The sequence below is a fragment of the Heterocephalus glaber genome, unplaced genomic scaffold, assembly GCF_053883595.1.
Source record: "Heterocephalus glaber isolate CG9 unplaced genomic scaffold, H.glaber_assembly_v1.0 deba00000676, whole genome shotgun sequence".
Lineage (NCBI taxonomy): Eukaryota > Metazoa > Chordata > Mammalia > Rodentia > Bathyergidae > Heterocephalus > Heterocephalus glaber.
The window spans coordinates 6,857,169-7,122,878 of NW_028258156.1; the positions used below are offsets into that span (position 1 = coordinate 6,857,169).

At 40.3% G+C, this 265,710-nt stretch overlaps 3 protein-coding genes and 4 pseudogenes across 7 annotated transcripts; 3 read left to right on the forward strand and 4 right to left on the reverse strand.

Moving 5' to 3' along the window:
- The first annotated feature begins 8,262 nt into the window (after positions 1–8,262).
- Positions 8,263–17,096, forward strand: LOC101699401 (ubiquilin-4-like; annotated as a pseudogene).
- Positions 17,097–21,320: 4,224 nt separating this feature from the next.
- Positions 21,321–47,244, forward strand: Tra2a (transformer 2 alpha homolog). Of its 3 annotated transcripts, none has more exons than XM_004839555.3 (8): positions 21,321–21,550; positions 32,648–32,781; positions 37,887–38,052; positions 40,173–40,361; positions 43,673–43,788; positions 45,358–45,480; positions 46,163–46,230; positions 46,393–47,244. In XM_004839555.3, exons 1-8 carry the CDS (start codon positions 21,515–21,517, stop codon positions 46,401–46,403), a joined length of 843 nt encoding a protein of 280 aa, XP_004839612.1. In that variant the 5' UTR covers positions 21,321–21,514; the 3' UTR covers positions 46,404–47,244. The 3 variants fall into 3 exon arrangements, with proteins under 3 accessions (XP_004839612.1, XP_004839611.1, XP_021109779.1); XM_004839554.3 differs by having other exon boundaries at positions 21,322–21,550; positions 45,358–45,486; XM_021254120.2 differs by having other exon boundaries at positions 21,322–21,550; positions 45,361–45,486.
- A 32,082-nt stretch (positions 47,245–79,326) lies between these two features.
- Positions 79,327–227,214, forward strand: Igf2bp3 (insulin like growth factor 2 mRNA binding protein 3). Of its 2 annotated transcripts, none has more exons than XM_004839557.4 (15): positions 79,327–79,989; positions 81,100–81,160; positions 137,570–137,618; positions 169,468–169,519; positions 169,608–169,671; positions 181,923–182,204; positions 187,597–187,731; positions 188,930–189,052; positions 191,010–191,145; positions 192,873–192,998; positions 218,127–218,243; positions 222,050–222,124; positions 223,635–223,766; positions 224,441–224,554; positions 224,979–227,214. In XM_004839557.4, the coding sequence occupies exons 1-15, from the start codon at positions 79,815–79,817 to the stop codon at positions 225,075–225,077; spliced, it is 1,740 nt and encodes a 579-aa protein (XP_004839614.1). In that variant the 5' UTR covers positions 79,327–79,814; the 3' UTR covers positions 225,078–227,214. The 2 variants fall into 2 exon arrangements, with proteins under 2 accessions (XP_004839614.1, XP_021109785.1); XM_021254126.2 differs by lacking the exon at positions 79,327–79,989 and adding an exon at positions 80,494–80,781.
- LOC106008926 (integral membrane protein 2B pseudogene) lies at positions 94,905–95,783 on the reverse strand (annotated as a pseudogene).
- Positions 108,723–109,530, reverse strand: LOC106008927 (heterogeneous nuclear ribonucleoprotein H3 pseudogene; annotated as a pseudogene).
- Positions 209,766–218,131, reverse strand: LOC110348111 (suppressor of cytokine signaling 6-like; annotated as a pseudogene). Its single transcript, XR_015449346.1, has one exon. The product of XR_015449346.1 is annotated as a suppressor of cytokine signaling 6-like (transcript).
- Positions 227,215–227,922: 708 nt separating the features above from the next.
- Malsu1 (mitochondrial assembly of ribosomal large subunit 1) lies at positions 227,923–237,820 on the reverse strand. The gene is made up of 4 exons (XM_004839556.3): positions 237,538–237,820; positions 236,123–236,301; positions 229,415–229,496; positions 227,923–228,129 (listed from the first exon to the last, which is right to left on the reverse strand). The coding sequence occupies exons 1-4, from the start codon at positions 237,782–237,784 to the stop codon at positions 227,939–227,941; spliced, it is 699 nt and encodes a 232-aa protein (XP_004839613.1). The 5' UTR covers positions 237,785–237,820; the 3' UTR covers positions 227,923–227,938.
- Between the last annotated feature and the right edge of the window lie 27,890 nt (positions 237,821–265,710).

A 265,710-nucleotide genomic window follows, 5' to 3' on the forward strand; every position in this document is an offset into this window, starting at 1 on the left:
AAACAACTCCCTTCACAATAGCATCCCAAAAAATGAAATACCTAGGAATCAACCTAACAAAAGAAATCAAAAGACCTCTACTCTGAAAACTATAGCACTCTGAAAAAAGAGATCAAAGAGGATATCAGAAAATGGAAAGACATCCCTTGCTCCTCGGTAGGAAGAACCAATATAGTGAAAATGGTCATACTTCCAAAACTGATTCAATGCAATCCCAATTGAAATTCCAGCAGCATACTTCACAGTCCTTGAGAAAACATTCCAAAAATTCATTTGGAACCAGAAGAGACCTAGAATAGCTAAAGCAATTCTAGGCAAGTAAGACAAGGTAAGAGGTATCACAATCCCCAACTTGAAACTATACTATAAAGCTACTGTGATAAAAAGAAAAACAGCATGGTACTGGCAAAGAAATAGACCTAAGGATCAATGGAACAGGGTAGAAGATGCACAAACAACTCCTGACATACTCAGCCACCTCATCTTTGACAAAAGGAGCCAAACACCCTAATTGGAGGAAAGATAGGCTCTTTAATAAATGGTGCTAGAAAAACTGGGTTTCAACTTGCCAAAGATTAAAACAAGGCCTATATCTCTCACCATGCACTAAACTAAAATCAAAATGGATCAAAGATCTAAATATTAAAACAGAAACACTAAACCTGCTGGAAGAGAGGTTAGGTAGAACTCGAAGACATTGGTGTAGGAAAAGATTTTATGAACAAAACCTCAGTCACGTGAACTAGCACAAAGTATCAAAAACTGGGATCTCATCTTATTAAAAAACTTCTGCACAGCAAGAGAAACCACCAACAGTGTGAAGCGACAACCCACAATGTAGGAAAAAAAATTTTACCAGCTGTTCCTCAGACAAAGGTCTACTATCTAGAATATACAAAGAACTTTTTAAAAAATCAGACCTCCCAAATTTAAAGACCCAATCCAAAAATGGGCATCTGAAATGAATAGACATTTCTCAGATAAATAAGTAGAAAGAGCAAATAAAAACATGAAAAAAATGCTCAACATCACTGGTCATCTGAGAGATACAAATGAAAACAAGATTCCACCTCAGCCCAGAAAGAATGGCTGCTATCAATAAATCAACCAATAACAAATGCTGGTGGGGTTGTGAGGAAAAAGGAATCCTTCTCCATTATTGGTGGGACTGCAGACTAGTGCAACCACTATTGAAATCAGTGAGAAGATACCTCAAAGAACTAGGATTAGAGGTCCCATTTGACCCAACTATTCCCCTGCTGGGTATCTTCCCAAAGGAATTAAAACCATCATACCACAGCGATATATGCACACCCATGTTTATAGTGGCACAGCTTGTAATAGCTAAATGTTGGAAACAGCCCAAATCCCCATCAACTGGTGACTGGATAAAGAAGATGTGGGGGTATTTTAGTAAAATGGAGTACTACTCAGCCATATAGAATGAGAAAGAAACATTTATAGCTAAATGGATGCACATTGAGGCCATACTCTTAAGTGAAATAAATAGGACACACATGTGTAAACATCAAATAGTTTCTCAGGTGTGAGAAACTGAAAATGTAAATAAGGACCAAAATGTATAATAGATAAAGTGAAGTAGGAAAAAAGTTCTAAAGGGGAAGGGGAAGTGGAGGGTAGGGAAAGGAAAAAATATGAGGAAAAAAATGGAAACAAAGTCTTTGTAAATAGGGAGGAGTGGAGGGGTTGAAGGGTGGGTGGGGGGAATGGGGAAAAAATACAAACCAAGATATATCATGTAAAGGTACAAATTCCCAATGGTAAGTGTCATCATATTGTATACCTAAAATGTACCAATAAAATTAATGAATAAAAATAATGAAATACCTAGGAATTAACCTAACCAAGGAAATGAAAGTCCTCTACAAAGAAAACTACACTACTCTGAAAAAAGCCAATTGAAGAGGATATCAGAAAATGGAAAGATAGCACATGTTCCTGGATAGGTAGAACTAATATGATCAAAAGGGCCATAGCTCCAAAACTCATATATTGATTTAACACAATACCAATCAAAATAACAATAGCATTCTTCACAGCACTAGAGAAACAATTCTAAAGTTCATATGGAACCAGAAGAGACCCAGAATAGCAAAATCTATCCCGAGCAACAAGAGCAAAGCATCATAATACCTGATTTCAAATTATACTACAAAGCTTCAGTGATAAAAATGAAATGGTATTGGCACAAAAACAGACACGTGTATCAGTGGAACAGAATAGAAGAAGCAGAAACAACCCCAGGCACATTCAGCTATTTGATCATTGACCAAGAAGCCAAAAACTTACGTTGGAGGAAAGACAGCATCTTTAGCAAATGGTACTGGGAAAGCTGAAGAAAGCAGAAGACTGAAGCTGGACCCATTATCTCTCACCATGCACTAAACTCAAACAAAATGGATCAAAGACCTAAATATTCAAACAAAAACACTCTTTATTTGCTGGAAGCAAAACAGGTAAAACTTTGAAGATATAGATGCAGGCAAAGACTTTGAACAGAACCTCAATTCCACAAGAAATAATTACCAAGAACCAACAAGTAGGATCGCTCAAAAAGCTTCTGCACAAGGGCTGAGGATTTAGCTCAGTGGTGCTGCGCCTGTCTGGCAAATGCAAGGTCCTGAGTTCAATCCCAGGTACTGAAAAAAAAGCTTCTGCACAGCAAAGGAAACCATCAACAGAATGAAGAAACAATCTATAGAATGGGGGAAAAAATTGCCAGCTGCTCCTCAAAGAACTAATATCTACAAAGTATAGAGAACACAAACAAATCAGACTCCCCCCCAAATTTAAAGACACAATCCAAAAATGGACATCTGAAATGATGTGTCTACACTTCTCAGATGAAGAGTACAGCCAATAAATACAAGAAAAAATGTTCACCATCACTGGTCATTCGAGAAATGCAAAGTGAAACTTCTGAGATTCCATCTCACTCCAGAAAGAATGGCCATCATCAAGAAATCAACCAATAGGGCTGGGGATTTAGCTCAGTGGCACCGCGCCTGCCTTGCAAGTGTAAGGTCCTGAGTTCGATCCTCAGTACCAAAAAAAAGAGAGAGAGAGAGAGAGATTAATATATAAAGAAATTGTGGTGCTTATACACAGTGGAGTACTACTCTGCCATAAAGGATAAACTCAAGTCCTCTGTAGGAAAATGGATGCACCTTGAGACAATAGTGTTAAGTGAAATAAATCAGACACATAAGCTTAAATATTACATGATTTCTCTTATCTGAGAAACCCAATATATAAATAAAGTACAAAATAAAATACAGACAATAGGAAAAAAGAGAGAGAAAAGTTATTGTAATCCAGCATTGACAATGTACTTAAAAGTATACTTTTAGTGTAATTGTTTTATACTAGTATAAGTACACTAGTTATACTTAGTAGAATTGTCTTATAATTTATATTCACTATAATTGTCATGTTTTTTGAGTTTATTAGTCCAGCTATTAATCTGTATGTATGACAATTAATTTTACAAAGACCTACCTGGTGTGGTGATGCACACCTGTAATCCCAGAACTTGGGAGGCTGACGCCAGGCGATAGGTGCAAATTCAAGGCCAGCCTGGGCTACATAGTGAGTTCAAGGTCAGGCTGAACTACATAGTGAGACTCTGTCTCAAAAAACAAAAAAACTAAACAAAAGCCAGGGATTTAGCTCAGTGGTTCCACCACCTGCCTCACAAGCTAAAGGTCCCGAGTTCAATCCCCGGTACCAAAAAAAAAAAAAAAAAAAAAAAACTAAACAAAAACAAACCTCATAAGGACTTATAAATAAATGAATCTGATACTGGCAAAAAAAATTTAAGGGGGTGGAGAAGGGGGGAAAAATAATTGAGATGTGTTATGTACATTTACCAGTTCTGCACAATGAATGTAATCATTATGCACTACAAACATGCACTAAAAAAAAATTAAAATTAATAAAAAAGAAGCCAGGCCTGTAATCCAGCACTCTGGAAGGCTGAGGCAGAAGGATCACAACTTTTTAACCCGACTTGGGCAATTTAGCAACCGAGCAAGAGCCTATATCCAAAAAAATTTTTTAGGGCCGGGGATTTAGCTCAGTGGTTCTGCCACCTGCCTCGCAAATGCAAGGTACCTAAAAAAAATTTTTTTTAAGTGTTAGGGATGCAGTTTAGTATGAAGACTCTAGCTAGTGATGGAGAATCTTTCAGAGCTTTCAATGGTAGCAAACAGCTCGCTGCAGCATGTGTGCTGTAGTTTCACCACCACTGCTAGGCTCAGTCCCCAGCACCGAAAAGTAAATAAATAAGAACAAAACTCTTATGAAGTGTGAAAGCAAGATAGACTTGCTAATTTTTCCCAAACTGCATGTTTTTTTCTATCATCAACATAACCTTTATGTTTTCCCCACAGTACTGGGGATTGAACCCAGAGCCTTCACACTGTGCCATGGCTCTGGCCTTTTTAAAAATTTTGAGAAGGGTCTAGATAATGTGCCCAGGAGGGACTCAAACTTACAGTCTTCCTGCCCCAGCCCCCCAAGTGCTGAGATTACAGGCCTGTGCCACCCCATCTGGCTTTATTGTTTGTTTTTGTTTTGTTGTTGTTGTTCATTGTTGGTGTTCGTGTTGTCACTGAGACAAGGTCTCACTATGTAGGCCAGGCTGGCCTTGTATGCAGCTCAGGGTGATCACCAACTTGTGATCCTCCTGCCTCAGCCTCCCCAGTGCTAGGATTGCAGGCATGTGCCACCATGCCCAGTTATCTTGGATGAAACTCCTAAAAATATAGCCTTACTGGGCTGGGGATTTAGCTCAGTGGTTCCGCCACCTGCCTCCCAAGCGCAAGGACCCAAGTTCGATCCCGGTACCAAAAAGAAAAAAGAAAAAAAAAAATATATATATATATATATATAGTTTTATTTTTATTCCCATTTAAAGATTTATTTAAGATGAATCTTCCCATTTAAAATCTGATCTGCAGTGCTGGGGATGCAGTTCAGGACAGCACTCAGCTGACATGTGTGCGGTCCTGCGTTCATTTCCCAGCACCAAAAACAAAACAAAAAGCTGCTGACATATTGTATCATTCTATTTACATGAGATGCTCAAAACAGGCAAATCCATAGTAGATTAGCAATTATCAGAAGATGAGGGGAAAGGCCAGGCATGGTGGCACATGCCTATAACTTCAGAACTCAGGAGGCTGAGGCAGGAGGATCGTCAGGAGTTGGACAGTCTGGGCTGCAGAGTGAGTTCAAGGGCAGCCTAAACTGCATAGCGAGACCCTGTCTCGAAAAAGAAGGAGAAGGAATATGCAATTATCCTAAAATCCACTGAATTATATACTTTAAAAGTTTTTTTTATTATTTTAAAAATTTACTCTGGGGCCAGGGATTTACCTCAGTGGTTTCGCCGCCTGCTGCGCAAGCGCAAGGACCCGAGTTCCATCCCCCGTACCAAAAAAAAAAAAAAAATTTAGTCTGATTAGCAATTTAAATTTAATATTGCCAAATGTAAGAGAAAATATGAAACACAAACATATAAATATGCATAAAAATGTTAATGAAGATAAGTTGGCCAGAAGAAGAAAGCACAGTGGAAACGTGTATGTGTGGGGCGCCCACCCGCCAACACGGACCTCGCGGCGGGATGCCCGATCTTGGGTTCCAGCAGAACCACACTGCCCCCTGGTGGTAGTCTTGGGTCCTCAAACCAGGCAGGTTCTTACCGGTCTCTTAACTCTTTTCTCCAAGGTTGTCCTCTTCTGGTTGGAAAAGATAACGCAAAATGAATTCCTTGACAAGGTTTGAAAATCCAAGCAGTTCTGGGTAGTGTTACAATCTAGTAAGCACCGAATAACCGAGCAATGTCTTAGAGTAAGAGCCGCTGTAGAACGGCAGACACACCCCGTTCATGTCATCAAATAAATGTGAGCTGAGTGTGCAAGGTGCCAGGCCCCAGGAATATGGCAGAGGATAGAACCAACTGAAATCTGTCTTCGTAGAATGTATGTTCTCTCAGGGTAAGGAAGGACAGGGAAAATGGACGCCTCTCTACCTCAGTTCATCTCATAATCACAGTGTTAGCACTGTGGGGAGAAGCTTACATCAGAAAACATAGCAACCGGGCATGGTGGCGCACCCCTGTGATCTCAGCACTTGGGAGGCTGAGGCAGGAGGATTGCCGCGGGTTCAAGGCCAGCCTCAGCTACATAGTGAGTTCAGGCCCAGCCTGAACTACAAAAGGTGACCCTCACTCAAACAAACAAACAAACAAAACTACCATATTAGCTGGGGATTTAGCTCAGCGGTGCTGCCACCTGTCTACCAAGTGCAAGGTCCCGAGTTTGATCCCGGTCCAAAAAAAAAGCATATTAAACCAGATATATAAATGGGCGGGCTGGGTGTGTAACTCAAGGGTAGAGCACTTGTCTAGTATGCAAAAGGCCCTGGGCTCGCTTCCCAGCACCAGAAAAAAGATGCCCCATTCCCCCCCACCAAAATTTAAAAATCTACAAAGCAACATTATATTAAGGTATATCACAGGAATATGCAAAGTACACATGTTGAACAACCAGGTCCCCGAAAGAGAGAATAGTGATCTGTAGCATTTGCTGATTTTTATCATATGAACACTCCTATCATGGTTGACTGCAAGCTACCAATAGTTTAACATCCAGCTCTCGTAATTCCTGCAATGTTCATGTCAGCGTTGGGAGCCCGTGCAGGTGGCTGCAGCGCACCGCCGCAGGGAGATCAGTAAGGCTGGGAGCGGGACAGTTTGTCCACAGCACCGAGGCAAGGGCTGGTGCTCGGACAGAGCTGCTGGCGGGTGAGGTGGAAGGTGGTGGAAAGTTCAGAAAATTCTCTTCCGTTTTCCTAGTGAAACAGGAAGTAAGGTCACCAGCTGAGAATAAATTTAAGGAGCCGAAAGGCTTCAAATTTTAAAAGAGAGAAATAAAATAGTTACCTAGAAGACAGTAAATAAGTTAGGGAAATATATCGTTGGGCAATGTTAAGGTTAGTGATCAAAAACGTTACAAGAGAAGGGTTGGCATAATTGAAATGTTTTCCTGCCACATTTAGCCACATGGGTGCAAGCTCTAAGATGGACACTAGATTTTATCAGAGATAGGGAAAATTGTGGGGGTCAATAGATTGTCATTAATGAGATCAAAAGTTTGATGAAATCACACTGCTAGAAGAAATGGGGTAAATGGAGGTCAGAACATGGACTGTTTGAATTGAAATGAAGGTGGAAAATGGGTGTGGTTTGCACACGCCTGTAATCCCAGCACTTGGGAGGCTGAGGCAGGAGGATCACTACAAATTTGAGACCAGCCTGAGCTATATAGTGAGTTCAAGGCCAGCCTGAAGCACACAGCAATATCCCGTCTTTAAAAAAAGGACCCAGGTTCAATCCCCAGCACCACAAGGGGGTTAAAAACTCCAGACATTGCCAAATGTCCTTTGGGAAGGGGGTCAAAATCATCTTCAGTTGAGAAACTTTAGGCTAGAGAAGAAGGTGAAGGAAGCATTCAGGAGGGCATTTAGGACATGGTTAACCATGAGTCTCAAAGGCACAGTGAAGAAGCTAGGAATAAATACAAGCTGAGCACCCATAAAATGGTATCAGTACAGCAGCAAGCAGAGCTAAACCAGCCCAGCCAACATGTTTAAAGAGGCAGTGGATTTTCTGTTTTCTGGAACGGTACTTCTGCTTCTAAGATTGTTTGGTTGTTTCCTTCCTGCTGTCCTTCCTTCCTTTTTTTCTTTCAATTCCACATGTAAGTGAGATCATGAAATATTTTTCTTTCTGTGTATTATTTCACTTAGCTTACTGTCCTTCAGGCCATTCTGGATTGTGGCAAATGAAAGGATCTCCTTTTTTTAAAGACTGAATAATATTCCACAATATTTACCTATTGATTTCATATCTTGACTATTGTGAATAATACTGTAATGAACATAGGAGTGTGGGGGCTGGGGATTTAGCTCAGTGGTTTCACCGCCTGCTGCACAAGTGCAAAGACCTGAGTTCGATCCCCGATACCAAAAAAAAAGAAGAAAGAAAGAAAATAGGAGTGTGGTGGTGGTGGTGGTGGTGGTGGTTGTTGTTGTTGTTGTTGTTGTTTGAGTCAGGATCTCCCTATGTGCTTCAGGCTGGTTTTGAACTCACTATGTAACCCAGGCTGGCCTTGAACTCATAGCAATCCTTCTGCCTCAACTTCTCAAGTGCTGGGATTACAGGCATGCGCCACCATGCCCAGCGAGAGTCCAGATATCTTTACAAGGTTGCCTTCATTTCCTCTGAGTATATACTCAACAAAAGGATTGCTGGGTCATGAGGTAATTCTATTTTTAACCTCTTTAGAAGCCTTCACACTGTTTTGTGTAGTGACTGTACACAGAGACCTTCCCAACAGTGTACAAAGGCTCTCTTTTTCCCACAACCTCATCAACACATATTTCTTCTTCTTTTTTTTTTTTTTTAACCTGTGGTTCTTTGGTTTATTTTTCAATGCTTAGTTATCTGTAACATGTTGTCAAAATTGGTTACATCCATTCTGGATAGACTCAGGCTTCAGGCTGTACTAACTGTTTACAACACTAAAAATATATGTACATTTCCTTATCCTGATTGGCTCATATGAAGAATTCCAAACACAACCTCAGCAATCTCATAATTATGGCGGTGCCTCTTTACTTTTCTTAAAACACATTATGCAAATTTGTGAAAGTATATTCTATTCCTTAAAAAAACAAAACAAAACAAAACTGGGCCGGGGATTTAGCTCAGTGGTTCTGCCGCCTGCCCTGCAGGCGCAAGGACCTGAGTTCGATCCCCGGTACCAAAAAAAAAAACTGGAAGCAATGGCAGTTTTATAGAAATAGTCCATAGCAAAACCTGGAGTGCTTTATCTAGCCAGAACTTAGGATAAAGCAAGTTTTCAGACATATCTCTTGCTTCTGAGAACCGTCATCCTAATTTGTCAGGTGACGCTGTGGTTTGGATTTGCATTTCTTCGATACTTAATGGCCTTGAGCACCATTTCACATACCTGTTGGCCCTTTTTTTTTGTTGTCCAGGATTGAATATAGGTCTTATGCAGGCTATCACATGTCCTGTCGTTGAGCTGTACCCCTACCCTGTTAGTCATTTTTGTGTCTTCTTTGATGAAATGTCTATTTAAGTCTTTTACCCTTTTTTTAAAAAAAACTGAATTGTTTTTCTGCCATCAAGTTGCATAAGTTTAAAGTTGCTTTCCTTGATGTCACCATTGCCCTGGATAAATTAATAGACCTGGCTATTCCTGTAGCTCTTAAGATTTAAGGTTCATAAAACTGCTATACAGATACAATGCCATCCTGATTGAAATCCCAACAGTATATTTCACAGAACTAGAGAAAATAATCCAAAAATTCATTTGGACCAGAAGAGACCTAGAATAGCAAAACCAATTCTAGGCAACAGAGACATGGCAGGGGGTATCACAATCCCCAACTTGAAACTATACTACAAAGCCACTATGATAAAAACAATGTAGTACTGGCAAAGAAACAGACCCGAGGATCAGGAGAATAGATTAGAAGATGCAGAAATAATTCCAGACCCACTCATCCACCTCATCTTTGACAAAGGAGCCAAACACCCTCACTGGAGGAAAGACACTCTCTTTAATAAATGGTGTTGGATGGGCCAGGGATTTAGCTCAGTGGTTTTGCTGCTTGCTGCACAAGCACAAGGACCCAAGTTCGATCCCCGGTACCAAAAAAAAAAAAAAAAATGATGTTGGAAAAACTGGATTTCAACCTGCCAAAGATTAAAGACCCCTATCTTTCACCATGCACTAAACTAAAATTGGAGTGGATTAAAGATTTAAATATTAAAACAGAAACACTAAACTTGCTGGAAGATAAGTTAGTTAGAACTCTTGAAGACATTGGCATAGGAAAAGATTTTATGAACAAATCCTCAGTAGCATGGGAACTAGCACAAAGAAGCAACAACTGGGATTTCATCTTATTAAAAATTTTTAGCATCTATGGGCTGGGGATTTAGCTCAGTGGTTTCACCGCCTGCCTTGCAAGTGCAAGGACCTGAGTTCAAGCCCCAGTAGCAAAAAAAAGCTTCTCCACTGCAAGAGAAACCACCAACAGAGCTGAGAAACAACCTACAATGTGGGGAAAAATTTTATCAGCTGTTCCTCAGACAAAGGACTACTATCTAGAATATATAAAGAACTTAAAAAAATCAGACCCACCAAATATAAAGACCCAATCCAAAAACAGGCATCTAAAATGAACAGACATTTCTCAAAGAAGTAGAAATAGCAAATAAACATATGAAAAAATGTTCAACATTAGTGGTCATTCGAGAGATGCAGATGAAAACAACACTGAGATTCCACCTCACCCCAGAAAGAATGGCTGCTGTCAAGAAATCAACCAGTAACAAATGCTGGCAGGGCTGGGGGAGAAAGGAACCCTTCTCCATTGTTGGTGGGAGTGCAAACTGGTGCATCCACTGTAGAAATCAGTATGGAGATAACTCAAAGAACTAGGATTAGAGGTCCCATTTGACCCAGCTATCCCTCTGCTGGGTATCTTTCCAAAAGAATTAAAAGAATCATACCACAGTGATATGTCCGCACCCATGTTTTTAGCGGCACAGTTTGTAATAGCCAAAACTTGGAAACAGCCCAAATGCCCATCAACTGGAGACTGGATAAAGATGTGGTTTTTCTATAAAATGGAGTACTACTCAGCCATAAAGAACAAGAAACTAGAGACATTTATACCTAAGTGGATTCACGTTGAGGCCATACTCTTAAGTGAAATAAATAGGACACACATGTGTAAATACCAAATAGTTTCTCTGGTGTGAAAAACAAAACGGGTAACTAAGGTTCCAAATGTATAATTGATAATGTGAAATAGGAAGAAAAGGTCTAAAGGAGTAGGAGAAGTGGGAGAGGTAGGGGAAAGGAAAGAAGGGAAGGGCTGGGGATTCAGCTCAGTGGTTCCGGTGCCTGCCGCACAAGCGCAAGGTCCCGAGTTCGATCCCTGGTACCAAAAAAAAAAAAAAAGACAGGAAAGAAGGGAAAAGAAAAAATATGAGAAAATGAGGACAGGGATTTAGCTCAGTGGTTTCACTACCTGCTGCGAAAGCGCAAGGACCTGAGTTTAATCCCCAGTACCAAAAAAAAAAAAAAAAAGAGAGAGAAAAGGAAAAATGGAAACAAAGTCTTTGTAAATAGGGAATGGTGAAAGGGGTGAAGGGAGGGCAGGGGAATGGGGGAAAAATAAGAACCAAGATACATCATGTAAAGGTACAAGATCCCAATGATGAATGTAACTCTATTGTATACCTAAACTGTACCAATAAACTTAATGGACAAAAAAAGATTTAAAGTTCATGTCAGCACAGGTCTAAGTGACAGTGATAAAATTCCATATGATGTTGAGGATTTGAAATATCTAAGAATGTAATCACAGAATTTTCTGGACAGAGCCAGGGATGGTGGCGAAAGCCTGTAATCCTATACAAAAATGTTATGGTAGCTGGGTGTGGTGGTACACACTGCAGTCCCAGCACTCTGAGAGGCTGAAGCAGGAGGATCCCAAGTTGGAGGCCACCCTGGGCTACACAATGAGTTGAAGACCAGCCTGAGCTACATTGTGGGAAGACCCTGTCCAACAACAACAACAACAACAAAGAATTCTGAAAACTGGAACAGGTTCCATAGAAAGAAATTAAGTTTAATCTCATTACCCTATAAAAATAGTGTTGATAGTTTAAAATGCTTTTTGAATAATCAATATATTGACATAGTTCAAAATTCAGAAGAGATGTGAAAGGTTTATGATAAAAAAAGACTCCTTTTACTTAATCTTTTCGGTTTCCCCTTCCCCAACTAAAGACAGATCTCAGCTTTTTCATATCCTTTCCGGGATGTTCTGTGTGTTTACAAGCTAGTATGAATACATAAATAGATTTTTTTAAACTCTGTTACGTTCAGCTGGGGATATAGCTCAGTGGTAAAGCATGTGTTTAGCAAGTGTGAGATTGTGGGTTCAATCTCCAGCCCTGGAAAAACAAAAAAGTGTTTTATTCTACAATACAACCACACCATTACCATATTCAAATAATTATAAATGATATTGGCATAAACTACACAGTTTACAGCTGCTTTTATTTTATATATCAATTTCATCAGTTTTTATAATCAATTTATGTTATTTAACATTTTGCAGCATTTTTTTGTTTGGTTGGTTTGGTTCTGTGGTATTGGGAATTGAACTCAGAGCCTTTGCACTGACCTATGTCACCAGCCGTTTTTAGTTTTTTATTTTGAGACAGGGTCTCACTAAGCCACTAAATTGCCCAGGCTGGGCTTGAATTTGCGATCCTCCTTCCTCAGCCTCCCAGAGTGCTGGGACTGCAGTGTGTACCACCACGCCCAGCTACCATAACATTTTTATATAGGGTCCTTCCATTCTTTGCTCATAGCATGAGATTCAACCTTAGCACTGCAATAAACTGGACAGGAAGCCTAGCATAATAGTTTTATATCCCAGGTAGATTGATTATATGCTCTTTTTCTCAGTTCACTTCTCATAGTAGCTGGGCGTGGTGGCATACCTTGTAATGCCAGCACTCTGGGAGGCTGAGGGAGGAGGATCATAAATTCAAGCCCAGCCTGTGAAATTTAGTGCCTTACTGAAACCCTATCTCAAAATTTTAAAAAATAATAAAAATTCATAGCACTTTAAAAACTGAGACAAACTCGAGGCCAGGGATTTAGCTCAGTGGTTTCGTCGCCTGGTGGGCAAGCACAAGGTCTGAGTTCGATCCCTGGCACCAAAAGAAAAAATTGAGACAAACTCGACACAACATAAAATCCACCTTTTATTTACTTTTTGTTGTTGTTTTTCTTTGTTTGTTTGTCTTTTGAGACAGAGTCTCACTATGTAGTTCAGACTGGGATTGAACTCACTATGTAGGCCAGGCTGGCCTCAAAGCAATCCTCCTGCCTCAGCCTCCTAAATGCTGGAATTACAGATGTGTATCACCATGCCTGACAAAATCTACCATTTTAAACTTTATAATTCAGAGGCTTTTAGTTGTATATCAATTAAGGATGAGGATATACTGTGAGAACATCATCATCAGGCAGTTTCGTCATATGAACAACATACAGTGAGCTTACACAAACATATCTGGCCTAGGTCAATCACTTCACTTCACATGGCCCCTCTCTCTCTCTCTCTCTCTCTCTTTCTGTAGTACTGGTGATTGAACCCAAGGCTTTCACACCAAACTACATCCCCAGTCATTTTTTGAAAAGACAGGGTCTCACTAAGTAGCCCAGGCGGCTGTGTGGCCTCTTGATGCAATGAAGTGACAACATAAATTGGAGATGTATGAAGCTGCTGCTGGTGTGACACAGCATACTCTTTCATGGTAGACTTCTTTTTTAATAAGAAGTATACTCTAAGATAATAATAGTTATAGTATACTAAATGAACAAATCAGTAACATAATCATTTATTTCCCAGTATTCTATCCTATATAAAATTTAAGTGCTATATTTTTTTCAGAGTGATGCATCACACTCTGATGTTACAATGACTACACCCACCACGAGCCCATAGGAATTTTTGAGCTCCATTATCAACTTCATATATTATAATCTATCATACCTGTGGTCTGTCACTGATTGCACCTTAGTTATGCAGTATAACTGTATATTTGCTATGTTGTACAACCATCACTACAAACTTCGGAAGATTTCCATCACCTTGGAAAGAAATCCTGTACCACAGCCTTCGGTCCCAATTCTGCCCCCAGCCCTCACCCACTGATAATTCTTACCTACTTTCTCTATGCGTGTGTCTTGTCCTGACAGTCATACAACAAAATCACACAATCCTGAGCCCCATGTGTCTGCTTTCTTTCACTGAGCATAATGTTTTCAAGGTTCACCCACAGTGTACTATGCTACAGCACTTCATTCTTTTTTAAAGAATGAAGAAAACTCAACTGTATGGATACACCTCATTTTTAGCCCATTCATCAGCTGATGTGCATTTGTGTTGTTTCTACTTTTTGGTTAGTATGAATAACACTGCTACAAACATTCATGTACACATTTTTGTGTGAACGTATGTTTTCAATTCTCTCCCTTGCATACCTAAGAACAGAACTGCTGTGTCAGGTGGTAATTCTGTGTCGAATTTTTTGAGGAATTACCAAACTGTTTTCCAGAGGCTGGAACAGTTTATATTCCCACCGTCAATATATAAAAGTTCCAATTTCTCCACATCCTTGTCCACACTTGCTATTTTCTGGTGTTTTGAATATTATTATTATAGCCATCCTGTTAGATGTGAGGTAGAATTTCACTTTGCTATTGATTTGTATGTTCCTCTGACTGGTAATATTGAGCATCTCTTCTTGTGTTTATTGATAGTTGCTTATTCTCAGGGAGTACTTTTCAAGACCCCCAGTGGTTCCCTGAAACCACAGAAAGTACCGAACCTCGTATATACTGTATTTTTCCTACAAATAAATACCTATGGTTAAGTTTAATTTATAAATTAAGTGCAATAAGAGAGCAACAATATTAAGACAATTATAACTATACTATATTAAAAGATACATGAATGTGATCAATTTGTCCTGAGATATCCTATTATACTGTAGTTACCCTTCTTGTGATGACTACGCTGGTGCCCACACGATGAGATGAAGTAAATGGATGATGTAGGCACTGCAATGTAGCATTAGCCTATTACTTAAAGGTTACATAAGCATCAGCAATGCCATACTGCAGAAATAGATCCCACAGTGATGGATCTGCAAGGGTTACTAAGTGAGTAACAGACAGGTAACATACACAAGGAGCATACTGTTCACTGGAAAGAGGGATGATTCACATTCAGGCAGGACACAGCCAGATGGTAGAAGTTTTCATCAGACTACCTGGAGTAGCACACAATTTAAAACTTATGTATTGCTTATTGCTGGAACAATCTATTTCATATTTTTGTTTTTTGTTTTTTGGTTTTTTTGGTACTGGGGATTGAACTTGGGTCCTTGCACTTGCGAGGCAGGCGGCGGAACCACTGAGCTAAATCCCCGGCCCTTATTTCGTATTTTTGGATCTTGGTTGGCCACAAGTAACTGGAACCATGAAATGAGAAACTGCAGGCAAGAAGAAACTCCTTGGTGGGCTTGGTGGCACACCCCTGTAATCCCAAGACTCAGGAGGCTGAGGCAGGAGTATTACCAGGAGTTGGAAGCCAACCTGGGCAACATAGTGAGTTCAAAGTCAGCCTGAATTACATAAAAAATATATTTTTAAAAGAAAAATAAAGGTGCTGTCTCCAGGAGCCAAAGGGGAGGGGAGGGGAGGCGAGGAGGTGTTGGAACGCAGAACCAAGCCCAGGGGAGGCAGGAATGAGGGGAAGAGGCGAGAAGGGGAAGGAGGAGGACCCTGCAGGCTGGATGGCTGGTGGCCAGTCGGCAGAGACCAGGCCTGCCAGGTCACCGTCAAGACCCCCAAGGACAAGGGTCGCTTTGGTCAGAGTTGAGAGAGAAAAATCTCCCGGAGGTTTAAGGCTCAGCAGAATCAGCTGGTCCTGATCTGAGTCTGAACCTGATCAGCTGGTCCTGATCTGATTCTGAACCTGATCAGCTGGTCCTGATCTTCGCAAGCAAGATCCTCAAGGATAGAGACACCCCAAACCAATCTGGGGTCAAGGACAGGCTCACTGTCCATCTGGTCATCGAGACCCCACAGAGGACTCAAGATCCAACTGCTGCCAGCACTTCTTCCCCCTCCATTCCTGGCCCTGCCTCAGAGCCCTCCAGCATGCCTGCTTCACCTGTCACCCCATCCAGCCTTCCACCTGTGGCAGTACCACTCTGGAGGTGCTTCTGCACCTATTCTCTCTGGCCTGGGGGAATCCTGGGGCTGGGCAGCCTGGGCCTTGCAAGGGTCTGCCAACTTCGTGGAGCTCCAGCAGCAGATGCAGAGGCAGCTGATGCTTAACCCTGCGATGCTGTAACAGACCATGGAGAACCCCTTGGTCCAGGATATGACGCCTAACCCTGACCTCATGTGCCACATGCTCACACCTCCGGTCAGAGCAGCTGATGCGGAACCAGGATAGGTGCTGAGCAATCCTGAGCGCATCCCCAGCGGGTATAATTCCCCTGCCCATGCACATGGACATGCGGGAGCCCATGTTCAGTGCTGCCCTGGATCAGTTCAGCAACAATCCTTTCTCGTCCCTGGCCAGGAACCCCGATAGCACATCTCCCCAACCCCTGCAGACCAAGAGCCCCTCCCTCACTCCTGGGGCTCCTTGCCCCCACCTCCCAGGCCCCTGTGTCTGGTAGGGAGGACACCAGAGGATCAGGGACCAGCCAGGTGCACCCAACATTCTCCAACCCCTTTGGGACCGATGCGGCTAGCATGAGGTGGAGGATATTCAACAGCCCAGACATGCATGGACAACATGATGTAGAGGCTGGCCCAGACCCCTAACTTTACTGCTCAGATGCTAGTGACTGTGCCGCTCTTCACAGAGAACCCCTAAGTGCAGGAGCGAGCAGCTCTGCCTGTCTTCCTACAGCAGATGCAGAACATGGAGTCAACTGTCCATCCTCACCAATCCCCCGTGCCAAGCGGGCGTTACTACAGAACAACAGGGACTGCAGACTCTAAAGACTGAGGCTGGTGGGCTGGTCCCCAGTCCTGGCTTCTTCAGGGTGTCCTGGACCCCAGCACCCTGGGCAGGCAGCAACTCTGGGTGTGCATCTGAGGCCCCCACCTCCTTGAAAGCCACAGCAGCCACATCTCCTACGGGGGCTTCCAGTACCCAGCTCATGCAGTGGATGATCCAGCTTTGGGCTGGAAGTAGAAACTCACAGGTACAGACACCAAAAGTAAGATTTCAGTGGAAACTGGAGCAGCTCAACTCCATGGGATGCATCCGTTGTGAGGCCAACCTGCAGGCCATGATTGCCACAGGAGGGGACATCAATGCAGCTATCGAGATTCCTGGGCTCCCAGCTCTCCTAATTCCTTGCCCCATGCCTCCTGCTTCTCCTGGACTTAGTGCCAGACTTTGGTGCCTCTGTTACCCCAACCCTTGCACCCTGTCCCTCTGCCTTCTTCCTTGTCCTCTCCAAGCAGCAGGTGATCTTAGAGGTGTGCGTCCCAGCCCTGTAGCTCTGAGAATTTCAGTTTTACTGCTGTCTCTTAACAGAATATTCTCCGCTGGTCCTCCCTGAGCAGAGCTCTTCAGACTATTTTCACAGCTCTGCTGATTGCCCCACCTCCTTGCTCACAACCACCTTTGTAATCTTCAGACTTCTCAGTGGGCCTGCAGCATCAAAGAAGGACTAACTGGAACGGTCTTCCATCAGTACCACCAGGGCTTAGCTTGTCCTATGTGTATTTTGATAACTCACTTCCTTCCCGCCTCCTCTCTACCCCAGCCCAACAGGCTAGAATGCTGCACTGTGAAGGGGAGGGCCAGGTGGCCACAGGCTGTGGTTTTTCCTCAACTTCTATTCCAGTTACTGTGCTTCATCCAGCATTTTCTCACAGTCTCTGTTGGGCTTCCAGGAAAAGCTGGGAGATGCCTGTTCTCCTTGTCCGAAGGGGAAACTGAAACATAGAACTCTGGACAGGAATTAACAGGCCTCAGGCCAGCCCAGTATAGACTGGTGTGCAAGAGGAGGGACTGAGATTTCTTGGAGGAAGGGAATGGGCAAGACAGCCTGATCCAAAAGCTTGGGGCTGGAATTCACAGCTGGGGTATGGAAGCTCTCGTAGCTCTTTCGTAATTCTCTCAGGAGAACTCAGGCCTGGCCTGGCACAGGAGTGATATAGAGCCTGACAGAATCTGGATTGAAGAAAGAGGTTCCCTGAAACTAAGCAGTTTGACCCACAAGGAGTCACGGCTCCACTTCCTCAAAGCACATGCATGGGTCTGTTTCTGGTCTCTCTCACCAGAACAAGTAGGTCAAAGGGCCAGTCTAGCTCGGGAATACGTACATCCAGGAGAAGTAGGAACTAGGTTCCCTGAGCCTCTGGAGACTGCGCAGCTGGAAAGCAGTGTCGGACCCCTTCTGTAGCTGTCGGGCTGCAACTGGCACCCTTACTTCCTGTCACTGCTTTGGGAAAAAGCAGAAGGGCTTCTCCCTCCAGAGTTGTTGGCCTTTCAGTTCTTCACTGTTTCCTTCCAGGCCAGAAAGTGTTTTGTTTATTTGGATTTTTTTGTGTGGTGCTGGAGACTGACCCAAGGTTTCGCACACGCTAGGTAAGTGCTGTACTGCTGAGCTACATGTCCAGCACAGAGAGTTCTCTTTGAGAAAGGAGAAGGAAGAGTGGAAATGATGCTGTTAATCTGGAACTGGGCATGCTCTGTTCTAGCACAGAGGGGGCTCTCGTTACCCCTCCCTCTGCTGCATGGGCCTGCTCTTTGAGGACTCCTGGCTGATGACAGGCGGAGGTAAGAGGAATGGGTTCTGCCATGAGTGGGAAAGGATCCCAAGCATCCAGAGAAGATGTCTGCCCTTTCCCTCCTGACCTCCCCCAAGTCCTACCCTGGCCTTTGTAAATACATGGTGTGATGTTTTTTAAAAAGTAAATAAAATTAATTAAGTAAATAAAATAGGCTGTGAATGTAGCTCAGAGCAAAGGCCTTGGGTTCAATACCCAGTACCAAAAAAAAAAAAAAAGGAGAGGACAACTATATGTCAGTTTCCCGGTTTAATGATTATACTGTGGTTACATGAAACATTCAAACTTGGGAAAGCTGGGTGAAGAAAAATATTTTTACAACTTGTATTATATATATTTTAAGACAGGGTCTCTCTATGTAGCCCAGGCTAGCCTTGAACTCACTATGTGGTCCAAGCCGGCCTCCAATTCACAGCAACCCTCCTGCCTCAGCCTCCTGAGTGCTGAGATTACAGCTGTGCACCACCAAGTCCGGCTATGGAAAATTTCTAATACACAAAAATAGAATAATAAACCTTTTGTACCCATTACCCAGTTTTAACAACTAGTATTCTCCCCATAATTACACTGTTTATTTATTTATTTTTTGTACCAGGGAACAAACTCAGGACCTTGCACTTTCGAGGCAGGCACGGTGCCACTGCGCTAAATCCCTGCCATCCCTAGAATAATTTAAAGCAAATCTCAGATGTTGGATTGCAGGGTGAAGTTTTTCTAGCTCTAAACATAGCTCTAAACATCATTATCACACCTAATAAAATTAACAGTTCTTAAATAACATTGAATTCCCAGCTCTTATGCAAATTTTGCTCATTGTCTCAAAAGTTTGAATCAAGATCATAAACACTGACAATGTACTTTAAGACTCTTAGTACATAATAGTCCAACCTGTTCCCATCCTTGATTGTAACTGGTGCAGAAATTAGGTTATCTGTCCCATGGAAGTTGATTATGTCCTCTTGGTGTTTTTCTTATTTGCAATTCCACTTAACTGTTGGTTAAATGTCTCAATTAGCCTTGAGATCAATTTGAGGGACCAAGACTACTTCATAGGAGGTACTTGGTGTTTTCTATTGCATCATCGCATGCAGTGTTTCACGTCTAGTTGTCTCATTTTTCTTTTTCAGTACTGGGGATTGAACCCAGGGCCTTCACACTGAGCTTTATCCCCATCTATATTTCCATTTTTAAACTTTGAGACAGAGTCTTACTAAATCACTAAATTCCCTGGACTGGGCTAGAATTTTCAATCCTCCTGCCTCAGCCTCCCAGAAAGGTGGAGGCTTGTGTCCTGCTTAACCAAAGTGGTCTCACTTTTAATGTACTAAGATTGACCAGAGGTGTGCATAACATGAACCTGATGCCTTTTTCTCTTTTTTTGTTTTGTTTTGTTACCAGGGATTGAACTCGGGACCTTGTGCTTGCAAGGCAGGTGCTGGAACCACTGAGCTAAATCCCCACCCCCCACCCCCTTTTCTTTTTAAAAAACAGATGTCATATATGTTTAAAAATAATAGACATTGGGCCGGGGATTTAGCTCAGTGGTTCTGGCGCCTGCCTAGAAAGCGCAAGGTCCCGAGTTCTATTCCCGGTACCAAAAAAAAAAAAAACCTAAAAATAACAGACATAGTTAAATGTTGAAATTTTACCCAGGGGTAGCAATCTTCCCAATAATGCTCCGTTAACTTTCATAACATTGAACTATAGTTGAAGGACATGTCACCTTTATCATCACAAAGCATTATGGGAGCAAGACTGAAAAGTAGTATTTAAAATTGCATTACACAGCTGAGCACAGTGGTGCATGCCTATAATCCTAGCACTTGGGAGGCTGAGGCAGGAGGATCCCTCGAGTTTGAAGCCAGCACCGGCTAAGGCCAGCCTGAACTACATATCGAGACTGTCTGGGGGAGGAAAAACAATTGCATTACACAAAACCCAGCACGTTGGTGCATGCCTGTAATACTATCATTGTGAGAGACTTAGGCTGGAAGATCCATAGTTCAAACTCAGTCTGGGGAATTTAGAGGTTTAGCGAGACCCTGTCACAAAATAAATTTTTTAAAAGGGGCTGAGGTGTACTTCAGTGCAAAAAAGCCTTGGGTTCCTTCCCCGGTACAAAAAAAATTTTTTTTTCTTGCATTATCTAAGCTCAAAGTCATCTCAGAAATTATAACTATGATTGGGATTCGAGTGGGTAGATTTCAGAGGTTTTGTCTAAACTGTTTTAAGGAAATACCTATTTAAACTAGTCGAGATGGGAGTGTGGCTCACGCCTGTAATCCCATCAGTGGAGATGCTGAGGCAGAAGGATTTTGAGTTCAAGGCCAGCCTGAGCTACATAGGGAGTTCCAGCCCAGGTTGGCTACTCGAGATTCTCACAGAGAGTGGGGTTGGGGGGAGAAGTGTGGTTTTCACTACTACTCCATCTGTGCGCGTTACTTCGATGCCATTACAAAGGACAAATGTTGAAGAAAATAGTCTGCTGAAAACATCCAAAAATAAAAGCCTATTCATTACACTTCCAGTATTTCTGTTCCCTTACACGAGCATCCACGTGGACAATATTTAAAGGGGCAAAGGTCATTAAAAGCTCCTCTGATGACCGAAACTTCAAAAGGGTTGACGCGTTAGAGGCTGGTCTGAGCTCCGCGGTCATCGCTGCGGAGCGGCTCTGAGGAGCCCAAGCTCCGGGTGCGCCTGGCCCGGCGAACACAAAGCTCGGGGGCGGGGCCTCGTGGCGTCAGAGAGAGGCCCGCCCCCTTACGTCGTGCACTGGAGAAGCCAGAGGGTTTCTGGCGGCGCCGGCGCCATTTTGACGGAGCTTGCGACCGAGTGGGAGTGGAGTGGAGCGGCAGTTGTTGCCGACTCTTTCCTGCTCCCCAAGGTCCAGTCAGCGGGGTTATTAGGCCGTCGGCCCTCGAGCCGAGACTTGTCGCTTACTTAGTTCTGGGGAACGCCTGGCCGACATGAGTGATGTAGAGGAGAACAACTTCGAGGGCAGAGTGAGTACAAAGCCGCGGGAGACGTCTTCGGCGGCGGCCGGATGCCCGGGGTTCCACCCGGACGAGCGCGGTTGGGGGTTGCGGGGAGTCCTGCGGGGCCCGCGGGAACAACCTCCGGAGCCATCGCGATTTCTTCCTCGCATCCCAAGATGGCTTCTGGGTTCCACTGCTTCCCCAGGCGCTACGAATAACCCTCCGCCCCCTTTTTTGGAGGCTGACTGGTACCTGGACTCCGGTCTCCTCGGTCCCTCCCGGTCCCCGCCCCGAGGCTTCCCTGTCTCGGTTCCGAGGTGTGGGTCCCCGTCGCGGTGGGGCGGGAGGCGGCGGCCGGACGGTGGTAGGTGCTGACTGCGGCGGCGTTGCTGCGACCCCCGAGCTGCGCAGAGGGTGTCGGGGTCCCCGCGAGCGGGGCTGTCGCCTGGGCGGGAGCAGCTGGCGTGGGACTAGCTGGGGCCTGTGTCTCCTTGGCTCTCTGTTGCAGTGAGCGGCCGCGTCTCTGTTGGAACCGGCGGCGTTGCGTCTATACAGGGCGAAAGCCTTGAGGTTGAAGGTGGGACGAGCCCAGTGAAGTGGTTAGTGACGACCGCACCGACCCTTAAGCGTCCTTAAGACGTGAGCTGTGAGGGAAAAGCACCTGAGGAGCCCTTCTCTCTTGTGTCCCTTTCCCTTTCCTTTCCCTTCAAAATGAATGTGGAAATGGTGTAACGCCTGATTTTTCTAATTCCTTGATGTTGGATTTTTTTCTCTTTATATATCTTAACTTCCAATGCTTTCCTTCCTGTGACTTTTCATCTAAAAGCAGACCACGCCTTTACAGGTTTTTACAGTTTAAAAAAATCTTTTAAGGCATTTTCTGTCTTACTTTAGTCTTACATAATTGAACAAATTTCATGGCTCAGTCTTAAAAATATCTAGTCGGTTTATACTACTCTTAAAAGTTTACCTAAAAATTACAGGTACTTTGACCATTTCTCATCCCACCCCTCTCCCTCAGGAAAGAGGGCTCAGGCGAAAGTTTTCATTATTGGGAGTCGGATAAATAAAAACATCCAAAAGAATGTGTTATCCTCGACCTACACGTCCTAGAACGTTATGGGTGTTTTGGGCTTTAGTTTTGAAGTTACTCTCATAGTGGAAATTGATGGTAGTGAGTTAGTGTGAAACCCTGAAAAGAAAACAAAAGCGCCATGCAAAACGTTCCGGCTGTTTGGGTAGTCACCGGGGAAACTCAAAACACTTGAGGGGTATGATGGAGGGTATCAATTTGTCCTCTTTGGAAGTTCGTATTGCGAACACCTGAGATCCTTCGGTCAAACTAGTGGGATAGAAGCCAAAAAAAAAAAATGCTGCCTTTAAGATTGGATTTTTAAAATAAATTTGGAGCATGGATTTAGTTGAACCTGCTCATTTTATTTTTTAGGATTGTGTTCTGATTGTCCCAATGAAATCTTTAAGATCATGTCCTAAAATACTTGGTGGAAGTTGTGTTTCTTGCTTTGAAAATGTTTAGATATAAAAAGAAATTTTTTTTCTTTTTGGTACCAGGGATCGAACTAGGGACCTTGTCCTTGCGAGGCAGGCGGTGGAACCTGAGCTAAGTCCCCAGTCCTGAAAGAATTTGTTTTTCTAGCCATTCGTTTTTATTTCAATTTAACATAAAAGCTCTTCTTGGTTAATGTTTGGTTTGTAGGATGTAGACTGCTAGAGGGACTTGGATTCCTTTAGTTCCTTTAATTTCACATCTAGTGTGAAGGAAGTTAGTTCTAGGTAATTGTCACCAAGAAAGTATCATACAAGATTCCCACCTATTTTTAAAATGTGTTTAAGCATTACCAACTTATTTCATAAAAAGGGGATTACCTTTTTTCACTTGTCATAAGTATTTTTTTGTGGGTGCTACCCAAGTGTATTTTAATGTAAATTAAATCAGCAGATTGAATAATTAATACTTCAGGGCTTACCTGTTTTTTAGGTTCAGGTATTTGTCTTGCTTTGTAATTGGTTAAGGAAATAGAAGAACACTAGAAGCTTTTTTGGAGGTGAACTTTTATGTATTTCTTATACGATTTAACAGTCACTAGTGCATTTGGTTTTTAAAATACAGTGACCTTTTTCTGCTGGCCATAAACCAGCATTTTATGTAACCCATAAGATGTATTTTTATGTAATACAGCCTCTGTGCTCTTGTATTTGTATCAAAAGATGTCTAAAGGTAACGTAGGTTCATAAAAAGATTTTCAAGTACTATGTGTTGAGTTGTTTAAGTAGTTATGCTTCCAGTTTATTTTTACTAAAACAGATTAGCTGGGTGTGGTGGTGCACACCTGTAATCCCAGCACTTGGGAGACTGAAGCAGGAGGATTGCTGCAAGTTTGAGGCCAGCCCCAGCTACATATTGAGTTCAGTGTCAGCCTGAACTGCATATTGAGACCCTGTCTCAAAAAAAAAACAAAAAACCATAGAACATTGACAAGTCATTAATCAAATGTTAGGGCTACCAGAAGTGTTTGTGGAGATTAACAAACTAGTTTCTGGGTTATTAACTCTGTAGGAACTCTTCAGTGAGAAGGTTGTTTCTAATATATTTGTTTGTTTGTTTGTTTATTTTGGTACCGGGGATTGAACTCGGGACCTTGGGCTTTCGAGGCAGGCAGTGGAACCACTGAAGTAAATCCCCGGCCCATGTTTTTAATATATTAAGTTGGCACTTGAACTACAGTATCTTTTAGCTGTAATATATAATGGGGTGCGTGTGAATACCATCTCAGAAAGAGTATTTAGAATTAAATGGAAACATTATACAGGCCATGAAAGAAACAGCATTGATTTTTTTTTTTTGGCCAGGGATTAAACTCAGGACCTTGCACTTTTGAGACAGGTGGGGGAACCACTGAGCTAAATCCCGGGCCCCGAAACAGCATTAATATTAATAATGCCTCCTTCACAGCATTTTAGACTCTTATCACTTCCAATATCTTTGATACATTTTCTAACTTACATCTCATGATAATCTTGCAATTTAGAAATTTAAGTACTGAGACCCAGAAAACCATATAGCTAGAATCTGAAGCAAGTTCTAGTCCACACTATGCTGTATGTGGTTTTATTTACCTTGGTGAGGAAAGAGCACAATGCTCTTGTGTCTCAGAGCCATTAATGGAATTAGCTAAAAGCAGTTACCAAAGCTTACTTTTCCATTTTAATGTCTCTTCCATTTTGAATACTAAACTAAAAGAACTTAAGGAAAGAAAAGATAATTGGCCGAATTCTGTTTTAGGTAAGATGAGGTAAAACTCACTGGTTGAGTTTCAAGGACTAGCTATAGCTAGGGATGTTTTTTGTTTTGGCTAGGTGTTCTAAGCAGTTTGGGACACATACCAAGTTAACAAATACCTTAAGTGGAAATGTCCTTTGGAGCTGGGGATAAATTGGGCACTTGTGTGTTTTGTGTGTCATCTTCAAAAGGTAATTGTTGCCAGGCGTAGTGGCGGACACCTGTAGTCCCATCCCTTGGGAGGTTGAGGCAGGAGGATAACTGAGTTTAAGGCCAGCCTAACAGTGAGACTATGTGTTAAAAAAATTTTTTTGTTTTGCTTCATACAGCTTCAGCTAAAATGAAGATTTTGATCTCAAAACCTTTTATAAAAAGAGTAAGGAGAGTGAAAATTAAGCTTTGTAATGGGCTTTGTTGTGCTGCTGCTGCTTGTCTCCTTTGCAAAGCTTGTTGAAGCTTCTTGAATGGATGGAATATTTTTAAAAGACTTAAGAGTGGTAGCAGGTGCTTGTAATCCCCAGCACTCAGGAAGGCTGTGGCAGGGGGATCATAAGTTTTCCATCTTGGACACCTTACTGACTCAGCAAGACCCTGTCTCAAAATAAAAAATTAAAAGGGTTGGGGATGTAGCTCAGTGCAAAGGCCCTGGGTTCAAACTCCAGTACTGCTCCTCCCAACCCCACAGAACTCCTAAGGGTCCTCGTCTTCCTTAATAGATGATTAGATGATACAAGAAAAGGAGAACAAACACATTGGAACTCAAAGTTGTATGTTGTTAAAGAATAGATGTAATATGGAGCCTATAATCAGAGGCTTGCCTTTATGGAGGCCAGCCTGAACTCCATAATGAGTTCAAGACAAGCCTGGACTACATAGATAGCAAGAACCTGTCTCAAACAAAGAATATGGGAAGATCTTTTTTTTCACATTCTTTGAAATTGGATTTGTTGAGACCCTATCTTTTTTTTTTTTTTGGTACTGGAGATCGAACTTGGGTCCTTGTGTTTGCGCAGCAGGCATCGAAACACTGAGCTAAATCTCCGGCCCGAAATTGGATTTGTTAGTAAAAATGATAAATGAGTGGTGATGACAGCACCACACCTATAATCCCAGCACTCTGGGAGGCTAAGACATGAGGATTGCAAATTAGAGCCCACCTTGGACAGCTTAGTGTTAAGACCTTGTCTCAAAATAAATTTTAAGGGGGCTGGGGATGTAGCTCGTTGTGATGACCCTGAATTCAATCCTCCAGTACTGCAAAAACAAAAAAAAGCTTGGTGGATTGGACAGTTTTGGTTTGGTTTTTGGTTTTCTTTAACTGAGGTTTAACATTTTCTATAAAACTTTAATAAATATGTGTGGTGTCATAGCACTTTAGCTTTAAAAACATACTCTTGAGCAGTTTAATTTCATATATCATCAAATCCACCTATTATATATAGGTAATGCTTTACTTTCTTGGAGTAGGGGTAGCATTAGTGTTACTTTGGGTTTAGTTAGTTGAGTACTGTCAGTTATCTAATTTTAATGCTTTTTTTAAAAAAAATTGTTCTTTCTCCCTAATTTAAGCAAGGAGTTTGCAAACTGCAGGAAAAAATCTTTTGTTGTTTTTGTTTTGAGACAAGGTCTTGCTGTGTAGTGGAGTCTAGCCTCAAACTCAGTATGTAGCCCAAGCCGGCCTTGAGCTCTTGATCCTTCTCAACTTCCAAAGGGCTGGGGTTGCAGGTGTGTGCCACCACTAACCATAAAGCTCAAATTTTTAAATTTGAGATTCTTTCAGTGCAAAGCACTAATTTGTTCAAATAAAAGGATTTTGAGAAGAAGTATAAGTATTTATACCCACAGTGGATATAACTGTAATTTTATAGATCTGTTATAGATGCTTATACTTTGTACAATTTTAAAAATGAGAACAGAGCCTTGAGATCTGAAAGAATTTCAAAAGATTTAAATATTTTAGGGATGATTTTAACAAATTTTTCCTATGGGCTTAATTTTGTAAATGAAATGAATTTATTTATTTACCTGTGGAATTACCTTGTGTAACCAGTGTGAAATGATATGAATAATCACCATAAGTAGTTTCCTAGAATCTGCCTGACTCAAAGCCTTTGATAGTATCAGTGGGTGCTTAGGCATCTCCTAACCATGGGACCTTTGTAAAAGGTGTACATTTCCCATGCTAAGTGGATTAATACTGATTGTTATTTATTTATATGTCCTAACAGATTTAGCAGGACAGAAGTGAAGAGGAAAAAATGAAAACAGATGAGGAAGAGATTGTAAACACTGTAGAAAAGTTGAGAAAATACTGAAAGGGGATGTGGTTCCTCCTCTCCCCCTTGAAGATACTGTATAATATATACTTGTGTGTAGTTTTTACTGTTATAATATTCACTAAAGGTGTGAGTGAGTACCCCCTACCTGACAATAGTGTTTTCATTGAAATCAGAGCCCTGCCGTCTAACTTTATTTCATTCTTTTTTGGTACCGGGGACCAAACTCGGGACCTTGCTCTTGCGAGGCAGGCAGTGGAACCACTGGCCCATGTCAGGTTTTTTGGGGGGTTTTTTTGAGGGTTTTTTTTTGGTACTGGGGATTGAACTTGGGTCCTTGCACTTGTGAGGCAGGGGCCGGAACCACTGAGCTAAATCCCCAGCCTAACTTTAAGGTAGCAATACTTATTAAATATTGTGAGACACCAGAAGATGAGAACATAAGTAGAAAATGCTATAACTTAGGTCTTAGTAGTTTGGTGTAATTTCAATTTTTTGGCTTTTGATGTAGCTAATCCATTTATTTAGTATTGGGGATTGAACTCAGGACCTTGTGCTTGCGAGGCAGGCGGTGGCACCACTGAGCTAAATTCCCGGCCCTAGCTAATCTATTTTTGATGATACAATCTTGTTTTTTTCTACCTTTGAAATTACCACTTATACACTAACTTGAACATTACAATTTATTGTGATAGCTGGGCGTGGTGGTGCATGGCTGTAATTCCACCATTCTGGGAGGCTGAGGCAGGAGGATTGCAGGTTTGAGCCCAGCTTGGGCAATTTAGTAACTTTAGCAAGACCCTGTCTCAAAAAATTTTTTTAAAGTTGGAATGTAGGGCTGGGGATTTAGCTCAGTGGTTCTGCTGCCTGCTTCGCAAGCACAAGGACCCAAGTTTGATCCCCAGTACCAAAAAAAAAAAAAAGTTGGAATGTAGCTCAGTGCAAATACCCTGGGTTCAATCCCCAGTATTGGGGGGGGGCAGTTATTGGGCTGGGGTTTTAGAGGAGGCCGCCACCTGCCTCACAAGCACAAGGTCCCTAAATCAATCCCTGGTACCAAAAAAAAAAAACGAAACCAGTTATGGTGGCACATGCCTGTAGTCCCAGCACTCAGGAGGCTGAGGCAGGACCATCTCTACAATGAGTTTGAGGCCACCCTGGACTACATAGTGAGTTCAAGGTCAGCCTGAGCTGCATAGGAAGACTCTTGTCTCCAAAAAAAAAAAAATTATCATGATATATAAATTGTGTTTATGAGCCATATTTAAAATTTGTACGGGTGGTTATAAATTCTACAGGTAACTTCACAGTTGTGATATGAATTTAAACTTGATTATTATAAGTGCCAATTACTAAATCATTTATAAATTTTCAGAATATCTGTGAGTCTGCAGATAGAGACCACTTTAACAGAGTGAAGCTAACAGTTATGGTATTAGGGAGAAATTCTTGTTTGAAATTAATACTGTGAGCAGTCATTCTTTCTTTTTAAGGGATTGCTCTAATACCAGTTAGATTTAAGAAAAGACATGATTGGAATTATTTTTTTATCAGTCTAATGATCTACAAAAGAAATACCCCTATCATACCCAAGAGGAAGGAGGCAGAATTGTTATTCTGTAACAGAAAAATAGAATTGAGTGTATACACAAGGTTTTTCAAAAATTCCTAAAGAGGGCCAGGGATTTAGCTCAGTGGTTCCACCGCCTGCCTCACAAGTGCAAGTCCCGAGTTCGATCCACGGTACCACAAAAAAGATTCCTAAAGGAGGATATTCATAGGGCAGTCTTAAATACATTCTTTCCTCTTTGGGGACACGTAATTTAAATTTGCTAGTATATTGGATGGAAATCTCCAATTTTAAAAGTAGAGAAATACATTTTTAGAAAGTTTTATAAGTTTATATAGAATTTGTAAGTTTGGCATGTTTACTGGGCATAGAATTTGCCTGGCCTTAAATACTAAGCATATATATTGTTAGAATTTTTCATCAATAATGACTGTAGTAAAAGCTGCAGTTAGTGCTTGCTGTAGGAATTATTCATGTTCTGCAACAGTGTGTGTGTGTGTGTGTGTGTGTGTGTGTGTAACAGGCACCAAAAAACCAAAACAAAAACCTGTTTAAATGGGTTATGCTGTAAGAACTCTATGCCTGGCTTCTGATTTATAGTATATAAGTTAGACTAGAAGGCTATTGAAGGTTTCTGTTAAAATCAGTACTGTTGAAAAACCTGATAGCCAGGAGTGGTGGTGCACACCTGTAATCCCAGCATTTGGGAGGCTGAGGCAGGAGGATCACAGTGAGTTAGAGGTCAGCCTGGGCTACATAGCAAGACCCCTAAAAAAACCCAAAACCTAAAAAAAATGCTGGGGATGTAGCTCTGTGAAGACCTTGGATTCAACCCCCAGTACTACCCCCCCCAAAAAAAACCACCTGATAATAGTTCGGTTGACTCATTAATCTGCCCATTTTAATGAAGCAGTGTTTTTAATGGTTATTATATCCAGGAGCCAGGTTACTGAGGAATTTATAAAATTTGACAAGATAGCTTTAAAAACAGGTTAGTATTCAAGTGAAAACAGGGCAGAGATCACCTCTTCCCATTTTTTTTTTCTGTTTACAATTGGTTATATAGTTTTTGGTGTCTTTTTTAAAGAGTTAAATTAACTAGACATGGCGGCATATTCCTGTTTAGAAGGCTGAGATGGAAAATCACTTGAGCCCATAAGTTCAAGATCAGCCTGGATGCCATAGTGAGATCTAGTCTCAAAAACTAAATAGTTGAAATTTTTTCATAATGAAGACAGGTCAGGAATAGAAAAAGATTGCCTAGTATGTCTTCATAAAAAACTTATTGTAACCTGATTTCTAATGCAGAGTTTATGAAAATGTCATTTATTTGGTAGCCATGTTTGAGAAAAATAAGTTACTTTAAAATAGTAAATATGACCATCTTTCTGTGTAGAGTTCTTACAGTGATGAGCTATACTTTGGTATTATACTAAAATATTTTAAAGAATTACGTTTGTTTTTGTACTTGGCAGTTTAATTTTACTGACAGGTATAGTGTATTATAGAAATTAAAGCTAAGTGGACTTCCTTAACCTTGAATGATTCCAGGAAGAAATTCATATAGATTTAGTTCAGACAATAGAAGAGCAGACAGGGATCATTAGGTATTTGTGACATCCTGAATAATAAAAGGGAAACCGTTTTTTGGTACTGGGAATTGAACTTGGGAGGCGTCAGAACCACTCAGCTAAATCCCCAGCCCAACCTTTTAAAATTCATTGATGTATTTTAAAAAGATCCAGAGACTGCCCATGGTGACACACCTGTAATCATAGTACTCTGAGAGACTGAGCAAGAAGGATCCCAAGTTCAGGCACAGCTTGGGTAACTTAGTGAGACACTGTCTCAATATCAAAAATTTAAAAATCAAGTACTGGGGATGTAGCTCAATCTAAAGTCCTTACTTCAGTCCCCAGTACGAGAGAGAGAGGGAGGCTGGGGCAAGGAGGATTACAAATTCCAGCCCTGTGTTGACAGCTTCACAACTTTAACAAGATGGGGAAAAAGGTAAATTTTAGGTTTTTAACATGATTATTTCCTAAAATTAAAGTTTTCACAACAAAGCTTTCTGATATACATGTATTACAAGGCTGTGGAAATGTTCCTAGATACTATTCCAGCCACTTTTGTTCAAGAGTAGCATAAATGAATCCTCTGCCCGAGGGTCAAGCCAAAAGGATGATATTCTTGGCAGTTCCTGAACCAGGCTGTGAGGCTTGGCCATACTTTTTTTAAGTACTGAAAATGCCACTCCAGGCATCTGTCCAAGAATTTAGACAAGTATCTAAGATCTAGTGAAATATTGGAGTAGCTAAATGGGAAAGATTGATAATGAACAGAAAGACAGCTATTTTGTTTTCAACTTTAAAAATGGATAGGCCTACCATCATATTACAGATCTTAAGTCCTTTTATATTAAAACTTGAAATTTTTAAAGTTGTGTGATAGTCTTATGGCATAAATGAAAATTTGTCTGATATTACTGTTGTAAAATTGAGATAATTGCTGACATTAATAAGGCTTTAATGGAGAAATGGTCCATTCTGTTTTGGTCATAAATATCATCTGTCAAGCAAGCTTTTAATCAATTACAAATAATATTCTGAAAGTTTTGACTTATACCCAACTTTTTCAGAAATCATTTTTGTGATTTAGGAAATACAGTCACTAAAAGACAGCAGATAGATAGATAGATAGATTTTTTTTTTTTTTTTTTTTTTGCAAGCCAGAAGGGAAGTGTTAATCTAAAAGTGCTTCCTCTTTCCCTTTAGTCTTTCAATATGCTTGTTTGTCTGCAAAACATATCTTTCTGGTTAAGTCTGATTAAACAAACAAAAATGGTCAGATAAAAATGGAGAGAGGTTGTTGCTAATTTTGCTAATTTTCTAATTTTAATCTCTGGCATGTGTGCTTAATATGTGAGTTTGGATAGGTGTGTGCAACTGTTTTGGCTTGGGATGCTTTTTGCTTTAACTGTATCTTGGTTTCTTAGCATGACTTAGTGAAAGCTTATTCTGAGATCAGTAAGAATCTTCACTTCAGGTCATACAGTAGTGAAAACTTAACACTTAGGTGGGGGGATTACAGTTCATATTAGATTTATGTTTGAATTAAGTATATTGTTCACATTTTAGGAACAAGAGTGAAACATGAAAGGGGAGGAGGGTAAAGACTGGGGAAAAATTAGAGAAATTCAGTAAATTCTCTGTTAGAAACTACACTATTGAGCAATTTTTAAAACTATAAAATTGTTTTTTTTAAAAAACTAGTTATTTGCACTTTACCTGCTGGTTTTTCCATTTGGTAGATAACATTCTGAACTCCAGCAGAGTTTTATAATCCCCACGTGCTTAAATATACTAAATGTTCTTTTTCCATTAAGGTTAATGTTCGTGAAGAAATTGAAGAGTTTTTTCCAAGAATGTGGAAGATAAATCAAGATAAAAGAAGGCTAATGAAAAGTATTAAAGATCAGAAAATTAAAATTGAATGGGGGAAAAAATTGAACAGAAGATTGGTCAGATAGAAGCACTTGAATATTTTTTAAGGCTATTTTGAATTGTTTGAATTGGGGAAGAATACACGAAGTATGAAAAATGAAAAACTCAATGAAGAATGAAGAGAAGTAGAAAGCAAGAGTGAAGTAGAATTAAAAGAATCTGGAAGAATGAATGGGTCCTAGGTTAAGTAAATGTATGGTTTATGTTCCAGTGTCTGTATGATCAAGTTGTAGATGAATTTGCATGATTACTTAGTTAATAGAGAATTGGTGATCTGGTTCAAGTAGGGAATTATTGAGGACAGTTAGCAGTATTAACAATGGGCTATTAATGAGCTGAAATTTTTTTCTGGAGGGTGTTGCCTAACCATTTGTTTTTCAGGAGCAATCAATATAAATAATTACGGTACTTTAAATGTTAGGTGTTAGGCATCTACGTGACCAGTGCCATTTGTAATACTGTCTTCTTTGTTAGGAGTCTCGCTCTCAGTCAAAATCACCAACTGGAACTCCTGCTCGTGTAAAATCAGAGAGCAGGTCAGGATCTCGTAGTCCATCAAGGGTTTCCAAACATTCTGAATCCCATTCTCGATCAAGATCCAAATCCCGGTAAGTGTCTTTAAGGTAATACGTAAAATGCTCTTCAGTGGAGTTTTCCCAGCAAATGAGTTTTTGCCAGATCCCTCTATACTTCTACATTTTGTGTAGAAATTTCTACCAGAGGTTCAAAATTAAGAAGTCCTCAGACTACAGAATTTAGTAATGAATAATCTAGATAAATACTTTGATAAGAATCATCTTTCAGTACAGTTGACCTTTTGATAGAAATTAAATGTGTATGGATTGATTAAAATGTACCTGACATTTGAGAGTTAGTGTTTGACTTTATACCAATGTTTGTTCAAGAAAAAAGCAGTTTTCTCCATTGAAGACTTCCATGTACTATAATTTAATACAGAGAATGGTTGCTGTGGTACATTGTACTAGTTTGCACTAATTGCTTGTCTTTTTTTTTTTTTTTTTTTGAGACCGGGTCTCACTGTGTAGTTCAGACTGGCCTTGAGCTCACTGTGTAATAGTCCAGGCTGACCTCTCAATCCTGTTGCCTCTGCCTCTGGAGTGCTGGGACTGGTAATTTGAGAAATTTTTAAGATTTACATTCCATACATCCTTTACCAGAAGATAACTCGAATTTCGGAACTCTGGTCAGATGTAAATGAAAAAAACTCCCAAGTGATGACGAACAACAAAAGCTATAGTGATGCACTGTATGATTCGCTGTGTCAAATAGCCTGGGTATACTTGAGTGCAACAAAATTTTTAAAAACATGAACAGTGCCAGGTGTGGCAAACATCTGTAAGCAATTTAGAAGACAGCCAAGAGAATCCCAAGTTGCAGCACAGCTTAGGTGACTCAGTGAGACACCCTGTCTCAAAATTTAAATAGGGTGGGGGGGGGTGGCCCACACCTATAATCAAGAGGCAGAGGCAGGAGGATCACTCAAGTTCAAGGTCAGCCTGAACTGCATAGCAGTTTTTGAGTCTCTGTCTCAAAAGTTGTTTTTTTTTTTTTTTTTTTTTGGTACCGGGGATCGAACTCGGGACTTTCCACTTGCAAGCCACGCGTCGGAACCACTGAGCTAAATCCCCCGGCCCTCAAAAAAATTTTTTTAGGGCCAGGGGATTTAGCTCAGTGGAGCCGTGCCTGCCTCTCAAGTGCAAGGTCCTGAGTTTGATCCCCGGTACCAAGAAAAAAAATTTTTTTTTAATAAATGAAGGAAGGAAAGGACTGAGGATGTACTGTACGTAGTCCCTGGGTTCAATCCCCAGTACCATCCAAAAAAAAATTTTAAACTTTGTAAAGGGCTGGGGTTGTAGCTCAGTACAAAGGCCCTAGGTTCCATCCCCAGTAACAAAAATAAAATAAATAAACCTGGCCATGGATTGTCTTTGGCCGGGGGGGGGGGGGGGGGGGCGTTACTGGGGATCGAACTCGGGTCCTTGCGCTTGTGAGGCTAGTGGCAGAACCACTGAGCTAAATCCCAGGCCCCTGGAATGTCTTTGAATAGAGTCTGTTTGCAAATGAACATGAGACAGAAGAGTCAGTGAAAAGGCTATACTTTTCTTGAAGTTCACGGTGATTGTGATTTCTCTGTTAAGGCCAGGATCCAGTCCATCCTTAACTTACTGACCATTCAAATGTATCAACTCTACATGTGCAGAATGATACTGGATAGAATTTGGGTGTAGAAATAGAAAATGAGCATGTTTTCACCTTATATTGTGCACATACTTGTTATTCCTTTTCTCTTAATTTTTTTCCCATCATGTTTGCCACTGATAGGAGGAAGAGGTAACTCTGGAACTGTTTTGAGTGTCTCACTTTCATTCCTGTTTTAAAAAATAACAATTGATATTTTAGATGGCAAATTGGGTTATAAATTAGCTTTACTGAGGAAAATGAGGAGTATCCTATTTGAGGGTATTGCACAAACCCATTTTCTTCATACATACTTCCCTCGTTACTCCCAAATGATTACTTTTAGATACTAGACCACTTACTGTTTCCTTTCCTCCTTTTTTTATTTTATTTTATTTTTTTTTGGTACCGGGGATTGAACTCAGGATCTTGCACTTGTGAGGCAGGTGGTGGGACTACTGAGCTAAATCTCCGGCCACTTACTATTTTCTTTCCCTCTCAGAAACCTTTACTTTTTCAAGAATGTACACAATTGTTAAGCCAGCCATGGTGTTGCATGCCTGTAATCCCAGATCCTTGGGAATCTGAGGCAGGAGGATTGCAAATTCAAGGCCAAGCCTGGGCAATTTAGCATGACCTGGTCTCAGAATTGGGAAGTATAGAGGCGTAGTTCAGCTCAGTGGTAGAGTGCGTATTTACCCTGTGCAAGGCCCTGGGTGCAATCCCTAATAACTTTCAAAACAGAAGGTGCACAGTGTTAATCTCAGTACTTAACCAAGTTAGTTTCTAAATATCCTAATTCAGATTTCGTATCATCATCATTTATTTTTTAATTTTTTGTAGTGTCTTTATGTGTAGCAGGCAAGTGTTTTGCCACTGAGCTGTACCCTCAGCCCTTATTTTATTTTTAGGTTGTTGCTTTGAGACAGTATTTCACTAAGTTCCCCAGGCTGTCCTTGAACTTAGTTGGGATCCTCCTGCCACAGCCTCTCAAGTAGCTGAGATTACAAGCACGCACCACCAACACCTGACTCTCCCTGTCGTCTTGCCAATGAACCTTTGCTCTTGCTATTCCTAGAGCACTTTCCCCATCTGCCTAGCACATTCTGTTCAATCTTCCAGAGATTTATTGCTTGTTGCCTTTGTTTTGTAATTAGTTTTATTCTCTTCTCACTTGCGTTTTTATGCTCTTTTCAAGCATTGTGGCCCTTAGAATTATAAGTTTATTGAATGCCTCATACAAGTTGTTTTGTAGGACTAACATCACTATTAGTCTCTAAATTTAGTAAAGATTGAATTATATGAATGGTAAAATTTTTTTGATTAATAATAGAGACTAAAAAGTACTTATTAAAATAGATGGATATTTAGGTTGTTGATGAATTAACTTAGCACGTATTAGATTGCAGCAGGCTAAAGAAAGATTAGAAAGGAAGTAATGATTACCAGTGAATCTATAGCTAGCATTTCTATTCAGGGGAATACATAAATATATAAAGAAGATTGAAAAAACCAAACCATTTTATTGTGGCAATGGTAATATTTTACTTTTATTTGTATTCCAATGTGATACAAGTAGATATTAATAAAGAAAATGGGTTTTTTTTGGGGGGGGGTCGTTGGTACCAGGGATCAAACTCAGGACCTTGTGAGGCATGTGGCAGGCGGCGGAACCACTGAGATAAATCCCCGGCCCAAGAAAATGTTTTTTGCTGGGGGGGGGGGTGTTTGGTACCGGGGATCGAACTTGGGTCCTTGTGCTTTGGAGGCAAGCAGCGGAATCACTGAGCTAAATCCCCGGCCCCAAGAAAATGTTTTTTAAAAGTCTTCTAGGGGCCAGGGATTTAGCTCAGTGGTTTCGCCACCTGCTGCGCAAGTGGAAGGACCTGAGTTCGATCCCTGGTACCAAAAAAAAAAAAAAAAAAAAAGTCTTCTTCTATGACAAAAATAAAGCAAAATTTCATAACAAAGAATAAGATTAGTTGGGCCGGGGATTTAGCTCAGTGGTTTCGCCGCCTACTGCGCAAGCACAAGGACCCAAGTTCGATCCCCAGTACCAAAAAGACAATAACATTAGTTAATACTCTGTGTACCATAATCTTAAAATCTTAAAAGAATCTTAAATGAAGAAGTCATAGACAAAAAAGACTTACAAAAATAAAACAAATAGGGCCAGGGATTTAGCTCAGTGGTTTTGCTGCCTGCTGCGCAAGCACAAGGACCAGAATTCAATCCCCAGTACCAAAAAAACCCCAAAAAACAAAAGTAAAACAAATAATTGCACAAAACGTTCTTGTTCAATAAACTAAAAAGACCTAGCGATATAAATGAAACAAATTGGCATATATATTGAAATATTTTTGAAACCACTGAATATATAATTTGGGGACTTATTAGAACTCCCTACTTCTATCTTTTTTTAATGTTTTCTTTAACAGTTAATAGAAACTATGTACAGTAAATTTTTACTGTATTTTACCTAAGATAGCAGCCACAGAAATTTACATAGATTAGAAGGAAGATAGATGATTAAGGAGGGACCAGTCCTGTGGGATATTTTCTCAGAGCTTAAAAGTTAGCTCAGTTGGAAAGGGTTCAGCCTGCCAGAATAAGTGGATGTTAAAAAGAAAAACTAAAATCAGGCCTTTGGGTAGACAACCAGATGCCAGGACCAGCAATATTTTAATAAAGGTACCATTCTTAAACACAGCCCACATCTAGTCATCTATGTAGATTCTTGCCCCTGACTTAGGAAATACCATTCCAAAGATGTCTTCCCCATTAGGCAAAGTCTCAAACATTCATTCAATCCCAGACATAGAGATGACCTCTCCTTGCCCAGAATAGGAAGAAACCTGTGACTTTTGGACATTACTGACCCAGTCTCCTCAATTTTAGTCCTTATTTCCACTTTTAGTTTCTCTCACCAGAGAAACAACGTGGCACTCAACCATGTGTGTCCAATTTATTTCACTTAAGAGTACGGTCTCAAGATCCATTGATTTAGCTATAAATGTCTGAAGCTCATCCTTGTTTATGACAGAGTAGTATTCCATTGTATTAAGAAACCACATCTTTATCCACTTCATGGGCATTTGGGCTGTTTCTTTTTTTAAGGAAAGTAGAGCTTTAACATGTATAAGATGGAAGGGGTGAATGTCAAAGGGACAGACAGAGCAGGAAGGAGAGCTGTAGTGAGTTCAGAGAACAAGAATAAGAATACTTTTTTTCTTAGAAAAGAAAAGGGATGGGGGCTGGGGATTTTGCTCAGTACCATGACTGCCTCGAAAGCACAAGGTTCTGAGTTCGATCCCCCCCAGGGTGGGGGCGTGGGGGATGACAGACTGGGGATATCCTCCAGGGTAGAGAACTTGTTTGATCTCATTATACAAAAAAGGACAGAAGAGCCATGAACAGTCAGGGATCTGTATTTACATCCTTGGAATAATAAGACTGCTAGGCATTTGTTGCAGTTTTGTTGTTGTTGTTTTACCTAAATTTATTTCTCTCAAAGGTCGAGGTCAAGGAGGCATTCTCATAGACGTTACACTCGATCCAGATCCCACTCTCACTCTCACAGAAGACGCTCTCGAAGTAGGTCATACACACCAGAATACCGGCGGCGAAGGAGCAGAAGTCACTCGCCAATGTCTAACCGGAGAAGGCATACAGGAAGCAGAGTATGTGATATAGAAGTTACTTGTTTTTCTCTTTCCTGTGTAGTGATAGCATGATATCTTGCTTCTTGTAGAGTTAGGCCATTGTTTTTTCTTTCTATTTTTGTTTTGTTTTGGTTTTTGGGGTTTTTTGGGAGGTGGGGTTGTTGTTGTTGTTGTTTTTGGTACCAGGGATCAAACTCAGGGCCTTGTGCTTGCAAGACAGGCATGGTGCACGGAACTAAATCCCTGGCCCCTGTTTTTGTTTTTTTGAGACAAGGTCTCACTCACTGAGTAACTCAGGCTGTCCTGAACTCTGTAGCCGAGGCTGGCCTCAAACTTGTGGCAATCCTCTTGCCTCAGCCTCTGGAGTGCTGGGGTTAATGGGCATGTGTCACCAGGCCCAGCTATGTTTCTTCTTCTTTTTTTTTTTTTTTGGTACCGGGGATCAAACTTGGGACCTTAAACTTGCGTGCCAGGCGCCGGAACCACTGAGCTAAATACCCAGCCCTCATTTTTGTTTTTTTGTTTAGAGATGGGGTCTTGCTATGTTGCCCAGGCTGGTCCAAACTCCTGAGCTCAAGCTGCCCTCCTGCTTCAGCCACCCAAGTGATTGGGACTACAGGTACACATCACCAGCCCAGCTTAGGTCATTTTTTCAGAAGTGATGTTCCAAAAACTCCTTAATTAACTGCCTTAGCTTTCAGAATTTAAAAATTAAAAAAGGAAAACCTTTTATGCTATAGATGTGCTAATAAAGGAAATGTCATCATCTTAGCAAGCCTATGTAGATTTCATGACACCTATTATTATAAAGGAACTATATTTTCTGAACTTTTGAGTAGGTTAAAAAAATGAATTTGGGGGCCGGGGATTTAGCTCAGTGGTTTCGCCGCCTGCTACACAAGCACAAGGACACGAGTTCAATTCCAAAAAATGAATTTGGGAGAAATGTGGTCCAGGAATTAAAATGAAAAGTATAAACTTGAATGAGAGAACAACATTATAATACATTCAGAGTTTTACCGTCATGGGGAGAAAAGCAAGAAAATAACAAAATATTACCAGATGTGGTAGCAAACACCTGTAATTCCAACACTGGAAGGCTGAGGAAGGGGAGGATCACAGGTTTGAGCCCTCCCTGGATTACTTAATGAGATCTCATCTGAAATTAAAAGGGTCCAAGGGTCTAAGTATAGGTCAGTGGAGACACTGGGTTTAATCCCCAGTACCGCCAAAAAACAAAAACAACTATGTGCTAATTATAGCTAACAAGCTAACATTTTTCTACATCTCTGAGGCAAGCTATCATGTTATAGAATGGAAAAATGAAGTGGGATATGTGATATTAAAGTGCTTTTATTTTAATTTACTAGCTGGCAGAACCCAGGCATTGATAGGCCTCCTGATTCTGTGCCTTTCTGCTGTGCCAATGTGCTTCTCCTACATAGGACTGACATTTACTCTTTTTTTTTGGTACCAGGGATTGAACTCTTGATCTTGCGCTTTCGAGGCAGGCAGCAGAACCACTGAGCTAAATCCCCAGCCCTCAAAAAAAAAAAAAATTTTTAAAGCAGGGACTATGTATGTGGCTCAGTAACAGAGCATGCATAGCATGCTTGAATCCCAGGGATTTAGTTCCCAGTACCACACACACAAAAAAATTATTTCCAAATGACTAGAAATAGTATATATTCTACACAAAGCATTACAGTATTTTATTGTGATTTAGATTTTTCAAAACAAAGTCTCATGGGATGGGGATTTAGCTCAGTGACATTGCACCTACCTGGCAAGCCCAAGGTCCTGAGTTCAGTCCTCATTACCAAGAAAAAAATCAAAGTCTCACTGTGCAGTTCAGGCTGGCCTTGAACTCACTGTGTAGTCCAGGGTGGCCTCACACTTGCAGCAGTCCTCTTGTCTCAGCTTCCTGAGTGCTGGGATTATAGGAATGCACCACCATGGGTGAGTATTCTGGTTTTTTGGGAGTTTGTGTGTGTGTGTGTGTGTATATGATATCAGGGATTGAACTCAGGATCTTGTGCCTGCTAGGCAGGCATGGCACCACTGAGCTATATCCCAAGCCCTATTCTGGTTTAAATTAAGTCTTTTAATTAAACTTTAATAATATCTTTATTCAATAGGCCAATCCAGATCCCAATACTTGTCTTGGAGTGTTTGGCCTCAGTTTGTACACAACAGAGAGAGATCTTCGTGAAGTATTTTCTCGATATGGACCATTGAGTGGTGTCAATGTGGTTTATGATCAGCGAACTGGGCGATCTCGAGGATTTGCTTTTGTGTATTTTGAGAGAATAGATGACTCAAAAGAGGTAAATTTACTTTTATACTTTTTCTGTTGAAATTGTGTGATTTGCATTGCATTGTATTGAATTGCTATTTAACCATTTTCAGGCTGGGGCTATAGCTGAGTGGTAGGGGACTTACATAGCCTAAGTGAGTCCCTCAGTTTAGTCTACTTCACTGCCCCCCCCCCAAAAAGGCTAATTCGTATTTCTGTAAGTATTATTTTCTAACTCAGATTTTAAACCCATCCTCAATCATTGCATTAGAATGGCCACGGTTTCAATTTTTAATTTGAACTTTCTGGTATAGGTATTTTTTTTTTCCTTCCAGTACGGGGGATCAAACTCAGGACCTTGTGCTTGCCAGGCAGGCACAGCACCACTGAGTTACATTCCTGGCCCTGGTATAGGTATATCCTGAATGAAATCTGGCCTTGTAAAGTGAGCTGTATGTGGTTGAATTAATGGAAAAAGTAAAGTGTGTGTTCACTTTTAAATAAACTATTTTGATGCTTGGGACATGATCAGATAATTCTGTATCTGTAATTAGCTCCTCATGAATAAGTATAGAACATTGTTTTCCTGTTCTTTTATCATTGTGTTGTGTCGTTGAAAATAAAACATGGATTGATACTTGTAACATAAGCAGAAAAAACAAAATTGGTTTAATTAAAACTTTGGAGCTTGGCTTGGTGGTGCATGCTTGTAATCCCAGCATTCGGGAGGCTGAGACAGAAGGATCACCATGAGTTAGTTCAAGGCCAGCATGAACTACGTAGCCAGACTGTCTCAAAAAAAACTTTGGAAATATAAATGATATTTATATCATTGATACTGGCATCTTTCACTAAAAGCCCTACAACACTGCACTGTCCTGAGTGTGGTCTCTCATACCTATAGTCCCACCTACTGTGGAAGCTAAGGCACTAGGATCATTTGAACCTATGAGTTTCAGGCCAGCCTGAGTAACAGTGAGACCCTGTCTGTTCCGGCGCCTTCCTCACAAGCGCAAAGTCCTGAGTTCAATCCCTGGTACCAAAAAAAAAAGAAAGAAAGAAAGGAGGAGGGGGGTCCTGTAGTGTGTATAGGATTGACTCTTCACAGCATGGAATCATCAGGCCCAAAATGTTAATAGCGCAAAGGTTTAGAGAAACCCTGAATAAATCTAACAAAATAATACTTTTGTCTCTAAGTCATTTATATAGCAATCTAACCTCTTAATTCCTCAGTATCTTGACTTTCTTGTTACATACGTGTGATTTGTTTGTTCCTGTCCTGAATTAAAAGGTAAAAGTGGGCCAGGGATTTAGCTCAGTGGTGCCGCCGCCTGCCTCACAAGCACAAGGACCTGAGTTTGATCCCCGGTACCCAAAAAAAAAAAAAGGCAAAAGTATAATTTAGATATATTAGAACATGCCAGGTATGGTGATGCACACCTGTAATCCAAGCACTTTGGAGGCTAAGGCAGGAGGATGACTGAGTTCAGGGCGATCCTGGGCTGCATAGTTGAGACTGTGTCTCCAAAAGGAAAGAAATAATAGAGCCAACTGTGGTAATCTCAGCACTCTGGTAGCTGAAGCAGGAGGATCACAAGATTAACCAACACAGTGGCTGAGTGAGACCCTGACTCAAAGTTTAAAAAAAAAAAAAGGTTAGGGAATGTAGCTCAGAGTGAAGCCTTGGGTTCAGTTGTCCTCTTGGTTTATTTCTGGATAAAATAAGAATGACTACATGGGTTCCAAAAACTGCTTTTAAATATTTCCATTTGCTAAATTATCATTGGATTGTTGTGACGAAGGGCAAAGTGATGGGGACTGTGAGCTCAGGTATAAAGATATTTGGAGCTCACTAGGTGGCGATATGTTACTTAAGTAATGGCTAAACTATAAACTAGTGTAGGCTTGTCAGCTGAACTGCAGTTTCTACTTTGAGTTACCCAGACTGAAATTAGGTACTACTGACCTCAGAATTATACAGGTTTCCCTAAGTTATAAGCTTCCTTGTCTGTGACCATGGCTATTGCCAGTCTTTTTGCCTAGGTTTTCTGAAATGGCTTAACAAGTGTCTACATTGCAAAACCCAAGGCTGTTGACATGCATAAAATGAAGATTGATATGTGTAAATTCATCATGCAAAGTTTGAGAAAAAGGAGCTTAGAATCTCTGATTTTTGAAGTTGCAAATAGAAAGTCTTGATCTTTTAAGAGTACAGCATCTTTTATTTTGAGACAGTCACTAAATTGCCCAGCTGGTCCCAAATTTCAAATCCTTTCTCAGCCTCCTGAGTAGCTGAGATTACAAATCTGTACCCCTGTGACCATCAAGAAGTATAGCCTTGTATCAGAGTTGGTAGGGTTTAAATAGGAATTAGCCAGAGCCAGGTATGGTGGGACACACCTACAGTGCCAGCACTCTGGGAGGCTGAGGCAGGAGCATCACAATTTCAAACCCGTCCCAGCAGTTTAGCAACTTAATTAGATCCTGTCTCAAAATTTTTTTAAAAAGCTGGAATGTAGCTCAGTGTGAAATCCCTGCGTTCAATACCCAGTCGTGAAAAATGGAAGAAGATGGGGGTCGGGGGAGGCACAGTAGCACCACATGTCAGTAATCTCAGCTACTCCAGGGTGTGAGGTTGGAAAAATCACCCCAAAAAGGGCTCCCAGGTGTTGCTCAGTGCTTCCTGGGTTCAGTTCATATATATATCCTTATTGGTTCATTCTCAGCAAGAGGCTAAAAAGTATTGCCTTAAATGTGTGCTTGTATCTCTTCAGTCATTTCTTCTTGGCGAGTTACTGAATCATATCAATGTATTAGACTCCAAACTAAAGAATGGAGTGGGATCAGAACCATAGGTGCAAAATTACGTCAGCAAATCTTTATTAAATACTCTGAAAAGAAAAACAAAACTCTGGGCTGGGTAAATTTAAACATGTTCCAGCCATGCATGGTGGTGCATGCCTATAATCCCAGCACTTCAGAGACTGAGGCAGCAGGATTTCGATGAGTTTGAGGCTAGCCTGAACTATATAGCTGCTAGACCCTGTTTTAAAAAACCAAAAGAAGAAGGCCCAGGGATTTAGCTCAGCGACTTTGAGCCTGCCTTACAAGTGCAAGGTCCTGAGTTCAATTTCTGGTACCCAGGAGGGGGGAGATTAAATATGTTCTAGACAGTGTGGAGGTCCAGAAATGTCTATATAATCCCCTGTATAAGCTGCTCAATTGTCATTTTCAAAATTAAGTTTATTTGGATTACCAATTCTTTGTGTTTAATTTTAAGTAATAATTACTGCAAGGCTAATGAATTATGATATGACTTTCTGTATTTGTTCTCCCTTATAGGCTATGGAAAGGGCAAATGGAATGGAGCTGGATGGTAGAAGAATTCGTGTGGATTATTCTATCACTAAGAGAGCACACACACCTACACCAGGGATCTACATGGGCAGACCAACTCAGTAAGACTTCAGATTTCTTAGGGCTAGGGATGTGGCTCAGTGGTAGAGAGCTTGTCTAGCCATGTGCAAGGTCCTGAGTTCGATCCTCAGCACTGCCTCCCACCCCTTACTATTTCCTGCACTGCCCTCCCTCAGCCCTGCCAGATTTCCTGAGTTAAACTGTAAGAGCCAGAAGTCCACAAGAACGTATGAATATTTGGTCATTGTGGTAATGCATGCCTGTTATCCCAGCACTCGGGAGGCTGAGGCAGGAGGATCACCTTGAGTTTGAGGCCAGCCTGAATTATACAGTGAGACCCTGTCTCAGAAAACCAAAAAAAGGGAGCCAGGAATGTAGCTCAGTGGCACCGAGCCTGCCTGGCAAGGTCCTGTGTTCAATCAGTTGGGAAAAATGTGAATTTTGGATTAATTGGAAGATAAAATGTTTTTTCCAGTAAGAATTAAAATATATTACTAAACATATTATTTGTGTATATGTGTGTGTGTGTGTGTATGTATGTATATGTATATATGATAAAACTGTCACAGTTCATTCCTGGCTCTTCTCTTGGTAGTGTACAAATAGAAAAATTATTGAATAGTAGAAAATTATCATGTACTATTCAAAAATTTATTCTCTTTTCTGTTCTTATGTGACCTGTGAGTCTTCTATACATAGGACAGATTTTATTGATTTTAGTGTTTGTTGTTTATTTTTTGGATTTTTGGTACCAGGGATCAAACTCAGGGCCTTATACTTGCCAGGCAGGCTCAGTACCACTGAGCTAAATCCCCAGCCCACTTTCGTTTAATTTAAAATTTTACTTGACGGATATATGGGTTTGGGCAACAATAGCTTATAGAAAACTAAAATGCGAATGGTGCTCCTTGTGGTTGGGAGTATGGAACACACCAAGCAAAGGGATGTAGAGTTCAGATTCACTGGCATAGGTTTAAACATCAGACTTTGCAGTTGTTTGAGTGCTCACACTCAGTGTAAGATGAGTTAATTCTCCGGCCTGGGATTTAGCTCAGTGTTGCCACCGCCTGCCTCACAAGCACAAGGTCCAGAGTTTGATCTCCGGTACCAAAAAAAAAAAAAAGATGAGTTAATTCTGTTTGGTGTTTGGGTAAGTTACTTCTTTACTTTTGACATTTATTACTTGCCTTTCAGTTAGAGGCATAATTTTAGCATTTGGTACTATTTCCCTCTTTTATTTCATCTCATTGAAACAGTCATGATGATTTGAGTGCTACATTAATAGAAAAACAGTTTACTATAGTTTAGTTTGGAGTGTTTGGTGAAAGCATGTAATGAACAAAGAAGCCAAAGCAGAATACCATGGAAGTCAGCAAAATAAGATACTTGACATGAAAGGCCTGTTTTATATTTCTTGCCATTTTCTTTTTTTAATTTATTTATTTTTGGGTACCAGGGATAGAACTTGGGTCCTTGTGCCTGCAGAGCAGGCAGTGGAACCACTGAGTTAAATCCCTGGGCCTCTTGCCATTTTTTTTAAGGTTTGTATTAAATGTTCCTGGAAAACAATCATTTGAATTGATGTGTAATTTTTTTGTACTTTTTTGTAGTAGTGGTGGTGGCGGTGGTGGAGGTGGCGGCGGTGGAGGCGGTGGTGGTGGCAGACGTCGAGATTCTTATTATGATAGAGGATATGATCGTGGGTATGACAGATACGAAGACTATGATTACCGGTACAGGTAATGTTTTAACTTGAGGTTTCTGTTTTGGGTTGGATAATAGAAGTATTATTTGGCACTTTAATGTTTGATAAATATAAAAACCTGAATGTTTGAGCGAGGTGTGGTGGCTGGGTAGTAGATACTGGGAGGATCACTTGAGCCCAAAAGTTCAAGGCAGGCCTAAGCAGCATAATGAGACCTCATCCTTAAAAAATAAATAAATAAGTAAAAAAGCTTTGTAGACAGGCATGGTGGCGCATGCCTGTATTCCCAGCACTCCTCTGAGAGGTTGAGGCAGGAGGATCACGAGTTTGAGGCCAGCCTGGGCTACATAGTCCAAGCCCAGCCTGAACTACATAGCAAGACCCTGTCTCAAAAACCTTGATGTTTTAAAAAAAAATTCTGTGTGGGGCAGAGGATGTAGCTCAGCAGCACTGCACCTGCTTGACAAGCGCAAGGTCCTGAGTTTGATCCCCAGTACTAGAGGGAAAAAAATTCTGTGACACAGAGCAGAAGTTTATCTGCATTTGTCAATATTTTGTTGTGTCATGCTTATTTCTAGTACCGTTGGCACACAACTTTCAGCGGTTTTCTTGGGTGCATTATTATTCTGAGTGATGAGAAATTTTTATTTTCATCTGCCTCCCTGGAGTGAGATTATGTGATATATTAAGTAGTCTTGTACTTTTTACAGAAGAAGATCGCCTTCTCCTTACTACAGCCGATACAGATCACGATCAAGATCTCGTTCCTACAGCCCAAGTATGTGAATTTTGCAGCATTAAAACTTCATTTCTAAATTACTTGTTTTAGGATATTTGCTGCTGTTTTGGGATATGTGTTGTGTCTTATGTTATTAGTTAGAAAAACATTGGGCAAGTTAAATAAGTCATTGTAACTTTTTTGTTGCTCTTTCTCTTTCAGGACGCTATTGATAACAGAATGGTTGCAGTTAAGGACTTGTTCCCTCCTAATTTTCTTTCTTTTTCTTTTTCAATTCTGATTTACCCCAAGCTTCTCATCCTTTCTACTCCTTAAAAACTAATTCTTGGTTTTTAGCATATACTTTTTTCAGTTATATTGCTGTTTTCCACCCCTGTTATTATAATATACTTTAATATACTTACAGATGTAATTGTCATTTTGATGACTTAAACACTGAGTAAAAAGAATCCAGTGTTATGCTTTGTAAATGATTTTTTCTTTGCCTTTAGGGAGGATTAACTCCTAGCTAATCATACAAGGGAAACCTTTTTGTCACATATTGTATTAGACATTGTATTAGAGATCTGCATTTATAACGAACTTTTTTTTTTTAAACTTTGTATTGGGGAAGATAGTAACATGAAGTAGTTCAGTCATGTCAAGTTTGTCTGGGGTGGCATGAAACAGTCACATAGTTGAGTGTAGAAAGTTTGAAGCTTCAGAAGAAAATGCTTGTACATTTCTTTTGAAGAGTGTAATTTTCAAACCCTAAAAATTAAGTCACTTTTTAGAGATGAAAAACTTGTGGATGGCTTCAAAACATGTTGTATTTGAAATATATCTGTTAAACTTTACAAACTTAAAGTGTGATTTTTGTGTTAAGATTATTAAAGTTTAAGTATTCCCTTAATCAGTGAAGGACAACCCTTATTTATTACCTAGAGCAATTGTATAATTTGCTATTAAATGGTATTGGCACATTGGTTAAGCAGGCTATTATATAGTATTAGAGTCCTTAGATGATACATGTGGGGAAAGGTCTCCTTTCAAATAAAAGCTCATTTCTTTGAAGATGGGATTGTGTCTTTATTTTAATACAGTAAGACAATAATAACTAAATTGATTTCGGGGAGGAAGGGAAGGTCTCCCTATGTAGTGTAGTTCAGGCTGGCCTTGAACTCGTAATCCTCCTGCCTCAGCCTCAAGTGCTGGGATTATAGGCATGCGCCACCATGCCCAGCCCAGCCATGACTACATTGAGAACCATTTCATACTTCCCCCACAGCTCTACAATACATGTATGAAGTTTCCCATTCTGAGTTCACTTACTCATACTTCATTTTTTTTTCAATATTTTTATTAGACTTAATATGTATAATACTTGTCTTCTTTTTATCTTTCTCCCCCACCCGATACCAGGGATCAAACTCAGGACCTTGAGCTTATGAGGCAGGTGCAGTGCCACTGAGCTAGATCCCTCGCTCCTTTTCAATCTTTAAAAACACCCCCAACCTTTTTTGTTTTTGTAAATAAAGTTGCAAATGCTGAGAATATTCACTACCAGCATCATGGTGAAGAAAAGTGCTGTGTGCCTGTAATCCCAGGACTAGAGAGGCAGTCATTAAATCCAGGGAGCACTGAGCTACATTACCAGTTGTGTGTGGGTGGAGTTTTTGAGCCATAGGATCCAATCAGAACCTCCCTCCCCCAAAGGGTCTTGCTGTGTAGTGCCTGTCAGCTTTGATCCTGCCGTGTAGCTGTAAGCTGGCCAGGGACTCTTAATACTCCTGCCTCAGCCTCCCAAGTGGTGGGATCACAGGCATGTACCACCACGCCAGTGTGAGAAGGGAACCCGTGCACACAGTAGGCAGGAATGTAAATTAATACAACCATTATGAGAAACGGTATGGAGATTCCTCAGAAACTTAGTAAAAATACCACACTCCAGCATCCAAAATAAGTGAAACAGTATGTTGAAGGGATAACCACACTCCCATATTTATTGCAGCCGTATTCACGGTAAACAGAACGTGAGGGGGGATCAGCCTGTGTCCATCAGTGGTTGAATGGATAAAATTATAATGCGGTGCATATACACGGTGAGATCCTAGTCAGCCTTTAAAAAAATTAAATCCTATCTAGGTGTAGTGGGGAGCCCAGAAGTCCTAGATACTTGGGAGGCTAAGACAGGTCAACCATTTGAGCTCAGAAATTCAAGACCATAGATGCAATCTCTGAAGGAGATCTCGATCTCATCAATTGATTTCTGGAATCCTAAGAAAGTTGACTCTGTACAAGTAGAATGTATAACAGTGACTACCAGGAGCTGGGGTAACTGGAGGAAAGGGGATGAAGTTGGGGAGGTGTTAGTCAAAGGATACAAGTTTTAGGAATAAATTTAAGAAATCTAGGGCTGGGGATTTAGCTCAGTGGTTTCGCCGCCTGCTGCGCAAGCGCAAGGACCCAAGTTCAATCCCCAGTACCAAAAAAAAAAAAGAAATCTCTTGTAAGCTTCGTACAGTGGTGCATGCTTTTAATCACAGCATTTGGGGAGACATGAGGATCAGGAATCCAAATCCCTCCTGGGCAACTGAGCTAGACTCTGTCTCAAAAAGGGCTGGGGGTGTAGCTCAGTGCAGAGGCCCTGGGTTCTGTCTCCAGTGTGTCCCCTTCCCCCCAGAAAAGGTCTGTTGTAAACCGAGCACAGTAGTGCATGTCTTACACACAACTTGAAAGCTTTATTCATCTGCTGGAGCTGGAGCAATGTAAGTGGCTGGTGCCCCTCACTTCAGTATGCTGTCATCCTGGGCTTCTTTCTGCCAGTTCCCCGCTTATCCATTTCAGCTCATCCTGCTGCTTCACCGCTGTTGCCCAAGGCTTCAGGTAACCTTGCTGAGTGGAGGGACCTGCACAGGTGGCAGGCACCATCTTGGCCCTTAGTGCATGTCTTTTTTTTTTTTTTGGTACTGGGAATTGAACTCAGGGCCTTGGGTTTGCCAGACAGGCACTGCATCCCCCACCCGCATATCTTTAAACCTGTAACTCAGGAGGCTAAGACAAGAGGATCACAAGTTGGAGGCTAACCTGGACTATATATACAGTGAGACCTTGTCTCAAAATGAAAAGATCGGGCTGGGGATTTAGCTCAGTGGTTTCACCGCCTGCTGCGCAAGTGCAAAGACCCGAGTTCGATCCCCAGTACCAAAAGAAAAAAAAAAAAACGCAAAAATGAAAAGATCTATTATACAACATAGTTACTAGAGTACACTGTATTCTTGGAAAATGGTAAGAGTAAAGTTTCCTTACCAAAAAAATAAGGGCCAGGTGGTTGGTGTACACCTATAATCCCAGCACTCTGGGAGACTGGAGGATCACAATTTGAGGCCAGTTAGATGACTTAGTAAGTGACTTAAAAAAGGGCTGCAGGGGTGGCGGGGAATTTAGCTCGCAAGCACAAGGTCACGAGTTCAATCCCTGGTACCTGGTACCCCCCCAAAAAAAGTTCAGTGCAAGGGCTTAGATTCAATCTCCAGATCTGCAAAGAACTTGTCAGAATTAGGTGCACATGTATCTATTTTGCAGGAGTGCTCAATATAAAAAAAATGGCATTTCTGGACCTGTTCTTAGTATTACTTATTTTTTTTTTTTTTCAATTCATGGAGGGGTTAAGAAAATCTTGTTTCTTTTGTTTCTCTGACTTCAGTTTAGGGGGTGGGGGGAATTGGGGAATGAACTCAGTGGGCACCGAGTTGCAGAGTCCCCAAGTTGCCCAGACTGACCACCTACCTCAGCATCCCAAGTAGCTGGGTAACTGAGATTACAGGAGTGCACCACTTGTGCTTGGCTGTTCCTTGAATCTTTTTATTATTTGTTGATTGATTGATTGATTGATTGATTGGTAGGTACTGGGCATCGAACTCAGGACCCTGCACTTGCGAGGCAGGTGGTGGAACCACTGAGCCAAACCCCTGGCCCCTGTTCCTTGAATCTTAAATCTTACTTGGGTTGTGGAGTCATTAAAAATTTGAAAGAACTAGTCCCTCCAGAAAAAGTGCACATGCTGGGTACGGTTGTGCACACCTGTAATCTAGGAGGCTGAGGCAGGAGGATTGACAGGAACTCGAGGCCGGCCTGCACTACAAAGTGAGACCCTGTCTGAAAAAAACAAGGAAAAAGTGCACATATTAAATTTTTTTGGCCACGCGTGGTGACACATGCCTGGAATCTCACCACTTCAGAGACCAACACAGAGCATCACCCTGAGTTTACACCACTTGTCTGGGCTACATAGCAAGATCAAGATCCTGTCTCAGAAATTTGTTTTGGTCTCAGGATGAAGGAGTAAGAAGGATGAAGATGTAAGTAATATGTGTATGTACCTGTTCACTATGGTAGATATATTATGTATCACAGATTACCAATAAAAAATTTTTAATTTTTTTGTATACAAGTAATGTGGATTTCAAGCTGTACATAAGATCTGTGTATGTCAACTAATAGTGGTTACTTTGTGTTTCGCGTTTATTTTTTGTTTGTTTTGTGGTACCAGGGATCAAACTCAGGACCTTGTGCTTGTATACTCTGATTATTTACACCACAGAATTCAGAATGAATTTAAGGTAACAATTTTTTTAAATGGTATCACACTATGAATGGTACTAATGAAACTAAAGAATAGTAAGATGACAAGTTGATAGAAAACCTGTATAGTATTCTTCATGAGTCCTCACAGAGGCTACTGTGATTTGCAATCCAAAGTATATCTCCACTGATGGTCACTAACCTAGGAATATTTTCTTTTTTTTCTTTTTTTCTTTTTTGGTACCGGGGATTGAACTCAGGTTCTTGCACTTGCGCAGCAGGCGGCGAAACCACTGAGCCAAATCCCCGGCCCCAACTTAGGAATATTTTCATGCACACAGTCTTCACATTTATCCATTTCAAATAATTGGTTTTTAGCCAGGCATGGTGGCCCATAACTATAATCCTAGCACTGAAAAAGCTGAGGCAGGAAGTTTGCCGTGAGTTCAAGGCCAGCCTGGAATACATACCAAGACCCTCCCCCATAAATATTGCTTCTTTGTGCATAAATTTGGGAAGATACTCCTTTGATATAATGATCAATGGTAAATTGACAAACATTTGTGAAGACTGGTACTATGCGGGCCGGGGATTTAGCTCAGTGGTTTCACCGCCTGCTGCGCAAGCGCAAGGACCAGAGTTCGATCCCCGGTACAAAAAAAAAAAAAAAAAAAAAAAGACTGGTACTGTGCAACTAAAGGTCTAAGTATCCTATTCTTGCCTGAGGAGAAGGGATACTGGGAAGTTTGTGTGTAATAAGTATGGAATTTCATTTGGAGATTAAAAAGTTCTGGAGATGACTGATAGTGATAAATGTGCAGCAATATGAATATAATGCTGTAGAATTTACTTACAAGTGGTTAAAATAGTGAATTTTGCAAGGGCCAGGGATTTAGCTTGGTGCCCCACCTGCCTCACAAGGTCCTGAGTTCAATCCCTGCTTCTGCCAAAAAAAAAAAAAAGTATACACAGCAAAAAAAAGACCCACACATAACTTTCTCTAGTGTGTTCTGCAATTTGAAGTTGAAAAAGATTAGATAACCACTGCCTGCTGCGCAAGCGTAAGGACCCGAGTTCAATCCCCGGAACCAAAAAAAAAGATTAGATAACCAATGAAATAGCTTGCATGCATTGTGACTGCTGCATCCATGGTGCCTACAACAATACCTAGCATGGAGTAGGTAACTAGATAATTGAGTGAATGGACAAGGGCAGTATGAGATAATTATGGGTAGGGCCCATTCATTTACTAAATTTCCAATCAGAAAATTCATCCAGTTAGTATAATTTGAAGATGTGGGATATAAAAAAGTATGATAAGCCAGGCATGATGGTGCATGTCTGTAATCCCTGCACTCTGGATGGAGGCTGAGGCAGGAGGTTTGCCATGAGTTTGAGGCCAATTTGGGCTACATAGTTATACCCTGTCTCAAAAATGAAATTAAAGTGTCTGGGCTGAAAATATTTCAATCATGGCCCTGAAAAAATGGTTAAGAATTACTCTCAGTTTTCTGTTGAATAAGGTAAGGAAGATGCCAGTTGGACATAATTATAAAAGTGTTGGTTCTTAGATCACCTTGAAAATTGATTTATATGGAACATTGGGATCTCTGATAATGTCAGATAAGTGAAGCATTCTGTTTGATATTCAAAGAAAATCGTGCAGACAGGTCACAATGGAAAATGTTCTTTCCTTGAAACTGAAAATGGAACATAAATACATGAATTTATTTTCAAATACTGTATAACTTTCTTTTCCCTTTGGTGCCTGTGATCAAACAGGGATTTGAGAATAGTAGGCAAGCTCTCTACAACTGAGCCACATTCCCTTAAATTCCACAAATTTTAAAAGTGCAGGACTCAGACACAAGAAAACTAAAACCATTTGTTGATTTCTATATGTAGATCCTTCATCCATTTGTATTGCTAAGATCTAGTACTATAAACATTACAATCCTTACCCCAATGTACACTTACATTTAATGGAGTCCCAGTGAGAATCCTTTATTGAGGTGCCACTTGATTCTGGATTTTGTTTTTGTTTTTGTTTTCTTTTGTGGAACCAGGTATCTAACTCAGGAACTCAGGATCTTGTGTTTGTAAGGCAGGCACATTGCCACTGAACTAAATACCCAGCCCCAAGGTGTCACTTGAAATTCAGGTAAACAGAAAAAACAAGCTTGAGCCAGATCTGGCACGTGCCTGTAATCCCAGCACTCTGGAGGCTGAACCAAGAGGATCGCAATTTGGAGGCCTACTTGGCAATTTAGCAATTGCTGAGACCTTGTCTCAAAAAAGAGCTAGAGATGTAGCTCAGTGTGAAAGCCCTGGCTTTAATCCTCATCACTTCCCCTCTCAAAAAAAAAGTTTTAATAGTTGACATCCTTATGGTACCAGAGAAATAGGTTGCAGTTTAAGGAACAGCCAAATTCACATGCAGAAGAGGAGAGGTTTTGTTAAGTGCTTACCCTGCTACCTAGAAAACATGGGACAGGGTGGGAGAGTTGGATGAAACTGTGAAGATCACATAGAAGAATACATGAAAATGAATAAATAGGACTAGGAAAGAGTCCAGATGAACTCAAGTACCCATGAAAACTTACATGATAAGATGGCATTTCAACCCAAGCATTATGGCCCATGCCTATAATTTCAGCTGCTGAGGAGGCTGAGACAGGAGAATCACAATTTCAAGGTCAGCCTGAGCAACTTAGTGAGACCCTGGTTCAAAATTTTTAAAAATAACTGGAGGAATTAGCTCACTGCAAAGGCCCTGGGTTCAATCCCCAATACAAAAGAAAAGTCATTCCATTTTGGTGGGAAAAGGAAAACCCACTAAGAGATTTACTGTTGACTTACACTAATAGTCAATACAGTACTATAAGAACAGCCAAAGGAATCAGCCCGCTGCAGACAGGCAGGTCTATGCACGGCCTACCGAGGTCCCGAGTCCTGGGGAAGACACCGAATCAGCCTGCTGCAGACAGGCAGGTCTGCATGCCCTACTGAGGGCCGAATCAGCCCGCGCCCCGGCAACAATCCACTGGACCTGCCCCCCTCCCCCTCCTCTGTACAGCCACCTGGTTCCACACTACAAAGACGCAGAGGACACCGGACCACTAGACCACGGTAGTGAGTCCCGCTGCTCCTGGTCCAGAGGAAGGGGCTTCCCAGCCACCATCCCTCCCGCTGCTCCCAGCCCACAGGAAAGGGCTTTTGGACCACCATCCCTACCGCTGCTCCTGGACCCTGTCTCACCTCTCCCAGCTCAGAGGAGGTAATCTGTGCAGACGCTAACAGCCCCCCCCCCCACGAGTCGAAATGAGAAAACATATAACTAAGTCTCAAAACCAGACTTCCAGATCACCTACAGCAACCCCAAAGGGAAATGAGATGGAACACTCTGACAACCACCTGGACCCACTGAATTGGCAACAAAAGGGGATCTGGAAAAACTGAAATCAGAAATAATTTCTCAGATAACAGGGGAAATTGTGCCCCAAGTGCAAGAAATGATTAATAAATCTAGAGAGGAGCTCAACAACATGATGGAATTGCAACATAGGAAACAAATGGAATCCATAAAACAGATGCAAATAGATTTCCAGGACATGAAAAACTCCACTGAAAGTCTACACAGCAGAATGGGCCAATGTGAGGACAGAATTTCAGATATAGAAGATAAGATTGCAATTAGTGACCAGGAAAAGAAAAATTGCTTCAAATTTATATGGGAACATGAGAAATCAATCCAGCAGCTGCTAGATGTTGCAAAGAAGAATAACAAGACTGATTGGAGTCAATGAAGAAACAGGAGAGAGTGCAGATGATATAAAAAAAATCTCTTCACAGAAATAATGGCAGAAAACTTCCCAAGCAGGGGAAAAGAGCTTGACATACAGATAAGTGAGGCATATAGGACTCCAAATAGCCTTGATCAAAAAAAAAATCTACACATAGGCATATAATTGTTAAGATTCCAGAAATTCAACAGAAGAACAAAGTTCTCCAAGCAGTTAGAGAAAAGAAACAAACCACATACAAAGGAAAGCCCATCAGAATCACAGCAGACTTCTCAACACAAACCCTCAAGGCAAGAAGAGCTTGGAGTGACATATTCCAAGCCCTAAAAGAAAACAGCCTCCTACACAGATTGATGTACCCTGCAAAACTATCTTTCAAAATGGATGGAGAAATAAGATACTTTCATGACAAAGAGCACCTTAGGAACTTCATAAATACCAAACCAGCACTCCGAAGAATTTTACACAATATCCTAGGAACAGACATTGAAGATCACAACCCCAGGAACCAAAGCAGAATTAACCCATCTGGCATGACAAGAAATTAAATGTAAAGGGGGAGAACCCAACAAAAAGAAAAAGTCATGGTAATGACAAGTCAATACGTTTCAGTTATAACCATCAATGTTAATGGTCTCAATTCACCAATCAAAAGAAATAGACTGGCAGAATGGGTCAAGAAGCAAAATCCAACAATATGCTGCATACAAGGAACACACTTAATTCAAAAGGAAACTCATAGACTGAAAGTTAAAGGATGGAAAACAATACTCCATGCGACAGGAACCCGAAAAAAAGCAGGAGTAGCTATCCTCCTGGCAGATCAAGTAGATTTCAAACCAACACTTATTGAGACGAAGAAGGACACTACATCCTTGTAAAGGGAAGAATCCAAGAGGAAGAGATGACAATCATAAATATCTATGCACCAAACACTAGTGTGCCCAACTATATAAAACAAATACTAATGGACATGAAAAGTCATATATGCACTAATACAGTTGTAGTGGGGGACCTCAACACCCCACTGTCACAAATAGATAGGTCAACTAGACTAAAAATAAGTAATGAAATACTAGAACTCAATCAAACTCTTGAACAAATGAACTTAACAGATGTTTACAGAGTCTTCCACCCCACAAAATCAGAATACACATTCTTCTCAGCTGCACATGGGTCGTTCTCCAAAATAGACCACACACTCACACACAGAACATGTTTAAGTAAGTGCAAAGGAATTGAAGTTATCCCCTGTATATTATCAGACCATAGTGTGATGAAATTGGAGATCCATAGCAAAAGAAACTGGAAAAATTTCATAAACACGTGGAAATTGAACAACACACTTCTGAATAACCAATGGGTCACAGAGGAAATTGAAGAAACCAGACAGTTCCTTCAATTAAATGACAATGACAATACAACATATCGGAATCTATGGGACACAATGAAACCAGTCTTACGAGGGAAATTCATAGCAGTGAATACACATATTAGGAAAACAGAATGAGCCCAATTAAACAACCTGATGCTGCACCTCAAGCTTCTAGAAAAAGAAGAACAGGACAATGCCAGAGCTCATACAAGGGAGGAAATTATAAAGATCAGAGGAGAAATCAATGCAATGGAGACTAAGAGAATGATACAAAAAAAAAAAATCAATGAAGCCAAGAGTTGGTTCTTCAAAAGAATCAACAAAATTGACAAACCCTTAGCCAACCTTGTCAGAAAAAGGAAAGAAAAGGCCCAAATCCATGCAATTAGGAATGAAAAGGGTGAAATGACAACAGACCCAGCAGAAATCCAGAGGATCATCAATACCTACTTCCAGAACCTATACGTTAATAAGATGGACAACACAGAAGAAATGGACAGATTCCTAAATACATATGAATTACCAAAGTTGAACAAAGAAGACCTAAAAATTCTGAACAACCCAATATCAACCAATGAAATTGAAAATGTAATTAAAAACTTATCAACTCAGAAAAGCCCAGGCCCTGATGGCCTCACTACTGAATTCTACAAGACATTTAGGGAGGAACTGCTGCCACTACTGTTTAAACACTTCAATGAAATTGAAAGGGAAGCAATACTCCCAAATTCATTCCTGGAAACAAGCATCACCTTGATCCCCAAAGCAGAGAAAGACCCAACTGAAAAGGAAAACTATAGGCCAATCTCACTAATGAACATAGATGCAAAAATCCTTAATAAGATACTGACAAACAGAATGCAGAAGATCATCAAGAAGATCATACACCCTGATCAAGTGGGATTCATCCCAGGGATGCAGGGATGGTTCAATATACGCAAATCAATCAATGTAATACACTATATCAATAGAGCCAAGGACAAAAACCATATGATTATCTCCATAGATGCAGAAAAAGCATTTGACAAAAGCCAACATGCAGTTATGATAAAAAACCCTACAAAAAATTGGAATAGATGGTCTCTACCTCAAACTGATAGAAGCCATCTATGAAAAACCAACAGCCAATATCATACTAAATGGTCAAAAACTGAAATCCTTCACACTCAAATCAATAACAAGACAAGGATGTCCACTATCACCACTCTTGTTCAATATAGTTCTGGAAACATTAGCCATGGCAATTAGACAAGAGAAAGAAATAAAAGGAATAAAGATAGGAAATGAAGAAGTCAAATTGTCATTATTTGCAGGTGACATGATACTCTACATAGAAGACCCCAAGAACTCCACCAAAAGTCTTCTAGACTTAATAACCAAATTCAGTCAAGTAGCTGGTTACAAGGTCAACTCACAAAAATCAATAGCTTTCCTCTACACAAATGACAGACTCACTGAGAGAGAAATAGGACAAATAATTCCTTTCACAATAGCATCCAAAACACTGAAATACCTAGGAATCATCCTAACGAAAGAAATCAAAGACCTCTTTTCTCAAAACTATGGCACTCTGAAAAGAGAGATTGAAGATGATATCAGAAAATGGACAGACATCCCCTGCTCCTGGGTAGGAAGGATTAATATAGTGAAAATGGCCATACTTCCAAAACTGCTATATAGATTTAATGCAATTCCAATTGAGATCCCAGCAGCATACTTCATGGACCTTGAGAAAACAATCCAAAAATTCATTTGGAACAAGAAATGACCCAGAATAGCAAAAGCAATTCTAGGTAACAGAGACATGGCAGGAGGTATCACAATCCCCAACCTGCAGCTATACTACAAAGTTACTGTGATAAAAACAGTATGGTACTGGCAAAGAAACAGACCTGAGGACCAGTGGAACAGATTAGAAGATGCAGAAACAACGCCAGACACACTCAGCCATCTCATCTTCGATAAAGGAGCCAAACACCCTCACTGGAGGAAAGATAGCCTCTTTAATAAATGGTGCTGGAAAAATTGGGCTTCAACTTGCCAAAGATTAAAACTAGACCTATATCTCTCACCATGCACTAAACTAAAATCAAAATGAATTAAAGATCTAAATATTAAAATAGAAACTCTGAACCAGTTGGAACAGAGGTTACATAGAACTCTTGAAGACATCAGTGTAGGAAAAGATTTTATGAACAAAACCTCAGTTGCCCATGAACTAGCACAATCAACAAATGGGATCTCTTCTTATTAAAAGGCTTCTGCACAGCAAGAGAAACCACCAGCAGTGTGAAGAGACAACCCACAATGTGGGAAAAAATCTTCACCTGCTCTTCCTCAGACAAAGGTCTACTATCTCGAATCTATAAAGAACTTAAAAAGATCAGACCTCCCAAATTTAAAGACCCAATCCAAAAATGGGCAGCTGAAATGAACAGACATTTCTCAGAAAAAGAAGTAGAAATAGCAAATAAATACATGAAAAAATGTTCAACATCACTGGTCATTTGAGAGATGCAAATGAAAACAATGCTGAGATTCCACTTCACTCCTGAAAGAATGGCTGGTATCGTGAAATCAACCAATAACAAATGCTGGCAGGGGTGTGGGGAAAGAGGAACCCTGCTCCACTGCTGGTGGGAGTGTAGACTGGTGCAACCACTGTGGAAATCAATATGGAGATACCTCAAAGAACTAGGACTGGAAGTCCCATTTGACCCTGCTATTCCTCTGCCGGGGATCTTCCCCAAAGAATTCAAAGAATCATACCACAGTGATATATGTGCACCCATGTTCATAACAGCACAGTTTGTAATAGCTAAAACTTGGAAACAGCCCAAATGCCCATCAACTGGAGGCTGGATAAAGAAAATGTGGTTTTTTAATAAAATGGAGTACTACTCAGCCATAAAAAATGAGAAATTAGAGACAGTTATACCTAAGTGGATGCACATTGAGGCAATACTCTTAAGTGAAATAAATAGGACACACATGTATAAATACTGAATAGTTTCTCTGGTGTGAGAAACTGAAAGTAAATAAGGACTAAATGTATAATAGGTCATGTGAAATAGGAAGAAAAGGGGCAAAGGGGAAGGAAGTGGGAGGGCTAGAGGAAAGGATAGAAGGGAATGGGATTAATATGAGAAAATGGAAAAATAGGAACAAAATCTTTGTAAATAGGAATGGAGGGGTTGAAGGGAGGGATGTGCAAGGATGAAAGATGGCAACCAAGAGAGATTATGTAAAGGTGCAAATTTCCAATGATGAATGTCTTTATATTGTATACCTAAAATGTACCAATGATTAGAATGAATAATGGATAATGTAAAATAGGAAGAAAAGGTCCAAAGGGGTAGGGGTAGTGGGAGGGGCAGGGGAAAGGAAAGAAGGGAAAGGAAAAATGATGAGAAATGGAAAAAATGGAAATAAAGTCTTTGTAAATAGGGAAGGGTGGAGGGGGTGAAGGGAGGGCTAGGAATGGGGAAAAAATAAGAACCAAGATGCATTATGTAAAGGTACAATTCCCAATGAGAAATGTAATTGTGTTGTATACCTACAATGTACCAATAAAAGAATTTAAAAAAAAAGAACAACCAAAAAATTTTAATATATATAATAAAAGGACTAAATAAATTATAAAAGCTATAAATCATGGGCCGGGGATTTAGCTCAGCAGTTTTGCCGCCTGCTGCACAAGCGCAAGGATCCGAGTTCAATCCCTGGTACCAAAAAAAAAAAAAAGCTATAAATCATTTAATGACCATTTTGATTAAGGCAAGACTGATGGGTAGAATAGGTACTAAAACTGTAGGTAAAAGTTTTGAGAATGAAAAACATAATTTGAGGATATCCCTACAAAATGTCATCAGCCATGGTGCACATATCTGTATCCCCAAATGGTCTAGGAAGCTGAGGGAAGAGGGCCAAAAGTTTGAGCCTCATCTGGACAGTTTAATGAGACCCTGTATCAGAAAATAAAAAAGGCCTTGGGCTGTAGCTCCATGCAAAGGTCCTGGATTTAATTCCTAGTACCACTGAAAATAATAATAAAGCTAGTGTGGTGACCTGTAATCTGAGCAATCGGGAAACTGAGGCAGGAGGATCACTGATTTTGAGGCCAGCCTGAACTGCATAATGGAGCCTGTCTCAAAAAACAAAACCATTTAGTGAATGTTGGAGAAAATGGTATTTGCATTGACTCAAAGTATCATACCAGACTGCTTATTAATTATAAAAGGAAGGAATATTCCTTCATAATGGAGATCTTGAAGTCACCATATTAACAAACTAATCAAATTTAGCATCATCAGTGGTGGGATAGATAACCTGACATGTTCTTCAGGATGTAATACAATATAAGGTACAATTTTGCTTATTAAGTATTGTTGCCAAAAGTGTTTAACATTCAGGATGTGAGACATTCTATAAAACTACTATGGTGGATGGCTTGGTTGGGGGGTTCTCTATATTAAAAGAGCTCTGCATTAAATAACACTAAAATGCTCTGATTTTTACATTAAAATACATTAAAACACTAAAGTGCTATGATTTTTATAAACTATGCTTAGATCTTTTTTACACCCTGGATCTAATAAAGCATCAATGAGATATTTTGGGGTTGACTGAGAAATTTAATGTGGATTTTATGTGTGGTGGTGCACACCTATAGTCCCAGCACTCGAGAAGTTGGGGCAGAAGGATCACCAAGAGTTTGAGGCCAGCTTGGACTACATAGTGAGTTCAAGGCCAGCCTGAGCTACATAGTGAGACCCTGTCTCAAAAAAAACAAATAAAAAAAGAATAAATGAGGGCTGGGGATGTACCCTAGTGGTGCCATGCCTGCTTGGCAAGTGCAGGGTCCTGAGTTCGATCCCCCGTACCAGAAAAAAAATTGAATTAATTTTCATGTAAAAATGATATTTTAAAAGAATTAAGATGTGTTATGTACATGTACCAACTCCTCACAATGAATGTAATTAGGTACTGCAAACGTACTAACAAAAAATAAATATTTTTTAAAATTAAAAAAATAGGGCTGGGGATGTAGATCAGTGGCACCACACCTGCCTGTCAAGAACAAGGTCTTGAGTTTGATTCCCAGTACCAAAAATAAATAAATAAAATTTAAAAAATAAAATTACCCGAGTTCGATCCCCGGTACCAAAATAAAATAAATAAAATAAAATAAAATTAGAAGAGAGAAAATGGCATTTTGCTTTTAAGAAGAATGTCATCATATTAGAAGATGTAGGTTGAAGTATTTGGGGTGAAGAGTTGTGATAATTGCAGTCTCTATCACATAGTTCAAATAAAAACCCAAACTGCATACATATAAAGAGATAAACCAGGGCCGGGGATTTTGCTCAGTGGTTTTGCCACCTGCTGCACAAGTGCAAGGACCCAAGTTTGATCCCCAGTACCAAAAAAAAAAAGATAAACCAAAAAAAGTGTATGGGTTGGGACTTGATTGTGCTGTTTTAAGTTTTGGCTAAATAAGAGTTTATTTAAATAAAAATTATCTCAGGGCCCGGGGATTTAGCTCAGTGGCACCGCGCCTGCCTCACAAGTGCAAGGTCCTGAGTTTGATCCCCGGTACAAAAAAAAAATTATCTCAAACCTAAACTTTAAGAAAGGAAGACATGTGGCTAAAGCATATAAAGAAAGACTGGAAGAAAAAAACCTTTAAAAATAAGAATGAGTTGGGCTTGGAGGCACATTCCTGTCATCACAGCACTCTGGGAGACTGAGGCAGGAGGATTATAAGTTCAAGCCCAGCCTAGGTAACATGGCAAGACCCTGTCTCAAACAAACAAACCATAAAAGGACTATGCCTGTAGCTCAGTGCAAAGCCCCTGGGTTGAGTCCCAGTACTGCAAATACAAATGAATAACAACAGAAAGACTTGAGGTTCACCAGCTGAGGTCAGCAGCCTATACTGTATACCAAGTCCTCATTAGGGAAACGAGGTGGCCAGGTGTAGCGGCACACACCTATAACCTCAGCTACAGGGGAGGGTGAGCAGGATGACAGATATGAGGCCAACCTGGGAAATTTAGGAGACCCTGTCTCAAACAGAAAGGGATGGAAATGAAACTCAGGGTATAGAGCACCCCTAAATTGGGTCCCCCAGAGCTGAAAAAAGAAAAAAAGAGATAGGCTAATTACTCTGAGTTGATCACTACCCAAAATATACACAAAATCACATTTACCTCAAAAATACATACAACTATGTGTCAATCGGAAATTAATTAAAATGTTTAAGAACTGATGTTCAGTGGGGTGATGGACATGTTCTAGAACTAGACAGTGGTGATGGTCACAATGTGAATGTACTGCCACTGAATTGTACACCTTAACAGTCAAAATGGTAAATTGTTTTTTAAAGTGATGCTTCAAATTTTTTTTCTAGTCTTTATCTTTTTGCGGGGGTGGGGGGGGATACCAGGGATCAAACTCAGGACCTTGAGCTTGCGAGGCTGGCTGTAGAACCACTAAGCTAAATCCCCAGCCCCCTTCTTTCTCTTTTTTTAATTTTAATTTTATATATATATATTTTGTTTGTTTTTGTTTTGTTTTGTTACTGAGATTGAACTCAGGACCTTGTGCTTTCGAGGCAGGTGGTGGCGGCATCACTGAGCTAAATCCCTGCCCCCTTTCTATATTTTTTTTCTTTTGGTACTGGGGATCGAACTCAGGACCTTGCACTTTCGAGGTAGGTGGCTGAACCACTGAGCTAAATCCCCAGCCCAACTATATATATATATATTTTTATTACTACATATTGGTCATTTGTTTTTGGTTTTCGTTTGGTTGGTTGGTGCTGGGCTTTTGGTGTTTTGTTTTGCAGTACTGGAGACTGAACCAGGGCCTTCACACTGAGCTATATCCTGACCCTTTCCCCCCTTTTTATATTTTCTTTTAAAACAGACTCTCAGTAGGTCACCAACTTGCCAGGTTGCCCAGGCTGGAGTTGAACTCTCCATCCTTTTGCCTCAGCCTCCTAGAGTGTGGGGATTATAAGCATGTGCCACCACACCCAGCTCAAAGACTGCTTGTTTTTCAGCCCTATTTTGCCATTTCTTCTCTTCCAGTAGAAATACGTCATAAAAATTTCATCTTTACTCAGTATAGTTTACCAAATGTGATTTAAAAGAATCACCCATTGTAAACCTCAGAATAAAGTGTAAATTCCGTTCTGATATCTATTCATATTTCTTAGTGTGTATATAAAATTATATATATTCTATTCATAAAATGATAAAAGTTTATGATGTTCTATATGTCCTGATCACACTGATATTGAATTATGACTACACATTTCATCACCTCTAGAAAATCGAAACCATAAAGCTTCAGGATATTTTGGTTTGGGGAAATTGGTCTATATTCTCAATCCCTAAAATCCCAAAGAAACAGTTTCTTTTTCTCTCTCTCCCTGCCCCTTTTTCCTTTCTCCCCTCCTCTCCTCTTTCCTGCTCCCCCTCACTTCCCCCCACCTTCAGGGATTAAACTGTCCTCCTGAATCAGTCTCCCTAGGAGCTGAAACATAAATCTGTAAGTGTGCACCACTACATCTGACTATTTTATTTAAAACAGGGTCACTACATGCCTTTTACAAGGTTGGATGAAGTATGTATTTGCACAAAAACAGAACAAGCCAGATATAGTATCAAACACATGTAATCCTGGCACTCTGGGGGACTGAGGCAGGAGGATCACAAATTCAAACCCAGCCAGGAAAATTTAGCAATTTACTGAGACCCTGTCTCAAAATTTTAAAAAGGGGTAGGAAAAAAAAAAAAAAATGGGTAGGGACCTAGTTCAGTGTGAAGGCCCTGGCTTCAATTCTCAATACCTCAAAACAAAACAAATGAAAACAAAACAACTCTCAGCAATTATGTTAACTTTTAATGAGAATTTGCTGCATTTAAGGCTGAATGTTAAATAGTATCACACATTCATTCAACAAATCCACAGTTTAAGGTACTAGGAAATTAGAAGTGAAAAACATAGGGCCCCCACCCCCCAAATTCTCATATCTCATGGATTTACTTGGATACCAAGATAAATTAGACCTTGCTGATCAGTTTAGATTGACACAGAGGTGTGAAAAAAAATTTTTAAGCGGTAAATGTTTTAGCTGGTGTGATTGCACACACCTGTAATCCCAGCACTCAGGAGACTGAGGCAGAAGGATACCCCCAAGTTCAAGGCCACCCTGGGCTACATGGTAAGTTCAAGGACAGCCTGAACTACATAGCAAGACCCTGTCTTTAAAAAAAAAATTGGGGGGGGGGCGGGAATTTAGCTCAATGGTTCTGCTGCCTGCCTCATAAGCTCAAAGACCCGAGTTTGATCCCCAGTACCAAAAAAAAAAAAAAAAAAATCTGAAATTACGGCGGGGGATGTATCTCAGTGGCGCCACAAATGCCTGGCAAGAGCAAGGTCCTGAGTTCAATCCCCGGTACTGCGAAAAATAAAAATAAATAAAATAAATCTGAAATTAGAAGAAGGAGACATTATTTCTAGTTGAAGGATCAGAGAATCTTTCATGGAAAATAACTCAGTCGAGACCAGCCTACAAGTACAGTTTAAACTCTGCAACATTTGCTTCATAATTATTTTTAGTTAAATACATTGTATTACAAAATAAAAGGAACAAAGAAGGAGGTGACTTGAAAATTTGAAGTGCACAACCAAGAGCTGGAGGGAGGGAAGGAGGGAAAGGAAGGGAAGGGAGGGAAGGGGAAGGGGAAAATGATTAAGATGTGTTATGTACCTGTACCAACTCCCCACTCCCCACAATGAAAATAATCATGATGTGCTGCAAACATATGCTAGTAAAATATAATAAAATAAAATTTAAAGTGCACACCGGTGTCTGCATTATAATTTATAGATATGAAAGATTTTCACCGTATGAAACCTAACAACTCAGAAATTAAAAGAACAAATTTTGCAGGGTGGTTGTCCTGTTTTCAAAAAATTATTAGTTCTGATTTTAGATCATAAAGACTTTTCTACTTAAAATATATTTAACATTTTGAAATGGAATAAAAGTTTTATAGAATAAAAATCTTTTAGCCTATATTTTCACTACTAATAACTCCAAAGTAACAGTCTGATTAAGTGGGTTTTTTTTTAAGTGGTTTTTATTTTTATAACCATGAACTATAAACTACATAAGCTAAATAAGCTTTTCTGCTACATAATCATTGAAATTCTTCATTTAATTTCATGTAGTAAAATTTGTTAACAAAATTTCCTTTCAATTTTCCTAGTCTGAAAATTTTAGTTTCTGTAAACATGTGAACTATTGTAGGTGAAAGTAGCAGCTAAATCTCTTACAATGAATTGCTCCCTCCCCTTTATTTTAAATAAGGGAAAAGAAGAAATGTCTCCTAAATTACCTTGTTCTATCAAGCTTTTCTCTCCATCATTTTTATTTTTGGTACCGGGGATCGAACTTGGATCCTTGTGCTTGCAAGGCAGGCAGCAGAACCACTGAGCTAAATCCCCAGCTCTCTCCATCATTTTATGAGAATGAATTAATAAAATGCACAGGGAAACTCGTAATCCCAGAATTCTCAAGTCTGAGTCCTATGGCTATACTTATTTTAAATACTTAAAGATTCATCTGCACAATGTTTCTTTCCTCCTCTTTCTCTCACAGCCTTGTTATTCCCATTTTTGTTAGTTTTTCAAGTACATTACTGCTAAAGCTGTTTTTTTTGGTACTGGGGATCGAACTCAGGTCCTTGCACTTTCGAGGGAGGCAGCAGAACCACTGAGCTAAATCCCCGGCCCTGCTAAAGCTGTTTTGCAAGAAGGAGCAACTGTATTGAAATTCTTGAATTCTATAAAGAAATATCTGTGTCTTAATTGCTACTCAAATGAATGTTTCCATTCTAAATAAAGTGAGAAAGTCCAAGCCACGGATAGTACTGGATCACAAATGAAAATTTTATGTCTTTTTTCTAAACAAATCTTTCTTTTGTAGTTACAGAATATCTTTTTTCTTTCTTTCTTCCTTTCTTTCTTTCTTTTTTTTTTTTTTTTTTTTTTTTTTTTTGCGGTACTGGGGATTGAACCCAGGATCTTGGGCTTGCGTGGCAGGCACGGTGCCACTGAGCTAAATCCCCGGGCCTTTCTAAACAAATCTTACAGAATAATTCAAGAAATCACCAAGACTAGAAGATATTTGAACATAGTTATTTGAAATGAGTACTTAAAACTCTTTAAATCCAATGTATATTGTGTAAATCTAATATTTTGTTTACCTTAGGTTTGGGGTATTCTTCCAACTGGTCTCAATAGGCTCTAGTTTTTCTTCTAATAATGTATAATTTATTTGTGTAAAACTAAAATATCCAAATAGATATATCCTTGGGAAATCTAATGGAAACAGGAAACTAATTTTAAAAACCAAAGATAATTATTACTAAACGTTCATACTGACTGATCACCTAGAAAATTGACATTTGACTCATTGGTTTTGAAATTTTGCTATTTTTTGTTTTTCCTTTTTGTTTTCTTTTATTCTACTATTTGTATTATGGTAATGATTTCTTATTTAAGCATATGAAGCACAGGGTCTGATTCTAACAAAAGGAACCTTTTTAAGAAAATGAGTTGTTTAACTTGTAGAGTGGAAACAAGTTTCTTGTATTTTTTGGTCAGGACATTGGCTTGGGTTAGTGGCTCACATTAGTAAAGGATTCCTTTACTGAGAGTTTCTGTCCATCTGTCTCTGTCTCTCTCTAATTCTGCTTTCCTCGCAAACTGTTTGTTACTTAACTGAGGTATTTGCCTAAACTTTTCTTTTGTCTCCATCTCTCCCTGCATTATTATCTAGTGTCAAGTAGCAACCCTTCCCTGAATTGCATTTTATAGAATAAATAAATGTCTATACAGAAAAGAAGCTGGATGGAGCAGCTCAGTAATTTAGCAAACGTTTCTTCTTTCTCACTTATCTAAAATAGGTAAAAAGAAAAACGTAGTTCATTGGAGTTTATTGAAGGAGACTACAGGTTTCACAGAGGATCTTAAGTTTTTTCAGGGACAAAAATTTTTAGAATCTATGTAGGGAGGCCTTTCTATAAATTTTCTTTAAAGTGAAGTGGCCCAATAACTGTTGAAATTCCCAGTCTTAGTCTTTTAGCTGAAAACTAAATTCCACAACTATTTGTTGAAGGTTATTCAGTGCCTTTGTGCTGGGAAAAAGGTAAAAGGTGGTATAAATAGTTTACAGCTGTAGAAACAAAGGGCCAGGAGGTGAAAAATCTTACTTACCTAGGGTCACAGCAGGGCCAACAACGCCCAGAAAACAGTTGCCAGGACAGCACCCACTGTTCAGGAAGGTCAACGGATTCCAGGTAAATAAAGCAAGGGAAGAGCACTTTTCATTCAAAGGCAAGCCAAGGACTTTGAGCTCTTGGAGGGTGTTTTTCTTTTCAGTTCTTGTATCTAGTAAGGGGTGAGGAGCCAGGGGTATTCAGCAACAGGGTGAGCTGCAGCCTCTCCTCTCCTCCTTTTCCTCTCCCCACCCTCTCTGTCACTGAAGATTGAACCACCAGCTACATCCCTAACCCTAACATTATTTTTTTGAGACAGGGTCTTGCTAAGTCATTAAATTGTCCTGGCTGGGCTTGAATTTGTGATACTCCTGCCTGAGCTTCCCAGAGTACTAGGATTACAGGTGTGCACCAGTTGAGCTGGAGCTTCTTCCAGCTGTTTGTTCTTCAACTCTCCAGGTGACAGGAGCAGAAGGAACAGTTTGGTCCACACTATGGGAATATATATATATATTCCCCAGCTCCAGAAATTTCACTCAAGCAAAAATAAAACTCAGTTTTGATTGTTGATAAATCTGAACATAGCATTTTCAAGTTTGCTAAGAGGAGGAACATCCCAGCTTACTGCTGAGAGCATGACTGTTACAGTGCATTCCTTAGTCCCCAAGGATTTAGATAGAGCCGAGCCTTAAATCGGGGCTTTGAGAGACATGAGAGGAGCCATGTGCTAAAGAAATCATGGACTTTCTTCCTGCCAACCTCTCACATAGAACTGACTTTTCTGGAGGGCTGGGGATTTAGCTCAGTGGTTCTGCCACCTGCCTTTCAAGGACAAGGTCCCGAGTTCAATCCCGAGTACCAAAAAAAAAAAAAAAACCCCAAAACTTTGCCGGGGATTTAGCTCAGTGGTTCTGGCGCCTGCTTCGCAAGCACAAGGACCTGAGTTCGATCCCCAGTACCAAAAAAAGCCAAACCTGACTTTTCCTCAGTTTAATGACTTTAATGAGGTCCTGACTGAAGGTCCTGAGGGGAAGCAGGTGATTTTTTTTTCTTTCAAGATCTCCTCTACCCTCAAGGCTTTCAATCTTAGCTTTCAATGATTAAGAACTTCTGGCCAAGATAAATGTAGGGTTTTTTGTTTTTAAGTAATGATACTGGGTCTAAGCAAACTTTACCTTTGTTAGTATTTTTGGATGTTTTTTTTTCTGTGTGTGTGTGTGTGTGTGTGTGTGTGTGTGTGTGGTGTTGGGGATTGAACCCAGGGCTTTCACATTGAACTAGATCCCTAACTCCTTTTTTTAGTTTTTTTTAGTCAGGGTCATGCTAAATTGCTGACGCAGAACTGAAACTTTTGATTCGCCAACTTGTGATCCTCCTGTCTCAACCTTCAGAGTAGCTGAGATTACAGGCATGTGTCACCCCATGTACCCCGCCACCCCCCAGGATCAAACTCAGGACCTTGCACTTGCCAGGGAGGGGCAGCTCCACTGAGCTACACCCCCAGCCCCGAAGACTTCTAATAATCCTTTTGGTCCATCTTATTATGAAATGGTTTCAACTGAACGACATAGATAAGAGAAGATACTCTGTATAATACTCTAGTTATTAAACAAGCAGCTTTTTTGTATAAAGTATCCAATAATTTGGAATGTCTATATATGAAAAGGTAGATATATTTTCACTTCAAATACTCTAATATGTGTTACCTTAATCCCTTTATCTGTTAATTAAATAAAATTTGGAACAGCATACACTTCCAAACATAAGATCTTAATTACCAAAATTACATTTTAAAGAAACTGCAATTTACTACTATTTCCTATAATGAATTTAGATACCTTCCGGTTCACAGGTCCTTTTCCTGTTACAAGCGCTTTTTTTAAAAAAAAATCTTTTTACAAGTTCTTTAAACATTGACTTCCCTTTATACCCTAAAGTCTTATTCCTTGGCTTTACATGCACTCTACCCTGGGGTTTTGCAACAGAAAACTTTAAAACTGAACAAATATATTGGTATACCCATAGCAAGATTCAAAATCCAGAGTCTACAACTTCATATTGCATTGCAGAATTATTTTAATAATGTCAAAACAATGCAATCTGCTTGAAATGTATGGTTTTCAAAATGAATTTTTAATGAATTTCTGAATATCCAATCTCTAATTGACTGCATACACATAAAATCAAATTCTTTAATGTCCCTAAATTACCTATAAGATTATTGTTTAAAAGTCAGCATAACTGGGGGATAGGGATTTAGCTCAGTGGTTCCAGCACCTGCCTCTCAAGCACAAGGTCCTGAGTTCGATCCCCGGTACCAAAAAAAAAAGTCAGCCTAACTAGTTGATCAGTGAGTATATACTATATATATTAAAAAGCTGGAAGAAAGGATTTTGAATTTTTTTTTTTCCACTGGGGACCAAACTCAGGACTTTGCACTTGCCAGGCAGGTGCTGTGTGCTGAGCTACATCCCCAGCCCCATTTGAATGTTTTTTTACCATAAAGAAATGATAAACATTTGAGGAGATATATTTAACCTGATTTAAATATTACACAATACATATAGGTATGGAAAAATTGTACCCCATTTACAGGTGTAATTTTTATGTTTCTATGTATCAGTTAAATTTTTTATTATTTTTTGTGGTGCTTAGGACTAAACCCAAAGCCTCATGCATGCTGGGCAAATGCTCTACCACTGAGCTACACTCCCAGACCAATCTGTTGGCTTAATAGATTATACTGCAAGCTTTCATAGATTAATCCACAAGTAACAGCTTTTTATAAAATAACTCCTAAGAGTCTTTGCTTAACCGTCATGTTTTTTAATATACTGCAAAGAAACATGGGGGAGGGCCAGGGATTTAGCTCAGTGGTTCTGCCACCTGCCTCGCAAGCGCAAGGACCCAAGTTCGATCCCCGGTACCAAAAAAAAAAAAAAAGAAACATGGGGGAAAACCCCTTAAAAAACAAAGTAATTAGCTGAGGATTTAGCTCAGTGGTTCTGCTGCCTGCTTCGAAAGCACAAGGTCCTGAGTTCGATCCCCGGTACCAAAAAAAAAAAAAGTAATTGTTTTTTATATCACAGATAAAGTTACATAAAATGAAGCCACAAACTATGAAAGTCTTCCCATGAAAATCAGTAATAACTACATGTCAATCATATATTCAAGCTTTTGCTCTTACAGATTTTAAACAATAGAGACTGTAAGTGTGATCACTGGGCTACATTGTGGGAAGAAACTTTTAACTCAGTATAATCAAGAGTTACACAAACTTGAGGATTTTACTTTGCTTATACAAACTCTGTGTGCTTGGCTGTAATATATTTAATTCTATTAATTGCCAAATCCAGAGAGTAATTTATCTTATTACTATATTATCAGAAAACTCCATAGATAAAATAAATGCATTACTTACTGTAACAAAAATAAACATGTTTAAAAAGCAAATGGTCATTCTTCATTTGTTTAAAGGCAGTAAGGGTTAAAATGTTTGTTATCCTAACAGAATATGACTTTCTTCTCCACTTAATAATGAAATAATTTAGGAATATTTTATTTTTGCTTTTCTTTTTGTGAGACAGGAATATTTTAATAATAAAAGAAAAAGGCTCTTTTAAGGAACAGTTAGGAAGGGACTATCATTTGATTGAAATATCACTCTTCATGTTGAGCCACTTTATTGATATCTGCCCTAAAGCAACATTATAATCTCAGCTTTCCTAACCCCTAATAAAGAAGAGCTAGTATATAACAGGACCCAGGTTTCACTTAAAATCAGTTTCCTCTCCATATTTAAGTTTCAAAAAGCATTGTTTTCTCAACAGCAACAGACAAGTATCTTTGCTTCTTCCACAAGAACTTTTTCTCAAATAATAGTTTGATTAAAGTATCCACAATTTGCTCATGTGCACAATTAAAAGAGGTGGAACAAATCACAGGATATTTATCTACATATGTATTTAGTATTTATCTACATATTTGGTAAATGAATTAAAGATTTTAAAATATGTGACCACTATTGCTTTTATTACTTTTTAAACTGATTACATTTATGTTTTAGTAATGTTGAATATTTTGAGTGTATTACTAAATATAACTGTTTAGAAAACCACATACACAAAAACAAAACAAGGTCCAGAAAGATACAAACTTGAACATATATTTGTATTATTTAAGTTCTAAAGTTTGTATACTAATAGCCTTTTTTTTCACTAATTGCCTCTTAATCCAGTTCAATCTGTATTGTTAGTTTCATCCCTCCAGCTTTAAAAACATCATATTGAAAAATTCTGATGGTTAAGAAAAGCACTTTAAAAATAGTGCTTATCTTGCTTGTTTTAACTTGCAACCTCAGAATTTGAACACAAGTTCCATCTTGCTCTGTTCCTTCACTACTACTCCACAAAGGGCTTCCCAGCAGGAATATGTGCAGACATTTGGTGTCCAATTGCACACCCTGACTGCATTCCATACCCGACAAAACTGCCCTGAACTGGAAGATTTGTTGTTGTTGCAAAAACAGAGTGATGCTGCCTTTAACCTTATTGTCTATTTTTCTAGATTTAAACCCTTACTCAACTTTTAAAAATTAATATTGAAAACAAAATTCAACTTAATCCGTTTTAAAACAGCATAATATTTGCTCTGGATGGAAATAAACTTTGAATATATTTCTATGGCTGCCAATAAGCACCCAAAGTATACTACAATAACATTTTAATAGTTTAATTAATTTTTGATTATAGCTTTTTTTTACAAGGTCATTCATTTAAACGAAAACCAAAGATGTCTTTGTATCTTTGTAGCAAAGAAATAAAAAAACAAGCTAATTATCATAAGACATATGGTAATAGAGCCAAGTAGCAAAAATCTAGGCAATTTTCAACAAACAAAAACAAAAGATGGTGACATCATTCTGCACTTAATTGTTCCTAATAAAATACTCAGAATACAACTGCAATCATATCTGATGTGATAGTGAATTTTTACTTGACTATGATCACTTCTGTTACTTTGTTAGTATCATTTTTATGAATTCAATTTTTAATAGCTGGATTAGAATTAGACTTCTTATAAAACAGGGACCATTTTAGATTAACAGAGGATATTCAAGAGTAATATGTTTCATACTGGTTTATATCAAATCATACATATTTTAGAATGTCTTTACTCATATTATACAGAGTAAGATTTAGTTTTAAATAAGTGCTCTACCACTGACTATATCCTCACCAATATTTAGTTATTTATAAATTAAAAAAGAATTATTTTCCAAGTCTTAGAAAATTCTAGGAAAAACACTTCAGATTACAAGATATAAATAATTTGGCTTTCAAAGGAAAAAGTAAAACTAGAAAAACTGTTTGGCAGTAGAGCACCCCCAAATTATATAGCAATTGGATATATAAAGTTTCAATTATTAATACTAGGTTGAACCTCAGTTCAAACAAAATTTTGCCTTTAGGAAGGCAGTTATATTCTCTCTCTCTTTTTCTTTTTTTTTTGGTACGGGGATCGAACTCAGGTCCTTGTGCTTGTGCAGGAGGCAGCAAAACCACTGAGCTAAATCCCCGGCCCTAGGAAGGCAGTAATATTCTCAATTTAAAAATAACTGATTATTAAATTTAAATCAGTTCAGAAAAAGCAACAAAATACTACCAGTTTTTATATTTTTAAGCAATTTTTTCCTAAAAAGGAAAAGAAGTAAATGTTTTAAAAGAATGTGTTAGAAGAACAAATTTTTATGTGCCAATTTGATAAAGATTTCAGATTAGGTTCTGTCCTTTTGTGCTATTACTTATATTCCCAGATTAGGAATTTCAGCTGTTTTGAAATAAATACAAAAAACAAAAAAACTCTTAGTTTGCTGCTTCCCTCTTTAAATCTGAGATCATCAGCTTCAGAGAAGCTCAGGACCAAAACGTAAGCTGAACTCAAGAAGGAATGAATTTTAGTCAATGTGGAAATGGTAACTCCCTACCCCTATTCTTGCAAGTAAGAAATTAAAAAATGTTTATTATATCTAAAAATTAAATTTATAGACAGCATCAGTTCACCTCAAAGATCACCTAGGAGGTACTTTGAGTGTGTGTGTGTGTGTGTGTGTGGTGTGCATATCTGTGTGTGTCATTAAATGTTTCATTAAGGAAATTTTAATTCCTAAATTTTGTGGAATGGGATTCTGGGATACAATGGTCAAAAAACGAAGGGTCCAACTATAAAAACAGTAATCTAAGATTTGTCTTTTAATTATATATGGTAGAAAATGTTGAAAACTAGTAACTTCAGCATGTGCTTAGCTTTCAGATTATTTTAGTGGAGTGGGTAGTTCTTATTCTTTCCAGTGAGATTTCATGCTTGGATTACTGTCCCATTTCACACCATTAGTTAATACATGCTCTCTCTATTCCACTTATCCCCCCCCCCCCACTTAGCAAGGCAACAGGCAAAATAAATGAATTGCCACCAATGAATAAGTTTAAATGCCTAACTCTTCCCAGTCTCCTCAGGCCCCTCCCCCCACAAACAAATGCCTCTCTTTTGTTCTCTAAGGTTGGTCTGCAAACACATATGTACTTGCCAATTACCATGCAGACTTTACACTGAAGTTCTCATTTTCTCCCTTTCCTAGAAGAATATTTTAAAGTTTTCACCTCATGCTTATCTACTGAACAATTACATATAAAGTGTACCAGACAGATAAAATTCCCCTTCTTAGTAGTTGAAAATTTAAAAAAATCAATTTCTTTTAAAACCAGAATACAAATTTTTTAATACAGTTTTTTTAAAAAATAAACTTACAAATCTTTGATTCTGAGAAAACAATTGAAAATATTCCAGGTTTTAGAGTTTTGGCTTGTCTAGATTAATTTTGGAATTTATTTTACAACTTTCTCTAAAAAGTAAAATTCTTCTATTGTATCATGTCAAAATATTAAAATTGTAGGCTATATAAAACTCTCAGCCTAAAATCATTTTACAAATAATTACATCTTCACATAACCATGTCTTAGGTTTTAAAGGGTTATCTAAATTATTAACTTTATTATCTTTGGTATTGTACTATACATTCAGTCTCTAAGCTCTAATTTATTTATTCAACTCGAACCATTTGTGAGTGACTCTGATGTTTCTGAGAAATTTTACATGAAAGCTTAAAAAATACTACTGGCCACATAAATGAGATGTAGTGGAATTACACAAAATGTTAACAAAATATAAGTAATGATTATTTTTGTTTTAAAAGTTTTTCTTTACGAATCAACTCAGTTTTTAAAAGCCCCTGAAATAACTATGTTAATATTATGGCACATGACAGTTTAGTTTTTAGAGACTACAGCTAAACAGTACTGGAGCAAAGACAGTTTTTCTGAAAATTTAAGAGAGGATGCTGTAACACACTACAGCTAACAACACAGAATATTAATACAGAGTTAATACAGAAAAAAATTTCTAACTTTTTGATTTAAACCAATTCTCACGTTTTTAACATTTACTGAATTTTACCGATTTTTAACCAAATCGACTATTTTGTCAAGACTTAAAAAATGAGCAATTAAATGATCTGTGAACAAACTATTAAGGTGTATTCCTAAATGGTACATTTCCTTTTGTCCTATAAGGAAAGAGTGAGTTTTGGAGTTAGATACACCAAACACATTTATACTTCCTTCTTTCTGTCACTACAGTTCTGATCTTTACTTCTGAGAAGACCAACAGCAATTTATTTATAGGATACAACAAACCTACCAAAGGCAACAGTCTCTAGAACACAGCACTGTGGCTCTTTATCTTTTCAGTTAACCACATTAAATACGATTATTTCGTTTGTCTCGTATTTTTCCAAGCCGAATTCATATTTATTTTTTCTCGCCGCCTTCACCAAACATCAGTAAAATTAGATCATTTCAGCTACAGAAATCGTTCATCCCTCAAGGTCGGTCTCAGCTTCAACGAAAACGTGGTCTCGGCAAAGTCGATTTTACCCGGAATTTTTCGTTTGCTTTTTTTGGAAGGGTTGTTTGGTTTCCCTTAAAACAACCCGTTGGACCACAAAGGGGGTTAGAAAGGGAGCGGGCAGAGTAAGTCCATTTTCCAGGGGAGCTCAGGAAAAGTTCAGGCACTTGGAAACGTATTTTGTTGTGGTTGTTTTACATTAAAAAAAAAAAAGAAAACACATGAACGCTAAGATGCAGGCGACGAAGCCGGAAAGCCGGGACCTCCGGGCGCCGGGCGTGGGGGAGGGGAGGGGGCGCGGGCACCACATAGTCGGTCAGCCAAAGGCGGGCGGCGCTCCCAGAGCCCGACTCCGTCCCACCCTCCCTTTCTCCCCTGGGGGCTGGGGCTGCGGCTAGCAGTTAAAGGGCTGGGAGAATGAGAGACAGAAGAGGGGGACCCCACCCCACACCTCCACCACAACAAAACCTACAAGGGAGCAAAGGGTTATTTTCGCGCCACAAAAGATGGAAACCCAAAGGGCGGCTCCCGGGCCAATGAATGGGAACCAACAAACCGCTCCGGCGGAGCCAGCCGACGATGATTGGCTCCTTCTCTCACCAATCGGGAGCGGGAACGCCCTTTCCAGGGGTGGGGTCTCTCCCGGCGCCGGTTGCTGAAGTTGGGCTCTTGGAGTCGGCGAAGCTGCGCCGGAGCCCCGCCCTGGGCGCGTTTGCGCGCCGTCTGGCGGCCGGGCCCCGCCCATGGGAGAGACAGGAGATCGGCGAGGGCTTCCTGTCCTCTCTCCGTGGGTACCGAGCATCCTCGTGCTCCAGAGCGCTGCTCGCGTGTAGAAACGGAGGCCGGAGGTGCGGAGGGGTCGCTGGACGCGCGCTGCCCGTCGGTCCCCGCGGCTCTCGCCTGGAGGCTCTCAGGTGGGATCGTACCGGGGGGGAGCCCCGGAGCCCCCCGGGGCCTCCTGTCTGTCCGGGCCTCGCGCTCTGCCGTCCCTCCGCAGAGCCAAGGGAAGGGAGGCCCAGGGGCCGGGGCCCACGGAAGACCTTCCCCAGGGTGAGCTGCGCGGATCCCGCCTTCTTTCCCTGGGCAAAGCTAGAGGCAAAAGGAAACTAAATAAACCCCCTCCCATCTCCGGGGCCACCATTTTAAAAAATTTTAAACAAAAATGAACTGTAGACTGCGGAGGAAGGGGAGAGCCAGGTTACCACCGATCACTCCTCTGGTTTAAGCAGATCAGAGCCCAGGAGAGGCCCAGACGAGCGTTGGGCATTGTGTGTCCACCGCGTTCGGGTCTCGGCGGCCGGGTGTGGGGAGGGGGAGCCCTAGGGTTGCTTTTGCTCTCAGCCTGCCCAGCTCTCACCCTCAACCTGTGGATATGCATCGGTAACTGACCTTCCGTTTCTCCAGCTTTACTGCCTTCAGCTCAGCAGATAAGGAAAGGGAGTAGCTGTCCAAAAGAGTAAAAAGCCTAGGTGAAGTTCTTCCTTGGAGGAATTAATATTAATTAGAAACTACAACTGTCTCAGGAAGAACCTGGAATAGCCCATGTGCAGTTAATTTGTGTGAGAATCATTAAAAACTGGAAGTTACACGGATCGTATATTCGTTTTTGAAAATTCACCGAAGAAATTTTTGTTCTTGAAGTGCAGTAAAAGAAATCCATAATCCTTTTATTTAGCCCCCGAATATATACTTATTTCTTAAATGCTTGGAAGATTGGAAGTGGGCTGTATCCACCTCCTTTTTTTGATGTCTGAGGTTATATTACTCGTGTGTGTTTTTAAGGTCCTGGATGGAGTATCCAGTTTGTTACAATAATACACAGATTAAGTTCACAGGAGTCCCAGGAACATATTTCATCAAAACAGCACATACTTGTTTTAAATTCCAGCTGTTCGGTTTGTTTGATAGTGACAGATAAGCACGGGCTAGTAGTATTTATGGAAAATAAACAATTTATCCCATGCTTTAAAAGTAGTTATTTCCTTAGGTCTCAGTTTTAATAAGAGCCAAGTACAGTTAACAATCCACAAGCCACCATTCCATGTACTTTGTAAGCAAGGTGGACATACAAAATTTGTTCTTAGGAAAAATTAAGAGTTCAGTGATCAAGACTTTTAAAGGTATCTTTTAGAAAAGCAAATGTGAAAAAAAGCATATTTCTCAAAATAGCTTTTGATCACATGCAACAGGTACATAAACAAATTCATATTTTTAACAGACATTTTGAATCAACGGAAGGCACAAGAATACTTTTTTTTTTCTTTTCTGAACAGAGTTTCTCTTTTAGAAAGCATGAAATAGAAAAATAAGCTTCTAAAAAGTTAAACTTTATACCATAAGGACAAAGTTTACCACCAAAATGTACTTTTCGGATTGAAAAATAATACAGTTCTAAACTCTGTGATACAAGAACTTGTTTGTCCCCTCTCATGAAATGAAAACATTTCACTGAATTAAACGGAAACGAAAATACTGTGAAAGTGTGTTTACGTTTATAAAGTTGGATATGCTTGGTAAGAAAGAAAAACCAGTTAGAACAGTTGCATTTAAAATGGATGACCTGAGAGCTTCCGGTGACTTAGAAAAATCGTCATAAATGCTTTTTAAAAGAAAAATTTAACTACATTTTATATTTTACAATATTCCTCATGCTTTAAAGATAAGTCTGCCATTCATCTTTTGATAGGAAAATACGCTTACGTGCTACGTATGATTTAGTCAAAGAAGCGCTGTAACAGTTGTCAATTACTGAAGATGTTCCATTGTAAATCACAGTATTTCTCTATGCACATTTTTCTACTAATAAAAATACGAAGTCAGTTTATATTTTCACGCTGTATAGAATTTCACTTTCTAAAAATTAGCATTTTGTATCTTTTCTATGAAATACCTATTAAAAATACATCACAGTTATTTGGTGCAAAATGAATCCTTGGTGTGAGTACACAACCATTAAACGACAGAGATTTCCACAAGATCGCCAGCACTGCTTTCCTTTCCGTATTCCTGGTCTCCAGCTCAGTTTGTTGGCCCAGGAAGGCTCCACCGGGCTCAGACCCTCCACCCCCAACCATTGCACTCGTTACATACAAGGAAAATTATGAATGGCTCGCATGGTTAAATGCAGGCAAAGAGACTCGAACAGTTTTTCAAGTGCGAATACCACCTAGGGGTGACCCAGAGCGGTCTTCCTGTTTGAGTCCCAAGTTCTCCAACTAAAATTATTTTAACTACCGACCTACCCTCTCCCTCCCCTCTAGAAACCACCGGGCAAAAGGGTTTCCCTTTAAGTACGGACTTTCCCCACTTGGACTTCGCCTGCAGCCCAGGCCCCCCACGGCCCCAGGCCCGCGCCTGGAACCACCGCCCCTGCGCTCCCCTCCCCCAGCCGTGGCCAAGCCCGCCCCCGGCCTCATTTATCCCGATCCTTTTCTGAATCGAGCAACCAATGGCAAACGCGCAGCCCAGAGCCACCGCGAGCGGAGGCGGAGGAGGTGTCGCTAGCCACCCGCCCAGGACGCCGCGGGCTCCCCTCCCCCACCTTCCAGGCGCCCCGCTCCCCCCGAGGCCCGGTGAGGGTGCAGAGGGAGGGGCGCGTCCCCCCCCCCCCCCGTGTGCTTCCGTCCTTGCCAGCCTTGGAAACGTGCTCCGTGCTTGGCCGGCTTACACTTCTCTTGTCATCAAAGCCAGCAGGCGACTTCGAGATTATGACTCTTTGGTTTTGTTAACTGATTTTTATAAATCGAATGATTAAAATCACAGCAACTAGAGCTGAGGCACTGTTTAGTTATAATCTCGTATTTAAAAGAAAAAACAATCAGTATTCTAACCCTCCTGCCCTCCTCGGATCCGCTCCGACCAGATGACCCTCACTAAACTCGGGCGGTGACCATCAGCTCCCCGCGCCGCACGCCCCTCTGCGCCCCGGCTGCGGCCGCTTGAGCATATCCCCCTCCTCCACTCCCACCTCAGGGTCCCCCGCCCCAGCTCGTTTCCCCTCCCCCTCTTCCTCTCGTTCGCTCGCCCTTTTTTTTCCTTTCCTCCGAAACCCGCTCTTATTGCACTGGGATTCCTCACGTGAGACGTTGATTTGTAGTTTGAACACGTGGCTCATTCAAAAAGCCGGACACTCGGAGCGGATTTTTTCCGCCTCCTGCGCCTCCCTCCTCCTCCTCCCCTCCCGTCCCTCCTGCCAGTCACCCTTCGGGGTTCTTCTGGGGAGGCGGCGCCTGCCGCACGTAGTGTGATATTTTCACAGTCCGCTGGCCGTGCCAAAGGGGTTGGGGAGGAAGAGACAAAAAGTAGTTTTTCCCCCTCCTCCTTCCTCCTCCTTTCTCTTGCTAATCCCGCCTCCTCAGAGTTAGGAAGACTCGTCGTAGCGTTCGGGTTGTAGCTAGGTTTTTTTTTTTCTTTCTCCTTTTTTTAATATCCAGAAAAGGGAAAACAAGACCTTCGGATCTGATTTTCCGCTCCTCGTTCTTGCTCTTGCTTCTTACTGTGCTGTGTATTTTAAAGGCGAGAAGACGAGGGGAAACAAAACCCGCCGGATCTATCCATCACTGTGGGTGGTTTTAATTTTTGGTTTTCCTCATTAATTTTTTTAAAAACCAACCACTCTTCACAATGAACAAACTGTACATTGGAAACCTCAGCGAGAACGCCGCCCCCTCGGACCTAGAAAGTATCTTCAAGGACGCCAAGATCCCGGTGTCGGGACCCTTCCTGGTGAAGACGGGCTACGCATTCGTGGACTGCCCGGACGAGGGCTGGGCCCTCAAGGCTATCGAGGCGCTCTCAGGTGGGGCCCGCGGGCGGGCGGCGGGCGAGTCCCCCGTGCCCCTCGGCCTCGCCCGGGCTGGGGCCGCGGCTGCGCTCCCGGGCCAGGCTGGCCCGCGAGGTCGGCGCGGGCTCCAGCAGGCGCTGTCCCCGCGCCGCGCCCGGCTCCAGGCCCCGGCCCCGCCGGCCTCGGCCCCGAGCGCGCTCGCCGCCCGTCGTTCCTTCCCGCTTCTCTCAGTCTTGACAGGCGGCGCTGGCTTCGCTGTCTCGGGGCGTGTGGGGCGGAAAGTGGCCTCGACCCCGCCGCGCAGTGAGGCCGCGGCTGTGCCTCGCTGGAGGGGCGCGATTGCCCCGGCGTCCCTGCTCCGCCTCGCCGGGCCAGGTGGGCGGGGGCGGCCGCCAGTCGCCGGGGGAGTCGCGGCCGTAGCCGCGCCGCCCGCCGCTCCTCGGCCCCGGCGTGGGGCTGCGGCCTCCGGGGCGGTGCGCTCGGGCCCAGGGACACGCGCGGCGCGGCGGCAGGCGGGGCTCGGACGCCCAAGGGGAAGCCCGCGCTGGGGTCCTCCTTGGGAGCCCCGTGCTTTTCGGCTTCCCTTTTATCGACTCGGGCTGCCGGTGGCGCCTGGTTCGACCTGTGCTGAGCTGCACCTCTGGCCGTTCGCCCTTTCTCTCCCTCCTAGGCTGCTGGCCCCGACCCCTTACTGGCATTCGGGTCCTCTCCAACCCCACCACCAAGTGTTCCATCTGGGCCTGGTTTAAACCAGAGAGGAAGCTCGGGGCACCCCACCTGAAGAAAGCCAGCACCCCCTCTGCCCGAGTTTGTCCTATGGGGAGTGTGCTGGGAGGCGGGACAGGGGCCAGGTCGCTTTTGCAGGCCTGGTGGGGTTGGGTGACTCTTTGAGTGGGCGAGAGAAACAGAGGCTAGAATGTCACCAAAGAAGTGGTGCCACGGTTGATCTCGCTCTCCAGCCCTCACCCACGCTAAGGGGTCCTCTTTCCACCCACGCGGCGCCTGGCTTCTCTTCGGCTGAGTCTCCGGAGCCATTTGTGTCTCCAGTTATTAAGCTGTGCAGGTCCTTAGGGCGGGGAGGACCGCCGAAGTTGGCCCATGGTCTCATCTCTCCTATGTCCGCAGGTAAAATGGAACTGCACGGGAAGCCCATAGAAGTTGAACACTCGGTCCCCAAAAGGCAAAGGTGAGCCAATTTTTTTCTGTTCTCACCGCATCATTGCGGCGGGCCGGGGGCGGGGGGGGAGACGCTACGCAGTTGAAAACAACTTTTTTTTCGCTTTACATTTATGGGGCTACAGTATGGCTTGGCATTTCCCGTTTTTTACCCTTGCGTTTAAATTTATGGTAGGGGTGTGTGTTGGTGATAATCGTGGGAAGGAATCGAGTCTGAGTATGTAGGAAACTCTCCCAACAAATGTTCTCTGCAGAGCAGGTCAAGTTGCTACAACAGGAAATCAAAGTCTCAACCAGCAGTCTTCGGCAATCTGCAAGATTTTAGGAGGCAGTGAATGATCAGGAGAGGTGAAAGCAGCTGTCCGCATGCCCGGGTGCAGCGTGTCTTCCCCTCTGTCCGGGTTAGGAGGCCATGGTGGGTGCCTCTGAGAGGAAAGGAATTTGCCTTTACTCTGTTAGTGCAACAGTGGGTATTAGAATACTGAGCAAATGCTCAGAAGTCCTCTCATTCCAAAGTTATGCAGGTTTCTGCAAACACTGCCTTTGTCTATGCTCACCCCATTCCTTGGTGTATTTTTGCTTACAAATAACCACCGAGAGATGGCGAAGACTGGAAGATTAGTGTTACTTCAGCAGTGGGTTTTCGCTCCTCTGAGAGCATATGTAGCGTGTCGCTTTACAAAATATTTGCAGACAGTTTCAGCCACTCAATTATTTTGGAGAAATGGCTCCTTTCTCTAGCGCAGGCCAATCTAAAGCTCTGTAACGTTTAACTGGAAAGGCGCTGGTCCCTCCCAGTGGTGCTGGGGTTGGTTTGCCCTATTTTGGGTTTTGCACAGTAGGGTTAGAGTTTCTGCCTTCTCTCCTCCCACCCCCACCTCCACCCCACCCCCACCGGGCCAAACAATAAGCTTGAAGTTAATTCAAACCAGGGCTGCCTGTATCTGGTTAAGAATTGGTGCGACTGTGTGCTCTGGAGGGCAGGAGGATTTGCTCTCCAGATAGATAGTGACAGGGGGATGGGGAGAAGAGAAGGGAATTGAAATGTGTTATGTACTATACCAGTCCCCTACAGTGCATGTAATCATGGTGTACTGCAAACGTGTACTAATAAAAATTTTTTAAAAAATTAGGTGAGGACAAAAATGTCACCCGTATTCCTGTTTCTAATTTGAACTCTCTTCCAGGTAAAGCATTTTTACAAGAACTGTTTTTTGGTTTTTTGGGGTTTTTTTGGTAACGGGGATTGAACTCAAGTCCTTGAGCTTGCAGGGCAGGCAGCAGAAACACTGAGCTAAATCCCCAGCCCTACAAGAACTGTTTTTAAGAATGAGCTGATCTGGATTTTTATGGATTTCTGTGTACTTAATTTTCATGAGAATAATTGGAAAGATATCTGAAGGATCTGATTTAGTTCTAGTGGGGAATTTTTAGGGGTCAAATGATATAGTAGGATGTGATTCTTAAAGCTTCTAAAGTAATAGATATGTGCTGAAAAGTATCTAACTTGATCTTCATTTTGCAGGAATTGAAAAATTGAGGGAGAAATCAACCCTTTAAAAAGAATTTTTAAAGGCATAATATGTGAATTGGCTACCTTGGGAAAAACTTCAGGCATGCTGTGCAAATTCTCATTGGTTGCAGGTTTAGCCAGTGTGTCTTAGTTTTCTGACTTTTTTTTTTTTTTCCCTTCAGTGCTGGGGATAGAACCCAGGGCTTTGAGCCTGCTAGGCAAGTGCTTCACTGTTAGCTCCATCTCCAGCCTTTAGTTTTCATAAAATGTTGAATAAAAAATAGGCAAATAATTGTATTGGAAGGACTGACATTTCAATATTTGGGAGTTTTTAAATTTAAAATATTAAATATCTTGAGTTTTCCAGGTACATTTCATTGACCTGCTTGTAATTTGCCTTATCCTCTTCTTTTCCTTTCCAATCTGGTGTTAATTTCTCCCCCATGTGTAGGGAATTAAATTAGAAACATTGTCTGGTAACAACTGTTTATATTCTTAGAGGCTTTTGCCCAAGTTCAAGCCTAGCTTGGGCAATTTTTGTGAAATCCTTCTCAAAATAAAAAAAAGGCTGGGGATGGAATTCAGAATATAAGGCCCTGGTTCTATCTACAGTATCCCCCCACCCCCCAAAAAGATTTTTTTCCCAAGTCTAAAACATACTTAGTTAACTTGTTACTTCATAACGAACAGAAGTTTCTCATTTGATAAAATGTTACCAGTAGCAGCAAATATTTATTATTAAAAGCTTCTTCAATTTATTAACAATGTAGGTTAAATTTTAAGTACATTTTTCACTAGCTAAAACGCTCAGGATTTTAAATGATACACTTGCTAGCAAAGTACATAGGACTGAGTACAGAATTTTTTCTTTTTACTGAATTAAGAGAACAATTGAGTATTGTAAATGCTTGTACTGAAATGTTAAAACAAATATAGAGCCTTGTTTCTGTCCTGAGAGAAATTCACTGGAAATTTATATTACAGTTTTGTTTTAACTTTGGAGCTATGGTGCAGTTTTCCTTACCTGGACCATTCCACCATCTGCATACATTTTTGGAGCCAAGAAGGCACCCTGGTGACTACATGCCCAGTCCTTATGGCAAGGTTAAGAAGTGGTCCTCATGATTGCTTTAATAGTGAGTTGATTGTTGCAGATCAGTCTTTGCCAAGTCAGCCAGCAGGATTTTGGGGTGGAGTTCTTTAGGATTAGCAGTCATTTCATTCCTCTGTCCTGTCATCATGTGCGTATCTGATGCAGGCATGCCCACTGGTACAGCCAAGACATTTATACCTGCTATGCAAGGCATGCTGGGAACCTGGTGCTAGAGAATGCTTATGGCAGCGCTCTGAGATGGATGAATGGACTTGTACTCACCAAACAGGGAGCAGGCCTAGAAGGTGATTGGATGTTTGACAGGCTGGTCTGACTCTTACTGCAGGCTGGGTTGGGCGGGACCCCTTCAGGAAGGGGTATTGTTGAGTTGGTTTGGACTGAGCTTAGTTCCCGATTACTGAAGTCTGAAGGGAATGTGGAAGGAATGTGGCTTTTCTGCATTCAGATATCCTTCAGGTGGGGAAGATTATAGCAGTACTATGATGAGATTGAGGTCCTTTGCATCCGGAATGAAGATTACATTGGATATCTGTGATAGTGTTACGTGTTAGGTTCCAAATGTAAAAGAGTCAACATGGGGTGATGACTTTGTGGTATAGGCTTAAATTTCTCTCTCTTTCTGAGGTAAAGGTGAATGTGGAAATAGTTGTGACTTGGAAAGACTGTAGCTGAATTTGGTTGAAAGAGCCTCTGGTATCTTGTGGGACCTTGTATAAGCCCCTCTGTGATTCCATAAATAGCACGAGCACTGTTTCTTGTTTTTGTGTGTGGGCTGTTGGGCATGGGAGAGGGAATGGCAAAATTGCTGGCATGGAGAAACTAAGGATGGTGGTAGTTTTTCTCTCTCTTTCTCTTTTTCATGCCGGGGATCAAACCTGGAGCCTCACACATAAAAGGCAAGTGCTCTACCACGGAACTATACATTCCCAGCCCCAGGATGGTGGTTTTAGTTAAATTTCTATGACTTTAAAATTCTGAAATTTTCATATTTTCAGTTTTTAATAGCTGAATCAATTTTTATCAAACTTACAATTTAGTTGTGTCCTTAAGATTATATGTATAGATATATTTCACTAAAAGAGAAAAATAGAATATTACAGATATTTTTCTAATTTGTTTCCTTTAAAACAGACTATGGTACCTAAACTCAAATGTTCTTGTTTCCTTAAAAAATAAATTGAAGAAATTACTTTCATATTAGAATCTTGTGTTTACTACATAAAGTAGACAGAATTATAAAAGTCACTGGGGTTTTAAATGTACCTTGACTTTTAAGTGGCTATTTAAAAGCTAGTGTTGCATTTTAATAGCTGTTAATTATAAAATAGGATGGAGCCATGACCACCTATGTGCCCATTAGCCAGGGCATATGACCCTTTGCTGTGGGTCCGAATTCAGAGTCTTAGATATCAAAAGCTGTTTTTCCCGCTGAACTTTTGAATGTAGGTATGAATAGCTGCGCTGGTCCTTGTCAGTGTGGTACAGGTGAATCTTGTAAATTGGCAAGTTTCTCACACATGCAGATACTTGAAGTTCTGACTATTAGGAACTCGGTAAAGAATTACAAGCAGAGTTATCTTCGGAGTGCTCAGTATAAGATCAGCAATTGCTTAAGTGGTTGTAGCTGGAGGGATTTTTCTTGGTTTCATATTTTCTCAACAGCATACAGTTTGAAAGATTTCTTACTTTGACCTTAATAGAAATTTTAGAAAGTGACTGTTGATAAGTAGTTTCTACCATATGGCTATGCACCATGAACTAGAGAAGATGTTATGGAAACATGACATTTGCCTGGTGCCAGTGGGAATTGAGAGTCTTGGCTTCTGTTTGTGGCTTTTCTTTTGATTTGTGTGGTCACTGACTTTATCTGTTCAGGCCATTATAACAAACTGCAAGGGGCATATTTTGTTCTGAGGTTTTACTTCTGTTTGAAATAAATGGGTTATCAGCTAAGGCTTAAAAATACCCTTTGGAATTAGAGATCTGAGGTTTGCCCTGTAAGGAGCTGACTTGAATTTTTCTGAGATATGGTGGTAGCTCAGTTGCTTTTGCCTGTGTACTTCTTTTAGGCATCAGCAAGTGAGGGATTACTTTTACTAGGCTGTGAAATGCTTAATGAGCCACTCTGCTGCAATTGCCCTCTTATAGGACTGGGATTTTACATTAAAAATGAAGCTGTGGACCCACCTTCATCGATTTGAGGTGACTGCATTGTAATTGTCCTTAGCAGTATTCAGGCAGCAGCTTTTCTAGCAGTAACTAATTTTTTGTTGTTGTTTTTTTTGGTACCTGGGATCGAACTCAGGTCCTTGTGCTTGCGCAGTGGGGAGCAAAACCACTGAGCTAAATCCCCGGCCCAGTAACTAATTTTTGAAAGGTATGAATTATCCATTGAGCAACTCTGGCAGTTGGTTTGGTCTGGGAGGAAGGAGAGGTGGAAAGATGGTTAGCTGTCCTATTCTTAGCTGAGTTTCCTTTATCCACTGTTGATTCAAGCTTCCTGAGTCAGAAGACGGGAGGTGGCAGTGTGGTAGCAGTGATCAAAGATAGGATTGGCATTCTTAGAATCTCTGTCCTGTAACTCTGATGTTTACAAATTGGCTTGGACACCAGGATTTTGCTTGAAGGTTGTTGGCAAGCATAGTTTTGAGTGGTTCTTTAAAATTGAGTGTGTAATTTATCATAGTCTGAAGTTGCTGTTTGGCAAGGGTTCAGTATTGGTAAATAAACACAGTTGTAAATATTAACATGGTGTGTGAATTTTATTGCCCTGAAGGGGAATACATATGCATCAACTGTACATATGTTAGAGAATTACCCTAAAGCCATTTAATTTTGATTAGGAAATAATTTGAAATTATCATGGAAATATTCTAAGAAAAATCTAGTACTATAAACAGAAGAAGTCTCAAGTTCTTAGAATGTCAGAATGTCAGGCATTATCTCTTAGTGCAATGGTATTTCAGTTATCTCTTCTGTGAGACTTAATGGCTCAAAAAAACTAATCAGTGTCTGTCTTTCTGTCCATCTCTTTTTCTGGTACTGGGGATGGAACCCCAGGGGTATTTTACCACTGAGCTATATCTCCACCTCCAGCCCTTCCTTCGCTTCTTTGCTTTGCTTTGTTTCTGTTTCTTTGTTTCTTCCTTCCTTTCTTTTTTTTCTTTATTTTGACAGAGTCTCACTAAGTAGCTAAGTTGCCTAGGCTGGGCTGGAAGTTCTGATCCTCTTGCCTCAAAAGTGTAGGGATTTCAGCCAAACAACTATTATTTCTCATGATTCTTTCTTTTGAATTTTGAGACAGGATCTTACTAAATCACCAGGCTGCCCAGGCTGGTCTTGAACTTGCACCCCTTCTGCCTTAGCCTCCCAGAGTACTGGGATTACAGGTGAACAGCTAACTCTTTCTCCTGATTCCATGAGTCTTGTTAGGTGGTTGGTTCAGTCCCCATGGTATCCTTTTGGGTCATTTGCTGAGGAGAGCTAAAAGGTCATAACGGGCTTCACTCATGTAACTCCTCTGTGACTTTTCTCCACATATCTCAACATTCAATAGTAGCCTGAATTTGTCTATTTGTTTGCGGTATTGAGGATTGAACCCAAGACCGTCACACTGAACTATATTCTCCAGCTCTTTTATAATTTTTAAAATTTTGAGACTGAGTCTCCCTAAGTGGCTGAGTTGCCAGGCTGGGCTTTGAATTTGCAGTCCTTCTGCCTCAGCCTCCCAGAGTGGTGGGATTACAGGCCTGTGCCACCATAACCAGATGCCTGCATTTTTTTTTTTCTTAAAGCACAGTGACTGACCACCTAGCTTAAAGTGGAAGCTCCTAGTCTTCTTAAAGGCTATAGACGCAGGATTGTTTTTGTCCCATTTCATTGATCAGAGCAAGTCATCAGGCTGTCCTAGGTTCTAGGGTGAGATGGAAATAGACTGTCTTTGGATGGTAGAGTGTCATGTGTGTACAGAGAGGAAGGAATGTTGGTGGTCATCTTTAGATTATCTTCCACAAATTGGGAGAGGCCAATAGTGCCTTCAAAAATGCTTGCATTGGGAGCCACTCCCCATTGTACTATCTGGGGAGGAGATGATGGTATTATCTGTGGAGGTAAAGAGTAGTGACCGTTCTCTATACATTTCTAAGAAGCAATGATGGGTTAGATGAGAAATTTGAGAAGAATCAATGATGACAAGATTTTTTTGGTCAGAGCAGTTGGGTATAAATTAATACCGTTTACCAAAATGGAGAACACTGGAGGAGGAGCAAATTCTTGAGTGGAAATAGGGAACATTGCTTTTGGCATATTCTGTTTCTAATACTTAACTAGAAAATTTAAATGAAGAAGTTGAGAAGGCAGTGGGATAAATTAGTCCGGAGCTCAAAGGAAAGTAAGAAGCAGAGTTGAAAATTAAGGGCTTCATTAGCTTGTGGTATTTGAAACCAGGGAATTGGACAAGGTCCCCAAGGGATGGAGTCTGAGGCTCTAGGAGGAAGAAGAGGCCAGTAAAGCACAGTGAGGGAGAATGGTCAGGCACAGGAAAGCAAACAGAACTGTTTGCAGAAGTGAAGAAAGCAGGTAAAGAACGGTGTAGTCAACTGTGCAGGATACTACAGGGCATTTGTTACTTAGGCGAATGAGTGAGTGAGTGGGGGTAGTACACACCTCATCCTTCTGGCTCTGCTGCAAGTAGTTGGATTTATGGATTTTGCAGCCATTTTTCCAGAATGCATTTGCTGGATTTTGGTTTGTTTTAATTTCTAGAAACATCTCTGAGCATATTCTGTTTGTAATTAGCGATGGAAGTCTTGTTAAGTTTGGCAGCTCTTACACAGTGGACAGGACCTGTTTGTGACATCTGGTCCTTGGCCTACCCTCATGTATTTCAACGATATTTTGGCAGCTGTGAGCTCACTTTCTTATAGACAAGTCATTCTGCTTTTTATTAACATACAGCTGGGAAATTCTCTGAAGCTGTCTTAGCTTCCAAAACAGTGGCAGTCAAGCCCAATGCTTTTATTTGGTGGTCTAAGTATGTAATGATTTGACAAGCAAAGGTTGAAACTATGGGCCAAAACATTTATGGAATCATGAGAGCTAGTTTTAAAATACTTTAATCACTGTTATTTTAGGATACTGGCATAAATTAAGCATTCTTTTCATTTTACTCATAAAAATTTTGCTGTGGGAAATAAAACCTTTTGGAAATACCTAAATTCCCTCAGTTTTGCATATTTAAAGATCTGTTCCTCGTAGAGAGCATGTTCGCCAAATTAGTATTCTATCTTTGAGGGTGATAACAGTTGCCAAAATTTGGTGATATGTTAGATCAGTTGATTTTGACACACAAGATTTGGCCCGAAAAATTCCTTTCAAGACTTTCTTTGAAAGTCCTTTGATCAATAAAGTACTACTACTTTCAGAATGCATCAAACATCTGTTTTCAGAAGGGCGAACTAATAATGATATAACTATAGATTCTTTTGTGGTTTTGGTTGCTTTACCCAAGGATTCTCCATAAAGCCCCACGAGAGATGACCTGCCTGAGGTCCCACAGGTGATTCATTAGTGGAGCCCATTTCTGGACCCTACAGCTCTGCCCTACCTGCCTTTATTCCTCCCATTTAACTTCTTCAAATCCTCAAAGAAGCTTACACAGCAGCTCAGGTCGTGTTTGCACTTGCAAGTCAGACCGGAGATGTCCTGTTTCTTGCTTTCTCTGAAGCATGGAAATCTTGTTTGGCTTCTTTGAAGGGTTGGTTTATTGTCTTACTGCAGGAAAAAGACAGGGTAGGGGGAGTCTGGAATTGGGGCTTATTATAAAATAAATACATTCAAACATCCTGTTTTAAGACAGAAAATGAAACTTTTTTTTGCCTTAATATATTTTTAAGCAGCTTCATCTTACTGTAAATGAATTGCAAAGAGGGGGCCAAAGATGTGAGAGGGAGACAGAGGCCACAGAGAGAGAGAGGCCAGGGTTTTGTCTCAGGAGGGTGATTATGATTCATGGGAGTGTGTTCTAAGATTGCAAAACAGGCACAAGTGTCCTACATGGACTCTGTTAGGCCCATTTATTCCAGCTTGTTAGCAAATTCTGTAGAACCCTGGCTTGCAGAAGGACATGTCAGTGGTCAGTGTCTGTTGTTTGGTCTTTTTTGAGACAGGGTCTTGCTGTGCAGTTCAGGCTGTCCTTGAATTCACCATGTAGCCCCAGGCTACCCTATCACTGCCTCAGCCCTCCCGAGTGCCACCACATCTGGCTGTCTCCTTTCCTCTTTGCAGTACTGAGGATTAAACCCAAAGCCTTGCCCACGCTGGGCAAGTTCTGTACCACTGAGCCATATCCTCAGTTCTCCGTCCATCTGTCCATCCATCCATCCATCTATCATTGTGAGACAGAATCACAATAAATTTCCCAGGCTTGTCTTGAACTTGGGATCCACTTGCCAGGCTTGGTGACTTACACCTGTAATCCCAGCCCTCACAAGACTAAGGGAGGAGGATGAAAGTGAAAAATACTTGTTTTTCAATCCTCACTTTCTCCTTGTATGTTCCAGGCCTTACTATTGGTTACTTGATGTACTGTTTTGCAGAAATTCTTCTAGGCATATATCCAGAAACCTTTTTTTTCCTGTATCCACAAACATTTTTTACTATAACAAATTGTGTTGTTTATAGTGTGACTTAAAATTTTTTGTGTGTGCTGGGGAGGGGAGAAGGCAGGTTTTGAACCCAGCACATGCTAGGTAAGCACTCTTATCGCTGAGCTACAACCCCAGCGTGGGATTTTTATAAATTGTTAGATTGGAAATTGCTGTGTTAAAAGATATGCACATTTAAATTTGAAAGTACTGAGCAAAAAAAAGGAAAATAAACAAACTGCCCAAAAGTGAAACCATCACATTTCTTATGTTGATGTGGTTAGTTATAATTTGACAACAAAGAAAGTTTCTTATGTGGAGTGTGAAGTGAGAATTTAAAAACTGTCTTTTCAAGCATTGAGACTTACTAATTCTAAGAACAGGGTTAGTCTTCTATCAGAGATGTTGGGCTGACTCACAAGTCTGTGTCTCATTTCATTTCTGCACCTTGTATGTAAAAATTAAGCTATAAAGATTTAAGTTCTCATAACACAGTTTGAATATCTAGTGCTCATGCTCTGCTGCACCCAACACATTGAGTTTTCTTTTTTTTTTTTTGGTACCTGGGATTGAACTCAGATCCTTGCACTTGTGAGGCAGGAGGTGGAACCACTGAGCTAAATCTCCAGCCCCTGAGTTTTCAATCTTACCTCATTAACTATCAGCAGCTTCTTATAGTGAGAACATTATTGAATCATATTCTAAGGAGAAATTTGATTAAGAATTAGCTTCTAAAAGAAGGCACTATTCAGCTTGCCATCCTAGCTACTCAGATGAGCGAGCTTAGTTAAGAGAACCAGTGGTGGTGATAAAACTGTTTGAAAAGTGATTGAGTTCTCCCTGATGATTCCTTAAATGACTATTTTCCTTTTTATTTAAATTAATTTTGTGTGCTGGGGTTTAAACTTAGTGTCTTGCACATGCTGGGCAAGCATTCTACCACTGAGCTGTGTCGCTAGCCCTGTGTGTTTTTGAGATATGGCTTCCCTGCATTGCTAGGACTGTCCTTGAACTTCTGGGGTCAGAGGATCCTCCTGCCTCAAGCTCCCAAGTAGGCAGGACTACAGCATGTGTCATTGTGCCCAGCTGGCTGTATATCAGCCAGTTCTGCAAAAATGGAGAAGGTTTTGCCCTTTCTTTGGCAAGTTAAATGTGTGTGTGTGTGTGAGAGAGTGTGTGTGTGTGAGAGAGAGAGAGAGCGCGCACTAGTTTACCTATTTCTGCATTTTTTAATGGGTACCTTGTAGATATACATAATGATCACATTCATCATAGGGAATCTGTACCTGTACATGATATATCTTGTTTCTTTTCTTCCCCACTCCCCTTCCCTCCCTTCCACTCCTCTTCCCCCCCCCTTATTTACAAAAGCTTTGTTTTAATTTTCTTCTTTCTATTGTTTTTTTCTTGTCCCTTCCTTCTTGCCCCTTTTCCTCTTCCCTTGTTCCTCTTCTCATTTGAACATTTTCTTCCCATTTCCCAATTGGATCATATTTACACTTTTGATTTCTCATAGCAGAGAAACAATGTGGTATTTAAACACGTGTGTCAGCTTTATTTCACTTAAGAGTATAGTCTCAAGGTGCAACCATTTACCTAGAAATGTCTCAAGCTTATCCTTCTTTATGGCAGAGTTGTACTCCATTGTATATAAAAACCATTCTTCATCTATTCATCGGTTATGAGCATTTGGTCTGTTTCTAAGATTTAGCTATTACAAATTGTGACACTAGAAACATGGGTGTGTGTATATTGCTGTGGTATAATGCTTTTAATTCTTTTGGAAAGATGCCAAGAAGCGGAATGGTGGGGCCAGGGATTTAGCTCAGTGGTTCCAGGGCCTGCCTCACAAGCAGAAGTTCCCAAGTTCGAGCCCCAGTACCAAAAAAAAAAAAAAAAGAAGGGGAATAGTGGGGTCAAATGGAACCTCGAGTTTTAGTTTTTTGAGGAATCTCCACACTGATTTCCACACAGGTTGCACCAGTCTACACTCCCACCAACAGTGAAGAGGATTTCTTTTTTTTCCTCACAGCCCCGCCAGTGTTTGTTACTGGTTGATTTCTCAATAGTAGTCATTCTTTCTGGAGTGAGATGGAATCTCAGAGTTGTTTTAATTTGCATCTCTCAAAGGACCAGTGATGTTGAACATTTTTTCATATATTTATTTGCTGTTTGTACTTCTGTGTCTGAGAAATGTCTGTTCATTTCAAATGCCTAATTTTGGATTGGGTCTTTAAATTTGGGGGCCTGATTTTTTTGAGTGCTTTATATAGTCTAGATATTAATCCTTTGAGGAACACCTGGCAAAATTTTTTCCCACATTGTAGGTTGTCACTTCACTCTGTTGGTGGTTTCTTTTGCTGTGCAAAAGCTTTTAAATAAGATGGGATCCCAGTTGTTGATTCTTTGTGATGTTTCTTGTGTGATCAGGGTTTTGTTCATAAAGTCTTTGCCTATACCTTTGTCTTCAAGAATTCTACCCATTCTATCCTCCAGCAGATTTAGTGTTTATATTTTAATATTTAGATCTTTGATTGACTTCAATTTTAGTGTAATGTGTGGTGAAAGATATGGATCTACTTTTAATCTTTAGAATGTGGAAAGCCAGTTTTTCCAGTACCATTTATTAAAGAGGCTATCTTTCTTCTAGTGAAGATGTTTGGCCCTTTTGTCAAAGATAAGGTGGCTGAATATGTTTGGAGTTGTTTCTGCATCTTCTAATCTGTTCCATTGATCCATGGGTCTTTTCTTTGGCCAGTACCATGCTGGGGTTTTTTTGATGTTGTTGTTTTGTTTTTGTTTTGGTACTGGGCATCAAACTCTGGACTTTGCACTTGCCAGGCAGGCAGCAGAACCACTGAGCTAAATCTCCAGCCCACCATGCTGTTTTTATCACAGTAGCTTTGTAATATGATTTCAAGTGAGGGATTCTGATGCCCCCTGCCCTGCCTTTGTTGTCCAGAATTGCTTTTGCTATTCTAGGTCTCTTCTGGTTCAACTGGATTTTAGGATTGTTTTCTCAAATTCTGTGAAATATGCTATTGGTATTTAGATCTGGATTGTATTAAATCTGTGTAACAATTTTGAAGTTTAGCCATTTTCACTATATCGGTATTTCTGCTCAAGAACAAGGGATATCTTTCCATTTTCTGATATCCTCTTCAATCTCCTTTTTCAGAGTACTGTAAAGGTCTTTTACTTCCTTCCTTAGATTGATTCCTAAGTATTTCATTCTTTTGGATGCTATTGTGAAAGGTGTGGTTTCCGTAATTTCTCTCTGAGTGAGTTTATTTGTGTACAAGAATGCTGATTTTTGAGTGTTGACTTTGTATCCAGCTATGCTGCTGAATTTGGTTATTAAATCTAGAAGTTTTTTGTTGGAGTGTTTGGGATCTTCTATGTAGAGTATTATGTCATCTGGAGATAATAATTTAACTTCTTCCTTTCCTACCCTTATTCCTTATGTCTTGTCTAATTGCTCTCATCAATGTCTATCCTGAATAAGAGTGGTGATAGTGGACATCCTTTCTTGTTCCTGCTTTTAGAATGAAAGCTTTCAGTTTTTCTTCATTTCGTATGATGTTGGCTATTGGTTTGTAGTAAATGGAATCTATCTACCCTTTTTTTTTTCTGGTACTGGGAATTGAAGTTGAGTCCTTGCCCTTGCGCAGCAGGTGGCGAAACCACTGAGCTAAATCCCTAGTCCGAGGTAAAGACCTTTTATTCCAATTTTCTGTAGGGTTTTATCATGAATGGGCGTTGGACTTGTCAGATGCTTTCTGTTAATATGGTGTATTACATTTACTGATTTGCATATGTTGAGCCATTGCTGTATTCCTGGGATGAATCCTACTTGGTCGTGGTGTATGATCTTCCTGATGACTTGCTGCATTCTGTTTGCTAGTATCTTATTGGGGATTTTTGTATCTATGCTCATTAAGGAGATTGGCCTGTAGTTCTCTTTTTTGGCTGGCTCTTTCTTTGGTTTTGGTATCAGGGTAATGGTTGCTTCCAGGTGTGAATTTCAGAGTATTGCTTCCTTTTCAGTTTCTTTAAATTGAGAATTGGCCTTAGATCTCTAAATTTCTTGTAGAGCCGGGGATTTAGCTCAGTGGTTCCGCCACCTGCCTCATAAGCGCAAGGACCCAAGTTTGATCCCTGGTACAAATAAAATAAAATAAAAAAATTTCTTGTAGAATTCAGCAGTGAATCTGTCAGGACCTTAGGCTTTTCTTTGTTGGCAGGTTTTTAATTATTACATCTTTATCTTCATTGATAGTGGTTTCTTTAGAAATTTTTTTTAAAGATAATGGTTTTAATTGAATTAATGAGATGAAAAGATAGTGAGGCCCTGTTTGGTACTTACATGAAAGAAGATTTTAAAAAATAATCACTGCAGGGGCCGGGGATTTGGCTCAGTGGTTCCAGCGCCTGCCTCAAAAGTACAAGGTCCTGAGTTCAATCCCTGGTACCAAAAAAAAAAAAAATCACTGCACAAAATACAAAGGGTGGGGTTATGCTGTGGCATTAAATTTGTCTTCATGTTTTTCTTGAGTGTTTAAGAGCAAATTAAAGTTTCCACGGCAAATTTGTTTTCAAAATGCTGAATTGTGACACAGTTGCTGGCTTCACGTTTCTGAATGCCTTTAATAGTTTCTCTGCGTTGCAATTTGTAAGTTTCCTTGTCATGACACAGTCGATAAATAAAGAAACCCAGATGATCGATGTTTTCAATTCGATCAGTAATAACCATGTGTTCATGAATCAGGTATGACTGAGGCAAATAGGTTCCAGCCTTGATGTTAATGAGTAATTCCAACAGGTTTCTAGGAGGCATAAAAATGGAAGTATTCCGAGGAATCATGCAGCACTTATCCAGGTTAAGATCTAAATAGGCAATGAGTTTCTTGTTAAAGTCATGAACAATGTTGGCAGGATCACTATCTGCAAATCCTGGGACAGGCACACTGATGAATTCAACCTCATCTTCTTTAAAGATCTTAATATTTTCTTCAATTGTCTGGTAGCGAGCAGCTGGGGTATCTGCAGAATGCTCATTTAAGATGACATCATCTTTGATGTACTTTATTCTGCAGTAGTACACGTCACCTGGTTGAAGTGCAAAATATTTGTACAGGTATGCTTCTAGAATGACTCCTGCAAGCATAAATGCTAGTCCAAAGCACATGCACCAACACCAGGCTCTTCTTTGGCCAACTGGTCCCACATCATCTGGGTCCTTGCAGTCCACGGCGACGGTGTCTGGAGGGATGATGAGCGCCTCCTCGCCGCTCTTGGGCTTGTCCTTCTTGGCCTTCTTCTGGGCCAGAGCTGAGTTGAATGTCACTGTCACCGTCACCATGGGGCGGCCTGGGGCGCCCCGGGGAGGGCTGGAGGTGCAGCCTCCTCGACTAGGCTCGGGCTGGGACTCTTACTTAGAATTTTTAAATCTTCTTAATTCAGCTTTGGTAATTCATATGTACCCAGGAATCTGTCCATTTCTTCTGTGTTTTCCATCTCATTAGAATACAGGTTTTTGAAGGTAGGTATTGATGATCTTCTGAATTTCTGCAGGATCTGTTGTGACTTCACCCTTTTTATTCCTAATTGCATGGATTTGAGTCTTTTCCTTTTGATAAGGATGGCTGAGGGTTTGTCAATTTTATTTAGTCTTTCACAGAATCAACTCTTCGATTCATTGATTCTTTGTATTGTTTTCTTAGTGTCCACTACATTAATTTCTGCTCTGATCTTTATAATTTCATGCCTTATATCAGCTTTGGGCTTGACTTGTTCTTTTTCTAGAAGTTTGAGGTTTAACATTAGGTTTATTTGAGCTTGCTCTGTTTTTCTTTTTTTTCTTTCTTTCTGTTTTTCTGATATGGGACTTCACCACTATGAATTTCTCTCATAGAACTGCTTTTATTGTGTCCCATACATTCTGGTGTGTTGTATAGGCATTATCATTTAATTGTAGAAACTAATTACTTCTTTAATTTCATCTGTGACCCATTGATTATTCAGGAGGTTGTTACATAATTTCCATTTGTTTATGAAGTTCTTGTGGTTTCTTTTGCCATTGATTTCCAATTTCATTGCACTATCGTCTGATAATATGCATGGGATAATTTTGATTTCTTTACATTTACTTAAGTATCCTTTATGAGATAGTATGTGGTCTATTTTAGAGAATGTCCCATGTGCAGCTGAGAAGAATGTGTATTCTGATATTGTGGGGTGGAACACTGTAGACATCTACTAAGCTCATTTGTTCAAAAGTTTGGTTCAATTCTAATATTTCTTTGTAGATTTTTGTTTTTGTCTAGTTGATATGACTATTGTGATGGTGGGGTATTGAGGTCCCCCATCATAACTGTATTAGTGCTTATTTGATTTTTCCTGTCCGTTAATGTTTGTTTTTTGTAGCTGGATGCACTGGTGTTTGGTGTATATATGTATTTATGATGTCTTTTCCTCTTGGATTGTTCCCTTTATAAGGATGTAGTGACCTTCTTTGTCTTTCTTAATCAGTCATGGCTTCAAATCCACTTTGTCTGCAAAATGAATAGCTATTCCTGCTTTTTCCAGGTTCCTGTCACATCAAATATTGTTTTCCATCCTTTGACTTTAAGCCTATGAATTGTTTTTGAATTAAATGTGTTTCTTGTGTACAGCACATTGTTGGATCTTGCTTCTTGATCCATTCTGCCAGTCTCTTTCTTTAGATTGGTGCATTGAGAGACCATTTACATAGATGGTTATAACTGATACGTACTGACTTGTCCTTGTCATGTTATTTTCCTGTTGTTGGTCCCCCACCCCCGTTTAATTACTTGCCTTGCCTGGTGGATTCATTCTGTTGTGGTTTATGGGGTTGTAGTTCTTGTTATCTCTTTCTAGAACATCCTTCAGAACTTTTTGGAGTGCTGGTATGGTGGTCATGAATTTCTTCAGGTGTTCTTTGTCATGGAAGTATCTTAATTCATCAGTTTTGAAAGATAGTTTTGAGGGTACATCAATCTGAGTTGGAGATTGTTTTCTTTTAGGGCTTGAAATACTTCACTCCAAACTCTTCTTGCCTTGAGGGTTTATGTTGAGAAGTCTACAGTGATTCTCATGGGCTTTCCTTTATAGATGATGTGTTTCTTTTCTCCAACAGCTTTTAATATTCTGTTCTTGTGTTGCAATAATGGAATCTTGAATATTATATGCCTTGATGTAGATTTTTTTTGATCATGGCTAGTTGGAGTTCTATATGCCTCACTTATCTGTATGTCAAGTTCTTTTTCTCTGTTTGGGCAATTTTCTGCTACTACTTCTGTGAACAGGTTTTTGTGTATGTGTGTGTGTGTGTCAGGATCGAACTCGGGACCTTGCTCTTGTGAGGCAGGTGCAGTGCCACTGAGCTAAATCCCTGGTCGATGTGAACAGGATTTTTATGTCATTTTCACTATTTCCTATTTTTTCATTTATTTTTATCAATCTTATGTTATTCTTCTTCGCATCACCTAGCAGCTGTTGGATTGATTTTTCATGGTCCCTTGTTATTTTGATTTTATTTTATTTTTTTTTCCCTTGCTGTTTTTAAGAAATCTTTCTTTTCATGGTGCTAACTGCAATCCTGGGTTTGTTTTATTTATTTATTTATTTTTTTGATAACAGGGATCAAATTCAGGACCTTGCGCTTGTGAGGCAGGTGGTGGCACCACTGAGCTAAATTCCCAGCCCTTGTTTTTTATTTTTATTTTATTTTTTTTGATACCGGAGATCGAACTCGGGACCTTATGCTTGCGAGGCAGGCGCTGGAACCACTGAACTAAATCCCCAGCCCCCCTGTTTTTTATATTTGATATTCTGTTTCCACATTGGCTCATTCTGCTGCATATACTTTCAGCGGAATTTTTTTTTTTTTTTTGTACAGGGATTGAATTTGGGTCCTTGCGGTTGTGCAGCAGGCTTCAAAACCACTGAGCTAAATCCCTGGCCCTTTCAGTGGAAATTTTAATCTCCTGGATATCTGTTTTTATCTGTTACATAGATTCTATTTCTTTCCTGTGTTGAGCATTCATGGTTTCCATAATTTTCTAAGCTCCTCTATTTTTTTTTTTTATCTGTATCTGCTCTAGAGTCACTAACCATGTCCTTTATTATGGTCACTATCTCTGTAGTTATCTGAGAGATTATTATTAGTTTTTTTTTAAGCAAAACCTTTATTGGTTCATTTTAGATATAATATTCATCATAGGGAATTTGTATGTACACAATATATCTAGCTTCTTTTTTTCCCATTCCCCACTCCCTTTGACTCCTCTTCCCCTACTTAAATACGAAAGCTTTGTTTCCTGTTTTTTTTTCCTTCTATTTTCTTGTCTCTTCTTTCCTCTGAGAGTATTTCTGATTTGATTTTTTTTCTGGAGACTAATTCATCTGCTTTGTTACTTCCGCTTGTTACCACTTCAGTGAGTCCAGGTGGGTGGCCTTCGCACTGTTCACCTCATTGACCTCTGGCTTTTTTTTTTTTTCTCTCAGTTTAATTCCTGGATTGATGCTTGTAAATTGCTAATGGCAGATAGCTTTGTTGCTAGTATTGAAAATCCTTAGGAAATTACTACTTCTCAGAGATGTCTTCTAGGTATAACTGGCTTTTGGATTTTGAGTCTGTTGCAAGATCCTACCTCTTTAATATTGGGGATGAGAAGTTGCAGCCTATTTGGCCTAGCCCCTGGTTCTTTGGCACTGGCCTATGGTATTGTTTATGACCCTTAGACAATCTCAGCCTTAGCATAGGAGGAAGAACAACTTATTAAAACAATTAGGTCACTTTGGCTGAAGTGTTACAATGAGCAATAATAATACTATCAAACAGCATAGAAAATGACAAAGTGTGGTAACTATTAATTTGCCACTTGTATCTGTAGTTGTATAACAAAATCTAAAACAAGATAATATTATATACATTATGTATGCCCTCTTTATGGCAATTTTACCCTCAGGGGAGAAAGTTAAAAAGGGATGGCAGAAAAAATAAAGAAATAGAACAGGAATATATTAGAAAGAAGACTGGAGAACAAAAGAAGAGTAGGCAAACTTTGGGAAACTGGTGAAGATAAGGAAAGAGATGGAAGAGAGAAAAACAACAAAAGAACTACAAAAAGCTAGAAATAATGTTCACATTTATATAAAAATAAGAACAAACAAAAACCAAAACAAAACAAAACTCCCCTTCAGGTCATGTCTCTGTTGTCACTGGAAGACAGAGTGGGCAGCAGAGCCCAGGTCAGTGTTGATTAATCCCAGCAAGCCAGCCATAGATTTAAGGCGGGGTAGTGGATAATCCCACAGGCCTGCACCTTTAGTTCCACTGAAGTTCAGTCTGATTTCTGCTTGTTAGGCTGGAACCCAGTTTGTTCAACATGCAATACTCTGTGTCTCTCCTCCTGACTTTGAGCTCAGCTCCCTGCTGGCTTAAACTCAGTTGTGCCTCACTTTGACATTTGGGGCCGCTAGAGGGACCCAACCTACAGGTGCTCTGAGTTCTCAGCTGAGCCCTCTCCAAGATTCTCAATGGCCAATTGCCCTCCCCTGGGGGACATTTGAACCCAAATAACCCACCAGTCACTGCAGTCCTCTGTGTCTGCTGCTGTCTTCCACCTGTGCATTTCCTCACGGAGGCTTCTGGGGCCTTCAGTAGTCACAGTGCATCTGCAGGTTCGAGCTGCCCCACCCATGCAGTGAGACAGGGCTCAGGGAAAAAATGCCACTTGGCATCTCCTTCTTCTCCTTTGAGATGTCTCCGCTCTCCTTGTGGGCTTCAGTTCTCATTTTAGATCCTTGCTAGGTCTAGGGGACCGACTTCCCTCCTTCTCTTCCTTTTGTTGCTATATTCCAGCATCTAGACAATCTTAGGGAGGCTGTTTCTGTGCTGTTCACCACTCCGCTGTCTTCCTGGAAGTCCCTATTTCTGCCTTTTGTGTTTGAGAATAAATTCATTCTTTATGGCTTAAGTACAGATTGAGCACCTGTGTTAATACTTGATTCCAATCTAGGTTTCAGGGACGAAAACGGATAAGAACGTCATCCTAGAGAAAAATACCTGTAGAGCAGTGGCTTTCACTTTTTTCTGGCTGGGTCCATGGGTGGATATTTCTGTTTTCGATCATAGCAGTGGTGTGCTGTAACAGTGATCCTAAAGGTCAGTTAAAATTTCTGCAATTAAAGAGAAGTTGTAAACAGGTGATATGAGTGTATTTGGGATTCCCTAAGAAACATGGGGGGTTGGGGTGTGGGGGTGTGAAATTAGGCTTCACCTAGGTGTTGGTACAGGTAGCCAGAAATGAATTCAGAGAGGGATGTGGAGAAAAACAGAGGCTAAGCAGGCAGTAAGGCTGGAAGGAGCAGAAGGGACAGCAGGAGTCAAGGCATGTAAGTGCGTTACATCCTGATATGTATTTAGGAACTACAAGCTGTTTAGTTAGGATTAAAAGATGCTGAAGTGTCAAGCAGTATGATCTTGAGGCTGAGCCTAAAGGAGTTTTGGAAGCAGCCTGCATGTCTAAGGGAGTGACTGTATTATTCTTGCTCTTTGGGTGTTTAACTTTAGGGGCTCCATCAGTTTAGTTCATGCCATTTACCAGGTGGTTATTTGGGATTATTGTGGAAGGGTTGATGCTTAGGTTAATTTTGAGATCTGCTCACCAAAGAACCCGATGAACTGCTTTTGACTCTTCAGTGCTTCATGGGGACAGCTGTGTTCGCAGACATAGTAATTAGGGTAAATTCGGAGTTCCCAGTCTTCTATATGATAATTAAGGTTGTTTGGGCTCATGTTATTAAGCTCACCTAAAAGATGACAATCATTAATAGTGGTGGTTAAAGGACCAGATATTGACTTTTATTAAAGGTCCAAGTCATGTAATGAACCTTTAACAGAGTGAAGTTAGAAGCAGTGGCAGAGCACAGTGGACAAGCCAGTGGCATCCATTGGAGATCTTGCTTAGCTCTGTGACTTTGGGTAAGCTGATTAAACTCTGAGCTTCTCCAAGGATCTTTTGTTTTGTTTTGTTTTTGGTACCAGGGATCGAACTCAGGTCCTGTGCTTGCGCAGCAGGCGGCGAAACCACTGAGCTAAATCCCAGGCCCTGTTTTGTTTTTTTGTTATCTGTAAATGGGAGTGATAAAATTTACTGCACAGGGTCATTGGCAGTTAAATAAGTCACCTTATGGCAATGGAGAATAAGGGTTGGATAGGTCTATTCCTGTACAATCCCATGGTATATGTCTCATGTATGTATAAATACATGTTTCATCTTTTTGTAGAATGTGGCCTATGCATGGTGGATAAGTTAAGAATTTGTACTTTATTTCTAAATGGATAGGTCTTTGAATCCCCAAAATGTATTTAATTCTGAAAGTGTATTAAGAAAGAGATCATACTTAAAAAAACTGGTACACTGAGAGAAAACTCTTGTTAATTTTAGATATAAGAAGTGGCAGTTCAGAGGGGCGAGTCTGAAAAGCCAATTTATATAGAAAGATGCCCAATCTTACTAATTATTAGGGAAATGCTAATTATAATGGAATTTTCTGCCTGTCAGGTTGCCGGAAAGTAAGAAAGATTAATGATATTTGATGTTGGCAAGAGTGTGGAGAAGTGAACTCATACAGATAAGAGTAAATTGGTGCAGACATCTTGGCATAAATGCCATTTGGTAGAAAAGGTAGAGAATTCTTCTTTTTTTTTGGTACCAGGGATCAAACTCAGGACCTTGGGCTTGCAAGGCAGGTGATGGCACCACTGAGCTAAATCCCTGGCCCCTGAGAATTCTTAATCTGAATGGTTGGGGCCAGAAGTATTTTCATATTTTGGAGTTTTGGGCCAGGGACTTAGCTCAGTGGTTCCGGCGCCTGCTGCGCAAGTACAGGGTCCCTAGTTTGACCCCCAGTACCAAAAAACAAAACAGATTTTGGAGGTTTTTTTTGAAATTTGGAATATTTGCACAGACTGTACGGGTTGAATGTCCCTAATCTGAAAATCTAAAATGCTCCAATTTTTTGAGTGGTCACATTGGCATTCAGAAAGGCTCAAATCTTTTAGTATTGTGGATTTCAAATTTTCATACAAGGGATGCTCAAGCTGTTGACTTTAGACTTTATGTAAATACCCTTCAAGTGTCATAGAAAACCCAATCATCATGGTTCTGTGCAGTTTGTAAGCATAGTTTTATATTTTATTTACTTATTTTTAAAAAATTTATTTTTTTTTGCAGTACTGGGAATCAGACTTGGGACCTTGTACTTGTGAGGCATGCTCGGCGCCAAGGCATGTGTGGTGCCACTGAGCTAAATCCCCAGCCCCCTATATTTTATTTTTTGACAATGGTCTCGCTGTGTAGTTCAGGCTGGCCTTGAAACCACTATGGAACCCAGGCTGGCCTCACAGCGATCCTCCTGCCTCAGCCTCCCAAGTGCTAGAATTACAGGTGTGCACCACCATGCCCAGCCTGTAAGCATAGTTTTAATCCAGACTATTGTACCAGGACTCTAAATCATTAAGGAGAATTTGGTAAAAAGTCTCTGGGTAGGAGTCCATAAAAAACACTGATTAGATTTATTATGCTCCACTTTTTAACCAGTGTTATGCAGATAATCTGGAACTAGCACCATTTCTACTTCTCAAACGAAGAGGAAACCTGGCTTTGATTTTGATTATCTGCAACCTTTTTGAGTTGCTTAGTTTTGAGATGTAAAAGGTAGATTTTTTTTTTTTTGGTATGGAGGATCGAACTTGGGTCCTTGTGCTTGCGAGGCAGGCAGCAGAACCACTGAGCTAAATCCCTGGCCCTAAAAGGTAGATTTTTAAAGAGAACAATAGACCTCCTTCTTTTCCTTTTTTTTTTTTTTTTTTTGTTAAAAATATTTTCAAATAATGTTAAATACTTTATAACTTTTAGGCATTTTTACTGTTTTTCTCTGCTAGCAATTTCACTTGTACAGTAGTATTTTATTATAAGGAGATACTTAGAAGCTGTACATGGTAGTTCATGCTTGTAATCCTCAACTACTTGCTGAGTCAGGAGGATTTCAAGTTTGCATTCAATCTTGGCAATTTAATGAGACCCTGTCTCAAAACGAAAAATAATGAAAAGGGCTGGGGATGCAGCTCAAGGGTGAAGCACTTGTTAGTCATGCACAAGGCCCTGGGTTCATTTCTCAGTACAGAAAGAAGAAGAGGAAAAAGAAATACATGACAAAAAGATGTAAATTTTTTCAGGTTTTTTTTGGGGGGTACTGGGAATAGAACTCAGAACCTTGTGCCTGCCAGGCAGGCATGGTGCCACTGAGCTACATCTCTGGCCCCCTTTTCAGTACTGTTTAGTAGTTAAAAATTGGAAATAGCCTGATGTCCACCAAAAGAAAATGTAGGGCTGTGAATGTAGCTTAGTGGTAAAAGTGGATGCTTAATGCACACATGGCCTTGGGTTTGATCTCTCACACATCAAATAAAGGGGAAAAAGGCAGGAAGAGAAAAAGGAGGGGGCGGAGAAAGAAGAAGATGATGTACTTTAGCCAATGGAGGTGTCGAATGCCTGTAATCCCAGCACTTGGGAGGCTGAGGCAGAAGGATTACCACAAGTTTGAGGCCAGCCTAGGCTACACAGTGAGTTCAAGGCCAGTTGGAGCTACATAGAGAGACCCTGTCTCAAAAAAAAAAAAAAAAGTACCTTATACTAACCAAATATCCTGTGGTGTATTTTGTAGTAGTTAAAAGGAATGATGTAAATTTATGAGCTAACATGAGAAAAGCAAACTGAAAGGCAAGTTATGAAATAGTTCTTAAAAGACAAGTATTTGAGGGCCGGGGATTTAATGCTTGGTGGTATTGCCGCCTGCTGCGCAAGCAAACGGACCCGAGTTCGATCCCCGGTACCAAAAAAAAAAAAAAAGAAAGACAAGTATTTGAAAAAAAACTATTATGTTCACATGTCTGCATTACAACATAGGAAAAGATCTAGAAAGTTGCTGACCAGAGTGGTTATCTCTGCAAAGGGAATCTGAGCAGGGTAGAAGCTAATATGATGCTTTGGCCTTTTTTTTTTTTATTTTTTAATATTTTTGTTTTTTTGAGACAAAGTCTCATTATGTAACCCAAGCTGGCCTCTAACTTGTGGTGATCCTCCTTCCTCAGCCTCCCAAGTGCTGGGATTACTGGCGTGTGCCACCATGGCCTGGCATTGGCCTTTTTCTTTTCTTTTCTTTTCTTTTCTTTTTTTTTTTGCTTAAATTCTTTTATTGGTACATTTTAGGTATACAGTACATTTACATTTATCATTGGGTGCTTGTACCTGTATATGATGTATCCTGGTTCTTACTTTTTCCCCATTACCTGTGTGCCCTTCCCCCACCTCCACCCTTCCCTATTTACATAGATTTTGTTTCCATTTTTTTCTTTTCTCATATGACCTTTATTTTCAATTGTAATAGTTCTGAAACTTTTGGTTCCAACACTTTGATACTTAAAGATCCCCCAAAACTTTTCTTTTTATTTATCGATCTATTATTTTATTAGCCATGAACTGAGTAATGTATTAAATTATTTTTTCCCCAGTACTGGGGATTGAACTCAGGGCCTCACACATGCTAAGTTACTTTAAGTGAATTTATAGCTACAATAAGTGTATTATGCAATAATATGTTTTGTGAAATGGCTCTGAAAGCAGTATGAAATCAGAAAAGTGAGATTGTTTCATATTTTTGTAAACTTCACTGTTTGGGAACTGAGTACTCCTAACTGCTACTATTTCAATTTGTTGTGATACTAACATTTTGACTGAAGTATATGAGAAATATATAGCCTTGCAGAGATAGGTAGTTAGAAAAGGAAGGATTATGATACTTCAGTAGTTTTTTTTTTTTTTTTTTTAGATAATTAATCTGTACCAAAATGTGACCAGGAGTGGGTTTTTTTTACATGCTGCTTGCAATGTAAAATCTGAAATCAATGTGAGATCTGAAATCTGCTTCCAGTGTGAAATCTGAACATGTTTGTATTGTTCTTTTAAATTCCACTGTGGTTTGAGTGGATCTTTTTTTGGCGGGGGGGGGGGCAGGTACTGGGGATGGAACTCGGGACCTTGAGCTTTTGAGGCAGGCGCTGGAACCACTGAGGTAAATCCCTGGCCCTTGAGTGGATCTTTATGTGTACTGAAGAACCATCAACTTTCATAGTGGAGGATAAAAGTTTTCCCAAATTCTAGTTTTTACTTAAAGCTCAAATTTAGTTATTCGGCAACAAATATTTTCAGAAAAACTGTCTTGTAAGTGACAAGCTCACTTCATTCTTTTCTCAGAAAATGTCTTCCAGGCATTGAAAGCTTAAATAACCACAGTTTATCTGAAGTTCCTTCAGGCAGATGTGGAGTGAGGGGTGCGTCTTAATTGTTTTGTGTGTGTGTGCGCTTGTGCACTGGGGGTTGAGCCTCGATGCTAGGCAAGTGCTCTGACCTGACCTACATCCTTTCCTTGTCAGCTTCTCAGTGCTTTTTCCCAGACTGCCACAGGAGGTAGCAGCAGGCTTTATGCACATTTCCCTTTTCTCCCCCCAAGTGTTTTAAAAGATGTGTATTCTGGAGTTGAGATTTAATAAAACACTAATCTTCACAGCTTCAAGGACATTGTATAAACAAAACCTTTTTTAAAAAACTGCACATGCCATTGAAGAAAATAGCAACTACTAGTACAGTTTAGTGCCACTGCTTTAATTCATGCTAACAGACAGCAGTCTTACAGACCATTGTTTGCACCATCAACAGAAATGTCACTACAGTGAGAAGGGCCAAGTTAATGTTATTATAAAGGTAGTTTGACTTCTTGGACCTCCTAAAAGTCTGGGTTCCCCAGGGTCCAAACACTGTATGTTGAGAATTGCTACTCCACTAAGGTGTAGTTTGAAATTATGCAAATATTCTTTGTGAATATGTTTTTGTATCATAACAGAGCAAGTAAGGACTTTATACAATTCCATGGCATGCTAGCTTTGACAGGGAATTTTACACAAGTCAGTTTGTGAAAAACAGGTGTGGGACAGGAAGACAAGAGAAAAACTCTGAACGCAGAGGAAAAATCTAAGTAAGTGAAACAGTATGTAAAATAAGGAGCACATAGAAGGCATAGGAGCAAAATGAAGTGCACCTGGGCATTTGGGTGTCCGCAGTCAGGCTTCGGGTTCCTCTGGTGAAAGTGAACCCTACATGTTGACACCAGGTCATGTTTAGAGAAGTGAGCAGCATGGGAGACATTTTGTTAACCCTAAAATCTTAAAGAAATTAGTTATGTTCCATCAGAGTTTCTTTTGATGGTTTACATGTTTTGAGGCTGGAAGCTTGTGGTGGCTCACTGTATTTGTAAGGATGAGCAGCTGAGGAGTCCAGCCTCTGACATATCTCAGCCAGCTTTCTTTGCTCTGGGTAACTTAGTCTTAGAAAATAAGAGATGATTTTTTTTTCTCATTTTCCCAGTGCAAACTGGAGGTATAATGGTACATGCCTGTAATCACAGTACTCTGGAGGCTGAGGCAGGAGGATTGCAGGTTCAAGCTCAGCCTGGGCAACTTAGTAACTTAGTGAGACTTTGTTTCAGAATAAAAAAGGGGCTGGGGAGGTAGCTCAGTGCAAAGGCCCTGAACACATCCCCCAGTACTGCAAAACAAATTTCAGGGCCGGGGATTTAGCTCAGTGGTTCTGCTGCCTGCCTCGAAAGCACAAGGACCCGAGTTCAATCCCCGGTACCAAAAACAAAACAAAATCAACAAATTTCAGTAGAATGGTGACCTTTCATGGTATTTCATTGTTGTTGTTTTTTTTTTTTTTTTCATTCTGTATATCTTTTTTCTAGTTTGAGAAAACTGGGTGGTTTGCTGTTTTCTTTTTCAAGTAGTTCTGTTTTGTTGAACATAGCAGTTTTTAAGTGATTCATTCATCAGTTATTTGAAGTGATGAGAAGACAAGAATCCTGTTGTTAGGAAACTTGTGAATCAGAAAGATGACCTTAGTGGGCTGATTGACAGCCACCAGGCACATGGTGCTCTGAGGCAGTTGAAATGTGGCTGCTCCAACTGAGATGTGGTGTAAGTATAAAAGATGCATTGGATTTCAAAGACAGTTCAGGCCAGGTGCCATGGCACATGCTTGTAATCCCAGCTACTAAGGAAGCTGAGGCAGAAGAAAAGCAAGTTTGAGGCCAGTGTGGGCAACTTAGCGAGACCTTGTCTCCAAAAAAAAAAAATCAGTAATAATTTTTATTTCTTTTTTTTTTCTCCCACATTGACATTTATTACATAACATTTCTAGCAAAACAAGTAACAAATTCAATAAATGAATTCACATTAACAGGTTTCATTTTGATCCATTAGCCAATTTGGAAAAGAAAATCCATACTGATCAAAGTGATAAAATTAAAAAGCACCTTTTCCTTGCTACATATAATATTTTTTAACTAAAATGCCAAGCTGTTACCAGATGCAGAATCCAACTGCAGGATTCTTACATAACGTAGATTTGTCTCTTACATTGTTTTGATGTAGTCACTTATACAGATATTTAAAAACCATATACTTGACTGGGTAAGAAACTGAAAGTACATCTGTGAGAATTATACTCTACAATAAATACCTCAATTTCCATGTCATTGAGAAACTTACTCTAAGACATCTTGAGATAACTTAATGACTCTCACTTTTGGGAAACATTTTTGGTGCTTTGCCCAAGTGCTGAGGGGCTTTTATTTTAAAATCTAGGCCTAGCATTTAAACCTCCAACATTCCCTTCCCTAGGTAACACAATTATGAATATTCAGAAATCCAGGTAACTCATACTCGATCATCAACATTTCAGAACTGAGCCTGATAATGACATTTGAAAAAGAAAGTAGAATTAGCTGAATGTATACTCCTAAAGCCACCTAAACTCATCTTTAGGTTTTATATTTACAGTGCTGACCAGAAGAAATTAAAGAAAAAAAGTTACACTAATTATTCAAGCTCTATTCCAGATGTCTGCTTATTAAGACCTGCAGTTTATGTAGAAGTGAACCATAACCCTCTGATATTAGGCCTCACTCCTTTTGTAGAGCTAACAGTAAAATACATCAATCCAAATTTTATGAAGGCAGCGCACATCTTAGGAGTAACTAGTACATATAAAAAGTATCAACATCAGTGGTTTGAATGTGAAAATTTATTTTTAAGTCAAAGTATGCAACAAATAAAACCTACAGAAAACAAATTTTTCCATCACAATCTGTTGCTTTACCAAATGATATTTTGAAAACACATTCCTTCAGTCATTATAAAGTTCTTAAAATACAAAAGAAATTAAATCTGTAACAAAGTCTAGTAGACCAGATGCTGTTGTTAGGACTTGTGTGTCGGTGTCACGCTTTCAGTACATCCCACACCATCCGCCTACACTCAGGCCGCCTTGCCCATAGTAGTCACCACTCCCTCCACCGCCAGCGCCATAGCCACCCAAGCCATCAGGAGTACCATTTCCTCCACTGTAATTGTTACCCATTCCCATCCTTCCAACAGATCCATATCTTCCTTGATTATCCATTCCATCTCTGCCATAGCCTCCCATGCCAGAACCTCCCATTCCAGAGCCGCCTCTGAGAGTAGAATTCAAGAAGAGTTCAATGTATCGATGTTGCATGTTATTTTTATCTTCAGACATGGCAGCTACTGCATCTTCATGTGTCACAAACTCTACGTCTGCTTCTCCTGTTGCTCTTCCATTTGCTCCAATATCAATATGAACTCTTACTGGATTTAGTGGTGAAAAGAAATTAGCAATGTCGTTTTCAGTTGCTTGAAAAGGCAACCCTCTCATATGTACGGAATGACCTCCATGAAAACCTGAACAGCTCCACCATAGCCATGTCCTCCCATACCTCTCCCATCTCTCATTCTGTCATCAAAGCCATCATTTCCATAGCCGTAATTATTATAGCCACCATGGTCATCAAAACCTCCATAACTTCCATGCCCAGCTCCTTAATAACCCCCTCATCCTCCTATTGGTCTATCATATGGTCCTGGTCATTGTCCCAGCAGTCTTCTTGGTGGATCATAAAATCCTTTGATTTCGTTCCTGCTACTTCTGAAGATCTCAATATACCTTGAAAGAACCGAACTATTTCCTCTTTGCCGTAACCAAATGGCAATCCACAAAGTTGAACTGTCCTATCACTAGCGTCATTTGGACCATTATGTTTCATAACCCAATCCATCTCAATACCGTTTGATTTAAATGCTTAGGAATCTGCGCCAGAAGTCCCTTGCAGTCCCACCAGCCCTGGTAACCCTGTCGAGACTGCGGAGGAAGCAAGGCCTCGGGAGGCTGGGCCCATCCGGCGCCATTTCCATCGGGAGCGCGTCCGCAATTTTTGCTTCTTATTGTTCTGCAGTACTAGGGATTGAAACCAGCACTTTCACACTCATCTACATCCCTAGCTCATTTTTATTTTTATTTTTATTTTTATTTTTATTTTTGGGGGGGTACTGGGGATTGAACTCGAGTCCTTGTGCTTGCGAGGCAGGCAGTGGAACCACTGAGCTAAATCCCTGGCCCCAAGCTCATTTTTATTTTGAGACAGGGTCTTGGTGAGTTACTGAGTCGCCCAGGCTGAGTTTGAATTTGTGATCCTCCTGCTTCAGTCTTCCAGAATGTTGGGATCACAGGCATGCAGCACCATACTCTACAGTAATTTTTTATTTTTTTGAGACAGGGTCTTGGTATGTAGTTCAGGGTGGCCTTGAACTCACTGTGAAGCTCAGGCTGGCCTCAAATCCACAGTGATCTTGCTGCCTCACCCTCCCCAGTGCTAGGATTGCAGGCACGCACCACCACACTTGGCTGGTAATTTTTATTTTAATGTCAACAGCTTTTTACTTGAATGTGGTTATTGGAAAATTTAGTATCCCATGGGGCTTTCATTTGAGGTTTGCCTTGTATTTCTCCCATCCAAGTACTAACCAGGTATGACCCTGCCTAGCTTCGAGATCAGACAAGATCGGGCATATTCAGAGTGGTGTGGCTGTAGACTGCCTTGTATTTCTAATGGACAGTACTGACCTAGAGAGCAGAAATGGACAAAGCCAGTATGTAAGGTAAGGTGTATTAGAAGGTACAGGGAAAAATAAAAACAAGGTAAAGCAGGATGGGACGTGTGGCAGGGCATGGGGTTTGGCTGCTGTTCCTGGGGGATGGTCAGAGAAACCTCTCCACTGCAGTGCTGTGTGAGCAGAGCCATGGACAAGATGATGGACTGGGTGAGCAGAGGCCTGTGGGAAGTGGGACAGCACGGCAGGAGTGTGGCGCTCAGGGCGTATGCTGCTCTCTGGGACTAGTGCTGTGACAGGCGTGGAGCTGCAGCAGGAGAGGTGTCAGTAGGGTTCGGAGAGGCAGGCAGCTGCTGGACAGAGTGGGAGGGAGAGGAGCCCCGGCAGAGTCCCTCAGATGAGACGAGAAGGCCTGGGAGGGTTTACTGAAGGGATACTTCTGACCAGATTACCTTAAAAGGGACCCTCTGCCAACTCCACCAAGAATAAACCTTGGGGTATGGGATGGCATCAGAGAAACCAGTTGGCGGCACTCACTACTTCACCCAGGTTAGAAACGGTGGTGGCTCGGGTTGTCATGCTGGTGGTGCTTGCCAGGAGGGTTAGTGTTTTGCCACAGCCAATGCCTGTATGGAGAGGGGCTGTGTGTGAGGACTGAGGAAGCTACCAAGGCTCCCTCAGCAGTTGATGGTTCAAGTCCCTGAAGGATGGGTTTCTACCAAGTATGACAAGCAGGGTTGTGAGCAGTGCAGTTGCCCTTGGGAGTTGGACAGTATAGCCTGGCCAAGTCGTTGGAGGTGTTTTAGACATGTGAGGATGGCATGGTGGGTAGGTAGGAGCAGGGGAGGAGTGTAGTCTGAGGTAAGGGAACCACTGGTGATCCTCCCAGGTGGAGTCTTTTCTTTTACTGTGCTGGGGATGAACTCAGAGCCTTGAACATTATAGGCAAGCTGTCTACCACTGAGCTCCACCCTCGGCCTTTTCTCTTTTTTTCCAGTAGTGGGGCTTGAATCCAGGGCCTTTGCAATGAACTACACCCCAAAGTTTCAGTTTGTTTTTTTTTTTGAAACAAGGTCTTCATATATAGCCCAGGCTTGCCTGGAACTCATGGTGGTCCTCCTGCTTCAAACTTCTAAGTACTGGAATTATAGGCATGTGGCACCATGTCTGGCCCTAGCCTTTTTTCTTTTTCTTGTTCTTTTTGGGGCAGAATTTTGCTAAGTGGCTAAGTTGCCCAGGCTGGACTTGAAATTCTGATCCTCTGCCTCAGGTTTCCAGAGTAATTATAGGCATTGTGCTACCGTGCTTGCTTGCTTGCTTTCTCTTGCTCGCTCTCTCTTTCTCTCTCTCTTTCTCTCTCTCTTTCTTTCTTTCTCTTTCTTTCTTTCTCTCTCTCTCTCTCTCTCTCTCTCTCTCATTTCTCTCTCTTTCTTTTCTTTCTTGTACCAAGGATCAAACTCAGGACCCTGCGCTTGCAAGGCAGCCGGCGGAACCACTGAGCCAAACCCCTGGCCCTGCTGTGCTATTTTTAAAAAATTAATTAATTAATTTTATTGGAGATTGAATCCAGGGTTTTCATAGTAAGCTACATCCCCCCACCCCTTTTAAAATTTTTAAAATTTCAAAATAAATGTTGCTTAGGCTGGGTTTGAATTTGTGATTTTCCTGCTTCAGCCTCCCAGAGTGCTAGGATTACAGGTGTGTGTGTTCCACCATGCCCAGTTTTGTGTGTGTGTGTGTGTGTGTGTGTGTGTGTGTGTGTTTTGAGGTGTGGTTTTAGTCTGCTGCCCAGGTTGATGTCAAACTCCTGGGCTGAAGAGATCCTCCTGCCTCAGCATCTCAAGTAGCCTCAGCTACGGGACTGGCTCCCTGCACCTATCTTAGGTGGAGTTTTGATGGAATGGTCAGTTTGAAACTATTGTGCATTTTTGGAAGGATGAATAGATGGAGACTGACCATGGTTAGGCTTTCAAGGAGTTTGGCTATAAAGACATTAGAGAAATAGGAAGGTATTTGGAAGGCTTGCAGGTAGAGGGAAGGCTTGAAAAAACTTTTTCAGTTTACAGGCAAGTTGCAAGCACAGTACAGATTGTCCATATACCCTTCGTTTAGTTTCCCTGTTAAAGTTTAACTGCTCTTAAATTTTCAGGGACCCTTGAAAGTAAGTTGCACACATACTGCTCTTTATCTGTAAATACTTTACTGTGTGTTACCTAAAAACAAGGACATTCTGTTACTTGACTACTGTATGTGATCAAAATAAAGAAAATTAGCATTGACACCACAGCATTTAATCTCCAAATGTTATTCAGACCTTGCCAATTGTCCAACTAATGTCCCATTTTGATCCTGGACCCGATCCAGGATTGCATACTGCATTTCGATGTAATGTCTTTGATCTCTTAATCTGGGACATTCCCTTGGTCCTTGTCTGCCTGTGATGTCCTTAATATTTGTGAGGGCTGTAAACTAGTTATTGTAGAAGGTCTCCCATTCTAAGAATCAGGCTATGATTTTTTTCCCCAGGGCTGGGGATCAAGCCCAGGGTATAACAGTGAGTTACTGTCCCCAGCCCCCAGGTTATGGGTTTTTTTTGTTGTTGTTGTTACCTGGGATCAAACTCATGACCTTGTGCTTTCGAGGCAGGGGTGGGGCCACTGAGCTAAATCCCCAGCCACTGCCCAGGTTATGTTTTTCATGGACTGCCTTAGAAGTGACATCTTCAGTGTACATTATCAAGAAGTGTGCTGTTGATTTTGTTCTGACAGCGTGATAATTTTGATCAGTTGCTTAAGGTAGTGTCTGCCAGGTTTCTCTAGGGTAAAGTGGCTAGTTTTTTCCTTTGCAATAAGAACCTCCTGGTTAGTTGCCTTGAGAATGTAAAGAACCTGTTTCTTTTTTCTTTTTTTATATATATCATGCTTTTAATACAAACTTAAAAAAATCCGGAACAATATAAATTGTACAGATTTGATCAATCTTTTTGTTTTGTTTTTAAACTAAATCTCTAAACACACCAATAAGAACCTGTTTCTTAAGAGTACTTTCACTCATTTTAGCATCCATTGATGGTTCTTGTCTGAAACTCTTATTAGCATAGTGGCTGTCAAATGGTGGCTTCTTATTAGTTGCAATTTTAGAGCTTTTCCTTCTTTCTCATATATTTTATATTGATATGGGCTTCTGGATTCTTAATTCACAGATTATAACATGTTATAATCATCATTTGTTGCTCAGTCAAAGTGAGGATTTTGAAGGTAAGAGGTATTTTAGCATGGTGGTGGTATGCCAAAGGCAGTGATTCAGCATAGATGGAAAGATGATTATGATAATCTCCTGTCCATATGATGAAACCTTTGCTTATGCTTTTTTTTTTGTACTGGCGATTGAATTTAGGGCCTTGGCACTCAGCTACATCCCCAGCACCTTCTTTTTAGTACATGTTTACAGTATGTAATGATTACATTCATTGTGGGGAATTAGTACATGTGCATATCACATCTTAATTCTTTTCTCCTTCTTCCCTCCTTCCATCTTTTGATCCCCTTCCCATTTGCAAGAGAACCTTTTTCATCTTATTTTGAGAGAGTCTCACTGAGTCACTAAGTTGGTCAGGTTGGGCTTGAACTTGTGATCCTCCTGCCTCAGCTTCCTGGATCTTCTTTACAGGTGTGCCTCATCATTCCTGGCTGCTTAGGCTTCCTTTTAACACTCCTTTCTTTTCTTTCTTTTTTTTTTTTTTTTGTGGTACTGGGGATCGAACTCGGGTCCTTGTGCTTGCGAGGCAGGTGGCGGAACCACTGAGCTAAATCCCAGGCTATGCTTCCTTTTAGATGAGTAATTTCTTGCAGACTTTAGCTATCTAAATGCAGTAAGTCTAGGATATTTTGTTCTGCAATAAATCTAGGATATTTGATTCTTTTCTGGGGGTATCTGTAAGATATCAAGTCATTTTTTGCGACTGGTGCATTGTCTCGAATTTGATAATGTGCACCACAGAAAGTACAGTAATAACTTGCATATTGAGTATGTCACTTACAGTTTAATCATGTGCAGGTTATTTTTACTGACAAGACTAACTTTAACTCATGATTGTGCATTTTTCCTAGTCTATTGCATTTTGATGCACTACCGATGTCATAACTAAAATTGGTGAAAACATTGTCACACATTTCTTCATTGTTCCTACTTACTCTTGGATCTCGGTTTTGTTTTGTTTGGTTTTTTTTGGTACTGGGGATTGAACTTGGGTCCTTGCGCTTGCACAGCAGGCGGCCAAACCACTGAGCTAAATCCCCAGCCCCTCTTGGATCTTGGTTAATGGTGTACTTATGGAAGCGGATGGAATCGCAAACTATTTTCTTGAGTTATGCTATATACAAAACATTCACAGGAAGTAAGTGAAACTAGTTTTTTGTATGGTAATTAAAAAGGTTGGAAGACTTAAAAAATATATAGTATCTATGGCAAAATTTAAAACATAAAAGTGGTTAAAATTACCTTTTTGCCTTCCAAGTGCAGGCACTGTGCAGTTTCTTGTGTTCTTTTGGGAAAGATTTAGATATAAGCATCTATGAATGTATACTTTTTAGAAAAAATACTGCTGAGCTGTATGCATTATAGTCTTTGCAAGTTTTTTTTTTTTTTTTTGGTATCAGGGATTGAACTGGGGTCCTTTTGCTTGAGAGTCAGGGGGCAGAACCACTGAGCTAAATCCCCAGCCTACTCTTTGCAAGTTTTAAAAAGCCACTTTAAAGGCACTTTGGAAAGTAGGATGGGGAAAATAGAATGTTCAATACTATTAAGGTAGTGAATCCCACTTTAGGAGGAAAGTACATTTACCCATATGTATACCAATAATACATTATAAACTGTTCAAAGATCTTTTCCTTAATTTTGTAATATCTTAGGTTTTGTTATTAGGATTTGTTACAGATTCTGATCTTCAGAAAGCTCCAGCACATGGTTTACTTCATTATAAGTTATGATGGAAAGAAGAAATGTGTTGTGTAGTATTTAACTCCTCCTCTCCCCAGAAAAAGAATAGCTCCCTTTCTTGCCACCAAGCCTCTGGAAACCACAGAGGAGTCCTTTTAAATAGCACCTTGTATCAACTGGAACTGCTTAGTGCTCTAAAGAAAATTGTGTTTTAAACTTTCTTTTAAACACTTTTTAAATTAATTAATTATATTTTGGTGGTACTGGGAATTGAACCCAGGATGCTCTTCCATTAAGCTACATTCCCAATCCCTTTTCTATTTTTATTTTTGAGACAGTGTCTTGCCCAAGTGGGGTTCAGACTTGCAGTCCTCTTGCCTCAGCTTATCTCAGTGCTGGGATTGTAAGGTGCTGATTTAAAATTAATGTTTTTTGAGATAGGGTCTCACTTTGTAGTTCAAGGTGGCCTTGAACTCACTGTGGAGCCCAGGCTGGCAGCAGTCTTCTTGTCGGTCTCCTGAGCGCTGAGGTTACAAATGTGAGCCACCATGCCGACCTTAAAATTAGCGTTGTTACAGAAAAATTTGTGAATTTTTCAGAACTATCGATCAGCTGGAAAATACTGAGATTTGATTTATAAAGTTCAAGGAAATAGTTCATGATCTTCAAAGAAATTATTTTCAATGTTTAACTGTTAGCAACATACTTTATTTTCAAAGTGACATGTACAGTAATGAATTTTTTTGTTTTGTTTTTTGTTTTTTGGTACTGGGGATCGAACTTGGGTCCTTAGCTTTCGAGGCAGGTGGTGGAACCACTGTGCTAAATCCCTGGCCCTGCAGTAATGAATTTTAAACCAACAAGTGCAGTAGTGCTGTCTTCATTCTGGATAGAAGTCCAAAATCTTTAGTGTACATTGGTGTAATTCTGAGCTTACCAACTTGTTTAAACTAATAGGTCTTGAATATGTAAACACCCGATAATTTCATGCTACATAATATATCTAAGGTAGTTGTCTTTAACTTTAAACATTTAAGTTCATTTTTAAGATCACCATTTATACTGTATCAGTCTGATTGGTACACAAAATTAACATGACCCAAAGTAAAAATATAAGCTTATTAAAGTGTCCCTTTTTCAAAATAAATTTTTTTTTTTGGTAACGAGGATTGAACTCAGGACCTTGTGCTTGCGAGGCAGGCGGCGGAACCACTGAGCTAAATCCCCAGCCCTCAAAATGAATTTTTAGGGTTTCTTTTGGTACTGGGGATCGAACTCAAGACCTTGTGCTTGCGAAGCAGGCATGGTGCCACTGAGCTAAATCCCCTGGCCCTTTGGTAAACTTTAATTTGGTTTACATATTGCCATCCTAAACCTGGATTTATCAAAGGACTAGATGGGTATTTTGGTAAAATAACATCAGTGTACTTTAACTGAAAAGTTTTTAAGTATTCAATTTATTTCAAAACACTACAGGGCCAGGGATTTAGCTCAGTGGTTCCGCTGTCTGCCTTGCAAACTCAAGGACCCAAGTTCTATCCCCGGTACCAAAAACAAACAAACAAACAAAAAAACCCCACTACAACTACTACTACAACTTCTTAAGATCTGGAGAAGGCTCTCAGTAAAGTCTGAATATATATTATATATATATATTTATATATTATATATATTTTTATATATTATATATTTAAGTTATTCTAAAAAATGAAAACACAAGAATGGAACATTATTTTCTATTGCTGACCTTGAACTAATGACATTAATTCTTAGCCACTTAAAGCTTCTTTAAGGGTTGCATTTTAAGGTTAGTGATATCTGTAGTTTGCCTTCTGTAACTTGCAGTTTCATTTTCTTTTAATTTATCTGTTTAGTTTTGTGAATGACAACCACTATGTGCAGGTACTACAGAGAGACAGAATCATTAACTTAAATTTTTGAAAGAGAAAAGTTAAACATTTTACAGTAATTTTTATCAATTTGCAAAAAACACATTTATATGAATATGAGCATTAACATATTTTTAACCATTCTCATAAGTAGCTTTAAATACACAGCTGGACTGAATTTTTCAAACTGATAAGATAATTTGCAATTTCTAAATTTCTAGAAGGGGTGGGAGCGGTCAAGGTTAAGTGTTAAGTGTTTCTCATCCTCTGTCCTTCTGCCTTATGTTTACAAGTTTTGAGATGTGTGACTTGCTATAAGTAAATTGCATCTGGCAGGTTGCTTTGTTATTTGCCCAATCTCCTAACAGTCCTGAATCTTGAAAACATATACCAAGGAGTATTTTTTCCTATTGGTTTTTCCACCTGTAGAATTCTGCAGCGAATTTTTTAGTTATCCACTTTATATGTTTAAAGACTTCCCAAGTCCTCACATACCTACAATTTTAAACATAGGGTTAAATAACAATTTAAGTGACACCCAACAGATAAATCTGTGGAGAAAGGATTTAGAATCTTCAATGCTTGTAGTTGATATTGTATTGTTAAATTTAAGATGTGTTCAAATTTTAATTATCTATAGAGTACATAAAATTTAAGTGTGTATGTATAGTGCATAAATTATTAGGATATAAAGTTAAAGCTTTGGCTTAGACCTTCCTCTTCGCTCTAGTAAAGCCTGTGTAAAAATAAAAATGACCTATGTGGACAGATGGCTGGTGGTTAGGGGTGTGGCGGAGTCCTGGTGTGCTGCCCTCCCGCCCCCATGGACAGTCTGTTCTGATAGCTTACATTTTTGCCCTTGCTTCTGGAAGTCATTCTTTAGGCAGTTATTACAGTGTTTGGCTGATTAACACATTCTTAGAACTTATAGATGTTCAAAACACTCATTTCAACATTTTTACAAGGTGTTAAAGTCTAAAGCCCAGCCCACCAAAGTACATTGTTAATGATAGATATAGTTTATGGTCCTTTTTCTAATTGTAAAGCTTTCAAAGGATTAGAACATTTGGCAAAGAGGAAGCGGCCATTTTAAAATAAACTCTTGTTGTCTGTCACAGTAAAAGCTCAAGCCAGGTAGAGGTCCTGTGGGTGCAAATGGTATCGTAAATACTGTACAGCAGAGTCACGTTTATGCCTTTGGTTCTTGGTGCCCACCCCTCCCCCGTTTCTGAGCTTTTGTTAAACGTTTTGGGCAATTGCAAAGTTGAAGTCACAGTATGCTTTTGCGTATAACACTGATTATAAGCACAGTATCATGTCCTAGATCGTTGTCACAGGAGGAATAGTTTTAGCATGGTGCTTATAAAATTGGAAAATATGTAATTCCCTTCTCCACAAAATAAGCAGGCCCTCCACCACTGCTATAGCCCCAGCCTATAACCTTTTCTTAGTGTGTGACATAGTGATGGAAGTTTTAAAGAAAAAAACAAAACACTACAACTAGGTTATTATAAAGCTTATTTAACAAAGACAAATATCTGACATTGTATTTTGAAGATTACTTTACCAGCCTAACAAGTTACAAGCACGTGAGCCTGTAGAAATGACTTCCCAGTAGAAAAGGGAGCATCTTAAAGCTTCATTGGATGCATTGGTTCTTTTATTGTCAGTTGATGCAGTTATTGTCTTAGTTATGTTTCATCACAGCTGGCGGGTGAGGCTGGATTTGTTTATCTTGAAATGACCCATTCTTTAGGCTTCCTTTCTAAAATTATGTACATTAGATAATTTCTAGTATTTCCTCTGGGAGGTTGGGATTCTTACTGGTGTGATTACATTGGATACCTTTCATTAATACATATTTTTTTTTCCCCTTACACATAAGCCAAATAGCAGTTATCTAAAAAAAGTTATAAGCCTGGCATGGTGGTACACTCCTGTAATTCCAGCACTCAGGAGGCTGGGGCAGGAGGATCTCTGAGTTCAAGGCCAGCCTGAACTACAAATCGAGACCCGGTCTCAAAAAAACCAAAGGGGGGAAACAAAAGAAGTAGCATGGGCAATGGAGTTGTAAATTTAAAGTTGGATTTCAATTGCTTTTTTAAAAAACTAATAAAATTTATTTTTTATTATTTTAGAGGGTTTTTTAAATTGTACATTTGTAGTACATAATACTTACATTCTTTGTGGGGAATTGGTACATGTACGTAACACATCTTGATTCCTTTTTCATCCCTCTTTTAATCTGTCAAGTGAGAGTTTTAATGCTGCTTTGGTATAGGATACAATGAAACTGTATTTCAAGTGCCTAGCATAGTTTTTTAACCGACTAGGAGTCACTGGATAAGTGATCATTTATGGTAGGCATTTTCATGCCCAGTAGTAATGAAGTTTTAAATTTTTGTTAAATGATTGTAATATTAAAAGTCTAGAAATGCTTAATCTCCCTGGACATTGTTGCCGTTAGTCCTGCTTGCTGAAGGACACAGCGTTCCACGCTTTTTTTTTTTTCTTTTCTTTTTTTGAGACAGGGTCTCACTTTGTAATTCAGGCTGGCCCTGAGCTCATTATGTAGCTCAGGCTGGCCTCGAACTCGGGGCAATCCTCCTGCCTCTGCCTCTGCCTCCCGAGCACTAGGATTGCAGGCGTGAGCTACCATGCTATCAGCATTGACATAAATGCAAATTGTGCAGAATTGTTGTCCTAACGTAATAAAAGACTCCCTTTAAGTGAACAGATAATTTCATTAATATATGTACTTTAAGTTATACAACAAGATTTTTGTGAATATCCTACATTTGAAATTCCACTGTAGTTACTAAAGCAAAATGAATCTAAATGTACTGTCCTTTTGAGGTAAGGGAAGGAGGTGGCCAACTGTCTAATGGAATAATTAGAAAAGTGTCTAGTTTTCTGCAGGATGTGGGAAAGGGTAATGTGATCTCAGGTCGTATGAGTGAAAAGTACTTACAGCTCCTTTACTACCAGTGATATTAATTTAAATCAGGTACTTTCCTGAACTTCTTCCTCATGGTACTAAAAAAGCCCAAGCTTGATTTTAATGAAATTTACCATTTGTGAAAACAGTGACTTGTAGATTTTTGAGTAGAAAGGTGGAAACTTCAAAGGCACAGTGCGGTAGTAGAGATAATCACATAATGCTGTGAGTTCCAAGCCAGTCAGTTTGCTTCAGTAATCCCCAGCCCGTGACCAGTTTCATTTCATTGCTTTGCAGCAGTGCCACACCTCTCCCAGTTATCCGAAACAGATTCAAGGCAGGAAGCATATTACCTTCCTACATGGGTCAGTGTATACCTGTGGAAGATAAGGGCATTAAAAACCACAGACTATACCTTTATTATGTTTTTAAAACAGTGATAATTCATTGGTATCAAATATTCCAATTTTCTCTGCTTGTCTAATTGTTACATTTACCCTTTTACTAAACTTAATTTGAATTAGGATTTAAATAAGTTCTCCATTTAAGTTTTTTTTATTTGTTAGGTGTCTGTGCTGGAAACTTCCTAGGGTCTGGGAATCCAGATTCCCACTGTCAGGATTTTGCTGACCATGTCCTTGTGTAGTATCTCTTACTGTGCATCTCTGTCCTCACAGGACATGAGGGGTCTACAGACTTGATTGTTTCCAGAACTGTTTTTTTGTTTTTGTTTTTGATTTTTAAAAATTGACAAATGTGAGACAGTAAGAAATGAGAATATTTTAATGTGTAGTGACCAAGATTTTATTTAAGGGAGTAATGGATTAAATGTGGGGGAGTTCAGGATGGGAAAATATTGATAGAGATGAGAAAAGCATGTTGCATTTAAGTGAACCTTAGCTTTTTTTTTAAACCTGTTCTTAAGTAGTGTTATAAACATGCCCATTTCTCCCCATTAGAAGGTGAAATAGCTTAGTAAACAGGCAAAATTGGCTGCTATCAGAGACTGCTAAGGTTCCATTACATTTATAGTATGCTTTCTGCAGGGAGAAGAGTTATCTACAAAGTTGAGTAAAATTATATCTTGGAAGAAAAGAGAGTGCCCAAGACAAGGAAAGTCAGGCAGAGATATTTGGATCAAATTTGTGTACCTTTTATCATTTTTTTCTTTATGCATTAGTTTCATCAGCTGCATGACACAGATTTTTTTGTACTGATTCTCTTGTGAGCAGTAACAGTTTATTTTATTTCCATGATTTGGAATACCATTAAAATTGGAAATATAAACCATTGGGCAATATAACTCTACTTGGAAACCTTCTTCAAACTGTCAGGTAGTGAGATTATTGTAGTTTGTAAAATTGAGAAGGTGATATAATTTGATAATGATCAGCTGCAACTTGCCCAAGTAGAACACATCAGAGGACCCTGCACCTAGCAGTAATGGGAAGTCAGAAGTGTCCATGTGGAAACACTTCTGTGATAGAAATACATCGTTAATAGTTCGGTCACCCTTTCCCCAGTGCCACTCCCACCGGATACTAGAGATGGAACCCAGGGTCTTCACACTGAGCTTCGCCCCCAACCTTTTTTCAGTTTTGTGGGGTTTTTTGGTACCAGGGATTGAACTTGGGACTTTGCACTTGCAAGGCAGGTGGCAGAATCACTGAGCTAAATCCCCAGCCACTTTTTTTCATTTTTAGAATTGTTTTTTTTTTTGGGTACCGGCGGTCGAACTTAGGACCTTGTACTTTCAAGGCAGGCGCTGGAACCACTGAGCTAAATCCCCACCCCTGAGCCCAATATATATATATAAGTTTACTGGTACATTTTAGGTATAAAATACAGTTACATTCATCATTGGGATCTTGTACCTTTACATGAGTATCTTGGTTCTTATTTTTTCCCCCTTCCTCTGCCCTCCTTTCATCCCCTTCACCCCTCCCTATTTGCAAAGACTTTGTTTCCATTTTTTTCCTTTTCTCATATTTTTTCTTTTCCCTTCTTTCCTTTCCCCTATCCCTCCCACTTCCCTTACTCCTTTAGACCTTTTCTTCCTATTACACAATATCAATTATACATTTTTAAAATTACAATATCAAGATCTAGAAGACATTACCACAGATTTTACAGAATTTAAAAGGATATAGAAAGCATATTACAAAAATCTTTTTAGAAATAAATTGGACAACTTCTAAGAAGTACCTTGGAAGACAAATTAATGAAACTAACTCTGGAGGAAATATAAAATTTGAATAACACCTATTAAAGAAAGTATATTCCTAGCTTGAAAACCTACCTATATGACAACAGCAGGCTCATATACATTTTAACTGATAAATTGTTTCAAACATTTAAAGCAGAAAGAAAAAGCTATGTGATTCTGTCAGTAGTTGGAGAAAAAGTAGAGCCTAATATATTTTTTAAAAATCTGAATGTGAATCATTTAATACACAAACAGAATAAGACGTTGAGAAATTTTACTTTAAAAAAACAAACAAACTGAATCTTCAAAATCCATGGCATATTTTATGTTTACAGAACAATTCTAGTTGGACCAGGCACATTGAAAGTACTCAGTATCCACATGGGCCAGTGGCTTCTCTGTTGGACAGGGTAGTTGAAGATGAACAGCTTTTTAAAAAATGAGGCAAGGTCTTGCTTTGTACCCCAGGCCGGCCTGGAACTCCTGCCTTAGCTTTCTGAGGGCTGGGGTTACATGCATGTGCCACCATGCCCTGCTTAAAGAAGAACAGCTTTAAAAACCATTGTTAAAAATATGTTGAGTCTTGCTGGGGAAAAAATGGAATAGTATTTATAAAATTAGTTTCAATATGAAAAAATCTGGGAATGATTAATTATGAAATAATTGAAGCATATTAAAGGTTTTGTATCCAAATTCTTTGTTGGCTACTACTCTTTCTAAAAAGATATGTATAATTTACTGTATTGTGTCGATGCCAGACTTTTGAAAGGGCTACATTTTTTAGTCATACAGGTGTAATGAGGCTTTTATTTAAATAGTAACATTAATTGCCAGTTGCATGCATTACTGTTCAGTTGTTGAAATATTGATGATGACTTTTTTTGCTTAGAGCTCATTTTTCAGATAAAATTTTACATGAAGGTTAGAGAATTCTTTATTCACGGATCAAGGATCAGTTTGTGCTCTGTTTAAACTTATTTTTCTTTAATTTTTAACCAATAGATAAAACAAAATTGTACATATTAATGGTATATACTGTGATGTTTTGATACATGCTGTTTACATTGTATAATGTTTAAATCAGGTTTAACTATATCTCTTTAAATATTTATCTGGCTCTGTGTGTGGGGACAGCGGGGGATTGAACTCAGGGCTTCATGTGTGCTAGGCAAGCTCTGTACCACAGAGCTACCCCCTCACCGCCACCGCGTTTTCAAATGTACAGTGCATGATTGTCATCTGTAGTAGTTCTCCGTACTGTTCAACTGTTACTTTTCAAACAGTGATGTGTCCTCCCACCTTGCACATATCCTAAGGAAGTGTGAGAGCTTTAAATATAACCTTGCCTTGAAGGAACATTTAGTTTTCCAAAAGAAAGATATCGTAGCTGGGGGTTAGACTCAGTGATACAGCATGTGCTTAGCATGCAAAAGGCCCCAGGTTTTATTTTGAGCATGCATATTATGCATGTTTGTGCACACAGTGAAAGCCAGCACCTGTAGTTCAGTTACTTGGATGGCAGGGGAAAGAGTTGCACTCAGAAGATTGAGACCAGGCTGGACAATATAAGTAGACCTTATTTTTAAAAAAAGATACGGATGCTTTCTCAAGGTCTGTGAAGCATGCTGCTGGAATTTCAATTGGGATGGCATTGAATCTGTATAGCAGATTTGGAAGTAGGGCTGTTTTCACTATGTTGGTTCTTCCTATCCAGGAGCGAGGGATGTCTTTCCATTTTCTGATATCATCTTTGATTTCTTTTTTCAGAGTGCTATAGTTTTCAGAGTAGAGGTCTTTGATTTCTTTTGTTAGGTTGATTCCTAATGGATGCACATTGAGGCGATACTCTTAAGTGAAATAAATAGGACACACATGTAAATACCGAATAGTTTATCTGCTGTGAGAAACTGAAGGTGTAAATAGGGACTAAAAGGTAAAATAGATAATGTGAAATAGTAAGAAAAGAGACAAGGGAAAGGGGAAATGGGAGGGGTAAGGGAAAGGAAAGAAGGGAATGGAATTAATATGAGAAAATGAAAAGAATGGAGACAAAGTCTTTGTAAATAGGGAGGGCCGGGGCGGGGGTGGGGGGGGGGTTGAAGGGAGGGCAGGGGAATGGGGAAAAAAATAAGAACCAAGACAGAGTATGTAAAGGTGCAAATTCCCAATGATGAATGTCATTATATTGTATACCTAAAATGTACCAATGAAATTAATAATAAAAAAAGATGGATGGCAGGAGCTGGGCATGGTGGTAAACACCTATAATTCCAGCTTTGGGAGAATGAGGCAGGAGGATTGCAAGTTGCCGTCTTATTTGGACAACTTAGCAAGACCCTGTGTGTGTGTGTGCGGGGGGCAAGTGTGGTGGTGCAGGCCTTTACACAGTCCCACCAGGAAGCTTGCCACGAGTTCAAGGCCAGCCTAAACTACATATCAGGAGCCTGTCTCAGAAGAAGGGAGGGGGAGGGCTGTGAATGTAATTCAGTGCAGTCACTGGATTCAGTCCCCAGTACTGACAGAGAGAGGGAGAGATAGAGACAAGCAGAGGCAGAGACAAGACAGTGTGTAAATGCAAACATTAGTAAGAAGGCCAGCACAGTAAACCTTCCTTGGACTCAACCAGCCCGCACTCCTGGCTTCAGTACGTTTCCTCTCCATATCCTTGGGGCTATAAGGATCTTCTGTATAGAAGATTACATGCAATTTTGTTCCCTTTAGGTGATGCGGGGATTGTACCCAGGGTTTTTGTTTTGCTTTTTCTTGAATCTCATTAAAGAGTTTTTACACACACTCTCTCTTCTTTTTTTTTTTTTTGGTACCAGGGATCGAACTTGGGTCCTTGGACTTGCAAGGCAGGCAGCAGAACCACTGAGCTAAATCCCTGGCCCCTCATTGAAGAGTTTTTATAGATATACATAATAACATTAGATATACATAATAATCACATTCATCATAGGGAATTTGTACCCATACATAATATATCTTGATTCTTCTTTTCAACCATTCTTCTCTTATTTACAGAAAGCTTCGTTTCCATTTTTTCCTTCTATTTTATTGTTTTCCCTTTTTCCTTTCCTTTCCCCTTCCTTCCATCCCTAGTCCCCCTTCCATTTGAACTTTTTCCTTCCTATTTCTCAATTCTGTTATACATTTTGTCCTTATTTTACCTTTCAGTTTCCCACACCAGAGGAGCAATACGGTATTTAAACCTGTGTCCGATTTATTTCACTTAAGGATATGGTCTCAGGGTGCAATCATTTACCTAGAAATGTCTACTCCATTGTATATAAAAACCACATCTTCTTTATCCATTCATCCTTTGGTGGGCATTTGGCTGTTTCCAAGATTTAGCTATTATAAATTGTGCTGCTTATAAATATGGATGTGCGTACATCACTGTGATATGCTTTAAATTCTTTTGGGAAGATACCAAAAAGAGGAGTAGCTGGGTCAAATGGAACCTGTAGTTTTAGTTTTTTGAGGACTCTCCACGCTGATTTCCACAGTGGTTGCTTCAGACTACACTTCCACCAACAGTAGAGAAATGGTCCCCCCCCCTCCCCGCCCCACTAACACATGCTACATTTGGGGAGGAGGTCTGGGTGTTTTTAGGTTTTGTTTTTTGTTTTTTTTTTTAAGACTGGGTCTCGCTACATTGTTGAGGCTGACCTTGAATTCATATGTAGCCCAGGCTGGCCTTGAACTTATGGCACTCCTTCTGACTCAGCCTCCCAAGTGCTGGGATTACAGGTGTACACCACCACGCCTGGCACTTGAGTTCTTTATATATTCTAGATATTAGGTCTTTGTCTGAGGAACAGCTGGCAAAATTTTTTCCCACTCTGTGGGTTTTCTCTTCATTCTGTTGATGGCTTCTTTTGCTGTGCAAAAACTTTTTAGTAAGATGAGATCCCAGTTGTTGATTCTTTGTAATATTTCCTATGCAGTCGGGGTTTTGTTCATAGTCTTTGCCTACACCTTAGATCTGTGTCTTTAAGAGTTCTACCTATTCTATCTTCCAGCAGATTTGGTATTTGTTTTACTATGTAGATTTTTTTTTTGGTACTGGGGATCGAACTCGGGACCTTGAGCTTGTGAAGCTAAATTACCCAGCCCAATATTTAGATTTTTGACCAACTTTGATTTTAGTTTAGTGCATGGTGAAAAATATGGATCTACCTTTAATTTTTGGCATATGGACAGCCAGTTTTCCCAACAACATTTATTAAAGATAAAAGTGAAGGTGTTTGGCTCCTTAGTCAAAGAAAAGGTTGCTGAGTATGTTTGGAGTTGTTTCTGCATCTTCTAATCTGTTCCATTCATCCTTTTTTTTTTTTTGTACACCAGTACCATGCTGTTTATATCACGTAGCTTTGTAGTATAATTTCAAGTCAGGGATTCTGTTGTCCCCTGCCCTGCCTTTGTTGCTCAGAATTGGTTTTGCTATTCTAGGTCTCTTCTGGTTCAACTGAATTTTAGGATTGTTTTCTCTAATTCTGTGAGATATGCTATTGGTATTTAGATCAGGATTGCATTAAACCTGTATAACAATTTTGGAAGGATAGCCATTTTCACTATATTAGTACTTCTACCCAATAACAAGGGCTATTTTTTCATTTTCAGATGTACTCTTCCATTTCCTTTTTCAGAGTATTGTAGTTTTCCATGTAAACTTCTTTTACTTCCTTCCTTAGATTGATTCCTAAGTATTTCATTCTTTTAGATGCTATTGTGAAAGGTGTGGTTTCTCTATTTTTTCTTTCAGTGAGTTTGTGTATAAGAATGCTACTGATGTTTGAGTGTTGACTTTGTATCCAGCTGTGCTGGTGAATTTGGTTATTAAATCTAGAAGTCTTTTGGTGGAGTGTTTGGGGTCTTCTATGTAGAGTATCATGTAATCCCCAAGAATGATAATTCAACTTGTTCCTTTCCTATCCTTATTCTTTTTTTTTTTTTTTTTTTTTTTGGTACCGGGGATCGAACTCAGGTTCTTGCACTTGCACAGCAGGCAGCGAAACCACTGAGCTAAATCCCTGGCCCTCCTATCCTTATTCTTTTTATTTCTTTCTCTTGTCTAATTGCTCTGGCTAATGTTTCCAGAACTATATGAAAGAGGAGTGGTGACAGTAGACATCCTTATCTTGTTCCAAATTTTAGAGTGAAAACTTTTGGTTTTTGTCCATTTAGTATGATGTTGGCTGTTGGTTTGCCATAGATGGCTTTTATCAGATTGAAATAAAGACCTTTCATTCCAATTTTCTGTAGGGTTTTTATCATGAATGGGTTTTGGACTTTGTCAGATGCGTTTTCTGCATTTTTGGAGAGGATCGTGTGGTTATTGTCCTTGGTTCTGTTAATGTGGTGTATTACATTTATTGATTTGTGTATGTTGAACCTTCCCTGGATCCTTGGGATGAATCCACCTTGGTCGTAGTGTATGATCTTCTTTATGATTTGGTGCATTCTGTTTGCTAGTATTTTATTGAGGATTTTTATGTCTATGCTCATTAAGGAGATTGGCCTGTAGTTCTCTTTTTTGGTTGGCTCCTTCTCTGGTTTTGGTATCCTGGTAATGCTTGCTTCCAGGAATTAGTTTGGGAATATTACTTCCCTTTTAGTTTCATTAAAGAGTTTGACAAATAGCGGCATTAAGTCTTCTCTAAATTTCTTGTAGAGTTCAGTAGTGAATCTGTCAGGGCCTGGGCTTTTCTTTGTTGATGCGTTTTTCATTACATTGAACCCAGGGTCTTGCAGCTGCTAAACACATGTTTTACCATTGAGCTATATCCCCAGCCAAGATGTGAAACCTTTTAAAATAATTTTTAGGGTACTGAATTCTGAGCCCTTCACACTGAGCTATGGTCACAGTTTTTTTTATATTTTTATTTTTAGACAGGGTTTTGCTAAGTTGCCCACGCTGGGGTTGAATTTATGATCTTCCTGCCTCAGCCTCCCAGAGTTCGGGGATTGAAACTGGCAACAGTGTTCAACTTGGAAAGACAAATAATATACCTCTGTTTTAGTTAAAGACACTAACACACATGTTCCTGTGGAGAGTTGGGAGCTGGGGATGATACAAGAATCACACTAGATTTACACTTAGAGCTATGATATTAAGAGACTGAGTAATTAATTGCCTGTTTGAGTCAGGCAATCTGCTAACCACTGGAGTGTAGAACACTGGAAACGATAAATAATTTTGCCCACATGGGACTTGCCTTGTTAATAAGATCTCAGGGGCCCCTAAGCTTAAATGCGTGTGTGCATATATGTTAGGTAGTCATCTACTGTATTAGAGGATTTGTGTTGGGGCTCTGGACTGTGTGGTTGATTTTTGCTTCTGTTTTGTTTGATTTTGGTTTTTTGAGACAGGGTCTCGCTATATAATTCAGGCTGGCCTTGAACCCATGGCATCCTCCTGCCTCAGCCTCCTGAGTGCTGGGATTTTAGCCATGTGCCACCATGCCTGGCTTGGAATCTGTATTTTAAACAAGCTCAGTGGTGATTGACCCTTAGACCACACTTGGAGCCACAGACATCTCATTATGAAATGAGAGGACTGCATACTTTGTCTTTTTTCCCTTCCCTTAATCCAGTATATCACTAGAATCTGACATGCCCTTTAATTGTTGCACAAAATGTGCTTTTCTTCTAGTACCTGTGACCCTCTGTTGGCCCAATAGATGTGATTCAGTTTTTCACAGGAATTCCTAACCTGGGATGTATGTGTTCTCCTGAATCTTGAGGTTGATCCTCTTCCTTTTTTACTGACCTTCTTTGAAAGTGATTTAAAATGTCTAATTTTTTCCACTAGGCTGTAAAAACTTAGGTGAGCAATGAGAGGAACTGCTATCACTGAGCTGGTTAGAACTGTTGGAATATAACTAGTTTCTTCAGGATTCACTCTGATAATATGTAATAGGCTAGAAATAATAGCTTATTTTCCTTTTAACAATTAGGGTTCATTATAGAAACACAAAAGCTAAAGTTAAAACTGCACATGGTTCTACCAGCTAGAGCATATGATGTTCAGTATCTTGATAGTATATCTCTCTTATTTCTATTGATTTTCTGTGCGTGTGTGTATGTCTGTACCCATGTATGGATGTACACGTACCACTATTATACACACTTTTTTTTTCCTCCATGGGAATTCTCTTTTTGGAGGGGAGAGGGTACTGGGGATTGCACCTAGAGCCTTAATGTCTTCACACTGATCTACATTCCATGCTTTTAAAATTGTGTGTGTGTGTGTGTGTGTGTGTGTGTGTGTGTGTGTGTGTGGCTATGTGGCTATGTTGCCTAGGCTGAGCTTGAACTGGAGATCCTCCCACTGCGGTCTGGGATTGCAGGTGTATACCACCAGGGACACTCATGCTCTTTCTTGTGGTAAAACATTTTAAAATGAGATCATTTCTGTTTTGTTTTTTTTTCCGTGAGTAATGTAATAAACATTTTTCTTATTAAATATTCTCTCATGTTTACAATGTCTCCATGAGATTTAGTTTTATATGTTTGGTTTATTTGGTGAACCTTTTTCCTGGACCTCCAGATTCTTCCTAGTTGTCTCCATCTTCAAGTGTGTTACAGTTTACCTATGTATATAAGAAAATCCTTGAGGCAGAGGTGGCACCTGTTGTCAGAGGTTTTCATAAGACATTGCCAAATCAATAGTGAGGCAGTTCTACCAGGTGATGAGGCCAGGAGTGTGATACTGATCATTTCCCTAAATATTTGACTACTTTGAAGTATTAGCCTTTTAAGAATTGAGGTTGACTTTTTAAAGAGCTAATTCCCAACTGTATAAAATAAGGGATAGGTATAGATATAATCTAACATTGTTGAATTGAGCTTGGTTGAGTAAATTCTTCTTTGGGCATGAATTTTGTTTGTTTGGCACAGCTGGAATGACAATTTGTAGCCAGTACAGAGTGCCACCAAGTGGTAGGTTGGAGAGGCCTCACTACATTCTAAGTTATTTGAAAATGACTGATCCAAATGTGACCCCGTTTTTCAACCTGTACCAAAGAAAAAGAGGCAAAGCAGAATGAGTTACACATAAGACTTAGTTTTCTCTTCCTGTCTTCAACTGGTGTTAGCATTAGGTAGGCAGTGGAAAACTACAAATCGAATGAGGTTTTGTTTTTTGTTTGTTTTTCCTTTTTCTTTCCTTTTTTTTTTCGTTTTTTTTGGTACCAGGGATTGAACTCAGGATCTTGTGCTTGTGAGGCAGGCAGCATCACCACTGAGCTAAATCCCTGGCCCTGTTTGTTTTTTCAAACAAGGTGCTAGAAAAAAAGGGAAATTTGTAGACATGAGACTAGAGGGTTTTTGGGGGCGGGGGGGGGCGGGAACCGGAGATCGAACTCGGGTGCTTGCGCTTGCGCCGCAGGTGGCGAAACCACTGAGCTAAATCCCCGGCCCAAGACTACAGTTTTAATTAACCAAATTTGATGTATAGATTTTATTTGGATACTGATTTGAACAAACCAGTTGGTAACTTTTATTTTATTTTATTTTATTTTTTGGTACTGGGGATCGAACTCGGGTCCTTGTGCTTGCACAGCAGGCGGTGAAACCCCTGAGCTAAATCCCCGGCCCAAGTTGGTAACTTTTAAATGAGGAAAATTTGAGCGCTGACTACTCATTTTTTTTTTAGGTCAAATTAAAATACATGTATTTTGTGGTTTCATAAAACACTTACTGAAACTTAAAAGAAAGCCGAAGTAACAGCAATATATGTAAAAGTGATGATTTAATGACTAACTCTAAGCAAGACAAAGCAATAGAATTGTGCTTCTTTTGCATTGGGGACAATGAAATGTTTAGCTACAATTTCTCATACAAACATGAAACAATGTTCATACAGAATAAAATAAATACCCTTGTCACAATGAATGGGTGATGAATATACGCCAAGTTCAACCAAAGCAAAACATACACTGACAATTCTTGGAGTTATTCATATTTAAATTTAACATACTTGCTGTATTTAAAAATTCCTGTAGCTGGGGATTTAGCTCAGTGTTTCCACTGCCTGCCTCAAAAGAACAAGGTCCTGAGTTCGATCTCTGGTACCAAAAAAATTCCCATAGAAGTTCATGGTAAACTGTTTCTATTTCTAGACATTACTAAGAAGGCATATTCCATTATTAACTGTTAAAACAACTCTTAAATTTGAAATTATTACACCACATATTAAAATAACTTTATGGGCCGGGGATTTAGCTCAGTGGTTCCACCGCCTGCCTCGCAAGTGCAAGGTCCCAAGTTCGATCCCTGGTATCAAAATAAATAAATAAATAAAATAACTTTAGACAAAATGCCTTTTCCCAGAAATTAGCTGGCTTACTTAAAAATTTGAGAATTGCAGTGAGAAATAGACCTTTAAAAACACATTGATTCCATTATAACCGATGAAAAGTTAGGGCATTATTTCTGTATTCCTTACAAAATTTTCTTTACTGTAACAATTAATTTTTAAAAGTAAATATGTATTACTGGGGAAGTCAGTGTGATGGTTATTTGCCAGTTGGTTCCAATGGAGCAGAATTTAGAACTCGATTATCGACAGTAAAAGGACCCTATGCTGGTTAGCCACCCTCGGTATAGGGCATGGGCGCCTGCCAAGATCGAACCAGATGGGAGAATTTTAACAACCATTTCTTACTCATTTTTTTGTTTGTTGTTTGTTTTTCTTTTTTCCGATACTGGGGATCGAACTTGGATCCTTGAGCTTGTGCAGCAGGTGGTAAAACCACTGAGCTAAATCCCCAGCCCAAATATCTGACACCCAATTTTTTTTTTTTGGTACTGGGGATGGAACTCAGGTTCTTGCACTTGCGAGGCAGGCGGTGGAACCACTGAGCTTAATCCTTGGCCCCTGACTACTCATTTTTGATAATTGCTAACACTATGTTGTCAAAGTAATTTTGAAGATCTGCTGATATTTATAAATAAAAGTATTAAATGATAAAAATTGTGGGTGATAGTTACATTCTGGGAGGAGGAGAAGCATACAGGTATTTTCATTTATCTTGTTCTGAGATTTTTAAGTAGTTTTATGGATATTTTGTGCCTTATGAAACATTACCCATCACTACATATCAAATTCAGTATAGCACACAATTATTAAAATGACATAAAGGGAATGCAGTAGGTAAAATTCAGAATTGAGTAACAGGATTTATGGCCTGTGTCTGCCAGATAAATGGAAAGAAAACAGAGTAGGGGAATCAACTCCACCCACTTTGTGTTGGTGTGTCTCTTGAGATCTTAGACATCAAGCAATTGGGGGAATAAACATTGAGTAGATCTCTGAAAACCAGGGATCTTTACTAATCGCTTCTAGGTACAATAGTGGGGTTGTGGTTAAATTGAAATATTGTTTTTATCTTTCATAATTGTTTACTAATCTACTTTAGCATGAATTGCCATGTAAGTGGAACTTGTTGGAAGAGATGTGGGTATAGAATCAGTACGATCTAAATGATCATACTTAAGCTGATAATGGGTATATGGCTCACCTCTCTTTCTTTTCCTCTTTCCCTTTCCTTTCCCCCTCCCTCACTTCCCCCCTTCTTTCCTTCTTTCTTTCAATGTGGTATTAGGACTGAACCCAAGGATCCCTGGGCTACATTCCCTAGCCCTTTTTATTTTTGACACAAGGTCTTGCTTATTGCCCATGCTGGCCTCAAACTTACAGTCTTTTCTCAGCCTCCCAAGTAGCTGGTATGACAAGCATGCGCCACTGTGCCCAGCAATCCATCCTGGCCTTGAACTCACTATGTAGCCCAGGCTGGCCTCAAATTCATGGTGATCCTCCTACCTCAGCCTTCCAAGTGCTGGGATTACAGCGGTGGGCCATCACACTCAGCATTTACTAAAATTTTGAAGATGCTCTTTGGCATCTACACAAGCCTTTCTATTGGCTCTTTACCCTCTAATTAAACCTACTCTTTGTGACTAACTTACCGACTTTTCATCGCAACTAATAATTCCAGCACAGTGTGGATGTTATTTGTTGTGCTGAGGATTGAACCTAGGGCCTTGTGTGTGCTAGACAAGTGCTCTACCATTGAGCTGTGCTTAGCCCCACAGTAGGTGCTTTATGAAGGGTGCTGTCTGTTAGCCTGAGATCTTAACCTTTACCCCATTTTTCCCTAAGTGTGGCAGTTATTTTTTTTCCTTTTAAGCTGTAAGAAAATCACCAGAAATGTTAGTAGTTTCTTAATAGTGGAACTGTGAGCTTTGTGTTTTTCTTCCCTTTTTGTGTACTGTAACAAATTCTAACTACCAGCTGAGTGTTCATCAGGTGCCAAGTCCTATTGCAGACCCTGAATGCACGGATGAACAAGAAAGCCAATTAGTCTCCATTGTCACAAAGTATGTCCTATTCATTACTATTTTTGTGTTACAGGAGGAAGTATTTTGTTGATAGTTAAATTGAACTTTAATAACTTATTATAGTCGGTGCAATCTATTAAAATGTGAATATTTTTCTCTTTAAATTTTATTGATTTTTTTTTTTTTTTTTGACAGGGACTTGTTATGTTATAGTTCGTGCTGGCCTTGTGCTCGTATTACCCAGGCTGGTCTCAAACTCCTTTCTGCCTCAGCCTCCCAAGTGCTGGGATTACAGTGTACACTACCACTCCTGACCATGAATATTTTCTTGACTCATAAATATTGAGAATCAAACTTAAATGAAATCTAACTCTAAAAGCTCGAGTGGTAGATGATCAAAGAAGTAGGTGTTTAATTGTGCACAGCCGGCTCGAAAAGCATAGCTGAGAAGTGTGGGATTCTCAGCATGGCAAAAGTTGGTGTTTCTGCGCTGCCTGGGTTCAGTTTATGCCTTTGGTTGCCTCCTTTTCCTGTTGAGCTTTCTGGCTCCTGTACTTTCTAAGAGTGGAGCAGGGCTGGGGATTTAGCGTAGTGGTTTCACTGCCTTCTGTGCAGGCGCAAGGACCCTGGCAGAGCAAAGCTTAGGAGCCAGAGGAAAAACTGTTGGTTCATGGGTAAATGGGAAAGAGCAGTTCTGGATGTCAAAACACTTAATTGTAATGGAGATAATTCTAATGTTTCTCTAAAATGAGGCTTGAGCGATTCAGGTAATGGGAATTGGCCAACCATTTAAGGTAAATAATTATTCTGGAGTAACTTCCAATAAGTAAATGAATGTTGGATGTACATTTTGAAGAACCCTTAGACGGTCCTTGGGAAACATGGCTAATAGATTACTTTTAAAAAAAAATACTATTCGGCCAGGGATTTAGCTCAGTGTTTCTGCCGCTTGCTTCGAAAGCACAAGGACCCGAGTTCGATCCCTGGTACCAAAAAAAAAAAATACTATTCTATTTAAAGAGTTTCTTGGAAACTGTGTGAAGTGGATATTTGTTTTTATAATATGAATTATCATCTACTAATTGACTCTACATTTACATGTGTACTTTTCAGGAAATTTTTTTTTTTTTTTTTGGTACTGGGGATAGAACTCAGGTCCTTGCACTTTCGGGGAAGGTGGTGGAACCACTGAGCTAAATCCCCGGCCCAGGAAATATTTTTAGTAACATAAATACACTTCAAAAAAGTTTCAAAAAAGTTTCGTGGAGATGAATACTTACTTTCTTAACACTCTGTTGCCAGCCTTTACTGTGTCAGGTGCTTGATTAAAATAGATTATTATTTGCATGTGTGTAGCAAGTCATTCTTACTCCTTAGTTACCCAGGATAAATATTTACATAATGTAACTTTTATGATAGCTAAAGCAATGTGTAGCAGCTCTGAAATCTGTTATATTAGAAAACTTTTTATTAAATATGTTATTATTTGAATCCAGCCAATGCCTTCATACTGAGCTATAGCCCCAGGTTATTTTATTTTATTTATTTAGTATTATTTTTTGAGACAGGGTCTTGCCATGGCTGGGCTGAAATTTGCAATTCTCCTGCCTCCACCTCCCAGAGCGCTGGAATTACAGGTGTGGGCCACCATACCTGGCTTCAGTGGTATATTTTTAAGCATTCATTCATTCATGGGTTGGTTGGTTGGTTTGATGAATCCTTCAATATGTTGTCTAGGCTAGACTTTACTTCTCTTAATTGGTTCAAGTGATTTTTCCCAAGTATCTGGGACTACAGATGCTTGACACCATATTTGAGCTTTTTCTTTAAAAACCTTTTATAGAAAAATAGTACCTGCTCTGCAGTACTAATGGTTATGAGCACATGAGTTAGTTTTTTTTTTCTAAATAAAGGAAGACAGTTTATTCAAAAAAGAGGGGGGAAAAGGGAAGATAGCTACCCTGAAGAGTAGGAGGCACCGGAAAGGTAGGTACCCCATGAGTGAGGGGTTTTTGTGGGGGGCCCGAACTCAGGAACTGGCACTTGCGAGGCAGGTGCTGGAACCACTGAGCTAAATCCCCAGCCCCATGAGTGAGTTTGAAACAAATCCCAAATTAGCACTTTATCTGTAAATTCTAACTAATTGATGTTGGGAATTTTTTTCTTTTAAATTGACACTCTTCTCTTACCACCTCTTTGGTACACTGTACCCTGATGATTTGCTGTTTTTATTCTGTCATAAAAATAAAAAGTGCTCCTCCCTTTGTCCCTCCACTTTAGGATTGAGAACAGAGTAGCAGCATACCTGGATTTGGTTCATCCTTGCTTTTTTGGCGTTCTTGGCTGAATAGGCAGCAGCTGTGGCATTCTCTTGCTTTGGGGAAGGGCAAGAAACAAAGGACTAATCTGTGAATCTAGTCTAAACTGGTGTTTTGTGTCTGGAAAGAGATCGGTGTAGTTCTAATTTTGTAAAAAATTTAATGATTTTTTTTGGTACCGGGGATCGAACATGGGACCCTGCGCTTGCAAAACAGGCACCAGAACCACTAAATCCCCAGCCCTAGAAATTTAATGATTTCACCTGAGATGTCAAACTCAGTTAAGAGGGTAATTAGTATGAGGCACCTATAGTACAATCTGTCTCTTTTTCCCTGTTTTCCACACACACACACACACACGCACGCACGCACGCACGCACGCACGCGCGCTTGCCGGAGGCATTTGAGTTAAGTTGGGGATTTTTCCCCCCTAGTACTAGGGATTGCAGCCAGGACCTTCATACTGAACTACAGCCTCAGCCTTTTTAAAGTTTTTTATTTTGAGACAAGGTCTCAGTCCCTAAGTTGGCCAGGCTGGCTGGGCTTGAGGTTGTGATCCTGCTGCCAGCTGGGATTCTTAATGGCTTCTGTACTATGGACCTCTTTGACAGTCTGGAAATTGTAGAGCTCTTCTTAAATATTTTTAAATACATAAAATACATAAGATTATCCAGAAACATTTCAAAATGGTTACCAAACTTAAAACCAAAACTTAAAAAATAAAAGTTACCAAACTTAAAAAAATAGTAATATGTGCTTAACACAAGTAACAAGTTCTAGCAATATATCTAAATTTCACAGCAATGTAGATGATATTTAAAGATCCGCAGCAACTTAATGTGGCATGAAGATACCTGATTTATACTGATGTCAAAATTACAAGTAGTATTTTATGGTTTATTGCCTCCACTCAAAGTTGAAGAGAGCATTAAATTTCAGTCAGAAGACAGTGAAAATATGTGATTCTCACCCCTTTTCTCAATTCTGAGTTCTCTGAATTCAATTCATGGCCCCCTTGACTGTGATCTCAGAGTAAAAACATCTGGACTAAAGGAGACTTTCTTTGTGTCTTGGGAGGCTTAAATTTGAGGAAAAAGAGTTTGAACTCTGAATATAGTTATCAGATGAAATGTTTTTCAAACAGTTTATGTGCCAGTTTTAGTGACTTTCAAAGTATGTCATAACAATTCAACAATGCCAGATCTCCAAATGGTCCCAATATGCATCCTGCGATTAACTTTTTCTTTTTTTCCTTCTTAGACTCTATTTTCTTTTTATAAATTGTATAGTTATTATAAAATTAATATTTTTAAGTTTCTAAACTTCCTCATTGGCTATTAAGATCTTGTATTTTGTATGTTTTTGTTCTTTAAAAATATTTTTAAATTCTTCCACAGGATTCGGAAACTTCAGATACGAAATATCCCACCACACTTACAGTGGGAGGTAAGAATTTTTTTATAAGCCTATTACTAATTTTCTAAGGAGTTTTTGCCTTCTCGCCAGTCTTGGGTGTGGTAGAACACAAAATCTTCTGGCCCGTGTCTTGATGTAAATTTTCTTTGTAAGCATATGGAATATTTTTAAAACTCTGCTCTGTGAAATATTTAAAAAAAAAAAGTTAGAGTTTTGTGTAACTAGATTATCTTCCTCATGCAGTTCCATCCAGACAGGATCTTGTTGATACGAGTTTTTCTAGTGGGTTTGCCAATTACTGTACATTTAAATATGAAATTCTGTATTTGGCAGCTTTTAAAGAGATAAATACCAGCTACTAATGTTTTATTTTTTCACATCGTGTTTTATTCTTTGAAGAATGTCTTTAAAACATCACATTAAGACAAAGTTTAAAATATTTTATGAGGATAAGTTATAACTCTCATAATGATTGTTCACTCTGATGACTCTTGATCTTCAAGCGTATGATGGCACTAGTTGGCAGTAGCACCAGGTTTTCCAAGGAGCCAGGCATTGCTTGTCTCTGGTCTGCATAGACTTCCCATTAGCTGCCTTCTGCTATTGTTGCATGATCTGGAAGTTCCTCTGCTTTCTCTGAGAGGCAGTCAAACTATCCTCTTTTCTTTTTCTCTTGCTCTTTTCCTGGGTTTTCTTCATATTTTTCTGGTGGACAAGTTCTTGTTGATATCCATGGGCCACTCCGAGCACCCTGCAGGCCTAGAAGAGAAACTCAGAAAAGCAAAGGCTCCCTCATCCACGGAGCCAGTGCCACCCCTGGAGCTGAAATTGGTGGGGCAACACCTCTGCTCCCACTATGTTTTATTTAAAAGTGTTATTCTGCTTCCTTTTGTTCAGGTGGTGGCACTATAATGATTATGCATAAATACAAACTGTGTAGCACAATTGTATAGCTGGTGTCAGCAGTTTCTAAGGCATAATAATGATGTCTCCAGGAGCATTGGAGACACCAGTAGTTGAAGAGTCCTGAGAAACTTGACTCTTCTTGATGGAACTTGAAAATTCTTAAAACTCAAAAAAGTTGTGCAGGATAACTGCTCCGCTTTATGCATTTCTAATATAAAATCAAGAGTAGTCCTATGTTTCAGATTAGTCTTCTAAAGTGACATTGAATGAGTCACTAAACCAGGATCCTAAGCAAAATGCAAAATATGGTTAAAAGGTTTCTCTGGTGGTGAGTTGAAGGATGCTGGTCTGAATTTTGATTCCCCATGGTTCCCCAGTTGTAAACATTTGTGCTCAGAATATTTTATAAACACAGTGTCTTCTTCAGAGGAATATTATTACATTTAATGTTTGCAAGAAGTTGGTTCTTTGGTATACACAAAATACTTTTCAAGTTATAATATATTAAAAATATATGTTGTAGATGAAAACAGTGATTCAATATTAAGCTCCATAGTAGGGGTTTTTTTGTTTTGGTACCAGGGATCGAACTCGGGACCTTGCACTTGTGAGGCTGGCAGCGGAACCACTGAGCTAAATCCCCGGCCCCATAGTGTTTTCTTTTGCGGGGGTTAACTACGCAGTGAACCCAGGACCTTTACACCGAGCTGCATCCCAGCCTTTTAAAAACTATTTTGAGTCAGGGTCTTACTAAGTTAGTAAGTTGCCCAGGCTAGAATTGAACTTGGGGTTGTCCTGCCTCAGCTTCCCAGAGTGCTGAAATTACAGGTATGCATTACCATCCCCAGCTAGAGATTTCTCTTTTTTTTTTTTTTAGAGATTTCTTTTAGTTCATTCGTAATACCAATTTAAATTCAGATTGTTGCAGCTTCTCGAGCTTTTAGTTTATTGCATTTTTTCCTCATTCTGGCTAAAGTCTAACCTAAAAAACAAAGTTCTATTTATGTATCTGATTTTTTTTTCTTAACTTTTATAATTCATTTTACCCTTCCCATAGTCTGTTGAGGGAGCACAAGTTGGTGACACCTTTATTTTCTTGTGGTCAAACATAGGCACACAAGATTAAAATAATTATTTACATGGGAGAAGCTTAGAACTAGACTTCAGAACTCCTCACCAGTGACCCTTTTAAAATATTATTGATTGATATATTGATGCACAAAAACAAATTTACTGAGAGCTTGTTAGGAGTAAGAGGAGCTCTTTGGTGTTGTGTTGAAGACTTGAATGAGCACCATCTATTATTTCACTTTGGAGAAGGGTCACTTTGTGTACCCTGGGTATGCTGGCTGTCTTATGCCAATGTCTTAAGGTAGACCGTGATAAGTGAGCACTTCGCAGTGATGAGTTAGCACTGTTACAATGGGAGGATTAGGCTTTGAACTTGTGATTAATATGAGGATCACTGATAGTGAAACAAGGAGACTTTCTGTACCTCCTTTTGAGGCAGTAGGAAAGATCGGGTCACAGACTAAATATTTTTACCTGAAAACAGAGTTTGGCAGGACTGTTTCAGTCTAACTTTGAGTTTATAAGAAATATGGATGGGGGGACAAAGTGAAATGCCATGGAGAAACAATCAGTTAAGTCTTGAATATGGGACAGATATATACTGTTTTGCTAGACATGCAGCGGCATGAAAAAGAGTGAACTTACAAAATAACTTATCAACATAAAAAGCAAGCGCATGTCTCTAGTGAGTTATTTGTGAACAGTGTGGATAGCATGGAGTACAGTACCAAGGGGGAGTCTTATAGTTTTATTGTGCAGGGAGCATGTCAGCCTTTGGGGCCAGATGTGGAAATGTTTCCTAGCTCCTCTGTTTTCTAGATGGGTGGTCTAGTTACATGATCTGTGAATAGGATTTTAAAAATCTCTGAGCCTCTTTCCTCATTTGCGTCATGGAGATGATGATAGAGGTACTTCACTGGGTTCCTTTGAGCATTAAATAGGATTATGCGTGCTGTGGCCATTAAAACAGTGCTTGGTGCATGTAAGTACGCAGTGTGTTTTATCTCCCTGTGATAGGACAAGTCATTTGCCTCTCAGCCATACAGTTCCTGTGCTTGTCATAGTCAGATCCAGCCAGGAGCACAGAAAACATAGTAGGGACTCACAGGGGATTTTATGGGAGAATCACATAGGTGCCAGAAGTCTGAAAGAGCAAGAAGCGATTGAGAGGTAGTGACTTTGGCAAGAGGTGATGCCTGGGGGTGGGAGTTTGGGAATCTTGTTCTGAGAGGCCCAGAGCAGCTAGAGGCTGAAACCAACCACCGCCATGGTGATGCTGATAGGAGCCGCTGATGTGGGGGAAAGAGCATGTCCTGTCTTCCTCTGCTCCTGCCTCCCAGTCTCCCCCAGGGCCTTCTGATGTCAAAAATATGTGGGCATCAGCCAGGAAAGGAGCCAGAGAGCACAGAGTCCCAGCCTCAGCTTCACAAACTGAAAAGTGAACTTGAGCCTGAGAGCTTACTACCTAGCCAGTTTTCACCTAGAAATGGAAAATAGTCCCCCTCCCTGTTCTGCCATTTTCTGTGAGGTCAATGAAGAGGATCACAGAATCTGGGACCACGGTAGAAATACAGTACTGTGAGGTCACAGTGCTGTGTGACATTTGTAAAGTCTATAACAGGTCCGTTGGGTTATGCCGATGTTACATCTTTTTTTTTTTTTTTTTGGTACCGGGGATCGAACTCGGGTCCTTGCACTAGCGCAGCAAGCCGCGAAACCACTGAGCTAAATCCCCGGCCCATACATCTTTTGTTTATTGTTTGTTATCTTTATACTGACTGCTGAGAAAGAGAGGTAAGATACCTTGATACTGTGTGTCAAGCAGGGGTTATTTGGCTTCTAACCATTTAGTTCTGGATGACGATAACGCACTGATGGGCACTGGATTGGCTAAATGTTTCACTACTTAAGTGTTTATGGCAGATAAAGATACAAGGAACTAACTTTTGGAAGCACTCAGTGCTGGAGAATTAGGGAGGTTTATTTTTCCCCAAATAAGTGAAATATAGATGGAAAAATAAGAGAAGAGGGTTTCTTCGCTCTTCCCTTCCATGCTTGAGGGACTGGAAGGGAAGCTGTGGTATGAGCGGACCTGGAAGGGCTGGTCCCCACAGAAACAGTCCAGACACCACAGCTCCAGACCCTCAGATGCTCTGGGGAGGTGTCTCTGCGGTGAGGACACCCTGGGGAACTCCTCCTGGAGTGGACAGTGTGATCCAGGATGGTGATAAAGCTCTGGCAGAGCACTTGACTTTTAAGCACTTTTGATCCTTTTTCTTTCATGGCAGTTTCCCAAGTAGGTCTTCTTTCCTAAGGAGAATTAAAGGAATATCTTTCTGTAAAAACCAAATTGCCAAGATCTTAGGAAAGAACTTCCCAAAGGGAGAAATTTTGTCTAACCTTTATCAAAAGAATCAAAATTCCTGCCAGGTGTGGTATTGCACAGCTGTAATCCCAGCACTGTGGAGACTGAGGCAGAAGAATCACTGAAAGTTTGAGGCCTGCCCGAATTACACAACAAGACCTTGTCTCAAAAAAATAAAATAAAAAATAAAAAATAAATCAAAATTCCTAGTAAGTACTTTCAAAAACTGGGTGTTTAGTAGCTGATTTTCTTCTTCCTGATGGGCTGACTTTGAGTACCTGGCCAGTAAATAGATGAATGAACCTAGCATTTATATGCGGGGCACCACGTTATCCTATTTTAATCTTTTTTTTTTTTTTTTTTTTTGGTACCAGGGATCGAACTCGGGACCTTTCACTTTCGAGGCAGGCGCCAGAACCACTGAGCTAAATCCCCAGCCCCACTAAATCCCCGGCCCCCTATTTTAATCTTAACACTCCCATGACCTCACTTTATGATGAGACAACTGAGGTTTGGAGAGGTAAAGTTACTTGTCCATGGTTATGCCTTTTTTTTTCCTTTTCTTTTTTTTGAACAAGGTCTTGCTGTCTCACTATATAGGGTAGGCTGGCTTTGAACTCACTGTGTAGTCCAGGCCAGCCTCAAACTCACGGTGATCCTCTCTTTCCTCTGCCTCCCAAGTGCTGGGATTATAGACATATGCTGTCAGGTCCAGACAGTTTCTGCTCGTACTTACTCTAACAGAAAACTTCCCCCCAAACATTGGTTTCTTTCTTGAATTTACCACTTGGTTTCAACATGCCCCTGAGAGTTTGACAGGGAACCTGACAGAAACCCATCTCCTCCAAAGGTCTAGGGGAAAATGTGGTTTGGAGTGATGAATGAACATAGATTAGTTGGGGAAGTTATCAGTGAACTCCTGGGTTTAGAGAACTGTAGGGCTTATACATGGCTGCTTGCGGATGGGCCTGACCTTGCATCATTGAAAATGATCTGCTGACTGGTATGCAAGGGGATTCCATTTTCCCCTCCACACGTATGTGACTGGTGTGAGACAGATATGCTGGTCCCACCCCCTACCTCCAGGAGTTTACCATGCCCCTGTATTCTGATTTCTGCACTTTTGTTCTTTTTTTTTTTTCTTAAATTCTTTTATTGGTACATTTTAGGTATACAATACATTTACATTTATCATTGGGTTATTATACCTGTACATGATGTATCTTGGTTCTTATTTTTTCCCCATTACCTGTGCACCCTTCACCCCTAAACCCTTCCCTATTTACATACTTCACTTCCATTTTTTTTTCTTTTCTCATAATTTTTCCTTTCCATTCTTTCCTTTTCCCTTCCCCTCCCACCACCCCTAGTCCTTTGGACCTTTTCCAATTTCAAAGTATCATTTATTAATTTTTAATCCTTTTAGTCCTTGGCCAGGGATTTAGCTCAGTGGTTTTGCCACCTGCTGCGCAAGCGCAAGGACCCGAGTTCGATCCCTGGTACCAAAAAAAGGAAATAAATCCTTTTAGTCCTTATTTACACTCTCAGTTTCTCACACCAGAGAAACTATTTGGTATTTACACATGTGTGTCTTATTTATTTCACTTGAGTATGACCTCAATATGTATCCATTTAGCTATAAATGACTCTAGTTTCTCATTCTTTATGGCTGAGTAGTACTCCATTTTATTAAAAAACCACATCTTCTTTATCCAGTTTCCAGTTGATGGGTACTTGGGCTGTTTCCAAGCTTTAGCTATTACAAACTGTGCTGCAATGAACATGGGTACATATATATCACTGTGGTATGATTCTTTTAATTCTTTTGGGAAAATACCCAGCAGGGGAATAGCTGGGTCAAATGGGACCTCTAGTCCTAGTTCTTTGAGGTATCTCCACACTGACTTCCATAGTGGTTGCACCAGTCTGCACTCCCACCAACAATGGAGAAGGGTTCCTTTCTCTCCACACCCCCACCAGCATTTGTTATTTGTTGATTTCTTGATAGCAGCCATTCTTTCTGGGGTGAGGTGGAATCTCAGTGTTGTTTTCATCTGCATCTCTCGAATGACCAGTGATGTTGAACATTTTTTCATATGTTTATTTGCTGCTTTTACTTCTTTGTCTGAGAAATGTCTTTTCATTTCAGATGCCCATTTTTGAATTGGGTCTTTGAAGTTGGGGGGGTCTGATTTTTTTCAGTTCTTTATATATTCTAGATAGTAGCCCTTTGTCTGGGTTACAGCTGCTAAAAATTTTTTCCCACATTGTAGGTTGTCTGTTACCTGCACTTTTGTTCTATGTTTCCAACCTTTGTTTAGATGATCATCTTAAAGATTTTCATGCTCTCTATTTAAGTCTTATGAAAACTATCAAACATAAACATAAGGAGGCCAATATAATGAAACCTAGTTTTAATCATTGTGAATACATAGAGTCAGCTGATCTTGTTTCATTTATACATCTACCTTTTTTTTTTTTTTTTTTTGGTACCAGGGATCGAACTCGGGACCTTGCACTTGTGAGGCAGGTGGCAGAACCACTGAGCTAAATCCCCGGCTCTATACATCTACCATTTTCCCTCTTTTCTAGATTATTTAGAAGCAAGTCTTAGGCCTTATCTCAGTTCATCATTAAATACTAAAGTACATGTCTCTGAAAGTTAACTGTCACTAGAGCTTACTTAGCTAGGGCTGCTGTAACAAAATAGCCTAAACTGTGCAGTCTAAACACAGAAACTTACTGACTAGCAGTTCAGGAGGCTGGAAGTCCTAGATGCTAAGGTGTTGGCAGGTTTGCTGCTGCTTGAGGACCAAGAGAGAAGAAAGAGTTGTTCTGTGGTACTGAGAATTAACTCAGGGATTTCATGCTGACCTTCGTCCCTATCCCTTTAAAAAAAATTTAAAATACAGTATTACAGTACTCATTCATTCATTTACTTGTGGTGCTGGGGAATGAGTCCAGGGCTTTCACACTGAACTACATCTCTGGCCCTTTATTAATTTAAAAAAAAAACAAAATTTTTTTTTGGTACCAGGGATCAAACTCAGGACCTTGCTCTTGCAAGGCAGGTGTGGTGCTGCTGAGCTAAATCCCCAGCCCTAAATTTTTAAATTTTGGTACAGGGTCTCAGTAAATTGCCTAGGCTGGGCTCGAGCTAGTGGTTCTTCTGCTTCATCTTCCCAGAGTTCTGGGGTTAAGGCATGCGCCACCATGCCTGCCAGGAAGGAGTTGTTTAAAGCCTCTCCCGGCTTTCTGGGAGTTGGTGGCTTGTGGCAGCATGATTCCAGTTGTCATGTGGTATTTTTCAGTGTGTGCCATGTCTGTCTCCAAACCTCTTCATTGTATAAGGACACCAGGTATAGTGGATTAGAGTTCATTCTAATGACCTTATTTTATTTTATTTTATTTTAATTTTTTCGCCCTGGGGATCGAACTTGGGACCTTGTGCTTGTGAGGCAGGTGGCAGCACCACTGAGCTAAATCCCCGGCCCTAATGACCTTGTTTTAATTTAAAGACTCATCAAATAAGATTACATTCCTTTGTACTGGGAATTAAGACTTCATCATGTAAATTAGGGGGCATAATTTAACTCATAAAAGTTTTCTTAAAAATTCACATTATAAACTAATAGTAGACCCCACAATAGTGATCTTTTCTGTGGTTAATCTGTTCCAGGCCCCCTCAGCAATAGGGTCCCTTTCCTCCTGGTGCTTTTCTTCTCCCCCAGTATGTTTATTGAGGTTGTTTTATGCTATAGACTGTTCTGTGTTCTTATTTTCTGATACCTATGTGTGGTCACTTAACGTGTTTCTCTGACCCTTGTGGGACTTGGATTAGACACAAGTTCACTTTTATTTGGATAAGACATGGTATGTATTCTTTGGCACATAGGGTCTGTCTCTGTGCTCTTAATTGCCACTGATCATTGTTTAGATTCAATATCATATGATTGCAGGATGGTGGTAGTAGTCTAGCGCTACCATTTCTTCATATTGTTAGAATGCTTTTGTAAAGAATTGTTCTCACCTCGCAAGCGCAAGGACCCAAGTTCGATCCCCAGTACCAAAAAACAAAAAACAGTGTAAAAAAAAGAGTTGTTCTCTACAGTTGTTTGTAGTTATATTGTCAGTTGTTCTCTATAGTTACTTGATTATCTCAATATAAATAGTTTATATTTAAAAGTGGTGGAACCAATGCTTGGTCACGTCACACCCCACCCCATTTATTTAGTACATTTTATAAATATGGATGTCTTGGTACCCTACGAGGATGATCAGTGAGTTTTCGAATGTCTAGTTACAAGCTCATAAGTTTTCCATATTTGGGTTTCATTACTTGGGTCATTCTTGTGTATGCTTTCAATGTGTGTTATGATGTGTGTCTAGATGTACCCCCAAAGCCTCATGTGGTCATAGGTGGGGCTTTTTTATGGGTGGCTGGATTTAGTGTGTGTGAGGTTGATTCATGGTGCAATGCTAGGTTCAAGGGCACTAGGATTAAGGGTATAAATGCTACCTGCCCTGAGTAGTCTGGATAAGATAAAAGGGGCAGAAAGACATGGATAAGGTCCCTTGCATGTTTTGTTACCTCCTATCTGCTGCCATGAACTGTTTCTCTTCTGCAAGCCCCTTCTGCCATGTGCCATTCTGCCTTGGAGCCAGCCAACTACGGACCGAAATCTCTACAAACTCAGCTAAATAAACCTTTCCTCCTTTAACTTTGGGTGTTGGGTATTTTGTCTCTGCAACAAGAAAAGTAACTAAGACGGTGTGGGTGTCACTCAGCTCATTTTTGAAAGAATAATTGGTAGGATAGCAAATTGAATTATAACCAATAATCTTACCTAGGAGGGCAACAGGTAGTTTAGAAGAGTTGTTCATAAACCAAGTAGATTACCAAATAGCACGAGTTGAAAAATGAGGCAAAAAGAAATGAATTGTGGTGGATGAGACTGAAGTTAGGAATGAGGTTAAAAGTCTCACAGTGCTCAACACAGTGCTTTGGATTCCTTCTCCCCATTTCTTTCCATTACTGTACTCTTTCTCTCCATTTTTTTTTAAACACAGAAGTGTATTTATACAAAATTACTAATCCATGGTTGAGTTTTTATTTTGTGTGTGTTACTGGAGATTGAACCAAGGGTCGTCACACTGAGCTATATCTCACTGTGAAGCCTTTCTTAAATTTTGAGACAGGGTTTGGCTAAGTCACTAAGTTTCCCAGGCTGATCTGGAACTTGTGATTCTCCTGCCCTAGCCTCCCAGAGATCTGAGTTTTACAGGCTTGTGCTACCACCCCTGATAAATACTTATAAAGGTAGTTAAGCAGAGAGCACTTGAACTGAATCAAATGTGAACTTGGGTTTACTTAATAACACAGTATAAAGAATAGAAGATCAAACTAAATAGATTTAAATCTTGATGAAAATCAAAATGAGATTTGAGAATTAGCTATAGTTTATGGGACATCTGTGCATCTAGCTCTTTTTAAAAACAGTGATGATCTATTGGAGAAAAATGTGATATTTCAAAATGTTGAGAGGCAATTTATTCACATAAAACCATTTCAGAACAAATGTAACAAGACAGGCTTAGGAGAGCTCAAGGCAAAGCACTGACCTGTGGTGATAGTGATCTTGTAGGTAACTTTCTGTTTTGGTGCTGGGGCTAGACCAAGGCCTCGTCAATCACAGGCTGTGCCCTGAGCTACAACCCCAGCCCTGGTGACTTTGTTTTGTACCTTATGCCAAGAATTCTACATTCTCACCACCTGAGGTCCTTTTGTTTCCTTATAAAGGGAACTTAAATACTCTTAGTAGAAGCTAAAAGTAAATATGACACTTGATAGGGAACCAAAATATGGATGAATTACTGAACTGAAGGAGAAAAGAGGGAAATAGATCTCATTAAAAAAAATTATTCAAGATTCATTATCAGGAGCCAGGGATTTAGCTCAGTGGTTCTGCCGCCTGCCTCAAAAGCGCAAGGACCCGAGTTTGATCCCTGAACCAAAAAAAAAAGAAGATTCATGATCAGGAACATTTAGTCTGTTAGTTACAAATAAACTACAAATAAACTACATGGAACCTGTCTCAGCTTCCTTCAAGATGAATGAATCTGAAAATCTAATGGAGGTGGCGCACCACTAGATAAATGGTGTTCCTAGAAGAGACTTCAGGACAGGCAGATCAGCAGGCGGCAGACTTGGGGCAGCCCTGAGGGATGATATTTGTCTCACTGGCTCTACTCATGACTGTTTTGTTTTTGATTGCTTTCTGCCCACTCTCTTGTTATAATAAAATATAGAACTAGATTGTATGAAATGAACATACATTAAACTCATCTGGTTTTTCGGTTTACATGTGTTTTGTTTGTTTGTTTTGTTTGGTACTAGGGATTGAACTCTGGTCCTTGTGCTTGCAAGGTAGGCGGCAGAACCACTGAGCTAAATCCCCAGCCCCGGTTTACAGTTTTAACATACATATTTGTAAAAAACCAGTCAGGATATAGGCCAGTTCCATGACACCCAAAACACCCCTCACGCTATCCTATTCTAGTCCTGTTCATCCCCTCCCCTATATCCCTAATCCCTGGCACCCTCTGGTCTCTTGTGTTTATATTTAGCTTTGTAAGAAGTCTCCAAAATGCTGGGATTGATTACAGGTATGCACCACCATGCCTGGCTTAAATCTTTGTCAATTTTGCCAGAGATTTATCCATTTTTTTCACCTCCCTCCAAAAAAAAAAATCCTGCAGCATTTGATTTCATCAATTTTTTTTTTCTTTTTTGGTACCAGGGATCAAACTCAAATATTTTTTTCTTTTAGGAAGTATATACTTTTAGTTTTCACGTGATATTTGTGCTATTTTTCTGTTAGTGAATATATCTTGCACGTTTATAGGGTTTTTTTGTTTTGTTTTTTGTTGTTTTTGCAGTACTGAATTCTGAAGCTGGGTGTCATAGAACAAACCTCTAATCCCAGCACTTGGGAGGCTGAGGCAGGAGGATCACAAGTTTGAGGTCAATATAGGCTGCAAAATGAGACCTAGACTCCTAAAAAAAAATCTGTTATTATTATTATTAATTTGTTTTTACTGTATCTGTGTTTTAAGATAGACAAAATCTGTCTTGGTGAATGCCTCATGTTACTGAGTGATGCTCAACATTTGTAGTCAGCCCCAGTTGGTTGCTGAGTTTTTTTAATTTACCTGTTCCATCCATTCCTGAGTGGAATATTGAAATTTTTCACTGTAATCATATATTTGTTTGTTTTTTTACTTATGTTTTAAAAGCCTGTTGTTAGGTCCATTCAGATCTAGAACTGTTATGTCTTCCAAGGTGAACTAACCCTTATATCATGAAATATTGTCCCTCTTTGTTTCTGGTCATTTTCTTTTCTCTGAAATCTACTTTACCTGCAATGAAATGTCACTCCAGCTTTCTTTTGATTAATCCATTTTTTAAATCCTTTTGAGACTACCTATATTGTAATGGTTGAAATGAATTTCTTAAAGACAGAACATAGTTGTGTTGGTAGCATTCTTGGCCTTAACCCATAGATGCCACCACCTCTGCCTTCCTAAATTGTGATCATTAAGAATGATTGTAGCTGGGTGTGGTGACACTTGCCTGTAATCCCAGCACTTAGGAGACTGAGGCAGGAGTATCTCTGTGAGTTCAAGGCCAGCTTGGGCAACATAGTGAGACCCTGTCTCAAAAAACAAAAACAAGAGTGTTTCTGAACATTGCCAAATACATCTCAGGGACAACATAATCTTCCGTTGAGACTTGTCCTTCAAGTGATATCATTTTCTCTGGCTGTTTTTGAGATTTTTCTTTGTCTGACTTTCAGCAGTTAATGATTTGTGTAGAGGTAGATTTCTTTGGGTTTGCCTTGTTTTGGATTCACTGTACATTTTGAATCTATCTGTATATCTATGTCTTTTGCCAAGTTTGGTGAACCTTGAGCCATTATTTATGAAAGTACTTTCCCTATAAATATTTTTATTATTTTTCTCTTTCTAAGATACCAATAACAATTAGACCCTTTAATAAGTGCCTTTAAAAGTCTTTGTCAGGTAATTTCAGCATCTGTGTCATTTTTGGTATTTGGTTTGTCTTTTTTTATGTGAGTTGAGATTTTTTCCTAGTTTTTCTATGCCAGGCAATTCTGGATTGTATCTTGGACATTGTAAATGTTGAGGATGCTCTAGGTCTTGCATAAATACTATGGAGAATGTTATTCATTTTTTTTCTCAGGATGCAGTTAGTTTGGTTTGGGCTACAAGTTGCAACCAGCCTTGATTGAGTTATAGTTCCAGTTTCAGTTCTGTTTTTGAAGCTTCTGAAGTGGTTTTTTTTTTTTGGCTCTGGGGATTGAACTCAGGACCTCACACTTGCCAGGCAGGTGCTGTGCTGCTAAGCTAAATCCCTGGCCCTGAAGTGTTTTTGGAACTGACTCACATATGCATCACTCAGTGGTGGCCAGTCTGGGGCCTGGATGATGACCTTCTCCATGGTTAAACTCAAAAAATCCTGAACATGCTGTTTAGGTTCAGATTCAAACATATCTTGGGGCTAAAAGTAGCAGTTGCTAATAACCTTCCTGAGCACCTCCCTCTCCATGATCTTGTTAGTATTTTAGGGTTCCTGGGAATTCTCCTTTTGGTTCTGTAGCCAGAAAAGCTAGGGCCTTAAGTGCCCTGTTTGGTTGTACACTTCCTATACCACCTGTCTAGGGGTTAAGTGGCTGGAGGCAGAAGAAAAGAGCAAGATTCACTGAGTCCCCTCTGAACCGTCTCCATTGTAGTTTTAGGTGACTTTCCTACTCTCAAGCTAGGACTGCAAAACTTCTCCTCAGTTCTCTCTGCCTGTGTCCACTTAACATCTTCCATGTGTTGTGCTGCCCTAAGTCCAGGCTGCAACATAGCAGAGGGTAAGGGGATGAATAGACCTCCTTAGCTTCTGCAGTACTTCACACTCTCCTGTCCATTTGCTATCATTTATTTTTCAGAGTCTTCAAATAGCCACCTCATAATTCTGTCCAGATTTTATTTATAACTGCATTGAATGGGAGAAGCAGGGTGGACTGTGCTATTTATTCGGTTTTATCTGGATCCAGAGCCTGGAACTAAAGTTTAAATAAGTTGTTTTTTTTGAATACAGTTTTTGTTCCTTCTAAATTTCAAAAAAGGCAAATTAAATCTTTTATCTCAAGAACAGAATACTACTCATGAGTAATTTGCTTTAAAGTTTATTTTTTACTTATGGATAACCTTTTGTAGTTAAGGCTGTATAGAGCATTAGCTGTCTTTTAAAGAAGAATGTGATTTCAAGCTGTCCGACCTATGTATCAGTGTGCATTTTAGTTTAAGTGTGTAAAATCCTTGTTACACTTTCCCCAACACTGCCTTTGATTTTAATGAATAAAATAACATGGGGAAGGGAGAAGTCCCCAAGTCGGGATTTAGAACAGTAAGTCAATTGGGAATGGCAGGGCACTCTTCATCCTATTTCTAGTTTTATTAGCAACCTGAAAGGCCAGGGGTTACCTCAGTACTATGGGGGTTTCTCCCCTTTGCTTTTGCTTGCCAGAGAAGCCTACATTGTCTTGCCAGACACAGTCTTGCTCTTCAGAGTTCTTTCCATGTGAGGATGAGCAAACCTCCGATTTCCTGTGGTCTTTCCTAGCTGTCTAATATCTATATGTTGACAACTTTTCAGTGTTCTCAGGCTTTTTGTTTTTTGTTTCCTGTCTGGTGCTCAGTGAGTTGGTTGAACTGGGGTGTGTGATGCTTTTTAGAATTCGACCATCAACCCAGATAGAGATTTCTGTGTTTGTCTTGTTAGTTTTCCTTGGTCTAGTGTTGCTTTGTCTGGAACCCCCACCCTCCTACATGTGTTGTTCATATGTGTACATGTATCTTGTTTAATCAGCTTGCTCTGGTTGGTGACAGTGTGATATTTTAGACTCTTTTAAGGCCTATTTCATTTGTCCATTCTTCACTTATTTTTATGTTTACTCACATTCCTAGTTCTTGTTCTCTCTGTATTACTCTGATTTTGGGTTTTGGGTTAACCTAATAGTGTACCTGTAGGGCACACTGATCATTTAAAGGGCAGTATATGGACCTCCTCAGTTATTTTCTCAGTTGCTTCTTACAGTGAACGCTGGATATATGAAGGACATACAGTAGTGCTATGCCTACTGTTAAAGAGACAGGGTGTGGCTAAATTTCCCAGGCTGGGCTCAAACTTGTAATTCTTGTGCCTCTGCTTCCCAGAGTGCTGGGGTTATAGGCATACACCACCACGCTGGGGTCATCAGAAGGTTTTTTATTTTCTGAGATAGGGTCTCACTATATTACTAGGCTACTCTTGAACTCCGGCAATCCTTCTGCCTTAGCCTCCAGAATAGCTGGGACTATGGGCCTCTGCCGTGGTCCCTGGCTTCTGGAGTCCTTTTTATAAGGGTGGCATCAAACTTAGCATCCTCCTGCCTCAGTCTGCAAGTGGGTGGGGTCATAGCTGTGTGCCACTACCCTGGGCTTGAACTGGGGCCCTTGTCACTGAACCACAGCTCAGCCCTTTTTTTATTTTGAGACAAGGTCTCCGTGTAGTTTAGGCTGGCCTTGAACTCACTGTAGCATAGGCTGGCCCAACCTGAAGTGATCTGAGTGCTGGGATTACAGGCATATGTCACCACGCCTGGCTGAGATGCATAATTTTTATATCACATGTCCCTTAATCACCAGCCAATAACCTGCTGTAGTGTTTTTTTTTATAAACCTGATGTAGTGTTAAACTAGAGAAATAATAACTTGCTCCAATGTTGGCAGGAAAACTGGTTCATCTGGCTTTGGTGGGGAATGATGTAAAAGGTGGTATCTTCCTTAGGAATTTGTGACCTTTAAAAATGTTATATTTTGAAGGTTTTCATATATACAGAGAAAATGCCATATTGAACCCCTTGTGTCTCTAGCTTTAGAGATTTAGTAACATTCTGTTCTTGTTTTATTGATCTATATCCCCTCACTTTTTGAGGGGTGAGCCAGATGAATTATTTTAAAGCAATTTAAGGGTGACTGGTGTCATAGAAAATTTACTTCATATGCTAACATAAAACAAGAATGGGTGTATTGTGTGGCTGCTGTAACAAATTACCACAAACTTGGTGGCTTAATGCAACAGAAATTAATTTTTCCGAAGTTCTGGGGGCTAGGATTCTGAAATCTGTCCCAGTGGGTGTCAGGGCTGGTTGCTTCTAGGAGAAAATCCTTCGCTTTTTGTTTTTCAGACTCTCCTGGCTGCCTGTCTTCCTTAACGTGAGGTCTGTTCCACCACCCTCAGAGTGAGTCCTTCCAGTCTTGCTTCTGTCCTCACATTGCCTTCTTTCTCACTTTGCTGCCTCCTCTGCCTCTTTTATAGCAGCCCTTGTGAGTGCATCAGTTGAGCCCACGTGATCCCCTATCTCAGGGTCCTTAAGCACCCTGCAGAGCCTTTTTGCCATGTGAGTAACATTCATGGGTTTTATGGCAGGAGGCAGATATGTTTGGGACCAGCACTCAGTGCACCATGGTCGGACCATGGTGTAGTCAGCACTTCAGTGTCAAATTGGTGGTAGAGCCACAGCCCCGAGGGTGAGGACTGGTCAGGGAAATGGATGCAGGGAAGATTCTCCAGGACCTAGAAATCTCGTCATTTTGCCGGTCGTAGCATTCTTAGCAGAATAGCAGGTAGGAGGCACATGTTGGCGTGGGGCCAGTTGGCAGCAGATGGCCTTTGAGACATGTGAGGAGAGACAGCTGCAGCCAGTCAGGCGTCAGCCGTGGGTGTGGTGCGAGCCTCGACTTCTCAGGCTTGACCTTGGCCAGCTGACTGCATGGTGCTCTCCAGGGCCTGATGCCATTTATCTCCCTTCCTCAGTTGCTGACTTGGCTCTACCTTAGCCCTGCTTCTGCCTCTCTTGTGAGCCTTTAGTGAACTTGAGTGCTCGTTGTGTGTTAGAGGTGGATCTACTGGCCATGAGGCAGTTATTGTTTTGGTTTTTTGGAGACAGGGTCTTGCTATGTAGTTCAGATTGGCCTTGAATTCACAATGATCCACCTGCCTCAGCCTCCCAAGTGCTGGGATTACAGGTGTGCACCATCACTCCTGTCTAATGAGGAGTTTTGATGTCTTAACGAAGTCAGCTTCTCTGGATTCCACAAAACAAAACCAGATTCTTCTAGCTCTGATTTTCACTAAGTCTTTCCCAGTCTTTTCCTTGTTATTCTCTATGTAAATCTGAGAAAGTATTTTCATAAAATATAAGGCAGGGCAGTGGGCTTTCTATGTTCAAACCTCAGAAGCCCAAGAATGCTGGAGTAGACCTAGGGCAGCCTCCTACTGGCTGCTAGGCATTGGTCACAGGGAATCAGCCTTTCCCATTTGTGGAAAGGGATTAACAGTATGCCCCCTTTGGGTCATCATGAGACCCTGCAGATAACACGAGTGTCTTGCTCCTGCAGGCATGCATATCAGTAAGGTGCTGCATGGCCTTTTTCCTTTGTCTGAAATTCTCATGCCCCATGAAGTGCTTTACCTCCTCAGCTCTTCTCTCTATTTCAGGGCTTTTGGCACACATTGGCTCTGTCAGGGACCCCTGCTCCTTTCCACCTGTTAATTCCCACTAATTAGCCCACAATTTAGGTGCCACCTCTCCCACAAAGCTGTTCTGCCACGCCCGGTTTAGGTGTGTTTCTCGTATTTGTCTCATCCTTAGCACTTTGTTTTTATTGCATTCTGACTTGTGTCTGTTTTGCTTCACCAGAGCCTAAGCTATGGGGACAGGGGCTTTGTTTTCCCCATGTTTGTCACTGGGGACCCGGAACAGTGCCTGGTGTGGATCAGCTGGTCAGGGTTCACTCACTGAACACGTCTTGGTTGGAATCTGTCAGCTCCGTAACAGGTTATTGTATTTCTTAGTAGTCCACTGAAGTCTTGCATGAGGGGATGGTGAGGAGGCGAGACAGTATAAGAAAATAGGGTAAACTTATTGTCCCAGGTCATTGAGTTTCAATGATGTAGACAGAAAACAGTTGTTGAAATTTTTATTTGCCTTTTCTGTTGGAGGGAAATGGACATCTTGGTGCAAGCCCTGTTGGCCCTTCACTACCAGCGAACACGTGTTTGGAAAAGATTATCTTGTGGGCTTTTTATCTTGATTTGGTTACTTCTTTTAGGGTTTTGTGTAGCTCAGGTTTCTGTGGTTTGGCTCTCCAGGGGTAGTTTATCTTAATATTTAGCTATTTCTTTTGAAGAAGCTTAATTTCTTCTAATCTTTTTTTTAAAAGGAAAACCTCAGTAGTTTTGACACAGTGAGTCACAAGCCAGAAGCCTCTGTGAGCAATACTCCTTATGGGGCAAGGAGCAGGCTTCGTCCCCAGCTGCCAGCCTCGTTAGGGCGGATTAATGCTAAGCCCTCCTGAGGTGACACCAGCATTGCCATGTCCCCTTCCACCTGGGAGCGTGGCTGCTAATGCTCCAGGGCTGCCGAACACCGCTGCTGTTGCCCTGCTGAGCAAATATTTCTGATTTCAAATAATAATGTTACGTGATTTCTTTCCCATAAAAGACCTGGCTGCAAGTTTCTTTCTTGCTTAACCAAACATGGGCAAATCTTTCATCAGTCATTGCTTTGTTTGCATGTGGTAGTTTTATCCTGCCTTGCTGCGCATTTAATGTTTGTTTTAAAGGGGGACCTTTGCTCACATGCTGGCTTTTAGAGCCTACTTTACTTCTTATTGACAGATTTTCTTTTTCCTGGTACTGAGAGTTGAACCCAGGACCTTCACTGTGAGCTACATACTCAGCGCCTTTTTGCTTTTTACTTTGAGATATGGTCATGTTGAGGCTCTAGATTGGCAAGGGTAGGCTCAAACTTGAGATCTTCCTGTCTCAGCCTCCCAGAGTGCTGGGAATGCAGGCCGGGGTCACTGCATCTGGCCGTCACTGACAACATCATCATCATCATCATTTTTTTTTTTGTACCCAGGATTGAACTGAGAGACTTCTGTTTTTTATTTTAAGATAGAGTTTCTCTAATTTGGCCACTCTGTGATCCTCCTGTCTCAGCCTCCAGGTGTGTGCAACCACACTGGCTTTTAATTTTTAACTTTTTTTTTGGTACCAGGGATCGAACTCGGGTCCTTGCACTTGCGCCGCAGGCAGTGAAGCCACTGAGCTAAACCCCTGGCCCAAAGATGCTATTTTTAATCCTCATACTAAAGCATGAGATACTGATACTGTCCTCCAGCTGGCATGGCCTTCTATCTACGGGGAGAGGAGATGCTTTCTAATAACAACAAAACAGAGGGCTCAACTAATAAAATCAACAGTCCTCAGAACTGGGTCAGCAAGGAGGCTGCTCCTTCACTGCCAATGCTCTGTCCATCTATCTACCTATCTTTCTTTCTCTCTTTTTCTTTCTGTCTGTCTCTCTCTCTCTCTTTCTCTTTCTCTCTCTCTCTTTCTTTCTTTCTTTCCTTTCTGTCTTTATTTCCTTCCTTCCTTTCTTTCTGTCTGTCTGTCTGTCTTTCTTTCTTGTCTTTCTTTCATTCTTTCATTCATTCGTACCAGGGATCGAACTCTGGTCCTTGTGCTTGAGGGGCAGGTGGCAGAACCACTGAACTAAATCCCCACCCCCTAAATTTTAACTTTTAATTTCCCTAACTTTGTTTTCCTGTAATGGATAGTTTTAGAAACCTTGTGTTTATAAATTGCTTCATCCTTATTCACATCTGAAAATTTGTGGTGCATGCATATTACCAAGAGCCTTGAAAGCGCATACTGATTTAGCCCTCGTAATAACTTCGTGTCCTCTCAAGGCTCCAGCCCATGATGCAGGGTCAGTGTCAGGATGCACTTTTTCTCCGGCCTCCCTCCTCCTCTGGCAGGGGGCTCTCAAGGGAGACTTTCGTGACACAGTGCCCCACATCATCACGACCAGTTGTTGGCAGGTGGTATGCAGAATGAACATAGTGGTCTCCTTGGGCTGGGTGGCTTTTAGGAGCCTGTCCATTTCACCTTCCATTGAATCTCTGTTTAGTTCTGTCTCCCTGGCGATGCTGCTACCTTTACACATACAAAAGTCCTCCCAGTAGCCACGTGTGGTGGTGCACACCTGTAATCCCAGCAGTCTGCGAGATGGCAGCTGAGGCAGGAGGATGCAAGTTTGAGCCCAGCCTGGCAATTTCGTTAAACTCTGTCTCAAAATAAAAAATGAGCTAGGAACTAGGTGTGATGGTGCACACCTGTAATGCCAGCACTTAGGAGGCTGAGGCAGGAAGATCGCCTGGAGTTTGACGCCAGCCTGAGCTACATAGTGGGTTCAAGGATAGCTAGAACTACATAGCGAGACTCTGTCTCAAAAAAAAAAAGCTGAGGAGATATAGATATAGATATAGATATATATATAGCTCAGTGCAAAGGCCCTGGCCCCAATCCCTGATTCTCCCAATATGTTGAGTTCCTTATGAGTAATAAGTCTGTGTAGATCACTCATCTATCTCCTGTATTTTAATCCCCTGACCCTCAGTTTGTGTCTCTCTGTCTCTCTCTGTCTCTCTCTGTCTCTGTCTCTCTCTCTCTCTCTCTCTCTCTCTGTCTCTCAGCACAGTTTCTGAATCTCTGAGAACAAAGTTCAGAACTGGGAGTCATAATCTCTCTGGATCTGAACTGTGCCTTTTGTGGTGGGATCCTATCTCCTTGACATTTGTTTAGTGGATGGAAGGTTATACATGGACATTCCCCAGACATGAGACACCCACTGATTACAACTCAATGAGCTTTGGGGCGTTGAATATTAAAGTATTACTGATTTCCATGGTAAAAGCTATGTGTTGGGTGAGGCTTTTGAGAGCCAAGTGTTAACTTTGTAACCATGCTGCCTGGTGCTGGCATGGGTGACCAGTGCTGAGGGCACAGCACAGACTCTGTGGGGCAAGCCCCTCCCAGAGAGGAGAGAAGGTTTTCCTTGGTCATGGAAGCTGAGGTGGGTTAACTGTAAGCAAGGTGAGGAGATTTGCTGAATGCCCCACAGGACGTCAGGTGTCGGGAGATCCTCACTACAGACTCCTAAGAAACTGACCAGTGGCTATCTGATAGCCACCAGGAGTTATAACGAGTCTGTTTACATTTTAAAAAATGAGAAATCTGGGGTTGGGGATTTAGCTCAGTGGTTTCGCCACCTGCTGTGCAAGCCCAAGGACCTGAGATCGATCCCCATTACCAAAAAAAAAAAAAAAAGAGAAATCTGTCTTCCTCATGCTGACAGAAGTTCCAGTCCATGTTCGCCAGGCTTAAACATAGACATGGCAGAAGGGCTTGGGTGGAGAAAAGCTGCTTACCTCATGGTGTGCAGGAAGCAGAGAAAGGAGGATAAACCCTTCCAGGTCATGGCCCAGGGATCCACCTCTTCCAACCAGACCCCACCTCCGAAGAGCAAGGCAGCTATACTGGCTCATAATCCAGTCCCTTTCCAAACACAGGTGGCTTTAGATGCAAACTATAAAAAAAGTTCTCATGTTCACTGTAGGAAAAAATCCAGCAAAAAAGTACTTATAATTCTGATTCTGCATTAATAGGTGTGTATTTTATTGACCCACATAGCAGTGGACTGATAAACAGTCCTTCAGTTCTTTCTCTCCAAAATGATGGTGAAGTGTGGCAGCACCGTAACTGACTCTCAGCTTTTCTTGGCCTCAGCCATAAGTATGATCCTGTTCACATAAATTACTGGCCTTCTCATTTAAAACTTAAGCTTCTGGAGATCTTTTTTTTACCCCCTGCAATAATTTTATGTTTTCAGTTTTTATATTAGTACATGTTTGCAGTGCATAATGATTCCATTCCCAAGTACATGTGAGTTGGTGCATGTACATAACACATCTTCATTCTTTTCTCATCCCCTTCCCCTCCCTCCTCTTTTCCCTCTATCTCTTGGTTCCCTTCCCTTTTGCAAAAATTTATCTCCCTTTTCCTATTATCTATTTTTTATTTTTTTTATATTTTGGATTTCTCATATAAGAGAAACCATGCAGTATATCTGATTTATTTCACTTAACATTATGGCCTCCAAGGTACATCCATTTTCCTACAATTGTCTCAAGTTTATCCTGTACAGCAGAGTAATACTCCATTGTGTATAAATACCACATTGTCTTTGTCCATTCATCTGTTGATGGACATATAGGCTACTTCCAACATTTAGCTAGTTGGGATTGTATTGCTCTAAACAAAGTGTACACATATCACTGTAGTGGGTGTCTTTATCTCTTTCAGGAAGGTATCTAGTAGGGGAATTGCTGGGTTAAATGGAATTTCTAGTTTTAGTTTTTTGGGTAGTCTTCACACTGATTTCCTTAGTGGACTGCACTAGTTTGCATCCCCACCAACCATGTGGAAGGGTGCCTTTTCCCCCTACAGCCTCACCAGCATTTGTTATTATTTGATTTTTTGAAGATGGCAATTCTTTCTGGAGTAAGATGGAATCTCAGTTGTTGTTTTTTTTTCCCCATCTCTCTAATGGCCAGAGATGTCGAAGATTTTTTCATGTATTTATTGGTCATTTGTGCTTCTTCTGAGAAGTATCTATTCATTTCAGTTGCCCACTTTTTGATTGGGTCTTTTATTTTGGAGGGTCTTATTTTTTTGAGTTCTTTATATGTTCTGTATGTTAGTCCTCTGTCCAATGACTTACGACATTTTTTTCTCATTCTGTAAGTTGTGTCTTCACTCTGTTGTTTCCTTTTCTGTGCAGAAGCGTTTCAGTTTGGTTGGGTCCCATTTGTTGATTCTTGATGTTATTTCTTATGCAGTAGGGGTTCTGCTCACAAAGTCCTTTCCTACACCTATGTCTTCAAAAGTTTTACCTATTTTATTTCTAGTAGATTGTTTCTGTTTGAACGTTTAGATCTTTGATCTGTTTTGGATGTAGATTAGTACATAATGAGAGATACAGGTCTAGAGTCAGTCTTCTGATGTGAACAGCCAGTTTTCTCAGCACCATTTGTGAAAGAGTCTTTTTTTCCTGCAGTGAAAGTATTTGGCTCCTTTGTCAAAGATCAGATAGCTTAGTGTGCCTGGGGTTGTTTCTGCTTCCTCTATTCTGTTCTGTTTACCTATATGTCGGGTTTTTTGTCATTATCATGCTGTTTTTATCACTGTAGCTTTGCATTGTGATGCCTCTTGCTTTGGTCTTGTTGCCCAGGATTGTTTTTACTGTTCTGGGTGTCTTCTGGTTTTATGTGAATTTTAGGATTGCTCTCTCTAGTTCTGTGAGGAACACTGTAGGTACTTCGATTGGGGTTAGGTAAAATCTATATGTTAGTTTGGAAATATGGGCATTTTGACAATATTGGTTCTGTCAGTATTGCCCAGGAACAGGGGATATCTTTTCGTTTTCTGATGTCCTCTCCAATCTTCTTTTTTCAGAGTAGTATAGTTTTAATTGTAGAGGTCTTTCTCTTCCTTGGTTAGGTTATTCCCCAGTTTTAAAGTTCTCTTGATGCTATTGTGAATGTTATTGTTTTCCTGACTTCTCAGTGAGTTCATTATTTGTGTATAGGAACACTATTGATTTTTTTGTGTTGATTTTGTATCCTGCTTATACTACTGAATTTGGTTATTTTAGCAATCTTTTTAGGTCCTCTGTGTAGAGGATCATGTTGTCTGCAAATAATGACATTTTGACTTGTTTCTTTCCTATATGTATCCCTTTTATTTTTTTCTCTTGGCTGATTGCCCTGTGTAGTGTTATAATTACTATATTGAAGAGGAATAGTGACAGTGGGCATCCTTGTCTTGTCCCTGATTTTAGAGGAACTTTCCCCCATTTAATATGATGTTGGTTGTAGATTTGACATAAATGGGTTTTATCAGGTTGAGATAAAATCCTTCTATATCTATTTTCTTCAGGGCTTTTATCATGAATGGATGTTAGGTTTTTGTCAAAGGCCTTTTCTGTGTCTATTGATGATTATGTGATTTTAGTCCTGCTGCTTTTTATGTGGTGTATTACATTATTGATTTGCATATGTTGAACCATCCCTGCAGCCCTGGGATGAATCCTACTTGCTTATGAATTATGATCTTTTTGATGATTTGTTGCATTCAGTTTGCCAGTATCTTGTTGAGAATTTTTGGATCTATGTTCATTAAAGAGATTGGCTAGTAGTTCTCTTTTTTAGTTGGATCTTTGTTTGGTTTTGGAATCAGGGATTAGTCCACTGATGAGTTTATAGCTAAATGGAAGCCTGCCTGGAGGAGGTGGGTCACTGGGTACATGGCCTGGAAGAGTGTATCTCCCTCCTTGCTCTCTGCTTCCTGCCTGCCATGTCATAAGCTCTTTCTCCTCTGCCATGCTGCCCTGCCTTGGAGCCAACCAGCTATGGACTGAAACCTCTACAAACCATGAGCCAAAATAAACCCCTCTTCCTTTAATTTGTGGGTCTCCCGTATTTTGTCCCAGCAATGAGAAAGTAAGACAGAGGAATATTGGCATTAGATCTTCCCTGAAATTTTTGTAAAATTCAGTGGAAAATCTTGGTTGTAAGGCTGGGTGAAAAGACCTCTCCCTTTCTCTCACAGTGTCTGCCACACTGACAGACTACAGGAGTCATAGTTCTGTATGAGATATTGTGATAGACATTTTCAACATGGTAGAGTCATGTTGTATGTCAAATTTTATATTCTGTTACTTTTTATTTTTATTTTTTGGTACCAGGGATCGAACTCAGGTCCTTGCACTTGCGAGGCAGGCGGTGGAACCACTGAGCTAAATCCCCAGCCTATCCCGTTACTTTTTAAACATTCTTGTATTTTTTAAACATAGAGCTAAACTTCATGTACCATAAGATGCACCCTCCCGAAGCATCCAATTGAGTGGTTTATTATTTGGTATATTCACAAGGATAGAAACTGTTACTAATATCAAAACATATTCATTACCTCCAGAATTTTAGTTTGTACTTAATTCTTACGGCTAGAAATTATTTTCTTGAATGAATATACCACATACTGTTCATCAGTTAACGGATATTTGATTTATGTTTTTGCTATTATGAGTGATATTGTGTGGATGTTTTGTGTGAACATAGTTTTTCACTTGTTGTATATATACCTAGGAGTGGGATTAGTGGGTCATGTGGTAATTGTAGGGATTTTTTTTCCCATTAAGTTTATTGGTACATTTAAGGTATATAATACAATTGTAGTTTTGTTTTGAGGAAATGCTGTATTGTTGTCTATAGCAGCTGCACCATATTGCAGCCCTCCCAGCAGTATTATGTGTGTTCCATTTTTTTCTACATCTTTGCCAATGCTCTCTATTTTTTTTAAAGATCTGTTGCAGCCATTCTAATGGATGTGAGGTGATAGCTGTTTGTATTTGTCTTTTCCAAAATTGTCATGTTACGGGCATGCTTGTACAGACATCTGGAGAGGACTCTTGTCCAAACTGCAAGGGTTTCTTCTATTTTTGGGGGTTTTGGAAGCAGCTTGTTCAAAAAGGAACCTAACTTAGTACTTGCTAGGACATTTATTGAGTACTGTACAAATTAATGTTTGTTCATACCTTCATCTGATTCAGGAGTGTAGAAATATAGTATTTAGTACATGAAACATGGGCTAGAGAAGCTTATTTTTGCCCTTGGAAGTAGATAAAGCTCTTTGTCTGTGAAAGGACAACTTTGGTTTTCCAATACAGATGATGCCAAATACGGACTGAACTGGTGTCAGTCTGTATGTTCATGTTTCACCTAAATTGCACTGGGAAATGAAAGCACTTATTAGCCGAAGTGGTTAAGATTGTGGGTTGTGGAATCTCACAGCTGTGGTTTGAATCATTTCTCTAGTCCCTAACTATCCAAGTCCTAGCTGTATTAACCTCTCACTGCTGAAGTTTGTCCATGGGTTTGTGTGGATTCTGTGAGTTAAAGCAGATCAAATGTTCAGGGTGGTGTGGGTGCTAGAAAGCACTCAAAAGTTTATGAGCAAAAGACGCCTGGTGTCCTTGGAGAGGAGCAGAGTGGGTCACACAGGGACTCAAGGGCATTTGTTAGGTGTTTTGGGTTCTGTACAAAATACAAAGGGGTTTAGAGTTTGGGGAAGGGTGTGGCTTGATGAGCTCAGGTTTTAATAATCAGTTTAGGGCCAGAGATTTAGCTCAGTGGTTCTGCCACCTGCCCTGTAAGCACAGGGACCCCAAGTTCGATCCCTGGTACCAAAAAAAATCAGTTTAGAAAGCCAAACAAGGTGGGGCATACCCATAATCTTAGAACTCTTGGAGGCTGTTGCAGGTGGATCCCAAGTTTGAGCCCAGTTTAGACAGTTTGGAAATTTAGCAAGACCCAGACTGAAAGTTTTAAAAGAAAAAAAAAATAGCTCATTGTGAAGGTTCTGGGTTCAATTTCCAGCCAGAACCACGAAACAAAGATCAGTTTAGCCCAGCACTGTCTAATAGAAATGTAAGCAAACCACTTAACGCTCTAGATGCTCTTCCATTTATTTTATTTTTGATTTTGTGGACAGGGTCTCAGTATTGTAGTTCAGGCTGGCCTCGAACTCATTGCAATCCTCCTGCCTCAGCCTCCTGAGTGCTGGGATTTCAGGCGTGTGCCATCACACCCAGCGGGCCTGCATTTTAGAAGCACTGAGTGTTTATTAATGCTCTGGATTCCTCTGATCACAGGACTTTTTGGAATCCCAGCATGCTATCTCTTCCCCATGTTAGAGGTTCACACTTGTGAAAGTTGGCATTGCTGGAAGGTTGTGAGTCTTCACTTTCTGCAGCTCCAACACTGGAAAGTCCATGTAGGATGGGGGGGCTGAGTCCCCCTGGGCTTTTCCAGTGCTGAAGGACGTGTGCAGTGGGGTTTTCGAGACTGTGGATGAGGCTCTGTGTGCACGAGGGTCATTTTCAGAGTTGGATGTGGGGAACGATATGAGTGTTACCCAAACAGTTATGTTGGTAATATTTCAGAGAAATATAGTAAGGTGATGTTTAAATTTTGCATTTGAATTTTGATCAAGTATTTATTGGAAATGATTATTAGGACCTACACAATGATTATTAGGACCTTCTTATTTGTGTTTTTCATATAGCCAGACTTCCCACAGAGGGACATAAATGACCAGAGTTCCTGGGATGATTTTTACCTGTATCAGACAGGTAGTTCTGTTCCTGTAAAATGTGTTGAGCTACATTTGAAGGAAGTTTGCTTCATTTGTGTTTCTGTCTCACAAAGAAGTTGATTTAGTGGAGATGTTTCCCTCATCTTGTTGAAACAAGAAGTGGTCAAAATGACTTTCCTGGTGACCCATCCCTCCCCCATGAATAAAGCTGGTTTTGGTGTTTGGAAGGAGACAGGGGTGAATGTGTGTGTATGGTTTTTTTGTTGTTTGGTTTTGGTTTTTGAGACAGGGTCTCGCTTTATAGTTTAGGCTGGCCTTGAATGCCTGGTGATCCTCCTGCCTTAGCCTCCTAAGTGCTGGTATTACAGACGTGGGCTACCATACCCGGCCTATGTGTGTATTTTGGTAAGGTTTGCTGTGAGGTAAAAAGACATTAAATGTCCTTGCTTTGAATTTTACTTCAATTTCACTGCAGTTTTTGTACTTTGTGACTTTCCACTTACATGTATTTTTAGTATGAATTCATAACAAATACCTGCTAGCTTAAATTACTGTGGACTTGTAATGAACTAGAATTAGTTTGCTTTGCCTTTGGGTCAAAAACTATTCTGTGACTTTTTTTTTTTTTAACCCCTTATGTTTTCTTGTTCCTCACTGAGCAAAGCCTTGACTTCAAAGGTAAGACATGGTGTTTTCTCTTACTTAGAGGTTGGTGCAACTGTGTTTGGAGAGCTGCGTTGAAGGGATGACTCATTTTCACAGGGCCTTTCATATGGATTGATGTATCTACTGTAATGCCCATTGGTATCTTAGTGTCCTTTGAAACAGAAATCCAACATAGGCAAATAAGGAAGGCATGGAAATAAGGTCATATGTATACAGTGTAAATTACTTGCCAGCTTAAGCACAGAAGCCAGTGTGACTATGAAGAATAATTACTTGCAACACACATCACTAAGGTTAATAATCACTGGTCTAGTCAGGAGAATAAAGATAAGAAAAGAGATTATAAAATGATACTACGTTCATTTCCAGGATCAAGTGTTATGGAAGCAAGTGGGGAGAGAGTTCGCCCCATCTTGAGGGCATCACTGGAGCATATGGGATGTGTGGAGGAGGGAGGCAGTGCCTGAAGCTAACAGCCTCCTGGGCCGTCTTGAAGTGTGGACAACATAGCATTAGCAATTTGAAGCCAGTGAAGAGGGTACCTTCTGGCAGGAGGATAGTGTTGGGCTAGAGGCAAGCATGCCAGTCACCTGTCTTAGTTCAGATAGTTCAGAGATGAGGGGACGTGAGCAGCGGGAAGCATAGCTGGTTTTGTGGAGTGTAAGGCTGGGTGGGGCAGCAGAGGAAATCATACAGTTTTCAGGTATCTCTATTGCAGTGATCATATGTGTATATAAAAACTAGACAGATTGGAGAGAGGCATAAAGAAACTGTTATCTTCATGATAGTGATGGTTTCCTGAGTGTATATATAATACCAAAATGGATCAAGAGTGGGGTGTAGGGGCCAGGGATTTAGCTCAGCGGCACTGTGCCTGCCTTGAAAGTGCAAGGTCCTGAGTTTGATCCCTGGTACCAGGGAAAAAAAAGAGTGGGGTATAGCTCAGTGGTAGAGCACTTGTCTGACATGCAAGAGGCCCTGGGTTCTATCTTTAGCACCATCAAAAACCTTGGGCTGTTAGTTTGTAATGTTGATCCTAAGTAGCTTTATTGAGATAGAATCCACATACCATACAATCCACCATGTAAAGTATACAATTCAGTGATTTGTAGTAGCTGAACAGATATGTGTGACCATCACTACAGTGTTAGAAGATTTTCATCACTTGAAAAAGAAACTGTTGCCTTTGCTTTCCTACTCTGACTGGCCCTAAGCAACCTCTAATCTACTTTCTGTAGAGTTCACTATTCTAGATATTTCATACAGATGGAAGCAGAATATGTGGTCTTCACTTAGGTATGGATTTTGAGAGATTTGTGGAAGTATTAACAATGTGTTTTGAAAGCCCCTCCCTTTAATCAACACTGAAAGAAACATTTGTGGTTGACAGATGTTCTAAGAACTAAGAAGAAACAAAAACACGGGGAGAGATAGTTTTGTGACTGACAACAGGAACTCAGACCCCTACCTTTCTGCTTAATGCAGAGTGAGCCAGAGTGTCAGAATTTACCAAGAGTAAGTTGTGTTTAAGACTTCAGTGGGTTGGAGGAGCATGGTATCATTGGGCGATTCTGTTTGACGTGAAAGAACATAACCAGACAAATGCATGATTTCCTTCAAAATCAATTGGAGGAAAGTGTTCCGTAAACCCTTTTGAGATTTAGGGATCTTTTCATGTTATTGGAATCCTTCCCCAGTTGTAATTATCCCTAAAACTTGTGCATAACCCAGGCATAGCAGTGCACACTCTGGGAGGCTGAGGTAGGAGGATGGTGAGTTTGAGCCCAGCCTGGTGCTTTACTGATTTAGTGAGACCCTGTGTCAAAATTTTAAAAACAAATTGAGAAAAAGGGGAGCTGGGGATATAGTGAGGTGCAAAGGCCCTAGGTTTGATCCCAAGCACTGGGGGTATAAGAAGCCAAACAAAACAATTACCACAAAACAACTTATGCGTAAAACTTTGAGCAAGACATCAGAGATCCTCTGGAATCCATCTGTGATGTGGATGTTTTGTCATTTATTGGTTCAAAGCTAGATAACAGGATTGATAGTGGGCCTATTTATTTTTTTGGTTTTAGAGTCAGGTTCATTGAGGTACAATTTATATACAATGAAGTTCATCATGTTTAGTTTATTGGATTGTAGTTTTTAGTTACCCTTCTAGCAATTTTACACACAGTATAATTAACCAGTACCAATTCTATATAACTATAGAAGCAATTTTGTTTTCAATATGTTAAACCATATATTATATACAATGTATAGTGAGAATTTTTGCATATATCTTCTTGATTTTAAAAAAAGTATATGTTTTGCCAAGTGCAGTGGCACATGCCTGTAATCCCACCACTGGAGAGGCTGAAGCAGGAGGATCACTGTGAGTTCGAGGCCAGCCTGGTCACATAGTGAGTTCAAGGCCAGCCTGAACTACATAGTGAAACCTTGTCTCCAAAACAAAACAACAAAACAAATATATGTATAGATTTAGCTTATATATCCCTTTGCCAGTAGAGCTTTTGGAAAATATTAGCTTCATTAGCATTATTATTATTATTATGTGTTTAGTCAACATTGTTTATACAGCAAAGTAACTAATAATGTCTAGAGTAATAAAAGTCAAAGCGGCATAAGCTAAACTGGAGGCCAATATATTAATTATTGAAAATATTGCATTTAGGAAGAATTAAGAGTAATTAATTGACATCAGCATGTGAGTCCCTGCAGTCCCTCCTCCACTACCACTTTCACTGCCCCTGCCTCTCAGCAGACCCAAGCTGCTACGGAGCTCGGCTGTCAGGGTGGCCTCATTTAACAGCTAGAACCTGAATGGTTCCTTCCCTATAAGATGGACCTTCCTTGCCGCCTTAATTATTTAAGATAGGATGAATTAAAATATTTTGTAAGAATTCTTAATTACATATGAAATAAGATATCTTAGCTATTGAACAATTTTTAATTTGTCTTCAATATTGTAATTAGGTTGCTTTTTTCATTTTAAGGAATTAAATGCTATATATTTTCTCTTTGATTGGTATTGTGAGAGTTTTTTTTTTTTTTTTTTGGATATAAGGTCTTGCTATGTAGTTGAGGCTGTCCTTGAACTCACTATGTAGCCCAGGTTGGCCTTGAACGTGAGGCAATCCTCCTGCCTCAACCTCCCAAGTGCTAAGATTATAGATGTGCACCACCACTCCCAGCAAAGTTTCTTATTTTTTGGCCTATACATAAAAATGTGTTTGTGATCAAGACTGTATGGCAAGTTAACCTCTGAACAGGAGAGCACCTAGATAAGAGTATTTTAATGAGCTTTTCTAGGGTTCCCTCTCTCTTTTCAAATATTATGAAATATTTGACTATCTTTTTTATGCCCGTATATTCTAGGTGCTGGGGATAGACCAGGAGTAAAAAATTCCTTTTCATATTGACAGTACATAACAGTGACTTAAAACAGGTGAATGAAATTTTAATGCAGCATCATTAAATGGTCAGAATAAAAATGTAAAACTCCAGCTTTATGATTTAATGGTGGCTATAAATACAGGCAAAGATTAATGTCTTTTTATTGCTATAGCCCACTCAAGGGACATTCACTAAGTCAAAACATAACTATGAAAGATCATTCCATTTACCAGTAGGTATTCACCTTATTTAAAAGAAGGAAAAAGCATGTTCCCAAACAAGCCTTGTTAAAGATTTCAAACTGGAACCAGTAGATAAAAGCATAAAAGATAATGCATAAGATAAAGGTTCCTTTAGAACCTAGTTTCTTAAGGTTTAATAGGAAATTACCATAAAAACTTACCATGCTTCTTAATAGTTTATTTTGTTCTGGAACCAGGAAACATTTTCAGATAAGTGACCTTCAAGTTTTGCAGTTAAATTAATAAGTGGTTTGCTATGAATTTATGGAAAACATACTTTTCAAGGAAAATTTATTACAAGTCTTGGAAGAAGGGCAGCTGAATTTGGTTTATATTGATGAGACACACCTGCAGTTCATATATAATAAATGTATAGTTACTGTTTTAATAGCCTCTCCAACAGAATAATATACAGTGTAATAATACAGCTACAAGAAAGATGGTAAAAACCACTCCAAATGTACATTTTCTGACCCAGCGTAGATTTAGAAGTGTCTACTTTTTACACCTTCTACCATTCACATGCTTATTACTACTTATTATTTTAGTCTTCAGGTTTCCAGGTAGAGTGTTAAGTGGGCTTTCTTCATGTTGCTGGTCTGCCTTTAGACAGTTCTGTTGTGTTTCACTTGGAGCTGTACTAGAAGTTCTTTGGAAAGGAGCATCTTACAGATAAAACCAGTCTCGGAGCATGGGCCCTGGTCATATGACTTTGTGTATCAGGCGGTAGAGGATGCGTTTGTTTGTGTGTGTCTGAGAAGTCTGCACTTCTGTCTCCTTGAGCCTTAAGAGTCAGCAGCTGTGGCTGTGAACACTGCCGAGCCACGTGTTACTTTGTAGCCAGAGAAGTGAGAGCAGTCAGGGCTTGGGATGGGCGGGAGAGAGGTCCATCTAGTATTCTCTTTCTAGCATCTTTTCTTTAGTTCTGTAGTCCAGAGTTCCAGTGACTTTTTGGGCTCCTTTCCATCACAATGAGTGATTTAAAAACATTCCTGCCCTGGTTAATAACTTGGGAAACTCAAAATTTATAATTTTCTCTCCCCCTCCTGCTAGGTGCTGGATAGTTTACTAGTCCAGTATGGAGTGGTGGAGACCTGTGAGCAAGGTACATGTCTTCTGAATTGCTTTCAAATTTGTAAAAGGGAGGAAATAGAAAGAAAACTAACTTATTTTTTGTTTTTCTCTTCCTTTAGTGAACACTGAGTCGGAAACTGCGGTTGTAAATGTCACCTACTCCAGTAAGGACCAAGCTAGACAGTAAGCAGTTTGAAATTTTCTGTCTATATGTAGAAATTAGGTTAATCACAGTAACTTATAGTTTGTGGATTTCTAAATTGGAGAAAGGCTGGTAGGTAGCAAAAACAACTTTATTTTATACATTTTGACACTGCAATTACTCTTTTCTAAGTTTGAATGTCTATTAAGAATATGCATTGGGGGCCGGGGATTTAGCTCAGTGGTGCCATGCCTGTCTGGCAAGCTCAAAGTCTTGAGTTTGATCCCTGTACCGGAAAGGAAAAAAAAAAAAAAAGAAGAATATGCATTGGGCCAGGCATGGTGGCGCACGCCTGTATCCTCACTAGCCTGAACTACATACTGGGACTTTGTTTTAAAAAAAAAAACCCAAAAAGGGCTGGGGATTTGGCTCAGTGGTGCTGCCACCTGCTTTGCAAGCGCAAGGTCCTGAGTTTGATCCCTGGTACCAAAACAAAACAAAAAATACCCAAAAAACCAGAAACGGGCCTGGGGGTATAGCTCAGTGGTAAAAGCCTTTGCCTAGCATTTATGAAGCCCTAGGTTCTATCCCCAGCATCCCCACCCCACCAAAGAATATGCATTGGTTAAAGCTGTATTACATTTTCAATATATCCTTCATACCATTATAGAATGATGTAGTGTGAAGCTGAACTATAACCTATTTGCAAAATGACCTGGCCCTGGGTATTGTTTCCAAATTAGTGTATTTTTCTTACTAGTATGATATATTGTTGCTCTTTTATCCAATGCTGGTAAGTTCATCCTGTTTTAAACCAACAATAGTTGAATGTCTGCTTGCTGTCTTCATTCTCTAATGAATAGTATTGTCATTTAGGAGTGGAAAGACATTGGACCAATATAACTAGGTTTTAGATTTGTGGAAGAAGTATATTCCAATGTAATGAACAAATCCTCACAGATGAGACTCCCCTAGGAAAAGAAAATTCTGCAGGCTTTGAATGGCCTAAAGAACTGACTGAGCACTAGAGGAGGCCTTTGATGGCTCCACTGAGAACATAAACATGGGGAAATAGCATACCAAGTACCCCTCGGCACAATACTTCCTCCAGATACAGTGCAGACAGAAACAGGCTTTGTCCTTTCTGAGGGAAAAGTGAGAGAAAGGAGCTCACTAACTGACCCCGAGCCCTAAAGAGGAAAAGTGAAATTTCAGCTAGATTACCAAAGGCAGTACCCACTCATGGAGGGGGACTAGGAAAGGAAAGATAAGCCTGAAAAGGAGAGGGAACTTTGTATAACACAAATAGAACTTTATTTTAAAATTGGTAATTGTCCATCACGTTGTCTCTGACACATTACCTGACACCACAACAGGGGAGTAGAGGTTTGTTCTGGCTCATGTTTCACACCGTACTTGGCTGGCTCCAGGGTAGGACAGGATGGTGGAGGAGCTCACAGCATGGTGGACAGGAAGCAGACAGATCAAGGGAGGAGCCAGGAAGAGAGAAACCGTCTGGGTCACATCTATAGTAGTCCACCTCTTCTGACCAGACTCTGGCTCCTAACTGCAAGTCAGCTATACCGCCCCATAATCCAGTCACCTTCCAAACACATGAGGCTTTGGGGCCCATTTTAGATCTAAGCCATAACAGTAATACTCATGGCTCATAATTTAAATGACTTAAGGATATACATAGTACACATATTCCTCCTGGCATTGCTTTTCAGCTGCTTCACCCTCTTTGAGATAATCATACGGAAGATACATACTCATATTTTTCTGCCTTTTAACACAAATTATACTATAGCATTTGAGTGTTTTGTACACATAAATATTTTTTATAGTTGGATAGAATGTGATTGTTTGGATGTGGGATGAATTAGTTATCCCAAATTGGATATTTTGGTTGTTTCCAATCTCTTGTAATCATGAACAGTGCTGTGTAGAATCCTTTTATTATGTGGCACTTTGTGTGTGTGTGTGTGTGTGTGTGTGTGCGCGTGCGCATGCGTGTGTACATCTATAGGATAAATTCCTAGACGTAGAATTGCATTTTTTTTTTTTTGGTACCAGAGATCAAACTCAGGACCTTGCGCTTGCAAGGCAGGTGGCAGCACCACTGAGCTAAATCCCCAGCCCCTAGAATTGCATTTTTAATTGCGTTATCCTTTATAGAATTTGAAGTAAGCTGGGTGTGGTGGCGCATACCTGTGATCCCAGCACTCAGGAGGCCGAGGCAGGAGGATTGCTGTGAGTTCAAGCCCAGTCTGTACTGCATAATGAGATACTATCTCAAAAAAAAAAAGAACTTACTAGTTTAAATTCTCAGCAGCATTGTGAGATTGTTTCTCCATACTTTACAATACAAGATTTTATCAAATATTGCCAATCTAGTAGGGAAAAAGTGATAACTCATTGTTGATTTTTATTTCTCTCTTCACTGAGGCTAAAGACTTTTACTGTGTTTTAAAACAGTTTATTTTTGCTTCTGTTTGTACTTTTTGTTCATTTTGGGGTTTTTTGCCACTAGTACTGGGTATCAAACTTAGGGGTGCTCAACTACTGAGCCATCACCCTTTTAAAATTTTTATTATTTAGTTTTTGGTACCGGGGATCAAACTCAGTACCTTGCGCTTTCAAGGCAGGCACAGCACCACTGAGCTAATCCCCAGCCCCCTTATTTTATTTTTTAATTTTTGAGACAAAGTTTCACTAAATTGCCCAATCTGGTCTCAAACTTGTGATTCTCCTGCCTCAGCCTCCTAAGTAGCTGGACTTACAGGAATATACCATTGAACCCAGCCTATTAAAAATTTAAGTTTATGTGAAGTCTTGCACAGCATTAAATTGTCACTTGAGTATTAAATTGCTATTTTATAAATTTTGTTCTTCATCTGTATCATATAAGAAGAAAATTTCACCTTTTAAACCCTCAGTGGATTGGGAGATAAAAGGTGTGAGGTAGTGGAAAAGCTGAGATTCTTTGTCTTGTGTTTTACTCTTTTAAAGATCTATATTGAATACTTGGCAGAGCCAGTTCCTTGTGCATAGAAAATATAAGATGATAGGATAAGCTCAAGGATAGTTGGAGATCTTCAAAGGCCTATCGTAGTTGACTTATTTGAAAACTTATGTTGAGCTAGCAAGGTAAGGGGAAAAAACATCAATTTAACAGTTAAAAGTGAGAAAATACGTCGGAGATACAACCTATCCAGCTTTGAGAGGCGTAAGAGCTTTAGTAGAGACAAGTTAGTTGACCTTTAATTCCCTCTCCCCTTTAATAAATTTCAAAGCATGAAGAATTTAAGAACAGAGTAGACTCATTGGTTGAGGCAGAATCATTGCTGAATGTGATCCTAACATGACAGCAAGCTGAATGTGTGATGTTATTGTTTAAAAATTATGTGTAATGATAGAGATTGCAGGGTTTTATTGATTCCAAGGAAGGTTGTTAGGAATTGTATGATTTAGGTAATTAGGCAGTATAAACAAATTAGGCATTTCAATGAGTGAAGTAGTTATAATACTCTTGTTTTAATATTCATCAGTTAACTCATTAAGTACTAGCAATTGCGTTTAAGTTGCCAATGAGTAGTGAGTTTTATCCTCAAGGTCAAGCCCTCAGTGTGAAAAGGAAGCACCGCATTTGGAGAGGAAGCACCTGAACTTAGTTCCTGCCCTGTAAGAATATGGCTCCAAGACTTCCAAAGATCAAAGAGAATTAGAAAGCACTTGAGTATTTAGAGAAAGTTAGTAGGTCTAAAGAATAGAAAACTCAATTTTGTGACAGTGTTATAAAAATTGTCTGTTAAGGTTTTCTAAGTTTCTTTTTTTTTTTCCAAAGAGGTATGGAATGTGCTTTTGTTCTGTGAGGATAATAAATTTTGAGAGGCACTGATGTAGCGGGAAAGCAGCCATGACACTGTGACCTTGACCTTTGAGCTTCTTTAAAAGAAATATATTCTTCTATGTATTAGAGCAAATGGGCATGGAATACATAGTAACTGTTATTAAACCCACTTGTCCTGGGCTGCTTCTGCAGCAGCTTGAGTGGCTGGAGCTGGGAAGGCTGATGCCTCTGGGTGCTGCTCCACTGAGACCCGAAAGCTGGCTTCACACCTGCCTGCTGCCTAAACCAACGTCCAACGAGGTGTCGTTTCTCTCCCCTAACTCTCAAATGTTCAGGTCACGAGGGCCATGTTGATATTCTTAGTTGAGCTTTTATTTTAGTGTCTGGTACTGGGGAGTGTGTGGGACTGGGATGGGCCCGTGAAGGTGTGAGCAGAGCTTGGAGGTGGAGAAGGGTACACTGCAGAGTGCAGCTGCCTGGGCTGGACCCAGCCCCTACTTTTCTGGCTGTGATTTTGGTCAAGTTAATTTGTCATGGTTGACCAGTGGGAATATAGCCCTTAGTGGATGAGGCTGCTGAGAGGAACTAAGATGATGCCTCCAACACACTTACCATAATGGGTAGGTTTTGGGAGCTCAGAAGTTAGCAGCTATTAGGCATTTTCCTCAGATGTTTCGTTGCTGCTGGGGATCCCCTGCTCTCATCCAGTATACTTCGTTTCAGATAATGACTGACCACTGCTCTGAGGAGCTGAGGACCTAGCTGAAGTGTTTGCAGCTGCCTCTTTTTGTTACTTACAGCTCTGATTGCCACTTTTAAGAGGACTCCTCAAATATGGCCATTGCTCTAAGTCAGACTTTAACATGGAAATTTCTGCCACCTTGTGGCTGAGAAAAGTGAAAGGTTCAGAGCACCCGTATTATCAGACGTATAAATACTGGTTTTGTGCTCATCTTGAATTACTAAATGATTAAAGTATGAAATTAATTTTAAGAGTTTAAAGGTCGTTAAAAAGAGAAGTGTGGGTTCAGTGAATGAACTGAGGGCAAAAGAGGCTTAAGTCTCCGGCTTGCCTATTTCCCTCCCTTTTCAGGGGAGCTGAGATAGAGCTGGTAAAGACAGGCAGGACTCATGGGAGGATTTGTCACCTATGTCAAAGAAATAACTTCCTCCAGTGTGTAGGTGTTTAGTCCTTGTACTTTGTCTTCCTCAGGTTTCTTATTTCTGATGTTTATTTTTGTTAGAGAATGTTCATGCTTTGAAACTCATGCTACACAGCTCCTTTTATATCAGTGTGAGGGTCATATAGGTAGGGTTAGAAGTGTTTGAAGCAATTTGGCTAATGGATACAGGGAGGAAATTCCCATTTAAACTTCAAAACATGTAAATAGGCTTGTTATGGAAAAAAAGATAAAGCAGTAGGGCAAAGGAATTTCTTTTTTTTTGGTACCGGGAATCGAACTGGGGACCTTGCGCTTGCGAGGCAGGTGGCGGAACCACTGAGCTAAATCCCTGGCCCAAATTTATTTATTTTTGAGGAAGAGCCTCCTGTGTAGTCCAGGCTGGACTCAGTTTGTGACCCTCCCACCTCAGCCTCCCTGTGCTGGGATTAAAGGTGCTTGCCCATCATCCCTACCTTATTGGCTGTCTCTCTATCTTGCTTTCTTCTTCCTTCAGCTTAAAGCCCCACATCCCCCCAGCAACCTAACTCCTCAGCCCAAGCTCTGTCTCCTACCCCAGGTTTAAAAGCCACTGCCCCACTCTGGAGCTGGGCTGGAGTCTACTTCAGACCCCTCATGTGTTGCTGTACTTGTCCTTTTTTTTTCCCCCCTTGTCCTGTTAATAAATCTTCCTGCCTCAACTGGTCAACTGTGGGTCTTAAATCTACATAACACCTTTCCCTTTCCCTTTTTCCCTTTCTTTTTCTTTCCATTCTTCTTTCCTTTCACTTTTTCTCTTTCCTTCTTTCTCCCCCTCCCCACCTGCACTACTGGGAATCCAATACAGGGCCTTTCTACTGAGCTATATCCCTACCCCTTTGTTGTTTTTTTGTTTTTTTAAATTTTAAGACAGAGTCTTGCTGAGTGGCCCAGGCTGGGCAGGAACGTGAATTCTCCTGCTTCAGCCTCCCAGAGTGCTGTAGGCAACCACCACTTCGACTATATTTATAATGCTTATATCCTTTGCATAGTATTTATTTTTTCCTTACCACAGTTTATATATCCAGTTCTTTATTGTGTGCTTCTAGGGATATGCAATTGCTTTATTTTTTTATTTTTCTGGCAGTATCATTTTTTGTTTGTTTTGCTGCTGTTTTGTGATTTTTGTTTTTTGTTTTTTTATCAGTTTAATCTGATATTAAGAGTTACCGAAATTCCAATCAAAATACCAAAAGGATTCCTCACAGAACTAGAGAACACAATCTTAAAATTCACGTGGAACCAGAATAACAAAAACAATCCTGGCCAACAAGACCAAAGCAGGAGGCATCATAATCCCAGATTGGAAGTTACTTTAGAAAGCTTAAGTGATAAAAACAGCCCGGCACTGGCACAAAACCAGATGTGTGGGTCAGTAGAAGGGAACAGAGGGAGCAGAAACAGCCTCAGGGCACACTCAGCCATCAGATCTTTCGCAAAGGGGCCAAAAATGTAAACCAGAGGAAAGAAGCCTCTTCATAAATGGTGCTGGGAAAACTGGCTATCCACAGGCAGAAGATTGAGTTTAGGCCCATACTTCTCACCATGTGCTAAACTAAAATAAAAATGGATCACAGGGGCCGGGGATTTAGCTCTGTGGTTTCACCGTCTGTTGTGCAAGCGTAAGGACACGAGTTTGATCCCCAGTACCAAAAAAAAAAAAAAAAAATGGATCACAGATCTAAATATTGAAACACTTAATGTACTGGAAAATAAAATACATAAAACTCTTAAAAACACAGGTGTAGTCAAGGACTTCTGAACAGAATGCCAATTACATGAGAAATAATGTTGAAAAATCAACAAATAGGATCATATAAAATTAAAAAGTTTTGTACAGCAAAGGAAATAACCAACAGAATGAAGAGACAACCTTATACAGTGGGAAAAAAATTTTGCCAGCTATTTCTTAGACAGAGGACTAATATCTAGAATATATAAAGAAAAATATAAATATATTAAAATACATAAAAAAATATAAAACATTATCCCCCCTAATGAAAGACCTAGTCAAAAAATGGGCAACTGAAATGAACACACACTTCTCAGAGGAAATACAAATGGCCAATAATTACATGAAAAAATATAAAAATCTCTAGCCTTTAGAGAAATGCAAATTGAAACAACACTGAGATTCCATCTTCGGAAAAAAATACCTGTGATCAAGAAATGAAATAATAACAAATGCTAGTGAGGCTGTGGGGGAAAAGGAACTTTCTACATGACTGATGGGAATGTAAACTAATACAGTTACTATGCAAATCAGTATGAGGATTCCTCAAAAAAGTAAAAATAGAAATTATATTTGACCCAGGTATTCTCCTTTTAGGTATCTTCTTGAAAGAGAAGAAGACATCATATTACAGTGATACATGCATACCCAAGTTCATAGCAGCCAATTCATAATAGCTAAACCTTGGGAGAGGCCTATATGCCCATCAACGGATCAATGGATAAGGAAAATGTATTTATACACAGTGGAGTACAGTACTACTTTGTCCTAAAGAAGGATAAACTTGAGACATTTGTAGGAAAATGGATGTACCTTGAGACCATAATGTTAAGCGAAATAAATCAGACACACAGGCTTAAAAATTGCCTGGCTCCTTTAAACGAGAAACCCAAAATATAAATAAAGAGCAAGATAAAAGATAATAGGAAACAGGGAGATCTTTTGCAAAAGGGGAGGGGGACCAAGAGATGCGGAGGGAGGGGGAGTGGAGGGGGTGAAGAAAGAACTAAGCTGTGTTGTGTGTATGCACCAACTCCCCACAAGGAACGTGATCATTACATACTGCAGACATACTAATAAAAAAATAACAGCAGCTGAAAAAAAAGCACCAGTTTATGAAGTCCTTTGTATATAAATAATTGGGCCACATCCATAATTATGTCCCTAATATATATCCCTGTAATGTATCACCAGGCCTTTGATCATTACTGACAAGTCACGTGTTAACCTCATATTCTTTGTATGTCTTAGTGTATTCTGCAACTGTCATTGAATACCATAGACAGATTTGCAAAGAATAAAAGTTTACTTGGTCCACAGTTATGAAGACTGGGAAGTCCTAGATCAGGGAGCTGCATCTGGTGTGGTCCTCCTTGCCCTTGGGGACTCTGCAGCGCTCTGAGGAGGAATGGAGCCTCACGTGCCGAGGCAGCCTGTCCTAGCTCAGGTGTCGCTGCCTCCCCTGATAACGCCACAATCCCACTGGATTAGGGTCTCACCCTTATGACTTCATTTAATCTAATTACCTCCCATGGGACCCAAAACATAACTGGTTTATGTTTCTATTCTCATATTAATATCTCACAGTGAGGATTAAATTTCAGTATGGGTTTTTGTGGGGATTTGCAGACAACAGTGTTGAATAAGAGCTGAATTTACGGCTTTTCAGTACCGGGAAACTTCATCTTGTTAGGACCTGTCTGAGATATAGCAGTGACATCTAGGAATAAGAAAATGGAGACTTTTAGGACTGGGAGTGCTGCCCAGGGCTAGAGCACATTCTAAGGGTGGAGCTCCGTCCTAGAGTGTGTGCTTAGCACTTGCAAGGCCCTGAGTTCAGGCCCCAGCACTAGAAAACAAAACCAAAACCCATCAGCCTAATCTTTTAGTTTTACAGATGAGGAGGCTAATGCCAAGAGGGAAAATACCTTTTCAGGGTAACATGGCTACTTATTGTTCCTGCTGGACTAGAATGCTGGTCTCTAATCATCCATATTCCTTGTCACTCTTTGGGTCAGTATATGGGGAGTCCTGGGGAAGTTTGTCATCTCTGACTCCTTTCTTCTTCCTCTGCCTTCCACTCACCCTCATGTTGAACCAACTAGTCTATCAAGGCCTTTTTCCACTCTAAGCTATAGTCTACCTCAATGAACTTTCTATCAACACAGTGAAGTGCTGGCAATCAGCACAATCTGGTGCATGACTCTTAAAATAGCATTAGAGCGGAGTTGAGTAATACAAATGTTGGATAAATGTCCTCAAGTTTTATTGAACTGAGTGTATATGTTTTGAATAGTTACGATGAGTTGTTCATTTCATGTCTTGCACAGTGTGCTTGGTGAAAATATTGTTAAAAATCTCCCCAAGAACTTAGGCCACCATGAAACATAGCTGAATATCAAACTTGCTTCATTGAAAGATTTCAGCTATTGATTTAAAATTCATAAACTGAAGATCTTTTGTCAAAAAAAGAAAAGCCGTTGCTCTGCAGTTAGGTTCCCCTTATACTTTTCAGCTATGGCCAAGTTTGGAGCACTGTTTGAGGGGTGGGGCCTCTGCTTAATGGACAGCATTGGGCACACACAGTAGGGTTGTCTGCTCTCTGCCTGGAGCAGCCTGAGTTTGAGACCTCTGGAGCCCAGAGTGCACTGGTATTGTGCCATCTGACCTCTTGCGTGACCGGATCTTTTCTTTTCTCCTCCAAGAGAAATTTTTTTTAAAAAGCAGCACAGTAAAATGTAGAACTCCCCCCCCGCACACACACACACTTAAGTTGAGAGAATTATTTCTTGGAACTGCTGTGACTTTAGATCCATACTGCACAGAAGTACCTGGTAATTATGTGTTTACCTCTGATTATCTACGTGGAGAAAAGGATGAGTCAGTACATCTTTGTCACTCATGAAGTTATTAACCCCTTTTGTAACATTATTGACTTAATTCCATGGTTAAAATGGACTTCTGAAGCTAGCAGTACTCAGGTGTAAAATGGGAAAAGATATTGGTGAACATTGAGTGATACTGCCTTTATGCCAAAAGATGTAGCTGATTCCTTCATTGGGTTCAGGCTTTTTTTTTTTTTTTTTTTTTTTGTACCGGGGATCGAACTCAGGACCTTGCGCTTGTGAGGCAGGCTTTTTTTTTAACCCCTCTCAGTACTGTGGATTGAACCCAAAGCCTCACACACTAAGTAAACACTCTACCATTGAGCTATATTCCCAGCTCCTTTTAATTCTTATTTTCAGACAGGGTCTTGCTAAATTGCCTAGACTGGCCTCGAGGTTGCACCTCTCCTATCTCAGCCTCCCCATAGCTGGGATTACAGGCATGCAGCACTGTATTTAGGGGCTTTGGGTTTGGTTTGGTTTTGCTTTTTTTTGAAGAATGATGAACAATATCTTGACCTTCAAAAAGGCTTAAAGTTGCTTTGAATCTTTAGATGCTTGAAGCTTCTGTAACTCTAGCATTCTATAATAAATATGTACTGTAAGTATTAATAAAAGTTTTCAGTTGCTGTCTCTCTCTTTAAAAATAAACACAGGGCTGGGGTTTTGGCTCAGTGGTTCTACCACCTGCCTTGCAAGTGCAAGGACCAGAGTTTGATCCCCAGTACCCCCCAAAATAAATAAACCAACACAATATTTTAGGGCCTTAATCCATATTCCCTTAGAAGGGGAGGGAGGCGAGCAGGATACCGGAGCATGGTATGTTGTGGTTCCATCATCAGGACACTGGTAAGGTGTAGTACGTACCTGTTATTATCCTCTGACGCTTATGAAAAGGTCTGCTGACACGGGGATATATCAAGACACTGTATTTGGAGAAAAGCCACAAAGAAGCATACACCATGACCTGCTAGGCTTTTGAAGAAGAGACTGAGCGAGTCCCCACATTTGTAAACATGGAAAGGACTGGTTCATTGCAGAGGCGTCATAGTCCACAGCTAACCGGCAAGAGCCCGGGGGTTGCTGGTAGTGACAGAGCCCCTTCTGCTGTGTTTCTGTGTGGCGGGTCTCTGATAGTGAGGGCTCAGGCTCGTGCATGTGCTGGGATGGAAGTGAGGAAAGAGGCAGAATGTGGGTCTGAGGCGGTCAGGGAGCCTTGGTGCTTGCTTGCCTGGGTCTCTCTTCTATTTCATGCTCTCCTAACAATCTCTTTTTCCCTCTTATTTTCACATACGTCAAGAAAAGAGGTACACCTTCAAATTAAGAGATGAACATATAAGCCAGAAATAACCACATGGAGTGACTGGAGAAAGAGAATTTTTGTGCCTGTTTTTCTTTTCCTACTTGTGCTGAATTCGGGTTCCCTGGGAGCAATCTGAGTAACCTAGTTAAAATATGTGGGACCTTTTTTGTTTTCCATTTTGTTGTGTGCTGAGGAGTTATATATATTACTGGATGTGTGATTAGGGGTGCTTTTGAAATCTTTTATATATGCCCTATATACCCTCTTCTCCCTTTAAAATATGTAGCTAAGGTAGAACACGACAGTTTGGATGAATGTTGTAATAATAAATAAAAGGTACCGGATGCTAGCAAGTACATAACACGTATCCTCATATACTTAGAATTTTAAAATAGGTGACATTAACCTGTGGTGGTAGAAGTCAGGATGGGACGCTTGCCTGGTGGGCCTTGGGGGCTCTCCGGTATTCTTGTTGTGGATCTGGATGTGTGTATTCACCTTGTGGAAATTCACTGAGATATGTGCCTAAGAACTGGGTGCTTTTCCACATAAATATTATATGGAAATATTTCCATATAAATATTATAAAGTTGAAAATGGGGGGAAGAAAGCAAAATTCTTCCCAACTAGAAATGTAATGTAATGGATGGATAGAAAAGAACCTCCCTCTTTTTTTTTTTCTTTCTTCTTTTGTTCTTCTTGTTCATCAGTTCCCTGCCTTTCTTCCCAAATTAGATCATAAGTTCCCTAAGATCAGGGACCAGTTTTCTCAGATACTGGTCCATAATAAAACTAAACTTTAATTGAGTGATCGACTATCTTGAATACTAAATTCTACCTGTCTTCTGTAATGGTTGGGGGATACTTATCTATTGATGCTTTAAATGGTTGAAACATTTATATTTTAGAGGGTAAACTGAGGAGGGTATTTCTAATGTCTTTTCCATTCTGATTTGGGGATAAGAATTGCTCTTTATTTTTCTCTTGCTGCTTGAGTATTTCTGCTGCTAACTTCCTGTGTTAAAGTCACTCAAGAGTTAGAGAAAATGTTTTGTTTTTTTCCTTTCTATTTTTTTTGGTACTGGGGATCAAACTCAGGACCTTGAGCTCGCAAGGCAGGCGCGTTGCCACTGAGCTAAATCCCCGGCCCTTTTCCTTTCTATTTTTTATTGGTAGATAGCCAGTATGTTTTGGAAACCTGTCAACTTTTACCCTCATGTGGACTTGAAAGGAAAGGTGTGGGTGATGGTGGATTATGTGTGCTTGGGTTTGCTGTATGTGATGTGAACTTTCCCTCCCTGTCCCCTCGTGAACTTTCAGAGCCTTAGACAAACTGAATGGATTCCAGTTAGAGAACTTCACCTTGAAAGTCGCCTACATCCCCGATGAAGTGGCCGCCCAGCAGACGCCCTCACAGCAGCCACGCGGCCGCCGTGGGCTCGGGCAGAGAGGCTCGTCAAGGCAGGGGTCCCCAGGATCAGTGTCCAGGCAGAAACCATGTGACCTACCTCTGCGCCTGCTGGTTCCCACCCAGTTCGTCGGAGCCATTATAGGAAAAGAAGGTGCCACCATTCGGAACATCACCAAACAGACACAGTCGAAGTGAGTAGCACTGAGTGTGTGATGGGCACTAATGTCTTCTCCTTTGAATCTTATTCCAGTGTATTGTTCTGGTACCTGGGCCCTCTGAACAGGGTTGGGAGCCCTCTTTGTATAGTACTTGAGTATATGAAAAAAAAAAACCCAAACCCAAACTGTGATTTGATATCTTAGTGTTCATTTGTATAAAACCTCAAATTTTCACACGTGAATGGAAAAGAAATGATACCCGATCCCCCTCAAGTGGGAAAAGGCCCTGGCAGACAAATGGGCAGCTTCTAGGTCACTCAGTGCCTCGCTCCCTACACCCTGCTAGCCTTCAGTACTGTTGGAAGTCTCTCTCTGTGTCAGTGCATTCATCTGTGGCCTTGATGTTTTTTCAATCTTGTTTTCCTTCAGTAAAAATTTGCTCATTTTATGGTCTAATTTCATCCTGTGATTAACCCATGTGGTTTAGGATGGCTTTTTCTTCAGGATGATTTTGTTTGATAGTTTTTAAAGTTAATTGCTTTTGTTTTTGAGACAGGATCTCACTATGTAGTTCAAGCTAGGCTTGAAGTCACTATGTAGCCCAGGTGTGATCCTGCCTCAGCCTCCCAAGTGCTGGGATTACAGGTGCACCACCATGCCTGGTTTGTTTGATAGTTTTGACTGGCTGGTTTTAAGGTATTAGATTCCTGTTCAAATGAAGGAGCCAACTTTTCTGGAGTAAAAAGTAGAAAATGTTGTATTTACCACCATAGCCCCAGTGCTGAGGCCATTGCCATATGGAGAGAAGGCTCTTGCATTTGCCAGATGACTGCAATGGCTGTATGTGAACTGTATTTGAACCCTTTATGTGGGTCTCTTAAGATGCTTTCAATTTGGAAGTTCCAGCACAATATGTGTGTGTATGTATATATATATATTTATTTATTTATATTTAGTTCTTTTATTGGTACATTTTAGGTATACAATTCATTTACATTTATCATTGGGTGTTTGTACCTGTACATGATATATCTTGGTTCTTATTTTTTTCCCTATTACCTGTGCGCCCTTCACCCCCTCCACCCTTCCCTATTTACATAGATTTCATTTCCATTTTTTTTCTTTTCTCATAGTTTTTCCTTTCCCTCTTTTCCTTTCCCCTTCCCCTCCCTTCACTCCTTCATCTTTGGACCTTTTTTCCTATTTCAAATTATCAATTATTCATTTTAATCATTTTAACCCTTGTTTACACTATCAGTTTCTCACACTAGAGAAACTATTTGGTATTTACACGTGTGTCCTATTTATTTCACTTAAGAGTATGGCCTCAATATGCATCCATTTAGCTATAAATGACTCTAGTTTTTCATTCTTTATGGCTGAGTAGTACTCCATTTTATAAAAAAAACCACTTTTTCTTTATCCAGTTTCCAGTTGATGGGCACTTGGGCTGCTTCCAAGTTTTTGCTATTACAAACTGTGCCGCTATGAACATGGGTGCACATATATCACTGTGGTATGATTCTTTTAATTCTTTGGGGAAGATACCCAGCAGGGGAATAGCTGGGTCAAATGGGACCTCTCGTCCTAGTTCTTTGAGGTATCTCCATACTGACCTCCACAGTGGTTGCACCAGTCTGCACTCCCACCAACAATGGAGAAGGGTTCCTTTCTCCCTACAGCCCCGTCAGCATTTGTTATTTGTTGATTTCTTGATAGCAGCCATTCTTTCTGGGGTGAGGTGGAATCTCAGTGTTGTTTTCATCTGCATCTCTCGAATGATGAGTCAGCACAATATATTTTAATTATTTTGCCTTCTAAACATACTGTTGTGGAATATGTGGGAATTTTGACCCAAAGAAGCTTGGGTATGAACTCTCTCCACCCCTAGTCCTGTAACGTGCTGCAAGTACGTCTCTGGCCCTGCCATGACCATTTCCTGAAGGTCCTGTATACAAACAGTGTCATTCTGCAAGGTGCAGAGATGATTGGATTATTTTGTCTTTTTTTTTTTTTGGTACCGGGGATCGAACTCGGGACCTTGAGCTTTTGAGGCAGGTGCCGGAACCACTGAGCTAAATCCCCGGCCCTATTTTGTCTTTAAATTTAGTAAAGAGAAGGGTTTTATTTTCTATCTTCTGAGTAATTAAGCATGGTCTTTCTCTGAAAATAGAACTGCAGTGCTGTATGTACTTTGCTTATGTATTTGTCCCTTGCTTACGTTGGTCCATCGGGCTTAAGAGGTTTCCACATTCATCACAGGCACCTTGCCTGCACTGAGCTGGCTGACTTATTTTTCATGCAGAACTCAGAAGAATTGTATTTAGTGGTGATTGCAAGCCCAACCACCCCCACCCCTTCATGTCAACCTAGCCTGACTTTCCCCACTGTGAAGCAGGAGACATCGAGCTCTGGGTACCTGTATACAAAATTAATGGCCCTGGCCTCATAATGAAGCAGGTGTGGAAGACAGTTATAATCTAAATCAGTTTGTCTGACTTTAATCTTAAAAGTTGAAGAGCTTCTTTTTCCCTTGATCAACTATTAACCTGCAGAAATATATAGCATGGTTTCCCTACTTTGTCTTATGGCAGATTCGAGTTGTTCCTTTTTGAGCTGCTCATTTCCTTGTCAAATGAAAGAGCTATGACTTAAACTGAACTGTTTGTTTTACTTCAGGCAGGAAGTGGGGGTAGAGAAGGGAAGTTATATTTGATGATTCCTTTGCAGAGCTCTGCCAGTGGATCTAATTAGCTCTTGGCATTGAAACTAATCATTATCAGAACCTTGGTTTCTGGAATGGTCTCAGGGGCCACCCTAATCTCCAAAGCAACATTCCCTTCTCATGGGATCAGAGTTTAGTAGACTTTAACACAGTGAAAGGGTGGAAATACACAGAAGGAGGGACACACTAACATGTTACCAGGAGATAAATGTTAGTGACAGAGATTGAAGTGGTTGGGAAGATGGTTTTTGAGACTGAGACTTATCTAAGACACTAGGGGTTTTTTTGCTTTTTGTTTTTTAGTTATTTCTAGACTTTGTTTCATTTCTACGTTACTCTTATTTTTAGTTATGTTTTATTCTGAGGCAAAACTTTAGTTTTCAACAGGACATTTAGGAAAATGAAATTCAAACTTTGATTTTTTGGGTGTGATGAAGTAGTTGTTCTCATGGCCATGAGTTATGTAGCTCTTTATATCAAAGGCACATGCATCTAAGCTCTTTATTTCAAATGTGTTCTCTCTCTCACTTCCTCTCTCTGTCTCTCTCTCTCTCTCTCTCTCTCTCTGTCTCTCACCAAGTACTTAATTCCCCCTAATACACATTCAGGAGTGATTCTTTTTCTTATATTTTCTACACAATAAACTGATTATGTATTTAATTCAGAATATACAAATATGCAAATTAAAAACCAGAAGGGTGTTGGTTCACCTTGAGTTAGTCATTGTCGAGTTGGGGATATGTCTTTATAGAACTTGTTCCTTGCATCTGGTAATACAGGTAATTTTTTTCTTTATTTTGATATGGAGTCCCACTATATTGCTCCAGTTGGCCTCAAATTCCTGGGTTGAAGCAGTCATTGTGCTTCAGTCTCCTGAGTAGCTAGATTACAGGCATATGCTGTCATGCCTGGTAAATGTGCAACTTAAAATAAAGAAGTCATATTGTGATATGTTTTGCATTTTTTTCACTTAAGGCCAAGGACTGCTTACTACGTTAGTTCCTATAATTTGATCACAGTTTTTAAAAAGTAGCAGTTTGGGGCCGAGGATTTGGCTCAGTGGTTTCGCCGCCTGCTGTGCAAGCATAAGGACCTGAGTTTGATCCCTGGTACCAACAAAAAAAAAAGTAGCTGTTTGGTGAGCTGGGGATGTACCTCATTGATAGAGCACTTGCTGAGCATGCTCAAGGCCCTGGGGTAGATCTGTACCAGAAATAAAAAGAAAGCTATACAATAGCTATACAATGTAGACACACTGTTATTTAACCATGTCTTCCTAATGAGCTTTTTTTTTTTTTTTTTTTTTGGTACCGGGGATTGATCTTGGGTCCTTGCGCTTACGCAGCAGGCATTGAAACCACTGAGCTAAATCCTCGGCCCTCCTAATGAGCTTTTAAAACATAATTCAAATTATTTTTGTCTATGAAAAATAGTGCTGCAGTAAATTTTGTCAGCAGCTCTCAACTGGGGCAATCCCCCCAATATCTGGAAATATCTGCAGGCATCATTAGTTGTTACAACTGAATGAAGGGTATGGTACTGGCATCTAGTAGGTAGAGTCCAGAGATGTTGCTAAACATCCTGAAATACATAGGATATGCCATCCACAAAAAAGAATTAATCTGAACTAAAATATCAGTAGTGCCAAGGGTGAGAAATGGCACTCTTAGCCCACGAATGAGACTCTGACTATAGGAGATGTTATGAGAAGTAGAATTCTTGGGTCAATGCTCACTTGGGCAGTGCATATACTAGAATTTTTGGGTCAAAAGGTGATAAGCATTTCACCTTTCATGGGTTCTGCCAGTTTGCGACAAACTCCTTCAAGAGTGGGTGTGTACTATTACCTTCATCTCACCAACACTTAGTTTTATCTCAGAATATTTGGAGGTCTGGAAGAGAATTGCATCTTAACTGTCATGTAGACAATTACTAGTGAGTTCTGAATATCATTTGAGTCTATTGCCCATTTGCTGTTTTTTTTTGAAGCAGAATTGCCATCTCTTTGGGTTCCACATCCATCACAATTTGTTGCAGACCCTCCCTTAAGGAGACAAAATACATACAGTAACACCTCTGTTCACCAACACTTCTGTTTGCAAACAATTTGGTTCACAAACAAAAATGTTCAGCAGAATTTTGCTTCTGTTCTCAAACTCCACGTCAGGTGCCAAACAACCACAGCCATCTTTCCCACACAAACACAAACCAGCCATTTTCCCTCAAAATCATAAAACAAATTAAGTTTGTAAACCAAGGAACCTTGCAAAAGCAAGGCAGATGAGTGAGACCTGCTCATACAGTGACCAGTGGCTGTTCTGTGCAGAGCAAGGGATTCAGCCTCGGCACACACTCAGCTCCTGTTTGTTTTAGCTCAGGGAAAAGCCTTTTGTCTGAATCCCAGGCTCTGTGGTGTGGGATATTTGTTCTGTGTCGTCTAAAAGGAAGCTTTAAGCACACAGTTTGGGCAGAATGAGAAGATGTCTCTGTTTGATTGGACTGAGGGAAGAGAGGAGAGTGTTCCGGGAATTAAAATTCATCTCTCAGTGCTGATGGCTTGTCGAGAGTTTCTGCTCTGGAGGGAAATGAGTCATGCACTCTTCCCCAGTAGTCCAGTGACTTTGCAGTTGTAATTACAGGCTCTTGTGAATACACACTGACAGTTCTGTTTTCCTCTCTGCTTGTGCCCACTACTACCAGAATCGATGTTCATCGTAAAGAGAATGCAGGGGCTGCTGAGAAGTCAATTACTATCCTCTCTACCCCTGAAGGCACCTCTGCGGCTTGTAAGTCTATTCTGGAGATTATGCATAAGGAAGCTCAAGATATAAAATTGTGAGTAAAGAGGACTAACCTGTGAAAGGTTTATCTGCTGTCTTTTTTTGGATTTCTATTACACATTTCTTGGAAACTGCCGCAATCCTGTGAGCTGCAGTGGTTGGCACTATTGCTTTGGTTGTGAAGCATAAGTCCCTTAGATGTTTAATTTTCATCCATGTGTGGATATGGATCAAGAGTTGATAATAGGTAAGAGTCCAGCTGTGGAAGAAGGCAGCTAGAGGATATAGGAAACCAACCTAGGACCAAGAAGTGTCCTAGGATTTATTGGACAGGGGCCCCAGAGCCAGACTCATCCTTTACTGAGAGCCCACTGGAGCTCTGTCCTTGTCCCCTGCATGGCTGCAACCCTCAGCAGTGGCTGTGCAGATGAGGAAGTCATTGATTCTGTGCTAGGGTAAACTGGAGATTCAGTGAGGTGTTTTCGGTGGAACTGTTAGTATCTCTTGCATAGGAACTTCTGAGTGGAGGGTGGGTTCCATACCATTTTAATGTAGAATGGCACTGCACTGACAGTGGAATCCAGAGTAAGCCTCTGGAGTTCTAGCCTGGGAACCTCATCACCAATACTTCATTTGTAGAAACCTTTAAATATGTCCTAGTAATGGTGTTATAGATGAGTGCTGTATTATAAGAATGTAATTTTTTAGTATAGAGAAAATTCAAGAAAAAGCCCACCATCTGATAACCCCAGTGACATTTTTAAACAGTGATATGTGTATGATTTAGAAATAACAAAAGGTACAGAGTGCAAAGTGAAGCCTCCCCTTCCTGCTCTTGTGCTGTCTCCCAAAGTGTAACAGCTGTTGAATTTCATTTCCTTCTGTAAATTGTGGATGTCCTCTAGGTATGCGCTTTAAAATTTTTACTAGGTTTGCACTCTTTTGCCTTTGAACATTGTGTTCTGGCAGTAGGGGTTTAGGAATATAGCTCTGAGTAAGAGAGTCTGTCATAGAAGGTAGATACTCCCTGAAGTGAATAAAAGAAAAACCATTTTAAAAATTAACTCCTGTCCAAATACTTACTAAGGTATTCACCCCCTCTATGCATTCCTAGAACGTGAGCCAATTACCAACATGTACCTAACATAACATTTCCCATATGGTAGGTAGGTAGAAAGTAAATGTTTAATGAATGAATATTATCGTTTTATCAAAGAGGAAGTTAACTTTTATGATCATTTTTCTATCTATAGCACAGAAGAAATCCCACTGAAGATTTTAGCCCATAATAACTTTGTTGGCCGTCTTATTGGTAAAGAAGGAAGAAACCTTAAAAAAATTGAGCAGGACACAGACACTAAAATCACAATATCTCCGTAAGTGCTGCTTTGCTTTTGAATTAGAAAACTTTCACATGTTGTTTTTAGGCTGTACATTGTACTGTGCTTCACTTTCTCCTCTTTCCAGCTGCTTCAGCTACCTGTTACACCTGGATGTCGTTTGTCAAACTCAGTCTGTTGCCTACTACTTGTTCCTAACCCGTATTGAAAGCATTACCTGCTGTCATGAAAGAGGCAGGAACATCTGATTCTAGGAGAAGTCTTGATGTTCTCTGACATTGATTCCCAAAGCCGAAATACATAAGCAATATAGTTTATCACCCTTTGCGGTGTAACAAGTTATTCTGAGGTTTGACAGCCAGTGAGCATTGCGAGCTAGTTTGTGTAGCTCAGGACTTGAGAGCCTGTGCTTCTGGCTCAGGGTCTCCTAATGCTGCTGGCTGCTGCTGGCTGTTGGGGAGGCTTCCGCTCTTCACCACCTGGGCCTCCAGAACCGCTTGGCTGAGTGTTCACAAGCAGCAGCTGTGCCTTCTCCCTGATCCAAGACACAGCAAGGTGGGAGCTGCACGACAGCGCGGCAGAGCCTCGGGAGAGACACTGTCATTTTCCTAACACTGCTTACCTGAGCCAGGCCTATCCAGTGTGTGAAGGGACTGTGGTAAACTTGAAGAAAGGTTTCATCTCGGAGGCAGCTACCACACGGAGAGTCCAGGAATGCTCTGAAACTATATGGAAAGATTTTTCTTTTTCTGAGGGTGACTATCCTTGATTCCATTAGAGTCCCTAAAATGGTGGGAAGAGACCTGGGAACTGAGAAAGAATGATACAATTGGATACAAAATGCTGGGCAGGGCTGGGTAGAGACTGAAGAGGAGTCTCTTTAGTCTAAAATGAATAGACTTCACTTTCTTCCTTTTCTAGTTGTTTTACATTTTTAGCAAGTTTGAGAAAGAGTGAAGGAATAATACCTCATTTATCTGACTCAAGGTTAGTCTCTAACATTTTGCTACTAGTGAAAATAAGAATTTTAAGAATATAAAAGAAAGCTGTGCCGATATGCCTTGTCCTTTCAGAGTATGTTCTAGTCCTGTTCTCCACATTGTTTTTCTTTCTCATCACTTTTCCTCCAAGCCTGTTTACCAGTTTAGGCTTAGATGTTCTCAGAATTGTTAGTGGATTTTGAAGCTTTGCCAGGATCTGGATCTAGCAGGGAATTTCAGTCTTTTTTGTACTCTAAATGGTCATCACCGGACCATTTTCAGAATGTGGTCAAGGTGGAGCTGGATGTGGTGGCACACACCCTTAATCCCAGCACTCTGGCAGGCTGAGGCAGGAAGATTGAAAATTCAAGCCCAGTTTGAGCAGCTTAGCAACTGAAGGAGACCCTGACTCAAAATAAAAAAGGTCTGGAGATGTATGTAGTTTGTTGCAAAGGTGTGGATTCAATCCAGTGCCATGAAAAAGAAAAAATTTAGTTGAGGTGGATTGATTTATATCACTTTCCCCAGCCTCCTTTAATCTTAAATTCTGAAAATACACTAAGTTTTAAAAAAAACACTAAGTTGAGGCACATGAATTCTGGATGGCCTTTTAAGAATTTTTCATGTGTTTTCCTTGCTTAGTGTCCCAGAAAATACAGTTGCATGAGTTTATATTAAAACTGTACATCCTTCTAATCAGTCCATTTCAATTCACTATTAAATTGTGAAAATGATTGAACTTTAAGTGGTCAAGAAGTAAGCTGTTTATAAGACATGAACTTAAGTATACACAGTAATTTTTGAGAGGGTGGAAGGGGAAATGTTTTCTTCTTGCAGCTTTTACAATTTTTGGACTTATGTCTTTGGGGAATTTCTCATTTCCTGTCATATTTGACCACTTTTACATGATCATTATAATAGAGTTTGGTTTTAATTGGCATCTGTGGCTGAATTATTGACTCTCTTCCTTCTATAATTTCCATTTTTTTCTTCTCCTTTTTGTCAATCTGCAGATTGCAGGAGCTGACGTTGTATAATCCGGAACGCACCATTACTGTTAAAGGCAGTGTTGAAACATGTGCCAAAGCTGAGGAAGAGATAATGAAGAAAATCAGGGAGTCTTACGAAAATGATATTGCGTCCATGAATGTTAGTTTTAAATGAACATGTTTTTATTTTGATAAATAGTTAAAAGATGGTTTTTATTGTGTTCTAATGTTAATTTCTTTAGTGATGACATCATGAGAAGTGGTTTTTAACAGGTTTTTAGCATCATGCAAAGTCCCTGGCATAGAAAAGAAGACAGTCTTGGGCCAGGATTTAGCTCAGGGGAGCCGCCACCTGCCTTGCAAGTGCAAGGTCCTGAGTTTGATCCCTGGTACCAAAAAAAAGAAAGAAAAGAAAAGAAAAGACAGTTTTTGACACTAGTTTGTAGGTCATGGCTTCCTTATCTGAGGAAAGGCCAGTATCTATCTACAAAAGTTAATATCTCCCTTATGGTAATCTGAGGGACTTTAGGATAAATGAGGACGTTAGAGGTATGTGAATTGGATTTGAATCTTAGCCTAATGACTTATGAGCTGTAGCTTTGTTCTTTTGGACAATTTGCTCAGTTCCTCTGAGCTTTTTTCCTCATCTGTGAAATGGAGCTACAATTTATCTTGCATGCATACTAGAACTACAGTAGCTATTAAAAATACAAGTTTAGCAGCTAGGAGTATAGCTCAGTGCTAGAGCCCTTGTCTACCATGTTCAAGACCCTAGATTTGATCCCTAGCACCACAAAATAAATAAAACTTAAAACAGGTTTAAAACTTACCTGGTTACTCATATAAGCCATAGAGATAAAGATAATTTCAAATGATAGCCAAGTGTAGTGCCCTATAATCCCATCACTCTGGCCGCTCAGGCAGGAGGATTTCCTTGAGTTTGAGGCCAGCCTGGGCTATATAGTGAGCAGCCTCGATTACATAGTGTGACCTTGTCTTGGAAAAAAAAGTCCATTTTAAATTTTGAAATAAATGATTTAGTGAAATTCTTTAGTGAAGCTTGTCATGAAACAGTAAACCTGACAGAAGGGAAATGTTAAAATACCACCTTTTGTGAGAAAGAGCCTACAGTGCCGATCATTTTACCCCACACAATGGCCTACTGGTCTTCACATTATCATTGCTGCTTTAAATATTTCAGAAGTAGCTGAGATTAAAGCCAACCCTACAGACCTTTGAAAAGATTGTCAAGTACACTTGTCTTAATTCTATTCTCCACCTTTAAAAATTCCCACTGAGTTAAAAAAAATCCCTTCTGTGCCTCCTGTATCCATTCCAAAGATCTGTTTAGTTGCAGTTGTTACTTGGGGTGGGACCTGATTTCTAGTAGATTTGACTTTGATTTAGGCCTGTAAGACCCATGAGTGCCTAGTTTTGCCCAAGAGTAAAGGTATCTCTTCATAGAAGTTTCTGTATCCTTGATACAACTTTCCAAGAGCAAATCTTGTTCGCTTAGCCTACAACTAAAGCACGATTTCCATCCAGATGGGGTGGCCAAGGTGCACAGTGCCGTTCTGTCCCAGCACTGAGCTGGTCCTGGGGGAAGGGGGGGGGGGTGCTCTCTGCCCTCAAAGCCCCTGCTGCAGCTGTGGGTCAAGGCAGCGGCAAACCAGCCCACAGATTTAAAACTACCAAGAGATGTAAACAGATATAAACTATTTATTCAAGTATAGTCACTTGGAGCATCTGCTTTGTTCTAAAATTTGAATTGTGATACATTTTTAAAATTCATTACATAAGGTCATGATCTGAATACTGTCACTTAGCAATGCTCACTTTTCCTTGAGTCTTCTAATGTCAAATTAAAGGACCCTTTTACCATTGCAGCTTCAAGCACATTTAATTCCTGGCTTAAATCTGAATGCCTTGGGTCTGTTCCCACCCACTTCCGGGATGCCGCCTCCCACCTCAGGGCCCCCCTCAGCAATGACGCCTCCCTACCCACAGTTTGAGGTAAGATCACTTGGCATAGTTTCTTTGTGGTTGAGAGGGATTTGGTCGGGCTTTATCGCCCTGCCCCCCCAGTTGTGTGACATTCACTGCTAATTGTAAAAAACCTTAAGGCAGAGCCTTGTGCCCACCTGATCTCGCCTCAGGTTACATTCAGTGTGTTCTCTCCATTCTTGTCAGTAAAACCTTTCCATTTGACCTGAGTCAAAGTAGTAGACACAAGTTATGTTGAAGATTTTAGACGGTAGAGTTATCAACATGTGTTTCTAAATATAAGAAGATACAGTGAGGCCCTGTCTCAAAAAACAAAAACAAAAAGTTTGAAGGAGGGGAGGGGAAGTTAATTATTTTTAAACATTGAAGGAAAGGATTTTATAAAGGCGTTCTTCATCCTTATCACCTGGAAGTTAACTGCTTTGAAAGGTCAGGAAAGATCAGACATGGTTTTCATTTTGGGTGTGCTTTTTTAGAGAGCTAAGTTTTGCTCACAATTCTGTTTGGGTGTGTGCGCACATGTGCATGCATGTATCTGCAAACATTATAAATTGTGTTAGAAATAAATCTTGTATCTTCCTTCACAGGTATTTTCCCTAAGGTCAGAAAAAAGAAACAAGAGGTAGTAAAAATATAATTGCAACACAGCAGACATCTGACACAGTAAATAATTTTGAAAGTAGTTGTAACTCAGTTGCATTATCAAATCAACACTAATTGGTGGTAGGCTCATGTAAAATAAAATCGTCATTCTAGAATCTTCTGTCATGAATTTGGTTGTACATCCCTCCTATCTTGTTTGACTGTCTTATATATTGAGTGATACTTCCTATACTAATTCAGGGAAATGACCAAGTGGAAAAAGTTGAGGATTACATTATATCACTGCCTAGAATAATGTGTGAGTAAAAGCACATTGAAATTCTGCAGGGAACAGTAGATATTCTCATATTCATCCTCTACCCCCCCCTCCCCGAACACCATCTGTTTCTGTCTGTCTGTCTTTCTCTCTGTCTCTGTCTCTCTTAACTCAGTCTCTGTGTAGCTCAGGCTGATCTTGAACTTGCTGTGATCTTCCTGCCGCGTGTTAGGATAACAGATGTCTGGTAGCATACCTGCCTTCTTTATCTCTTTAGGTATGAGAATTTCCTTTCCTTGTCCTGGAGCTCACCAGGCTGATAGATGTTCTGAGTTCTTGCCCTCTTTTGGTGTTTCTGCCTTTACTGTCAGCACCATCTGTGTCTTCCCCTGGCACTGCCTTTTCTAAGTATATTTGGGTCTGGAAAGCAGGCATCGTGGTGTGTAATTGTCCCAGCTACTTGGGAGGCTGAGGAAGGAGGATCACTTGAACCCAGGATCATTGCCAGCCTGGGTCACATAGCAAGACCTCAAACAAAATCTCAAGTAGGAATTGATTCATTATGCCTTATCTCAAGCTTCCCCACACAGCTAAAAGCAATCTGGAGTAGCTGGTGCATTTGAACCTGGATGCTAAAGGAGCCTGGGGGAAGAGCCCTGCTCCTGCCATGAGTTGGTGTCACTGAAGGGCAACTCCCCTTGGCTCTTTTTTTGTCTGTCCAATAACAAATCTGATCTCTAAAGACTTTTAAGGTCAAACATTTGTAGTGTCTGTAGAATTTAATAATATGAAAGTTAGGGGCCGAGGTAAAGCCTAAAGTAGGAATTTGAGAGTATATGTACTTAAATTCTAACATATTCACTAGATTCTTAATTAGGAGTCGACAGACACATTTGTCATAGGGTTGGATTTAGGGCAGAAGTATCCATGGCACTTCTGTGTACAGTGACATTTGTCCAAAGCCCCAGTGTGCTAATTGAGTAACAGAACTCAGCTAGGGAAGTTCACACTGGTCACATCCCGCTGGCTCCTCTATGCCAGGTCATTCACTGCTCTGTACCCTCATTCTAAGTTTGTAAGGCGTTCATTTTTAATTTCTTCTTACTCTCTGCTGGTGACACGCTCTGGTCAGCAAAGCCTCTCATGTGGCAGTGGTGGCCTAACCAGATTCCTGGACATCTGTCTTTCTCATTTACTTGGATTCTTATATAGCGAAAATTCCTACAGTGAACAGTTAGTTAACTCTTTAAAATATAGAAATAAAAGATTATTGATAGTCTCAGGATTTAGTCAACTTTCTGATTCCATTGTATGGTTCTCTTGGGTTCCTGTGTTGTTAGAAAAATGCAGAATCTTTTAAGAGAAGTGAGATTCTGTATTAGGAATTCATATTTCTGAAGCCCTTTTTTGTTTTTTTAAATATTTGTTTTATTGGTACATTTTAGGTATACAGTATAATGGCGTTCATCATTGGAAATTTGCACCTTTACATAATCTTTCTTGGTTCTTATTTTTCCCCCTTCCCCTGTCCTCCCTTTAAGCCCTCCACCCTTCCCTATTTACAAAGACTTTGTTTCCTTTTTTTTTTTTGGTACCAGGGATCGAACTCGGGTCCTTGTGCTTGCGCTGCAGGCGGCAAAACCACTGAGCTAAATCTCCGGCCCTGTTTCCATTTTATCATCTTCTCATATTAATTCCATTGCCTTCTTTCCTCTCCCCTACCCCTCCCACTTCCCCTTTCCCTTTGCCCCTTTTCCTATTTCACATTACCTATTATACCCTTTAGTCCTTATTTACACTTTCAGTTTCTCACACTAGAGAAACTATGGTTTTTTTTACTTTTTATTTTATTCTGGTACATTTTAGATATTCCTAATGGTAACATTCATCCTAGGGAATTTGAACCTTTATATGATACATCTTGCTTCTTCCTTTCTTCCCATTCCTCTCCCCTCCCTTCAACCCCCTTCCACTCTTTATCTCTAAAAGCCTGGCTTCCATTTTTTCCCCTTCCTTTCTTTTTTACCTTGTCCCCTTTTTCTTTTCCCCTCCCCCTTCTTTGTTCCCCTTCTCATTTGAACATTTTCTTCCCATTTCCCAGTATCTATTCATACATTTTTGTCCTTATTTAAACTTTTCGTTTCTCATACCAGAGAAACCATGCAATATTTAGAAGTGTGTCTGATTTATTCCACTGAAGAGTATGGTCTCAAGATGCATCCATTTAGCTAGAAATGTCTTGAGTTTATCCTTCTTTATGGCAGAATAGTACTACATTGTATATAAAAACCACATCTTTATCCGTTCATCCATTGATGGGCATTTGGGCTGTTTACAAGGTTTAATTATTACAAACTATACTGCTGTTAACATGGGTGTGCATATATCACTGTGGTATGATGTTTTTAATTCTTTTGGGAAGATACCAAGAAGGGGAATAGCTGGGTCAAATGGGACCTCTAGCTTTAGTTTTTTTGTTTTGTTTTGTTTTGGTACCAGGGATCAAACTCAGGACCTTATGCTTTCCAGGCAGGTGCTGTGCTGCTGAGCTAAATCCCTAGCCCTAGCTTTAGTTTTTTGAGAACTCTCCACACTGATTTCCACAGTGGTTGCATCAGTCTACACTCTTAACAACAGTAGAAAAGGGTTTCTTTTTCCCCACAGTCCCGCCAGCATTTGTTATTGGTTGATTTCTTAATAACAGCTGTTCTTTCTAGAGTGAGATGGAATCTCAGCATTGTTTTAATTTGCATCTCTCGATGACCAGTGATGTTGAACATTTTTTTCATATATTTATTTGCCGTTTCTACTTCTCCATCTGAGAAATGCCTATTCATTTTAGATGCCCATTTTTGGATTGGGTCTTTAAATTTGGTGGTCTGATTTTTTTGAGTACTTTATATGGAGCTTATATGTGGGTTGTCGTGTCTCTCTGTTGGTGGTTTCTTTTGCTGTGCAAAAGCTTTTTAATAAGATGAGCTCTTAGTTGTTGATTCTTTGTAGTATTTCCTGTGAGGACAGGGTTTTGTTCATACTACTCCTATGTTCTCAAGTGTTCTACCTATTCTCTCTTCCAGCAAATTTAGTGTTTCAGTTTTAATATTTAGATCTTTGATCGACTTTGTTTTTTGTTTGTGTTGGTTTTTTTGGTACTGGGATCAAACTCATGACCTGCTGCTTGCAAGGGAGGAGCGGTGCCACTGACCTAAATCCCTGGGCTGTGATCAACTTTGATTTTAGGTTAGTGCGTGGTGAAAGATATGGGTCTAGTTTCAATCTTAAGCATGTGAAAAGCCAGTTTTTCAAGCACCATTTGTTAAGAGTCTATATTCTATTGAAGGTTTTTGGCTCATTTTTCAAAGATAAGGTGTCTGAATATGTTTGGAATTGTTTTTGCATCTTCTAATCTGTTCCATTGATCCTCAGGTCTGGTTTTGGGTTTTTTTGTTTTGTTTTGTCAGTACCATGCTGTTTTTAATCATAGTAGCCTTGTAGTATAATTTTAGGTAAGGAATTGTGATGCCCCCTGCCCTGCCTTTGTTGTCCAGAATTGCTTTTGGTATTCTAGGTCTCTTCTAGGTCCAAATGAATTTTAGGATTGTTTTCTCTAATTCTGTGAGATATGCTACTGGTATTTAGATCAGGATTGAATTAAATCTGTATAATAATTTTAGAAGTTTGGCCATTTTCACTATATTGGCTCTTCCTACCCAAGAATAAAGGCTATCTTTCCATTTTCTGATATCCTCTTCAGTCTCCTTATCAGAGTGCTGTAGTTTTCCATGTAAAGGTCTTTTACTAGGTATTTCAATTTTTTGGATGCTATTGTGAAAGATGTTGTTTCCCTAATTTCTCTCTCTGTGAGTTTATTATCTGTGTACAGGAATGCTATTGATTTTTGAGTGTTGACTTTGTATCTAGCTACACCACTGAATTTGTTCATTAAATCTAAAAGTCTTTTGGTGGAGTTTTTGGGGACTTCTATGTAGAGTATCATGTCATCCACAAGTAATGATAATTCAACTTCTTCCTTTTCTATCCTTGTTCCTTTTCTTTCTCTTGTCTAATTGCTCTGGCTAATGTTTCCAGAACTATATTGAATAAGAGTGGTGACAGGCCACAGATTTAGCTCAGTGATTCTGCTGCCTGCCTTGCAAGCACAAGAACCTGAGTTTGATCCCTGGTACCAAAAAAAAAGAATGGTGACAGTAGACATCCTTGTCTTGTTCTTGATTTTAGAGTGAAAGCTTTTGGTTTTTGTCCATTTAGTATGATGATTGCTGTTGTTTTGTCATAGACAGCTTTTATCAGATTGAGATAAAGACCACCTTTCTGTAGGGTTTTCGTCAAGAATGGGTGTTGGACTTTGTCAACCACTTTTTATCCATCCATTGAGATGATCATGGGGTTTTTGTTGGTTCTTTTAATATGGTGTATTACATTTATTGATTTGTGTATGTTGAACCATTCCTGCATCCTTGGCATGAATCCAACTTGGTCGTGGTGTATGATCTTCTTGATGATTTGCTGCATTCTGTTTGGTAGTGTCTTTTTTTTTTTTTTTTTTGGTACTGAGGATCGAACTCGGGACCTTGTACTTGTGAGGCAGGCGCCTGAACCACTGAGCTAAATCCCTGGCCATTTGGTAGTGTCTTATTGAGGATTTTTGTATCTATGCTCATTAAGGAGATTGGCCTGTAGTTCTCTTTTTTTGGTTGGCTCCTTCTCTGGTTTTGGTATCAGGGTACTGCTTCTGGGACTGAATTTTGGAGTATTGTTTTCTTTTCAGTTTCATGAAAGAGTTTGACAAGTACCAGCATTAAATCTTCTCTAAATTTCTTGTAGAATTAAGCAGTGAATGCATCAGGGCCTGGGCTTTTCTTTATTGGTAGGTTTTTAATTACATCTTCAATTTTATTGATTGATACTGGTTTGTTTAGAATTGTCTTCTTGATTCAGCTTGGTGATTCCTATGTCTATAGGAATCTGTCTATTTTGTCTGTGTTTTTTGTCTTATTAGAATACAGGTTCTCGAAGTAGGTATTGATGATGACCTGGGTTTCTGCAGGATCTGTTGTGATTTTACCCTTTTCATTCCTAATTGCATGTATTTGAGTCTTTTTTTAAAAAATAAGGTTGTCTAAGTGTCAATTTTATTTAATCTTTCAAAGAACCAACTCTTCAATTCATTGATTCTTTGTATTGTTTTCTTAGTCTCCATTGCATTAATTTCTTTTTCTGTTGTCTTTTTTTTTTTTTTTGGTACTGAGGATTGAACTTGGGACCTTATGCTTGCAAGGCAGGCAGCAGAACCACTGAGCTAAATCCCCAGCCCCATTGCATTAATTTCTGCTCTGATCTTTATAATTTCCAGCAATGTACTAGCTTTGGACTTGACTTGCTCTTCTTTTTCTAGAAGCTTGAGGTTTAACATTAGGTTATTTGAGCTCGCTCTTTTTCTGATATGGGAATTCACTGTGATAAATTTCCCTCATAGAACTGCTTTCATTGCATCTATACATTCCAGTATGTTGTATTGGCATTATTAATTCTAGAAACTGATTTCTTCAATTTCATCTCTGACCCATTGGTTTTTCAGGAAGTTGTTACTTAATTTCCATTTATTTATGAAGTTCTTCTGGTTTCTTTTGCCATTGATTTCCAGTTTCATTGCACTATGGTCTGATAATATGCATGGGCTGATTTCAAGTCCTTCACATTTACTTAAGCATGTTCTATGAGGTAGTATGTAGTCTATTTTGGAGAATGTCCCATGTGCAGCAGAGAAGAATGTGTATTCTGATGTGTAGAATGGAACACTCTGTAGACATTTACTAAGCCCAGTTGTTCAAAAGTTTGATTCAGTTCTGATACTTCTTTGCTGATTTTTTTTTGGTCCTGTTGATCTATTTGTGACAGTGGGGTATAGAGGTCCCCCATTACAATTTTGTTAGTGCTTATTTGATTTTTCATGTCTGTTAATATTTGTTTTGTATAATTGGGTGCACTAGTATTTGGCCCATATGTATTTATGATTCTTATCTCTTCCTCTTGGATTTCCTTTTATAAGGATGTAGTGACTTTGTGTCGGTTTTTTTTTGGTACGGGGGATCAAACTCTGGACCTTGAGCTTGTGTGGTAGGCGGTGGCACCACTGAGCTAAATCCCCGGCCCTTTCTTTTTCTCTTAATAAGTCTTGGCTTGAAATTTACTTTGTCTGCAAATAGAATAGCTACCTCTGCTTTTTTCCAGCTTCCTGTTGCATGGAGTATTGTTTTCCATCCTTTAACTTTCAGTCTGTGAATTTCTTTTTGAATTAAATGGGTTTCTTGTATGCAGCATATTGTTGGCTCTTGCTTCTTGATCCATTCTGTCATTCTGTTTCTCTTCTGAAGCACTTTTACAGTCTTAAATATTTGAGTGATTTGTAGCAGGTGTTTATTTGTTTGAAGTGGCACTAACTAGGGATTGAACCCAAGGCCTTTTCACTGAGCTAGATCCCTGGCTCTTTTTTTATTTTTCTATTTTTTTGGGGGGTGGGTGGGTACTGGGGATTGAACTTGGGACCTTCTGCTTGTGAGGCAGGCAATGGAACCACTGAGCTAAATCCCTGGCTATTTTACTATTTTAACAGAGTGCCTAAGTTGCCAACTTGCCCAGGCTGGACTCAAACTTGTGATTCTCCTGCCTTAGCCTCCTGAGGATTACAGGCATGCACCACACCTGGCAGTGTTTTGTTTTGTTTTTTTAAGAATGAGAGGAGGAGGCCAGTGATATTACTCTACTAAAGTGAGCCAAGAGTAAATGCAAGGAAGATCTTATGGGAATAGGTTGATCTTTGCTTCTCCTTAGATTATTTAAATTAAGTCAAATTAGGGCCAGGGATTTAGCTCAGTGGTTCTGCCACCTGCCTCATAAGCACAAGGTCCCGAGTTTGATCCCTGGTACCAAAAAAACTCACCCTAAATTAAGTCAAATTAGGTGCAATTGGAAGCAGCCAATGAGAACACAAGAGTTAGGAATTCAAGGACAGGCAAAGGAAATGATGGTTCTTATAGGAATAAAATATGGACAGTCTTAGAATCTGTTTTCTTTGCAGTACTAGTGGGCATTTTATATTTACATGCTTTTGGTGAAATAGATACTCAAATATAAACTTCGACATTGTCACCAGATGCCATCTGATAAGCCCCCTTAACTCACCCTGTGGAGTAGATTCTTGAGTCATCAGGAGGACAAAAGTACTTCAAACCTGTCAGTGTGAGAGGCCCGGGCAGATTTATTAAGTAGAGTAAGGAAGGAAATAGTGATGCCTCTGTTCAGCCCCTACCCCTGGGGCTCTAGTGCAAAGGGCCTCAGATAATTCTAATGTAACTTCCCTGTAAGGCAGGGAGTAATTGATGCTGTTCTTTACAGAAGATTGTTAGTGAATGAATGTAAAAGAAGAAGGAAAGGAAAATGAGAAGGTATGATTTGGGCAGATGTCAGTGATGGGTATGAACTCTCTGGGTGAGGACTCTAGAGAAGACATAGGCAACACTTTGAAAACTCCCCAGGTGACTCGAGCATGTAGCCCAGGCTCACAGCAGCTGCTATCATCCTACTGGGGTGAGAACCTGTGCTCCACTTCTGAGAAGCAGGTGAATGAAAAACCATGGGTGGGGGTAGCAGCAAGGGGTGAGGAGACTTGTGCTTTTATAAAGTCATCAGGAGTCTTTTGCTACCTATTCCATGTCCAGAACTATTGTTCTACAAGGAATATTTACCTATCTAGAAGGGGGACCTAAATATCAGAAAGACTATTTTCTCAGCACCAATGTGTGTGAGAGTTTGGGGTAAGCATGAACAACCACCACTTGCATACGTCCCTCTTTCTTTCTTGTTCTGTGTTTTAGAGTTGTAAGAAAACCAAAACCAAACCTTTTATATCTGTAGCACCTGTCATTCCAACTTCTAGGCACATCTAGAGGCCAACAGACCTCTGTGGGATGCTGCCATCTGTCTGTTTTCACTCTTGTGAGTTTGTTTTGGCACACAGATGCATCAGGATGCGGTTTGGCTGTGTGTTAAAGAGGAAAATGCTTCCTGAGTTTTCCTCTTTCGTAAGAAGATTGTAAGGGTACACAGTCCTTGGCTGCTGGTGGTTCTGCCCACCTTCTAGCACCAGTGTCCCTGCTGCCTCACATGCCATCCCCTGGCCCACTATGGCTGCTTGAGCTCCTGCCACTGTTTGCAGCCAGCAAGAAGCATAAAGGATCAAAACTTGACAGCAGCATCAGTTAGGAGGGTGCCTGAGGATAGCTGTCTATACTTCCACTGGCACTGTGTTGGCCAGAAAATAAAGCCTGGCCTTGTCTAGCTGCAAAGGAAGCTGAGAAACAGTCTCTACAGGAGCAGCAGTGTACCCATTAAACACAGGGTCTATTATTACTAAAGGAGAATAGATTGGACGATGCCTTGGTGGGCTGAGCATTATTACCTGTTAAAGAAACCTCCAAGAAGCCTGGGGTGGTGGGACGGACCTGTAGTCCCAGCACTCTGGGAGGCTAAGGCAAGAGGATTGTAAGTTCGAGCCCAGCCTGGACAATTTGATGACTAAGCAAGACTTTGTCTCAAAAAAGGGCTGGTGAAGGCCCCAGGTTCAGTCCCCAGTGCATGTCCCTTCCCCTCCAAAGAAAGAAAGAAAAAAGAAACCTTTCAAGCTTCCACATTCTTTCAAAAAGAACTTTAAATCCTGTAGGAGAAAACTCCATGTTCCAGATTCCACTGCTGCAGGTTATTTTAATCTAATCAAAGGGTAAACACCATTATTCACAGAATTATTTTGTATCTCTGGATACCAATTAGAGTAAATTCTAATTTTCATTAGCTGTCAGGTAGTTTTCTGGCCTAACGTTTAAGGGAAAAATTCTTCAAGGTTTTTTTTAGTATGTAACTTCAGGTTTTGGTGAGGTGTGAGTACATGGTTATAAGAGCTTTACCTTCAGTATCTCTAGATTTTGTTGTTCTTCTAACCCCGCTTCACTAATACAGCAGTCCTCTTTCATCCATGGTTTTGCTTTCCATGATTTTACTTGAGTGCAGCCAGCCATGGTCCAAAAATCTTAGTATTTTCTTGACTCTTTCGAGAGAGAGAGAGACTCTAGAAGGCTGAAGCAGGAGAATGGAAAATTTGAGCTCAACCTGGGCAACTTAGTGAAACCCTATCTCAAGATAAAAAATGAGCTGGGGTTGTAGCTCAGTATGAAGGCCCTGGGTTCAGTCCCCAGCACTAAGAGAGGAGGGGGAGACCACCTTCATGAAAACTTGGTTATAAAATTGTTTTATTTTACTAATTATTGTTTCTCTAGCTATGCCTAATTTCTAAATTAAGCTTTGTTATAGATAGGTATATACAGGAAAAGCATGGTGTATGTAGGGTTTGGGTTTTGGTTTTTGTTTGTCCTTTTTTTTTTTTAAGACAGGGTCTCACTATGTAGTTCAGGCTCGTCTTGAACTCACTAGGTAGCCCAGGCTGGCCTCAAATTCGCAGTGATCCTCCTGCCTTAGCCTTGCAGGTGCTTGGATTACAGGCGTGTGCCAGCATGCCTGGCTTCGGGTTCTGTATTATTCACAGTATTAGGCATGAACTCGGGGCTTTGGACTGCATTCCTCCTGGCGGGGGGCTACTGTATGTATCTATTATGTGTACCTAGTGTCACTGCTTTTTGAAATATAAATACATTATTGTTTTTAAAGGCAACAGTTAATTTTACCAAAGCCTCAATTTATCATTGTTTCATACATTCCTTTTGGCCTCACTTTGCTTCTTGCTGAAGAACAGTGTTGTAGGTCCGTGATGTCATTTTCTTTTAACTGGGCTAGAGAATTAACGGTTCACAGGTATTTGTTCCCAGGGTTCTGCAGGGCTCCCACTGCATTCTGGTATCTGCGCTTGCTCCTGAGGAGCCTGCCATTCCTTAGATGCTCTCAGAGAAGTCAGATTTACTTATCAAGGTCATCTTATCCTTGGTGGCCCATGACTCTCTGCTTTTTTTTTTTTTTAAATTGGTACTGCCTCCCAAGAGGTAGGTTTTGATAGGAAGATGTTCCAAAGGAGCCAACTCAGTATTTTTATACTGTTTTCTCTTTTAGAACTGCTTCATTTCTCTACTCATTTTTTCACATGTTGCTTTGTAACATGAAAGCAGAATGCTGTATCTTGTCTTTGGATAAACCCCTTGTCTCTGTTCCATTCCAGAACTCCCCCTTCCTCCCCCGACATTCTCTTTTTCCCGAAACCTGCCAGGTTGATTATTTTCCAGTAGAGCCAAAGAGTTGGTTTTTCCAACAGACAAAAACTCTGTAGTTCCTGCCTGGCAGCTGGCTCACACAGTACTTAATTGGCCAACTTCTAGTTTATAAATGACAGGAAATGCTCCTTTCAGAAATGCTCAGACAGTAGGGAAGAGGGAATTGGCAGCCAGTGAAGCACTGCGAGAGCTGCAGTTGGCATAGCGTGCACTGCCTTCACTGTATGGTCTTGGCAGCATGCAGTTGGGCTGGCAGGAGAAAGCCCACAGGGTGTTTCTTCATAGTGCTGATAGCCCTTGGGGCCTTCCCAGAGTCTCCGGAGTGATAATATCACCCTAAAATTGCTAACTTGCTGCTTATGACAGAAGCAAGAATTCAGAACACATTTTTTTTAGGTCTTAGCTAGTTTAAGCTACTCTTTAAGAAGCAAAATACATCATAAATTAAAAGGAGTTTTTAGATCAAATAATTGTTTCATGGAGTCTTTTAGTCCTTTGTAAACTTTCCTGTGGTGGGTGCGCCTCTTTTATCAATAAAAAGTTCCCAAGTAGATAACTCACTGCACATGGATATTACTTCTAAGAGGCTTGGTTACTTAGTCATGGGCGGGAACCTTTTTGGCATTCTTTTCCCTTTAAGAACTTCAATATTTTGTTCAGGTCATGGAGTTGAATAAACTTAGTTTCAGTTCCATACTAAAGTCTATGTAAAAACAAACCCCCAAACCCCGAGGAATACCTGTTTTACAAGCCAAAGGAAGCACTGGCACCCTGCCAGGTTCCTGGAGGCTGGTCTCCTTGGCAGGCATGCCTTTGTGGTATCTTAGATTTTGTTCCCCACAAAGTAAATACACTTAACCTTACTGTTTGCTCATACTTGTATCTCTCACGATAGATGATTAGGAATTACTCATTGGCAGACTTCACCAGTTATGCAAACTTTAGGTTAAGCAGCTTTGTTCTTTTGTTATTTCAAGCCAGAGCATAGAGTTTGCCAAGAAGTCCAAAGGAAGTTTTACCAATAGGCATCTGGCACAAGTCCTCTGGAAAACGGCTTGTGTCCTGTGAATCCTTCACCCCTAAAGAATGTAGCAAGGGCTTAGAAAGAAGAGTTCGGAACAATACAACTGAACATGAACTTAAATGCAAGGAATGTGTAAAAAGAAAGTGTAATGCTAATGGGTTTTTTCCAAATCTGTGAGATTTAAATCCACAGATAGAAGAGGCTTTTCATAACCATTGTTCTGTTTTGGTGTGTAAGTAAAAATGAAATTATCCGTTTATCTGGGGAATCCAAATCCTGAAATCCTGGCTTATTATGCTGAATCTCACATAAGGATGAATTTGTACCAGCTTGTGAAGGAGACAGGATGTTTATCTGAGCTGACTTGTACACTCAGAGGAAGATTTCCTTGAAAAATAATTCACGGCCAGGAGATGCTTGGTGGCCAAGAAACTGGAACAGAGGGAACTGGGTGATGTTCAGAAATGTCTTCATTAAGCTTCAGATGCCTGATGAATCAACTTTAAGTCCCAGTTGCCAAGAGTACACACGACTGTGTCCATCAGTCCAGGGCACCATTTCCCAGGGGAGAGAACATGGAGCTTGCTTCTAACTCTGCCTTTTCTGTTTGCCGGATGCTGTCACTTCTGTTTTCATCTTAATATAAGACATTTTTATATCTATGTATTGAGCCTTCACATATTTGCCCTTTATGTTGTTTTGGTCATTTCAGCCCTTCTCTACTAACAACCATTTCTTTTCCAAAGCAACCACACATTTCTCATAATTTATCTCCCCCTTCACCCACCAAGTATGGGGGACTGAACCTAGGGAGTGCTGAGCTATATTGTCTGTCTGTCCATCTGTCCATCCTTCCATCACTCGAGACAGGGTCTTACTAAGTTGCCTGGGCTAGGCTTGAACTTGTCATCCTGCCTTTGGCTTCCTCAGTAACTTGGATTACAGGTGTGCAGCATCACACTTGACTTTAACTGCTTCTTAATTATCATAGTGGGTTTATACTCCTCATCCTCCCATCCCTGAATCAAAGCAAACACATGGCAGCCTTTCACCACTATATCATTAAGATTATTGTGTTCAGCTTTTGAGGCTTCCGCCGAGTTTTTGCCTGAGCTTTCTTATAGCAACTGTCTGGCATCTTCAAGGTTAAGACAGCAGCTAAGGCTGTGCTTTGGGATGCTGGGGTTCTAAGAATTGAGGACGATGCCTGTTAAATGAGCGTCCTTTGAGAAGATTTAAAAGTTGCTCTTTGGGATTTATACCTGGAAAAAGAACTTTTTACGGAGCAAATGAATACTGTTTCTGCTGCAGATAGGGTAAATAATGCTACTTACTAAAGTTTTTGATTTTGAGCTTTTTAAAAATTTGGCAGAATGCTTGGAGCCAAATATGTGTAATAACACCATTTTTGGCACCATACTGTCTTTACTGTTCAGGTCCCTATGTTGTTATTTCTTCACCATCCATTATTTTATCTCCTTAGATTATGTGTATTTTTGTAAGCATTACAAGTTTTTTGTATTTTTTCCCATTTTCCTACTCTCCCTTCAGTCCCTCTTCCCCTCATTTATAAAAGCTTTGTTTGAATTTTTTCCTTTTCTCATTTTCTTTTCCTTTCCCTTCATTCCATTCCCTCGCCTCCCTCCCTAGTTCCCTATTTGAGTATTTTCTTCCTATTTCATAGTATCTAATATACATATATCATGTACAGGTACAAATTCCCTATGATGAATGTGATCATTATGTATATATAAAATGTACCAATAAACTAATTTTGGGGGGGGTACCGGGGATTGAACTCAGGACCTTGAGCTTTTGAGGCAGGCATGGTGCCACTGAGCTACATCCCCGGCCTACCAGTAAACTTAAATTTAAAAGAAGAATTAAAAAATTATTTCTGGAACAAGGCCCAAGAAACAAATAATTACAGAGTCATGTTAAAGTACTGTGGGTAGACCTGGGCTGAAACACATTAGATTTAGTCTAAACATTAAAAAGATCTTTATCATCACCAAACCAAGAACAACAAAATGTATGTCAGTGTTTAGAACATGTTGCCAGGTGCAGTAGTGCACACCTGTCAGCTTGGCTGCTTAGGAGGCTGAGGCAAAGGAATCACAAGCTTGAGCCCAGCCTGGGCAGCTTAACTTAGCAAGATCCTGTTTCAAAATGAAAAATAAATGGGTCTGGGGATATAGCTTAGTGTGTGGCCTCCAGTGCTTATAATGCCTGTGATGGGTTAAACTGTCCTGTAAACAACACCAAAAAACTTTATCAAGTTTTAAAGAATATAGTACAGCTGTAGCACGTTTAATGGCACCTATGGTGAAGTAAAAAAAAATCCAGTGATTAGAAATGATCAAGTCAGAAATATTTCCTGACGTGGTGTTTTGGGTTAAGTCTTACATGAATGATACATGAGGTGTCATTGAAATATATGATGAATATTTAGAGTTTAAATATTATAGTAAAACATACATTGCCATTAATTCCCTTCAAATCACTCCCCCTCGCTTCAAACACATTTATCCTGTCATTCTTGCCACTTTCTGAAGCAGCTCTGGAAAGTTCTCCTTGGAATGAGGTCTGTAAGGGTTGGAATGAGGTCTGTAAGGGGTCTGACCAAAACTACAGTGAATGCTGCACCAAGTGCCATCTAACAGGCTTGTAAAAAACATTACCATGTGTCTTCACCTACCTTATTCGCTGGATTTTGCATTGTATGACTTTTAGGTTCTTTCTCAAACTCACAATGACCGTGGAAAGTAAACAGTTTGAGTCCGTTCAGGACATCAAGGCAACCCTGACAGAACAGCTAAAGATAGTGATGGGGGATGCAGATAACTGAAGAGAGAACAAAATTTAAATGATTTTTGTTTGTGGAAAACTAGGCATGGGGTCTAGAATCATACATTGCTTTTTTCCATGAAAGTGAAATACATGGTTTCTACTAAAACGATTTCTCCCCCTTTTTTGGTACAGGGGATCAAACTTGGGACCTTGCGGTTTCGAGGCAGGCGCTGGAACCACTGAGCTAAATCCCGGGTCCTCTCCCTGATTTTTAAATAAGTTAATTGACCATAAAATAAATTGACATGGTAATTTGGAAATACGTCAATTTTAAAGTATTCTTTGACCTAGCAGCTCTTTACATAAATTCTCAGAAGTGTGAACATAGGGACACAGAGATTTATATTTTAAAGATTTGATCACACTCTTATGAATTAGTTACAAAGTGGGAGCTGATTGCATTGAAGGTGTTTATAAAAGCACCCTCTGATAGAGTAATTGTGAGGCAAAGGATTTGAAACTCTTGAGTTGTAAGTTCAGTGTCTTAGACATGCATAATATGTGTAGCTGAAACACAAAACTTGTTCCCTTCTTTGTAAAACATCATGCTTAAAATTTAGTCATCCTTATTCTTCAAAATAAACTTCAATAGATGACATGCCCTTTTTAGTATGTTGATTAGAAGTTGAAGTTTTACCAACTACATACATAAGGGATTTCTTGACTCAGAAGTCCTGGTTCAGCCAGTGAAGAGAAGGGTGGTAGGACTAGGGGAAACAGCCCACCCAAGTTGAGTTCTGTCAGCCATGTTTCTTCAGAGCTTTATTTTCTATGTTTCAAAGCACACCATGCATGTTACAAAAAGGATACTTATGTATGTGTGTGTGTACATGGCTTAGAAAACAAACCCAAGTTTAGCTCCTTGCTCTACCACCTTTGAATGTGTGACCTTGGGCAAATGATCTTCTCATCTCTAAGATGAGCATGTTGAGAGTTTTTATCAGCTGGATCAGTTGTGTCAATGAGGTCATGCACAGCACCTCACACTGAGGAAGTCCAAATGGATCTTGCTACGTGGATGCTGTATACTCCACTCCCTCAGGGTTATTTTCCTCTGAAACCTGATTTTTTACCTCACTGTGCTTTTTGCCTGGCACTACTCTTTTAAAAAACAAAGGTAACATTCAAATATGTGGTGAATGTCTAACTGGAATTCTCTGTGGACTGTGCTGGACAATAATTGAAGTTTGCTGATTTAAAATGTTTTAGCCAGGCATGGTGGAAGGCATTGGGGAGGCTGAGGCAGGAGGATAGTTGCTAGTTCGAGGCCAGCCTGAACCGTATCTTAAAAAATAAATAAAACAAAATGTTCTGGTCCTTGGTCCCAGCAGTTCTTCTTGCAAGAATATATGCCATAGAGATGTTTGAACAAGGACACAAATATTTGTGTACAAAGATTCAGCTGGGAATCATATGAGTTTGTTGAAAGTGGGAAACAATATATGCACTAGGGGGCCGGGGATTTAGCTCAGTGGTTCCGCCACCTGCCTCGGAAGCGCAAGGACCCAAGTTCGACTCCCGGTACCAAAAAGAAAAAAAAAAATATATGCACTAGGGATGAGATAAATCAGATCTGGTGTATCTATTTGAGGGAATACTCTGCCAGTACTGTGAGTAGGGATATGTGAATGACATGGGAAGACAGGCCAGGGTGTGTTTAGGTAAAAAAGCAATTAGTGGGCCGGGGATGTAGCTCAGCGGCACCATACCTGCCTGGCAAGTACAAGGTCCTGAGTTGGATCCCTGGTACCAAAAAAAAAAAAAAAAAAAAAAAAAAGCAAATTAGAATGTTATTTGTACTGTATCTAGGTATTTCTTCAGTTTCAGTCCCCCCTCTGAAACATGTCTGTCCATTTCTAGTTCTCACTAGGATTTTATCATTCTTCCTATTTGGCTGGAAAGAACTAATTAGTAAACTTTAGGCAGATAGTTGATTATGGAGTTTTAAATTACTTGGTATTGTTAAGTTGTTTTTTGGTGTGTGAATGAAATTTTTATTTATACATTGTATCTAGAAGCAGATACATAAATTCTTAGATAATTAATTTCCAAAAATGTGCAAGAAATTACTATAATTTGTTTACAAACCAAAACACATTAAAATCAGTGGACTTTGGATAGTTCATTCTGTGGTGTTCTCAGTACAAATGGTACACACCTGATTTGCAACATACAGAAAAAGTATAAACTACAGCAATCTGGATTGCAAGTACTAATTTCATGGCACTCCAACAACTATGAAATTTCTTTAAACCAACGTTACTATTACAAAATTCTGTAAGAATTTCCCAACACCTCTGGATGTAGAGTTTGGATTAGTTTTCAGAAACAGCAGCTACATACTTTTGCCATGTTATGACTCATCAATAAAAAGGATGTTTATAAAAAACCTTCCTACAGGATTAAAAAAGTATTAGAAGAAACCAAATTTGTAATTACTAACGTACCAATACCTTTAGAATTTTAAAGTTATTTATAGAACTGGCTATTGTTCCTTAGAGTATTCAACAAAACTGTCTATTGCTGGTAGTGTGATTTCATTTTCAAATTAATACTTCACATTCAATGAAAAACAATTAAGGTTTAAATCAAAACTGGCATTCCTGAAAGCAGTTAAGACTTGTAGCATTAGCAGAGACACTGCATAAATCTTAAGATTTTAGTAACTTTTGTTTTGTTTCAACAATACTGGCTCAGAAAGTATAATGTTTACTTTGTGTTTTATTTCCTATATGTCAATGATTTAGCCTTTTGGCATATGATTTTCTTCAATAGCAAGAGGGTGGCCCTGTGTAGCTGGTTTCCTTAAAACCATTTTTAGGGCCGGGGATTTAGCTCAGTGGTTTCTCTGCCTGCTACACAAGCACAAGGACCCGAGTTCAATCCCCGGTACCAAAAAAAAAAACAAAAACCATTTTTAGTTCTATGATCATTTCCTGTGATAAAATATGTAACTTTCTAAATTTTTAGATTATTGCACTGAGAAAGATAGTTTTCAAGTACTTTCCATAGCTTTATTATTTACAGAAATGCATATAGTGTCCTAGTAAACCTCAAAATAGCTTCCAGCTTCCGTCATGTTTTGTGATAAAATATTTGATTTTAAAACACCTCTGATTCACTTACTGTGGCACATGGATATAGCTCTCCTGTTTTCTTTTTTCTTACCTTAAGCTCAGATTTTAAAAAGTATATAAGAATCACTTCTAGGTTTTGTTCATATCTAAGTTACTGTTCAACAGAATCTAAAAATTTAACCAAATTGCATCCAGACCAAGCTACAGGATGATTTCTTTCCTCCATTTCCATATTTCACCAGACTGTTGTATCACATAAAGTCAGTCTTGCACATTATAATTGGAAGATTCCCTATCAACTGGCTGCCTCTACACAAATTCAGAAAATTTTGCATACAACTTTGTTTGTAAATTTAATTTTTGGCAAATACGTAATCAGGACATAATAACTTCAAATTGGATTAAAATAGAGCATATTACTTTAAGAAGATATATTATGCATGCAGAAAAGCACATCAAACATTGGCTTTCTGAATTAGAACAGTATCAACACTTGCCCTCCAAAAAATACAAAACACAGTTTTTAAAACATTCAGATGAAAATAAGAATCTTAAAACTAAATGGGTAGATTTTAAATGTATGGCATCATGAGAAAATGCAGAGATTAGGCTACATCCATGGGAGAGACAGGCTCACAGAGTTGGGACTCTGCACCATGCACTCCCAGGAGGATATTTAAATGCTTCAGGAGACACAGAGTTGCCACCTTGACATTTACCATTAATACACAGCAACTCTGACAACACCTGCCATCTAACATAGATGCGCAGGAACTTTCTACTCACTCTACACTTATTTTAAGTTGCTTAAAAATAATTTTGCAAAAAAATAGTTAAATGTCTTGCATTAATTTGATAGCAAGCTTACAACTCTGCAATAGTGCTTAATCCAAACAGCTTATACTGAACACTTACATTATATTATAGCACACTGTATTCTATCTCTTTCTTTTTTTTTTTTTTTTGGTACCGGGGATTGAACTCAGGACCTTGCGCTTGTGAGGCAGGCACCAGAACCACTGAGCTAAATCCCCAGCTCCACTGTATTCTATCTCATTAGGTGAAAACATCAAAAAAATGAAGAGGAGACTTTGTAACAAGGTACAATCAACATCCCACCAAAATTAAGTCCCTTTCCCTTTTTAGGTCAAAGTATCATAACACCATGATATTATGGCATTGTGCCTTTTCTTGGCAATATCTCAGTTCTGATCCTAAAAAGCAAACACAGAAAAAACTGAGAATGCAGGTATGTTTGAAAGATAAGAGCCAGTAAGTTTGAATACTTTACCTCTCATGTTTAAAAGGAGGTAAAAGAAAAACTTGAAGTGACAAAAGAAGAAATATCAACAAATTTCATGTTCATCTAAGATGGAAACATTTTCCTTAAAAGCTTGTGTAGCTGGAAACATTCTGAACAGGACAATCCTAAGATACTAAACTGCAGAACTGTGAAATAAATGAATGGTCTGCATTTAAAAATTATTAGGTATAACATCCCAAAGACTGAATGAATATCAAGGAGGTAAAAAACCAGAGAGATGCCAAATTACTTAAAATGTAGTTAATTTATAAAACAAATCCTTATTCTTAAATGGCAGTATATCTGGCAGGAAACAAAACTTCCATATACCTATATGGATTTAGTATTTTTCTGACATGAAGTTCCACAATTTCCAAAATTTTTCAGCTAAAGTCATTTAAGGGTTGTTTTTACTGAGAAGTGGACAAATCTAGCACAATTTAATAGCAACTACATAAAAAAATTAAATTCAACTTTAAAATAATCTCTTCTTTATATTCATATCCATCTAAAACTTTAATGTCGTAAAAGAATCTAGTCCATTTATAAAAATTGGTTGTACAATCAAGTTCACCCCCAAAAAATACTGACTAAAGAACCTGCAGATAAAACATTTAACCAAAAGAAAGTGCACATAACCCTAAAGCCCTATCAGAGGAAACTAGATCATCACATTTCTGTAGTTGTAGTTCTAGTTCCATAGGTCTTTATGCCCATTTATGCCCGAGTTTAATGACAGAAAAGGCAACAATTCCTAAATTGGTGGTATGTATTTCTTTACAATTTTTTAATGTAAGGCCATTATTAAAATACACAAAGTACAAGATGAAAATGAAGGCAACAGAAAAATTCAGCTTTTCACAACCCCAAAATAAGCACTACCTTAAAAATAATTTAGAAAAGTTTTGTAAAAGATGTTGCAGATTTGCATTCCATTAACCAAGATTATGTCAATTCATAAATCTAAATAAATCTTTTTAAGGTATGAGATTTTAAAAGCTCATATTCAGTGTATATGTAAATTGTTTTATTACACATGTTTATTCAATATTATCTTCTCAAAATGGGTCTTTTTTCTTTTGGTACCAGGGATTGAACTCAGGTCCTTCCGCTTGCGAGGCAGGCAGTAGAACCACTGAGCTAAATCCCCAGCCCTCAAAATGGGTCATTTAAAAAGACAAAAGCAATTTTCATTCTATAAGCTTCATTCAACTTCACTTAGGGTTGAATACACATGAAATGTGCTTTTAATGCATAAAAATCACAGTGGACAGCAGCAAAGGACTGGGGGGGGCAATAATCTGATAATTCACATTGTGATTATTCTGCACATTAATGAAAGATAATTCACACTTTTAGAACATCAAGACATCCCTTTTGAAAGAATCAAAATAAACCAGACTCCTCACAGACACTTCCCCACCCCTAAACAAATTGGTGACTATTACACAGAAAACTAGAACAGTTATGGCAGCAAAATATTCTGATGGCAATGAAAGTTTATAAACTGTATTTCAATCTCTTTTTCTTTTTCCCAAAGTGCACGATTCAGCGTTTTCAATCTTTCAGTAGTGCTTCTCTTGTAAATAATCCTTCATTTTGTTTGGCAAAGGCAGTTTCTGAATTAAGTCTATTCTGGTATACTGACGTATACCACAACGACACAGGGACTGCAAAGAATGCACCTGCATGAACCATGACACTGAATTGGTCAGTCTGACAGGGTAAGTTGCAGATCCGAGCAACCGAGACCTCGAATAACAAAAAGCTCCGTTTTTCAGAGTCCCTGATTAAATGCTTAATTAGATCAACTATAGAAGTATGTCCTTCCACATCTGGTGGTTCATAAAAGCTAAACCTACCATTTGAGTGCTCAATTCTGGTGTGAAGTGTTTTACCATGCGAACGAAAAGCTCAAGCTTAAAAGATAACGATCATCAGAACTATCCCGAACAAGAAAAGAACCGTCTGGCACGTTTGCTAGTTTCCCTTCTCCCTCCCAGCGAGTGATTGGTCCCCAGTACCATCCTTGTTTTGCAAATTTCTTCAGCTCCTCTGTAAGGCTTGTCATAACCATGGGACCACTACTCTGCACTGAGCCATAAACTTGTGCAACCACAGGAGCAGAGTTAGGATCAAAATTCAAATGACAATGCATACTTTCAGCCACGTGGGCATAAGTGCCAGTGAGTCCACTGAAGTTCCTTTGGATTTGATTATTCTGCATTGGAGGTAGCAAAAGGTGAAAGTGGAGGGACATCATCATGACTTGCTCTGGGACTCCCAGAGCAACAAACCATTCACAGACTGATCCGCAAAGATCTCTGGGGCAACAACTAGCACCTGGTCTACCTGATTCTCATCTTCAGCAAAAGCGCTCCCTCCCACTTGAGGAGGAACCGCAGAGACCTTCAGGGGCGAAGAACTGTCCAGACAATAGCTACGTGATCCTTCCAAAGGATACATCACCTCGTCTAAAGGCACGGTATACTGAATGTAGTCCTGAGGCAGTAACTACAGGCACATGTTCATCCAGGTGGAGATGCAAATCTCCATTGCGAGAATCAGAACTCTTAAGAGAATTATTTTGCTCTTGGCATAGTTTCAGACTGAAGGTCATGAAAATCCTTTCGAACACCATTCAATGTAGGACTCGGGCTGGAAGAGTGAACGAAGGCTTTGACTCTGACCTCCGTTTTGATGCATGTCTCCTCGGAGTTTGTGGGCCAGGGAGGCCAGGACGTGGGGCTGTAGTGATGACTGAGGAGGGAAGAGGACCTGATCGGCCTTTGTACTCTGACATCTTTGAAGACGATGGGGGCTGAGGAGGAGGAGAAGGTGTCCTCCTCATCGGCACAGCTTCCAGACGGTGTGCTGCCCTTGCCCTTTGGCTTCTGCTTAGAAGCCGCCTTTTTAATCTTTTTTGATCTGTTTTTCCCACCTTTGTCATCTTCACTGTTGATACCACAGCTGGCCGTATCTTTACCATAGCAGCTACCAAACAAGGCATCATCTTTTCCAAAGCCCCAGGCTATTGATGATGGTTGTACTACCATGAAATCAGTTTCTTCTTTACTTTTACTCAAGTTAAGACTTCCGGAAGGTTTCAAGACTAATTTTCTTCATTTTGACTAGTTACTTAATCCACAGGAATCAATTTTCTCTGTGGAATATTACCCCCAAACATCTGGAGAGGCTTCAATGCTGCATTTATGTATTTTTCCAGCTTCATTTAACCTCTGGAGCCACTTTCGGCAGCCACCGGCTCCGCTCCGACGCCCAGCGCCAGCGCGACTGCGGTGCTTGTCCCTCCTCCCCCGCAACTCTTCCTCCTCCCTCCTCCCCCAGGAAGGCGCCCGTCCAAGGCGCCACGGCCTGAGCGCCGAAGAGCCGGGCTGGACAACCCAGGGCGCCCCGGGCCCACTGTGGGCCTGGTGGGCGGCTTGGTACTGTTAAGTTTTTCTGATTTTATAATTCCTAGATAATTTTTTTACCTTTTCAGGTTCATTTGCATATGTACTTCTTTTATCTTGTCCAAGAGTTATTTTCCATTTCTCATTTCCATTTTATTGGTAAACAGGCAGAAGTTCCTTCTTGTATTCAAATAATCAATACCTTTGTTATTTCTGGAGTATTTACCAATTTTTTTTTTTTTTTTGGTACCGGTTGTCGAACTCGGGACCTTTCGCTTGTGCGGCAGGCACCGGAAGCCTTGAGCTAAATTCCCCGGCCCTACCAATTTAAATTTTAGAAAACATGCACTGGAAAGACAATAAAGACTTAAAAACTTACAAAATAAAAAGATAGGTGAACAATTAGCTGAGTCTTTCCTTCAATGATTTATGACAGTAGTTGAGATTTTTCTTGAAAAAAAATTAATTTTGAAAGACCAGCAGGGATCTGGCCCAAGAATTTTCAAGTGGAATTTTTTTTTTTTAAACCTGCAAATGTCATAGGTAGAAGTCTAGAGAACAATAAAAGACTCTTAGATTTAAATCAACACAATTAAAACTCCCACCAAGTTGTGTGAATAAACTGACCTGTGGAGTGACATATGTTAAGCACATGCTGAGGGATAAATGGAATCCTTATGTATCCATCTGTGGGCTTCTGTTGTTAACTATCAGGATCTCCCCATCAATTTGTGGTGCCCTATGCCATTCTTTGACTCTGCTTGGGGCTAGGAAGATGATGGAAACATCAATGCCACTAGTAAAATTTGGGGATGGAGGTGGACAGGGAATTGAACTCAGGGCTGTAAGTTTTGGTGGTTAAAGTCATGGTGTCATTTGGTAACAATAAATGATATTTTGTTCTACACCTAGTAAAAATGTCAGAACCCAGTGTTGGTTTTTTCGACATATTCTCAAAAAATGCCTGAAATAATCAAAATTCTAAATATTTCCCTGGTTTGAGATTTCAAAAACAAAACTATTGGCATACTTTTTGTTCAAGACATAGTGTTTAGGATAAAAACAAATAGGAGCTGTTTCTTAATTGTGTGTACATATTACAGTATTGATGGATTAAACAGCTTACCTGGAAACTTTCACAGCAGGAATGATTCGAGAATCCTGTGCTTGTTTTTTACCTCGTCATTCATGTGTACATTCCTTACTACAAACATCTTCTAATATCTCTAAAAATGTTAGTTGTATGCAGTATTTTTTTTAAACAAATGCATTTATACCTATTTCAGTTGTAGATACTCCAGTATCTCTTGGAATACATTTCTTGGAATTATCCTTGGAAGTGCTTGCTTTCTTTTTTGGTACCAGGGATCGAACTGGGGTCCTTGTGCTTGCGAGACAGGCGGCGGAACCACTGAGCTAAGTTCCCGGCCCTTGGAAGTGCTTTCTTAACAATTGTTAGAAGGTGAACAAACTATAAACTCCAAGAATCTGAGTACTGTTCATGCATTTTGGAACTTTTGAGCTCACATGTATGTTACTGAACCTCAGTTGGCCCACTTAAGGATCCAGTCATTGAGCTCTTGTGTGGTACATGTTCTTTGGCCCTGCCAGAATGAGTATGAAAGGACACTCAGGAAGGGCACAGTGGTTTGAGGTGATGAAGGAATGAAGTATAAAGATAAAATCCATGTATGACTTTCTAGGAGTTAGGTTCAAAATGGTTTTCCAAGGGAAGGCAGATGAAATTATATGGGAAAGTATCTTATGGCATTTAACTACTAAAATGAATTAGTTTTAATCTTGTCTGTGCTTGTGTATGAGTGCTGTTTGCACATGACTTAGTCATATATAATGAGATTCAGGGTTTTTTCTCTTAGAGAACAGTTCACTGTGTATAAGAAGCAAAACTTAAATGAGTTGGTGTCCTTCAATGCTGCCATGTTTGTTGATGTATAATCCAGAATTTCATTTACTTGTCAAGAAACTACCATGGATATAGAGGTTAGGAGATCTTAGTTTTTAATGCAGTTTTGTCCCTCTTTTCTGTTTAAACTTTATGTCTACCTATCCTTTAAACCGATAACTTAAGTGACATTTTAAACTTTTAATACAATTGTGTAAAGTAAAATTTAATACAAACGCTTTCAGAATGTGCATTTATGAGACCTCCTTGATCTGTTAAACTCTCGTCAATGTGGTAGTTTTTCTTAATTTTTCTAGTAGTATAAGTGAGAAAGTGCTCATCCCAAAGCTAGCAATTTTTAAGTTTGTAAAGCCTGATTTGTACCAAATGCATCTCCTGGCTTTCTTTTCTGACAGCAATCAGAAACAGAGACTGTGCATCTGTTCATCCCAGCCCCATCAGTCGGCGCCATTATCGGCAAGCAGGGCCAGCACATCAAACAGCTCTCTCGCTTTGCAGGAGCTTCAATTAAGGTACTGTTCCTCCCAACTGTGGCTCTCCTGGTTCTTTCACCAAATTACAGAAAGATCAATCTTCTTTCCACTTTATACCAGAAAATCCCAAACAACAGTGGCTTAAATGAAGTGAATTAACTTCCCAGGAAAATCAGTCTGGAGGTAAGCAGTCCAGGGCTGGATGGTGGCTCTGTGCTGCCAGGATCTTGGACCCTTCATGGTTCCAGATGACACCATTCAGTGCTCTGAGAACCAAATCTGTTGTCCATCCAGTAGGAGAGAAAAGGACAACAAAGCCTTTTACCTGAGGAAGTTTCCTTAGCTGCTCTGAGAAACATCTACATATATTCCAGTGTTAACTAGCCAAAAGTGGACAAACTGAAGAGGCAGCAGAGGAATCTAGTCTATTTAGCCAGGTAATATGTTCTGCTCTTCTATAGATGGTAGGGTAACACATAGCAGAGAACAACCAATGTTATCTGCTCTGACAGATCACTGTGTGTTTTGAAGATTCTGTACTTCGATGTGCTGGGGTGATATTAAACATGACTGTTTTGAGGAAACAGATTGACAAGCTTGATGTAAGAAGCTATCAGGGGTTTTTATTATGTTTTATAAACCATTTAAAAAGATTTATTTAAAAGGACATAGTACACTTACCATACAACCCATAAATCCCACTCCTGAATATGTATCCAGAACACAGATACACATACAGAAAAAAAACCGCACACAAATGCTTATAAAGTCTTTATGGATAACTCCACAAGTAAATCAAATGTTCAACTGGTGAATGGGTAAAGTATGGTCCATCTACACAATAAATATTACTGAGCACTAGAAAGCAACCAACTATGTATTGATAAAACAATTTGGAGATCACATGCATCGCGCTGAGAGAAAAGTTAGACTCAGAAGGCCACACACTGTATTATTCCATTTATATGATAATTCTGGAAAAGGCAGAACTGTAAGGAGAGTAAATTGGTGGCTGCTAGGAAGGGAAGGAAGGGGAGGGAGTGAAAGTTAACAAGGCTGCTAGAGGAGAAAGGTGAGTGAGGGATTTAGGCTGCATTTTGATTGTTGTAACAATGTATGCTTATATCTTCTAGAACTGGATACCAAAGGAGTAACTTTTATTATTTGCAAATTGAATAATTATACTCAAAACACAGAAAAATAGCCCTTACGTATTTTTTTGAAGAAAAAGGTAACAAAATTCAGGAACAGGAAAACTAGCCAAAATAAGTGGGTAGAGGGAAAGACACAATAAAAAAATCAAGTTAAGACCTGACTTTACTATTCCGCTTGTTTCATGATTGAGTAAAATAACCTTTGAGGCTGGAAGAGGAGGTGCAGGCCTATAATCCCAGCACTCTGGGAGGCTGAGGCAAGAGGATCAAAAGTTTGAGCCACCCTGTACCAGACACACAAAATAAAATCTTTGAGACATTTTCATACACACAAAAAAACCTGGTAAATCCATTTTGGGAGGACTACAGCAAACAATTAATGAATAAGAATTGGTTATTAAAGGTTCAGTTTTTTGGGCCAGGGATTTAGCTCAGTGGTTCCAGCGCCTGCCTCGTAAGCACAAGGTCCCAATTTCAATCCCCGGTACCAAAAAAAATTTTTTTTAAACCCAGGAAAACAAAAAAAAAAAACCCCAAAGTTCAGTTTTTTTCTCGCAAAGTAAGTCAGTGTCTTGTCTCTCCCTCCCCGTGTGTCCCCCTATCTCTCCACCACTAGGGACTGGAGCCAGGCCAGGGCCTTCACACTGAGCTACATACATCCCTAGCACTTTTTAAAATTTTGAGACAGGGTCTCTAAATCACTCACACTGGGCTTGAATTGGGGATCCTCCAGCTTCAGCCTCCCAGAGTGCCAGGATTACTAGTGTGAACCACCACACCCAGCTATGAACATTTTCAAATGAGGTTGAAAAAGTGTTTTGTTTCCATAAAGTCTGAAATACATAATCTGAAAGGCTGACCACACCTCTTAATACTTAGTATAGATTTACGTATGATACATTTCAATGTATGTATAGATTATTGGACATATAATATGTGGTATCACCACACTATCATTTGTATTCACTTGATATTTACATTACCCTGCACAAGCAGTGCAATGATAAGTAAAATAAGACAACGTTAACTGTACACTTATAGAAGCAGACTTGGCAGATCAAAGGGCATGTGCTTTCAGCTTTTGAGAGCTTGTATGTCATAATTTATATTCCTAACCTCAATGTATGAGTTACCTTAGCCCCAGCTCTCTCTCACCAGTATCAACAAAGGTATTTAAAAAACAAAACAAAAACACCCGGAGTGGGGAATGTAGCTATGTGGCAAAGCACTTGGCTAGCTTGTGTGAGGCCCTAGGTTTGATCCTTAGCACCACAAACAAAAATTAAAAACTCAATCCCAGTTTCAAAGTTGAAGAATGATACTTTTTTTTTTTTTCTTTTTTTGGTACCAGGGATTGAACTCAGGTCCTTGAGCTTGTGAGGCAGCGGAACCACTGAGCTAAATCCCCAGCCCCAAGAATAATACTTTTTAAAACAGTAATTTCTTGTGAATAATCGTTAAGAGCTTATACTAAAGGCAAATTATTTGCTTGTCTTACAGCCTCAAAAACAGTCTGCATAAAAGAGTACTATCAACTTTAGGGTACAAAAAATGTTAGCTTGGGCCAGGGATTTAGCTCAGTGGCACTGTGCCTGCCTCATAAGTGCAAGGTCCTGAGTTCAACTCCCAGTACCCAGTACCAAGGGGGGAATGTTAGCTTTATTGAAGGAGAGAGTAAGCATGACTTCATTAAAAACAGACTTCAATATAAACATGTATGGGAAAAGGTACAGGCAACTATCAAGTAATCTTCAGTGGTAGAATTTAGGGTACTTGTATTTTTGCTTTCTGCTCTTTTAAGTAATGATTTTTTTTGTTTTGTTTTACATAGTAAGAATTAATTTGGTTTTTGCACAGCAAATATTTAGTAAGCTTTTTTTCTTTTATAATGACTCCTACTAGCTGGGTTCCCAAATCCTCCTTCCTGTGACTGTGAGAATGCTAGTTTCTGCCTGGCTCTCTGTGTGTGTATGTGTGAGATTTCATGTATTTTATGAAAACAGAAAAGTCTGCATTTGCCTTTCTCCTTATTTTATGTTACTCTAATGAACACACTTGGGGTATAATTTAACAGTTTTAGACTTATCACCCTAGCAAACAATGTGTATAAATAGGTTAAGAAATATAGTTTTCTTTGTAAATGATATAAAAGCTCAGCAACCCTAGAGAGTATTTTTAAAAAGCAGTACCCTTTCCTCTGATACATTAGAAAATGTCATAGAAGGCAGTAATCTCAAATAAGGCTGCAAGCCAGGCGTAGTGGCACATGCCTGTAATCCCAGCACTGAGGCTGAGGCAGGAGGATCACCATGAGTTCGAGGCCAGCCTGGGCTACATAGTGAGTTCAGGGGCAGGCTGAATGACAAAGCAAGACCCTGTCTGGAAAAACCAAACCAAACCAAAACCAAACAAACACAAAACAGACTGCAGAGTCTCCAGGCATATATGAGAAGCCAGGTGGTTCTGATACAGGTGGACTGTGGAGTACTGCTGGTGTAGTGATTTGAAACATGAGCAATGGAAACAGAGCAGCTCCCCCTCTGGCTCCATTACTGCCTGAGCACAGGCTGGGCCACTCTACTCCAGCTTGTATTTCAGTCAGTCATGTACAAGTGTCACACTGGCTGGCCTAAGGTTTCTATCAATGTCACCTGAAAGTATTACAACTTGTTGCTGATGGGTCTGTTACAGATTGCTCCAGCTGAAGCACCAGATGCTAAAGTTAGGATGGTGATTATCACTGGACCACCAGAGGCTCAATTCAAGGTATGTGCACAGGTTACAAATGTAGGGGAGAACAGCAAGCAGTGCCTTTGCAGAACAGTAGACAAAATGAGTGAAAATTCATGTCTAAGACCAAAGTAGAACCATGCCCAGACATCAATGATTGCATATTTCTCCTTGGTGCTTTTACTCTAAATAGTTGGAATACTGTCTTGCAACTGCTATACACTTGTATGATAAATTCAGTTATTTTCAAGTGTCCTCAAACTCCCATATTGTAGTCATCTTTAAACTAACAAGAGTAGGGCCTGGTGGAGCATGCCTGTAATCCCAACACTCAAGAAGCTGACACAGAAGGATCACCTCAAGTTCAAGGCCAGCCTGAACTACATAGTTAAATCCTCTCAAGAAATAAGAGTAATAGTTAAGAGAAGCTATAATGGTTAAATCACCTATTCAGAATGAGTATTTTATTTTAGAGACCTTTTTTTTTCTCATGAATTCAAGACCTTCTGTTTTAAGACAGTAGTAGACATTCCTAGTCTTCTTTGACTGCTACACCTATGGCCTGATACATTAAGGATGAATGGACTGTAGTACAGTGAGATAAATTGTCTTTTCTCTAATTGTCTAAAATGAGCTTATCATTTCAACAATGACAAATGTTTTTGTGAATTGCCCTTGCAGTTTATCAGATTAGACCTGGTTCTGTTTCCTATAGTGTAACCACAACAAGTTAATGCGTGTAGCTAACAGAAGGTGTTATTTATATGTAACACCTATAATGTATGCAGTAGCTGTTAGTATATGTTGGTTATAAATATCCTAAGTGTTAACCTGATTTTGTAGCCTCTATTTACAGCAGAAATCGCCTGGCTAAGATTAAGAAACATGTTTACACAGAATATTCCTCACCAGGTTTCTAACTGGCCATTTAGACATCAGAGTGGCTCTTTGTCAGCCTGGCACAGCTGGCTATGTAGTTCTTTCCCAGGTGTTTTTGTTTTTTTTTTGAGATCTGACTCTATTTCCAAGTTGAGTGGCGAACTCACAATCCTCCTGCTTCAGCCTGAGTGGCTGGGGTTATGGTGGGCATGTACCACAATGCCTTGCTCCCAGTCTCTTTTGGTCAGGAAAATGCAATTTATTTTTCATTACCAGATAAGTTTTTACGTTTCAAGCTTGGCATATAGATGGCCATTTGCCCACAAAAAATGTGTTTTAGCTAGACTAATAATTGCCTTTAACTGTTTTCATCATAAGACTATGGCTTGGCTGGGGATTTAGCTCAGTGGTTCCACCGCCTGCCTTACAAGCACAAGGACCTGAGTTCAATCCTCGGTACCAAAAAAAAAAAAAAGACTATGGCTTATCTTTCATCAGTCACTCAGTTGCGTTATATGTGGTGCATGCAGTTATTCCAGGACTCCCTAACTTCTATCTATTACACTGTCTTTCAGCATTCAAGTTAGATTTAGGGTGCCTTGAAAGTTAGTTCAACTTTTGTGTTTCAAACATGAAACGTATCGATAGACTGTATTTTCACCTGCAGGCTCAGGGAAGAATTTATGGAAAAATTAAAGAAGAAAACTTTGTTAGTCCTAAAGAAGAAGTGAAACTTGAAGCTCATATCAGAGTGCCATCCTTTGCTGCTGGCAGAGTTATAGGAAAAGGAGGCAAAACGGCAAGTACTTCAGCAAAACCTGTGCAGTGGTATGAAAGGGAAAGCGTTGAAAGGTACTTAGGAGTTCCAAGACCCTGAATTTTGGCTAATTTATAAAAAAAGCAAGACTGCCTTGACCAAGGTTTGGAGAAAATTGCCCATTACTTGAGTGTTGGTGTCAGCTACTAGTGAAAGTAATGTGTCTTTCAGATGACTGTGTGTGACAGAAATGTCCTGTATTTGTAAAGGGCATTCAGCATCATTCTGTTGTTATAACTGAAGCGTTACATTTTTATTATACAAGCACTAAAGGACATAAACTGAAAATTTTTAAATTTCATCTATGACTTCTAACCCTGTAACTGAAAAAGAGGAAATGGCTTCCACTCTTCTAATACAATGTGTAGGTCATTTCCAAAGCTACTTACAATTTTAAAGCATTAAAAAGCATATACTTTGGAATCATATAATCAGAATTTGAATCTGGTTTTGCCATTTACTTGTATAAATGGACAAATTAGTTTCTTTGGATGAATCTTAGTTCTTATCTTAAAATGGGGACAGTGTTAAGCTCAGGCTTATTAGTGGCTAAAATGATACTTACAAAGCCACAGCTCAGTGTCTAGTGCATAGTAAGTGCTCAGGAAATGGTAGCTTTTTAAAATGCTGCTTAACATGATCTGTTTCTCTTTCAGGTGAATGAACTCCAGAATCTGTCAAGTGCTGAAGTTGTTGTTCCTCGTGACCAGACACCTGATGAGAATGACCAAGTGGTCGTCAAAATAACTGGTCACTTCTATGCTTGCCAGGCAAGTGGGTGCTAAAATAAGGCAGCTCTTTTGCCTCCCTCTCTCAAGCAGAAGCCATTTTCACACAGGTGCTACCACCTCATGAAAATATTTAAGGCTGTTTGATGCTCAACAAAAATTCTTTTTAAGAGGTGGGGTCTGTCAGTCTGTTACTTAGGCTGGCCTGGAACCCCTGGCCTCAAGGACTGATCCTCCTGCCTCAGCCTCCCATGTACCTGGGAGTACAGTCATGTGCCAGTGTGTCCAGCTGATTCTTAATACTTTTAGTCTCCCTTGTAGCAGGTTATTTCAGAGACTGCTAGCAACTGATGAGTATGTATCTCCAATCTTTAGATGGATTTCTATTTGAAGTTGTTAAAATGGAATACAGAAATTTTAATAACTTCTGATTAGGTGGATTTTTTAAAGCTCCATCTTTTTGCAGGTTGCTCAGAGAAAAATTCAGGAAATTCTGACTCAGGTAAAGCAGCACCAACAGCAGAAGGCTCTGCAAAGTGGACCACCTCAGTCAAGGCGGAAGTAAAGGCTCAGGAAAAGCCCCCCACAGAGGCAGATGCCAAACCAAAGACAGATTGCTTAACCAACAGATGGACTTTGACCCTATCCAGAATCACATGCACAAGTTGTTACCTAGCCAGTTGTTTCTGAGGACCAGGCAACTTTTGAACTCCTGTCTCTGTGAGAATGTATACTTTATGCTCTCTGAAATGTATGACACCCAGCTTTAAAAAAAAAAAAAAGAAAGAAAAAGAAAAAGGGGGAGAGGGAGAGAAAGAGCTCTGCACTTCCCTTTGCATAGTCTCACAGTATAATGAATAGTCTAATTTTTCTTAATATTCCCCCATACTGCCAGAAATTGGCTTAAATGGTGCATTCACAAAATTCATCAAATAAATTAAAAAGATTGCTCCTAAATCCAATTGTTAAATTGGATCAGAATAGAATTATCACAGGAACTTGAGATGTTAAGCCATTAGTGTAGAAAAACCATTGTTTTATTTTTAATCTAACACTAACACAAATAACCTAAGGGAAGTGCTGAATGGTGTTGGCAGGGGTATTAAATGTGCATTTTTACTCAACTACCTCAGGTATTCAGTAATACAGTGAAAAGCAAAATTGTTCCTTTTTTTGAAAATTTTATATACTTTATAAAGATAAAAGTCCAACTGTTTTTTAAAAAATGTAAAATTTAACAGCTGTCAGCTAACAGGCAAATAAGTGAAAAAGGAATTTTACTTCTGGCTGGTGACAGTAAAGCTGGAAAATTTCAGGTTTTTTTGAGGCTTCTGACACAGTTATTAGTTGAAAATCCAACAAATGTTCAAAGATATAGAGCAGTGCCTATATTTGGAGAGCAGCAATGCCACTTATTCCTTTGTTTACAGTTGGAATGTTTTTGGTGGTACTAACAGCAAAGTGGTGGTGGCAGGAGGTTTTAGAACATCTAGTTTAAATGGCTTTAGGAGACTTCAGGTTTTTTGTTTAGCTATATGACTGAATGCATAAGTGCTTCGTGCTTTGATTATCTACCTGAAGAAAGTGTATTGAGAGAGATGTAGGACTTCAAACAGGCAAAAAGCAAGCTTCAGCTTGTCTTACAGGATGCTTAGTTTGCCAGTAACCTTCGGACCAATCGGTCTACAAGCAAACTCCAAAAGATCTTATTTGTGAATAACAACAGTGACAGTGTTTAAATTAACGAAAGGCTACACATTTCTTTGCACCTGGCACTGTCATGAGCCTTGCTAAGCTATTTTTTTTTAAGTCCACTTAAAATATTACATAGAATGTAACAGGATTTCTGTATACTCTGTGCCCAATTATTAGAAGGTAAGTCAGAAGGTGGAGGACTCAAGAAAAATGTTTTGAGAATGCAATATGAATGACTGAAAACACCTGACCTTTGAAACTGAATTCATTTACCCATTCCTTAACTTGATGGCAAAGCCCAGGGTGTACAGTTGTGTGGGTGGTCTCGGAAGCCACGCTGCTCTCTGTTTTTGTGTTGCTTTCTTTCATAAGATGATCACTGTCATCTCATTACACTGATCTGAAGGGCATTATATAACCCTTTAAAACACACTGCCTCATTTGTATTTCAAGATGAATTTCTACAGACTAGTTAAGTTTCACAAAAACTGTTTTTCTGAAGATCAGCGTATTAGACATTTTGAAAATTGTTTTCCTAAATATTTTCAGAAAACCAGTTTATTTTGTAGTTTAGCCAAAAAGTGCCCTTTTTGTCACTGAATTCACCTAACATTTATAATTTTTTCATACAATGAATTTAAATTGCTGAAAAATTATGGACTGGCTTTCTGGTTGGATTTCAGGTGAGATGTGCTTAATTAAGGCCAGAGCTCTTCTGCAAAGTTTGATTTTTCTAATACTTGATTTAAAAAAAATACAGGTAGGTGCTGCATTTATATCTGCTGGTATAAATTCTGCCATATTTCACTTCTGTCCTTTTAGTGTGGCAAATCGTGTTTTCCTTTCACTTTAGCATTGATAATTTGGAGTATCTGGTACTAGCTAAGAAATAATTCTGTAATTGGGTTTTGTACTCACCGTATATGATCATTCCTCATCTATAATGTGCCCCACATGCAGCTTCATTTTCCAGATACCCTGATGCAGAATAAAGTTTTTCATCGTTAGTTACAGCTTGTTGTGTAGTATGTTTTCAAATGAATGTGATGTTTGAATTTGGTCTACACAGTTTTAATAATACTATGTCAATCTCGAAATTGGCACGACTACTTACCATTATATTCTCCAGCCTATGGTACATTAATGTAAACCTTCCTTATACTGTTCATCTGAACCAAGAACTAGTTTCTCTAATAATTTGCTTGCTTCTGTCATTTGGATTATTCTGAAAGGGAACAGAAATCCCATCCTAGAAAAACCTTGATATCTACTATTGCCCTCTAGGTATCTACTGTTACCCTCTATCACCTCAAAGTAACAGGATCAGTGGCCAGTGATCTATTTTGTTAAGATTTTTGGCCATTCCATTTATACTGAGTACTTGCATATAAGCAAAATAAAAGTCTGTGCAGAGAGCTCATGTGCCAGTGCTAACTCCAGGAAATCCTGTGGGGATTTAGCCCAGTGGTTTCGCCGCCTGCTGCGCAAGCGCCAGGACCCAAGTTCGATCCCCAGTACCAAAAAAAAAACAACAAAAAGTTTTGGTTGGAATGTACTTATTCTTGACGCAAGCATTAACTCATTTATCTGTCATCTTGGTGAGTCAGTCAGCGTGAGTGCCCATGACATAGACAAGACTTGTTCTACTGGCAACCTAACCTAGGAAGTTAGGCTTTAGGGAGCTGTATTTTCCAAGTGACTAAATCCAAATCTGAAACAGTTCATCTAGTTTTATTCACATTTGAACTCCCCTGGAGTCAACAAGGAAGTGTCCTCTTCTTCTATTCCAAGAATAAAGTCTTCAGGTAACATTTCGGGTGGTATCTGAGATAACTGGTCATCATAAGAACGTAGAGTCCATAATTTCTCTAATTCATACGTTTCTCTGGTTTCTGGAAGCATTAAATGAATCACCATGCTACCTATCAGGGATAAAAAGTTACAGTGAAGAAATACATATTTGCTTTTATTCTTGTGTTATCAGAGAGCAAACTGTGGCCCCCATCCCAGCAAAAATTACCACAGCATTGAGGCTGTGCCTTTCTCAGGGTATCCACTGTATCAACGTGTCATTACTGACGAAGTTAACTGTATCCACTAACGGTGCTGTCAGGTTTCTCCTGGGAGAAAGTGCTTCATGCACATCACATTTCTGCAAATCTTGTGAGCAAAGAAAGTACTAGGGTTTTGGGTTCTTGACAAGGCTGTTTGTAGGAAAAGCAGTTGTTTCCAGAACAAAGGGCAGCTCTGCTTACAGCTGATTCTCAGTTGAGGCAATATGAGGAATATCTAGGGACCCTGTCGCCATTGGGGAGGATAGTGCTAACACCCTATAAAACACTTGGCCCAAAATATTTATAGTGACAGTTGTGAAAAACCGTTTACTTAAGCCTAGGCATCTCTCATGAGAGCAGAAGTAGGCCTGCTTCCTGTGTTCTACCCCTGTGCTACCCTAGGGAACCTGGTGCTCAAGGAACCAGTGTCAAAACAGTGCAAAATTCATGGAGCTGGCTACAAGTGCAAGTAGCAAATTGTTTTTGTCTCTGACTCCCAAAGAGGTTTGTGTTGTCTATCAGTATCCACGAAAGTGGAAGGACAACTTAGCACGCAACTAGGATTAAACCTTAGACTACTGGGGACAGAACTGAGCTATATCCCCAGCTCTTTTTAAGATAGTTTCTCTAAGTTGCCCGGGCTGTACTCAAGTACCCCCAAGAACCTTCCTTATTTGCTCACAGGTGGGGCTTTTGGGAAGTGGGTGGAATATGGAGGCTCAGAGATGACTTGCTGTTAGGTGGGTCCCTGGAGGCCTGGCAGGGTCTATCCTCCTTCGAGCTCTATGTTTGCCATTGCCGTCCACAGCTATTCCACTGCCATGCGGCCTGGAGCCAGCCAACTATGGGATGAAACCTCTGCAAACTGTGGGCCAAAACTTCTCCTTTAAATTGCAGGTATTGGGTATTTTGTTCCAGAGATAAGAGAAGTGACTTAAGACAGTGTGTCTTCCTCCAAAAATGTATTACTGTATCTAGAATACTGAGGTTAGGTAAAGATTTCACACAGGATTAAGATCACCTGAGTTACAAATAAAACAAAATTTCAAAAAATCTTACACAGAAATGTTCTCATCGATTTTGTGAGCTGGAAATGAGATAATATCTGGCTTGATATCGATATTTATCTGTACTGTATGCCAAAATAACTTACCAAAATCCACACAGAGCCAGTCATCAGTGTCCTTCCCTTCAATCTTAACATGAGGCTCACTCTTACATTTCAGGTATTTGTACTGAAAAAAGCCAGACCATAGATTAAAGACAGGAAGAAGTCTGCCCTTACTGAGGATCCAGTAGCCTTTTTCTTGGTCTATCTGGGAACTAGCTTACTCATTTCTCATAGCTATACTTTGCCACACAGTTAATAACAGCAAAAATATTTACCCTCTAAATCCTTTCTTCTGAGCAGGCCACGCTCTTCACTCACAAGGTGCCTCTGGTGCACAGAGCGCTAGGCACACTTAGCATTTGGTCCCCACCTACATCATCCTTGTGGCTGTCCAGCTTCCTTTCACCCTTGGGTAAGGCAGGCTTTCCTGTTTTAAAACACTTTCCTGTTTTAAGGCTAGGTCTTCTTGGTGCTACGGATTTCATCTCATGTAGCTTCAGGATATGCTAATGGACAACTTCATTCTATGTGTCTATTTCCAAGAAAGCTATAAGTGGTCTCAGTTCTTAGCTTTTGTTAACACCAACAGATAGGCTTAGCAGACAAGACAGAATTTAAGCCAAAAACTGTTACAAGAGATAGATACCAACACCAAAGATCGGCTCCTAAATATATGGAATACATTGACACCTGAAGGGGGAAACAGTAGTACCACAGTAAGACTTCAGTAGCCCAGGGTCCATAATCAATAGAACAATCAGAAGAGCAAGAAGGAAAGGGATGACTTTTTTTTTTTTTTTTTTAAGGTTTTTAAAGACAGGATCTTGCTCTTTAATTCAGGCTGGCCTCGAACTTGGGGCAATCCTCTTGCCTCAGCCTCCCAAGTGCTGGGATTACAGGCATGTGCCACCATGCCCAGGGAAATGGATAACTTGAACAACACTATAGCAACCAAGTGGCCCCAAAAGACATTAACAGAGCTCTGTACCAAACAGTAGCAGAATGTCCTTTTTTATCAAGGGTCCAAGAAATGTTCTCTAGGATAATCATTTATTAGGCTACAAAAGAAACTCTAAGAATGAAATGAGATTATACAAAATATTTTCTGATCACAATAGAATAAAATGAAATTAAGAACAACTGGAAAAATCCACACGTGTGAAAATTTATACATACCCAATAGGTCAAAAAATCACAAGTAGGAAATGAGACAAATGAAAATTATCACACTCTCAAGAACTAGGGGGGGGGGAATCAAAAGCTAGCAGAGGAAAGGTAACAAGAACTAGGGCAGGAAAAAAAATCAGAGAAACCAAGATTTGGTTCTTCAAAAAAAAGATCAATAAAACTTAAATCTTTAGCTAGATTGAGTAAAAAAAGCAAACTAAAATCAGAAATGGGAGATATTACTACCAATTTTAAAAAAATAAAAATAATTTTAAGAGTACTATGGCTGAGTGTGGTGGCACACACCTGTAATCCCAGCACTCAGGAGGCTGAGGCAGCAAGACTGCCAAGAGTTCAAAGCCAGCCTGAACCAAAAAGCAAAACAGACCTTGTCTAAAAAAGCACTATTAACTGGGCTCGTGGCACCCACCTACAGTCCCATCACTCAGGAAGCTAAGGTGGGAGAGTGGCTTGAGTCCAGAAGTTTGTTACCAGCCTGGGCAACAGAGCAAGACTCCATGGAAAAAAATAGAGAAGTACTACAAACAATTATGTAACAAATTGAATAACCTAGGTAAAAGACAAATCCCTGGAACACACAATCTACCAAGACTGAATCATTTAAAAATAAAGACTGCAGAGACCAGCAGGGTGTGGCAGCACATGCCTGAAATCTCAGCACTTGGGAGGCTGAGGCAGTAAGATCTCTGGGAGTTTGAGGCCACGCTGGGCTATTTGGTGAGTTCAAGCCCAGTCTGAATTGAATAGCAAGACCCCGTCTCAAAAACAAAACAAAAGGACTGCAGAGACCTATAACTAGTAGATGATTGAAGCAGTTACTGGAATTTCCCAACCCAGAAATTGGGTCAGACAATTTTACTGGTGAATTAGGAAAAATACTTTCTCAAACTTACAAAAAAGTAAATAGGAGAGAACATTTCCCAATTCTATCAGATCAACTTCTTATTGACAGGAAAGCCAGAAACTATAAGAAAAAAAAACTAATCAGGTGTGGTGGCACACACCTATGATCCTAGCACTCTGGGAAGCTAAGGCAGGAGGACCACAAGTTTGAGCCTAGCCTGGCCAATTTAGCGAGACCTTGTTTCATAAAATTTTAGAAGGGCCAGGGTGTAGTTCAAGTGTGAAGGCCCTGTGTTCAATAATAAGTATTGCACCCCCCTAATCAATCCCTGGTGAATATTCTGTCATCAACAAAATATTACCAAACCAAACTTAGCAGCATATTAAACAGCCAGGCATTTGTGGCTCACAAATATATCCTACCTACTTGGGAGGCTGAGGCAGGAAGAAAATCACAAATTTGAGGACAGCCCAGGATGTTTCAAAATAAGGGTCAGTATAAATGGCTCAATGGTGGAAAGCTTATCTAGCGTGACTGAGGCCCTAGGTTCAATCCCTAGTACTAGAAAAAAACAACTATGCACCATAATCAAGTGAGATTCCTGGAATGCACACATTTCAACATATGAAAACCAATCAATGTAAAACATTAACAGAATAAAGGGAAAATCCACATGATAATTGATACATTTGACAAAATTCAATACCCTTTCATGATAAAATCACACAACAAACTAAGGATAAAAGGAGACTACCTCAATGTAATAAAGGCCACATATGAAAGGCACACAGCTAGCACACTCTAGCATACTCAATGATGAAAGACTGAAGCTTTTCCTTGAAGATCAGGACCAAGACTAGATGCCCACTTCTGCTACTTCTGGTCAACACAACATTGAAAGATGTAGCTGGAGAAAAAAAAGCATCCAAATTGGAAAGAAATACATTATCTTTTTGCAGGTCCAGGGATTTAGCTCAGTGGTTTTGCCGCCTGCTGCACAAGCGCAAGGACTGAAGTTCGATTCCCGGTACCAAAAAAAAAATTATCTTTTTGCAGACAAGATGATCTCATATGTAGAAAACCTTAAAGTTGCCCCCCAAAAAATAGGACTAATAAATTTGGCAAAGCTGCAAGATACAAAATCAATATACAAAAATCAGTTGAATTGCTATACACTAATAAGCAATCTGAAAATTAAAATAATTCCACTTACAATAGCATCAAAAAGAATAAAACACTTAGAAATAAATACCAAAGGAGGCACAGACTAGTATGCTGAGAACTACAAAATACTGCTGAAACAAATTAAACACAAATGGGAAAATATCCTGTATTCATGGATCAAAAGAATATTAAGATGTCAATACTTTTCAAAGCAATCCATAAATCAATTCTATCCCTATCAAAATCCAAACTTTAAGAAATAAAAAAATATCCACCCTAAAATTTACATAGAGTCTCAAGTATCCTGAATAGCTAAAATAATCCTGAAAAAGAAAAACAAAGTTGGCAGTTTTACATTTCATGATTTTAAATCTTACACTGGCCCTGGAGGTGTAGCTCAGCGGTTAGAGTGCTTAACATGTGCAAGGCTCTTGGTTCAATCCTCATCAACAAAACAACAGCAACAAAAAACCAAAAACTTAGTACACAAAGCTACAACAGTATGGTACTGTCATAAAGTCAGACACATAAACCAATGGAATAGGGAGTCTGGAAATAAACTTGTACAGATTATGGTTAAATGTTTTTCAACAGGGCTGCCAAGACCACAACAGGAAAAGGACAGTCTTTTCAACAAAGAGTGCTAAAGAAGCTGGATGTCCACATGGAAAGAAGCCTTATACTACCCTCCAAAAACTAATTTTTTTTTTTTTGGTACCGGGGATTGAACTCGGGTTCTTGTGCTTGCAAGGCAGGCAGCGGAACCACTAAGCTAAATCCCCGGCCCCCAAAAAACTAATTTAAAATGGATTAAATACCTAATTAAGGACCTAAAACCATTAAACTCTTAGAAGAAAACAAGGAAAAGCTTCATGACATTATTTTGCCAATGATTTTCCTGGATATGTTATTAAAGGCACAGGCAACAAAAGACAAAGGTGGAATCATCAAAATTTAATAATTTTGTGAATCAAAGGATGCTACCAACAGATTAAGAAAGGATTAATATTTTAAAAAACAAAGCTCCTGCAACTCAACAAAATATACCTGTTTACAAATGACCCAATGACTATAATTTCTCCAAAGAACATATACAAATGGCCAATAAACAAATGAAAATATGTTCAACATCATTAATCATTATGGGACTCCAAATCAAAACAACAATGAACTACCACTTTACACTCATAAGGATGGCCATTATAAAAAAAAAAACCCAACTGCTGCACAAGCACGAGGACCCGAGTTCGATGCCCAGTACCAAAAAAAAAACAAACAAAAAACCCAAAACTAGCATAGGCCAGGCATGGTGGCACACACCTGCAATCCTACGATCTGGGAGGTTGAGGCAGGAAGATGACAGGTTCCAGCTCAACAGAGACAATTTAGCAAGATCCTGTCTCAGAATAAAAATTTTAAAAGGGGTGGGGGCCAGGGATTTAGCTCAGTGGTTCTGCCCCCTGCCTGGCAAATGCAACGTCCCAAGTTCGATCTCCGGTACCAAAAAAAGGCGCGGTGGGGGGTGGGGGGGGTGGCTGAGTGCTCCCTAGGCTCAATCCCCAATAATCACATACATACACAAACACAGAGACAGACAGACACACACACACACACACACACACACACATTACTAGTGGGATTTTAAATTGGTATAGCCACTATGAAAGAGAGAGGGAACAAAAAATTAAAAACTTAAAGACAGAATCAGCGTATAATCCAGCAATTCCTCTTATGTACATCCAAAATTAGAAGTTGGCACATGAACAGATACTTCTATACCTATGTTTATAGTAGTACTATGCACAGCAGCCAAAAGTTGTAATCAATGAACGGATGGATAAACAGTGCGGTATATATGGTACAAACCTGTAAATATAGTTGTTATTAGTCTTAAGAAATTCTGGCACATGTTACAACATGGATGAACCCTGAAGACACAGTGCTAAGTGAAATAGTCACAAAAGGACAAATACCATATAATTTTCATGAGATAGGAAGAGTAGTAAAATTCATACAAAGCAGAATGGCAGCTGGAGGGGAAAGGGAATGAGAAGGTACTATTTAAAGGGTATAGAGTCGCAAGGTGAAAGTTCCAGCAATGGATGGTGGAACAATTAATGTACTTAAAACCACGGAATTATACACTTAAAAATGTAAAAAAAATGGCAGGACCTACAGTATGTTTTTACTACAAACAATAAAAATTTATTGACCTTCCACGTCTCTCCCTTCTCGTCTAAAACTTTGGTAAAAGTAATTTTTAGTCTCTCATTTTTCTTTTTCCAGAAACTCTGAAAACTTCCATTCTTTTTATATCCCCAAGTCTAACAATAACTCCTAAGTCTTCATCTCACTGCATCCCACTATTCCATCTGATAGAGACCCTGTTTCACAACTCTTCTCCACACACTCCTGGTTCTCTTCCTATCTCCTCCAACTACTTTTTTGGAATCTTCCTCTGCTCTGTCACATTATACCAGAACTGGTTTAGACTCCTTCTTATTTTACTATTCTTTTGGGGTTTTTTGTTTTATTTTGTTTTTTAAGACAGGGTCTCGCTTTGTAGTTCAGGCTGACCTTGAACTCACTATGTAGCCCACTCTAGCCTTAAACTCCTGGCAATCCTCCTGCCTCAGCCTCCCAAGTGCTGGGATTACAGGCATGTGCCACCAGGCCCAGCTTATTTTGGTCTTAAAAGCCTTTCCAGCTGGGTATGGTGATGCACACCTGTGATCCCAGCACTTGGGAGGCTGAGGCAGGAGGATCACTGTGAATTTGAGTCCAGCCTGGGCTACACAGCAAGACCCTGTTTCAAAAAAAAACAAAATAAGGGGCCGGGCATTTAGCTCAGTGGTTCCACCACCTGCAAGGACCCAAGTTCTATTCCTGGTACCAAAAAACAAAACAAACCAAACACCCCACCCCCAGTTGTTGCCAGTTTTCAGCAGGGTTTATTCCCCTGCAGAATGGTGCCAGAATCAGCTGGAAGCTTCCGAATACCGTATTTTCCTCATTCTGATTGATCAACTCCTTTCCTTTTCTTTCATTAGATCCCTGAATTCAGAGGGCAAGGACTGTATCTGCATCATTTTTACCTTGCCAATGACTAAGCATGATGCTTGGAAAGACTGGACATGCTCAAATACTAGAATTAAACTCTAGACCAGCACTGTCCAACAACTTTTTATAGTTATGAAAATGTTTTATGGCTGTTCAATACTATAGTAATCACCTGAAATGTACTGTACTGGTGGCAACCACACTGGACAGTGCTGTTCTAGAAATCCCTTTGGCTTACGCTGTCTTCTAGCTTGTCTCAAATTATTATTATTACTATTATTTTCTTTTTGGTCACAAGAAACAAGAATTAGAAATATCTTGACTCAACAGGGTTAGATGCTGTACTTGTTCCCAGACTGTTTTTATCAAACAACACAGAATATAAAACACATTCAGGCAAATTCTGAAAGTTTGGGCTTCCTCACATGTTCTTCAGACTGAGGCACTGCCATTATTCCACTCAATGGTGCAAAAGAGAAAAGAAATCAACCTACCATTTTCACAATGTAGTAGGCCATGGCATGTAAATGCCGAGTGGAAGTTCCACTGCCAATCACAAAGTAATCAGCATATCTCATTTCTGGAGGAACCTTGATCACACAAATGTCTCTTGCATTTTCTTGTCTCAGAAGTGAAACCAGCATATCGATGTCAAACTTTGGACCAGTATGATCTGAAATGCACAAGCATTTGTTTGTGGCAGCTCACCAAGTAGAAGACAGCCCTGTACATACCCAGAGTTGCACATGTCCCCCAGAGGAAACAAAACAACTGCTCTTCCACAAGTGTGTTTAGATCCAAAATGCTTTGTAAGTCAGCAGGGTCCAGACCTCCTGCAGCTGACCCTGGGTAGTTTCACACTGCACAGCTCAGCCTTTAAGGTCAGAGAGCTGAGGTTACACAGAGCCAACGCATATCCTTCGCCATCCCCACAGGAGGAGAACCACAATGACAAATGGCTATCCACGCAGTAGTAATGAGCAATACACCGAAAACACAAAAATGTTATACACAGAAAAACAGCACAATTTGGGGAAGAGGTGATACCCTGGTCATACTAAAACTGAACCCCAGCTATAAAGCGACAAAGAACTAAAACTGTGAGCGGAAAGGCTCTCGCTCTCTGTTCTTGCTCTTTTCTCTGACAAGATCTTGCTAAATTTTCCACACTGGTCTCGAACTTGGGATCTTCCTCCTCAGCTTCCTGAGTGCTGGGATTAGAGACATGCATCGCTATGCCGGCTCTCAGGTTTTTCTTATAAAGCAATTCTGGTTATTAACAACTGTTATTTATGAAAATGTAGCTTTTCTTCATGGAGGTTTTATTCTGTTCTTCAGCTTGGAGTACTAGCGTCTGTAAATTTATAGCTCTCCTAAATTCCAATCCTGACTCCGAAGCACCTAGTAGCAAAGCCCACGAAAACCTCTCTCTCTCAAATTCTGTAATTTCGCAGATAAGACTTGTTCACGATTTTTCAAGTTTCAAAAAAGTTAAAAGTTTAACTTTAAAAAAAAAGTGTAAAAGTTTAAAAGCGTGTGCAGCCATTACAGGATCTTCAGAGGGACCCATCTCCTAGTAGCGTTTCCTGCACATCCCTTGGCCGCAGTCCTTGGCTGTCCCTCGGAATCCTCACGGCCCAACACTCCCAACGATCCACATTCCCTGGGCCCCCAGGTAGGGAGTGGGGCTCAGGACGGTGAAGTCGTGATACCACGTGGATGTCTGGGTTTGTGAGGACGACCGCTCAGCGCGTGGCCCGTGTCTCCACTGTGAAACAGGAAGGCTGGCGGGGGCAACCTCCGAAGTCCGTCCCAGCTTTGGGTCTGTAGTTTGTGAGTCGTACTGGAAACATACAGGGGAAGCAGAGCCTCCCGTGCAGGGCGTAGCGCCCAGCTGCGCAAACCGTACCTGCGGCGCCGGGCTCCGGGCGCGCCTCACCGCCCGTCCGCTCGTCCCGCTGAGGCCTGCTGTGCAGGCCGCACACAAGGTCCGGAGTCAGGTAGGCCCGGAAAGGCGCCGGTCCCGCGGGGAGGCGTCCCAGCGCCAGCAGCTGAAGCCGGGGCATGGCAGCTACCGCGGAATCCCCTCCCCGGGAGGCAGCCCCGCGCCACAGCAGCGACCCCAATCGCAGCGCCACACGGCTGCTCGTCCCCATCGCCGTCGCCGCGCTTGAAGTCACGGGGCGGGCTCCACGGACCGGCAGGCTCTACGTCTTCTGATTGGTCAGGTCAATCAGCGCAGCCGGAAGTCATACACGTAAATCATTATGTGGGCGGGGCCAAGACCTGGACGGGGTAGGGGGGGCTTGGGCGGAGTTTGGAGCCGAGGCCGGGGAGGTCAGGGGCGGGGCAAACTTTTTTTGTTTTTAGTACCGGGAATCGAACTCAAACTCGGGTCCTTGCGCTTGCAGGGCAGGCGGCGGAACCACTGAACTAAATCCCCGCCCCTGGGCCGTTTTGATTTGCGGGTACGTTTGGTCAGAGTGCCAAGCACATAATAGGTACTCAAGAAATGTTTGACACGTTATTTAATTTTTTTAAAGCAACAACATGCTGAGCACGGTGGCATACATCTGTAATCCCAGCATTCTTTTTTTTTTCTTTTTTTTAAAATTAAATTCTTTTATTGGTACATTGTAGGTATATAACGCAATTACATTTCTCACTTGGAATTGTACCTTTACATGATGCATCTTGGTTTTTTCCCCATTCCTAGCCCTCCCTTCACCCCCTCCACCCTTCCCTATTTACAAAGACTTTATTTCCATTTTTTCCATTTCTCATCATTTTTCCTTTCCCTTCTTTCCTTTAATCCCAGCATTCTTAAAGGCTGAGGCAGGAGGGTCGCAAGTTCGAGTCCAACTTGACCTACTTAGTGACTTAGTGAGACTCTATCTCAAAAGAATAAAAAGTTGATGATGTAGTGAAGTCAGCGAGTTAACCAGAAACCCCCCAATAACCTGCGCCTGAACTTTACCCCTTTTCCTCCCCGGACTGCTTGTTCAAAGTGATGTTAACCAGCACACAGCTTACCTTGTGGTTAAGAACAAAGGACAGAACACGTTATACTGCAATCCTAACCATAAAGATAAGAATTTCCTGCCAAATCCCAAAATTGGATTTTAATCTAACCTGCAGTCCGCTTCTGTAGCCCTGTGCTTGCTCAAAGGTGAGATCATGACATACCATTATGTGGGGTTTTTTCCCTTTAAAAACTGGGTTTCCCTAGGGTCAGGGATTTAGCTCAGTGGTTCCGGCGACTGCCTTGCAAGCGCAAGGTCCCGAGTTTGATCCCCAGTACCAAAAAAACAAAACAAAACTGGGTTTCCCTGCTTGATTGGTAACAAGGAAGATGGGAGCAAGAGCTCATCCTTGGTCGCTGGCTAATTAAAAGGACTCCTTTAATTTGGACATTTTTGTGGCGTCGTCTTTTTCGCTGGGACAGCTATAACATGTAGCTCAGTGTGAAAGCCCTGGGTTCAAACCCCAGTACCACAAAGACAAAAACAAAAAACCTACAAGCACTCATTTTGGGGAAAAATTTTATAAAATACAGAAACTAATATAAGTGCCTATATTTGCCACCCCAAATATTTACAAGTGTTTCAAGTTATTTTTGAAAATTAAAAAAGTATTATAAAGTTAAGTCTCCTATGTTCTTCAGTTCCAATCCCATCCTCTTCAATTCCATTTCCTTCTGGGCATGAATTTGGTGTTTCTCCTAGTTTTTGCCACCCTTTGCAAGTTCCCTCCTGTCTCTGAGTATCCCATCAGGAATGGTCACTACAGGGCCACCGGGGATTTAGCTCAGTGGTTCCGCCTGCCTCGAAAGCTGAGGACCTGGGTTCAATCCCCGGTACCAAAAAAAAAAAAAAAAGGTCACTACTTGTAGGTAGTGAGCATATGGAAAGCAGTACAGTCATGACGCACTTGATGGGAATTTGTTCTGAAAAATGTATTGTTAGGTAGTTTTGTTGTTGGAAATGTCAAACAAATTAAGACACTAATATTTCTAGGCAATATTGGTGTGACCTTACTATACCACCATTGTATATGTGATCTGTCACTGACAAAGGCATCATTATGTGTTGCATGACATGACTGTATATCATCTGTCTACAAATTGGCCTCATAGGTGAAGAAACACTTCAGTCATTCTGATAAAACCCACTAGAAAAGGATCACCAGGAGTGTAGCTGTGGCCAGTTACAAGACAGGTGGCACCCCAGGAGGACAGAGGTGCATCTCAGTAGAGGCAGAAGGGGATTTGCTTAGGGTGTGTGCTTCTTTGAGAGTCTGAGAGACCAGAGGAAGGGGGTCATCTTGAAGTGGGTGCTGAAGCAGAAGCAGTTTAGCAATTGGGTCTCTTCGGTAATCTTTGGTCAAGAGATAGGAGAATGTTCCTGGAACTGGTGATGTCATTGGTCACTCACGAGCAGTTCATGGTCTTGGAAGGCTTGAGTCCTGTTAGAAACATTGTTTTATGTTCCATTAGGAACATCACCTCCTGATTACCAGGAGGGTTGGGAAGTGGAGTCAGGGACCTTATTCTGCAGGAATCTAATGGTTAAGAGGAATGTAGAGTGTTAGACCTGAGAGAGGAATGATGCCTGTGAAAATAAAAGGAAAGTTACAACAAAAGCAAGATTGAGAGAGGTTTTCTAAATGGAGGCCATTAGGGAAGCAGGACTTCTTTTTTTTTTTTTTTTGGTACCAGGGATCGAACCCAGGTCCTCAGCTTGCGAGGCAGGTGGGTGGAACCACTGAGCTAAATCCCTGGCCCAAGGAAGCAGGACTTCTGCATGACACAAGCTGCTGCTGGAGAAGGTGGACTTCAGCCACCTCCCCCTTTGATTGCCAGTATCTGGAACAAATCACAGTGTGCTCAGAGACTCAAGACGAATCTCAAAGGGTTATGGATTCTTGTATTATGGACATTTTTATGAAGTATGTGCATTTTTTGGTCTTCTATCAGTCACGTGCCCCCTGTTGCACAGCCTCTAGTCTCAACTCTAAGAGAAGTTTCCCCACCGAAGAATTTTTACTGACTTGTAACAACAGCTTGCCCATCTTCCCTGCCTTCTTCAGAACACTGTTTCAAACAAACTGTACTTGGGTCTCCTGCGTAGCAGTTCCTAAGACCACAAATAAAGATCTTTACTTTTATCCTTTCTGAGTTTAAACTGATTCACTGGCAGGACCTGTGTGTCGGTGAAATGACCCCTGGGGCTTTGTCATCACAGGCAAGACTGGGACGTTCCATTCACAATCAAATGATTCCAAACAGCCGTTTCTCATCACACATGCATTCAGAGACAAAGGCTGTCAGCACCGAGTCCTCACCGTTAATTACCAAAGCCGTTTTCCAGGCCATTCCCACCTGAGGAAAGACTTGGGAACAGCTGTTACACTTCGGACTAGCAAAATGCCCCACCCCATGAGAGCTGGAACCTCTACTGTTGGGCTTGAACTTCATTTTCAGATAAAGACCGGGTCAGAGGGAGAGAGTACTTTAATAATCCCTACCTTTGGAGTGCTGGGTTTGGTACTGGGAAGTTCATCAAACTGGTTTACTTACAAAGTAAACCAACCTCTGCTTACTTCATGGACGATTTATCACACAGCGACATCTCCTGATCTGTGGGCCAGAATCTTCTGCAAAAGACCCTTAAGTCCACAGATGCATCAAATATTGTCTTTGGAAGGAATAAACATATTTTCTGTACCAAATGGAGAGAGATAGCACTGGAATTCAGTAAAATTTTAAAGTATTTAAAAGTGTTGCCTCACACCACCTTTTTGTCATCCATGTATTCAATGATAGATATTTAGAGAGCCACAATTTTTTTTAAATAATGAAAAAGGTTGGGACTACTATTTTCTACCTCAGAGATCCTTCCAGACCTCTGGGCCAGTTCATCCCACCGCTGGGGAGCTGTGGCTAATGGTAAATATTCTTGTCATTTAAATTTAACCACTTTTCCCCTAGATTTCCTCTCTCTCTGTACTGTTCCTGATCTTTAAAGACCTTGCTAAGAAAAGGGCTAGAATTAAAGGGACTTCTCATAGATCTAATACGGTACATCACAAAGACTATGTGTTTGTATATTTCTACTTACAAACTATCTTGTGCTTGGCCTGATGGTGCATTCCAGTAGTACCAGCACTTGGGAGGCTGAGGCAGGAAAATTGCTTTGAGTTCAAAGACTCCCTGGGCTATGCAGTGAGTTCAAGTCCAGCCTGGACTATATAGCAAGGCCCTGTCTCCAAAAAGAAAAACAACAACCCCCCAAAACAAAGATTATCTTGTCCCTCACTTTGTATGTCCCCTAATTAAAAAGGGGGCAAAATCCTTTTAAAGAGAAGACAAACAAGGACCCATGGGGGAAGGTACTGTATCTCTGCACCCTAGGCTCCCAGGGGGTGTGGGGCCTGCATTGTCTACCTGCTCAGATGTTTAGTGTTGGATTCCCTGCCATATCCTGGGTGCTTTAAGGACAGGGTGTCCCACTTGGAGTGAGCATTGAGGCCTGAGATAAAAGGAACATTAACCTGGAAGCAGTGGTACATGATTGTAATTCCAGCTCCTCAGCAGGCTGAGGCAGGAACATCACAAGTTCAAGCCTGGCCTGGGCAATTAGCAAGACCCTATCTCAAAATGAAAATAGAATTCAGTGCAGAGTGCCCCTGGGCTCAAGCCCCACCATGGTGGGGGGCAGATGCTGTGCAGAAGGAAAGGGAAGATACCCACAAGCATTCAGGGTGCAGTTAGAGCACATTTAAGACCTAGAAGTTGAGAGGGGATGACGCAGGCTTAGATGTGGCGGTAAACAGAGGCCAGATGCTGAAGACTGTTGTACACCGGACGACTTTGGGTTTGTCCTAGTGGCACCGAGGAGCCACTGATGCGGAGAATATCTGCCTGGCCCAACATGGACAGTGAGAACGAGGCAGGACAGGCTGCTGGGGGCTGCTGTCATCTTGTAGAAGTAGCTAGGCCTTGGGTAGTGAAGATGGAAAGAAACAGATGGGTTCTGGAGAGATCTGAAAAGTGAAAGGAACAGGATTGTGTGAGGGATAGCTTCTGAGGGTGCAGAGAGGGAGTCATCCAGATGAGGATATCTGTCAGGGCCCTGCCTACCATGCTGGCCACCTCACATGTGTTTCAGAGCTTCCATTCCTGTGACATCCCTCAAATGTACTAAACCTACTGCTGGTGGCCAGGCGTGGTGGCACACACTTCTAATTCCAGCACTCTGGAGGCTGAGGCAGGAGGATCACTGAATTTGAGGTCAGCCTGGGGTATATGGTGAGTTCAAGGCCAGCCTGAAGAACATAGACCTTATCTCCAAAAAACAGTGAAAGGAGGGCCGGGGATTTAGCTCAGTGGTTCTGCACCTGTCTTGCAAGCGCAAGGTCCTGAGTTTGATCCCCAGTACCAAACAAAAAAAAACAACAACAAAAAAACAGTGAAAGAAAATTTTGGCCAGGACACAGGAGGCTGAAGAGCACTGGGTCCAGGGCTGTAATCAAAGGCCTCTCTTGCTTCTCCTCTCTCAGCAGCTACAAGCCTGCACTGCCCAATGGCCAAAGCCTGAAAATAACTGTTTCATGTATGTTATTCAGTTTTCCAGTTGAGTCCGGTGGGAGGGCAGTTCCTGCAGTAAAAATCCTTTGTGGGTAGAAGCAGATGTCTTTCACTGTGACTTTAACATTCACGCTCCTGGTTATTGATGATGATGACATTTCTTCATACGCATACTGATGTAATAGTTGTGAGGGCTGCCGTAATGGAATGTTACAGGCTAGGTGTCTTACGCAACAGAAATTAATTTGCCCGCAGTCCTGGAGGCTGGAAGTCCAAGATTAAGGTGTCTGGAGGGGTGGTTTCCGGTGAGGCCTCTCTCCACAGCTTGGTGATGGCCACCTTCTTACTGTATCCTCACATGGCCTTTCCTTATGCTACTTAACCTGTGTCCTTCCTGTCCTTATAAGGCCACCAGCCCCACTGGACTGAGCTCCGTCCTTCTGACTTCTCTTAACGTTAGTTACCTCCTTAAAGGCACTACCCTCACCCTCAAATGCAGTCACATTGGGGATTAGGGCTTCAACATACGGGGGGGGTCAGTTCATATCAACTGTCTTCATCAGATGCTCCTGGGTTTATGATGAGGATAGGTTCTCATATACCCACTGTAAACTGAAAACATGATAAGTCAAGACTGCTTTCAGTAAACCTTACCCACTGAGTAATTAGCTTAACCACACAGCATACTGCAGAGTACTGGTTTCTTTTTCCTTGCAGTTGGGTGGCTGAGGCTGACTGGGACCTGTGGCTGAGTGTTGTGCCACAGATTGCTAACCTGGAGAAAGATCCAAATTCAAAATGTGATGCACAGGTTCTACTAAATGAGTGTCATTCCTGAACCACTGGAAAATCAAGAAATCCTAAGTAGAACCATAGGCTGAGGGCCATCTATGTATTTCTGTCGTACTGAAATGCCTGTCATAGTCAGGCATAGCAGGCAGTGGCTACAATCTCAGTGTCTTGGGAGTCTAATGCAGGATTGCAAACTCGAGGCCAGCCTGGGCTACACAGCAAGACCCTGTCTCAAAATAAAAAAAATAAAAAGGGCTAGGGATATAGCTCAATGCTCCCTGGGTTAAATTTTCAGTACCAAAAAAAAAAAGGTATCATGTCCTTGCTCCTTTTCTGTATTTGTTTGTTATTATCATGTTGACTGGTTATACACTGAAGGCATATTTTCGTCTTCTCCTGGTTTATGGCACAAAGTTCTACATTCTTTATCATGTCTCTTAACAAAAGATGTTTTTGCTTTTAGTCAAGTTGAAGGTTTGCCTTTGGCTTGGGCTCCTATTGTCTTGTTTAGGAAATTCTATCTTCCTGAAATCATAAAGATGTCTGTGTATTCTCCTAAAACTTTCAAAGTTTTATCTGTTATAGTTCAGTCCTTGGTTCATATGGAAATGATTGCTGTGCATGGGGTCTGTTAAGGATCCTTTCTTCAATATGTGGATCTGGTTATCTCAGCAGCATTTAGGGGATGATTCCTCCCATCTCTGTCGATCTGCAATGTCAGCCTGCCAGATCCATATTCATATAAATCTGTGTCTGCCAATCCAAAAATGGGCATTTGAAATGAACACACACTTCTCAGACAAAGAGGTAGAAATAGCAAATAAACATATGAAAAAATGTCCAACATCACTGGTCATTTGAGAGATGCAAATGAAAACAACACTGAGATTCCACCTCACCCCAAAAAGAATGGCTGCTATCATGAAATCAACCAATAACAAATGCTGGCAGGGCTGTGGGGAAAGAGGAACACTGCTCCACTGCTTGTGGGAGTGTAGACTGGTGCAACCACTGTGGAAATCAGTATGGAGATACCTCAAAGAACTAGGACTGGAAGTCCCATTTGACCCAGCTATTCCCCTACTGGGTATCTTCCCCAAAGAATTAAAAGATTCATACTACAGTGATATATGTGCACCCGTGTTCATAGCAGCACAATTTGTAATAGCTAAAACTTGGAAGCAGCCCAATTGCCCATCAACTGGAAACTGGATAAAGAAAATATTTTTTTTTATAAAATGGAGTACTACTCAGCCATAAAAAATGAGAAATTAGAGACATTTATAGCTAAATGGATTCACATTGAGGCAATACTCTTAAGTGAAATAAATAGGACACACATGTGTAAATACCAAATAGTTTCTCTAGTGTGAGAAACTGAAAGTGTAAATAAAGACTAAAAGGTATAATAGACAATGTGAAATAGGAAGAAAAGGGGCAAAGGGGAAGGGGAGGTTTGAGAGGTAGGGGAAAGGAAAGAAGGGAATGGAATTAATATGAGAAAATGAAAAACTGGAAACAAAGTCTTTGTAAATAGGGAGGGAGGGGTTGAAGGGAGGGCAGGGAAATGGGGAAAAAAATAAGAACCAAGAGAGATTATGTAAAGGTGCAAATTTCCAATGATGAACATCATTATATCGTATACCTAAAATGCATCAATAAAATTAAAAAAAAAATCTGTGTCTGGACTCTTTTCAGTCCCAGGGGACTTCTTTTCTATCCCTACCCCAATACCACACAGGCTAGGTAATTGTATCTGTTTTCCAGCTTACTAGTTCTCTCTCTAGCTATGTCCAGTCTGTTCTTAAATCTTGTATTTTTTGAGGGTCTCTACAGGGTCTCCCTGTATAGTTCAGGCTGGCTTGGAACTCACTATGTAGCTCAGGCTGGCCTCAAACTTTAACCTTCCTGCCTCAGACTCCTGAGGCCTGGGATTACAGGCATGCACCACCACACCTAGCTAAATTCTTTTTAAAGACTAAAACAAACTGCAATCAAGGAAATCTGAATACTAACTGGATGTCTGATATAGGAATTATTGTTAATTATTTTACATGAGATAATTACACTGTAGTTCTTTTTTTTTTTTTTTTTTGGTACCGGGGATTGAACTTGGGTTCTTGTGCTTGTGAGGCAGGCAGCAGAACCACTGAGCTAAATCCCCAGCCCTGTAGTTTTGTTTTTTAAACAGTTCTTACTTTTTAGAAATATATACTGAACTGTTTTGTATAAAATATAATTTCTGGGATTTTCTTTAGATATAAATGATTAAGGATTTAGATGAAATAAGGCTGGCCATAAATTGAATAATTGTTGAAAGTAGATTATGTCTACATAATGGTTTTTCTCTCCTTTTGTATGTATTTTAAATTTTCTACTCTAAAAAGTAAAAATACAGCAACCTCATAAACTGTTTCTAACTTTTAATATTATGGTTCATAAATCAAGAAGCTTTTAAATAGAAGTCCCTTAAGCCTATATTGGTTGTCTGTTGCTTCTTTCACATACTTTTAGTTTTCTCTTTTGTAGCTCTAAGTGAATAATATACACTTTTTTTTTTTTTTAAAGATAGAATGTCTCTGGACATGGTGGTGCACATTTACAATCTCAGAATCCTGGAAGGCAGAGGCAGGAGGATTGCAAGTTCAAGCCCAGCCTGGGCAACTTAGATCCTGTCTCAAAATAAAAGATAATAATAATAATTTTTAAAATAATAATAATTTTAAAAGGGCTAGGGATGTAGTTCAGTGCAAATTCATCCTGGGGTCAGTCCCCAGTAATGAAAAAGAAAGGAAAAGAAGTCTCACTATGTTGTCCATGCTGGCCCTGAACTCCTTGGCTCAACTGATCTTCCTGAACAGCCTCCCAAGTAATGACTACAGATCCACGCCACTACGTCTGAGATATCATTTATATCTTGTATCCGATCATTCCAATATCTGCAGTAGTTGCCAGTCCAATTCTTTCATTGCCCTCTTGACTAATTCTTAAAGAACAAGGGAGTTGGTTTTTTTTTTTTAGTTCTTTTATTGATACATTTTAGATAGATATACAACTCGTTTACATTTATCATTGGGTGTTTGTACCTGTACATGATGTATCTTGGTTCTCATTTTTTTCCATTACTTGTGCGCCCTTCACCCCCTCTGTCCTTCCCTATTTACATAGATTTCATTTCCTTTTTTTTCTTTTCTCATAGTTTTTCCTTTCCCTCTTTTCCTTTCCCCTTCCCCTCCCTTCACTCCTTCATCTTTGGACCTTTTTTCCTATTTCAAATTATCAATTATTCATTTTAATCATTTTAACCCTTGTTTACACTATCAGTTTCTCACACTAGAGAAACTATTCAGTATTTACACATGTGTGTCCTATTTATTTCACTTAAGAGTATGGCCTCAATATGCATCCATTTAGCTATAAATGACTCTAGTTTTTCATTCTTTATGGCTGAGTAGTACTCCATTTTATAAAAAAACCACATTTTCTTTATCCAGTTTCCAGTTGATGGGCACTTGGGCTGCTTCCAAGCTTTAGCGATTACAAACTGTGCCGCTATGAACATGGGTGCACATATATCACTGTGGTATGATTCTTTTAATTCTTTTGGGAAGATACCCAGCAGGGGAATAGCTGGGTCAAATGGGACCTCTAGTCCTAGTTCTTTGAGGTATCTCCATACTGACTTCCACAGTGGTTGCACCAGTCTGCACTCCCACCAACAATGGAGAAGGGTTCCTTTCTCCCCACACCCCTGCCAGCATTTGTTATTCGTTGAGTTCTTGATGGCACCCATTCTTTCTGGGGTGAAGTGGAATCTCAGTGTTGTTTTCATCTGCATCTCTCGAATGATGAGTGATGTTGAACATTTTTTCATGTATTTGTTTGCTGCTTTTACTTCCTTGTCTGAGAAATGTCTGTTCATTTCAGATGCCCATTTTTGAATTGGGTCTTTCAATCTGGGGGGTCTGATTTTTTTCAATTCTTTATATATTCTAGATAGTAGTCCTTTGTCTGAGGTACAGCTGATAAAATTTTTTTCCCATACTGTAGATTGTCTGTTAGTTCTGTTGGTGGTTTCTTTTGGAGTGCAGAAGCTTTTTAATAAGATGATATCCCAGTTGTTGATTCTTTCTGCTAGTTCCCATGCTGCTGAGGTTTTGTTCATGAAGTCTTTTCCTATGCCAATGTCTTCAAGAGTTCTACCTAACTTATCTTCCAGCAAGTTTAGTGTTTCTGTCTTAATATTTAGATCTTTAATCCACTTCAATCTTAGTTTAGTGCATGGTGATAGGTATGGGTCTAGTTTCAATCTTTGGCAGGTTGAAATCCAGTTTTTCCAACACCATTTCTTAAATAGGCTATCTTTCCTCCAATGATGATTGTTGGCTCCTTTGTCAAAGATGAGGTGACTTAGTATGCCTGGAGTTGTTTCTGCATCTTCTAATCTATTCCACTGATCCTCAGGTCTGTTCCTTTGCCAGTACCATGCTGATTTTATCACAGGACCTTTGTAGTATAGTTTCAAGTTGGGGATTGTGATACCCCCAGCCATGTCTCTGTTGCTTAGAATTGCTTTAGCTATTCTAGGTCTCTTACAGTTCCAAATGATTTTTTTGGATTGTTTTCTCTAGTTCTGTGAAGTATATTGTTGGAATTTCAATTGGCATTGCATTGAATCTATATAGTAGTTTTGGAAGTACGGCCATTTTCACTACATTGGTTCTTCCTACCCAGGAGCAAGGGATGTCTTTCCATTTTCTTGTATCCTCTTCCATTTCTTTTTTCAGAGTGCTGTAGTTTTCAGTGTAGAGGTCATTTGCTTCCTTTGTTAGATTGATTCCTAGATATTTCATTTTTATGGATGCTATTGTAAAAGGAATTGTTTCCCTAATTTCTCTCTCAGTGAATCTGTTATTTGTGTACAAGAAGGCTATTGTTTTTTGAGTGTTGACCTTGTATCCAGCTACTCTACTGAATCTGTCAATTAAGTCTAGAAGTCTTTTGGTGGAGTTTTTTGGGTCTTCTATGTAAAGTATCATATCGTCAGCAAACAATGACAGTTTAACTTCTTCTTTTCCTATCTTTATTCCTTTTATTTCTTTCTCTTTTCTAATTGCTGTGGCTAATGTTTCCAGAACTATATTGAAGAGGAGTGGTGATAGTGGGCATCCTTGCCTTGTTCCTGATTTTAGCGTGAATGTTTTCAGTTTTTGACCATTTAGTATGATGTTGGCTGTTGGTTTTTCATAGATAGCCTTAATCAGGTTAAGATAAAGACCTTCTATTCCAATTTTCTGTAGGGTTTTTATCATGAATGGGTGCTAGATTTTGTTGAATGCTTTTTCTGCATCTATTGAGATGATCATATGGTTTTTGTCTTTGACTTTGTTAATATGGTGTATTACATTTATTGATTTATGAATGTTGAACCCTTCTTGCATCCCTGGGATAAATCCAACTTGGCCAGGATGTATGATCTTCTTGATGACCCTCTGTATTCTGTTTGCCAGTATCTTGTTGAGGATTTTTCCATCTATATTCATTAGGGAGATTAGCCTGTAGCTCTCTTTTTGGGTTGGGTCTTTCCCTGGTTTTGGAATCAAAGTAACACTTGCTTCCAGGAATGAATTTGGAAGTATTGTTTCCCTTTCAATTTCCTTGATGAGTTTAAAGAGTAATGGCATTAGTTCTTCTTTAAATGTCTTGTAAAATTCAGCAGTGAAGCCATCCAGACCTGGGCTTTTCTTCATTGGTAAATATTTTATTACATTTTCAGTTTCACTCATTGTAATTGGGGTGTTTAGAATTTCTATATCTTTTTCATTTAACTTTGGCAATTCATATGTATCTAGGAATCTGCCTATTTCTTCTGTGTTTTCCATTTTATTGGAGTAGAGGTACTGGAAGTAGGTATTGATGATCCTCTGGATTTCTGTTGGATCTGTTGTGACTTCACCTTTTTTCATTCTTAATTGCATGTGTTTGTGCCTTTTCTTTCCTTTTTTTGATAAGGTTGGCTAAAAGTTTATCGATTTTATTTATTCTTTTAAAAAACCAACTCTTTGATTCATTGATTTTTTTGTATTGTTCTCTTAGTCTCCATTGCATCGATTTCTGCCCTAATCTTTATAATTTCCTCTCTTGTAAAGCTTTAGATTCGTTGTGCTCTTCTTTTTCTGAGCTTGAGGTTCTGCATTAGATTATTTATCCGAGTTTTCTCTGTTTTCCTAATATGGGCATTCACTGCTATGAATTTCCCAAGTAGAACTGCTTTCATTGTGTCCCATAGATTCCTGTATGTTGTACTGGCATTTTCATTTACTTGTAGAAACTGTTTAATTTCTTCTTTAATTACTTCTGTGACCCATTGGTTGTTCAAAAGGGTGTTTTTCAGTTTCCATGTGTTTGCTGGGTTTTGCGGTTTCTTCTGTTATTGATCTCCAATTTTATTGCACTATGGTCTGATAATATAAAGGGGGTAACTTCAATTCTTTCACATTTACTTAGATATGTCCTATGAGCTAACATGTGGTCTATTCTGGAGAATGACCCGTGTGCAGCCGAAAAGAATGTGTATTCCAATTTTGTGTGGTGGAACACTCTGTAAACATCTATTAAGTCCATTTGTTCAATAGCTTGGTTCAGTTCTAGAATTTCCTTGTTAACTTTTTGTCTAGATGATCTGTCTATTTGTGATAATGGGGTATTGAGGTCCCCCACTACAATTGTGTTAGTGTTTATTTGGTTTTTCATGTCTATTAATAGTTGTTTTGTATAGTTGGGGGCATTTGTATTTGGTGTATATATATTTAGGATTGTCATCTCTTCCTCTTGGATTGTTCCCTTCACAAGGATGTAGTGACCATCTTTGTCTCTCTTAATTAGTTTTGGTTTGAAATCTACTTTGTCTGCAAATAAGATTGCTACCCCTGCTTTCTTCTGGGTTCCTGTGGCATGGAGAACTGTTTTCCATCCTTTTACTTTCAGTCTATGAGTTTCTTTTTGAGTTAGGTGTGTTTCTTGTATACAGCATATTGTTGCTTTTTCCTTTTTAATCCATTCTGCCATTCTATTTCTTTTGATTGGTGAATTGAGGCCATTAACATTGATGGTTATAATTGATAGACAGTGATTTATCCTTGTCATGATGTTTTACTTTTGTTGGCTCTTTTATTTCTTATTTTTTTCCCCTTTCCCTTTAGTGTCTTACCTTGCCTGGTGGATTCCCTCTGCTGGGCTTCATGGAGTTGTGACCTTCATTGCTTTTTTCTAGGATATTGTTTAGAATTGCTCATAGTGCTGGTTTGGTGTTCATGAAATTTCTCAAGTGTTCTTTGTCGTGGAAGTATTTAATTTCCCCATCGATTTTGAAAGGTAATTTTGCAGGATACAACAGTCTAGGTTGGAAGTTATTTTCTTTCAAGGCTTGAAATACTTCATCCAGTCTCTCCTTGATTTGAGTGTTTGTGTTGAGAAGTCTGCTGTGATTCTGATGGGCTTTCCTTTGTAGGTGATTTATTTCTTTTCTCTAACTGCTTGTAGGATTTTGTTTTTCTGTTGGGTTTCTGGGATCTTGACTATTATACGTCTAGATGTAGATTTTTTTTTATCATGGCTAGTTGGAGTTCTATATGACTCACTTATCTGTATGTCCAATTCTCTACCTGTCTGGGAAGTTTTCCACTATTACTTCTGTGAACAGTTTTTTTATGTCAATTGTGCTTTCTCCTGTTTTTTCATGGACTCCTATCAGTCTTATGTTATTCTTCTTTGCATCCTCTAGCAGTTGTTGGATTTCTTGTGGTCCCTTACTATTTTTAAGAAATCTCTATTTTCATGGTCTCTAACTGTGATCCTGTCTTCTATATCTGATATTCTATCTTCAGATTCCCTTAATCTGCTGTGGATACTTTCAGTGGAGTTTTTGATCTCCTGAATATCTGTTTGAATCTGTTTCATGGATTCCATTTCTTTCTTATGTTGGGCGATCATGGTTTCCATTTCTTATGCTGGGCATTCATGGCTTTCAGCATGTTTCTGAGCTCATCCATTTTTTTATCTGTTTCTGTTCTAGATCCTCTAATCATGTCCTTCACTCTGCTCACCATCTCTGCAGATATCTGGGATATTATTTCTGCTTTGAATTTTTCTAGAGCCTCATTCATCTGTTTTGTTACTTCCTGTGCTATCAGTTCAGGGTATCCAGGTGGTTGGTTATGGGACTTTTCCATCTCATTTCCCCCAGGATTTACCCTTGGTGGGGTGGAAGACTGAGTTTGTGCCTTGCTTAAATGTCTTCTCATCTTTGTTTTTGGTACTGTCCTTGGTTTAACTCCTGGGTTGATAGTTTGAAATTGCTTATTGTAGGTATCTTTGTTGCTTGTAATTAGAACCCTTATGGAATGATTGCTTCTCAGAGGTGTCTTCCAAATGTAGCTGGTCTTTAAGTTTTGAGTCTCTAATGACTCTAAGGCTATCTTATTTTCCTTATACTAGGAAGTTTCATTTACTAGATCAATACCCACACCTTAGCCCAAGTAATACAATCAGCAACAACAATGCATCAAGTACATCTTTGAAAATGACATTTTGTGGTAGTTATTAATCTCTCACCTTTAGCTGTGTGAATTAAATCAAGATCGAGGGCCAACCCAACATATAGTGAATAAACTCTTCAATATAACAACTTTGCCCTTTGGGATGGGGAGTTAGAAGGGGTTGGGGAGGGAGGGATAGATGGGAAGAAGGATAGGGGAAGGTTAGCAGTGTGGTCAGAGGACACAGGTGAGAAGGAAAAAGAGAACAATAGGAAAATACAGAAGAACTCTGAATGAGGACCAAAACAGGGACAGAAAGAGAAGATGAACAATGTGGGAGAGCAAGAGAGTGAGTGTAAGAGAGAGAGAAAGGAAGGAGAAAAGAAAGAAGAAAAGAAAAATGAAAGGAGAGAAAAACAAATATTTGCAAAGAGTAGGAAAAAAAATTAAAGATAAGAGGAGCAAAAGAAAAGAAAAAAACAAAATAATAAAACTAATTTTGGGAATAAAAAATAACCATGAAGATGAAGGGCCTCTTTCAGGGTGTGTCTCTGCTGTCACAATAGACAACGTGGGTTGCAGTGTGCAGATATAAGTCAATGAGTCTCAGCAAGCCAGTCACAGACCCGTGAGATTCAGCCAGATTTCTGGCTGCAAGTCCCAAGTTGAGCTCCCTGTCCTCCTGTAGGGTTGAACTCTGAAGAGTTGCATTACAGATTCCAGCTGCCCTTCCCCTGAAGATAGTCCGGGTCCTGATGAGAGGTAAAGATGACTCCAACTTACCCAGTACAGTGGTCTGGTGGTCCGGTGTCCTCTGCGTCTTTGTAGTGTGGAACCAGATGGCTGTACAGTGGAGGGTGTGGGGGGGGGGGGTGTCCCGTGGATTGCTGCTGGGGCGTGGGCTGATTCGGCGCGTTCTGATTCGGCGCGTTCTGCGCGACTCAGGCCGTTGCTATGGCGTCCGCAGACCTGCCTGTTTGCAGAGGTCTGATTAGGCGAGTTCCCAGCGACTCACAATGTTGCTATGGCGTCCCAAGGGAGTTATTTTTAACTGAGGCTCAGCGTTCCTGCTGAGACAATTTTCTTCTGCCAAGCATACAACAGGCTCCTTATCCAGACCACTTTAAATGAAATGTTTACGTTTGTAGTGTGAATCCTCCTCGTTCTAAGCCCACAAGAGGACCGGCTTGTGGTCAGGACTTCTCAGAGGGAACTGTTCATTTTGTTCCCTGCCACCAGCGCCACAGTTCTCCACCAGCTGAGGCTGGTAGGTAGAGTCCGCTCCGCCTCAGAGAGTGGATTTTCTCTGACCCACCCAGAGGGCGTAGTTCAGGGTCCCAGCTTCATGCAGGAGGGGTTGCAGCCCCCAGGCAGGCGTCACCATTTGTCTTTATCCCAAAGAGGGAGCCTTTAGACTCAGGCTCTGGGCCACTAGGGATGTGCATGCGTCCCCAGGGAAAGTAGCTCCCTGCTCGTTCTCTCCTGGAGGTTGGTGTTTACCGAGGCTCTGGTAGTGGAAGAATCTCGTTTCCTGCCAGCTCAGTCACACATGTAAAAGGTTTGAATGTCTTTATTCAGTATTTTTAGTTGGGCTGTATGGGAGAGGTTCCTCTGAACATCCGTTCGCCTTGTTGCTGGGAACAGAACTGACAGTTGGATATATATACAGTGTATTATTTCCCCAGAGTCATTTCCAGCAGATCCTGGGACACCCATCACGAGGGTGGGAAGATCCGGGAGCCCGCACTCTGGCCTGCACTGAAGCTCGGAGCCCCTCTGAAAGAGCCCGGCCCCTGCCTCTCTCTGTCCACTCCCAGCTCCTGGAGGAGGCCCTTTGTCGCAGGAACTTGAGAGGGTCTGGGAGTCATTTGAAGAGCCTCAATAGGTTGTGTTGTTATTAACTCATAAATCACTTTTTCCCTCAGAAAATAAAACTGAATTTGTGGCAAGGGTAAATTCTCACCCCTAAAGATAAAATTGCTTTAATTGTTTGAGAAAACTAAGAACCCAAGAAAGAGTACACGTTTTCATGGTTCTGGCTAGGTTTGATTCATTTTTCTTCTTCCTACTACTACTTTACAAATGCTTAGGGGAATAAACCTTTTCTTTGCAAATCAAGTGTCAGAAAGTCACACAGACACACACAAAATATACCAAAGTTATGCACTTGGCAAACCAGGGAGCCAACTGATGAACTTGACAGTAAGGAAATTAGACACTTTTTGTCACTAACACGACCCTCAGAAGTCCAAAACCAAACACCTGATGGTTGTGTATATTTTTATGCTCTTTTTCTTTAAACCTAAGGATGTACAAAGGGGAAAATTAGGAAGACACTTCAGCAATTGAGAAGAATTTTTTTTTTTTTTTTTTTGGTACAGGGGATCGAACTCGGGTTGTTGCAGTTGTGAGGCAGGCAGGGGAATCAGAGCTAAATCCCTGGCCAGAGAAGACTCTTTTGAGCCAAACCCAGTAACAGGTGTCTGAAGAGCCAGTGACTTGGGGGGCTGAGCCAGGAGGATCATGTGAGCCCAGGAGTTTGAGACCACCCTTGGCAAGACAAGAAAGGGGGGGGGAAGAAGGAAGGAAGAGGGGGAAGCAAGGAGGAGGAAAAGGAGAAAAAGGAAGAAGGATCTTATGAAATCTTATGTCAGGATAGACTGGTTTTGTTGAACAAAAAAAAAAGTTTGCCTTGACCTTTGTTTTCTAGAAGATATAATTCCTGTGATTTCTTAAGCTGGAGGCTTCTGTGAAAGAGGTTTCCTTACTTGAGCCACACTGAGGATCTTTGCTCCTTAGTTTCCTGCTTTGAGTTCTAAAATAACATGATTATGATCTAATTAAGACCAGAGAGTGGTTGTGTGTGTGTGGGAGTGGGGGATTGTAACAGTGTTGGAGGAGCTACTTCTGTAACTGGGACCTCCTAAGGTTGGACAAATCAGTGTGGCCAATAAGATATAAGGTCAAGGCGAGCCTTTATAAGAAAGATCCTGAGAAGAATTCTAAGCCAGAGTTCCCTTTCATGGATAACTCCCTTCCTCAACTTCTTGCCCTGCAATTTGTGTTCTGGGAACTGTTCAGGCTCTGGGTGCATGGTAACAACCCTGGAGGAAGCACTCCAGTAAACGAGCTTCCAGCTGCCACAGGAGGGAGGCCTTTGCCTTGCTGAAAGCACTCAGGACGTGCACTTTTCATGCTGGGTTTGCTCTTCTCCACTAGGGGACTACATCAAAGAGGCCCCTCCAGAAGTGAGGCAGTTTAAATGTGTGGTCTTGACTCCTGGCTTTCTGAGGTCCCCTGACCCCTGGATTATAGGGAGTGCTCATGCAGAAGCTACGGGTGGGTTTTGTGTTCAGAGTTTTTGTTGTTGTTGCTATTGTTTTTTGAGACAGTGTCTAGCTATGTAGTCCAGGCTGGCTGTGAACTCACAGTGATCCTCCTGCCTCAGCTTCCCAAGTGCTGGGATTGCAGGTGTGAGCCACCATGCCTGCCCTTGGGGTTCAGAATTTTAAACAGAACAATTATTCTATGTGTAGCAGTAAGTCATGTATGGAAATCCTGGCTACAGAGTTTGTATTTGTGGGGTTTTAAACAGCAGTCAACCAGTGAGTTTCGTTGAAGCAGCCACACAACGATTGCCGAGTTGGGCTCAGGACTTCAGAGGGGTTTCTGTTGCAGAAAAGGGCTGGCCAGGCATTCTCAGAATGCCAGGGACCCTGAGAGCCTTAGCCTGCCTAAGCTTACCACCAAGTAGACAGAGGAAGAAAAAGGCACACATATGTGAAATAGGAAAAGAACAAGAAACTATTAAATAACAGTATTACCACAATAGAATAATGCCTGATGGTCATTTTAAAACATAACTCCAAATTCTCTGGCACTTTTCCCATTGAGAGGTGCATTCTAGGGCTTGGGCTGTGGTAGAGCACTCACCTAGTTCCAGCAGGGCTCCACAGGGGATTAAAAAGAGAGGTGAATTCTATGTCCTCTCCTTTTAAGTCAGAATGGGCTGGTGTTTTGACCAATAAAGCAAGGCTGAAGTGACATCTGCTCTACACTAGAAAAGGCTGCTGAGATTCCACCTGGCCCTCTTGAATGATCCCTGTCTGGATGGCTCCTCCCAGAGCTCAACCATCCTGTTGTGAGGAGCCTAAGCTGCATGGCACGCAGAGGCCCTGGCATGCTCTGGTTGGCAGTTCCATCTCAGCCCAGCCTTCGAGCCATCACAGGCCAGGGCCCTGGCCTGAGAGGGAAGCTTTTGGACTATCCCCACCCCAGTTACTTGAGTTGTCCCGGCTATGACCCTAGACATCGTGGGAGAGAAATAGGGCTTTCCTGGCCCCTGGAATCTGGGAGCAAAATAGAGCAGTTGTTCCCACCACTAAACTGGGGATATTGTTACATAGCCATGGTAAACTGGGCCATGGAAACTGGGGTCCATCTCAATTTCAAACAAGCGGTTCAGATTGTATTAAAGAAGTTCAGCAGAGATCCTGGCAAAAGCTAGAGGTTGGGCTGGGGATTTAGCTCAGCGGCACCGTACCTGCCTTGCCAGTGCAAGGTCCTGAGTTCGATCCCTGGTACGGAAAAAAAAAAATAGCTAGAGGTTAATAAACACTTTCACCACAAACGTGTTAAAAACAGCAGAAGAAAGTACTTAATGCTGGGCAGGAGAGGAGGAGAGAAGAGGGAACCGTGCCAGTCCCAAGGCTGGAAGCAGGTGAGGAGGGAAATGTTTGCTTCTACTCATAAAATAAATGACCGAGGGTCAGGGATTTAGCTCAGTGGCGCCACTGCCTGCCTCCAAAGTGCAAGGTCCCGAGTTTGATCCCAGGTACCAAAAAAAAAAAAACAAAAACAAAAACAAAATGGCCAAGATGAGGGTCCTAGCAGGAAATGGTGGCACATGAGGGTGCATGGAAATGTGCTGCAGCCTCCAAGTATCTCTGCTCTCTGCAGTGGTCACACACAGTGAAGGGCCAGCTGTCTGGGTCATGGTCCCAAACACAGGGGCTGGCATTAGCTGGAATCCTGCTCTGGTCACCTCACACTGCAGTGCAGTGATTTCACGCTTAAATTTGAATCGCCATACAAACAAAGACACTTTATTATTTATAGGTAACATGCTTCCCAAGGGCCATGTTAACAGTTTTGAACTCTATGCCAGAGTTCAGATTTTCCCTGTAGGTGATGGGGGACAACTGAAGGCCTGGATACTGGCTTGATAATTCCACAATACCTTATTAATAGATGGGTTATTTTCTTGGTGGGGGTGGAGAAAGCCATTTGGAGGATGTGACTATACTCCAGGCCAGAAGTGACTACCTGATAAAAGAATATTGTAGAGGAAAGGACAGAGATTTTATTAAACAACAAAACAAACACACAAGGGCTTGTTACTTAAAGGTGCGTATCACAAAAATGCTCATCACTTAAGAGCATTCTGAAGGTCACCTGGTTAGGCAGAATGTTAGACATTAGCAGGCCTGGAGGTAGGCGGCTGGGGGCTACATGACAGCCAAGGATGACTCAATTCTTTTTCCCTTTTTCTTTGCTTTCTTAATCATTAGCTATAGATTCCAGCAACCTTATAGTTTCAAACTTTAGCCCAAGATGAATGTGACCTTGCTGGGGATTTAGCTCAGTGGTTCTACCACTTGCCTTGAAAACGGAAGGTCCCGAGTTCGATCCCTGGTACCAAAAAAAAATGAATGTGACCTCCTCTGAGCATTCTGATAAGGTCCAGGGCGCATACAAAGTCCAGAGCATGGGTGAGGAGTTGGCAAAACCTCAAGATCTCAAAATAAACTAAAGGGAAACATTCCAGCTAGGGAATGAACAGGAGCCTCTTAAGTTTTGGCCCCTGAAGTTGGCCAAAATGGTGCATTTTCCGTGTAAAAGAACAACGACCTTGGAGGAAGGAAATGATCTCCTTGGAGACTCATTTAATCACATAAATGTAGCGTGAGCCTTAACTCCACGCAGCCCTCTTGCGCCTGCCTTCAGGCTGAAAGGTGTGTTCCCTCTCTCTCTCTCTCTCTCTCTCTCTCTCTCTGAGGAGCTACCACTTTGCAGCAGACTCTCCCCACACTTCCTACAGCTGCCTCTGCCTGTTATCTGAAATCTCTCCTCAATGACACAAAGAGCCGTGGAACAAGTGTCACAGGTTCCTGGTCCTGTGTTAGGACCAGCAACCCAGGGTGTGAAATGGCCTTGCCCAGCCACCTCCGCTGCTGCTCTCTTTAACAGCCGAAACTCAGGGGAGGACTAGTGGAGCCTGGTGTCCCTATGGGTCCTTTCGACATCTGTGGAGCCCAGGACCGGTGTGGAGCAGCTGTTTTTCCACAGTATGAAAAACGCAGGAAGGCAGAGCTGGAGACCTTGGGACACCTCAGCCACAGCCTGAGTCAGGGAGGCAGAGCTGCCTGCTTGGGGACGGAGGGCCAGTGAGGGCTGATGTGTCTGGCAGCCTCGGGGACTCTCCTCTGAGAGATGAAGTGGAGTCCGTTTTCTGAGCTAGTCACCAGTGGCCACTGGGAATACAGGCAGAAGTAAGATCTTTAAGTTGCAGGGTGGATTTTTCAGGAAAGGGCCAAGGGGTCAGACCTCTGACAGGTTTGAATGAGAAGCTTACATTTTATTCCTCTTAGGTTGTCCTCACTGCGCATGATGAATGGAGGGGTGCCAATAACTCATCTTAAAAAAAAAACTACTAACAATTTCAAATAATAGTGCAAAGAAAAGCAAATGGAACACCAAGATTTAGTACATGCATTTCAGACTTTTTTCCTTTAGGAAGAAAATGTTACAGATTCAGCTGAAACTCCTCCCTAACCAGGCCTCCTATCAGCAGAGATAACCACAGCTCTGAATTTACTACTTAGCATCCCATGCACATGTCCATTCTTCCACTTCACTTCATCAACAATTTGTGGTATTGTCTTCAAAATGTAAAATGTCAACTAAATATTATCATGCAGTACCAATGGGCTTATTGTTGACATTATCTTTGTTCTTTTCATTTGCATTTTTCTAGTTACTACTGTGATTGAACTCTGGCTTTCTTTTTTTTTTTCCCTTTGCTGGGGATCGAACCCATGACCTTGCACATGCTGGGCGGTTCTCTGTCATTGAGCTAGATCCTACATCCCCAGCCCCAAATGAATATCTTTTCATATGTTTTTTTTTTTTTTAGTTTGGATTTTTTCTTTTGTGAATTGTTTGTTCACTAATCTTTGCCATTTTTTTCTGATTGTCTTTATCTTCAGATTCTTTCTAGGAATTCTTTAATTTAAAAATAATATTAGAAAATTACTGAGGACTATACATTCTCTATGTATTCTCTTCATATGAGCAGTAGTAAAATGATCCTACCAGTCAATTTAAGGATTAAAACGTTGCAATGCTAATAAGCATCCTTCCCACCCATGCTGTGCCCTACACCACTGCATTCCTCCTCTCCGGAGACAACATTGTGCTGAATTTTATATAATTTCCCTGCCTTCTTTTCTCTGGGCCTATAATCTATGTTTGTGTATAAACTCATATATTGTCTAGTTTTCCGTGCTTTGGGAAACCTTATATAAATGCTATCATATGGAATGCATCCTTTTGCAACTTGCTTTTCTCTATCAACATTTTGTTTGTGACAGTCTTCCCTCTTGGTGCGGATAGCTTTACTTTCCTTCATTTTGCTGATAATTCACATTCCACTGTTTATCATAAGTGATTTATTTTTCCATCCTACGGTTGATAGATAATGTTCTTCCTATTGCTCTCAATATTTTTTCTTTTTGGTGGTACTGGGGATTGAACTCAGGCATATTAGGCAAATAAATACTCTACCACTGAGCTCTATTCCCAACCCTTACCATTTGGTCTTTCACACTGTCATTCTATCAATAATCCTCCTGAGGAGATTCTTTGATTTTTTTCTTCAGCAAGCTCTGTTGTGACATTTCCATGTAGCAATTCATAGGCGATGTACAGCTAACTTCCTATGTCACATAATACAACATTTGTCATTAAAGAATAACATGACAGATCATGCAAGTACTCAATTCAAAAATTTACATTTCATATCACTGAAGTTCTCTGAATAATTCTTAATTTCTTCAGTTTGGAATAGAGTACAACAATGTTCTAGAACACAGACTGGCAAATTCTTCCTTCTCCCTCCCCTTCCCCCCCTCTTCCCCTCTTCCTCTTTCCAGGCCTGGGGAATGAACCCAGGGCCTTCAGACTTTACTAAAACCCCAGCCCTTTTTTATTTTTTATTTTGAGACAGGGTCTCATTAAGTTGCCCAGGCTGACTCAAACTTGGAATTCTGCTGCTTCAGCCTCCCAGAGTGCTGGGATTGCAGGTGTGTGCCACCATGCCTGTAAACAGCCAGAGAGTAAAAATTTTTTGGCTGTGAAGGCCATTACAGTCCCTTATCACCACTCTGTTGTTGTAATGTGAAAGCAGAGGTTGACAATATGTAAATGAAGTGTGTCTGGGTTCCAGTAAAACTTTACTTAAGGACACTGAAATCTGCATTTCATATAATTTTTGTGTGTCACAAAATAATTTTTTTTTCCAGTGCTGGGGATTGAACTCAAGGCCTCATTCGTGCTAGACAACCACATGTGACTAAGCCTTGTCCCCAGCCCTACTCTTCTTTTTACCCCCAACCATTTAAAACTATAAAAACCATACTTAACTTGTGGGTCCTGCAAAAACAGGCGAGTGTGGGCTTGGCCAGGAAGCGACAGAATGCTGACTCCAACTAGAGAATATAATTCTCCTGACATCTCTGTAAGGAAACTGGTTGCTATTGTCCTCCCCATTTTGCACAGGAGAATGTAAGCACCCAGAGATGCCAGGGGGCATCCAGTATAATTCCCCTCTCTTCCTCCTGGCTGCCATTTCATTAATGAGGAGGCAGAGGGGAAACGGCTGGCTCCCGACCACCCCTCTGGGGATGACATCAGATCAAGCTGGAGCCATTTAAACTCTGTCTCCCTTCCTCTACTCAATTTAAAATCAAATTTAAAAACTACCTCCCCAGCTACAAAACCCTTCTGCCACATTCTCATCAACAGCTCATCTTTTTTTTACTCTAAAGGAACTTATTTTTTAAAAGACCTTAAAATAAAGACTGATTAAGCTTGAGGCTTGATACTTAATTTATATCATTAAAAACTGTGACTGCAATTAACAGTAGCAATTATTACATTGTAAATTTGAGAAAGATTTCTGATTAGTGAGATGACATGGTGATATTTGGGGAGAAGTTATACATAGAAAGAAAATTGGTTAAATACTGAAATACTATTAAGGCATTCATGTCCCAAAGCGCCTAAGGGAGAATTCCAATGCCAATTTTATTCCAGAATCTCAAGGACACAGCAAATGGCCAACACAGTTCTAAGCAGAAGAGGGATTGTCCCTCTAAACTGGTAAACCGCGGAAAATTCAAGGAGGGCAACTAAGGTTTATGAAAGAGTCACAAGTGTCTGAAATACAGACATTTATAAAAGGCCTTAGGGATAAGAACTTCCTGGAATAATTTATTACCTACACATTCAATTTCCTCTGGAAGTTCTAAATGCTCAGCAAACATTAATCAAGTCAGTCTTTTAGATTATTTCCCCCATTTTACAGATAGTGATTCAGCAGAAGTCAAATGACTTGTCAGAGTAACTTGGACACTATAAATGTAAATAATTCACTATTTCAACCCTCTCCTGCCATTTGTTAGATTGGAATTGAGGTGCTAAGAGGATTTCCACCACTTCCTCGGTCATCCTGTATTTGCTGCTCTCTGCTGCTCCCTGTTGATGCGACAAGGGAGGAGCAGGTCTCAAGACCTGCCCAAAATTAGGTCCCAGGACCAGGGAGATAGGTATCAGCATCACCCAGATCTTGTTAGAAATCCAAATGAGGGGCCTTTCCCCATAACACTAAGAGACTCAGGAGGTGCTCTGCCATTTGTATTTTAACAAACCTCCGGGTGACTCTGTTGCAACTTGGAGTTAGTTTTCTGCCTTAGGTACGAATGTCTTGGCCTCAGTCATCTCAAAAATGAAGCCTCTCCAGAGTGTGACTGTCCTCAGGCCTCACATGTAGTGTACACTACTTGGCCATATACAAAGTGCTGCCACCTCCACTTATTCTCTTTCTCTGTCTCTCTCTGTACTGGGGATTGAACCCGGGGTCTCTGCAGTGAGCTTTTTTAAAATTTTGAGCCAGTGTCTCACTAAGTTGCTAAGTTGCCCAGGCTGGGCTCAAACATGCAGTCCTCCTGTTTCAGCCTTCTGGAGTGCTGAGATTACCAATTTGCACCACCATACCTGACTTTACCTCCATCAACATTTTTTTTTTTTTTTTTGAGACAGGGTCTCACTATGTAGTCCAGGCTGGCCCTGAACTCGAGGTGATCCTCCTGCCTTAGCCTCTCAAGAGCTAGATCACAGTTGTGCACCACCATGCCCTGCTACCTCCATTCATTCTTGCAGATGGATTTGCAGCAGCCCTGTGGAGTCAGTCAGGGAGGGAGAGCTGACCCATTTTGCAGATGAAGAGACTGGGAGAAGAGACTCAAGAAGGTCAAGTAAGCTGTCAGAGCTACTCAGCTTTAGATGACAGGGCTGAGTTCAAATCCAGGTCTTCTGTTTTTATCTCGATCCCCTAGGCTTCTTCACGAGCTCCATAGTGGAGCTTCTGACATTTGAGACAGATAATTCTTTATTGTGGGGGCTGTTTTACAGATTGCAGGATGGTTTGTTTGTTTGTTTGTTTGCTTTGCAGGGGTGGAGTTGAACCTAGGGCCTAGTGTGTGCCAGGCCAGTGCTCTACCACTGAGCTACATCTCCAGCCTTAGACTTTAGGATGGGTGGTAGCACCCTTGGCCTCTACCCACTAGATGCCAGTAGTACTCCACCCTGGTTGTGACAACCACAAATTCCTAAATATTGCCAAATGTCCCCTGGGTGGGCACAAAGTCATCCCTCACTGAGAACCACTGTCTTACAGCCATTGCAAGAAAGGGAGAACTCGTACAATTTCTGTTCAGCAGATTTTGCACTCTTTGGAGGTGATTTCAGAACTAAAAGCTTTTGTTCTCTAGGCCATCTAGGAAGCAAAGGAACTTGACTAAATATTAGTCCTACAATACCTTCACTGCCCTTTGCGAAAACTTACATTAATTAACACCATCTGGTATCCGGGCTATATTTAAATTTCTCTAGTCCCCAAAATATCTTTCATAGCTATCTATATATTTTTACCTCTCCCATCTAGGATCCAGCGTAGCTTCTCAGATTGTACTGGTTGCTAACTATTTCATCTCTAGGCAAACTGTGTCCCAAGGGCCAATTTTTTTTTGGCCCACCACCTGTTTCTGTAAATAGATTTTCTCTGAAATTCAGCCATGCTCTATCACTTATGTAACGTTGCTGGTTGTGTTCATGCTACAACAATGGAATTGAGTCACTATGACAGAAACTGATCCACAAAACCTAGAAGAGTTACTTCCTGGCCCTTGACAGAAAGTTTGCTGACCCGTGACTTAGTATCCTGCTTGCTGCCTGTCTTTATTTTTATTTTTAATGATGCTGGGGATTGAAACCAGAGTACTGTGAATGCTAGGCAAGCATTCTACTCTTTTTTTTTAAGCACTCTACTCTTGAGCTACAACCCCAGCCCTAATTTCTTCTTTTAAATTGGCCTGATTCAAAGAAACAGACCTGAGGACCAGTGGAACAGATTAGGAGATGCAGAAACAATGCCAGACACACTCAGACATCTCATCTTCGATAAAGGAGCCAAACACCCTCACTGGAGGAAAGATAGCCTCTTTAATAAATGGTGCTGGAAAAATTGGGCTTCAACTTGCCAAAGATTAAAACTAGACCTATATCTCTCACCATGCACTAAACTAAAATCAAAATGGATTAAAGATCTAAATATTAAAATAGAAACTCTGAACCAGTTGGAACAGAGGTTAGGTAGAACCCTTGAAGACATTGGTGTAGGAAAAGATTTTATGAACAAAACCTCAGTTGCCTGTGAACTAGCACAAACAATCAACAAATGGGATCTCTTCTTATTAAAAAGCTTCTGCACAGCGAGAGAAACCACCAGCACTGTGAAGAGACAATCCACAATGTGGGAAAAAATCTTCACCTGCTCTTCCTCAGACAAAGGTCTACTATCTCGAATCTATAAAGAACTTAAAAAGATCAGACCTCCCAAATTTAAAGACCCAATCCAAAAATGGGCATCTGAAATGAACAGACATTTCTCAGACAAAGAAGTAGAAATAGCAAATAAATACATGAAAAAATGTTCAACATCACTGGTCATTCGAGAGATGCAAATGAAAACAATGCTGAGATTCCACTTCACTCCAGAAAGAATGGCTGCTATCATGAAATCAACCAATAATAAATGCTGGCGGGGCTGTGGGGAAAGAGGAACCCTGCTCCACTGCTGGTGGGAGTGTAGACTGGTGCAACCACTGTGGAAATCAGTATGGAGATACCTCAAAGAACTAGGACTGGAAGTCCCATTTGACCCCGCTATTCCACTGCTGGGGATCTTCCCCAAAGAATTAAAGGAATCATACCACAGGGATATATGTGCACCCATGTTCATAGCAGCACAGTTTGTAATAGCTAAAACTTGGAAACAGCCCAAATGCCCATCAACTGGAGACTGGATAAAGAAAACGTGGTTTTTTTTAATAAAACGGAGTACTACTCAGCCATAAAAAATGAGAAATTAGAGACATTTATAGCTAAGTGGATGCACATTGAGGCGATACTCTTAAGTGAAATAAATAGGACACAGATATGTAAATACCGAATAGTTTCTCTGGTGTGAGAAACTGAAAGTGTAAATAAGGACTAAATGTATAATAGGTAATGTGAAATAGGAAGAAAAGGGGCAAAGGGGAAGGAAGTGGGAGGGCTAGGGGAAAGGATAGAAGGGAATGGGATTAATATGAGAAAATGGAAAAATAGGAACAAAATCTTTGTAAATAGGGAGGAATGGAGAGGTTGAAGGGAGGGCTGGGCAAGGGTGAAAAATAAGAACCAAGAGAGAATATGTAAACGTGCAAATTTCCAATGATGAATGTCATTATATTGTATACTTAAAATGTACCAATGATTAGAATGA

Coding starts and splice junctions, on each gene's coding strand:
- Igf2bp3 (XM_004839557.4), top strand. CDS start 79,815: ATGAACAAACTGTACATTGGAAACCTCAGCGAGAACGCCGCCCCCTCG. Junction 169,672..181,922: donor AGTAAGGACCAAGCTAGACA/GTAAGCAGTTTG, acceptor GTGAACTTTCAG/AGCCTTAGACAAACTGAATG. Junction 192,999..218,126: donor CTCCCTACCCACAGTTTGAG/GTAAGATCACTT, acceptor CTTTTCTGACAG/CAATCAGAAACAGAGACTGT.
- Malsu1 (XM_004839556.3), bottom strand. CDS start 237,784: ATGGGGACGAGCAGCCGTGTGGCGCTGCGATTGGGGTCGCTGCTGTGG. Junction 236,302..237,537: donor CCCGGAGCCCGGCGCCGCAG/GTACGGTTTGCG, acceptor TGTGCATTTCAG/ATCATACTGGTCCAAAGTTT. Junction 229,497..236,122: donor CCTACTACATTGTGAAAATG/GTAGGTTGATTT, acceptor GGCTTTTTTCAG/TACAAATACCTGAAATGTAA.
- Tra2a (XM_004839554.3), top strand. CDS start 21,515: ATGAGTGATGTAGAGGAGAACAACTTCGAGGGCAGA. Junction 40,362..43,672: donor GAATAGATGACTCAAAAGAG/GTAAATTTACTT, acceptor TCTCCCTTATAG/GCTATGGAAAGGGCAAATGG. Junction 45,487..46,162: donor GACTATGATTACCGGTACAG/GTAATGTTTTAA, acceptor TACTTTTTACAG/AAGAAGATCGCCTTCTCCTT.